This window comes from Ambystoma mexicanum, chromosome 3q (genome assembly GCF_040938575.1).
Source record: "Ambystoma mexicanum isolate Mex_15411 chromosome 3q, UKY_AmexF1_1, whole genome shotgun sequence".
NCBI classification, from domain to species: domain Eukaryota; kingdom Metazoa; phylum Chordata; class Amphibia; order Caudata; family Ambystomatidae; genus Ambystoma; species Ambystoma mexicanum.
Window position 1 is genome coordinate 69,795,447 of NC_090926.1, and position 288,358 is coordinate 70,083,804.

Here is a 288,358-nt window from a genome sequence, read left to right on the forward strand (position 1 = left end):
AGGATGACAAATACTGTGTCTCACCCAACAGAGTCCTCCTGTTCCCCTGTGGCCCTTTTTCTCCCAGGTGATCCTGACCCTGGGGATGGTACTAGCCGGGAGGAAGCATCTGCCTTTCCCTGGCCACCTGAGAGGAGACTTTAGGTAGGGTCTCTGTGAGGACTCTGTAGGATTCATAACATACCCTTGCTCTAATGACCTGACCTCCCTTTTCCCCTTCTACCTCATCCGCCTTCCCCACATTCATAGAAGGTTCACATGCCTTCCCAGTCCCATACTAGATCTTCTGAGACTGTCTCTTCTTGTGTGCAAACATTTTGAGGAGAATACAAACAAGATACTTTCTCTGTTTGCTTGTCAAAACATTTAACAAGTTTTAATTGTATATGTGCCACTCGAAAAACCCATTTATCATAATGGGGAACTTCATCATTGGGGTAGGAAGATTAGATATGACTGCCAACAATACGGTGTCATGGCCACTAACCAAGGGCCATCCGTTTCATCCTCCAAAGGGTCCAAATGGACCCTGTCCTGGCGCCAGGCTCATGTGTCCAAAGCATGTGTACCCAGGCCGGGCGTGGCCATTTGAAAGCATTGGAAGGCACGTGCAGAAGTCTATGGGAGTGGTGAGGTGGGGCCACAAGGCGGATCTGTAGGGGAGTGGCTGGGCCAGGCTATTTAAGCCAGCCCCACCCGCATGTAGAGGCTTCACGTTACTCTGCTGTGTGCAGCGTAACGCTTACTGCCGTATGAAGCTCTTACCAGTTTCCAGCTCAGCACACATCTCATCAGGTCCTGGACATCATCTTCAGTGCGCACCTACCTGATTCCAGCATTGCATCTTCAGCGCGCATCTTACCTGAATCCAGCCATACCATCGCTCACAGCGGAGCTACTTCAACTTTACCTCTGTGACGCACGTCTTACCTGAATCCAGCCATACCATCGCTCACAGCGGAGCTACTTCAACTTTACCTCTGTGACGCACGTCTTACCTGAATCCAGCCATACCACCGCTCACAGTGCAGCTACTTCAACTCTACCTCTGCAACGCGCATCTTACCTGAATCAGCCACACCATCGCTCGAAGCGCAGCAATCTTCAACTCAGCATCTACAGCGCGCATCTTACCTGTCCGAGCGCACCTACGCGGGAGTCTTCTTCTCATCCAGCATCCTCAAGGACCTTCCATCTATCAGCCACTGACAGGTTCTCGGATCGCTGCTCTCCATCATCCAACACCAGGCTATCCCTGCAAGAGAAAAGAAACGCACAAGGTTAGAAACTGCATAAACATTTAACGCTTGGCCGCGCAATACCTAAGCCTTGCGTACCACCTTTAAACCATACTTACCTTCTAGTGTGGCTGCTCCATTCCCCTTCTGGCACCGTGTGGACTCGCTTCCAACACCACAACGCAGCATGGCCATTTTCACACCTATTGGGAAAATGAAAGACATTATAAGAATAACGGACAATAATCATTGGGAAAGACATTGCAAAAGTATACGGACGATAATCATTGTTACAAACACTTACCTCCAAAGTGGATTTGTCGCAGCCGGTCTGGGCCATCACGTATACGGACCAGTGAAGCAACTAGGACTATCTACAGCGCCCCTGCTGAAGAGAAGCAGGACACAGAGTTCATCTTTACAAAACAACAGGTGATAGTTTATTGGAAAACGCATGCTCCTCTCATTCTGGCAAGAGGGATTCGAGGGGGGAATCGCAATTCAGCCACAGCATTTTTAATGCCTCTTACTTACCTTCTCCCAAGGGCATTGCCAACGACCAGAGCAGTCCACACTACAACAGCTGGGGGTAAAACCGGATCCAGGGGAGCCAAGTCCAAAGAGGGCTCCAACAGTGCCCCAACGTCCCTGCACGGATCAGGTGAGCGTAACATATGGATATGGTTTTTCCCAGAGTGGAAATATCAAGCTTAGTTAATGAATGTCCTTCTGTCTGTCCATGAACACAGCCTATACTCTTTTGACCTAGAGGTTCCCAATTTGATGGAAGAATGCCAGCTAATACCGCAGAATCCCTGTGTCATGCAGGGAAGGGACACCGACATGATCCAGGCCATTAGAAGTAGGGAGACTGACTTGCCCACTCTCGGTAAATCCCGGACACATGAGATAGCTAGACTTCCCAAGTTAGTTACACCCACACCCAATTCATGGTCGCAGGTTACCTGTGGTGCGAGGGAGGCATAAACAGTCCTTATTACGGGGCAGGGGCATTGGCCGTCTTCATTGGGCTCTCTGTTTTCATTGGCAACTTCCTTGGAGGTTGCGTACGGGTTGGAGCAGCTGATCGCATTACTTCCTGGTTACGGGACGCTTTGCCGATTACGTGGTTTGTTATCCGATCACGTGACCAGGGCTGCGTATAAGCCGGCCATTTCAAACCACTCGTTGCTTCACAGCTGTTCTCCTGCAACACTGTCCAGCGTCTTGTTTCAAGATCAAGTCTCACGGATTACTGACCTCGGCTCTCGGACCACGGATTGCAACTTCTTACTCCTTGGCTTTGTCTACACGAACTGCTATATCTCTGACCTTTTGAAAACGGATCACAGACTGCCTCTGCCTCATCCCTGGTTTTGTCGAACTGATCACGATCACCTGTTACTGACCTTTGGATTGCTTTGGGACCGCTTTGACCCTTCAGTACTACGTTTTACCAAGAACGACGCACCTTCCACAAATCCTGCGGGTGTTGACGGTCGGCACTCCCATCGTGTACCAGACTGCAGGAACTGATTGCGCGCCCCTTGCACCACAACCCTCGATCCCGAGTCATTCCCTGTTGGGTTTACGTAAGCCTCTCTGGTATCTTACGTTAATTACGAATTGAAGTACTGTGATTGTTTGTGCTAACACTTACCTTCCCTCCAAAAGCCTTGGGGTCTTCGGCGGCGCCTGGTTCCTGTGATACAACACCAACACCTGTGGCTTCAAGGCTCGCACAGTGAATTTACTTGTATTTCGCTGTGGGAAACTTGGAGACAGAGGCCCTAATACTCTTCACGACGCAGCAAGTCTGACACCCTGCTCCATGTATCTAACTGTGCCTAAATTGTTTACCCTTGCAGTACCGCCGGGATACAATAACTATTCATCTCTCCAATACAAAGCATTACATCAGATTTTCCTTCAAATCTAGTTTTGGGGGAATTTGAAGATACCATAATTTCATCAGAAAATTCATGTTTTTCTTCTTTCCACTCATCACTCAAGATGGAGGGAACTTGTGAGGCACATCGATCTACAGGATGTTCAAAACTCCCACACCTCAAACCACCCAAGTCATTGGAAGTATTACTCTCTGAAAACTCTGTATCTCTAAAATGTGCAGTCTTGTGCCTCTGCAGCCCTCTTCTTCATCCCAGTATTTTGGGAATTGTGGGACTTGGAGTCCACACTGATAAAATTAGTCTTATGGAAATATCAATAACATGTTTTTTTCTCTTCTTATATATATTCCCTGACTGCGTATTATAAGGATTTAAGGAAGAGTTCGGTTTTACAGGGGTGTTATGATTTTCTGCATCTAAATGGTAATATTTAAGGACACATCTTTAATATTCTCCTGGAGCTTATAAGAGCTTTCATCTGTATGAAGGTGTGTGACTTTAAAGAGGTTGTTCTCCCTTCCAGTGCATAACTGGTTATTATGGTTTTCACCCCCCCCCCATTGAGATAGCTTGGGGAATTAAAAGCACTGACAACAGGCCACTACAAATACCAGCCCTTGTTCAGGATCAGGAAGCCCCTGCCTTTCCCTGGCCACCGCAGGGTAGACTTTGGGTAAGGTCTTTGTGAGGACTGCACAGGAATCATCACACTGTGTTTCAGTTAGCTATGACTATAGAAAATCTTTGTCTTGTGTCATGTACTCCACTTTGTCCCATACGTATCCTTGTTATTCCACATGGTGTAATGGTGTTTTTCTGGTTGATAGTCAGTGTTCGGTTGACTAGTCAATTTCCTGGCTCTTGGTGGGCCACCACCAATGTTCTCCTAATCTTTTTTTCACATAGTGTTTTCCCCAAGATTCTACCATGAGCTATCGTTATTAGCGTTCCTCCAACAGATGCCGGAGGTACTAGTTTGTTTGTTCTTAAGAGCGTGTTAGAGGTTTCATGCAGCTCGCTATACCCTGAAGTGTGTTTCTCTTGGCTAGGCATCTCCATTTTTTTTAAACTATCACTGCTCTCAGAGTATTGGCCTTTTCCTTTTACCTGATAAACACCTCTTGAGCAATGGCCCTTTGGGTTTGCTCAGGCATATCATGAATAGACACAACAATGTTTTAACATTCGAGATAGTGAGCACTTTCTTCTTTCTCCAGGTGCAGTTTTGATAGACAGTTGGCTTAACTGTTTTACCATCCTGGGATGTATTCAATGTTGTAATTGTAATCTTGCATGTCTTAGGCTAAACTGGCAAGTGAAGGTGTAAAGTTCCCTCAGTTGGTGGGTCCCAGAATGCTGTACAGGGCCTGATGGCCTGTCTGCAACTGAAAATGTCTACCCCATAAGTATGTCTAAGTGGGTGGTTGTCTATGTGCAGGCCAACATTTTCCGCTCAATAACCAAGTAGTGTCTTTGAGGGTCTGTGAACAACTTCAACATACACGTTATAGTTCTGGTTGCTTAGACTGTCCTTTGTATTCAGGCGTCCCACAATTCATAGACACCGCTGTTTGTAGCTTTGAGTTGAAGAGGCTTATGACTTTGTTGACGGCTTATTTGTTGCTGTCAGACCACTAGTAGTGTGCTCCTTTTGGAAGTAGTGCCCTCATGCATTATGTGGTAGAGAAGACATTTTATAAAAATGTAGCCTAATATTATGCCACTCCCATGAATTACTGTAATTAGTATGGTTCTTTCAGTCAGGGTTTTTTTAGATACTTCTCACAAGGTTGTCTTCGCAGTGTTCTCCTTCCTTGGGAATTTTTAACTCCTAATATTCCTTATATGGCAATCAAACGTACGCTGTGGAACACAGCCGACACCACATCTGCGTGTACTGAAAGGCTCCAAATGGCGTGATGAACACTGTGAGATGCTTAGATTTTTGATGTAGTCTTATTTGGTGAGAAGGACTCCTCAAATCGAGTTTTGAGAAGATGGTGGTGTCATTCTGGGACAGAACTGGTTGTGCAATGCTTGGCAGAGGGAATTTGTTCCTGCAGACCAGGTGGAGGTAACGGTATTACCATTTGGTGGTATCCCGCCGGATTTACTGGCTAGATGCCACCAAACCTGTAAGGAGGCCTTGTCTTGAATTTTATGTCACACTTTACATAACCTGGAACAGATTTTTGCTTGTTTTGTCTATTTCATAGTCGTCCTCCAGCCAGAGTTAATTTCAGCTGCCAATCAGTATGATTGTGTAATCGGCACCAGAGTCCACTTGCACTTTAACACTTTTCCTAAGTGGACTTGGATTTGACCTCTTCAACTTGATCTTCACGTCTCTGAAGCATAGAATAATGCCTTGTTATGGCAGTCTTCATTTAGGGTAATATTTTAAAGTTTCTGGTTTTGCAATCTTGGCGAGGTGTCTGTACCTTGAGCACTTGATGCAGATTTGTATATAGCACTGGTCAGTCTGCAACATTGGCTATGTGGTGTTTGCTCCTACAATTGAAACACGCCCGTTCTTGCCTAGTGCCTGCCTTCCCAGTCTTCACCACTTGTACTTTCAATCTTCAGGCTTCGATTCACTGCGTTGATTGCACGTGGCTCTGGTTCTTGCTTTATTGGTCTTTGCTCTCTACTCCATGCTGTTTGGGATAGCCATAGCTTTTCCAGAGTGTGTGTTTTGCTCTGCCCTTATTTTCTTGTATGTGTGTTTTCCTGCAACCCACCAGTGCTATGTCTCTGAGTGATTCATCTGTGGTGGCACCAAAACCACAGCAAAATGACATTGCTCACAGATTTGTCAGGAATTTTTATATGGCCTCGGTGCTTTGACCCATTTTATAGAATTTCGTTATGTTTCATGACAGTTTACCCGACTTGACATCGCTTTGTTGCCCTATGCAAGGCTTCCTTGTGTCTATCGTCGATTTGTGATCCATCTGGGCTCTTTTACTAGAGGAGTCTAGCCCTCCATTACTATGTCATTTAGGAAAAGAGCTTCAGATGGTACCTGGCCCGCTCAAGTGTTCCATGTATATCTTGATGTTTTGTTTCCAGAGGCCCATAATATTGGAGGTGTGTCCAGCAACCTATATGAATGCTGGTGGAGTGATATCTTATGCCATGCTTGTTATGTCTCTCACTCTCCAACGTCTCCTTTCAACTTCTTGGTCTTCTCTTACTGCATATATTGTTTTAGCACACAAGGAGAAGGCTGAGAGACTATATGACTAATGCAGGCAGGCAGACATACAAATCAGGGATTCTCACACTGAGCTGGTATTAATGATGGGCTCTTATTTATTTTCATTAAAAAGATTGGTATCAGGCCAAGAGCTGCTTTACGCTGCTTTGTCTTTCCCACTGCTTCTATCGCAGCTGTTTCCTTACCACGCGGGAGAAATGAGGGCCCCTGCTTACGCCTTGGCTCCACCGTCTTCAACCACGTGTGTGGGGGGACACACTGCAACTTTCACCTCTGTGCATCAGCACTACAGGCGGCACATTCGTTTAACATGATGATCCCTTTGACAGTTATAAACGGCACATGGCACAGTCAATCAGTAGGGAAGTGGTGTGGTCATGTTTCCCCATCATTGGGTCTTAAACAAACCCTGGCTTTCTCCAGAACTGCAAAAACTTAAATCTTTAACCCTTAAACGTTTTCATTTGTGGAAATCCAATATATCAGCAGGAGCACTAGCAGCCTACAAAAGTGCTGCCAAGGAATATAAATTGGCAATCATTGAGGCTAAGAAGAATACCTTAAACGCTAGAATTGTGAATGCTAAATCAGAGATTAAGGAACATTTGAAGATTCTAAAGGAACAAGAATCCACCAGCTCCCCTAATTCTACCTAATTGGTTAAGGAAGCAAATTGGTGCCTGGAAATCCAGGAAGCTATGCAAATCAAGTTTAACGGTATTATAGCAGACATAGTGTGCAAAAAAGAAGATCTTCGTATGGCATCCAGTGAGATAAGGAAGGAGACGTTTAATAGATGCCCAACTATTCCCCAGTTCAACTTTTCTTCCATCACGGTTGATATACTATCCGCTGTTGTGGACCAGCTCCAAGTCACCAGATGCACAGGCGACCCATGCTCGGCCATGATTACAAAAACAAGTCCACAGACTTTATTGGATGCCATTTGTATATTTGTGACCTCCTCCCTCATAGAGGGCCATGTACCGGCGAACATGAAACAGGCGTGGGTCACCCCTATTCAGAAAAAAACTGGCCTTCCAACTGAGGTGCTGCTTAATTACAGACCCATCACCAACACACCTTTCTTGTTGAAAATTCTGGATCGTGTCACGTACGGTCAGATTGCCCTACATTTGAATAATTACCCTATTCTTAATTGTCGGCAATCAGGGTTCAGACAGGGATACGGAACGGAGACCGCACTGCTGGAATGGGTAGACCGGGGGTCATCCCTCCATGCTGATGTTATTGGATCAGTCGGCCACATTCAACAAGGTTGACCACTCCATTCTGGTCACCAGGTTGGAGGAGGTGGCCAATTTCTCCCCAGCAGGTGTGCGCTGGATTGCCTCTTTCTTGAACAGCGAGAGCAGAATCTTTTATGAAGAGGAAGAAGCCCCCCCGTCTCCGTCAAATTTGGCGTCACGCAGGGTCCTTGTATTTCACCCTGCTTATACAATATATTCATGGTTCCCTTTTTCTCCTTCTTGGATCAGGAGGGGGTTGTGTTTGCCAATTACGCTGACGACATGCAGTGTGTTGTCCCGTTGGTTGGTACTCACGATCAGGATGAAGTTGAATTGAATAGAAGGTTAAAACCTTGGGTGTTATCTTCGACCAGCAGCTTAATATGAAATCCCATGTCGGGAGACTTGTATCTGCAGGGGTCTACTATATTAAGCTCCTGGCACATCTTAGACCTTTTATTACACCGGCCAACACGTAGACAATCGGCAGAGCGATAGTTGGGGCTAAAATATATTATTGCTGTAGTCACCTGGTCGAGCTTAGCAAAACTGATGGTAACAGATTGCAGGTGGTCCAAAACGGGGCAGTGAGGGTGGTCATGGGACTTTCCCGTCGAGACCATGTATTGGCCGCCAGATAAGCACTGCACTGGCTCGTGTTCTTTATCATCTATTAGTCATTACTTTTAAATGTAGACAGGGCAGAAGGCCCCCTTATCTGCAAGACTTCATCATTGAAAAAGTCCACAGTAGATCACTTAGATCTAGCAACCAGATACACCTGATGCTTCGTAGGTGTAGAGCCATGAAGACTGAACAAATAGCTTTTTACATTGCAGCCCCAAAAGCATGGTACAAGCTACCATTAGATCTTAGATGCCAGAATTTCTTGGACTTCAAGAGAAAGTTGAAAACCTGGCTGTTCGCCTGACTTCCATCCTTGGCTAGCGCTAGTTGAGTATCCTTCGGGGCCTGTTTTCAATTTGTTTTCCGTCTGTCTGTCTGCGCCCTGATGCCTATGGGTCCAAGGTCTGCGACATATAAATGTATTAAAGTAAAGTAAAAAGGTGTCTTGAAGAACTATGTGCCCCAGAAATCCTAGCAGGGTTATACAAAGCATGTGATCTATCCGAGTGGTAAGCCCGCCACCAGGTAGTGTATGGAAATGGATATATCAAACATTTTGAAGGGATAGTGCATGCTTTGAACATAGAGTTCCCATGAGAGAGACGTTTGTGGAACTGGACCCTGCAGCTAGTTTAGGTGACTTAGTCCTTGCTGGTGTTGTGCGATATACAAAGTAGTCATTAAATAAACAATAGAATCCAGGGCGCTTTGCAGTGATACAGATAGAATGTGTGCCATCTCACAGAGGGACCGATCAAACACATTCAGAATAGATTCTAAAATAAATGCAGTGAGGATGCCACTGCGCGGGCAGCCTGCAGGGAAAGCTGTTTCCCAATCAGTCCATTCCACAGATCTCAATGCAGCGGCAAGTGTTTTCTCCAATTCAGTTTATGGGTACATTAATTTCCCCTGAAGTAGGGTTTCAATTGAAGAGTTTGGGGTTTGTGGGCGAAAGCAGGATAGACATTTGGGTGAAATGAGGAGGGATGCAGGCCCCTACCCACGCCAATTCCCTGACGAACGCCAGACAAATGCCTTACCCTGCCTCGATGGCCAAAAGTCAGAGCAGGCCACTGAGCATATCACCATAGCATGTTAGAGTACAGATTGAGGCATCTCTCAGCCTGCCAACCAACATACTAAGGAAGGTGGTCCTCAAATTGTAAGCTATACTTCCAATGAACCTTAAGTTCTTGCCTTTCACAAGTCTTAGGATGTTATGGTAATGTTATGGTAATGTCTTCTGAGTTTCTCCACTGCCCCTTTCTATCATCTGCCATATTTCAGATGCTTGTTTTGATCCTCGTTGGGGGGAGGGACAGAGTATTGGGAGTTGGAGAAATGGGACCTGTATGCAAATGGCCAAGGGTAGGAGTGCAAGGTTGCAGATTGTTTTGCCTTGTATGGTATATTCCCGCCTTTCTCCGACTAACCAATTCCCCTCTAAGATCTCCTACCTACACTACACACACACACACACAACTCCCCCAAAGAAGGCCAACATCGGCCTAGCCGTTAGCACATCAACACTAATCATGCCATGAAAAAAACTCTCCCCTTTAGCCCAGTTGCAATCTCCCACAGATGTAAGTGATTATTTAAATATGCCGACAAACTACAGGCCAATCATCACTGTCCCCTTCCTACTGAAAATTATGGATAAAGCAGCCTACCTGCAAATACAGAAATTTCTAGAGGACAACCATCTCCTTGGCCTTAGGCAATCAGGGTTCAGGCCACGGCATGGAATTGAAACAGCTCTCCTTGACCTGAAGAATCAAATTGAGTACCTCAGAGACTCAGGCAAGCCTGCACTCCTCTTGCTCCTCGACCTGTCGGCAGCATTTGACTTAGTCAACCACAAAACTCTCTGCCAGCATCTATCCTCAATAGCTAACTTCTCAGACAATGCCTGCAAATGGATAGAATCATTCTTAAAAGACAGATCTATGAAGGTCTTCTCAGACTCCTCTTCTGCCGACCCCAGCACCATCAAGTGTGGCGTCCCGCAAGGCTCCTGCACGGCCCCCACCCTTTACAACCTCTTTACGAGGCCCCTGTTCAAATGACTCCATGGGCATCTCGTATACAAATTATGCGGATGACACCCAGGTACTTATCCCCCTCTCAGGTGATTACGCATCTGACCAAAATACCTTAAACTCAATCTACTCAACAATTCAAACTTGGATGGCAGAAAACTGGCTCTGCCTTAATAGTGACAAAACTGAGCTCCTGCTGGTTGGCTCGCCGTCCACCCTAAATAAATTGAACAAACAGTACTCCTCCTTCGTCATTGACAGTATCCCCATCACTGTTTCCCAGTCCATCAAAACCCTTGGAGTGTACCTTGAACCTGACATGTCCATGAACAAACAGGTCAATGCCATAACCTCCACATCCGCCTACTACTCCAAACTCATCAATGCGACCCGACCATTCCTGTCCCAACAAACCTGTCTCACCATCGCTAGAGCCATCATTGGTTCGAGACTATACTACTGTAATGCCCTATTCATTGGTACCACTGCCAAGAATATAGCCAAACTCCAAACTGTTCAGAATAACGCGCTTAGAGCCGCCACAGGCCAATCGCGCAAAGACCATATCTCTGAACTCAGAAGACAAGTCCACTGGCTTCCTGTCAAGCAAAGAATTATCTTCAAAGCCTTGGCCTTGACTCACAAATGTCTCCATGACCTTGCTCCGCCTTAGCTAAGCCGCAGGATCACCAAACCCGTCTCTCAAAAACCATCTAGATTACAATACTCTAACCTCCTGTTTGTCCCTAGGACTCACAAAGCGCGTGGGGGCGGCTCCAGCTTCCCTTCAGTTGCCCCTACCCTTTGGAATGCGCTCCCTCCGCACCTCAGAGCCATTGAATCCCACACTCTATTCCGCAAAGCCATCAAGACTAACCTCTTTGTTTGAGTTCTCAAAACCTACCTGCAACGCACTGTAACATGTAACTACCGAAATATTTTCAAGTATTTTTCTAGGGTGGCTTCACTGTAACCCTCAAGTAAGCATTCTTAACCTCTGCTCCAGCACCTCGATGTCTGCGGGCTGTTTGTGTGCTTTACAAATTCGAATAAATAAATAAATAAAAATAAATGCAGAAAATGTTAAAATCAAAAATTAAGAACGTGACATTTTTAACAAGGCAATAATCACGAACATCACCCCGCCCGCTATCCCCCCTCCATCCACCTCCCTAATCCTAATACTTACCTTTTGCCCCCAACTTACCTTACGTACTTCTCTGCAGCACTCACCCGGGGACGTAAGTTTTGCATCCCCATTGAGAAGCGGAACAGCTGCGCAAGGTCCTTTTAAAATAAAAAAGTTCGTCTTCCCCTGCTTTATAGAAGTGGGGGACACCCCTGCATCCCCCAATTGACATTATGGAATTTAGGTTGTTTTTCCTTTGCCGAATTCAGCATTTTTGTTAGTTTCTTTTTTCTATTTTTTCTATGGAACCCTTCTCCCACTTCAGCGGTTAACCAAACAAAGTGCTGTAGTCTATATGATCCTGCGGTCTGCAAGGCCACCAACAGTGGCAGACAGGCACTATATAAGACCACTTAAATTACATTTAATGTGGTTTCAACAGAAACCTACGGCCGGAGACAGAGGAACATCTCTGCAGATAATGCATTAAAAGAGCTTTCCAAATTTGAAATGATCATCTTTGGGCTAAATTAATATCAAATGATTACTGGTGTCCGAGGTGAACATAAATGAAAACCACTGTCAATTTCCATGTGATTATTGATGTGTTTATTAACTCTTGCCATATACTTTAAAGAAGATGCTTTAGGGATTCAAAAATAGACATTCCTTCCTAATTAGAATTACAAATGTGACTTTTCCTCTAGTGATTGTATCCAACCTCTGCAAATGCACTTTACACATCATTGATTCTACACTAGAAACAATATGCTGAAACAGAACAGTGTCATGACAAATGCTTATATATATATATATATAATATATATATATACATATATATATATATATTATGTATATATATATATATATTTGGAGCAATATTCTAGGAATTAACTTGCGACTTTAAAAATAATTTTACATTGTCACTAGTTAAACCAATCACTATTATTGTGTCAAATATTCACAATCAAGGGTCCAGATGTCTTTCTATGAAAGTACTATATTTAAAATATCTATTGATAAGGACAATCGATTCTTCAAAGATGCCAGATAATAATGTCAATGGAACTTACAAACATTACTTTTAATCCATGCAATGATCATGAATTTACAGCTGTAGTTTAACTCCATCGCAGTGGTGATCTTTTCTTTAAACATTTTTTCTTGACTCTGGTCCCTTTATTTTTGCCTCAAGGTAGACGCAGATCACACTTTTCCGCTTTCTTCACACTACATTTGTTGTCCAGCGACTGCAAACATCTTCAGTGTATAACAGCTTTCAAGTGACACATGTTGCTTCCATGCATTTGTAAAGGTCTCACACACAGTACTGCCATCATTGCGTGAATATGTTACTGTTTGGAACAGTTTGCTCAGATTTTGAATAAATGTGCGGTAAGGTCATTATTGGTTCTTTTTGGAGGATCGTTTAAAATATATTGGGTTCTGATGGCACAGCTTACGCGTATGCAGAATAGAAGCGGTTCAATCATCCAGAACTATTTCTATTTTACAAATCCAGATAGGAAGGTTCAAGTGTGTGTTTTCTGGTGTATACTAAGATGTCCCTTCCGACTGAAGTTCTTTCCGCATTCAGTACACTGATATGGTCTATCTTGTGTGTGGGTTCTCTGATGTCTAATAAGAACTCCCATCTGAGTAAAGCTTTTCTCGCACATACTACAGTGATATGGTCTTACCCCTGTGTGCGTTCTCTTGTGTACCATAAGATGCTCTTTTCGACTGAAGCTTTTCTCACATTCATTACACTGGTATGGCCTCACTCCTGTATGTATTCTCCTGTGCTGAATAAGGTGCCCCTTCCTACTGAAGCTTTTCTCACACTCTGTGCATGAGTATAGCCTTCGGTTTTGAAGGGTTTCTGGTAGACCTGGCACAACATTGCTATGTCTCCGTTTGCTCTCCCACTCATGATATTTTTCCGATCTCTGTAATTTAGGGTTCTCATAATGGATTTTGAAGTGTACTGTGTTATCAAGACCACTCTCATATTGTGAGGTTTGATCCCGTAATTCCGGAGGATTCTCTGGGAAACTTTGGATATTATAGTCTGCTTCATTCTCAGGCATTTTAAAGCAAATCATGTTATCTTTTCCTGATGCTGCCTTGTATCGAGTTGTTGCTCTAGGAACATTTTCAGGGACTTCCACATTGCTTTTTCTGTCCATTCTTTCACCACCTGCTGGATTAACACACACGTGAAATCATTAGTGTTCTTAATGTATACTTCTAGTTGCATGCACTTTTACGCCAATGCACTGGTCTGAATAAACAAGGAATACTAATAAACCACATTAATAAAAAGCAACATACAATACAATGCAGAGAGTTTTTAACTGATTTTTGACAAACAACTATTTTGTTAAAAGAACCAGCTTCTCTTTTCAAGCACATTCACTGGCTCTCATTGGGTGAAGCACACTGGATTATTTTCAGAGCGTTTTCTGGACTACAAGCAGAATTCCCAGGAACCAAACTCTGCTGGAATCTGCGCAGTTGCTCGCTACATTTCCCCACCTGACTCCCACTTACGCAACCCATGTACGAGTTAAATATCTTTCTTTGTTGCTTCTGTCCTCCTCTGAAAGAGGCAGTGTTGGAAGGCACACTCTGCATCAGTATCTTAGATAAAAAGGCCCAATCTAATCTCACAAAACTTTTTCTTTTGCTTGTAAAAACCCACCATAACATTTTTTGGTGTTTGCTAAACATACTCAGTGCTGCAACCACAAGGATGTTAGACTATACTTCTCTGATGATCGAAGCCTCATGAAGTTATGTTATGTTATTTGGCATTTATATAGCGCTCTATATATATCATTTGTATGACCTCAAAGCGCTGGTTGGTTGAACAACCTCAGGGATTGTAGCCCAAGTCAGTTGAAAGAGTACGATGTCGAAAGGTGCTTGGGTGCACCAGTTAAGTGTGCAGTTGATGTAATTGCTTGATGGTAGCTGCATTCTAGCATTAGGTGTGGTGGTAATGGTATTGGTTCTATGTGTGCAGTCTGGCGGGTGACACCAAGACTGGGTTCTGGTTGTGTTAGGCCTGTGGGGCGCATGTGTGCAGCTAAACCAGTTTTTCGTGGTGTATAGCTGCATTTTATTAGAATGATGAGGTGTTCATTGGATAGTGTTTGTATGTGAGCAGCTAGGCCAAATTGATTGAGGGGTGTATCTGCACTTTAATTGTGTGATGGAGTAGAGAGTAAGCATAGTGATATCTATGATAAAATGGCTCATCCACACAACGACTAAACACAATGGGGGAGGGAGGTACAAGGGAAAACGCAACGACACTCCCACAGGCCATGCACAGCAAAAATGTGAAGACTAGCCACTGCACTTGGACTAATGACACCCAGACAGTGCAAGTGCTAAGACACAGACAGAAGGGAACGGTACACAAGGACTGGAGGGGGTTGGGGCATACAGCAACAGCATGGAGGAAACAGAGGGGGCGGTGGTGCACAGAGAATCAAGGGGGAGAAGAGGGGGCAGGGTGCACACAGCGACAACAAGGGACACGAGAGGGGCATGGGGCACAGAGTGATATTTTATGGGACCATGGCACAAAGCGACATCGCAGGGAGCAAAGGGGGTTGGGCACACCCTTCAGGTGGACCAGGGGATTGAGGGTACAGTGACGATATGGGAACTAGATGGTCTGGACACACAGTGAAACATGGACACCTGAGGGGTTGTGGGTACACAGCGACCTCCAGGGGAGACGAGGGGCTGGGGGAAAACAGCTACATCACGGGGGACCAGAGGGTGTAGGTACGCACAGGGACATCGCAGGGACTATAGGGGGCTGGGCATACAGCGACTGGATGGGGGACCAGAGCAGTACACAGACACATCACGTGGAGCCAGAGGGCAGGGGTTCACAGCGACAAACGGGGGACCAAAGGGGTTGGGGGGTATACAGGGCACACAGTGACATCATGGGGACTAGGGGGTTGGGCATACAGCAACATCACGGGGGACCAGAGGGATACACAGCAACATCACAGGGAACCAGAGGGTAGGGGGTACACAGCGACAACACGGGGGACCAAAAGGGCTGCAGGACAAACAACGACATTATGGGGTACAAGAGGGGGATTGGGTGGACACAGGGATAACCCACGGGACTGGAGGGGCGGGGCATATATCGACATCACGGGGAACCTGGGGGGGATGGAGCCCCCAGCGACAACACATGGAAGCGGAGGGGTTGGGCGGTACATAGCGACATTGCGAGGTCAGGAAGCGTACCTGAGGTGGGCAGGGAGTTGACTGAGGCTTTGTTGTGGGTCTAGTATGGTGAAGAGGCAGCAAGGTACTGGCAGGGATATGTGAATATTAGTAAGGTGGGGGAATTGCGTGGAGTTATGATCTAAGGAAATCATTCTGCATTTCAGGCATGTGGTTGATTAATAGCCAAATTAATGAGCGTATTCATAGATGACAGTGTTGGGAGTTTCATTGAGCATTAATAATCGGGTTGCTATGGTTTCAATCACTTCAGAAGGTTGTGGTTGGTATTACGGAAAGAGACACATTTTTAGAGTTTAGCAGAATGTCATATAGTCTTGGGTGTGTCGAATATGTGGTGGAAGCGAGTTCCACAGAATCGGGGCCAAGGGTGAGAAGGCAGATCCTCCGATCCTGACAGAGTTAAACGTTGTAATCACTAAAAGGAGGGCAGTGCTTGATATTAGGGTACGGGATGGGAGGTATGGTTTTATCTTTTCTTAGAGGTCTTGTGCACTGCACGGTGAGTGATGCAAAATGTCTTGAAAGTGGCCCTTCGTCAGACTGGGAGCCAGTGGAGGGTTCGGAGAGCTGGAGAGATGTGGTCTCTCAGACCCAGGGCAAGGAGTAGTTTAGCAGCAGCGTTTTGCACTCTTTGGAGTTAAGATGGTATGCCGGGGATCCTAGGTATAGGGAGTTGGCATAGTTCAGTCTCGACATCACAATAGACATAACTGCGGCGGGTCTCCTCGGGAAGGAGAGATAGGGAAATATGCGTCTGAGAAGTTTGAGATGATGGTGACAACATTTTGACACATTGTTGATCTGACGGGAGAGGGTTATGCCAGAGTCCATAGTGCAGCATAGGTTATTAATGTGTCGGGGGGAGGGGGGGGGGGTGATGCAGGCGATCTAAGAAGTAGGGCTTTGGCGAGGTCAGGAAGGATCTTCACGTTCTTGCAGCATATGAGGACTTGGGGGGAGGGAAGGGGGGCAGTAAGGGGAGGGGTAGGGGTGACTATGGAAACGGGGATGAGAAAGTGGCCAGTTCAGATGAGTGGTTTGGGGCGGGATATATAAATCAGGTCATAGGAGCTGAAAATTGCGTCAAGGGTGTGCCCCCTTGAGTGGGTTGGACCAGTGGTATGAAGGGAGAGGTTGAGCGCATCAAGACTGAGCGAGTAGCCAGGAGGGGTGTGGAGGAGGCTTCATGTGCAGCAGGTGCAAAGTTGGAGAACCACGTTTCGGTGATAAAGGTGAGGTCAGGCTTGTCTGAGGACAGGAGGTCGAAGATGCTGTGTCTGTTTCTTGCTACGGAGCGGGCATTGAAAGGGATGTAGTTGACTTTGTAAGGGGATGTGGTCCTAGTGGAGGTCATTGGAGTGGGAGCATGAGGAGCTTGGGAGATTGGAGGGGAGGAGGAGGGTGAGGGTGAGGGTGGAACATTCTGGATCGCTGAGACAGGGTGAGGTGGGTTAGGGAGGGGGCAGGGTGTTAGTGGGTTTTGAGTGACGGGAGATGGCGGAGGAGGATATGTGAGGGGTGTGTGTAGAGTCGAGGGGGGACGGACGAGTGGAGAGATGGTCAGAATGTGTGAGGGGGTTTAGGGAGCTAGGAATTGGAGTGAGTCCGGAAGGAGTTGGGGGTGTTTTGGTGTGCAGGGTGAGAAGTCAAGGGAGAGGGGGTGGAAGCAGGGCGAAGGCAAGGGGAAGTGCGAGGTGGTAGGGGAGGGAGAGATTGCGAGGACGGGTTGAGGTAGAGTGGTGAGGAATAGAGCGTTGAGGGAGAGGGCCAGTCACGTTTTCTGCATTTCGTGTGTTTTGGTGCTATAGGGGTGTGAGAGAGGGTAGGGGGGTCAGAGAGTGAGGGAGATAAAGCTACGTTCATGCGCGGGCGAGACATGCTGCTTTCAGCGAGGGGAAGTGATATGATAAGTGATGCTTGTTGGTGGGGGTCAAGAAGAGCTTAACGGGGTCGAGGGGGATTGTAGTGGGGGTGGGCCAGAGGGAGGCTCCGATGGGTTAAGGGGGGAAGGACGCATGTTCCTTGGAAGGTGCAAGGAAGGAGTGGAGGAAGAGGTGGATTTGCACTGTTTGGAGCGCCAGAGGGTTCCCCTTGCCTGGTAGCTCGATAGGGGGCGTGGTGTATGCATGCATATGGCCGTGGCGTGTAAGTGCAATGCATATGCGGTTGTCTGCATCCTTCAGACCTGTCGGTCTTGGGTTGATAAAGCTATATACAAAATAGCACTTCCTTATAAGGGAAAGACAATTTTCTGCTACAAAAAGATTACATTTGAGCTAGTTTTCATACACACAATGCATTGCTTAGTGGCTATGAACTGGAGGTGAGCTTCCATAGATGGCTACGAGGTGGTGCTATGGCATGAGAGGCTGATCTATTCTCCTCTCACATGTAAGGTAGAAAATGTTTTCATGCTTTTGTAAACCCACCATAGCATTGACGGTGTTTGAAAAGTTAGGGTTAAAGGCTGCAAAGAGTGGGAATAACAGCATTAATGGTACAAACACTCACAGTATAACTTTCACATTGTTAGTCCCACTCTTTGTAGGCTTTAATGTTTGTTAGGTTAACCTTAATTCTTTTGTCAAAGCTTTTTAAATGTTTAATTACAGTGGTTTTTTTTGTGCCGGTATGGTCTATATGTATGAATGCATGTGATATAAATGAATGTTCTTGAGTTCTATGGGTGTTTTTAGTGGGCAGTTCCATGGCACATTTGATTTGATTTTATTTTATTTATAAAGCGCAAAAAACCAGGGGCAACCGGGCGCATACTCTTAAACATGTTACAAAAAGCAGGAGTTACAGTGAGTTACAAAAATATACAGCATATATACATGTACCGAAGGGTACCATTAACAGCGCAGAGAGAAAATGTATATTCAGTCCTGTACCCCACATGGAGTCTGGACTGTGTCAAGGTCTCATGAGTCTTGGGAGAGCAGCCATGTTTTAGCATTGTTCTTGAAGGAGTGGAATGATGGTTCAATTCTGATAGGTGTGGGCAAGGTGTTCCAGAGTTTAGAGGCCAGGAAGGGGAAGCTCACCCCACCAGCTTTTTGGAGTTTGCATCTAGGCACGATGAGGCTGTGAGTTTGGGCTGCTCTGGTAGGTCGAGTGGAGGTGTGGCGTGAGAAGCGAGCGGACAGGTAAGGTGGGGCGTTGTTGCTCAGAAATTTGTGAGTCAAAGCTAGGGTTTTCAGGGCAATTCTCTGTTTTACCGGGAGCCAGCGTAAGTCCGATCTGACGGAGGAGATATGAGAGCATCTCGGGATGTTGAAGGCTGTCCTTAAGCCATTATTTTGTACAGTTTGCAATTTATTAAGGTTAGACTGACTGGTCACTACAGTAGTCGATTTTGGCCATAACTGGCGAGTGTGATACAGTTGGTGGAGTTTAGGAAGGGTCTACAGGCAGTGATAAGTTTGCAGGTATAGGCCGAAGTAGACCTAACTGCATTTATTTGTCTGTTCAGAGAAAGCAAGGAGTCAAGATAGACCCCTAGCGTCTTAGTATCTTTGGAGACTTTAATGTCATTGCCGTCAATAATGAAGGACTTATAGGTTTGGTCTAGTTTGTTGAGCCGATGATTTGATCCTAAAAGTAAGAGCTCAGTCTTATCGTCGTTAAGGCAAAGTTCGTGCTGTGCCATCCAGGCCTGGATGACCGAGTAAACATCGTTAAGGGCTTTGGTGTCAGCTGTGTAGTCTCCTGTGATAGGGATGAGTATCTGGATGTCCTCCGCGTAGTTAGTGTAGGAGACACCCAGATAGTCAAGCACATCGAAGAGGGGCTTGGTGAATACGTTATACAACTTAGGGGATACACACGAGCCTTGAGGAACGCCACAGTGAATAGGGGAGGGATCAGCGGATGCCAGCGGTGAGAAAACCCTCATGGATCAATTGCTCAGGAATGAGTGGATCCAGGAATTGGCAGAGTCGGAGAAGTGGGCTGCGTATTTGAGATGCTGGCAGAGTATTTGGTGGTTGACCAGATCAAAAGTCGCGGAGAGATCGAGGAAAAGTAGAAGAGCTAGCTTCCCACTGTCCTTCAGTGACTCCATCTGAGTCAAGTCGATCAGAGCTGACTCCGTGCCATGTTTAGGGCGGAACCCTGATTGTCTTAAGCCCAGGAGATTGTTTAGTTCGAGGTAATCCTGAATCTGCAGGTAGGCTGCGCGGTCCAGGATCTTGAGCAGGAATGGGACTGTAGTGATAGGTCTGAAATTAGTTGGGATATTAGGGTCAAGGGAGGGTTTTTTGAGGAGTGGGATAACCCATGCATCCTTTAGGTTGTCGGGGACAATACCCGCCTTGAAAGAAGCATTTATGAATGCTGTAATGAACTGGGCTAGCTCATGAGATGCTTCCTTGATAATAGGTGCTGGGCAGGGGTCGCCTTGGCAATTGGAAGGTTTTAAATTGTTTATGATGTTTTCTACTTTGAGAGTAGTGAGTGGGGAGAAGGAGAAAGGTTTATGCAGATAGGTTAAATGTGTATTAGGTGTAGGTGTGGTCGGTGGTTGGTCAAGCTGTAGGGATTTCTGTTTGTCCCTGATTTTAGATTGGAGGGTAGCAATTTTACCCAGAAGTGCTGACTGAATATTGGTGCACCAAGTGTTGTCTTTGGAGCAAGAGTCAGGGGGGGGGCTGCAGGTGTCTCGAGTTCCTTAAGGATATTAAAGAGTTCCTTAGTATTGGACTGGGCTGACATAATGCGGTTATTATAAGAATTTTTTTTGCCTGGAGTACAGCTTCTTTATAGTTAAGGGTGGCTATCAGAAGACTGTCCTTGTGGGCGTCGGAGTGGTGACTTCTCCAGCGTGACTCTGCTGTGCGTTTCTCTTTGCGTAACACTAAGCTGGGGAGTAAACCACGAGGTGTGCTCGTTGTTTGGGTTTCCTCAGTTTGAGCGGGGCGATAGAGTTAATGGCTGCAAGCAGTGACTGGTTATACATGTCGGCGAGGTTGGTGGGGTCTGAGCAAGTGTCAGGAGCGTTATTTAGTGTGGGAAGGATAAGCAGGAGTAGTTTTTCTGTCGTAATGTTCTTTTTATTTCTAGTGAGGGTGGCTAGGGCGACCAAAGGCCTGGGTGGTGGGGCTGCTTCGATGCTGAAAGTGATGACATGGTGGTCAGGCCACAAGCAAGGGGCGTTGGAGATTACGCTAATATTGCAATTGGTGTCACTAAGCCAGTCAAGGGACCGCCCTTTAATGTGGGTGGGTTCCTGTATGTGGTGAGTCAAACCTAAATCTGTTAAGGTATTAGCTAGGTTGAGGGCCGCAGGACCATTAGGGTCTTGGTGTCCTAGATTGAGGTCGCCAAGAATGATGGTTTGGGAGTTGGATTTAGCATTGTTGAGTACTAACGTAGAGATATCATCCACAAAGGATGTGGGTGGACCATGGGGTCTGTATATTAGGTGGATGGTAGCCGTTTGGTTAGCTGAGAGTCCGAACTTGACAGAGAGTAACTCTGCAGTTTCCACCTAAGTGCTTGGGATGGTTCTAAGTCCTAATGAGTTTCTAGCGATGAAAGCAGTTCCTCCACCTCTTGAGGTGCAATCACATCTGATGATGGAGTAATCAGTGGGGATGGCCAATGAGAGTGCCGGGCCGGAAGCCGCGTGCAGCCCGGTCTCGGAGATGGCGATGAAGTCGAGTTCCTGAGTTTTGATAAAATCAGCAATGTCCAGAGTGTGCGAAGCTAGGGATCTTGCGTTAATCAGGGCAGCTTTAATTAAACCAACGTTGCTTGATGAAGCTGTGATGGTTTGAGGGTGATGGGGCGTGGGTGAGGTGGCCGTTTGTGGAGGCGGGCATGTGTACGGTGTGTAAGTAGCATAGCATTGTTTGGTGTAAAGTAATATGAAATGCATTTGTCGCATACACCTCCTACACCATACACCAAAGTGTGGTTTCACTTTGAAGTGAGTTTTTACATGTTTAGAGGGGCACACAAAAGTTCATAAATGTACGCAATTTACATGTCTTATACATTTCATATACATATGTAAAATTACTTCGAAGTCTGTCTTGACTTTGATGTGAATTTTCATAAGTATAGTGTACATGTATGAAATGCACATCTTCTACTAGTATGTGTAGTTTGCATAGAAGATGTACATTCATTCTGTGTGTGTGTGTGTCGTAAGTATACGTGTCATAAAAGAGTGTGTCATACGAGCGTGTGTCGTGCAAGCATTTGTCCTAAGAGTGTGTGCCATAACAGCATGTCATAAGTGTGTGTGAAGTAAGAGTGTGTGATGTAAGTGTGTGTGATGTAAGAGTGTGTGGCATAAGGCGTATGAGTGTTTGTTGTCTAAGAGTCTGGCATGTGAGTGTATATTGTATAAGTAGTGTACGAGTGTTTGCTTCAAAGTCATAGGAAATGCACATGTCCTATAAGCTGATGTGAAGTTTTTTGAAGTGCACATGTCCTATACACCTCTTTTATATATGAAAAGTCACATTAAAGTGAGGTTTGACTGTGTGAACATTTGTACATGTATAATAGTAGACAGTTCATACATGCACGCAATTTATCTCTCCTGAAAATTGACATCAAATTCTAGTCTGCTCTGCTGCATTAGGAGCTCTCTCCTTATGCAGAGCCAAATCTAAGGAATTAAATTACCATTTTCAGTGATTTACACAGATCTCTGCCTTTCAAATTGCAAAAAAACGTCCTTTCTTAGTCCAAATGCAACTATCCAATAAATGCATTGGACTGAAATCATATATGAAAGGGCCGCTGAATCAAAAAGGCCCGTTTTTGGACTGGGAGAGGAGGCTTTAGCTTAGTGAGCCAAGGAAGAGGGATGAATATAGGTTTCGTGCAGAAAGCTAACGTTTGGAGAAGTGGTCAGGACTTGTAATTAGGAGCAATGCATTTCATCTGTACTAGTGATCATGCTGCAATGTTGTGAAGGATTAGTGGTAATAACGTAAAGCTCCTTTCATCCTTGAGGAGGCGCTATTGTTCTGCTCTTTTAAACTGCAAGACTGGAGTACACGTACTCAGTTTCAGCACTCAGTATCAAATCCACCATATTCATCTCTCCAACCACAACAGACAGTAAAAAGAATCCCCATAATATCCCCCATCTGCAGATGATGGCATATTGTTGCTCATGGATGTGCTTAAAAAGTATTACCTAGAAACCTAACATTGTTAATTAAGGGGTTAAGTTAGTTTTGAAAACAAAATGAATGCAGTCGTTTTATTTTCCTCAAAGCACTTTATTGTTCTGCCCGAGCCAACTATTGATGTATTTTCCCTATGGTAGACCCTAGTTTCTTTAGGATGAGGTCACACATTTCAGTAAGTTAAGTTTCATTTACAGTTGAACATGCTGTGTTGCATGAATTTAAAAGCATGTTCCTGCCTTATATATTAGACAGTTATCAAATAAGAAAGAGTATGTTGCATCCGTGTGTCGTATTTAATATATCTAGGTTTGCAGGGTCACAAGTAGATTTTACCAGACACGTATATGTATTATTATAATTTTGTGTTTAGCACTGGCCCTAACAAGAGAGTTCTCAGAACGCCTTACATTGTTTTAAGTATGAAAAAGTAGGAGTTGAAAAAAGAAGTTACAAAATGTTTCAGAAAGGATAGGAAGATTAGTATAGATATGTGATGGCAGTGAAGGAGGGCACGGTTATGTGTGGGGAAACAGGTATATTGTCAGGCTCTATCTGAAAGTGGTGATGGAGGATGCAATGCATATGCTAAGAGGTAGGGTGTTCCATGCCCTGGTTGCCCAGTGGGTAAATGCTTGTTTTTGTGTGCATGTGAGTTTGCAGAGTGGAATATGTAAAAGGTGTTGGCTGGCTTATCTGGTGCTTGGTTTGAGTTTGTCATGCGAGAAAAGCTGGAGTTCTGAGGTGGATGACTTTGAATACAAGCTTGTGTTCAATTGAATGATGAGGGGGGTTTGTCAGCCCCAGATACGATCTGCAAAGGGGTGAAGCAGGGCTGCACTATTGTGCTCCTGCTAACATTTACATGGCTGATCTCCCTGCTCGATTCGTACCAGGCATTGGCTGTTGCCCTAACATAGTCGGGCAGCCCATCCCTTGTATGCTCTACGCCGACGATTTGGTTATACTAAACTACACCGATGGCGGAGCCAAAGCCATGTTTGACGCCCTGGTCAAATATTCGGAAGAAAATGATTTGAGTAGACATAGGGAAGACCAACGTCATGGTGGTTTCACATAGAAGGGTGAAGTGCCCCAGTTTCGCTACTATGCTTGGGAAGGCTGACTACATTTCTTTTTTTTCTCTTTTATTGAATTAGCTGAACAAAGTCAACTTTACAATACATTATACACAAAATTCATTATTTTTCAAAAAGAAAATCAATTAATTACATAAAAAATAAAACATGAATTTCAAATTATAACTTTACACAAGATATATCTACAGTCGTGACTGAACCCGACCCTGTCCTCTTCAATTTTGGATCAATGATCACACTAGATATAACAGTAATCGTACAAAACATAAGGTCCAACCAGGTACAATAAGTTCAAATCTAATTTTCACTCAGCTTCAATTCCTGATGGAACCCAACTCTCAATTTAGTTAGGAAACCTGAATGAATCATTTGCCACATAATATCACAATTCAAATCCCGATATTCTTGCAAGGCAAGTTTCAAATATTTCAGTCTGATATTCATTAAAGCTTCACACTCCACTAATATGTGTTTCAGCGTTTCTCGCTGAGATGGTTGTTTACAATATCTGCAGATGATCTCTGTCGGATTAGTTTGCACTTGGCTAACACATCACTGGTTAGCCAAAGATTAACTCGAACGCACAGAAAATCACCCATATGAGAGATCGAAGGATATTTAATTGTGTAGCTCTCAGGATTAGAATATCTTTTCACCTGAAACAGGTTTTCATTGAAGTCGCTATACAATACACACTAGTAGCAATCCAATCGATCTGAAATAGTTTTGTTTTGAACCTCATAGGGTTTTGTATCAAATCCATCAACAGTACCTCAGTGTGCATTAGGGCTTGAATGGCTATAGCATGCCACTTGGAGATACCTACGTCTTTGGAAAACAAGATGTAATTGGACAAAATACCAATCACCATAGATGACTGTATTGCAAGAATGCATTTTCTAAATAGAGCAAGAATCTGCCATACGTAACGAGTGTGTAAAGAGATCAGCCCCAATTCATTATGAATCCAAACCATCGGGACACAATTTAGCAAATGTAAAATGCTGCGCCAGAATTTGCTTTCCATTTTTGTCCAAACATTCTCTAATAGCATTGGTTGGGTTTCGGCAGCATATAAAAGGATTGGCGAAACCTTTTGCAAATTGTAAGTGATTACTGGAGCCAAAGAGAATTAAGCATACTTCACTTGAATTAGCCTGGCTTGGGTGATTGCAGTTGTCAATTTCGTATCTAATGTTTCTCTATAGATTTTTGTCTTAGCTTGATTCGTAACTACTGTGCCCAAATAAATGTAGCGAGAGACACATTCTAAACATACGCCACGGAGAGTCCACGACAAACCCTTCTTTTTGTATTTTTTTAACGTGCTGAAATACATGACTTTAGTTTTTGTCAGATTTATGGTGAGTTGATTGTCATCAACATACTTGGCAAGAGTGTCTAGCAAATTTTGAAGGCCCTTGGGCGTTTTGGAGAGAAGCACCAAATCATTTGCATAAGATAATGATGTAACTATCTTACTGGCCAATTTTGGTGAATCAGAGGCGATATGCTGAAAAGCAGTACTAATACCTGAAATAAAAAAGTTAAAGAAGGCAGGGGCCAAAGTGCACCCTTGTCTTAATCCTCTAAAGATATGAATACGTTTAGAAAGTTTGCCATCAAGATTCAACTCACCTGAATGGTGTTTTCCCTGTGTAGGTCTCCAACTAGTGAAACTATATAAGCTGGACATTCCTGTGTAACTAACTTTTTCACTAGGAGTTGCCTTAAGACAGAATCAAAACCAGCTCAGAGATCAATGAACACCAAGTATAGCGGTTGCTTCTTTAGTTCGTGATGAGAAATAATAGACGATAACGTCAAAAGATTAATTGAAGTACCCAATCCAGCAATTAAACCTGTTTGGAATGGATCATGTTTTCAGTGTTCAAATGTCCAGCAATTAAAATCCTGTAGTTTAAATTTGAGGAAAATTGTCCCCGGAGCATCCAGAAGGGTGACTGGCCTGTAGTTACTAGGACACGCCTGATCGCCCTTCTTGAATATTGGTATTATTGTAGATCGCTGCCATGAAGATGGAGTTATGTTTGTCAGGAGAACTTGCTTATTTATACATGTTATATAAGATCCTGGCCCAGAGGTCCGGATTTTGTTTGAACATGTAATTGTTCAACCCATCTGGGCCAGGAGCTCGAGAGGTACTCAATTTTGATATATAAAATAATACATCATCTTGTGAAATATCCAAACCGCTATACTCAGAAGGTTCAGCCATGTTGTTCTCTTGGCTTGAAGATGGTAATGCATATAATTCTGTATAGTACCGCACCCATTGTTTTTCATTTCCACCATTTATTTGTACTGGCAACTGAGCTAAACCATTTGCTAAATTTATATAAAACCAACTTTGAACCGTGTTTTTATTAGTAATTGCCTGCAGCATTGCTTCTCCATCTGCCTGATGTAATTGAGCCTGTTGTATCCTTATCCAGTTTTTGTACCGACACTTCAAGGTGCGAATGGCATTCTGCATTCCCACTCCTTGCAATTTCTTAATTGCCTGTATTTGTTTTCGCAAGGCGGACTTTTTAAGTTGAACTTCTCTATCAAATTCATGTCTAGGCTTAAAACTAGGTTGTGTTTGTGCCTTAACATGGACTTGATAGAGATGCAAAAATGAGGTATAGCAACAATCCGTTGTTGCCTCTGAATTATTGGCCTCAATGATTTGATTAAAAGGTACCAATGTCTGTGGGTTCCAGCACAATCGAGACCTTGCATTATTAACACTAACCTTATATGCATAGATTTGTTTATCTGTGTGCTCTGTTATTTTCTTGACTGACCATTGTAGATTCAGCAATTCATGGTCACTATATAACTGCTTTGTTATTTTAAATGCTATAGATTTATCAAAGATATTTTGGCCTACAAATATATAGTCAATAATAGAGACACTCGTTTGTCAATGCCATCTGTTATTTGGTGGAATATCTAGCGGCAACGAACCATTGCACATTACTAAATTCCTTTCAGACATCATTTTATGCCATTTCCGTTCAGTTGAGTTGCTTTCCTAATTTGCAGACAATATTAACTGCATATTCAAATAACCTCCTATGATCGTATTAGTAACATCATCAGACAGGGATATCAAGTTAATCAATTCATCCATGTGACAAAAGAAGCTCACATCAGTCATTGCCACTGGATTACGGTAAACACTGATAATAGCAATAACCCCACCTGGATGTTTCACCTTTACCAATGGGCAAGTAAGAATTTGTCATGGACCATGGTATCAGCTCCCCATCTTGATGAATTTTCATAGCGATCATCAAGCCTGAAGATGGTCTACCCTGTTGTGAGGTTTTGGCAGGATTCAAAGCTATAGCATGAACCTCCCATATCGGCATTTCGGAAATCCATGTGTCTTGAAACATTGTAATGTCATAGTTTATTAGAAAATCTGCATTAGCACCCAACAGATGTGAAAAACTACATGTATTCCAGCTTGCCAAGGAAATGCAATCTCTCTGCTCTTCCCAGGCAAGTTATGATTGTGGTTCACCCCCATTTTGATATTCCCCCTGTTTTTGAAACTGAATTCTTTTACCAGGCTTGATGAGGGCTCGATTCCCACCCTGGCCATTAGAATAGAAATCTAAATCCTCTCGCTGTTTAACCTTTTCAAATACCGCTGGATCTTCAACCAAAACGAAACCCATACTGAATAATTCTAGTCGCGCTTGCCACAATGCATTTCATACAACATTAGAGTGAATCCAAAGACGAACAATGGACACATCGACGTCATTATGAAATTCCACTTGATCAATGTCCACCAATGATATTTCCTGCAGACCTGCAACATCTTCACAGATTGCCAATATGCTTGCCCTACTAAGAACATATGATTCAAATGGTGCAGGCCGGCATTTAAAAATAAAACAATGGTATTTATTACAGTCTTTCATATGTTTAGATATCTCTTGTAATATTGTTTTAGTGCTATTGATTTGATTGGGAATTGCTTTGTTAGTTAATTGTGTACTGTCTTTGAACTGCTGGGTTGAGTGTAGATCCGGTAAATTTTGACTTGCTATCCCATCAGATCGATGCGCCTGTTGATTATGTCTACCATCCATCTGCTTGAGAGTAACGTACTCTTCTATGGCGTTTGCAATCTGTGTTTTTATATCTTCTGATGTGCTCTCTGACCGCGACTGACTAGGTGTCTGTCTCAGTATGGGCTTCCAACTATGCGTGCCAATATTGATCTTCTGTGATGTTTGTAGACATTCTTGTGATTTCTGTTCTTCATCCTTCTGTGAGGTACTTGAGCCATGTGGTACGTTACAATCTGCAATGTTAGCACAATGCCCACTATGGTGCAGTGTATTTGAAGCACCTCTTATATTTGCTACTTCTTGATCATATAGCTCAAGGCTTTTCCTTAAATCAGATTGGGTATCTATATTTTGAGTTGCCTTTCGATTTGGTTTGTTCACAAAAGGCTATTCTCTGATACAAACACATTCTGAGTTGGAAGCATTCTCGGTCAGGGAAGCACCCAAGTTCGGATTATTGATAACTTTTTGCATTTTGACAAAGCTACCAAAAGTTTCATCAATGTGAGCTCTGATGGATGTGAGATTTTTGTGTATGTTGATTGAACTTCATCTATAGCTTCTGCCGTTTTTGTAGGAAGAGGGAAGCTCACAGGAACATCCAGCCCTTCTGACTGTTTCGGCATTGGTATTGCACTTAGTTAAGGTTCACTTAGTGCCTTCACTAAATCATTTAATGGTGCATAATTACTAATTTGTATTCTTTCTGCAGCATCCTACTTTTCTCTGTTTACTGTCAGTTGTTTGTATTTCGGATTGCAGCTCGAGCAACTCTAGGCCTTCTATTACTCGTGTTTATTCTTTTTGCAAACTGTTTAATTCAAACTCTTGGTTTCAAATTGACACTCGACTTTTAGTCTTCTGTAAGGGTTTGGAATTGAAAGATATCAATTATTTGATGGCAGGTGTAAAAAACTTGCACATGGAAACAGATGAAGAAGTTGCCTGTTCTCCCTCTCCTAAGTGATATTCAACAACATCTGATGAGGGTATTACAACAGAGTGTTTTGCGGCTTCAGCTTCCTGAATGATTGTTGAGAAGACAGGCAACACCCTTGCAGAATTGGGCCATGTCTTTTGACTGCTTGGTTGATACCGCAAGTGAATCCGCATTGATCCAAGTATTTGATGTATCTTTACACTTTGCACAGACTAATTTGCTGTACGCCTTTCCAATCAAGCTGAAGTCATTCATCCATGTAACAATTGAATCCACTTGTTTGCTTTGGTCTGTCATTTTTGTATCCAACATATGAAACAATTTCATCAATGATTCAATTGTCGTTTGCATTGCTTTCAATGTTATCTCTATTAAAGCCATATGGGATTGAGTTGGATTGCCAGATGGAGAATGTGTTGTATTTGGATATTTTGCTTAGGAGAAGTATTTATCCTAGAGCACCTTCATGGAGAGCTCATGGCAACTGATGAATTATCAAAAATACTTGGTGACTGGTAGAGGCTATTTACTCCAACACCACATAGGGAAAAGGATGCTATGATAGAAATGTTCTCTACATCTGGACACTCTTCAATTTGATGCTCTTGGTGCTTTGGTGTTATTTCACTGGACCCCGTGATAATTATAGGTTCTGGATGAGATAGCTGAGAATGATGGCTTGTTTGTGATGTGCACTCCTTCTCGGCTGGCAAAATGATAGCATTCTTATGCTGGTTACCTTCAGCCGAGAGCAGCTGCGTATCCGTTATGGAGATGGATGAAAGTGCATTTGTCTCAATATCAGTTACATTAGAGTGTGATGCTTGTAATTGTTTGTTCGCTGTTATTGAGGCAGGTTCGCAAAAGTCTCGAATATCTCCCGCACACGTAATTTTTTCCTCAAGATATTTGTTGATTATGGGACATTTTCTGTTTCGTTGCCGTCACTGGTGATGGCCTCCTTGCAGTGGATTTGAGCACCATTGATGCCCGGGTTACTACCATTGTGTCTGGCATTCCTGTTGTCAAGATAAAAGGAGCAAATATCATATGCTTTAGATTATTAGATGACTCCATTTGGACACTTTGCCTTATATGGACTTTGGAAAGGTTATCCTGCTGAAAGAGTTCAAAGAACCCCACAGTCACAGGACCCGTTCCACTGAAGGATCAAAGTGTTTGGGTAAGTGGTAATAGATTATATTAAATTCAATCTGAGCCGTAGCGTGGTGATATAGTTATTGTAATAACTATTCCAAACAGTCGTTTCCATGTTTCAGTTCCCCGCTCAAAGATTTTTACCTCCGCATTCACAGGGAAATCGAGCTAGTTACTGTTAGTACGCGGCGAGTTACAGCCCTTATTGATTGTTCAGAGCAATCCGCTGCTCCAAGTGTACAGGTTCTGAAATTGCAGTTAAATGTGAATTGCTGGAAATGTCTGTACTACAATTTTCGCCCAGTTTTTGCTACCACCACTATCCACTTGCCGACGGGACACCAGTTTTTCAAATACTAATGGAAGTGGAGATTTGGGTAACAAAACTTAGGTCAATCGTCCTTGCCCAAGCAGCATTCGCCCAATGATAATGTTAATCCTCCAGATGACTGTAGCATATGAGAAGTGTAAGGTTTACCAAATACCTGTCACCGACAAGATACGCCATCCACCATCCTCCAGCCAAACAGCTGAACAGAAGCGCCTCAACCTTTCACCTCAGGGCTTATGCCGCAAGGGCCGCATGGGCGTGTTTATATACGCACATATGATGCTACTGTGCTACCGACACGCTTCCGGCAGCACGTTTGTGCACAATTAAAGTGACAGCTCTCCTCAATGACAGTTCTTCCCAATCCGCCACGCTGCTTTGGAAAATGAAGAATTCCAACAATAGTTGAATGATAGCTCTGCTCAGCCAGCACCGAATCACAGCTGAACAGAAGCACGTCACCCTTTCGCCTCAGGACTATATTTCTTCTTACCCATATCTAGGATTACAAATGAGTACCAGCAGGACATATCCCTGTATAGTGGCTGTTGAAAAGGCCCAGGGGAAACGCACGATTCAACTAATTGGTAAATTTGCATGAAGCACAGCCTGGTTTTCTTTGGAGGGGATCATCACCCTCTATACCCAGAGCTTTTGCCCCATGGTCTTTTATGGCTTGGAGGCATTGGCCATGAGGGACTTGTATTGGCTTGATCTCATTGAGTGTTCCATTTGGAAGCATATCCTGAGGCTCAGTACCTCCGCCTCTATCGAATATCTGCGGCTGTTGGGGGAAGGGGTGGTTTCAGTTAAGGGCCAGAAGCTGATCAGACAGGGATCCCTCCATCTAATATTCCACACCAAGCCGAAATCTCGGCTACTCTCGCTGTTGGGGTTGGGCAAGGATCTGTCGCACAGACAAAGGGATTACAGGTTTGACCCACTCATGGCTAACCTATACAAGAGTATTGGGTGGAGCCCCGATTTTAATAGAGGTACTAGGTATGTCTATGAAGATGCATTTTGGAACTACTGCCTAAACACTGAGACTGAAAGTGTAAACATTGCTCTGTAGCGGCTGTGAAGTATTATCAAAAAACGCTTGCCTAATTGAATTTGATACAAGCCCACGGGGTGGTACTTTTGGGCTAACTTTGGGCCACTTCTTGCTTACCATTATGGCCTAGGGGTTGCAATGGGTTTTTATGTTTTATGTTTTAAGGTCTTAAATGTTTAAAATGTTTTATATATGTAATTCATGTGCAGTGAGCGTTATGGTATCTAATGCTTATTACATCTTGACGATCGATCGATTTTAGCTGATTTTACTAGTTAAGCAATGATTGACTAGGCATGGCTAACTCAAAACAGAACAAAACAAGATGCAAGAAATGATGTTACCATTGTACAGTGCGAGAATGTATTGATTGAATGTTTTAGATTCCAGGATTTTAGGTTTAGTGATATAGTTATTGTGATTTGATCCGCAATATTGTGAATTGTAATTTTGTAAAAGTTCTTTTGGAACTGAATACAAATAAATAAATAAAAATAAATACAATGCAGTGTCCTTTGAAGGCAATTCTCTGTGGTATGGGGAGCCAGTGGAGCTGGGCAAGAGCGGGGGTGATGTGTGAATGTTTGGGTAGGTGAAGGATGAGTCTGGCTGCTGCGTTCTGTACTTTGTATGGCTTGCAGGGGTGCATGGGTGTTTTTGGGGAGTCCAGTGAGGAGAGCATTTCCAAAGACGAGCTTAGAGAGAATCAGTGCTTGGACTGCAGTGCATAAGTCGTCAGGAGGAAGGATACATCTGAATTTGCATAAAAGGTGTAGTTGTGGATTGCATGTTTTGGTGACAGCAGCTATGTGGTGTGTAAAAGAAAGGTGGGGGGGTCGATGGTGAAGCCAGGGAATTTGACAGGTGTGGCGAGGGATGTGTGTGGGTTGTCTGTGGCAAGTTAAGGGATCCAGAGGGTGAGGTCGGGTTTGTGCGTTAGGGGGCAGATGAAGAGGTATTCTGTTTTAGAAGGGGTAATTTGAGGTAGTGGATGGCCATCCAGTTGGTAATAGTGGAGAGACAGGTTTTGAGGGTGTGGAATTGTGAAATTTGAAGTATCATTTGTGCGTTATCTGCATATTGATAGAAATGTGCATTGTGTTTTCTAAGGGTCTGTCCAAGGGATTCAACATATAGGTTGAAGAGGAGTGGAGATAGGGAGGAGCCTTGCAGGACTCCATCATTGACAGGGGTGCTGTCCGATCGACGAGGGGTCATGGAGACAGAGTGTGTCCTGTCAGTGAGAAAGGAGGTGAACCAGTCGAGTAGGGTGGCAGAGAGATTCATCTTGTGGGCTAGGATGTCCAGCAGAATGGTGTGGGTGATGGTGTTGAAGGCTGCTGAGAGGGCGAGGTGTACGATTAGTGCTGTGTGCCCTTTGTCTGTGATGTTGGGGAGGTCATTGAGGATGTGAAGAGTATCAGTCTCAGTGCTGAGTCCAGGTCGAAAGCCAGATTGGAAGGGGTCAGTAGGTTTTTTGTGGTGATGTGTTGTTGCAGTTGGGTAGTTACAAAGTGGTCCAGGATTTTGGCGAGGTATGGTAGGATAGTAATGGGGCAGTAGTCTTCATGGAGCGTGGGGGCAAAGAGATGTTTTTTTGAGGCAGGGTGAGGTTTGTTCCGTTTTGAGTGCAGTGGGGATAGTACCATGTAGAAGACAGGAATTGATGATGTTGAGCCAGTGGGAAACTAGGGTGGGGATGCGATTGGATGCAGCTTGAGGTGGGCATGCAGCATCCAGGAAGTGTGCAGGTTTTGTTTTGGCAGGGAGGGTGATGAGAGTGTCAGTTGGTGGGGTGTAGCCCGTCCCATGTTTTGGAATGTTTGGGAGTGGGGTGTGTGAGTGGGAGAGCTGAGGGGAGGGCTGTCCTGATATTGTGCATCTTGGAGTTGAAGTAGTTCATGAGGGAGTTGCATACTGCAGTGGATGGGGGTGCAGAAAACGGTGGATGGTGGTATAGACAGGACTTGACAATGGTGAATAGTATCCAGGTACGATTGGTGGTGGATTGGAGTTCTTGGACAGTAATGTGTGGCTTTGGCATTGCATATTGCTGTCTTGTATCTGTTGCGGCAGTTGACGAGGGGTATCCTGGATGCGGGGCATGGGTTCTTTTGCCGGACTCCTTCTAGGTGACTGGCTTGATTGGCCAGAGATCTTGGATGCTTAAAGTCTACAGTAGAGAGGCTATATTTAGAAGTGGGCGATTATGGGGCACTTCACAGGGTGGGCACCAGCACTTGAGAAGATGGAGTTGTTGATGACTGGTGTTGAAGGAGGACAGTCCTGGGCAGAAATCCACATAGTCATTTATTGGCGTAGGGGAATTTTATCGAGGGGTGGATAACAATTCTTCTGACTGGGTGTATTGAATGGGGCAGGTTGAGTGGGGGAGGTGGATATGTGAGGGCAGTATAGGGATTTGCCACTATGCGACTGCAATGAGTTTGGGGATGGGATGGGAATGTCTTGGATGGAGAAATGCAGGAGGACACCATTTTGAATAGCTCTCAAATGCTGTTGTTTGCTTTTTTATCTCTAAAGATGGTTTTTTGCAAGAGGTTCTGGTTTGTAGGGCAACTTTGCAGGCAGGGTATCCATTTTTGTACTATGCAGGATGATGTTCACCCACCCTCCTGCCCTTTAGGATAGAACTGCTTTGCAAGGATCACTCAATGACCAGTACACAATGATAAAACCCTCCCCTATAATCCACTGCCTACCATCCACTACTTCTACAGTGTTTCACTGCTTCTAGCAAGAGTTGTGCTATAACAATCACCTACATAGAGACCCACTTTTACTGTTTTGTCTATTCAGAGGCATATTAACACTACTTAACATGACATTGTATTAGTATTAAACTGTTGAAAGGAGGGGAAGTTTAGTAAAGTATGTACATAATGTTGAAAAACAGCGAAAATTTAATACTTCAGTGCTGTGGTTCATGCATAAAGCATCATCGGTCTGCATTACGTGCTATTTACTCACCTGTGTGACTGGTGATGCTTTCAAGTCTCTTACTTTCCTGATGGTCCATGCAGTAGGGCTCTTGCTCATCTTTTATTTGAAATGAAATGGCTTCATGTTCTGCATTTTAAAAACACAGAGTATTATATTACAGAATTGTTAAGACTTCCTGATCACTACACAGGTGCTTACCTGGAACTTTGACTCTGTTCAGGCACTCGGGATACTTACCTGGTAGGGGAGGACTGCTGAAGCAAACATTCTATTGCATTGTTACATCACTTTCTATAGTACCGAAAATTTGAACTACTTTTATAGTGTAAAGTGTAGGTGATCTCACTTTGTTCACTCGCATCTAGTCATTGGCTAGTGATAGTTGACCTTTGGCAAGTCAGTCAGTCAACAAATCTTTATTCAGATATGCATATCCATAAAAGCAACACCAATCACCAATTATAAAAAAAAAAAAAAACATACATATATTTATATTTATATATAGACTCAGAGAACAGAAAGATGGTTAAAATCTCAATCATCCACACCTAAATATAAAAATACGAAAATACAAAAATCTCCCATTCGCATTACCTCACTGAGGGACCAAATGTACACATGATGTGGCTGTCCCAGACCACACATCTATAATAGTCTCTTTGGGACAACTGTGAGCCCTTACTAGGGAGGATTGAGTACAATAATTAAAGGGCAAAGTGCAAAAACACACAACAGGAACAAAAACACAAATCTGCACCACACCTCCTATGAGACAACTTTGCAGATCACTATATTCACCCAAAAAGTATAACATCTGAAATATACACTTGTCATTATCAAATTTAAATATCTAGACCATATTAGATGTCATCCAGTTTGTTCAATTTCCTCTGACTCCCTTGCAACACTCTACAGGTATGAGTGATAAAGCCCAGGCTATAAATGACACATTCAGATTAAAATAAATATATAATGCCGGGCGATACAGCTTAAAACTGTTCCCTCTAAAAATTGCCACCAAAAGCCGCTTTCTCAGTACTGCATATGCTGGGCAGAAGAAGATGAAGTGAGCAGGATCCTCCACCTCTGCTTTACACACTAGGCACCTTGCTTGGAAACTCAGTCCTGATGTTCTTGCGAATAATTCACCCAGCGGTAAGCAGTCAAAGTGGGCTCTTGTGATGGGACACCTTTGAAATATATTTTGTTTGCTGCAAGGATCATAAAACGCCCGTTAGCTGGTTTAGCAATTTCCAGCGATTCCCTTCTCGCGTTTATCCAAACTTTAACTCTTTCTCTTAGGTTTGCATCAACCTATTTAACAGACTACGGTGATCAAAGTACGTCCTAGCATTAATATTCGGTAACATATTTTTTATATATGAAAGCCATTTGATATCCTCAGTACCTTTTTTCGTTAATACGTTTTTCAGACTATGGTGAGGCAGCGTGGCATTCACATTAGACCATACCCTAACCCATAAAAGGATGGGTTACAATGCTATCTCATCTGGAATGGAGGTTAATCCTGCCTCATTGTGAGTAGCATCATTCGGGGCAGAGTTTGGTAGAGCTGATGCCTTTTTCAAAAAGGCATTCTCTTCTCTTTCGATGGCCATTTGGGAAATGAAACCCCACGCTGCCGCTCCGTATTAGACTGGCCTGCGAGTTCTTGCAAGATAGATTGCCTTCATCATGTTCAGAGGTTGCCGATTATGCTGCCTCATAAAATGAGCAATGGCACTATAGACTGCCTCATTAATAGCAGTTGTTTTTTAAAGTGGGCACCTGGTGTAAACATTTCCAACAAACGAACTCCCATAACACGCGGGATGGGACCAGCGTTGCTCCACATTTACTCAACATTGTTGCAAAATTCACCTTTTTCCTTGTTGTGCGGCAGATCATGACTGCAGATTTTTGGGAGTTGACCTGTAAATCTAGATCTGGCATATTAATAAAAAATTGCAAAGCTCTAGGGGTACGAGCAATGGTTATGGAATCATCTGCATGCACCAAAGCTGGAATTGACTTGTCGCCTATATCAGGTACAGCAAAATTGCGCTCTGCCAATGCCTTATAAAGCATGTTAATGTACGAGGGAAACAGCAACGGGTCTAAGACGCACCCTTCTCTGACCCCAGCTGTATGGGTAACCAGGGAGTGCAATGTCCTCCTGCTGCAGGCCTCATTATTAGTGTGTAGCGAAACAAGAATGTTCATAATCCCAAGTGGAAAATCAAATCATAGGACCTAAGCACCTGCCACAACTTGGTTCTATTTACTTTATCAAAGGTGGTGCTTGGGTCCATAAATGCCACATAGAGGGGTTCCTTTTTTATTTAGGAATGTGCGATTATCATGTCAAATTCAGCCCTTGCTCAATAGTTCCCAAAGAAGGGTGGAACCCTAATTGGATCGGGGGGGGGGGGTGAGTATTTTCTGTGAGGTAGACCATTTTCCCACAATGTTCAGAAGGCATCTCCCAAATATTTTGCAACTCTTATTTGGGAGACAGATGTGCTGTTAAGCCTTGGCAGAGTTTCTACAGCCCTTCTTAAATATAGGTACATCAATAGCACTCGTCAGTCTTTAGAATTAGATTGAAGAGCATTGTTAGGAGGGGGCACCAGACCTCTATATAATCCTGATAAATATCAGCTGGAAAACAGTCAGTTCCAGCTGATCTATTTTGTTTAGACAAATTTGTGTCCTTTACAACCTCATTGAACGGACAGAGTTGATGTCTATATACTGCCGACCTTGGCATAAATATCTCACATTACCATAGTCTGTTAGTTGACACCCTCCCTCCCGTGCGCCACCCACCTAATATCTGGGATCATAGGGGGTCATTACGAGTTTAGAGGCAGCCATGGCGCTATTAGCGCCATGGCTGCCTCCAAACCCGGGTCCGGTCTCACTGAATGGGGATTTACCGAGTCATTCCGACCTTGGAGGACCCGGTAAGTCCCCATTCAGTAAACCATTCCCATTTAAGCCCTGATAGGGCTCAATGGGAATGGCGAAGGCGCTAATAATGGGCCCGCAAATTGTGGGCCCGTTATTAGCTCCAAGGTCCCTTAACGGGTCCCGCTAAGAACGGCTGGTCAGAACAGCCATTCCTGCTGGTACCTGCTAAGGGACCTCGGAATAGGGCGGTAGGGGCTTAACGGCACCACCATCCTTAACGGTGCCGTTAAGCCCCTACCGCCCAACTCGTAATGATCCCCATAGTTTCCAGTCCAAATGGGTGGACCATATACACTGGCGTCTTATTCACAGCAACCCACAATTTTTAGGAGTTCTTATTCTTACTTTCTACTTAGAGTTTCCCAGGCAATTCTATCTAAATCTCTTTTTTCGATTCTCAAGAGTTTTTTTGTAATGGGCTCTCGTGAATATAATTTTGCCTGTGGGTGCTTCCTCTTTTTTCAATGAGGTCAAAAGTGCCCTTTTTACTAATCTATAATAATTATCAAACCAACCTTTATCGTTACTTCACAAAACATTCCTTGACATCCCAAGTGAGTTTTGCATAAGTTGATCGAATTGTAACTGGGTTCTGTTTCTCATTCAATAGTCAAGAATTTTTGTAAGTTTTGCCTCAATATTTGTTTGCCAATTCATGATTTGTTAGCTATTTCCCACGTAAATCTTTTGGTGGAGTGGCCCTTGCAAGTGATCCCTGACACAGATGTTGGAAAGAGTTACTAGATGAATCCACATTCACTTTAACAGTGAGTACCCACCCGCAATGATCACTAAACATGCCTGTATGAATGCAAAATTGCCATATGTTAACTGTCATCAATGGTATAACTACCTCTGGTGCTCCTATAGGTTGCCAGGCCCAGGATCTCATGACCCAAACTGTCATGACCCAAACTGCTCGTCGTCATTTCTGTGAGTCAATGCCAGAATTTCATCCCTGGCTTACCCATTTTAAATGTTAATTCAAACAATCGCATTTGGACATTCAAATGCCTATCCAACTCTTATCTTACAGTTGAGGGACCCCTTTAAAAAAGTCACCCGCCCTCCATAAGGTCTCACTTTACTGCATTTTTTTGTCTTTGTTGGGTAGGCTGTAAAACCCTCAAAAACAATATCCTCCTCCTCCCACATTTCTTGCAACAGAATAATAGCATAGCTACTTAGAATAGACTTATATGGATCTTCCAACTTGCCTTTTGCCCCTGCTATATTCCATGAAACAATTCAACCATTCCCTGGATTGGCCTGAGCAGAAGGTTGTTGCTGCCTATTTATATAATTTACAGCAGTTGATGACCTCGACTACAAAGTAGAAGTTGTTTCAATACAATACAATCTTGCTATGTCATTCCTGCACAAACTTTGCGATTGATACCCTAATGAGTTCCCAATTTGTGTGGCTCCCCCTCTGTCCCATTTGGATCTCCTGTACCAATCCAACTAAACCCTTGCCACATATAATCCAGTGGGACAACCACATTTTTATTCTCCCGCCTGGACATGCATGCCTTTAAAGCGGTTTTGTCGGCAGAACCTGCATAACACAAGCATACACCTTTTCCGATGTCTGCTTGGGTGCACAACAGTCTGCGGGAATAGGCTGGCTGAGTTGCTGCTTTAATTCCACTCATCAGCCCAATAATTAGGCAATTTGAATCTATTGTCACAGCAGTATGTGGAGTCAGCCCCTGGCATAGCATCTGGCCTGCTTTCCTCTACCTGATCAGGAGAGTTATACTTGAGAAACACTTGTGTACAGGGCCAGGCACATTATAAATGACTTAATATGATATCATACCACGTGTGGCGAATCTATGGATGTCGTTGTAAAGCTTGGAGGGGGTGTCTGTACTCCTGCTCTCTATATGGCAGAGGAGAGGCACAGAGGACCCCAGCCAAGATTCTCTATAAGGTAGCAATGGACGAGCAATCAAGGCCTAGCTTCTCAGAAGGTAATGCAGGCTGGTTCCAAGTACAGTGTAGTCCCCAAGCCCCCACAAAGGAATGTCCACACACTGTATTAGTTAAAACACAGTCTTTACATAATTAATATTCAAGGTTATGTACACTATCACAATAACTCACTTTGTGCTCAGAAAATCTACAATGGCAAATATATACAGTTCTAAAGTAGTACCACAATTATTATCAGATCTCATTAAAGTGCATCAATTATACTCTGGTCAAATGTCACACAGATCAAGAAATAAAAGTAACCGACAATAGATATAGGAGGAAAGCAGTTGGTTAGAACAATTGGCAGAATATTGACCCCTACCATCTGGGCACAATTCTGTGTGGGGATCCCCCCCACCTGGGCAACCTGTAAATAAAGATATATCGTACAAGCCCAGTCCATATATTGTTCAAAAGAGTCTTATTGCCTTCTAAAATAGTTATACAACCCCAATGTACCTGGAATAGCAGAATTTGTTGTCGGGTCGTCGACGGATCCTTCTTGAGAGGCTACCTTTAAGGCAGGAGCCACGGATTGTTGAAATCCCACGAGGAAAAAGGGGTGAACAACGATGGTGAGGCGGCAGCTTCGTTCCTAGGGGTGCTCAGCAACGACGGAGCGTTGCCGTCCAGCAAGGAAGAGGCGTGCGGGGCACCTCGATGACGATAGTTCAGGACCGCAAAGAGAGTGTGAAGAACTGTGTCCCAGCAAGGGCGTTGAGTCGTCCATCGTCTCTCGGTCGTCAAGTGGCAGGAAACCCACCGGCGGATGCTACTCGGTGCGTCGGCGGCCTCGACTTTCTCTGGTGGGACAAAGCAGTCGACGGTGCAGGCGAGAGCGTCCTTGGATCAAATGTTACTTAGGCAAAGGGAGCACGACTGCTCTGGTCGGCGACAGCGATTGTCAACGATGATGGACAACAGTGTCCGGGTGCTTCTCCTTGTGATTCCATGGTGGTCCTTGTCTCTGGTCGGCAACCTGTCGTAGGTCTGTCTACCAGGGAGCTTTGGCAAAGATCAGCTGGTGCACGATGGTTCCTCGTAGCTTGGGAAGAGGGCGCCTTACCAGGTCCTCTCTGTGTCAGTCCTTGGAGACACAGCAGCTTTCAGATTGATGAAGTAGAGAAGCAGCAAGACTTCTCTTCCAGCAGGGCTTCAAGGTTAAGCTTCAGATTCAACTCCAGTTTCTCTTCAGCTTCTGAACACGAATTCTAGCAGTGAGAGGCCCCCAGATATACTAGTTGATCTCCCATTCATTCAGCTGGGTCACACTCAGGCAACCAATCGGTCAGAAGGGCATTCATGCAGGCAGGCATACAATCAGGTGCATAGTGCATTCAGGCCATTCACTTCTCTCCAGACGCTCACAACAATTTATGTGTATTGTGACAAGTACCCAGACATTCAATACTCCACACTGCATTCATACCAGTTTCGGGCAGGGCTGTCTCAGTCATTGTGTCAAACACCAGATACTAGATATCCACAACACAGAATGCGTATTCGTCACACACTCCATTCACCCAGGTCCCACCCACAGGGTGTACCCACGACATACAATCACTGGGAGGGCTCCAGCCAGTCTGGCCAGGACGTCACAACACCATCATATATGGAAATTCCACCCAACAGCCAGTCAGGGGGAAGGGACAGAGTCAGGGCTTCCGAGGACTTTGGGAAACAAGGTAACAGGCAATAGAAAGCAAGAGGCCACAAAAGCCATCTTGTTTCCTATCAGGAATCAACTGATTTCAATGGCAGGGCCTGGATATCCCAATATGGAGGATACACCGAGCACTTGTCAAATTCAGCATTGAGCTGCCACCAGCCCATACCCTGCTCTGTGAGCCACACACAGGTGCCCACAAAAACACTAGGGGCACAGGGTTGTATCCCCACCCATGGGTGCCATAAGGGTATCCCATGGGTCTGTACACCAAACCAAAAGAGAAAGCTGCACCACCAGGAGTCCCACATGAACTCCTGCACGGAAAACACGACAGAACACACAATAAAAGGCAGTAAAGGACAAGGATACGGAGGCCCTATCCCTCCAATGCATTTCCAGCATCACAGACGTCCCTTCTACCCTACGGGGGAGACCTTTTTCTCATGAGGCCAGGGCGGTGCGTCCACAGTCCAATTGTCCCCCTGGGGGTGATGTACCGGGGTAGGATCACATAGGAGAGGAACTAGTTCCAGTATCTTAAGACGGCCAACCTAGTATGTTTAGACCAAACTAAAGCACCAGAGAAAATCATTTGCATTCCATGAAGTTCAAATTCAAGTACGGTGACAAAGATGACCAGGAGTATGAAGATCCCTCCAGTGAACCACAGTGAACTAGCTGGTCTCTCAAGACATTTGATTAGTCAAAGGCAATACAAAATAGCAGAGGGAAAGCAACATGAAGAGAGCCATACTCTGAGTAGGAAATCAGGGAGACCCAACCTGTTGAGCAAGGAAGGGCACCACAAGACACTGTGCATGGAGACAAATGGGAACACAATGTAGTCCAGGAAGAGAAAGCCATTTCGATCATTGCCCGAGAAACCCTTCGGGCATCCCAGAGTTTCGGGAGCTGCTGGAGAGAAGAACTGCAGCCCGAGAAGGAAAGTGTGACTGGCGGAGCAACCGCTAACATGGAGAAGAGATACCTGAACGTGGGTCGAGACGGAAATCACAGCCCGAGAAAGAAGCAGAGACTGGTGGAGCTGGCACCGACCTGAGAGAACCCCCGAAATTGTATGTCTGGCAGGAGAGTATACCTAGCAGCTGTTATACACCTCTACAAGTCTGGGATTCGCACCCATATGAAGCTCTAAGGATAAGGTGAATATCATTAAAAAAACGACAGGGTCTGGGACCTGAAGAGATAACAAGAGTGACTTTCGGTTATAATTTCCTGCGGTGTGTTTGGCAGAAGAGTAAACCAGACCTAAACCCTCTGTGAAGAAAGAAGAGGCATACACGGGAAAGCAGGAAACTTTGGTTGTGCACCTTTAGGGAAAGCTTGCAAAATACAGAAAACAAATAAGGATGAAACGGGATCCTAAACTTGTCAAGTGGAGCAAAAAGGAATCTAGGGGAAAGGAGCTCATCCCTAATCATTGGACCTTTACCTTAATGGAAAGAGGACATTTGTTTTATTTCACAACCTGAGGCATTGGGAACTTTTTTGGCAAAAACTGTCTATCACTTTAGTTCTGAATATAGCATCCTTTCACATTCTGGGGAGGAACACTAATTTCATTTTTAAGAAGTTACCAGGGCCCTGCGGAAAGCCTGTTTTACTGCTAACCCCAAAAAATGTCATCCCGTTCATTCTGCCGCTAAGTAATTGGTTTTCATTTGTCGGAAACGGGCTAGTACACCTACAAGCCAAAAAAGTCAGGGCAGTACAGGAGACCCTGGTACCAAAAACCAAATGGAAATGAAGAGCCTTTGTTGGCTTGGTGAGGGATTAAGTTTACAAATGGCGAACCTCAAAATCTTAAATGGGATAAAAAATGATCAGACTTCCTTTAACACCATAAAACATATTCTTTATAGTGAGCCTGTTTTGCAGGTACCCAATTTTACTAAATAATGTATCCTTCAGACAAATGCTTCGAAGGTTGGTCTAGGGGCCGTTTTGTCCCAAGAGTATAGTGAAAAAGAGCCCCTCTGTATTACACATGAATAGAACTCTCTTCCCTCGAGAAATAAATTATGCTACAATTGAACTGGAGGCACAAGCCATAAAATGGGCTGTGGGGTACTTGAAGTACTATTTTACCGGTCGCAAGTTCCGGTTAGTTATTGACCACTCACCTCTCACATGGATTAAGTCTCCGCAAAGATACTGACCCCAGAATTATGCGCTGGTTTCTTGATTCCAACCTTATTGCTTTCTAGTAGAACATCGGAAAGGTAAAGAGCAAGGTAATGTGGACTTTGTCACGTTTTCCATTGGGAGATGAAGAAACCAGCAGTATAAGGTGAAAGGTATGTGATGAATCTCTGGACGTCGTCCCGTCTTCCCCTAGTAGGAGACCTTTCCCGATGGGGCCAGCGTGGTGTGTGCAGAGTACAATAGTCCCCCTCTGGGTGGTACACAGGGGGAGGATCACATGGCAGAGGAAGCCCCTCATGGGATTAGGGACGACCATACCCTGAGAACACAGGATACCGCCACTTTGTCACACCCGCCCTCTTTTCCCCAGCCTATCTTTCCCTCTGCCCAACTAGAGCTAATATCTTTTATTGTTAAGGCAGCTACCCTAGTATGTTAGACCTGACTAAAGCACCAAAGAACATTATTTGCTCTCCATATAGTTCCAACGCAAGTACTGTGAAGAAGAACATGAACTGGAGTGAACGGTCTAGTCTCTCACAGCATTTGATTGGTCAAATGCCATACAAAATAGCGGAGGGAAAGCAACATGGGAAGACCCATCCTCCCAGGAGGAAATCCGGAGGATGTCGACCCGGCGATCAGGAAAGCGCACCACGAGACGCTGTGCACAGAGGCGAATGGGAGCACGAAGGCAGTGCAGGAAGAATAAGCAATTTTGACTGCTGCCTGAGAAAACCTCCCAGAGTCTGGGGAGAACTGCAGCCGAGAAGGAAACATCGACTTCAGGAGCAAGCGCTGATAACGAGAAGAGACACCCAAACGCATCTGAAGATGGAAAGCCCAGCTCGAGAAAGAAAGAGTGACCGGCGGAGCCGCCACCGATCTGGGAGAGCACCAAGCGCTACCAGAGCCTTGCAGCTCGCACCACCATTCAGGAGACACAAACCATACACACAGGTATGCGGGCAGACCAAGAAGTGCTAGAGGTCCGGGTGGAATTGGGGAAAAACTACAGAGTGCAAGATAAGAGAGACTGGGTCCCTGGGAATAACACAGAGAGAAAGAAACAAGTATAAGCTTGGCAGGAGAGTAAACCAAGGCGGCCAGAAACATTATTGCAGGCCTAGGACCCGCACCCATATGCAATCCGGAGAATAAGAGGGTCTGGGAACATGTGAGAAACAGAGTCCAGAAGGATATATATATGCTTGGCAGGAGAGTAAACCAAGCTATTGTGTTAACGCACTGCGAGTCTGGGATCCACACCCATATGAGATTCAAAGAATAAGAGGGTCTAGGACCCTGGAAACCAAAGAGACAGACCAGAAGAAACTGTATGCTTGGCAGGAGAGTATACCAAGCGGGTGCGATACACCACTGAGAGTCTGGGACTTGCGCCTATATGAAGCTCCAAGGATAAGGTGAACCTCATTCAATTCTGGGACCCAAAGAGAAAAAAAGTGTGACTTTCTGTTATAATTTCCTGGGGTGTGTTGGGCAGAAGAGTAAACCAGACATAAACCCTCCGTGAACAAAGAAGAGGCATTCACAGGAGAAGCAGGAAACTTTGGTTGTGTACCTTTACGGACATTTTGCAAAATACAGAAAACAAATAAGGATGAAATGAGCTCCTAAACTTGTCAAGTGAAACAAGAAGGAATCCAGGGGAAAGGAGCTAATCCCTAATCATTGGACATTTACCATAAGTGAAAAGGAACATTTGTTTTATTTGACAACCTGAGGTATTGGGAACTTTGTTGACAAAAACTGTCTTTATCACTTTAGTTCTGAATATAGCATCCTTTCAAATTAGATTTAAGTTACTAGTTTTATGGTCAGAAACAGGTTTTTTGGACACGACAGTGGTTGACTATTTATTTGACATCCTTACGTTTTCATTAGATTTCTTTCAGGCAGGGAAACCCCTCTTAGCTTTAGGGACAGATCGGCAATTTTTCCAACACGTTTACTGGTTAATAAAAGTTTATAACCAAAACTATGTCACCTTTGTGTACGAGCCTTACCTCGGCACCATTACACAAGTGTACCAAGTATCATACAAATGACAGATATCTGACTTGTATCCTTTAACCTCAATCCCCTTGATTAGTAAGGCGTCCCAACAGTTTAAAATACACTATAGAAAACTCTGTTTAGAAAAACAAAAACGAACATTGCAACCTGTACAAAACATACAATCCAATAAAATGCAAATACTAGGAAAAAGATTAAAAGAAATGTCATTCAGACAGGGCTTTTGCCAATTATCTTATATAGGCATTTTTGTAGCCATGTGTGAAGTCCTTAAAGAAGCACATCAGGTTTGTTTCTCTTCAGCCCATGAGTGGGTCTTCATTAGACACAACCTTCTCTACAGCACTCTTGGGTGGATGCATATGAATACTTGCAGAACATGCTGTAAGGCTGTCGGACTGTACACAGTCTAAACCCTGCATTCGCCTCTGGCTTCCAAGCCCCCTTGAATGGTTATGTTGCACAGCAATACCAATGAAGTTTAGTCTAATCTGTGTTGCAGGGACACATGGTGAGTGCCAGGAAGGAGAGGGATGTAGGTTCAATTTTAGAACATTTTCCTGTTAGTGCGGCAATCAGCAAACTCTGTATTACCGTGGGAATGATTACAGGGAATGACGTCTGTGGGATTGGAGGACAGATGCAATACTTAGTGTTAGCACCAGAAATGATCGTGGGGATGAAAGAGGTAAAATAAGGTGAGTAATCAATAGCCATGGACCACTGGGACTTGGCAATAGGCTTTTAAATCTGCACAGATGTGGGATCGAAACTGCTACGTAGAGGAATATGGGTCTTTTAAAATAATTGGTGCAACAGGTACAGTGGACCCTGAGGCTGCTGGCTAAGTCCCTCTGTGTTATTTAATATCTGGAGCAAAATGGACAGTGGGCAAAGCCGAAGACCATGGCTAGTGGGCCAATGGCAAATGCCGAAGGGCAGTTGACCCAGACGCTGCTAGACATGGAATTAGGCCAATGGTTTTCAAAGTTTTTCATACCTTGCCCCACTTCAGTAAAAATATTGTTTCTGTGCACCCCATTTAGGGGTTGGTGCCCACTAGGTGGCCCGAAGGATTCCCAGAGGAGCCCAGGGTCTTTAAAATATAAGCTCACTAGCAGATATGCCCGACGCTGCCCAGGCTAAAAGTAACCAAACTTTTTATATGGTTTACTTTATCAATGCATAGTTTTACATGTACATACTTAAGAATGATTAAAATTGTCTCTGAACACCTGAGTATAAGTATACACAAATGTTGTGTGTCTTTCCAGCAGGTGCATAAACAAAAAAATAGATCACCTCAACTACCCTGGGCCTTTTACTCTGGAGTCTTGTTTGGCGTTGATCTGTTGTCATTGCTGTGATTTTGAAGCATGCCTAGCTGCATTGAGCTGTTGTATGGTTAGCCTTTGTTGTGAGGTCTCAGTGTGTATTTGTGCTATCTGTCTGCCAGGACTTTCTTTATGTAGTTCACTTCACCCACTTGGCTTTGCCTGGTATACTCCACTGCCAGGACTTTCTTTCAACATTTATTTCACTTAAGTCTTTTATGCCACTGTTTTAATGAATAATGTGGCTACCGGTCATAGACCCTTTTCCATGGACTTCCACACTGTTTTCCTCACGTGTATTATATAATGTGGCTACGGGTTCCAGACACTTTTCCATTGTTTTATTAGGTTATAATTAAATATTCTAGGGGCCCGTTATCTTGCTCAGGCTTTCCCCAGCTCTCACACGGTTTCCTTCTGTACGCAGTACACCCTCCAAAGCACCCGGCAGCCCCGTCCCTCTCAGCGGGCTCACTGGTTCTCTGCAGTTGCTTTGGGTCCTTTGCATCTCTTGTGTCAGTCTATGGCTTGTCGTCTGGTCTGCAGAGTGCTTTGTTTGCTCGTCGGCTTCCCCTACGCCTTTGGCTCCTCTTGGAAGCTTCTCCTCTTCTCTGCATCTCAGTGGCAGTGCTCCGACGAGTGAGATTCTCCACACGGTGTTCCCCGACCCCCCGCGGCTTGGTAAGATCACCTGCTTCTTCAGGTTGCTCCCACCCACATCGGAAGCAGAGAATTTCCTGCGCCGCCAGCCGCCGTACTCCCGGTCTCTCTCTTCTGCAGTTCTTACTACAGCTAGCTAAGAAGACGAACTCCATGCTTCTATTCCTGGCATGGTTTTAAATCATGTTGGGCCAATCGCTGTCTCCCAGCTACTAGAATTGTGGTGTTGGTACACATTACGAGTAATCATCATTGCTCTTTGCCTCTTCCTCGTCTCAGTTCTTGTTTCTTTACCTGTTCTTTGATTTGAGGAAGGATATACGTGATTATTTCGATTACAAAATTTCGAATTTTGAAATTTGCGCAATGGAAATAATGCAGCACATTACCACCGCCCACAATCCCTGCTCCCTCACACCTACCTAACCCTTAAAACATCCTTACATGCCTCCGGCGCCCAACTTAACTGTACTCCTTCACTGCTATGTGGACTCTGCGATGTGAGTTTCGCCTATCCATTGAGAGATGGAACCTCTGCCACAGGATCCTTTTCTTTCTTTTTTCTTTTTTTAAACTCTTTGTCCCCCGCTTTCTTTTGTATGGAAGCGGGGGACACCCCCTAATGCCCATCAAGTTGATCAAGAGGTGCGGGGGACATCCTGTTTTCCGGCTCTGCAGGTGAGTGCTACTGTGCCTCCTTAGACCCTAGTCCCCCCTGGCCTTGTCTGCTCGATTTGGGGCCTTATTTGATTCAGCACCTATCACGCTCTCAGTGCCCCGGCTTCATAACCCTCCACCGAGCTACCCTGCTTCCCCAGCATCTGCCCGCCTCCCATCCCTCCCACTTCCCCTGATTGGACAACAGAAACCTATTTAGAGCACCCATCCAGGGCAGCCCCTTGCCCCTGCAGCCACTGCGGCGAAGGACCCCAAGGCAAAGGACTGCTCCAGCAGAAACAGCACCAGACCGTGTTGACCCGTGTTAGCCTGTGGTGCCGGCAGCCACCAACCAGCAGCGGCTGACACGGAAGGTGCGGTCTGGACAGGGGGGACCAACAATCACTGCTCCCCATTAGACTGCCCAACCCATCTAATTAGTATATTATCACATTGTTAGGCATGCCTTTGTCTAGACAGTCTGTCCCTAGCCATATCTTGCATCTAGAAAGACTGTTAACCTAGACATACCTCGTATTCGGCCTAGAAACGTCTCACATTTAAGATCACATCGAAAGCTACTCCCCCGCTCTGGTATCCCAAACCTTGTAACTACTGCCAGTACGCATACACCCCCATTTAGATGTTTCACTGCCTTTCCAGGTGCCCCAAATCAAGGTGCTACTGTATTTAATTGTCTACTGTTGAAATCCCCATGTAGGCAGTTCTCCCACTGTCCAGGTGTAACTGTATTTCACTGCCTTTTCGCTGCTGTATGCCCAGTTAGGTGTTTTCCCACTATTGTTGTGTCCCAAATTCAGGTGTTACTGTACTCAACTATCCACTGTCTCCCCATTTAGGCATCTCCCCCGACATCCCAAAATCTAGGTGCTAATATGTCTTACTTTCTCCTGTAGTATCCCTCGTTATGCACCACCCTCCCCCTCTATCCAGGTCTCCCAAACCCACTGACTGCCGTGACTAGGTATCCAAGGCTAGGTAAGTTCACATCTAGTGCTATACCTCAGCTGGACGTGGCCCTCTGCTCAGACACATAATCCGATGTACCCCTCCCACAAGTTAGACACCATGCCACACTCATCAGCACCAGGTCAGTCTCCAAAAATAAATTCCACATCTTTGACCTCATCACAGAAGAAAATCCAGATGTCCTTTTCATCACAGAGACCTGGTTTGCTGAAGATCACGAGCCCATCGTGCACAAGGCCTTCACACCTTGTTACAACATTACTTTCCAGAACAGATCGCAAAGGGGTGGAGGACTTGCCATACTACAAAAACACCATTTCCCAATAATAATTAAGGACACCTCGACCAAAACCACAGACTACGAATCCCTCATCATAAAACTGCAATCTCACCCTCTACCTTTCACAACTTCCTACTCATCTACAGACCCCCTGACTACAACAAAAACTTTACAGACATACTCTGCGAAGCTCTGGCCAATAACCTCAACCTCCATCCAACACTTACCATCCTAGGGGATTTCAACATCTGGTTTGACTCACCCTCAAACCTTATGACCCAATCACTCAACACAATCGAGAATCACTCAACCTGACAACACATCTCCACACCCACCCCCATGGGAGGTCACACCCACTATGCGATCTTCAGCACTACAAGCATATCCACACTGCTCCCTCAATCCCCCCCCCCATCAGGGACTGATCATTTAGCAATCTTCTCTGTAGCACTCACCACAGCGGCCCGTGCCCAAGGCCACGCACGACCACCACCAACCCCCACTCCTCTCTCTAAGCAATGTAATAAAGTCGTTATCACCCCAGATCTAGCAAACTCCCTCCTCACCTCTTTCTCTACACTTTCCCTCCAGGAAGGTCCACCACCCATAAAAATCTTCAACCTCTGGCTTTCAAACGCCCTTACACTGCTCACTTCAACAAAACGGGCCTCTCAGAGATCAGGACCCACACCCAGGTGGTTCACTGCCAACCTCAAATCACTAAAAACCCTCAAGCACAGTCTGGAATGAGAACCATCTCTACGGCCCACACCAAAACCACCCTAGCAAGAATAACCAGAGCATACAGGCTTGAAATCAGAAACACCAAGAAAGCATGCTATGTGCACAGAATCTTAAACGCTTGCAACCCGAGCAAGGAACTGCATAGAATAATTTCAACATCCCTGCCTGCTCCAGCCCCTAAAACCCCCCCACCCATCTCCCAAATCCTATTTGACACCTTATCCTTACACTTCCACAATGTCGCTATGGACAGGCATTCCGCCTTTATCTCTAAATTGAAACACATGCCCCTGAGCCCCACCCAAAACCGACCTCAATACAAACCTTCAGCTCTTTCTCTTGCATCTCACACCAGGTGTTCCTCTCACTCCTAGCACAAAGTCACCCATCAGACTCCCCTGAGGGACCCTGCCCGCCTACCCTCCTCAAAAACATCCTAGCTTCAAACTGTGCAGGCAGTATCGCAAGCTCAATCCTCAACCACTCGCTTACATCAAGATTCTTTCTGGAAGCCCGAAAAACCTCCTACATAAAACCCCTCCTCAAAACACCTACACTCTACCCTCTCCTCCCCAGAACTACTAGCCAATCTCCAACACCCGATTCATGGCCAAACTCATGGACCGCACAGCATACAAGCAGCTTGGCCTTTTCACTGAAGCAAACAACCTCCTAGACCCTGCACAATCGGGCTTCACACCACTCGAGGAACAGAATCCTCCCTAGTGTCCATCTGGGATGACCTAAAAAGAACAGCTGATGCAGCCTCCCTAGTGTTCGTCAGGGACGACCTAAAAAGAAAAGCTGATGCAGAAGCCTTTGCGGTACTCATCTTCTTGGATCTCCTGTTTCATCACTAATTGCTCACAAATTATGCTTCTCCGCCCGTTCTCCTCACGACCAGTAACAAAAGGGGTCCCACAAGGAGCATCCCAATCCCCCCCTATTCTTCAACATCTATCTAACCCCTCTGCCCGCATCATCCGCTCCCACAATCTTACTTGCTACATCTATGCAGACGACACCCAGACCATCCTTAAAATCCCTAAATCGCCAGGCTCCAACAGTACAGATCTGTCATCAAGCCTCTCAGATATTGACTACTGGATGACGAGCAACCACCTCATCCTCAATCCTGGGAAAACTGAAATCCTAGACTGCGGAAAAACAGCGATCTTTCCCCAATTGATTCTGTGGCCGCAATCTCTAGGGCCTCCACCGGCAACTTCCAACTTGGTGAAAAACCTTGGATGCACACTGGACACAGACTTATCCCTCTCCCAACAGATCACCTCTGTATCGAAAACCTGTTTCTTCCATCCACGGATTCTCAGGCGTATTTTTCCTTACCCGACCTTTCCTCACCGTTTCTCAGCAATCAACTCCATCATCCTCTTCTGCTTCGACTATGCAAACTGCCTTTACCTAGGCGCACTGCCGTTTTAAGAGTCCAAAACGCTGCAGCATGCATGCTCATTAACCTACCTCCCAGAGAACACATCAGCCCTACACTAAGAGTCCTCCATTGGCTCCCAGTTAGTCGATGCACTACCTTTAAAGCCATGTGCATCACCCCCCCCCCCCCCGGGCCATCCACAACACCAGGCCGGAATTCCTTCAAGACAAAATCCAGCGATACCACCCCTGAAGGCGTTTCAGATCTCACACAGCATATCCCCTACTGGTCCCACTTTACAACTCCTCCAGACTGGGCGGATCCTCGTTCTCCATCAAAGTGCTGATCATCTGGAACTCCCTAACCCTATATATTTGCAATATTGAAAATCGCCTTGCATTCAGAAAGGCCCTCAAAACCTGGCTTTTCCCTCCCTCCACGTGAAACCATCCCGCCTCTCTAAACTATATTGCTGAACCCAAATAAAATAAGATTCCTATCCACTAGTACCGCACGGATACCGGCAGCGTTCGCAGAGGTTCACTGCGACAAACTCGCCCTCCCCATGCACAACAACACTCCTACCCATCAATACTCCCGGGATTCCAGCAGCATTCACTAAGGCACACCGTAATAAATGTTGTTCTTCCCGAGAAAAACCACAACACTCCTACTCACCAATATCTCACGAATGTCGGGAGCTTTTGCAGAGGCACTATGTAACAAACTACTGTCCTCCCTATTGTTCTCCCAACCCCCCCCCTTTTGCCCACGTTCATCCCCTGCACCCTCCCTCTTCTGGGCCCCTCCATCGCTGCTCAGACTTTCGTTCCAGGGAGACCATGAATGGCGAGACTACCCACCAGCATTGTACAAAGAAAAAGAACACTGCAGTAGAACTCCATCCAAACATATGGTACATATATATTACACCATGTCTGTGGACACAGGCCACAGGCACAACCACCCATCCATGCACCATAGAATGCAGCTATGGCTATGCCATTCCAGTCTAGCAGCACACATAGCTGTCCAGACTGAAACCCCTGACATACCTCTACATCTCTGCCACTAGTATACAGTGACAACCAACAAAAAGAAAATTCGGTCTAGCTGGGCACACATCGAATCTTCAGCAATATCACTCTATCCTAAACCACCAACAGCACCCACCCACGTGGCTGCCCTTCGGCTGCTTACTGGAGCTTTGCCAGCCACCTAAGTCCTAATCCGGCAATAATTCACACAAGCAACTTCTAAATGAAAATCTTAGAACCTCCTACACATCAACTGTGGTTACAGAGGGAGTTCCAACCACAAAGTACATTCAGGCCATACAAATGGGGAAAGAGCGCTATATAATGAACAAATACAATACAATAGTCATTATGCCTTTTCGTTATTTTTGGCACTGCCAAATTTGGCATTTTTGTGCATGTGTTTTTTTCTCTCGATTATTTCTGCTGATTCCATTGAGGAATAAGGGCAGTAAGATTGCCAAGTATTTGACGGGATGATGGCAATATGGGATATTGTGCCTCACATCATGATGTCATGTCATCCTGCTGAGGTTCGCATCCCCCCATGTGGTCTTAACTCAAATAGCCACCTGCAGGGTCAGGATCAGGTAGCGGCTGACGTTCCCTGGCCACTTGGGGAGAGGCTATCCACGGGAAAGGAGCGATGACATCATCAGATTCATCACAGTTCACATATGTAGGACTCCAAGGCTAGGGTTGCAATCCTTTCCCCTAGATTCCTTCTTGTAGTGTTTCTCTCCACTTTCAGGCCTGTATTTTCTTAAACAAACATCAATGGTTAATCCACAAGAATATGCTTCTTGTATTCAGAATGACTAGGTTTACTCTCCTGCCAAACATTCGTCCGCTCACGGACGGTCCCTCTCTAGATGCGAGTCCCAGATTTGTAATATTCAGGACTGCTTGGTTTACTCTCCTGCCAAGGATTTGTTCTCGCATTGACTATCTCTCATTGGGTGCAGGTCCCAGACTTGCAGTATTCCAATTGGCTTTGTTTCCGTTTCTCATTTAGGTGTGGGTGCCAGACTTGCAATATTCTAAATTGCTTTGTTTCTCTTTCTAACATGGGTGCATATCCCAGACACGCACTCTGTTCCCAGGGTACCAGACCCTCTTATTGCAGCTCACCTTCACCCTCTTGCTTCCCTGGACCCCCAGTACCTCTCAGGTAAACAATGTACCGGGTTGCTTCTTCCTTGCATGTACCAGAGTTTCTCGAGCAGCTGCTTTGTCTCTTGAGGCTCCGGTAGCATTTGGGGCTCTGACGCGGTCTACAGCAGCTCTGTGGCCATCTGCTTCTCCCTGGCGGTGCGTCCTCTCTCATGGATGCTTTGCTGGTGGTGGGGATGCCTGGAGGTTTTACTCGGCAGCAGCCTGAGCAGTCCTTTTTGGCCCACTTCCGGGTTCTCCTTCTCAGTTTACAGCTTCCCTTCTGCTAGTTCTCGAATGCTCAGCCTGTGCACGGTTCACCGCAGGCTTCCTTGGAGGACAGCTCACTCTCTGCATCTCAGCTGATGTGCATATAAACTCCTGTACTGCATAGCGGAATTGCTTTGGAGTAATCATATACGTTGAGAAGCTAGAGCACTGATTCTGCTGCTCCAGGGTGATTCATGGACTCCTGGTCATCTTCTTCTCAGTACTCAGAGCTATATGCCTCATACTTTGTATTCTCTGATGTTTTAATCTAGTCTGGTATATAAGGTTGGCTAACTTGACAATGGCAGATATTGGTCTTATCAAAAGATGGGGGAGATTCAGTATTAGAGAAGGGTTTAGGTGTATTGACGTGGGAATATCGCGTTCTCCGAGTATGGTCATCTCCAATCCCATAAAGGGGTTCCTCGCCCATGGGATCCTCCCTCTGTGCATCACCCTCAGCAGGACTATTGTACTGGGACGCACTGCCCTAGCCCCATGGGAAAGGTCTCGCCTGAGGGGAGAAGGGGCGACATCCTCAGATTTGTCACAGGCCCCATCAGTCTGTGCCTTATGCTCCCGGTCTCAGTGGCCATCTGCCCTGTGCCCTGTGCATTTTTATCAAATAAGAGCTCACCTGACACACTTTTTTGCAGTGGGCAAAATAAATTTGCACTGGTCAGGGCCCTCCATAGCTGTGGCCTTGCAAGGAGTGTGCTAATACAAAAATGTACATCCCTCTAGTCACTTTCAGACATGAGAAAAGTCTACTAAAGGGCCATACAGCAGGGGAGAATTTCAATACAGTATAAATTACTAAAGGCATAACAGACCAATTTGTTCTTTCCAGCATCCTGCTGTAAAAGTGCAGGAGAATGACGGTTCCCTGTTTTCAAGGCACAGTCCTGGAATGTCTGAGCCCTGACCTGCCTCAAAAGAGCTATTAGTTGTGGGGCATCTGTTACAATAACCTAGTTCGAGAGATTTTGAATGAAGGGAAGTAATGTCTAGTAGGGATGAACTGATAAGGAAGCATACAATCATGTACTAATAAAATCATTGCGTCTACCATATGAATGCACTGAAGAGCAACTCTGAGTGTTGGTTTTTCTTGAGATTCATTAGCCTCAAATGGTTCCATTTTGGCCATTACATTCAAATTTGTCAGAACTGTCAAAATGTAATTATGGACTGATTTTGTTTCTTGGGAATCATCAACTTGAAAACGTTTAAGTAACCTCTTAAAGATAGGTTCCATCCTTTCCTTGACTTCAACATGCTCTTTGTGGAATTCAACGATAGTGCATTCGAAAAGTACAAGCCTTAATGTCGTGTGTGCTTCAACTGCCCTCTTTGCGCACTTCCCTGATAGAATCTTCAACAAAACATTTGCAACATGAAGTACAGTTAACGTGACCTCAATTTCTGTACCATCCAATAAAGAATCAACAGCTCGAAAAATCACCATTATTATATGGCAGTTTCCGACAGGATTCTGGGACCACACATTCGATCTGGACTCTCCGGACTCTCCGGACCATGATCTCGGAACCTCACAATACCCGGGGACGATGCTGGTTTTGTGCTTTGTGAACTATTCAGCTGACTTCTATCAGATCAAAACTGTGGGGAAAGCTGACTCTTTGGGGCATTGACATGTCACTCCTTTACTTCGTCAAGGCACTATACAGCCACACCGGGGTCAGGGCCAGATTATCCAAGGAGGGGGAGCTGTCCGAAGAATGTGCAACCAATCGTGGGCTGAAGCAGGCCACTCTGGCCTTGTAGGGTGCAAAGAACACTCTCTCCACTCGGTATGGCGTTCTAGGCACCTCTTGTCTGACACATGCGGACGATACAGTGATCCTGGACCACACTCCAATGGGATTACAACAATCCCTGGATGCTCTCCATCTGTTTGCCAGGGAGCATGGGCCAATCCCCAATGCAGACAACAACAATTATGGTGTGTGGGAAAGGGGCCTACAGTTCTCCCTCCTTTGTATGGAATTTAGGAGGGGTGAAATTGGAACAGGTACAGGAATATAGTTATCTAGGAGTGTGCATTAGGGCAAGCCCTGTATACTCTTACCTAGAGGAGGGGATAATGTATAAAGCCTGGTACAAATGGGTGGCAATTAATAGACATCCACGGGGGCGTTCACTGAAGGCAAAGATACTGGCATACAGGACGGCGATAGTCCCCTGTGTTCTGTATGCTTTAGAGGTGTTTCCAGCTAGAGCTACCTCTTGGCTCCCTAGGTTAGAAGGGAAAATCCTACGGTCATTACTTAGTCTTTCAAGCAAGTTGCCGGTAGAGGCAATCAGGTTTGAATTGGGAGTCCTGTCTCCAACTTCCCTCTGGAAGATTGTGGCCTGTAAACTCTGGCCCAAAATACATTACCGCTGCACGGGAGAAGAGTCTTTATTGAGCCGAACAACCCCACACGTAACCAGGGCTAGCAAAAGTAGATGGTTCAGGACCTGGAGGAATTGATAAACGGTCACTTCTTTGAAATAGGTATATATAGCATGCCAGCTTATGGCTGGATTTTAACCTAGCAAAGTTAGAGACAAAAACTAGACACAATGACATGATCCAAGCACTGAACCATTTGAGTGGAACTCGTACGTATCTGACCTATTCACAATAGGGGTTCTCCACTGACCGCCCTAAAACATTCTTGATAAAGTTGCGGGATCTGGCACTGATTAGATTTATTCTGGCCCAACGACTTCAAACTCTCCCCTTATTGGAGAACACAGGGGCGTGGGCTGTGGGACGAACGCTGCTGCAGATTATGTTCTAAGCAGGTAGAAACATCACGCCATATTTTAACAAAATGTGACAAGCTCATCCTGTATACATAAGGATGTACAGTCAATTTGCTTGTGGCTCCTCAGATCAATTTTGGAGCACAATTTTTGGTCTAGAATCTCTGGTTAATTACAGGGGCAGCTTACTTCGTATTGAGGCAGGGGTCTTATGGATTATCCTTGGAACCGTGAGCAAGGGACAGACAAGTATTAGTGGGGCCTAGTGGTAGTTTAAAGGGCTACAGCACCCAGAAATGTAATGTATTTTATTTTATTGATTATCACAAGAAATTGTGAATGTGTTCACTCTCTTTCTTTCTGACTTTTATGGTTAAAGGGACGTTCTGGTTAAGTTGCGCTACTAAAAACCCATGACATTCAGTGAAAAAACTTTGTTAAAGGGACTTTTTGGTTCCAAGTAAAACCGAAACCCCCTGAAATACGCCAGTTATGGTAAGCTAAGCAACCATAACTCGCGCCACCACCGTGCACTGCTAAGACTAACACCCACAACTTCAAATGACCAAATGAAGAAGAACGAAGCCGCATTTGTCTCTGCGCAATCCGTGAAAATATTACTTGAGAATTAGGAAACATGTCCATGACCTTCCCAAGTCCTTCTTTCATAGCAAATTGCATAGAAATTCCAGACACATGTCCTAAACTGTTCACTCCACAATGAATTACAATTATGTCAGGATGTTGCTTTGTCTCCAAAGAAGCACAGAGAGGTAGCAAGTCCAACCACTTCATTCCACATACTCCATGTCAGTGTACTTCCACATGTGGAAATCCAAGATCTACAGCTACTCCACAGCTTTCTGCATGCACCTTCAACCAATGTATCCATGAATCTCCCAAAATCAAAAACAATCTGTTTTCTGAAACACACAGCCATAGCTATCTGTTGTTCTCTCAGCAAAAAGAATATGTGAGAAACTCTCTCCTGGCACAACACACCCACTAAACATTTCCTGACCAATCCCTTTCAGTGCTCATTCTCATTTGCATGACTTCTGAACCCAAAAATCCCTGGATGTAACACCCGATGTCCGCGAACTACCGCAGACATATCGTAACATGAACTGCCCTTCTACCATTTCCACTTCACTCTCTGTGCCATTCCCTCATTGGATGTAGCTAAGAAGTCACATGACCATCCACCAATCACATTCAAGACCTCTACATCTAACTGCATCATCATAGATGAGCACTGCAATTGTACTGTGAATCCCTCTGAGTACAAGTGTCATATCATTGGCAAGCACCATCTACAAGAAATACTGTACAAGTCTCCAAGATTTCTACTTGCAGCTCCATGCATATCCATCTGCTTGAACACAAACTACAGTTATGCATATTTTCTGTACAGTACATGAACACATTTTCAAACTGACTTTTAGCTTGTGTAATCTGTAAAATGAATCTACTGTCTTTTTTTCAATCTCCTAAAATCAACTGTCACTTATAAACCTTTATACCATTTACTTTTATACACACACACACTCAAATCATGTTAAACTAACATTTTTGAAATGAAATATATAGACTACATATATTCAAACAAAAATGCATGCAAATCTCTAAAAAAATACTTATACAATTACATATTTTTTTTATTTCTTTATTTAATTACTTTAATTTAAGCATGACATTGAGGCACTATTACCTGGAAGAGCTTGGTTACAGAAATAGTGGTATTCAGTGGTACATTATGAATTTCACAAGACATAGTAAAGATATTTTGTTTGCTACAGTTAGTCATTGCAATACAAGTTGTTAATTAAGAACATATCATATGTATTGAACTGGTGCGACATATCTTATGTAAATAAGATAGTTTTAATGGTTTTGAGGAAGGCGCTGAGGATTTCAATTGAAAAAATCAATGTCTAAATTAAAAACAGTGCTATATACAAACAAACTTACTAATTTGTTTCTTTTACAATTGCAGTGAAGACCATTCTGCAGAAAAGAACCAGCTGAATTTGAAGAACAAAGAAGAACTAAGAAGTAACCTGTTAATTTTAGAAAAAAAGTAGAATATAACCATAATATTTGTATTATTACTCAAACACACTGTAAAGTTAATTCATGCTATTTCTGTGCCTAAAAATAGAGATTGTGCACCATTCTGTCCAAAAATCCCCATGTCTTAAACAGCGATTTACAGCCAGAATGGCCCACAAATTCCTATTTTTGGACACACAAATTACCCAACTCAACCGCTAGAATTTTGATATTATAGAACAAACAACTGTTTTACTTGTACACATTAGATTTACTATTTGTACTTCTCCACACCACTAGCTTACTTTTTTCTGTCATCTGAACCCCAGTTTAGTAGCACATAAATTCAAGAATACCCATCCCTACTAGTTGTAGTTCCCAACGCACAATCACACACCTTTACATACATCTTTATCATCTTACTCAAACACTCATGCACACAGCACACATACATTGCAGAACACCCCAACCCATACCTTCTTTATTTTATTCAACAGACCCTAAAGAATACCTACCAAAAGTCTGTAGAAAGAAACGCAGAAGTAGAGCAAATGAAAATAAAAGTGTCCAACATAAGCATCCATCTCTAGCAGAATTTGTAAAAAAAAAGTTGAAACAAAACAGTTAATACAGTCATTTAGTGAAACACAAGAAGTTTCAAGTACAAAAACTTTGCCTCCTCTATCAAAATGTAAAACAAACCAAAAAACAATTAACAGAAAATCAGCATCACTACAGATAAAACGGCTTCTTTAAATTTTGATATAGTGCAAAGTAAGCATACCAAGAAAAGTATTTTAGCCAAAATGTACTGTCAAAAAGTGCTTCAAAATCTTATAAAAACAGGAGAGAAACCAGGTTCAATGCTTAAAACCTATTGTAGGAAATTAATCTTAGAAGCGTTGATAGACAGTGCAATTCTTCTCAAAAGAAAGTTATTTATTTTAGTGTCAAACAAAATGAAACCACTAACAAAACTAATAACTGAATTACAAAAAAGACTTCTCAATAAACGAAATGTCAACAGAAAGAACTTCTTAAGTATCTGCGGAGGTGAATGGAATCACACTACGAGCACAGAACCATACTTTAATGAAGAAGCGTACAAACAAAAGCAAACAAATACAATTGTCATACATAGCAGTGGTCGAGGTTATGAAAAAGTGAATAATACCATAATGGAACAAGAAGTACTCCTTACAAAAATATGCCCTGAAAACGTACAATTACCCCTCCACTCAACTGAATCAGAACATCTAGTGTACAAATGGCATTGCACGTCAATGTGTAACATTCCCAAACAATTTTAAGTCTACTTTTAAAACCACCTTCCATGATATCAAAAGGATATCAACACATCATTCAACTATAAGAAATCTAGTCTATAAACTGTACTCTGCTAAAAGTCCTGCTTTAGCACTAGCAAATTTAAATAACATTCTTCTACATGGTACAGCAAAAGACCTACTTGAAGAAATTGGCTATATCCAGAAAAGAAATTTTGGAAGTGAAAGCCACTTACAGAATGAAATAGCTTTAAACCAAATTAGCAACAATTCTACACATGGCAACCTTTTACTAAACACATACGAAAAAGAAATACTAAAATTTAAAAGTACATCAGCTGAAGTACCAAACCATGTGTGTGTATATTGCCGCAGAACTTTTTATAAAAGTAACACAAAAACTGTAGACCTACCATACAAAATAGAAGACAATGAAGATTCGAAATGGTTTGAATTAGCTCTCTACCTTGTAGCAGAAAACAAATACGAAATAACTGACCCCTTAATACTTTCAGTTACTGCACTACAAAACTTAACAACCAAACTCCTTCACGTGCTATCACAAATAATTTGGAATTATACCCACTACCAAAACCCCTACAACAACTTAATTTATATGAGAGCATCATAATTCAAACATTGCACCCATTTCAAGCAATAATACGCCTTCAACCAAAAACAGCAAAATTACCTCCCTCTGAATTGGTAAAAGGCATTAGTGGAAAAGTAGTGTATTTACCATTAGATCTATAAGAAAATGTGCATACTCTAGGAGAGCAACGTCCAATGCAGCAATCTTTAATTATCTTAGTAAATGGAGTACCTACAAAAGACAAAAAAATATGGCAACAGCTGGTAGATTTACAAAAAGTTAGACAAGCCTTGCAATATCTTAAAGAGAATAATGAATATTACAAAGAAATTAATATTGAAGAAAACTTGAAGGATACAACTGAAATAATTCAAGAAACACAAGAAGCTGGTCAATTTGAGCTCCTAGATCCTGCTACAATATCAAATATTTAGACCATTATACAATTCATCCTTTGCACTCTAATGACACCATAGAAGATGCACTGGAAACGTACCAAATGCGTCAAACAAAAGGATCACCAATCAGTATATGGGAAAAAAGTATAGAAGCACGTTCTTTTCCTCTACTCTTTCCTACTGGCAAAGGAGGAAGGTACGATGATAGACCTATTCAAATATCAGCTTCAGAACACCGCTCATTACGGATGTATACTGAAGATCCACATTTTGTCTAAATCTGGGAATACATATTCCACCTACTCTTTGAAAGTGAACTAGCAACTTTATGTTACAGAGTTGCACACATTTTAAAATCCGGATCACACTTTCAAAATATGACAGCTACACAATTATTATAAAAAGTGCAACAAAAGGATGAGGTTTTATAATCAAATATTACAAATCTATTAGCAAATATGCGGGTACTAAAGAGTACTGCTTTTGACGTCGTGGAGATATGCAGGGGAAAATTCACATGATTTCCTACGCATATCAAACAAAAACAAAACAAACATAGATCTAACACCTGGAGAACTTTGTTCTATGGATCCTGTTAATGTTTCAAGATATTTTCACCATCGCTTCATTGCTATGCTACATTTTATTTGTAATAAAACTGTTCCTCCCCTTGGAGAAGTGCAACACTTCTTTTGGAGAAAAGAATACCGATTTGGTTTCCCTAGACCAGTTACAAATACAGGTCAAGTGAACAACCTCATGTCTTCAGTTAGACATAGTGTTAAAGGTAAGTCACCTAAAAGTACATATTACATAAAAAGAAAAGAAGAAGAAAAATATATCAATGATTATAATGCAATCATTGCCCACTTATGGAATGCAAACATAGATGTGCAGTACATTGCAGACAATTCTACTGCAGTTGCATGATATGTCACAGCATACTTAACTAAAGGAGAAAAGACAGAGCTCCAAGACCTCTGGAATGACCTGTCATCAGATAAAACAGTGTCTCAGAAATTATACAGCTTGGGCATAAAAATGCTCTCCCATAGAGAATGTGGATCATATGAAGCAGCTGATCGTTTAACTGGTACTGCATTGTATGGTAAATCTGAAAATATACTATGGCTAAATCTTGGTCCAGCTAAATCTAGAAAAAGAGCTCTAAAATCATACCAAGATATAGAAACAATAGCCAAACGTGATCCCAACAGCCAAGACATTTTAAAAAACAATTTATTGGACACATACTACTCAAACAGAAGTAATACTTTGGAAACCATGTGTCTATACCACATAGCCCAAAACTACACATACAAAAATAATATAAAACCTGATGAAAAAAAAAAGGTAAATACAGAGTGACAAACTGTGAAGGCAGCTTAGTTAAACTCACCAAACCAAATTTAATCAATCATATCAAATTGTCATTAAAGACTCCTCAACATAAAGAAGTATATTACATGTCCCTGCTACAACTCTTTAAACCATGGAGAAAAGAAGAAATACTAGATAACTATGACTCATATGAAGATGCTTTCAAAGCAAATGAAAGCACTATAACTGATGTAAACTTTACACAGTACAAAACAATGTTGCACAATGAACAGCAACATGAGGAAGAACTCAAGGCCCAATTAGATAAAGAAACTCCTGACAGTAGTCAACCTTCTGTAACAGGAAGCCAAGAACCACTGGGAGAACCACTAACAATAAATGAGGCAGAATTAGCTATGATAGAAGTAGAAAACACCATGTGTCAGTATGAAGATAAAGAAGACTTAACTATACTACAATCAAAACTAAACAATGAGCAACGTAGCATTTTTCAAGAAGTAACAAAACAAATTGAACATGATGTACAACATGAAAATAAAGAATGTTCCTGCCATAATTATAAACCTATACTACTGTACGTCAGTGGTGAAGCTGGTTCTGGCAAAACATTCCTAATCAAAATCATCAGTAAGTTCCTTCAACAATTGACAAACAACAAACTGTCAGCTGTTGTCACTGCCCCCACAGGTTTAGCTGCCTACAACATAGGTGGTGTCACGTCACACCGATTACTACTATTGCCAGTAGAACAACAAAATAAATTAAACTATTACAAACTTTCTGCAGAAGCTGCAATGGAACTACGCAGAGTATTGAAACAAATGAAAATGCTACTAATAGATGAAGTGAGCATGGTCTCCAACCTAATGTTGGCTTTGATTCACCTCAGATTACAAGAAGTACTCAAAACAGACTATGAAGAGCTCTTTGCAGGAAAACACATTATTGTTTTCGGAGATCTTCTTCAATTGACACCAGTAAAAGGTGAGCCTATTTTTAAAACATTAGGACACAAACTCTGCCGTAAAACTGTTGGCAGCATTGGAAATGTCAACCTTTGGCAACATTTCCAATACAGAGAATTAACAGAAAACATGCGGCAATTTGCAGATCTCACTTATGCCAACATCTTAAAAAGTATCAGAGTTGGTATACTTTCTAAAAAAGCAGAAGCAATATTGAAAACCCGGCACATTAATGCACTTTATGGCGATAATGCATGTGCTGCAGATGTTATGGAACAATTAGCCCACAAAAATGTCAACTGTATGGCCTTAATGCCAACTCTTGGAAGCTGTTTCAAATTCAATGAAATAATGTTAAGTAGAGAAATGCAAACAATAATGGAAATTAGCGCCACAGACAAACTAGATGTACATGGTATGACACTACCCGAGCCACAACAAGACTAAATAGTTTAGGAAAATCAGACAAAGCCACAACAAGACTAAATAGTTTAGAAAAATCAATCTCAAACACAGCAGACTTAGAAAGGATATTCAAATTATCCTTAAATTGCAGGGTAATGCTTAAACGTAACCTTGACGTGGACCAAGGACTAGTTAATGGAGCACTGGGTACAGTTGTTGGCTTTCAAACATACCCACGTGACAACAAAATTCAGTTTGTCAATATTCTCTTTGACAAACTTTCAGAAGTAAAAAGGATAGGACGCTCAACAGCTTGATTCCTTCTCTTCAAAGACATGTATGTACGCAGAGAACAATTTTCTCTAACTCTTGCATACGCAGTCACGATTCATAAATCACAAGGTCTTACCCTAGACAAAGCAATGATAGATATTGGTAACACAATCTTTAAAGAAGGCATGAGCTACGTAGCACTATCACGCTTACTTACACTTGACGGTCTATTTCTAATCAACTTTGATGCAAGTAAAGTAAACGCTGATATTCCTTGAATTTTAGAATACAATAGACTTCGCTCGCTATACACCCCCCATCTAAACACATATTCTGTTCCACAAAAAGTAAAACGTTATAAAAGAAAAATAAATCAAACAGAAATGCAACAGGATGTCACTGCAAATCCTCCAAAGAGAGTAAAAGAAACTAATACTTCATCAAGTACCACAAGCAAAAAAGAATCAGTTAGTGAAAGTAAACCAGGTACTTCTTCAAAGAAGGAAGACAAACTCCAAAAAAAGCAGACAGATACAGAACTACCTGGTCCATTTAAACTCTCAAATATAGTTGGTGTAAGTTGCTACGCAAATGTAGCAATGAATATTCTATTTCAAATACTACCAATTGTTGACAACATTTACTTACACAGTACAGACCCATTTTGTTTGCAAATGTTAGTACTTCACAGAAATGCAATAAACAATCCTGACAACACTTATAGTGTTTATGGAATAAGACAACAATTGGACTACTGTGCTGCAATGGTGAAATTCACTATAAACTCACAGGAAGATCCACAAGAATGTCTAATGTACTTACTACAAGTACTGGAAAACAAAAACATACCTATAAATGAAATCTTCAAGATTTCATACACGTGGAAACATACATGCACTCTGCAACAATGTGACACAAGAACAAATCCCCAATAAACGCTTCGTATATATATCAATACCTAATTGTGAATCCATTCCATTTCAGCAACTTGTACAAAATGCAAACCATGGTAGATTATGTTCTACCTGCAATTCAGATAATCACTCCACGTTAGTAATACAAACACATAGTAAATACATAATACTAATGCTTCTACTTTACAGTGCAGATGGTACCAAAAACAACTGTAAGCTGACTGGATTCACACATGGTCAAATATCACTTGGTAAGAAAACCTTCACAACAATAGGTATAATCTACCACGAAGGAGCCACAACCAATTCAGGGCACTACATTGCATATATAAAAAAGAAATGTGGATGGTTTGAATGTAATGATAGTACCATTACTCTAAAGCAGAGATTACCAGCAAATCTTACAAACGCTTATTTAATGTTCTTAAAAAAAAAAATTGATAACTAAACTGTACTTAAACCTTAAGTAAACTTGTAGTAAAAAAATATAAATTGTTAGAATATTCCAAAAGCTATCTAACTACCCAAAGATTCGACAACTAATCAGATAAATGAATACCACTAAATTAGAGCAAAAAATAGATAGTTAGAATATACCAATTGGTATCTAACTGTCCCAAAATGTAACAATATCCAAACAGATAAATCAATACCACTAAAATATATAAAAAAAATAGACAGTTAGAATATGCCTACTGGTATCTAACTGCTCCAAAATTTCACAATATCCAAACAAATAAATAATATGTTACTGCTCCAAAAAAAATGCAACAAGCCAATGTATAAAGCATTAGCCAGAAACAACAAGTGAACACTGAAAACAAACAAACAAATAAACTGTAGCATAACAGAAAAAGGTTTTTTTTTTTTTATCCAACATGCAGCATATCACACCCATAGAGTCAAACATTTCAACTATGGCCGATGGAAACTTCTAATGTCCGCAGACAATATGAGTGTTCTAAGAACACATTCAACTTGCCATCGAACAATACGGACGTCGTCCTCAGAACACCCCCATTTTGTTTATTTGCGAACATTTCCGGACACCGCGAGTGTTCTTAGAACAGTTTCAGCTTGCTTGCGAACAAAACGGACACATATTGAGTCCTCAGAACACCCCCCATTCAGTTTATTTAGAACATTTCAGAACACCCGTGATGTCCGCAGACAAATCGAACACAACAAGAACGCCTACCACATAAAAAAACACAACTTTCAACCTATCTCATACTCTCCCACCCTCCCCAAACACTCATACACACCAACACACTCTACTAAATACAACCAAGTTTCACCGCGAATCCAAGATGGCGGGTGCTACCGAAAATCTGACGCGCTTCACGCTCCACACCGTCCAATCAGCGAACACGTCGCCAGTCCACGGACATCACGCAAACTGATTGGCCAATCAGGACACTGTCCGCGGAGCAAACAGGGAAGTGTATCCGACGACCGAACACAGATATCATTAATTTTTTACGACCTACTTTTTGGTCATTTTTTAAAAAAAACTACTGGACGGATTTTTCGGGACAAAGCCGCTACTCCTGGTCCAAATTTGGTGAAAATCTGTCCAGCGGTTTGGGCTGTAGGCGCGAGCAAGGTTTTTTCCCCATTCAGTCTATGGGTAAAAAAAAGTTTTGGGACCCCCCCCTATAACTTTGCCCCCCTTGGACGAATCCTCAATTCAGAGTGGGCCATATACTTTTTTTGCAAAGTTTGGTGAGGATTCGTCCAGGGGGAGCGAAGTTATAAGCCGCCCAAAAAGTGCTCTTCCTATGGAAACAGCAACTTAACCATAACTACATGGCCATATATATATATTTATATATATATATATATATATATATATGATACATTACTCACCGTAATCGTATTTCTGATGCTTGTATCTGCTTAGAGTCACATGCTGTGCATAGGCTGACACATCTAGTGGAAGCTGCAGAGTATTACAGTTTGTTTTTCGAAACTCGAAGTCGACACAGGGCGTGCCAGTAATGCTATCCCTAGTGTGACGTCCACTGTACCCAATATCCCTCACGCATCTAGGACCCTCTGATTGTATTTTTTCTGACATGATGTAGCATGGGGAGTAGCGCGAGTACAGATAATCCAAGCAGATAGATAGATAAGACTACAAGCATGCACCTTCTCTCAGAGGGGAGGAAGGGTGGGTCGCATGTGAATCTAAGCAGATACAAGCATCAGAAATACGATTATGGTGAGTAATGTATCCCTTCTGAGGCTTGTGGAATCTGCTTAGATCACATGCTGTGCATAGATTAGCGAGCAGTGTTAGAAGAAGGAGGTGGGATGTGAGAAGGGTCATGAGCAAATAAATGTCTTATAACCGCTTGTCCCACTTAAGTATCTGTCTTGGAATGGGTCTCAATGCAGAAGTGCTGAGTAAAGGTGTGAATAGAGCTCAAAGTAGTTGCTTTGCAAATGGTGTCAAGTGGTACATTTGCAATGAAAGCCAGAGTGGCCCTAATGCCTCTTGTAGAGTGGGCTATTGGCGTGAAAGGCAACATTTTTTCAGAAAGGGAGTAACACAGCTGGATACAGTTAACAATCCACTTAGGGATGGTACCTTTAGAGACGCAATCACCCTCTTTGCCTATAGCTACGGAGACAAACAGTTGGTCTGTTTTCCTTAGCGGTCTGGTTTTGTTTACATAGTATAGGACCGCCCTACGCACATCTAGAGTGTGTAGTTTCACCTCAGCAGAGCTTTGTGGGTCTTGGAAGAAAGCCGGAAGCTGGATGGACTGGTTCACGTGGAATTTAGAAATAAACTTAGGTGAGAACCTAGGATGTGTACGTAAAACCAGTTTATCTTTATGAACTGTAAAGAAAGGATCCTGCACTGACAGAGCCTAAATTTCACTGACCCTTCTTTTCAATGTAATTGCTACTAAGAAGGCCGTCTTATAAGTCAGGTGTTTGAGACTGCTTTTATGCATGGGCTTGAATGGGGGGCCCATGAGTTTAGCTAGCACCACGTTAAGGTCCCATCCTGGTGGTGGGTTTGAAATTGGAGGGTGAAGTCTCTTTACTCCTTCCATGAAGGCTTTAAGCTCGCCTGCTCTAAACATCCAGTTCTTTGACAAGCCTTTTTTAGCCAAAACTAATTTCAGAACAGGCTTGTAAAGGCCAAGATCCAATGTTACAACTGTTTTTTCTCCAACTTCTGCATGAATGTGAGCTGTGTCTGTGTGCTTGTTGGGCTGTCATCTATGATTGGGAGTACACAGACTCTTGTTTCTTAAGTTGAAGGATCACTTATAATGGAATTGTAAACTGACCAAGTCAGAACTGTAGTGAGTGGTTCTGACTCGGTCTCACATTCATCAGTCTTTGTTTCTTCAGAGAAATCACAGTACTATCCAGCAACTCTTCATCGAAACATTTGTGAAAATCACTCAATGGCAAGACCTCTGCCATCATCCAAAGTAGGTTCTCAAGCCTGTTGGAATCTAAAATAGCGTTATTCCTCTATGTATAGTGAGTGATTTGAATGCTTACAGGATTCTGTGGACTACAACCTTTTGGAATGTAGCAAGACATGACCTCAAAAGGTGAAAGAGGAATCTTCTGCAGTGATCGAAGTGATGATGGTCCTGATATTTAAATTGGGCTTAGGACATTTGACTGCCCCTTCTCCTGACAGACCACCATAACTGTACCATGCAAAGTTCCTTTCCAATACAGAGTATCCTCGAGGAAGTCAATGTGGTTAGCAGCACAATAGAGAAATCTGCCTATGACCAACTCTGAGGGAACATAAGATCCTCCCCACTTATACATGCGCTGTATTACCTATGTGGCTACATGTGTCTCACACCAAAGGGCTCTGGTATAATCTAAAGAAGCTCCCATGCTATGGAGAAATTGAAGTTATGAAATTGCTGCAGGTAGCTGTGTGTATTGTGAGCTGTGAGGGGTCAGAAATGGGAGGTGTAGACAAAGTTGTACTTTTCTCATTATCAGATATCTTTAAACAGAAATGGGTTGGATAAAAGCCTCTCTCTCCGTATCCTAAGGAGAGTTTCCCTACCTAGGAAACTAGAACTAAAGATCAGTATGTGTCAAGTCTTTAAACTTTTAAACTGTCCTTGTGTCCAAAACATTCCAATTACCCTCACAGTTGAAATGAACTAAGCGTGCAAGGACATGTCTCCGATTTAAAGTTGGCAAAAAGTGTTCAGAATCAAAGTAAATGGGTAAATCCAACAGAGAAGTATTTACCAAGGAGACACCCTTGGATCCAGATGGTGGTTCCCTTCCCCTGGATGTTTAGGTAGGATGGCAAAAGTGTCTCTTTCAAACAATAGTTTCTTTAAGTTAGGTTTAGAAATCTGTTATGCAGACAATACATTCCATATCATTCAACTTTTCCTTGGTTTCTTGGTACTGGGTTCACAAAAAGGTTTTTTTTATAACATTTAGCTCTTCCTTAGCTTCTTCATACTGGACTCACAAAAGTTCTTAGTGAGATGAGAAATTCCACACAAGGTTTTTCTCTATCTTCTCCTATACTTAGGAGGATTACCAGATGTGTTTATGTATCAGGAATCCTCTTGTGAGCTCTTCAGATTTCCTGGTGTTCTCCCCTGCCAGGTATCTCGTCACAACATTAAAAGTCTCTGTTCAACTTCACAACTTGAAATGCCTGCTGCATCTACCCAACAAGACCTGCTCTGTGGGTTTCCTAGTTTCCCTGATATACTTCTCTGCCAGGTGTTTTGCAACATGGGTACATTTCCTTCTACAACTTTAGTGTACATCCTGGTATACTACCCTGCCAGTAATCCTTTGATCGGTTCTTCAGATCTCCTGGTGTACTCTCCTGCCAGGTATCTTCCCCAATTTTAAAGTTTGTATTCACTTTCAAAGTGTCTGGTCTATTTGGTTACCAGGACTTCCTCTTTGGACTTACTCGATTCCCCTGGTATACTCCCATGCCAGGTATCTTCCCCCCAAATGTCAACTGCCTAGTGTACTCCTTTCACCAGGACTTCTTACCAATTTCACTGTCCTTTAATATGTCACAGTTGTATCACTTTGCCATATTTCTATTTGCTTGCTTAAGGTAATACTTGTTCCAACTATCACCACATTTAAATCTCATACATAGGGACTTGTTCACATTTTGTTATCGTCTATATCTTATTGGTATTTGTTTGCTTAGGATAACACGTGTTCAACTTTCCCGATATTGACTTCTCATAGATAGGCACTCGTTCAAGTTTTGTCGTTGCACTTAATTTGGCTGGTATTCAAAGATTCTTAATTCATTCACTTGTTTACATGCCCGTCGGTACTCCCGGGGTCCCCAATCACTCTGGGTAGACTCAACGGTGGTTTGCAGTGTCCCCGATCAGTGGTATGTCTCTGCGATGAAGCTTCCTCTCTGGTATGGGCTCCTTTGTGCTGCAGACCTTCCCTCCAGGGTTTCTTTTAGGTCTTTGTTCACCCTCCGGCTTCTCTCTCTGACCTGGACCGGAGAATCCTGTTTCCCGGCACAACGTTATCTCCAGGGGCTCTACAGCTACTCTTGGTGCTCCGACTGTCTTCCAAAGATACCCGCTGCGTCTCTCCTTCCTTTGCACCAAGCCAGTATGTTACTCTCCCGTTTGCAAGCTGCCGCATGGATGTGCCTGTTCTATCGACTTCCTCCGGTACGGTCCTCTCCTGTTCTGTCTGCGGATGAGTGCGGATGCCATTTTCAAATGTCCCGTGCACTTGTGATTCAACCAAACAACAAGTCTGCTTATTCAGCTTTGGGTTTCTTTCAATCTGCATAAACTCCTTCCTCCTCTTCCTCATCTCAGCACTTGAGGCTTTATGGGAGTTGAAGTCCATAGAGATCAAGGTATTTCTAAATTGACATGGTTTAAAAGGCTTACTTAGAAAAACATCACCAACAGGAGATGAATGTGTTATGTATGTTTGGGGTATGAATGGAACTCTGTCTAGAGTGACTTAAAGGAAGGGGTTTCTGGGTTCTCCAATAAGGAGGATTTGTGGGGTGACAAGCCATAAAGAACTTGGGTATTATAAGATTTTCTTCAGTGGGAGGGGGAGAATACATCGTCTTTTCCAATGCAGTCACTGCCCCGGCAGCCATCTCCTCCCATATGGTCCTCTCTCATATTACCATCCCCATGGTCAGGGTCTGGTAGCGGCTGCCGTCCCTGGCCACATGGGAGGAGGTCATCGGGGTGTGGGGGGGAACGAGTAGAGGGGGGGGATCAGTGATGACTCCACAGGATTCATCACAGAGCCGAACTGCCATTTGCATGGGCATTTTGCGGGTATGCTGTTTGGTAGAAGTGCGTGCTTAGGAAGCTTGGCATCGTGATAGCATTTCACATATAAACATCTATGACAATTTATTAGCCCTGCTCATTGGAGTTTGTTTGTTTTTTTAGCCTTATGGGACACCACAGGTGATAGGGATGGGGTTTGCTGCCGCTACTGGTGAGAAAACCCTCATGTTTCTGTTAGCCAAGAAGGATTGTATCCACATGACAGCATGACAGCAGAGGAGGAAAAGTGAGCTGCGGAAGATAGGTGGTTGCAGAGGATTTTGTGAGCGACCAAATCGAAGGCCGATGAGAGGTCTAAAAGGAGTAGGATCGCGACGTTGCCTTTATCTTTATCTGGTATCCCGCTTTACTGAATTACTTTTCATATCCATCTGTCCTTGGCAGCACCACTTGTAAAAAAAGAACAACTTCCTTTGGAACAACATATGGCAAGTTCACTTCTTCAAAACCTCCAGTGAATTTCCATTTTTCACAAGTTAGTACGGCGCTCCGTAAACTCGTAGCTTCTTCATGAAGGGTTCACATTATTCTTAATATCCTCAGATAATTCTTCTGCGCAAGATAGTGAAACACCTGCTGCTACTTTCAGTGACACTCATTGTGGTTCATTCACCCTTTTGGGATTACAGAAAACAATGCCAATACATTCAAGCTCTTCTATGAAACTTGATTTGTTTTCTTGTTTTCATCTGTCATCCTTCTAATCCATTGTTAATTGCAATTTTCCTGTAAAGCTTTTCAATTTCGTTCATTGTTGTTACTTTGCCTTCAAGCAGAAAATCACTGATTGAAGATATAAATTCAACATTTGTTGCTTCATAAGACAGTGAATTTGGCTGCATCTTTTCGCTTAGTGTAGGCTTGTGCCATAAGACATTCACTACATGTGTTTTCCAGCATTGCTTGTGATATACGATCTCCCTTGTGGGAGGGTCTCCGGGATCTGTACAACCTCTAAAACAAATCTTCAATGTGTCATTGTACGACAGTTCTACTGCTCTCTTCAAACGGAGGCATGCTAAATCAGTTGCTATCAAATATAATGTATGTTTTCTTTTAATGCAAAAGAACCATTTATTTCTGTCGTACATAGGTATTTTTGATTTTGTAGTGTAGCTTTGTTCTATCTCTTCCTCTTCTTCATGGCTGGAGATCGACACCTTTGGCTCATATAACTGCTCTCCATACAATATTTTGCTTCGATCCACGTTTGCCTTACGAGTACATTGCTTCTAACATTCCGAATTCCTCAATGCTTTTTCATTTTTCAGTTCTTCAGGTGTTAAGTTGCCCAAGCGTAGATTTATGTTCAAGTATTCGGTATTGTTCCACAAGGCTCTCTTCTTAATGCACTCTAAAACTTTTTCATAACATTTTGGATTAACCAGGGGAGATTGCTTTCTTTGTTGACATAAACTACAAGGAAAGACTGGTATCAGTTTTCTTTTTTTGGCTGATGGTGGAAGTTTTTTAACTGATTATCGACATCTGGAGGAATCGACATTTAAAAGAAAATTATTTTACTGAAAAATAAAATAAAATTTCACGCTTCAACTGCTCTTAAATATTTTTCACATTTTCTTGCCAATTACCAAAACCTGTAACAAAATGGAAGGAAAAAAATGGTTAGAAATCATGAAAAACGTACTGCGAACAGAAACTTCCTAAAATCTTATTGTTTTGACCTTCTTTATTCAGTTTTTATGTTGAACCAAAAAAGTCCATAGAAAATATTTGATAGGAATACTCTTAAAGGATCTATAGATCACCTACTGATTCATAAATTGTAGCGAAGGGCATCTTGAATTAATGACGCCGCACAGGCCCACTGCCACAAATTCAGACAAAATGTCTGGTAAATGATTATATGCTTCATTTGCAATGCACTCCCGGTATTCATAACTTCCCTTCATTCAAAATCCCACAGAATTACATATGCCAATCAACTATAAAGAGACCCAGATACTCCTTTGGGCTAAAATCAAAACTTCCCTGAGTGGATAGTTCATGATGTGAGCTCTTGCCTCTGGAGTGGGTCCAGACTGCACTCACAAGATCAAATGCTGTGGCAGGTCAATACATTGAATACCATTCAGTTGGGTAATAAAAACATTAGTTATGTCAGCACTTAGAAGTAGGAGAAATCTGGCATTAAGCGCTATATAAGAGAACACATTATTATTCTGACCTCTCCCTAGTTGCATGATTCTTCTCCCTTCCGCAATCAGAGCACTCCTGTGCAGCAACAACTCTTTGCCCTCTGACATGAGCTGATATGTCAGCAAAGTGAACATGATAGAAAACGTAACCCCTCGCACTGAATGCCCAGGTTGCTGTACTAGAAAAGTAGGAAAACCTCTTGAGCAGCTGCCACTTCTATGCATACAATTACTTGATAATCCATAGAGAGTTAGGAATACTGTGAAAACAGTGCACTTTGTTTGTTTTTTTAAAAACTGAGGATCTTGTAGAGATGATACCTTTAGTAGGCCAACTCCATAGCTTTTTTTCAATAAGTTTTCAAGAACCCGTGGCAGGCAAGAGGTGACCTTGTGTCCTTGAATGCTAGCAGACAAGCAATAGGTGTTGGCATAATAAAGGTATCATCCCTGCACAGTTTTGTTTTTGTTGTTTTTTTGTTTTTAAAGAGAATGTGCTAATCTTTGTAAGCAATAATGTAATTCTGAAATGCTGTCCGTTTACCTGAGTTGGGGTCATTGATGCTTTCTCCAACTTCTGCACCAAGATGATCAATGAAAATTGGAACTGGTTCTTCCTCTTTCCTCAAATGATTGCCAGTATTGAAATAACGAAATTCTGTAAAACAAGAAACAAACTCTGAGTGATCAAAGTCAGCAGACCATTTTAGGCAGAACTGGAGATGCTGGACACATTTAGTAGCCACCCGTGGAGAGACCACACAAATACATGTCCCTTCTCCAACTGACCCAGATTCCTCGAGCATGCTGGCCTTTCCATAAATCCTAGAACTGCTGACAAACAGCGGAAATCAAATACCTGGCACATTTCCCTCAACACTACTTGATATGTGTAGTAATACAGAACATTTAATAACAAGATAACATGAAAGAATATGGACCAAAGGAAATTGCATAGAGGAGGATATTGTGAAACAACAGAAACTATGTATGTGCAACAGACAATACAACAGCAGAACACTTGCTTTATTGAGCTTTTAAGGAAAAGTGAACCAAGGAAATATACCTGCTTATTTCCCATAACACGTAACTGCAGTTCTAGAGCATTGGCATCTTTCATAGGTTTCAATGCTTCAATAATGACCCATCATCAGACTGGGAATTCTCTGTACAAATGATCGGCATAGTGATGATACAGAATGGAATAAACATAACAATAGGCTTTAACTTGCAGATTGTGTACTTAATGTGGTCCCTTATCTCTTCACCAATGATGGGGAAGGCTTAGGGCTAATTCCGGGCATCCATCTTCATATTCTAATGGCAGTCATGTAGCGTGAAGAAAGTATAGTCACCCCGTGAAGGCTGACGGATTGATGTTAAATTATCCAAATATTACCAATACTGGAAAACCACATTTACAGGTAAGTAACTAATTCTTCATCAGCATTGGATCTTTAAAAATTCCACATGTTTGAATAGATTAACAAGCAGTGTAGAAACACGCATTTCAAACATGGAAAGTGAGTTTGCATATGAGCTCAAAACTATGTTTATTGTTACAGAAATATTTCTTGTAGGGGAGCACCTTTTAATATACAGCTTTATCAGCCCCACACTTCTCAGGTATGCAGACAACAGTAGACATATTACAACCTCGTAAGCGATCATCATTGCAGCACAGTACGACAACCTTGTGATTGGAGTGTTCTTAGCAAACACCATCAGGATTATGGTGGGGCTCAACAAGGATGAAAAAAAACATTCTATCTGAAAAGCAGGAGTAGAACAGGTCACTTCAGCTAACAAGCCACAGCGCCACCCAGTGGGAAACTCTGTACACTCACTTCCAAGTCAGAGCCAGTGAGCAATGCATTGTGGGCATACAAATTAGTCAAAAGCATGCCTTTTTATGACAACATTGTTTGAGCCGATAGGGCAATGTCAGTTGGCATGTAGCTTCACCAACCTAAGACGGACAGCTCTCAAGGACGCAAATAAGAAAATATGCATTTATCGTCATTAGGGATCATCAGTAGGGTATTGTCTGCCATCCTGACAAACAAGGGATAGTCTTGGGTTGCTAAAGTTATGTATGAAGTAGCTGTGCCCTAGAACACTAAGACACATTTCTGGAGCCAAATGCCTAAATGGTCCCTGCCCTTACCAACCATTACCTATGCAGCCCATAACGCTTCCTTGTCTTGCACTGCAACGTAAATGCCCTCATGCTTTATGTATGGGATGTGCATTCAGTTTTATCAAAATAAAAAAAAGTATAGAGCTGTGAAAATGACAAACCCATGGTTAAAGGCCTTGTCACAAGTCATCTTCCCTACATAGGCTAATACTCTAAATCATGACCCTAAATGTGCATGATTTCAGGGTCAAGTGTAGTCCTTTAAAGAGCCTCTAGTATGAGACATGCCATGGAAAAATGACAAATGACGAGTGGAGTCAGCCTTCCCCGAGTTTCTGGGCGCTCCAGCCAGCTCTTCTCTCTGATGAAATCAGACGCACTGAGGTTTTCCCAATAGACCTACAATACAAGGCCCAAAGTTCCAGGAAGCCTGCGTGCTGGTGCGGTTTTCCCAATAGACCTACAATACAAGGCCCAAAGTTCCAGGAAGCCTGCGTGCTGGTGCGAAGGTGGCTTACAGGGTGACAATGCTAATAATACTGCTTGTGTTACTTGGTATGAAAGTACAGCACTCACTCTTCATGATTGCGCAGACCCCTCCGTGTGAGGCTAGGACGATGTCTAGAGCCATAAGATTATGAAGCACCATGGTTCGGATGGCCATTTGTTCTCAGGATAATAGAGTCAAGTAGGACACAGTGGTGTTTGCAATATCCTCCACTGTTCATCACATTTGGATCAGACAGTCTCTTTTTATCTTAATCCCAAGTGCTGGAATAAGATATCCCACCCCTGCAACAATGTTTTCCCAGGCGGTCTTCTCCTGAGATGGGACTGAGTGGGAAAAGTAGGAGTACGATGCACTGGAGCCAGAATATACCCCATATAACAACTCCCTCCCCAATTGCGCTTTGGGGATAAGCTTTGTCCCCAAAGATGAAACAAGATCCAGAATACGTAGTGTACCCAGACTGGGAAAATGAAACATTACGATCAAAGGAGAATGTAACATTATTGATCACTCACTGGAATTGGTGGACAGATAATAATGATATTTGCTAGTTCCCATGACCAGAGGACCTGGGTTGGCTTTACACATGAGACCAATTGCTGGGGAGAAAAGCTGGAGTGCTGCTGGCTTTGTGCGTACGTGGTCAGGGGTGGGAAAATTCAGAAGATAGATAAAGCCCAAACGGAAATGTGCGTCACTAAAGGGCCCTGGGCCTTGGGAATGGGTAACCAACTTGATATCAAAACAGAGATCCCTCCACTGAAAGTGTACGGGTGTGATAGAGAAACTGGAAGATAAATAATGTCGCAAATGGGCACATACCCAGCAATCGGTAAGATACAAAATGCAGGTATACTGCCAGGAGAGGTGCAAGTAAGTGTTTTCACTGTGGACCGAGGGATGTGCATAGGTATTGTCATTTTCATGAGAGGTGGTGCAGAAAGCGTCAATTACAGTAAAACATTAGCATATCAATATTCTGCCGATCACGATGATAAAAGAAATGTACCCATACACTGTCTACAGCAGGTCCAATCCTTGAATGTTCGAGTTCAGGAATCAGGTCATGATAGCAGCACAAACGTTTGTGGCTTTAAGACAAAGTTCGATTTAATTCATTAAGGCAGGTTAAGGTGCAACACACAAGTAAAATAAGGTCAAAGTTTAAAGGCTCCATGGAGTTGCAACAAAGTACATATCAATGTTCAAATGTTCCACCAGCAATCTGACACTGGGCAAAGGAGTCCGTGGTCCACACTTTATGCTCAGAAGTTCCACCTAAAAGACCAAACTACAAGCATCCCAGGTACCAGAGCCACACGCATATAAGGGTCATTATAACAAACAGAATGACCAACAGATGATACCTGCAGGGGCCATAACCTGCAGGTAGCAGTGAAGCAACAGTAGTGAACTCTACTCTCTGACAGCGCACCGCCACTTCAGTGGTATTCATCTTCTTTGAGGTGACAAATCCAGGGCCGTGTGATTTGGCCAATTGCCAATTTGTTCAGAGCTATTGACTCTCAGGTGCTCTTCCATGGGAGAGCAAAGCGTACCTTTTGCAGGTTGCGTTGTGAGATCTAGAGGGGTCAGACACTGAAGATGGTACATCAACAGTGAGGTCTGAATTGGGGTTGTTTCTTCTGGAACTTCAACTGCCTGATGAAGGAGCCTTAGCAACAGCTCCCGCAGGGACCTTGCGGTGTGGAACAGATTCAGAAGTTGCAGATCCTGATTCAGCACGTGAGTATATTGTCTGATCGGGGGCTGTGCCCTCTCCTTCTGGTACTGGCCGTTCCGCTCAAGCAACACTGGAACAGTCTGACATCGGCAAACGACTGGCAGCATCACAGGTGGTGGTGTCGGTAGTCTTGGTGGAACTGGAGCCCAGAGGAAGATTGTTCGACCCAGAGTCAATGTCGTCAGCGGGGCGGTGCGGGGTGTCTTAGCAGCAATGCACCGCATGGATCCAATCTGGGATACCAGAATACTTCACTGCCACATTTATAGTGACGAGAACCTGGAATGGGCCACACCACCTGGGATGGAGCGCAGAATTCCGCTGGTGGACGTTCACCAGGACCCAGTGTCCTGGCTGCATAGGGTGGAAAGTTTCAGTAGCCTGTTCAGGCAGGGCTTCACAGACCGGAGCATGGAGAGATCAGATTGTTTTAATCAACATGTGCCAATATTGGAGCAGTGTATTGTCGTTGGGAACTGCTAGAGGTGCAATTCCCATTCTTATACAGCAACCAAATGCAAGGATTTGACTTAACAACAATTAGTACCCCAGACACAGGACTTCATAGCTCCCAAAGAGAAGGGTGCTCAAGCACCGGATTCGACTAAAGTAGATGCCTCACAGTCAGCCCAAGAGGAAGCAAGACAGAGAAAAGCTTCAAAATCAATAAGGTGGTTATGGATGTTGAAAGTGCTGCTTGGAAAAACACTGCAACAAAACAGGAACGTTCTCCACAACAATAAAATGCAAAAACATCCATAGCGGCCAGAGAACAGTGATAATAAATCAAACCGCTGCAAGTGAATTTGAGCCCAACTCCTGGGATTGGGTGGCAAGAGCCTTGGGAGGTTCGAAGTCACAATAGCGACCCAAGAGAAATGTTTTAAAACACTTGAAGATGGGGTTCTGGAACACAATGGGTCATAACCATCTAACGGTGAAAAGGGATCTCAATGTGGGAGATTTTTACCTCATTTGCTTACAAGAGACCTGGCTACAAGAGTGTCAGTTTAGATGGCTATTCGGTTGTATTAAACCCAGCAAAAAAGCTCCCAAACGGAGTCCCTTTCAGGTCTCCTAACTGCCATTAAAAATGGCTCAGGTTTGGAAGTGCTGAAAATGTACTCCCCCAATTTATATGCTCAACGGTTAGTGCTGGGATGGACTCCACTGGGTGGAAATATCCACCTAAAACAGAAGTATTGTTTATCCATCATTAATGTTTATTGGAACCAGACAGCTATACAAACTGAGGAATTAATTGGGAGGGTCGTCAACCTTATAGACGAATCCTATCGGGATGATCAATCATGATTTGTTATTGTATATGGTGACTTAAATGCAACCTGCCTAAATAAGGAAGGAGCTGTAATAAACTCTTAGGAGGTGGGTGTATGTCCCTCAAAGAGGAGAGATCTGGCATGGATGAAACTTGTCAACACGAGATTCGCACATCCTAAACGGACACTTTAAAGGAGACATTTCACCCCGTACAACCTGGGTGCGAGAAGAACAAACAGCATTAATAAACTATGTTTTCATGTCCAGATCGATACTGGCCTTAGCTCAAGACTTTGGGATAGTACGAACTTTTGCCAGTGACCATGATTTCCTAAAATGTTCCTGAGGGTCGGAAGATGTTCAGAGAGATAAAGTTATGAATGTATCAGTGGAGGTTAGTGGTGGATGCAACCTGGCTTAGAATGCTTAATATAAATGTGTAACTCCTGACCAGGAAATATCAAGAAAAGATTAGTAGGGGTCTCTGGGACGACAAAAAATCTAGTTGAGTATCAGTTAATTCTGCAGAGCTTTATGTGCACTAATAAAGATTGTGTACAGAAAAGAGCAGACATGAGGAAAGCGCTTAGGACAGCTAAAACATTAAATTGAAATTTAATGAAAATTATAGCAACTAATAAAATAATTAGACAATAAAAATCTTGGGTACAATGGCACAAGGGGGTAATGCTACAGAATGAGGCTGACAACATGCTAAGGGCTTTAAGCAACAAAAATAAAAGAGATCTGGGGGTTACTGAAGGAAGTAGCTTTGCCTCAATCGGTGGTGCAGATAAACACAGTGTCGGGAGAGCAGGGCCAGATGGGATAACCAACGTAATGTTGGAGATCTCTGGAATTATGGGCAACATTCATGCACAGTCTATTAGAGAAAATTATAGATTTAAGAATGGAAAAGAGCAGCGATTGTATAAATATTCAAGCAGGGTAATAGGGATAACCCTAAGAACTATCGCCCTATTGTCCTCTTGGATGCGATTAGCGATATCTTTTCAGCACTTCTCCTAACAAGGTTAAACGACTGGACTAAGAAGGAGCAAAGGAATGATATTTACCACACAGGGTCTGTGCAGGGAATAGGAACCAGCGCTAATTTAATTATATTAAATATTCTCAAGTGCATGGCCAGAAAGTAAAGAGAAAATACAACTAGCGTTTGTAGACTTAGTCCAGACCTTTGATCGGGTAGATAAAGTAAAGCTGTGGGATAAACTCTCTGCCTGGAACTGCCGGGGATCATTACTAGAACCATTGAAAGAACTACATAGACATACAAGCTTTAGAGTAAGGCTACACCAAGAAGGACTTTTATCAAAGGAAATTCCCACCATGAAAGTGTTGAAACAGGGCGGTCTGTTGGCTCAAGCCCTTTTTAATAGTTTCCTATCGGAATTTGGGCCACATGTTAAGTCAGGCAAGGTGCATTGCACCTAAAGTGGGTGGCGTCAGCAAGGTATTTAAATGATGTCGATTTAGTATTGTTGCACCAGAGGTGGGGCTGCAACACCAGTTGAATAAACTGGAGTAATATTGCAGAGCAAACAACCTCTTGATAAACACTTGGAAGACCAAAATACGAATTTCTAAAATCCCAACGCAACAACAACATCTAGCTTTATATGTAAATTAGGAAATGAAAAAGTAGAAGTCAAGGCCAATGAACACGAGCCAGATAGAAACACCAGTGGAAGAAGTATTGCGTAGCACAATTTTGATGTTGGCTAATCAGGCAAGACGGATCGAAAGGAAGTGCAAGAGGTACTCGTTACTCCCAGCTCGACAGTTTGTATAGGTCCAAGGTGATTGCAAATGTGACTTATGAAGCTGAAGCATTACTCTCCATAACGGAAACCCTGTGGCCAATTTTAGAAGCGATCTTTTGGAAAAGGGTTCAGAGAGCTCGGAAGTCAATCCCGATCATGGTCTTACATCCGGAACTGGGTCTAAATTCTCTAAGGGCCACTGTGCTATGGAAAGGTTTTCCCTGTATAGGAAGTGTATTTTAGCAGACCCAGTAAAGATATTTGAGATTTTAAAGAAGCAAATGGGAAAAATCTTGAATAAAAGGTTAAAATCATGGGTGTCAGCATGTAAAAGTGAGATGGAAAGACTCAACCTAGTAGATGAAGATCGAATTAGTAACCGGAACAAGGTAAAATATAAATTATGGGAATAAGATTGGCTACTGACCATGTAGGAAATGAACAAGTATAAACTGTTTTACCATCGAGACAAGAGGCGAGAACTGTGAATACAGTTCCTAAATACTTGATTAAGTTTCCAAATAGTCACTACAGAGGCCAGTTCATGAGAATCCAATTAAATCTGTTCCCCTACTAAGGAGAGTACCTGTGTGCGTACTCTAGAGGTAATCAGAGATAGGAATTGTGTAGAGACATGGAGGTGGTAGAATCGTTACAGCACATTTTGCTTTTCTTTACAGGATTTAGAGAGCTCACAACAACGTTTTTTAAGGAATAAAGTCCCCTGAGGAACTCCTTGATAAGCATGTGGGACCATAGCGAGGATCTACCCAGGGATCTGCTTTAGTGTGAAATGGTCACCAGGTGAACCCTGATGGAGGCATGAGCAAGTCCAGCTTTTGCCAAGGACAGCAAGTATGGAAGAATCTATGCACCAAATAGCAAAACGCTTCCACGTATGGCTGTAGTTCTTTAGAGTCGACGAGGACCTGGCTTTGGCAAGGACTTCCCTGCAGTCTGCTGGCAACTCATAACCTACAAACTCTAAGGCTGCAGGAGCCATGCCCTCAGGCTCAGCGATCCTGGATCGTGATGAAGGATTGCACCTCCCTCTCTGGTGAGCGAATCCGGAAGCACCAGCGACTTCACTGGAGGCGACGCTGGGGCGATGAGAATCATCTTGCATCAACACTGAGTGTGTTGATGACACGCAGCAGGAAAGGAAAAGGGGGAAGCATACAAAAACAGACCTTTTCATGGGAAGGAGAACGTGTACCCCAATCTCCTCGGTTGTTGGAATCTGCTGGCAAACCTCTGGCATTTGTAGCTCGCTGCGTGGCAAAAAGATGGATCGGGGGCCTGCCCCATTTGATGAACAGGCGGTCCACCTGATCCTGACGAAATTCCTACTCATGGCAAGATCATAGCTCCCTGCTGAGGGAGTCTGCAATGGCGTTCTTGATGCCTGCCAGATGGAGAGGGACGTGGAACATCCCCTGTCCGATGGCCCAGCGCCACAAGTCCTGAGCTGCCTTGGAGAGCCCTGGGGATCGAGTGCCCCGTTGCTTCCTGATGCAGAACATGGTGGTGGTGTTGTCCACGAAGATCCTCACCACCCTGCCCTTCAGAGATGTTAGGAAAGACTTGAGGGCCCAAAACACTGCCCGTAGCTCAGGGTGTTGATGTGCAGAGCCTTCTCCTCTGGAAACCACAGACCTCTTGCGTGCAGACATCCGGTGTGAGCCCCCAACCTTCCAGCGAGGCATCTGTGGTGACCGTCTCCTGGTATGGCGAAGATTGAAATCCTGTCCCCTGGGTGATGTGGGAGCACAACCCCCCCACCACTCTATTGCACGCTGGTCCGCAAAACTCCTGGACACCTGTATCCAATGTGCATCCAAGAATTCCTCCAGGGTTTGCATCTGCAACCTGCAGAGATGGACAAGGTAGATGTAGGACCTCATGCCCAGCAACGATTTGATCACCCACACCATGGCCGTCGTCACCCACGAGAGTCATTGCACCTTCCCTTGAATGACTGCTAGCATCTCCTCTGAGGGTGACTCCAGGGAGGTCACCGGGTTGAGTCTGGCGTCGAGGAACAGCACGTTCTGCGATGGCGTCAAGCAGGACTTCGGGTCCTCTAGTTTCAACAACATCAAGACATCTCCTTCCTCCAGTTGGCCAAGCACGTGCTGCAACATGACCATTCTGGGACTTCAGGTCCTTGTTCAGATGGTGCAGGTCCAGGAAGGGTCTCCAACCCCCTGTCTTCTTTCTTACCAGAAAGTATCTGGAATAGACTCCGGAGCCCCTAAGTTGTTGGGGAACGAGTTCTAGCGCCCATTTCCGTAACATGGCCTGCACTTCTTCCAGGGGTGAGGGATGTGGAGCTCCTGATGGGGAACAGGCGGACTACGTGGGCACCTGTGCTGGAACTCCAAGGTGTGTCCCTTGGCGAGAGCAGCTAGCACTCATCTGTCAGTGGTGATCTTCCTCTACTCGCTGATGAACCTCCTCAGCCGGCCTCCCACCGGGGTGCATGAGTGGGGGCCCCAACGTATTGGCCAGTTCAGGCCTGGTTGGGCGCCGGAGCCCTGCCCCGAGGACGACGATGACCTCTGCTACCGTAGGCCTGGGAACAACATCTGTAGGCTTCCTTCATGGAGGATCAGGAAGGTTGTTTGCATGATGGGGAGAATCCCTTGGATTATCTGCGCGATTTACCCCTAGAGGAGCGAAAAGACGAGCAATGCTGTTGAAGGGTGTCAAGGGAACATGCCGTCTCTGTATCTGTCTTTATGGCTTGAAGGGATGTCAACTGCCTTCCTCAACAGATTTTCTCAGTTGAAGGGGATGTCCAGCACCTTCGCATAAACGTCCTCATGAAAGATTGTGGCCTTCAACCATCCCTGCCGATGAAGGAAACCTGTGTAGGCGATGTCCACTGCCACCGTAATGGCACGGTCCGACGCCTCTTCCCCTTCCTGAAAGAGGGCGAGAGCTTCCATCTTTTTGTCGTCAGAGAGGAATTCCAAGAACGGGCCCAGCTTGTACCAAGCCTCCTGGTCTTATCAGGCCAAGATAGCCAGAGCATTGGACACCTTGATTGTGGATGCTGCCGTGTAAATTACTCTCTTCCCCATGGCATCCAACCTCTTCCCCTTGCTGTCCGGGGGAACTGATGATGAAGTCGGGTTAGCTGAACATTTACTTGCAGCAGGAGACACTAACGAGTCCGGCGACGGTTGTGACCTCAAGCACATTGCCGCAGAGTTTGGCACCTAATATTTCTTCTCCAACCTGTCTCGCTTGGTTGGAGCCGTGAATGGGTTCTTCGTGAGGGCAACGCCTTCTTCCCAAATGTCGTCCATAAAGGGCACTGCCATGATCATAGTCCTCTTGGACTCTTGTTGCCGATACAAGAAGCCCTCTTTCCTGGTTTCCTCAGACACCAGCTGGAACAGCTCGGAGACCCTGGAGATCATTGAGTGAAATGATCCCACCTCGTCTGGTGGAGAGACTATGAGGGGCGTCCAGGTGTGGTGATTCATCGCCTGCTGGGACAAACTCCTCATCTTCATCGGTTTCAGTGGCCGTGTGCGTATCCTGGTCCGCTGGTAGAGTCGAGGCTCGACGTGGTGGAGGAGGTTAATGTGGAGGCATAGGATGCCGCTTTCTCTTCTTACGCGGAGGCTGATCACGGGCCCGCAACACCACAGGTGTCAGTGCTGAAGGGGAACCTCTGTTGGATCTCCATCACCAAGGTGTCAAGGTGTGGAGAGACGATAGGATGTCTATAGATATGTCCCTTGGCTGCGAAAGGAATAATGGATTGCTAGACCCTGTGCTGCCATCGTCCCCGTCCTCCTGGACTGTATGGACTGACTCTTGGTCGTCCTTGTACATAGATGAGATGTCCATTGGTTTAACTTCATTGTTTGAGGGCTGTTTTGAGGCCTCCTTGCCCCACCTTTCCTACCTGAGGTTTTTTAATCAGGCACTGGGCCAGTGTCCTCCCTCAAAACCCCCCAGGGGTGCCTGCAGCCTTTGCTGCCGCCTCGGAGGCCGTGACGGGCCTTGGAGGCAGGGATACCCTTTGGGCCATAGAAGCCACCCTCGCTGGATTGGCACCTACCGCTCCTGCGATCATCATTGCAGGTGTCGACGAAGTGATCAGCGAGGACTTGGCTGCAACGGTTGAGTCTGCTGGGCTGCACAGCCTTCTCTCCTTTCGGCCTCAGGTTTTCTGATTTCTCACGTAACTTGACCAGGGTGGATGACTTCCTCTTTGAAGAGGAGCTCAATGGCAGGCTGGCTACGGACGTGGCCTATCCAACATGGGACCCCTCATCAGCGGTGAACCTGGTGGAATGGTACTTGCGGTTCTTAGCCTTATCTTGGACTCCCACAGATGGGGCGACCTCAAAGGACTTTGACCTCTTCCCAAAGGGAGAACGATCTTTGACCCGGCGAGGCATGACCCTGCTCGGAGCACGGGGCAGAAGTCTTGGTTTAATTGAACCATGCTGCTAGCCTGTTATGCTGGTCTTTCGTCATCTTCTTCAAGAAGCCCAGGCATATCTCATACTCCACATCCTTGTGATCAGGGTGCAGGCAGTAAAGACATAAGAGATGTTTGTCCTCCACGTAGACGTTCCATTGTCCCAATTTGGTGCAGGGCCTGAAGAGTGTCCTTCCCTCCTTTTTCTCCTCTGCCATGTCGGAGGGCACGAAGTAGGCCCAAGATGGCCTCCAGAAGCTTTGGTGAATCTTCGCCCTTGAGGGGTGCAAAACTTGACCGACAATGGGTCCCCGTTGCCGGTCAATGAGGAAAGAGCAAATAGCCATCGATGGCAACAAAAATCTAACGGGTAAATTGTGGAAAACATGTACAAATAGCTCAGAGAGCAACGCGAGGACTCCCAACACTGAAGCGTGCAGTAAAAATCTGATGATGACTGCCAGAGGCGGGGCTTAGGGAGAGGACTGTCATTGGATGGGGGCAGTATGATTGGTTTATAGGAGAAATACGATTTGAAAGTGAAAGTGAAACTGTTTTTCTTCTTTTACTGAGGATTCCCAGCTGGACGACAGGGAATATTTATGAGTATGTGAATCCATGGCAGACCCCATGCTGGAGTAATTAAAAAAATAGGGCAACCAGTGAGGATTTCATGGGGAGACAGTTTGTGTTTACACTGGGGGTTGGGGGGGTTAGGGTTTGCGCACGGCAAACAGAACCAGGGCTAAGGCCATTTCAAACCTCTCTCTCTACACAATTTAGACAGCCTTAACTTAAGGTCCCCATTCCGTCATTCTGCATGTGCCAGGGTGCTAGTGATGTTGAGTTATTCCTAAAGATTTGCACACTTAACTTGGCCAGTAAAATGGGTACCCTAGTCGCTGTCCAAACTGAGGGGTAATCCAAAACCAGGTATAAACTCTGCTAACAATATTTTAGCCACTGTGACAGTATCTGCTTTTCTACATGGGTATGCCTCCACCCACCCAGAAAATACATTGAGGACCAAACAGTAAACATAATTCATACACGTGGGCAGCTGTATCAAGTCTTTCTGCATGTGCTAGAGTGGACCTTCTAGTATAGTATAGTATAGTATGTGCAGATATTTTCGTGGGACCCTGCTCTCAAAACATTGTATGTTAGACATATGACGCAATTTTCACAATAACTATGAGTCATAGAGGCTAAACCAGGAGACATCCAGACTTTACGCAATAAAGTAATCATAGCATTATTACCCGAGTAAGCTAAGACATGAGCTTCATTGACCAGGTAGGGGAGGAGTACCTTGTGTGCCACCAAGCTGCTGTCTGGGGAACACTGAAGGGAGTCTACTCCCAATTTATACTCTCATTGATTCCCAGTCAAATTATGGTCAACCCATGCACTCAACACTGGTTATTATGGTTAATGCTGAGCCAGTCACAATTACTGTAAACCCTAGCAAGCCCCTGCCATGTGTACCCCAGCATTCAATTTCTCGGTAGGTGGAAGAAGGTATTCGCCCTGTAATAGAATTCCTTCCCCAACAAGGTATTGTACCAACCTGCAAGCCCTGCAATAATCCAATTTTGCCTACTAAGAAGCCAGGTAAAGAGGTTTATCATTTTATTCAGGATTTGCACACAGTTAATGCTGCAATGTTACCAGCTTTTCTGATTGTACCCAATCTAGCTACCCATACATCCTGACAGTCAGTACCTGTTCATATTTACCCATAACACTACTCAGTACACGTTCACTAAGCTTCCAATGGGATAAGAAGAAAGCCCTACCTAGCCCAGGTTTTAAAGAAAGATCTTAAATTGGGTCAGATTCCGTGAGGGCAGGCGCTGGTGCAGTATGTAGATTATTAGCTCGTAGCCTCCCCCTCCTTGGAAGCTTATGGGAAGACTCACTTATTCTAATGAAAGCGCTTGCTGAAAAGGGTCACAAGGAATTTAAAGATAAATCACAGTTGTGTCTGACCCGTGTGTGATACCTAGACCATGAGATTTCTGCTGGGGAAAGACATTTGTCCCATGGTTGATTACAGCGATCCAGAAAGTCTGTAAGCCCCAAACCAAGAGGCAGATGCCGGGCTTCCTCGAGATGATACGTTTCTGTAGGCAGTGGTTCCTGGGATATGCATACATAGTTAAGTCCCTTCCAAATCTCATGCATGATTCAACACCCGAGGCCCTGCCATGGTCTCAGGAAGTAGAAGATGCCTTTGTCAAAATTAAGCAAGCACTCGCAATGGGCTTTAGGTTTGCCAGATTACAGTACACCCTTTGTGCTGTTATGCATTGAGCACAATTAGTTTGCTCAAGGTGTGCTCACTCAGTTACACAGTGATGAGCACCTGCCCGTGTCATACTACAGCTTAGCTTTAGATCCAGTAGCCGCGGGACTCTTCCCTATGCTGTGTTGTCATTATTGCTTATTGGGAAGACACAGCATGTGTCAAATTCCCATCCCAGCCGACATAATAAATTGTTTCTTTCTGCCACCAATGCAACTTTGAATCGATGCCCAGTTCTGAATCCTGCTTCTTTGCTACCAACCCTGGAGGATGGGGAGCCGCATGACTGTCAGTTTGTCATGGAGACACTCTTTTCACCCCGTGTTGATTGGTCTGATGTATCTTTGTTGAATCCAGATTCTTTTTGTTGACTGATTTATTTACCCATGTCCTGGAAACTGGGGAATTGGATTTGTAAACTCCCCCCATGCTGTTCTAGAAGCATATCGATAACCTATGGCAAAATCAGCACAGGTCATCAAACTCGTGGCTCTCACCCGTGCTTACACTTTGGCCTGTGAAAGATCAGCTATGATCGATACGACTCCAGGCTCCCACGTGGTGGTTCACGACTTCAGAGATTTATGGAAGCAACTTGGATATTTTACATCCACGGGCACCCCAATATTAAATGGAAAATATATGTCCAATTTATTGAATACATTGTTACTTCCTGCAGCTGTAAATATAGTAAAATTCAAGGGGCATGACCCTCACAGTCATTCACAGTGCAAGGAAATGCATTAGCAGTTATTGGGTTGTATATGAATTGTTCGTATTACAACTGTTCGAATTACAATTGACCGAATTGTGAAGGTCAATTGTAACATATATGCGGGGGCGCGGACCCCCCACAACCCTCCACCCAACCCAAACCCCCCCCCCAAAAACCATATATATATTATCAAAGCGATATATATATATATATATATATATATATATATATGGTAAATTGTGAAAAGGTCAATTGTGACCCTTTAAAATCGGTCAATTGTTCATTCGAACAATTGTAAACGAACAATTTGGTGTATACCAGTTGTTGCAGGTTGCTCAGCGGCCTTAAATGGGCCCCTGGCACCTAATGAATTTCTTGTTTGTGTTGCACTTCCACAGTCACCTATTGCTTCCCTTTCCGGTCTGGCTATCCCAAGAAGCTAAAAAAGTGACCTGACTAACATGCAAGAACGTGTTAAGCGAAGATCCTTCATCGCAAAGACATGTGCAGTGTAGTATAAAGCCTCGCCTTGCACAAGAAAGAAACAGCTGTTTAAACAAGGCAGTTTGCAGTATCTGCTCAATATTATAATGCAGTAATGTGCAAGGGGAGTAAATCACATTTTCAATTGCCAAACCTTCCCACACAGACCTTTGAAGCCAGCAGTTGGATACCTCTGAACACCTAGATATTAAGGAGCATTGATATGGCTGGATACAACTTTTTTTCCCAGTCATTTTATTTTATGTACTCAAGTACTGGGTTTTCAGTTCAATACATAATGAAAAAGACCCATGTTGCATACGCTGAAATGTTCCACTCTAAAGGCAGGTTCCTGCTTTCAACCATTTTGTAACTACACCAGAAACCATAGAAACTAATCATCAAAAGGTACAGCAAAAAAAGCCTGGCAATGGGATGAGGATCGTAAAAGATGCATAGCAGTCGACCAAGAACACACAGCCAATCAAATAAACGGGAGGGAGAATTGTAGGTGTAGTTATAACAACATCTGTTGAGCAAGTGACACTAGATGCAGCATTGCAAAGCTCACAAAAAAAGCAAGCAGTGTGCGTACTTACTTAAAGATATGCTACCCATGTTTGTTCTCGTGTTCTTGCGATACATGCCTGAAAGTGTTAGTCTCACGGTGTGTGTAAGGGCACAAGTGTGTATGTGCCTGCGTGCACCTTTGGGTCGTCTTCACTTGTATGCATATCCCTGTGTACATTCATATGTATTTGTACATTCACCTTTGTTTACCTGTGTGCTTGTGCCCTTTTCTATGTGTGCCTGCGTATAGGCAGACGTGCGTTTCTATGAATGGGATTTTGAATACGCAGGCGTGAAAGTTCACTTGACTGCTAGTGTGAGAGCAATTGCTAATAGATGTGAACGCCACTGGCGAATATGAAACTCCAGTTATGGGCCAAAACCAAAAATGATCGCGAAGTGTGGACGCGTTCGCGGACACATAATGCTGCCCGCGAGCGCATCGTCCTGTGGCACTGTCTGGAAGGTCCGTAATGACAGACGTTCGCGGATGTTGACGGACGCAAAAACAGTAGAAAAAGTTGCAAAAAGTGTACAGAAGTGTTAAAAATTATGCTAGAACTGGGAAATGGCAGAGTTTTAAGGTGGAACTTTGTAAATTGGACATAAATGTTGCTATATTGGGGTAAGTATGATATTAGCAAGTTGTAGGAAAATAGCATGCACCTGTAAAAGCCCATGAAATTAACTGAAAAAAACGTTGCTAAATGGACGTTATGGTTAAGTTGCACTAATAAAAACCAATGAAATTGAATGAAAAAACTTTGTTAAAAGGATGTTATGGTTACAAGTAAAACCGAAAAACCCAGTTATGGTAGGTAAGCAACCATAACTCGCGTCACCACGGTGCACTGCTAAGACCCAGGACATCAAAGACGACATCACAAATGTCACTGATTACATCACTGATGACATCACATATCTGGACCACTTGTTTTTGTTCACTGACATATCTAGGCCAGGCGGTTTTGTTCACTGACAGTCAGAATATTAAAATTCTAAAGGTGCTATACATCTAGACATTAACCTTGTCATATGTTCTTAAAGTACTTTCCTTAGGGTTTGGTCTCAGCAAAATGTCAGACCCCCTTTGAAGGATAAACAAGGCAAATCACTTGTTATATTGGACGGTGCCCATTCAGGAGGGTCTACAATCAGAGGTTTTAATACAACTAACAGACCCAATAGATCTATGACCCCGACTAGTGATCTTTTCAATAGTTTCTTTTGCATCTGTATGGAACCATTCTTTGACTCAGACCAGTACGTTGCTATAAATGGAAAAACTATCTTGCATCTGTTTTACGATATTACAATACTGAGAATGATTGCTTCTGATAACATTAAACAGGTGGAATTCATGGTTACTAAATTATTTGGTAAATATTCATTTGTACTCAAGACTGATGACAGCTTTACTCCTAGAGGAAGTTAATTTGTTCCTCTCTGACACCCAGGACATCAAAGACGACATCACAAATGTCACTGATTACATCACTGATGACATCACATATCTGGACCACTTGTTTTTGTTCACCGACATATCTAGGCCAGGCGGTTTTGTTCACTGACAGTCAGAATATTAAGGTGCTATAAGTCTAGACATTAACCTTGTCATATGTTCTTAAAGTACTTTCCTCAGGGTTTTGTCTCAGCATGGTGCACATATATGGGGAATAAGCAGGCCTCAAACACACAATTTGTATACATGAAGATAAACTTTAATGTTATTAACATTTTCTGATGATACGGTTTCCTTCTTCCTTACTTTAGTTTCCCTGTTTGCGGCTCCGATTTGTATGCATTGTGGGTCTTCATATGTATTGTTTGTACTAGCACAAGTGCGTAGTAAGTCTTGAGTTGTTAGCTAGTTATAACATTACTCAAAACTCTGATAAGGTAGCATTCATTATTGTAATATCCAAAATTACAAGATTATAAATATTGTACTTCTATGGTGCATGCTGCAGACATTACCTATGTTTTTGTATGATTAGGTTCCTTTATCAACAACACTCCAGTACAATGTTGTTTAGATGAGTACATTATTTAATAGATTAAATAGTTCACAATAGATCTCCCGATCACCCCCGACGTCTTGTTACCAACATTATAAACACAACCCCTTGTAGGGACTTTTCATAAAAATTAATGAAATGTGATGTCATCAGTTATGTCTTCAATGGCATTTGTGATGTCATCTTTGATGTCCCGGGTGTTAATATTAGCAGTGCACAGTGGTAGCACGAGTAATGGTTGCTTAGTTTCCCATAACTGGCGAATATCTGAGGTTTTTCGGTTATACTTGTAACCATAACGTCCCTTTAACAACGTTTTTCAGAAAGGAAGGAAAAGCAAGTAATGTTTCCGACGACGAGTTGCAAAGTGGACTGGCAATGAACAGTTCACACTGATGAGAATGGTAAGACAGTGCCAACCGATAAGGCCAGTGGAAAGGTTGTAAATTTTATAATACCAATGGCACACTGTCACACCTCACATATGGATTGGTTGAAAGTCACTCAGTCATTCACTCCACGCATACTCCTCTTGGAGCAACCAATTACATGGCAAGTTTAAATGATAAAAGTATGAAAGAGTATTACCAAGTCAGCACCCTGGGAAAGTAGATGATCTCAATGCTAATGAACTAACAGTTTGACATTTTAATTTAGTTACAAGGTTCGAATAAACCAAGAGTTAGGAAATGGATAGAAGCATCTATAGTGCAAATGACAAAGTCAAATCAGAAGCCTGGAAAAAGTGATTAAGTCGTAACATTTGTTTTATTTTTCTTCTGTAATTTGCTATAAAACCGGCCATCTTATGCATCACAGTCGAATGTCCTTTTAGATAAATCCCTGCCTAGGCTGTTATCTCATCTCGTGCATTCATTTTTGGCTCTTTTGGATTTATTTTTACTACTTGGAGTGGGACTTGCCTTACATATTTTGTGTGGTCTAGAAGGGGAATAATGTTTTTTGATCGCTGTGAGCTCCTCCGCTGCACATTGGGGTAAGCGAGGTTAGCCTGGCCGAAGCAGAAGACTGAGCAGACCACGAGGATGGAGTAGGCACCGGGGTTACCCAGAAGGCTTGTCTGAACGCTCAAGGCCCCAGACCTCACCTCCAGTGCAGGCCATTGCGGGGAGAGGCAGCCCCGGAGGACTTCAGATGACCATAGCGATCCAGTGCACCTGATCCGAGAACTTCAAGGGGGAAGGGAGTATACATGCAAAAGTGTAGTGAATGACTGTGTGAGCCACATGATCTGTTAACTGTGGTTTTCTTTTTTCTTTAGTACAAATTGAAGAGGCCTCCTATAGCAAGGAGCATTGACGTCTCATTCTTAAAACTTGTCAAGTAAAGTGTACACATCCCTGTTGTAGAACGAAGAGTGGGAAGTCCTGCGCTAGCGAGTACTGTACCCTCCGCCTGCGGTAAGGGGACAGAGTGAGAGAACATAAAATCGTGATTTTTCTTGCAGTGTGTATAAATGTATTATACAACCATTTATTTGTGTTATTTAATTGCACTATTCATATTGTATATTTTAGAGTAATCTGGGCTGCATTTTAGAATTTTAGTTAACGTTTTACAAAGATATTAGAAAGGTCTTCTAGATTCGAACCTTTAGCATTTGACGTTCTTCAAGTGTTTTGCAACACCCATTTTCACTCGCTTCCTTAAACTTTGTTTGCCAGCACTCCAGAACTACAATCCCATTCGGTTTTGTAGTCCAGGTGAATATTTAATTTCCGGTCAGGCACATCAGGGCCGGCACGTGTGGGCCAAGCAAGTCTGCGCTTACGTGCTTGCCAGACTCTCCCTGTTTCCTGTGACTCTGCAGTTTGTCCCTGATCCTACATTACACTTGCCTCTTCGTTATTGCCACTTTAAGATATGCCATCCACTCTGGAGCCATTCAAGGCAAACAATTATTTAAAAAAAACACATGGATATGTATATTGATAATCTGTTTGAGAACACCATACACAATTTACCCAATACTTTTACTAGGGGAGAAAGCCTGGGTAGCTGTTCTGGGGCAGACATTGTTTGGCAACAATCATCACCAGACGTTAAAGGTGAAACTAACACCCAGATTCCATCTCCAGCTATAATATTAGCGCAAGAAGACATATTGCAGCCTCTTCCCTGTTTTAAAGCATCCACGTATATAGGAATTGCCCCTCCCCTGAATATATATATGTGGAAGACGCTATACACGCATTTCGTCGACCACTTTTTCATCGTGGGACTTTTCATCGCCGACCCTTTCATCGCCAACATTTTTTTAAAAAAATTTTTTTTAGGGGGGGTGTGTTTGTGCGGGTTGGGGTATGATTATTTAAGTAAGGGGGGGTTACTTACTTAGCGCAGCCCCCCCCATAAATACATTTTAAAAAAATCAAATAAAAATGTTGACGATGAAAGGATCGGCGATGAAAAGTTCCACGATGAAAAAGTGGTCGACGAAATAACGTAGAACCGTGGAAGACACAAGTGTTGATCCCTTAATGACATGCACTTTGAATAGTCCTACATTAAAAATATGACTTTTAAATACTCGGTCCTTGAGAAAGTCCGCTATTGATGTCCATGACTATATATTAGATAAAAAGCTTGATATCATGGCAATCACTGAGACATGTCTTAAAGACTCAAACTAACCAATTATTGATCTAGCCACTCAAAAAGGATAGTCTTTTTGTGGGGGAAATAGAGATGTTGGGGTTCGAGGGGGAGCTGCACTCATTGTCAGAGAGGATCTCAATCTTTTTAGATCTCCTGCAAATTGTGAGAGTTATGAGATGTTGCATCTTAAAACCATCTCTTCACCAATACATTGTACTAACATTCTGATTTATCGCCCTTCCAACGAGATGCCCAATTTTAATGAGGATCTCATTAACACCTTAGCATGCCTTAATAAACCTAACTCAACAACCCTATTGATGGGGGTTTTCTAACAGATGGGGAGGCAATGAGATTGATAAAGAAGCTTAAAAACCTTAAAGCATAATGATATTATAGTCCAAGATTAGGAACTGACACATGTTAAAGGCATCATCATTGATTGGGTAGCCTTACAGACGCTACAGATCAGTCCCATCATTACTGAGCCCTGTATTTGGTCTGACCACCTCTGTTAACTTTCATGCCACTTTGCAAGAAAAACAGGCCCTGCAATGCAAAACACTTAAGAACATTACTAGTAGTAATGTAAAGATAAAAGTACAAGATATGGATACATGTTTGCAGGACATTATGTCCAAAACATCTGATCTGGATCCTCCTCAATCATTGGCAGCAATTTACATTGAAGATCTAGAGACCATGTTCAACGCTACTGCCCCAATGAAGACCAAGTTAGTCAGGGAGAGGTCCAACCACCATAAGTGGTTCTCACATGAACCTACAAAGCTTAAATAGGAAAAGCGGAAGGCTGAACGCTGTTGAATTAAAAACAAAACAAGAAAGGAATGTATGGAGCTAAAAAAAACTATTTAAATGGTGAAAATGAAAATCCTGAGAAGCCTGGAAAAACCTAATTTGAAATCTAGTACATTGTCCCCTACTACAGAGGACTGTATACATATTTGTATGAAATATAGTACATTGTCCCCTACTACAGATGACTGTATACATATTTGCCAGCAAAATAGCTAAATCTCATGAGAAGATGATTCAAGAACTTGCCTCTAATATACCAGTGGGTGAAACTCTAAAAACTGTGATGGTTGACGGCTCTTTGTTTAGTTTTTCACCTATCCTTATCTTGGATATGGAAATGATTTTAAAGAAAATGCGTCCTACATCATGCCCAGGGGACGTCCTTGCGTTCAAAGTCATTTTATAGAATTTTACACTTTTTGCACCCTTTTTAACACATTTTACAAATGCTACTTTTCATCACAAGTCAATTCCAGATTGTGTGAAAACCTTAGCGGTTACACCTCTTTTGAAAAAAGTAGGATTAAATACAGATTAAAATCCAGAAGTCACAAATAATTTTAGGCCGATCACTAACGTACCATTTCTTTTAAAAATGATTGCTAAAATAGCTAAGGTAACTACAGACAGTTACAGGATTATTTGGATCAAGCAAACATACTGCATCCCAGACAGTCTGGTTTTAGATCTAATCATGGTACCGAAAGCACCCTGTTAGATCTCCAGACCCAGATGGTTAGATATTGTAGAAGAGATTAGGGCAGGGCTGCTGATGCTGCTGGATCTCTCAGCAGCCTTCTACCTTCAGGATCACACTAAACCTTTTGTTGCGCTATCCTCAGTGGGACGATGTTCACTGGAAACCATTAAATGGATTGTGGTTTTTCTTTCCACAGAAAATCTAGAATTTGCTGGGACCTTGCCTCTTTGAACTATGAAATCTCCCCTTGTTGGGGGGTGGGGGGGTACCTTAAGGTACCTGCCTGTCACCGGCTCTTTGTAACGTTTATGTACGCCCTTTGTGCGATCTTCTTGACATAAGGGGGGGGGGTAAAACGTACAAATTATGCTGATGACACGCAGCATATGCTGACGACACGCAGCTCATATTTGTACTGAGTGGCGATTATGTGAAAGACTATAAAACATATCCAAGAGACTTACAAACTAGTGAAGGACTGGATGTCAATTAACAAACTCTGCCTTAACCGCGCAAAAACAGAGATAAAACTTTTCAGATCACCCCAGACTCTAAGGAAACTGAACCCCCATTTTAATGACTTTTTAGTGGATGGGCGCTGCGTTGATGTCCAAAATAATGTCAGGACTTTGGCCGTGACATTCGAAAGCTCACTTGGGGCGGACGCTCAGGTAGACAGTGTGCTTAAGAAATCATAAATATCATCTTAAACTGTTAAGACTTGTGAAGTCATTTGTGACCAGTAAAAATTGCCAAACATTAGTCCGGGCCATTATTATGCCTAGATTGGATTATTGCAGCGCACTCCTGGGCGCTGCTAATAAAAACAACATTCAAAAGCTTCAGGTGCTCCAGAATGATGCCATACATATCATTAAGATTATTTCGAGAAGGGAGCACACTACTCCAGACAGGAGGGCGCTACACTGGCTGCCAGTACTGTCACAAATCATCTTCAAGATTAGTACCATAACTCACAAATGCCTGCATGGTTCCGCCCCCATCTATGTTAAGGCTAGTCTCAATCTCCAAAGCCTGAGAAGAACGCCCAGATCTACCGACAACTTTCAACTCTTGTGCCCCAAGGTGAAGAGAGCAAGAGGGAAAGGATGGTCCTTTCCTATGCAGGACGCTCAGGCCTGGAATGGACTCCCAGCGGACTTGCGTAAGGAGAAATGCCTCTTCACTTTCCGGAAGTGACTGAAGACTTTTTTTTATATAACTAACCCCCGCCCCCTTGGTGACAGTTCCATCTGCTATTTTGTTGTTGTTTCTATCCTTGTCGTAATGTGTGAACTGATGCCTTTGTGCCGCGGCGAGTGATAAATATACAAATAAATATAGACGTGAATGATCAGAGGCAAATGATATTAGGAGTTTGGGTGGGAAAGAAAAAGATTGGGGTTCAGATTGCATTTGGGAGGGGGCGTGGTTTCGGAAATAATTGTATGTGCATGAGCGCACTGATTTTGTGTTCAGGTGTTTTCATTTGTATTGATATTCACGTTTTGTTTTTTGGAGGCAGTTTAGGGGTGTGCCACAGAGCAGCAGCTCTTTGAGGGGATATTAAAACATTGATTTCGTTCTTTGTACAAAGAGTACTACTGATCAGTTGTAGTTGTGTTTTATTGTGTAGAAGAAAATGAGTACTCCATTAGAGCATATGTTTAAAGAGTTACCAAGTTATAGGGAGAACACAGTCAAATATAATCAAGAATGGGCAGCAGGAAAAGAAGATTTTTTTTTACAGCTTGGCCAGCTGAGAGCAGGTATGATAAGAGCATTATTGAACATATGCACCCCCATTAACTGTCCACCTACAAGGGTACCAAATTGAGGCAGCGACAGAGTAGATTAGAACTCTGGATGTTATAGGAGGAAGATGAGACTAGCACTAAAGGAAAGGGGAATACTGAGGGTGACTTGACCCCGGCCCTGTCAGGCAGCACAAATATGATATAGGTTTTGATGCCTGCGCAGTCGGTACCCAAGACGAGTGTAGAGAAAGTTACCAAGTTGGCACAGGCTCCAGCGCCTGCGCTACTGACAGCCCTGTCTATAATGGGCCGTTATCCCTTAAAACCAGCTGCAGGATATACAAGCCCTCGATATAAACCCCCTGTATATTCAGAAACAAACCCAGTAAAGGGAGCAAGGGCACTTAGTGACAGACGAGACCCGGCAATAATAAACGCTAGAAAAAAAGCGTGCAAGGATTTAGAAACAGCGATATGCAAGACAGAAGAGGAATTGCGAAGAGCGACAAGCAAGAAAGAGGGAGGGACCTTGCGCTATGGTAGATGCCCATGTAGAAGGGAAAATATTATTGAAATTACATAAGGCAGTGATTAAAGATGTAAAAGGAGAAACTGAAGAACCAGAGCACAAGGATGTAGACTACGAATCATAGGTGATAGAAGGTGAAGATGAGCAGGAAGAGAGTTGAGGAGAACTGGGTAACCGAAGAGGCTCAGGAAGAGGAAACTCCTTGGGAGAGACGATTGAGACCTCGCCCTAGAACTATGGCAGTAATTAGAGGGAGAAAGAAGGCTAGAGAACATTGTAGCACAAAATGGGGAAGGCAGTTCCCATTAATACAAAAGGGAGTGGGCAGATCACAATATATACCATGGCCGCCTATGGACAAGAATGATTTGAGACCCTACAACCTCTTACAGCAGGGTCAGGTAAGTGAATCAGTGCACTAGAGAAATATACAGCAGGGGCTACTCTTGCAATTGGGGACATTAAAAGTCTACTAGCCAATTAAATTGGAAATCAGACCAACACAATTTGGGAGCAAGCAGGACCCAGGAGTTTGGTTAGAAAGTGATGCTCCATTTAATAACTGTGAAGTAAGTGTATAGGATGCATTGAGAAGGGTGTATCCCGACATACTTGATGTAGGTGCCATAATGGCACGCACAATAAAACACAATGAGGACCCCACACTATATATTCAGTCCATTCTGGAAATGTGGCGAGAAGAGACAGGGGAAACATGGGAAAAGAACATACAATTGTTCTATAAGGTATTATGAAAAGGTCTTCCCACTGAAGTGCAAGTAGAATTAGATAGAATTGTAGGTATGGAAGCAAAAGTACAGGGCGAGATACAAGCACACATATTGCATTTTTGTAAACGCAAGCGCACGAATGAGAGGGCAGTTGAAGAAAAGGTGCGGGTCGCAGAAGAAAAACTAGTACAGAAGAAACTAGTGAAAGTTAGCAGGGAGGGAGCGGTAGTGACAAACCCCACAGATCCAAAACAGTCAGGATCAGCACAAGAGTGAACAAACATGCAAGATAATAAACGGCGAGACAAGGCAGGGGTCCAAGCGGCAATGGGTAACTCACAAAAAGGACTAGTGGAGGATTTGAGGGATTACGTCCTTAATTTGGAGGTGCATGTTGGACATGCAGGAAGATGGGACACATGTCAATCCCCCCCCCATGCAATACCACTGAGGAGTACCTTCGGCTCTGTATTATGCACAAGGGCCAGTGCAGGGATTTAATGTTCCAAATCAAGCCACCACCCCAGCACCAATGTATGCCCCAGGATATGCACAACCCCAGAACGTAGGAGTGGAAATGATCGTACCTACATAAGGACTGCCCATACAATACCCAACCCACATGTAATGCAGCAGGCCACCCAACAGGTGCAGCACAAGCAACTACAGTACCATGTAAACAAAATGCACTTCCAAGAGGAACAGTGACTCATTACACTGGAGCTTGTGTTTTAGGAAGCAACGCTTTCCCACTTCCAGGATCCAATACATACATACATATATACACACAACAGGACAGCCCACATCAAGCCCTGGCATGCCCACTTCTCTCGATCACCCCCAGATGCAGATAAGGAACCTAAAGTGAGGGTGGAGAGAGGGAACAGAATGTTTACCTTCATGGTGGATACTGGAGCCATATGATCTTCTGTAAGGGAAGGATGGTTTCCCTTGACAAACGATAGTATGGACACTCAGGGATTTTCTGGGGCAACTGTAAGGGTTCCTTTCACAGAAGAATTGCCCCTCACTATAGGGACTCACAAGATAGTTGCACCGACTCTGTGTTTTAGAGTAATGACTCTACAGGACAGAGACACCAGTGAACTTACTATGGAGGGATCTCCTTCAGAAACTGAACATAAATCATTGCATTCACTGACAAAGGAATTGTGTGTTCAACACGAGGCATGCATTACAACGGGTAGCCAGAGTGATACAGGCACTCTGCAGCACTATCACAATTTGAGCATTACCATTGCATGAGACCATATTCACATCCACAGTGACCATTTTGATTGTTTGGTTACCTGGTGTACAAAATATAATTTTTTGCCTGCCAGGAGAATTCCTATTCAGATAAACAGTGCCACATGACGAAGCCCCAGGAACAATTTTCACATTGCACATTGAGGCAGTGATCATGAGGAAAGATACAGTCATCATAAAAGGCACAGATGAGGAAGGAACGGAGTGGAGACATGGACAATACATAGACCCCACACTGCCACTAAGAGAGACCACAGATGACCAACTATTTGCAAACATGGAAACCGATGGAGAAATATTTTGTGAAATCAGCATACCCTGCCATTTGGTAAAATAGCACAGGTAGGTGCGACAGATGATACTGATAGCTGCAGCAACATCAACACTATTACATGAAGACTTAGCACAAGTACCTAGTCGACTATGGACCAGTAACCCACATGACGTAGGGAGACTGACCAGCACAGGAGCAGTTAAAATCAAACTCAAACCAGGTGCCGTACTCCCTAGAGTGACACAATATCCATTGTCCAAAGAGATGGACAAGGAAATGTATGACCCGATTAAAGCTCTATTTGACCAAGAAGTCATAGATAGACTCACCATGCAGCACAGCTATATATCCACTAAAGAAAGCAAAGGGATCATCATGAAGATTCATTCAGGATCTCCGCCCTCTGAACGACATAGTAGAAGCAGAATATCCATTAGTGCCAAACCCTACATCAATATTGTGTAATATACACGCTGATGCAGTTTACTTTTCTGTGACAGATCTCAAGAACACATTCTTCTCAATACCACTAGACCCATACGATCAATACTTGACCATGTTTTCATATTGTGGAAAAAGATTCCAGCACACACTGTTTGCCCAAAGGGTACTTTGAATCCCCCAGTGTTTTTAACAGGGTCCTGCAGTTGGACTTAGGGAACATTAACATAACTAGTGCAGTTCTACAATATGTGGATGACTTATTAATATTCTGCACCACAGAAGAACAGTGCAGAAAAGACACAGTACAACCCCTGACAATATCAGTACAACCCCTGACAATATTTGCAGACAAAGGGTACAAAGTGGACAAAGACAAATTACAATACTGCCAAAAAGAAATGGTGTACTTCGGATAGATCATATCATCAGCAGCAAGAAAGATACAGCTAGACAGAGCCACAGCAGTAAGAAACGTACCACAGCCTAAGACAATCAGAGAAATGCAGCAATTCCTAGGCCTGTGCAATTATTGCGGAACATGGGTATTTGATTATTCCATATATGTCTGTCAGACCACTACTGCAGGCCCTTAAGGAAGCACAGAAAATTAAAAGCACACTCAAATAGACCGAAGAGGTGGCTGAGTGGGATATTCTCACATTCAAATGGACAGGTAATAACAGCAGTTCTCCCATAGCCATCAGCACAGAAACACAAGCCTTTAGCGTACAACAGTGCTCTTTTAGATCCAGAAATGCAAGGCCACTTCCCATGCGAGCAAGCACTAGCCACTGTAGCATTTGAAGTACAGAAATCTGCCACCATAGTTATGAGATGCCCACTCACTTTGTACATTGAGCACGCAGTATTTTCTATTTTAGAGAGAAACAAGTCAACACTTACAACACACAGAGCAAGTGGGTGATCAATCCATCACCATAGTGAGAAGCCATAAAGTTAACCCAGCAATATACATTGCCACACCAGTTGAGCCTCAAGACAAAGTCCATGACTGCACAGTATATGAAGGGGAGCCAGACAAATACAGCACGGTGAGTAAAGAGAAGTGCTCTATGTAGATGGGCCATCAAGCATAGATCAAGAGAGTGGCCAGAGACACAAAGGTGTAGCAGTAATTGTAACGCTGACCTCTGGTGCCCTGCAGGAGCGCCTGGTCTGGAGTGTTCCCCCTCTGCAATGCGATGAGAGGCTGATGCAATCCAGTCCACTCTCTTCCCACTGTCCACTGAATGGCTATAGCCCGGTGATTAGTGCAGTTGGGAGTGACCTGGTAAGGTTTCCTGGACCCACTAGTATTTCTTATGGAGCGGTCTGTATGAGGACCTAAGGGCAAACAAGCCACAATTTCAATATGCGTCCCTATACTCTTCCCCCAACCTCCCTTCTATGGTTCCAAGGTTAGCTGACTGACACTAGTGCCCTGGCTGACTGTTGATTAGAAGCTGTGCTCCAATGTCACCAGGAATGCAGTCAATCCAGTTACTTCACTGGAAAAGGTTGCGCAGGCCAGCTGCGGCGTACAGGATGCTCTGGTGAGGAATGCTCATAGGTGAGAATGTGTTCTTTGTAAAGCAGTAAGTATTCCCTCTGTATGGCTTGCAGCTCGGATTGACCGTAAGGTTAAATAAGTTCAGCCTTTGTTGCAGCTGTATTGTCTCTTTACAGTGCGGAGCACAAGAACATACGTTTTATGCTAATTATGTCTGTGCTTGCCTTCTCTTGCATGTCCTGTGCGTGGCTCACCATGTCCGCTTGGACCCGTGATGCGAAAAGCCTCTGGAACGTTGATCGAGTGCAGCAGGATGACAGCAGTTGCAGGTAAGTGGGTTTGCAGGGGTTCTGGAAAGCATATTACTAAGGTAACGCTTACTGTGTCTCTTCTTTATTGCAAGAATGGATGGAGAGCCGCAACGGTGAAAACGTTCTGTGTCACCGGTTCCATCGGGAAAGTATGCTTGCAAAAAGTGTCCGGATGATGAGCGGCCTGCAGAGTTCCACGGAGCAGGTAATTCGGTGCGCTGAAGTCCTCTGAGCATGTGCACTTCGAAAGCGCAGAAGCGGTAAGCATTACAATGCTTACATGATGAGCAGAAGAAACGCTAAGCACAGGGTGTGGCCCGAGGCATGGTTTTATAGCCTCGGGCTGCACCCTGCAACACTAGACCACCATCGATATCAGGAACATGAGCCATCTGGATACCATTTTAGGTGGTACCTCATATCCCAACTTGGCGGCCATGTTGGTGTGGGCTGCTAATGGTTCCCAATGGGTTGACAACTGGCAACCCTTAAAGTCCAGGCTTTGCCCACAGTGTCCAGCCCGTTCCTAAGGCTATGTGTGGATGTGCCCTGGCTGTTGGGAGGGTTCATGACAATAATACAATATGAGAAAGGCCAAGAGGAAGAATTCCAAATAGTGATGCAACAGAAATTACGCTCACGCTATTCAGCACAGGCAGCAGAACATGTGGCACTCACAGATGCTCCAGAGATGTCAATATACGAAAATCCCACCATCTATTCTGGTTCTGATTCTGCCTATGTGACATCTACAGTACACTCAGGACTACCGAGGTGGAAGAGAAGAGGGTACAGAAGGGCCACCAGTCCAGCATGCACTCTTGTTAGCCAGACTAATTGAAGCATTAAAGGGTCCCCTAGATGTAGCCATACTGAAGTGTGCAGCGCACATTTTAAGGGGAAAGATTTAGTTAAACCAGGAAAACAAGAAGTTTATATGCCCTTTCCAGAGGAAAGCCAAATGCCTGTCAAAGCAGTTCACCAAGGGCGACTACGAGAAGCTTATAGTGCATTATCTAAGGAGCACATAACTGAGTTTCAGGAGAGAGACCCAGCAGAAGAAAAAGCATAATAGGTAAAAAGAGGTTGTACCCCATCACCCAAGATATCATATGGAGACAAAACAGCGCAGGTAAAGTAGTGATGCCAGTAGAGATTATAAACATTGCCATAGAGCAGCTCCATTTTCCTACACATGCAACAAAGCAACTAAGCTGCATATTGCTGCCGACATTAGTGAGGATTGGTTTGTTCCAAATATGGCCGAACAAGTCGAGTGCATGGTGAATTGCACCACATGCCACAAATTTCCCCCTGGACATTTACTCAAGACACTTAAGGCAACATTGCCACACCCTACAGGGCCATGCAAGGGCTCCATATAGATTATATTGATATGGTGAACATATGCAGCACCTACAGGTATGTAATAGTGGTAGTGTGCTCATACTCCCACTGGGTAAAGGCAGGATCTTGTGTCAATGCAGATGCCAACTCTGCAGCCAGATGTCTTGTTAGGGTGGCGTTTCCCCAATGGGGCATATGTGACATTCGGAGGTCCGATAATGGGCCCCACTTATGGATGAATTATTTGGGGAGGTCGCTCTATTGTTAGGAAAAAGACAAACTATGCTCTCCCTACCAACCACAAGCAAACAGAATGGTGGAGAGGCTAAAAATGAAATAAGCCAAGCTCTGTGAGACACTCAAAAGGAGCTAGCTCAACCGCTTGCCCTTGGCCCTATTTAGTCTGTGCAATCAGCCAAGCAAGGACCAACACCTGACACCCCACAAAGTGGTGACAGGAAGGAGAATGCATGCCCCAGCTGTGCCCACATGAAAACAGAGTCTCATGGACACAGAAGTGCAGATTGATTGGTGGAGGAATTTAATACATATCATAAGCATTTTTCAAACTGTGCAAAGTTCATCTCTACACAGATAGATATCAAAGCGCACAACATGATATGATATGATATGGCATTTGTAACGCGCCTATACACAAGTGTTTCAAGGCGTGAGATGGCCCAGATGATCAGCACGACAAAGCACCTCTTCAGCTATGAACCGGCAACAGAGTTCAAGCCAGACAAAACATGCAACGGTGTAACCAACCAGAACTCACAGGTCCCTATGAAAAGACCAAAGCAACAGCGGGCGCAGCCAAGCTAAAAAATCGGCGCACCTTGGTGCAATTCACAGATCTGCATAAGACACAAGCATAGCACCGCAACATTGATGAGCAACGGACATTGGGACTCAAAAAAGGAAGCAAGGAAAGGTGAGTATTAGTGCAAGGCATTAAAAAAATTACAAGATGAGAATTACGCCTTTGGGACACAGCAGAGCAAGTGCAACAATCAAAAGGCTAGTGATCAAAGAAGGTAATCATTGAAATGTTAAGAATGTGTTTATAGGGATATGTTGTCTATTTTTCTGTCTCCTTTCTTTCTCATTAATGGAAATATTAAAATTAGGCATTAGAAGTAATAAGCATAATACCGGAAGAATAGACAATGTACTTACACTTAGAAATAACCAAGTGACCAGACACAAACGATAAGTGACTTATCCTACAGAGGGCAGTGATGTCAAATTGAGATATTGTACTGAGATTTCTAAAGACCATGCAGAAGCTCCAAGTTTGACTGGGTTTAGCCAGAAGGACTACTGGCAATGACCAGGGGCTTGGACACGGTTCGATGACATTTGAAGACAACATCTCCTGAAATACTATTTCTTTTCGGATTTTAGGAATCCTGTAAGGCTTTAGATTAATAAACTTACCGGGAGGAGTGCGGATGTAATAAAATACTTTTTGCACTCTTCCTGGTTCCTCGCTATTAGATTCTGTATGTTCTTTTGTTGAAAAAAGGGGAGATCTGATGGGGTAAGACCACAATTCTCTGGATCTTCGGATAGAAGACTGGCCATTACAAACAAGGTTTGTTTTACGGGGTCCTCTTTCCACGCTTTCAACACATGTATATGATATATCTGGGTCTTATTTCTACGGTCAAGTTGGCAATGCAGTAATTACATGGTCCTGTTTGTTCTACCACTTCATATGGCCCATGCCAACGAGAAGTGGGCAGCAATAGAATGACCTACTGTCCAATAGAAAAGGAACAAGCTACCGCTTTCTTATCAGAGAGATTTCTGTTCTTGTTTTTTTAAACAAATGGGAATGGACAATCTCCCTCACTAAGGTCATATGTTCTTTGATTCTTTGTGCTGTTTGGGATAACGGTACAATAGCTTCCTCTCTTTCCTCCCATGTTTCTCTTAACAAATAGAGTACGTCCCGTGGATCTCTTCCATACAGGAGTTCAAATGGGGAGAACTCTAGGGAGGCCGCACTCTTCCTCATCACAGTACTAGCTGCCTAACATACATAATCACTATGTTTAAGGAAATTAGTAGACGGAAGAGGAGGCAAAGAGGATGGAGGTGTCTGAGCCCTATTTGTACGCAAAATATGTCTGGGATCATGATGGTGTGGATACGGAGTTCTCCCTCGACAGTTCTCACTTCTCCCATAGAGAGGGGTCCCCACTCATGGGAGCCTCCCACTAAGAACCAGCCCGGGGAGAATATCGGGTAGCGGCCACACCTCCCTGGCCCCATGGGAAGGGTCCCACTCCCAGGGAGAAGGGACGAAATTGAGGGATTCATCACAGCTGACAGAGGCTACATCCTCCTTCTGACCGCCCACAGAATGGTTTCAACCATTTCTAATAACCAAAAATAGTGTGCCCTTTCCTCAGCTGTGCGAGACCTCCCCTGCGGGGTCCATCAGGAATTGTCCCTTAACCCTCTGCTTTTCAGCCTTTACTTGGATCCTTTGGCAGAACTAGTGCATGGCTTTAATATGATTTTTTGCATCTATGCTGATGATACCCATCTAATTTTACGCAAACCCGATTGACTAATTCATAAGGTGCCTCGAACAAGTGAAGAGATGGAGGACGACGAACTTCCTTCAACTAAATGAACAGAATTACTTATATGTAATCCAAATAAGATTAATGTATCCACTCAAGAATCTTTGGGAAAATTGTATTTTTGGCCGTCTGCACTGGGATCTTGTCTCAATCCACCTTATTCAGTACGTAATCTTGAAGTCTGATTAGACCCTGAATTGTCCTTAGAGGGACAAATTAGCAAAGTGCTCAGCAGCTGCTTCTTCCAACTAAAAACTTGGAAGCGCTTCTTGAGCTATTTCTCGTGTGCTGAGAAAGTGCTGCTTATTAATTCCTTTATTTACAGTCATCTTTATTACTGTAATGCTATTTAGCTGGGCCTCCCAAAGAAATCACTATCTAAATTACAACGTATCCAAAATGCAGTTGTAAGGTTGATTTTCCACCTTAGGAAATATGATATTTACTCCTCTCATCGCTGCTTGCATTGGCTTCCTTTCGGCTAAAAGAGTGGAATTAAAAGCCTTGTGCCTAACACATAAACCTTATTACAAAACATGTTCACCTTTAAAGGGATAGTGCTATCAAAAGTTTTATTGGCTAAAAAGATGGCCCATAATCAAAAATATAAATAACAAATATTTTTAAACAAAGTTCCTATGTAGAGATTTGAGCAAATGAGGCTCAAACTCAAACATTTCAAGCACTAGGAGGCATCCATTTTGTGAAATGGATGAGCCTCCTGTGCTTGCATTAATTTCTGCCCTTGCAGCACCAATGAAGCAAAAGCCAGCCAGCTTTAATACACATAAGCTACCAGCAGGTGGCTTTTGCTTACTGATTGCTACAGAGCAGAGATTAACACAACCTGCTGCTGGTAAGTACTTTACATTTAATTCTTTTCTGAAAGCATTGCGAAATAAATGCTGCGGTTTTCTTTCTAAATTAGAAAGAAAACCGCAGCATTTATAACATTGTATTTATGTTTGCTGTGGGTTCAGCTTTGAGTCTCCTGGGCTCCCCCGACACGTGTCGGGGGAGCCCAGGAGACTCAAAGCTGAAGCCACAGCAAACAAATACAACGTTGTTGTATTTGAATATGCTCCGGTTTTCTTTCTACGTTTCCCAGAGCACGAGAAACATAGAAAGAAAACCACAGCATTTACAAATACAACATTGTATTTCTGACTGCGGCGGCTTTCGCTTTGAGTCTCCTGGACTCTTCCGGGTCGGGGGAGCCCAGGAGACTCAAAGCGAAAGCCGCCACATTCAGAAATCGAACAATGTTGTATTTCTAAATGCCGTGGCATTTAGAAATACACTGACTGACATCTGACTGCAGCGGATTTCGCTTTAAGTCTCCTTGACTCCCCCGATCCTGTAGATCCCTCACTGAAACCCCACTAAATTCTACTCCCAGGTGGCAGGAGATAGGGCCCAGGGTGTTGGGGAGATTCCGTGGGATGAGACTCTGTATTTTTCCTCTGACAGAAGGACTCTTCCCAATGTACCCAAAGAAGTAATGTCTTATTGTAATTTCAATACCCCTAAAACTCACATTAGATCTAGGGAAACTTACTAAGGGAAATATCTTTTTGGGTATCCCCAACTAAACATCTTCTCCAACCCCAAGGCTGAAAAGTCTTGACCGTACTGCCCACTTACAACTCCAAACCCATCTTGAAACCTACTTGCCACACGCCAGTCCGGCCTAGTTACAACTTCGGCGGTAGCCGTGCTGGTTTTACTGGCACGGCTGCCGCCTCAGTCGTTTTTTTACCAGCGCCAGCAAATGGGTAATACCCAGTAATTGCCCATTCCCGGGCGCCGGTAAAAAAATGCTCCCCATTTCCATTTGAGCTCCATAGGGCTCAATGGGAATGGGGAGGCCAGATGCACCGGCACCATTCTGAATGGTGCTGGTGCATCCGACATACTCTGCTTGCGGGTTCGAAAAGGCACCCGCAAGCAGAACTCGTAGTTTGCCTGAACGGTAACAACGGTACCGGCAAGCTTACCAGTACCGTTGTTACTGTACCGGCAAACTTGTAATGAGGCCCCTAGACACAGCAGTGAAACTGCCCTCCTCAACCCAATGATCCAGTTCGACCACATCTGTGATAACGGCGAGCTCGCCACCCTCTCGTTACTTGCTCTCTCAGCAGCATTTGACCTCGTAGACCACGACATTCTCTGCCATCGCCTGGTCAGCACCTCCAACCTCTCCCCCGCAGGGGGCAACTGGATAAAACCCTTCCTCAACGAGAAAACCTCCAAGGTATTTGCTGAAGCCAAAGCATCCAACCACATCCCTGTCTCCTATGGGGTCCCACAAGGTTCCTGCCTCTCCCCCACATTATACAATATGTACACCAAGCCCTTTTTGATCACCTGGACAGCCTGGCCATACCCTACATGAACTTTGTGGACGACACACAGATCCTCCTCAAACTCACGGACACCCACGAGCTTGGCTCTGCCCATATCAATCACATTTGCAGCATTATCCAGGCATGGGTGGCTAACCACCATTTATGCCTGAATGATAAGAGTTGCTTGTTGTCGGCTTCACCCACCACCTCAAACATCTTGACCCCGCCTTTGCCTCCATCATTGACGGTGACAGCATCCCAGTTTCTCCTCATGTCAAAACTCTTCGGGTCTACCTCGACTCCAGACTGAACATGCACAAACATGGGAATACACAAACTCATCAACCACTCCAGAAAGTTCCTCTCCTCTGGCAACTGCCTTACCCTAGCCAGAAACATCATCAGCAGCAAACTTGACTACTGCAATGCCATATTCGCAGGAACCTCCACATAAAACCTAAATGAACTTCAACTGACCCAGAACAATGCCATAAAAGCAGTGTGGCAACTCAAAAAATATGATCACATCTCCCTAATCAGACGCAAAAGCCCATTGGCTTCCAATCAAGGCTTGCATCGAGTTCAAAATACTAACCTAGCCATCACTCATTGCTGTCTCCATAAGAACGCCTGCCCACCCATTACCTCACCCACTGCATCTCCAAAAAATCCAACCCACTCAGCCTGCGCTCCTCCTCCTCCACCTCACCTATCACCCGAGTGATTCTCCAGAAAAAGAGCAGGGGGACCAAGCTTCACTTTTAACGCCCCCACATTGTGGAAAGCCCTCACACCTTCCATCAAAGATGAAGCCTCCTACCTGAATCTTCACAAAACAAATGAAAAAACTGCACTTTTGAACAAATATGCCTGAATCTGTTTACCATCCGTAACCGATTACCTTTCCAAGTAAGCACGCCATGTGTAGTGCATCTGTATATGTAATTTCTAGCGCTACGATTCCTCAGGCTCTTGGGTGCTAACAACAAATACAATACATTTAAAAGAGTATGGAAATGTGGTCTTCAATAAACCATCTTCCTCCTTAACAGCTAATTCTCATAGCCCCTGTTCAGAACTTTAAGGATATTAAAACTACCCTTGTAAGTAATTCAGAAGTTGAAAAACCTAACTTTCTTAAAAGAAACTACAAGTCCCAGAATCCTAGAGGGACTGAGACGAGGAAGGGAGCTGAGGAGACATGCAGTTGTCAAAGTCAGGCAATTAAGCGCTGTAGCCATTGCAGTTGAGGCTAATAGCCCACACCTGGAAATTATTACAAAACCTGGGAGCATAAAAGGCCCACTCAGGTGCAGACATGACGAGTGGAGGGATTCGAAGGAGCTGGCGTGTTGGCTGGAGTGTAGCAGTAGAAGCAGAGAGAAAGCACGAGGCTGGCATTCCATGCATAAGTGTGGGAGAACAAGAGGGATGCCGGAATGTGGAAACAGCAGATTTCACCAGCAAGTTTTCAGAGTCCTGTTCCCCAAAGTCTTAAGTGCAGAGACTGTGCAGCGGAAGATGAGCAGGAGAAACGATTTTCCCCTTTTCCCCATTTGAGCCCGATGACCATGATTGTCGAATTGTGGACATGCAGGAGACTAAGGCAAGAAGCAAGTGGCAAGCCCAGGGTCTCGGAATGAAAAGGAACTCCCACAACGTGTGGCGGACCGGAGACATTTGTTCAGGAGAAGGGTTTGGGTTCTCAGCGAGCCAGAAGCAGTAGAAGTGGAAGGCGGGAAAGCAGTGCAACCCGCAAAGCAAGTGTCTGAGAAGTCTGCCACTTGTGGTTTTGGACATACCATGGTTCATGTAGGTTTAAATTATTCAAAGAATGTACTAGCTAGAATCAATCTGCTCTGTGAACCCTTCCAAATCACTGTTTTTAAGTTTCCAAGGTTAATATATAAATGAATGCAACTCAAGACAGGCCTCTTTAATTGGCTGTTACATTATTTTGTCTTCATGTTTTAATGTGCAAGGATGCTATATTCAGAACTTAAGTGATGAAGACAGTTCCTGCCAACAGAAAGTTCCCAAACAAAACACATGTTCCTTAGTCCAATGACTCAGGATTAGCTCCTTTCGTCTGGATTCCTTGTTCTACTCGACAAGTTTAGGAGCTTGTTTCCTCCTTATGTGGTTGCCTTTACTTTGCAAGCTTTATGATAGGATATATGGCATTTATAATGCGCCTGTACACAAGTGTTTCAAAGGCGCAACAAGACAAGGAGGGGAAAACAGAGGGAGGACAAAACAATGATCTTACTAGGCCATGTGACAGTCAGACTGCGCAAGCGCAGTTAAGGTGAGAAGTGCAAAAGGGGAGGGTGGAGAAGTGCAGGTAATCAAAAAGTGAAGCCAACAGATAGATACCACAATTCCTGGGGGAGCCAAGAGGTAGTACAAGATGCAACTGGACAAGCAGGGACCTGGGCCCAAATTCAGAGGGTAGCCAGGTGACCAGTGCGTGGAACGGCCGAGCAATCAGCAGGGGAGACAAAGACAAAAAGCAGAAGCGAAGAGGAAGGTCGTGAGTTGCTTCTGGAATTGAAGTGGTTCTGCTCAAGTTTCAGAGAGTGAGGGAGGCTGTTCCAGAGGGAGGCCCCAGCTGAAGAAAGATCTGCCCCCAACTCTGCTTGGAAAAGCAGCTGACCATCTGAGAGTTGGAGGTGGATGAGTGCAGAGCTCGAGATGGGAGATACCTAGGAAGAGAGAGTTGGAGGTAGTATGGTCCTAGTGCCCAGAAGTCCTTGTGGACAATGAAGAGGGTCTTGACATTGATCCTTGCCGCCACTGGGAGCCAATGAAGAAATTTCGGAGCTGGAGAGATATGATCCCTGGGCTTGAGGTCAAAGACAATACTCGCAGTGCTGTTCTGGATAAATTGTAGAGGACGGAGAGTAGAGGGAGGAACATTTAGAAAGAGGCTGTTGCAGTAGCCCAACCTTGAGAGGACCAGAGCTCTGGAGACAGTGAGCTTCTGGGAGAAAGTGAGGAAACAAAGCATATCTCTGAGGAGGTGCAGCGAATAGTTTGACTTCTTAGAGACGTCAGAAATGTGAGGAGAGGGTGGAGTCGAAGATGAACCCAAGTTTCTTAGCCTCAGAGGTAGGAGCAGGAGGAGGACCCAGAGTGGGCGGCCAGAGAGAAAGGAAAGGACAGAGCTGGTGTTCCGATGAGGAGGATCGCTGTATTACTGGCATTAAGGCAGAGATTATTGGTGGCACACCACTCCTGAGTTGCAGACCAGACATTCAGGAATGAGAGAAGGAGTAGAGGTGGCAGAGGGGAGCCTGAAAGAGAGCTGGGTATCATCTGCAAAGCACTGAAAGTTGGAGCAGAGAGCAGCGATGTGGTGGGCGAGAGGTGCCAGTTATTGGTTGAACAACCAGGAGGGAGGTTAGACCCTTGGGGAACACCATAGGTAGAGAGAGGGATAGAAGCGAGGGAGGATCCCAGTTGGACCCGAGAGGGTCAGTCAGTGAGGAAGGAAGTCAGCCAGGCAAGGGCCTGATCAGTGATACCCAGGTTATCACAGTGGTGCTTGAGCAGGATGGCATGGTTGACCATGTTGAAAGCAGAAGAAATATTCAGAAGAATGACAGAAGGAAAGTCAGAGTCAAGGTTGGAGAGCAGGTCTTCATGTATGTTCAGGAGAGCAGTTTCCGTGCTTCTGGCTGTTCTGAAGCCAGACTGATGGTCACGGAGACAACCAACAGATTCAGAATGAAGGTCCAGCTTTTCCAAGAGTTGCCCAGGAAAGGAGGGATAGTGATCGGGCGATAGTTAGCCGTAAAGGAAGGATCTGTAGCAGGCTTCTTATGGATGGGCTGCACAAAGGAGTGCTTCAGGAGAGGAGGGGAAAGTTCCAGTGGCAAAATAGGGGTTGCAGAAATCGTCCAGGGGCTGGAGCAAGGGTGTCGATGTGGTCCCTGATGGTTCTGGAAGAACAGGGAAGAACCTGTTTTGACAAGACTTTCATAGATCAGATTTGTCTAGAAACATTGTCTGGTGTGAACAAGGGGAAGGAAGAGAAGGGAGGAGGCCACAGGCAGGCCAAGAGAGGAGGAGTAGGAAGAGAACATGGACAGGATGTCCTGAGTTTTAGTGATCAAATGAGAAGCCAAGGCCATGCAGAGAGTATGGGAGGGAACAGGAGAGGTAGAGACAGCAGCAGGGTTGGACAGCTCCTTGCAGATTTTGAAGAGTTTGCCCGAGTTGTTAGATGTAGCAGAGGCGCAGGCTTGAATGTGTGCTCTCTTCTTGGAGTGGTCAGAGGGTCTGTACTGCCTTTGGAGCAGGCGGCAGGCCAGTTTGTCTGAGGGTGCACCTGTTGCCCCCGCCACTCCCTCTCAGCCACCCTGCACTTGCGTCTGACTGTGACGAGGTCGGAGTCGTACCAAGAGTTGCACTTGGATTTGGACTTCAAGCAGATCCTCATGACAGGGGCAAGTACATCAAGAGTGTCAGAGATAGAAATATGGAGGTTAGAAAGGGCTGTGTCAGGATGTGAGTCAGCCAAAGGTGCAGAAGGAGGAGATAAAGAGCCGGCAAAAGCCTCCACTGTGAAACCCTTCATGGGTCGGAGGACTGAGAAGGTAGGTGGCAGTGCTGGAGTCGGCTTGGTCTGAGGGGTAGAGAGAGAGAGATGGGAGGAAAGGAGAAAGTGGTCACTCCAGGAGAGAGGAGTGGTGAAAGGGTTGGAGAGGAAGAGGTTTGAGGAGATCAGAACATCCAGGGTATGCTCTGCAGAATGAGTCATGCAAGAGTTAAGAATAGAGAGACAGAAGGAGTCACAGAGGAGGTTGCGAAAGAGTCCTGTAGAAGGACAAGAAGCATGCAAGTGGATGTTAAGGTCTCAGAGGAGGAGAAGCTGAGAGGTAGAGACGTGGAGGGAGGAGAGGAAGGAGGCTTCCTGGCCGGGTGGCCGGTAGATAGTGGGCACAGTGAGAGACACAAACATTCTTGTACCCTTTCAGTTGTCTTGGTACCACACCTCATGCTCCTCTTGTTGTCCACCGCTTTGATTTGTCGTCACTCTTCTTCATGGTTTATGTTCTGTCTTGTCCTGTCTTCACGCCCTCACGCCTCAGGGTTCAAGGAAGCGTGTTACAAATTGAATAAAGTAAAAGAAAGGCCAGAAGAGAGAGAGAGAGAGCGAGCCTGAATACCAGGCATTCAAGGGAGGAGTAGTCCTGCATAGGAATGACAGAAGCAGGGATCCTCTCCGGGAAGATCAAGGCTACACCCTAAGCTTTCCCCAAAGGTGAACAACAAAGTTTCCAGCTTTCCTGCGAACGCCTCTTCTTTGTTCATGGGGGGTTTTTGTCTAGTTCAATCTCCTTCCAAACACCCCTGCGCCCACCGGAAATTATAGTGCCCAGTACATTTCTTGAATGAGCTTCAGCTTATTCTTAGACCTACATATGGGTGCGAGTTCAAGACTCGCAATGTATTATTGTACCCACGAACCACGAACCAAGCATATGGTTTCTTCTTGTCCGTCTCTTTTGCTTTCAGTGTCTCAGACCCTCTTATTCTCCGATTCTCCTATGGGTGAAGGTCTCAGACTCGCAATGCAGTATTTGTTAACTCTCCTGCCAAGAATATATGTCCTTCTGGATTGTCTCTGTTTCTTTCAGGGTCCCAGACCCTCTTAATCTCTGGCTCTCATATGTGTGCAGGTGCCAGACTTGCAGTAATGTTTCTAGTCTGCTTGGTTTACTCTCCTGCTAAGCATACAATTGTTTCTTTCTCCCTCTGTTATTCTTAGGGAACCATTTCCTCTTATCTCGTACTCTGTAGTTGTTCCTCAATTCCTCCCGGACCTCCAGCACCTCTTGGTCTGACCGCGTACCTGTTTGTGTGGTTTGCATCTTCCGAGTGGTAGTGCTCAGCTGCGAGGCTCCGGGTGTTCTCTGAGGTCAGCGGTGGCTCTGCCGGCCACTCCATCCTTTTCGGGCTATGCTTCCGTCTCCAGCCGCGTTCGGGTATCCTATCTTATCAGCGGTTGCTACGTCAGTCACTGTTTCCTTCTCGGGCTGCGGTTCTTGTCTCAAGCAGATCTCCGGACTTTGGGATGCCAAGAGGGTTTCTTGGGCAGTGGTTAAGTAACTCCTTCATCCGAGACTACTTTTGTGTTCCCGTTTGCCTCGGTGCAGTGTGTCTCGTGAGGCGCTTCCCTGCTCGCCGGGTCTGCATTTCCCGGTTTTCCTTCTCGGAGGATGGCTCTCTCCATGTTGCTTTCCCTCTGCTATTTTGTATTGCCTTTGACCAATCAAATGCCGTGAGAGACTAACCCGCTCACGCCGGTTCACAGGAGTGATCTTCATACTCCTTCTCACTTTCTTCTTCACAGTACTTGTATTGGAACTATACAGAATGAAAATTATGTTCTCTGGTGTTTTAGTCAGGTCTTACATACTAGGTTGGCTAACTTTACAATAAAGGATATTGGCACTAGTTGGGCAGAGCGGCAGGAGAGTTAGGCTTTGGAAAAGAGGGAGGGTGTAACAAAGCGAAGGTATGCCACGTTTCCAGGGGATGGTCGCCCCTAAACTCATAAGTGGCTTCCCCCCATGTGATCCTCCCCCTGTACAACACCCCTAGGGGAACTATTGTAGGGTGGACGCACCACCCTTCCCCCATGGGAAAGGACTCCCCCTAGGGAAGAATCGATCACATCTAGAAATTCGCCACAACCACTTAAATTGGCACAGCTTGGCTGAATCTAAGGGTTGCTTCCTTGTTCACTATGATAAGATGGTCTCACAGAACTCTCCCTCAGGACTGGTTCTGAAAATCCATCTTTAGAGAAACACTGATTTAAGAGGCTGTAGAGCACATTAATACGGCAATACTTCCCTGTACATGAGATTGAACCGGAGATTGTACCACTGTACGAAAAAGCCCCTCTGGTATAAACGATTCGATTGTATGAATAAGGACTCATTTTAGCTTTTTTGTCAATGTGATTTTTCAGGGATAATTTATTATCCAACCAACATCCAAGAGATATTTGGCAACTATTACAAACATTGGAGAGATACCCACACTAGCAAGGAGAGCAAGCCAGGAATGAATACATTATTTACCCGGTGCAGTGGAGCCAAGAGAACAAATTCTGTTTTAATATGCTGAATTTAAGATTTGCTAACACCATCCACTGGTGTTAGCAAATCCTATGCCTAATCCAAATATCCTGCACCACTTCCATATACCCATCTATTAGCTGATGGCTTTGTTTGTATGCCACGTTTCACTAGTAGGGCTATTACAATATTCAGAGATTCAAAGCAGTATCTCAGCTCACACAATTAAAAGTAGCATATGGTGTGAATTGTGATAGTACTATTGATCTCACTGATTCCATTTGCACCACTTTAGCAGTTGAATCTGTACGCATCTTACCTTGTTTCTGATCTATGAGTAGTTCCAATCCATAGGCCCGGTCCAATAAATGTATGGCCTATGTTCCAATTCCCACTGTGGACTCTGAAGGTTTTAATAGCCCTTTTAGCATTTTCCAGGCAATGGTGTTCTATAAGCTGTCATAACCCCTGCTATTATGCTGTATGTGATGTAAATGTCCCCATGCAGGTCCCTATGCAAACAAGCAATCTGTGTTACATCATCAACACTAAAGGGTTTGAAAACCCCTGCCAGAGAAATACATTCTGGAAACATGGAATTCAGTGCCACATTCATGTATCATAAGACATTGCACTTGTATCTAATAACTATTACCGGTAGTGCAATACAGCACAGGCTAGAATGCATATACCACTCAGTATTAAACTCCATTTTGCAGGGTTAATATGAGAAATACATGTATCATTGATATCTTTCCATTCCTTTTAACGCCATCATTTTCAACCCATCTGTGCCATTACAGAAGAGGAGCAAATGTATGCAAATTGTGGACCAACGTCTGAGCATACCCAGCCCCACTTAGAGCGATTTTCTTCCACCAATCAGGGGTCTGCAACCTTTGGCTCTCCAGGTGTTTTGGACTACAACTTTTTTCAACCCTAGTCAGCACACTCAATTGTGAGTGATCATGCACATTTTAGTCCTGAACTTCTGGAGAGCTGCAAGTTGCAGAACCCTCCACGGAATAGTGATGGCTGTAGGAGGAGTAAAAACTAGAACCATCTCCTGCAACATGCAGTGCATGTTAAGCATTGCCACTAACCACTATAGCAGCAATAATAGATGGGCCCTTGTCACACATCTTTTATGCATTGTGGTATTTTTTGTGGTATTTTTTTTGTTTTGGTTCAATGCTAATTCTATGGTCAAATGAAAACATGACAATCACGGATACACATCTGCAGTGCTTAGAGCATGCCCCCCCCCCCTAACCCCCGTCCATGCTCTTGCTGGTGCTTGTTACATTATGTAAACATCTTTGATTAAATATATTAAGGAACGGAACTCGGGGCAGTGCCTCCATGAGGGGACAAGCTGCCTCACCGGTGCTAGGCCACATCATGCAAGCAACATTTCTAGGGTCCTTTCCTTTAATAAAATGACTGGAGTGAAAATGTCCTGTAGGACTGCTTGGGTGGAGTGGGTGTGGGGGGTGGTGGGGCGGGGATAGCACAGCATTGCTATTGGTCCTTTTTCCTCCATCACAAGGTTACTCTCCAAGCAAACGGCAAAAGTCAAGTTGAAGAGGCTTGTTTTACTGCTGATGGTAAATGTTTAGTCCAGTGGGCATTTGCTCAGCTGCTAGCAATTTTGCCAGTAACATGAAGTGATGTGCCACGCTGGCAGAATTAAATTTTAATACTGCTGGTAATTAACAAAAGGTGCTATTTTTCAAAATTGTTGACGCCACATCACATAATTACGATACTGCTGACATTAACGGCCAACTGAGCGGTATTCTTGGCAGAGATGTAATTTACTGCTCGTGGAATTTCTTTCACAATACGAATCAGTGCCTTCTAGCTGGTCAGATAGCACAGCAAGGAGAGCGCTCGCTTTGACATCCATGCAGTGCCTGCCGACGCAGATTCGAATCCCGGCAGGGCCAAACTCAGCCTTTCATCCTTCTGAGGTCGATATATAAGCACCACACACCGTGGGTAATAATAAGCAGTGCTCCGATGCCCGAGGGTTCATAGCGCTATATAAATGCTAAATTATTATTATTATGCAGCTTTCCCGGCACTTTTCTCCTCACCTGTGCTACCAGAATTGTGTATTTCATTTCCTTTGAAGTACCGGTCATCAAGTTCATCCTTATTCATCTTGAGCAGCACAGTAGGGTCATGCATTGCGTCACCTGTTACATGGAGACAGACATTGATGATAACATCTTTTAATCTTAGTTCATCTGGGAGTGTCCTTCTTGAACAAGAAAAACTTTATGTTGCAGAAAAACTACAGATGATGTGGAACGCTATACAATAGCAAGAACATAACTCATTTTTGAGCTCCCCACAATTTGGCGGCAGGAACCCGTTATGTTTACACTGTAACGTAAGCAGATACCTGCCATCAAATCTTTGTCATTTGTACTGTGGGGTGCAAATGTAAAGGGCAAAATGTAGAGAACAAGCGTGCAAAGTGAGTAAACGCTGCCTGGCATGCTGGCGATTGTGATTTTTGATTGTGAGCGCCACTTGCCATGCTCGTAAAGGAATGTTCTCACCCTGTGGAAGTGGTCGGATATCATCTGTTTAATGCAAACAACTCACAAGTAACTCCTCCCTTACTGAAACAACACAATTTTTAAACATCTTAAGCAACCTCCCTCCTTTATATGGGGCATATACCTAATTAGCACATGTGTAAAAATCATAAAACGTTGGGATAGGGCATGTTTGTTTTTAGAAAGAAATGGTACAGCCCAGGCCTCCTTGTGCTGTACCTAGGTGGCGGGTCGCTGCAGCGCATTTGCCTGCCGAGGGACTAACATGGAGTATCTAACAAATGTACCACAGTGGAGTGCCGTTAAAGCCCGTTGAGCCGGATTCTCACCCAGGCGGGTCGCATCAGCAGCTTTCCCTGCCTGATTAGGCTCCACGCATTCAGCGTTCAAATATTATGAGTTGTGCTTGCTTTGTATGCGGTGGGTACACTCGGGAACAATTCACAAAAAATACCCTTTTTACTCACTTTGGGAATTACTTCCTCTATCACAGCTTTGGGTAATCATTGAGCGAATCTCGTCTTTTTCTTTATTTCTTAGTGAACAGACGGTGGTAGCAATAAGTGGCCCTGCAAATAAAAATAAACAGAAAATAACGCATCATCAGGCACATCTGTAGAAATACAACTTTTGAAGCACTGCACCATGTAGCAAGAGGTGTGATAGATGAATAGAACCAACCCAGTGGAGTTCTAGACAAAGCAAAATGGCATCGGGTAATAAAATCGCAGCAAAAATGTCGCCAGTAAAAGAAATGGCGGCAAAAATGTCATTGTTTGACCCAGTAAAGGTGTACCCCATTATACCTATTTAGGTGAGCGGGGGCTACAGGGGTGTCCCCCGCATCCTTTACATGATTGTGGCGGCAAAACCACAGCATTTTTGCAGCGATATTTTGTTTACACTGCCATTTTTGCAGCGATTTTAAGACATGGAACCGCGCACAAGTAAAGGTCCAGCGAGAAGGGCCACCATCATCACATATACACATTCCCAAAACCATTCCAACCTAGGAGTTTGTTCAGGCATGTCCCAGCAGAACACTGTCTTTGCTAACACAGTATTTAACACTGCAAGCCTATTCCATATGCCTGTGAAGGCACTGAGCAAGCGTCACATGCGTTTAGGATCAATGGGGATCTGTGTCCTGATGTGAACTTGTATGTTACACATGACCGCATTGTACACATCCCTGTCCATAAGGTCAGGCTTCCACTCAATCCTGCAGATCCGAGAACAATCCTGTTGTATAGCAGGTGTGCTTGATTAGGCTTTACTTCCCTGAACTCACCCTCAGTCCTAGAGCCCATCAACCTTCAAATATAGATGTGCGATTACAGCCCTGCAGACTAGCTAATAACCATGCTAATGTTCATTTTCTGTCGTTAAAAACAACTTGAATTTAGATGCACTGCAACCAGTCCAGTTATCTAATAACTGGAGTCAGGGTCCCTACAATCTGCACCGGGCCACAATTTTGCCACCACATTCTGGAAAATGTTCCATCTTTGGTGAAGATAAGCCAGGAGGCCTACCTTTACGGCATTGTTATAGACCAAACACAAGTAAATATTAGTACTAGTAGCAGCATTACTATGCATATTCTGGGCAGCAATAGACAAGAGATCTGTCCAATTTACAACCCAGATTGTTTTTACCAGTGAGACTGGATATGGGTAAAGGCCAATGTAGGTGGTCAATAGGCTTCATTGCATAAAGGTCCAGAACCGCGAACAATTCAGACCTCTATGTTGTCAATATTACGTTTCAAGTGTTGTGTACTCATCCATTGTTCAATTGCTGTTAAGCAAAGGCAGATAATCTTATCTGAGAACTTCTTGCTTCCTTCAATTGGAGAAAGCAAGAGGAAGCAAGAGGTTGCATATACATATTTTTAAAGAGAGTGTTACAGAGCTGCGTCCTGAGGGACTACACAATGCACTGAACAGGATGCAGAAGTATGGTGGCCAATAACAATAGTTTGCAGTAAGTCAGACAGAAAAGAGTGAGCCAATCCAGCACTGTACCATGAACCCAGGCCTCCACAATTTGTAGTTTCCAAATCCTTTTGTGAACTATATCAAATACTGCAGACAGGCCTAGCACAACAACACTGCCACCACACCAGAGCATGCTGAGATTTTGAGATCATCAAGGATCGACAAAGTTAAAGGCTCAGTGCTCTTCACAGGTTGAAACCAGAGTGGTTAGTAATCAAGAAATTCAGATCATTAAATAAACTACTTAAGTTGCTGCACCACAGATTTTTCCATTAATTCAGCCACTAGGGCTGCAAGGACATCGGGTTTAGGCAGTCCGACAGATATCTAGGGAGGGCTTTCCTAGCCGAGGTTTAACCATATCTTGTTTAATGCTCAAATGTACACATCTAGTGCTTAAAGAGTTGGTAACAACATGGGTTGGGGATTGGGAGCGGGGTGCAACCAGGCGAGACATGGAATCCCCCTTTTTCCATTGACGATCAACCTAACCTTTCCCCAACCTTTATGAGTTCTTTTAAGTCAGCTCCCCTTATTTCCTCTAATGTGACACTTGAAAGTATTGAAACGACGCAGAGGCAGATGAGAGCAGTGAACACTATACCATTCGACTATTTTGGTACTGGGACGAAGAAGATGCCTGGTAAGTGCTGTGAAGGTCAGGCATGTCCCCTTAATCATGGTCAGGCAAGTCAAATTGGAAAAGCACACCAGCAACCTGTTAGAGGGTCGCAGGAGTATAAAATGAGAAGGAGAAAGCAACACAGAGGAGCAGCAGGGAGACTGGTGCAAGCAGCAAGGAATCTTGTTGGAGGAGAGACTAACAGCTGGGGAAAACTGCTACTGGTCAATCCGCCGTGTGTATCGCACCGAGATGCTGAGGACTGCAGAGAGAGGCGGTCTGTGGAAGCATGGCGTGGGAGCTGGGACGCCATGGAGTGGGCTGAACATGGAAAAGGGAGCCGGGTGTGAAGACTGTACCTTTCCCATATGTTTGAGGTGCTCGTTCTCCTGTGGTGAGAAGATCCACAGAGGAGTATTTGAGGGGCAGGAACTGGGACCCTGACATCAAAAGCAGAAGGCTGTGTGATGCACGCTGCTGGAGGAAGTGTTAAAGCGACCGGTGAGATTCTGACAAATGAGAAACCCAGTGCGCAAGTGTTTGAACAGTCCTATTGCCAAGGAATACTTTGTATCGGAGTGGTCGCGTGTCTCAGAAGAGCACGTTTTCGAATGTCTCCGTTGTAAACGATTGTTGATTGTCACACTGCCAGGAACACTTTGTATCGGAGTGGTCACTTGTGTAAGGAAATATGTTTTTGAAAGTCTCTGAGTGCAAGGGAAGTCATTTAAAGTCAATCAAACGAATATTGAACAGCGGATTGAATTAAAAGTGAATCTCAAGCAGAACACATACCTATTGAATACCGAACTGAACAAAAGCTTTGCAAATAAACAGGACTATTACCTGTTGAATCCAGAAGAGAACAGAACTTTAAATTTAAGTAAAGCCACTGCATGCTGAGATCTCAAGTGAATGCAACTTTAAAGAATAAGCAAATCACAAGTATATTAAAAAGCTTGATTTAAAATGGAACTTAACTTTATGTTGAACACTGTTTCTTTTGGTTGCTGACATCCCTACACATTGTACAGATTTGGTTGTGAGGGCAAGTATGGGGTTTTGACACAGACAGATTCTTAAGTTGAACTCTTTGACTCAGACTTTCCTTAGTTTTATTCAGGTAGGTATATCCCATCTTAGCATAGGGCAAGTTAGGCCTTTTTGCATCCTGACATTTAAGTTAATGAAGTATTTTATTTTGAACTCTGAATCTGTTGTCTGTGCCTTGCTTCATGATGCCTTCACAGCACATAGTCCTCCCAATCCAACAAACTGAAGAAAGTCCGCATGGAGAAGTGAATTCTAATTGTCTGTCTCCTAAAATGCAGGCACTCTGTCCCTCAGCTAAAGTACAAGTGCAAACCTTAAACGCAACAAAATATATTTTTTTTAAGTCAGTATAATAGCACAATAAATGCCTGCATCAAACTGACATGCAAAGACTAAGAGGGGAACAAGACTTCCCTGTCACTCAAAGTACACTTTGGGGAAAGTAGCCCACTGTGCATCTGCTTCCAAAATAAAAATGAGCCTCAGCCATTCAGCAGAAATTACCCATCAATCCCACCTGTTAATTGGTACATTCAAAGCAGAGAATATACATTACTGTCAAGCTTACTGCCTGGTGGAGGAAGAAAGTGGCCAAGGAGCTCAGCCTGAATTCATAAATATTATCTCTAGCACCAAACACATATATAAACACTATCACTACCACTATCCTCACAGAATAGGTTGCAAAGCCTAAATGAGAAACCTAGTCATTTGCCAACCTGCTGTCTTACAGTATTATTGCTCAATAACACTGTTCTGTTTTATATTAATGTCCACGTTTCTAACAGTAAGACCAATTTTGGACAACAGATTTTTTGAAAGAAGACTTTTACCCTACTGGCTACTGTACTCCTCAAAATCTTGTGCACTAGATGTAATGTGTTTAATATGGAGTTTAGAACAAGAGATTGTTTTTTTCATACTATATGCATGGGAATGAAATCAAATCTCAAAACACATTATTGTAATCTGTAGGCTATGGGTGATTTGTGTGTCCAGCATCCTGTTGTGTTTAAAAACATCTAACAACAACTTCTAAGGCAACAGGATGCTTTTCAGGAACTGAGGACCTGCTCCGAAGACTACGAAAAGTATGCAGCATCAAGTTTGAAACAGACACTGAAGCCATCAAATTGATAATATTAAAACACTTGGATATCCTGGCAGAAGATATAGAAATATCCAAAATATAAAAGAATACTCCAATTTTTGCATACAAAAGGAATACAAATTGAAGAGATATTTATTCGAGAGGATTTGATAGATTCTGTTAAGTCACAAAGGAAGAGCACCCACAAAATGTGACCCCATTTCCTGTTTTGCCTGCAAGTGTTATATAAAAGGATCACTAGTAAATCATCCAAGAACGGGTGGTGCAATAGTATTATGCAATTATGCAACCTACATCCCTAACGCTGCTATTCATATTACCAAACGGCCTTGTGTCTTAATCTATGTGTGCAAGATCAGCAGGTCGGTGACAGAAAGGATGGTGGAACATAAGACTAGCATTCAGATGCAGAATATTAAATCACCTGCAGTAAGACATTTCAATGCAGATAATCATTCAACTTATGAAATCATACCACAACATCCTGGAGGTGGAGACCAGAACAAAAGAGAAAGATTTTGATATATAATCTTTCCAGGATTACACCAGCAGGTCTTAATGAAATTACGTACGTTGCGTTCATTTTATTCATTGTGCTATAATTTTCGTTGAAATCTTTCAAAGTAGGTCTCCTGTTTGTTGGCATTCCTGGTATGGCTTAATTCCCATAGTAATATAATAATTAATGGAGGTTAGCAGGCATGTGACTGTACATTTCTATCTAGAAACACAATCTTAGTTCGTGCTGATTTTGGCATTTATATAGATGGATTTTATTTGTGTTTCCAGGTGTTACTTTCATACTATTGGTGCTACGGTTCCTGGGATGTCCTGCCCACCACGTCCAGCTTGTGGTCACGCCACCACCGGGTTGCTTGCACGTCTCTCGGTAGACTTGAGACTCTTCTCGTTTCTGCATGTGCCGGTTCTATGGCATCTTGCTCTTCTGTTCTCTCTGTCCAGAAGTCGCGGGCTCTGTGACTAACTTGTGCTCCGCCTGCAGCCGACGTGATTATGTCAGGGGGCTTTCTCTGCACATCGGGCTTCTCCTCCTTTTGCTTTCTCCACAGCAAAATTACATATGCGTCTCGCATTAAAGAGATATCTTTCCTTTCTAGTGCCATTAGGTTTCATCTTGCATTGCCTTCAGCCAAAGGTAAGGATACCATATTCCTAGTCATATCAGTTAGTCCCATGTATGCAATTACATTAGTTAGTGTAGGGAATTCCTCACAGGAACGGGAGTCCTTGTCCCCAAAGGGGGAGTCTCTACCAGTGAGGTCTCACTTGCCTCGACCCCTAGGGAGAATTTTATGGAGCGGGCTCACCTCCCTATCCTCACAGGGTGAGCTCCCTCTTTGGGAGAAAGGGTGACTACTTGCGATTTGTCACACTGCCCACAAACATGCCATCTTTTTCAGTACTCTCCCCCACACACCCAGCGATACATTTGTTCCTGAGTGAAATAAATCTATTTGTGATTGATACCCTGAGGAATAATTGTTTTGGTGCACCATGCCACACTGCAAAAAGAAAAAAGGTTAAGATGCTTCAGAGAATCCGAAGGACGTTAATGAGGGCTGGGTCAATGTGAAACAAGAAACAAAAACGTGTAGGCGTTTGTTTTTGTTAACCTCTAAATAAGTTGGGGCACAAAGAAATTCCTGGGATGCTATGTTTTGTAAACACACACAATCTGTATGCCTTGAACTGGCAAAGGAAAGACTGGCGGAAGACACATCAGAATGTATGAAGTGGGTGGGTTGAATAACATGTGGAGCTATATGCCTGGTAAAGAATGATAAGCAATTGATTGAGAATGCATGTGTCAACCAAGGCTTTCATCCAGCCATTCAAGCCAATTTCATCATCTGAAAGCAAGAGGGCTTTGAATCTTGGTGGCAGTCCCTTCAGGATTCATACAATTTATGTTGCATGATAGCTTTACTATTGTACCTTCAACCCATAGTTGAGTATAGCAAGAGCTCTGTGTGAGGGAGCTGTCCGAAATGCCAGTTCAAATGTTATGTTTAATCTGGTGACCTTATAGATGTACAATTTCTGCTTTAAAAGAATATGTTTATGCAATAAGAATATGCACATAATACGAAAGATGAATGTTATAACTACAAATGTATTATTCCAGCCATTTTTAAAGAAGAATATATGTTTCTGTTTGCTATCAACTAAGGGCAATTACTGAAAACATATGAAAATCAATGATGCTTATACTGTGAAGGCATCATGAAGTAAGAAACAGACAACAGATTCACTTTTCTAAAACAAAATGGTTTATTTTTTTATGTCAGGATGGAGGGAGGTCTAACTTGCCCTATGCTAAGGTGGGATTTACCTACCTGACGAAATTAAGGATAGTCTGTGCCATTAGGTTCAACTCAGAGGTCATCTGTGTCAAAAACCTATACTTGCCCTCACAACTAAACATGTACAATGTGTAGGGATGAGTTTTATGAGAAAAGACCTCATTTTAAAGGTGTCAAGTGAAAAAGACTAATTTTTACAATGCCCAATTTTATATTTCTCTTGAGACCTTTAAAATGTTTCTTTTTTTTTTATATCCGGGGTGTCACCCCCGATCCCTCTATTGATCTTTCCCACCAACCCCACCACCCGTTCACACAGGATTTCACTTAAATCAGGCGTTTTGCCACCCAAACTGCCATCTCTCAGACCCAGCCTCCTCCCCGATCTGGCTACCCCCCACTCCCACTCCCCTGAACCAAAACACATGCATACACACAACACACACACACACCCGCACACTTACCCGTTCTCCTCGTCCTGGGCTTCCGGGTTCCGACATGCCTGTCGGCCACCACGCACACACTCGTGTGCGGCAGGGGCATGACAATTCCATTTAGAAAGACCGCTCTGTTTGGTAACGGAGCAGTCTTTCTAAATTGGTATTTTGGTGAAAAGATCTTTACAAAAAGATCGTTTCACCTAGTATGGTAGGGATGTCAGCAACAAAAGGAAACAGTGTTCTAACATACAGTTCCAAACTTCTTCCAGCTCCTGGCTTGCTTTTCAGCTTCCCCTTCCCCAAGTTCAACACAGTTCCAAAGGTTCTTGGGGTTCCCTTCTCCAAGTTCAACACAGTTCCAAAAGGTCTTGAGGTTCCCTTCCCCAAAAGGCAGGTTTTCCAGCTTCAAAATCACAGTCAGTTCAAATCTCTCAGCTTTCAATAATGGTTCCAAATCACCTTAATAACCTTTCAGGTTTTTCAATAGTTCACGTAGAGTTATCCGTTCTTTAATAACTTCAACACTTATTAGGCAAAACGGCTTCAGTATCTGAACTTTTGTTGTTTTTTTCCAAGTTGGTGTTACTCAGTCTAGGCGCAGTTGTTGAACCACGCGGTCCACCCATTACAGGTTACGCAACCGATAACCCTTGGAACTTTGTTATATTCCCATGTTCTTATTGGACTTCTTGCCAACACAAGCTTTCTCTCTGAACCTTTGTCATTAGTCCACTTTCAATTCCTTTCTCCTTGGCAGGCAGTCTTTTGACTCTGCCACCACGTGACTTTCACAAAATGTGCTTTGTTGTGTTTATTCCTTTTCACCACCTTGCATTCATATTGTCCATAAGTGCTCATCACTTGCTTGTGACTTATTCCATTAGTGCTCCTTACAGGCTTTCACTTTATTCATACTTTCACATTGTCCATCAATGTATCTTTTGCTTTCACTTACTCCATAACATCCTTTCTCCCCAAGGGCTGCGATATTAATCTGCCAGCGGTGAGGTGGGAATTTCATGAGCGGCCGTGAACCAGCCCAGTAGAGAACATGGAAGGCAAAGAGAAAGCGATCACAAAAGCATTAGGAGCTGGAGAGGTCAAGCCATCAAAGGCTAATGAGTACCAGAATGCCAGTGGAACCCAAGCCGGGAAGCGAGTTTAACCCTTGCACTACTGGTACCGTTAACTGGAGGATGCCTGTCATTGGAGCGAGGAAGTCATGAGGCACAAGAAAGGGAATGACCAGACCAGTTGTGAGCAAATGCAAATTCTGTTTCGAGGTGCAATGAATGTTTGTATTCTGCTACATGGCAACCATGCAGAGAAGTAAATGCCTTATGGACTCTGTATAACCGAGATGAGCTCTGAAATATGGAAGACTTAATATCATATAGAGTGATTTAAGCCGATTACCAATATCAATGCAGTGGGTACATCTAGTGATCACCATATTCCCAATTCAAAATACTTTCCAGTATCCCTCCCAGTCAATGTTTTGGACTAGCCCTGTCCTTGTACACCACCACCACCATTCATACGACACATTGCCACATGCCTGTGTATTCAAGGGGTGAAGGATTGGCACTGCAAGCGAAGGACTGTGTCTGTTCCCTCTAGGTCCGTAGAGCCACAACCATTCAAATTTGTTGAGAGACATGAGGAGGAGGCTGAGGAAGCATGTTAAAACTGTTGGGTGTGGGACGGCGTATGGGGCTAGTGAAGACAGACACCTGTAATAAATGCCCAAGAAAGCAGATACAAGAAAGGAAAAGGCCGAGACGAAAAATTGATACAGGCAAGCTGTGCAACTGTAGAGTGTGGTGCACCAAAGGAAGCGCACGTTAATAATATTGTGACAGAGTACTGTGGAACACAGATAAAGGGTGTAATGTGGACAGACAGAAGAGAGCATGACTCACAAACAGAAAACACATTGATGCATGCTGAGCTAGGTAGTCCATTCACCCACAGGAAGACACTTTAATCATTACCAGGCTGTCGAAATCCAGGCCACATCAAGAAATAATGGGAACAACTGATGTATGTTGGGGCACATAGTCCATGGCTCTTGGAGCAAAGACTGTTCTCGCTGTAAACCAGGTCAAGACTCGTTCAGAAGGAAAGGCTGATGAATGGTGGGACATGTAGTTCTTGGTTCCCAAAGCAGAGACTGAAAGCATTGCAGGGCAAACGCTTCAGTAACTGAATCAAGATGAAGCAAAGTATAAAACACAAGAAAATAGAGAGAGGGTGATGCAGTTTGGTGAGAATGCTGGTAAACAACCTTGCCAACCCAAGGAGATTAAGAGTGACAAAGATGCATTCTGGGACACAAAGCCCATAACAATGTCCACATTTGTCTAAGTGCAAGAATCACTGAAAGTATCCACAGTAAAGTCTATAAAATATTTTGTCTAAGTTAATGAGTCATAGAAATTAAAGTTCACAGTAAAGTGAATATTTGGCCCAAGGTAAGAGTTATTGAAATTGCAACAAGTGAAATTCATGAAGAAGTGAAGCCTCATCAGTATCTAAGAATCGTTGAAAGAAGCCTAAGAAAATCCCATAGTGAAACAAACCTTTCTCCAAGTCTGATGGTTATAAAAAGGACACAAGATAAAGCAGATGACAATGCCAACCTCCAATCTGAACTTATATCAACCCCCAAAGGGAAAGTCTGGTACGGAACACTTATGTGTATTAGCCTTAACACCAATTCTATTAATTAAGCCTTTAAGATTGCTATTTTCAGAGTTATTTTTTTTATTTTTAAATGTTTTTATTGACATTTAGTTAAAGACAGTTATGCATTGCAGTCTAACACATTCCATTCGATCATGTAACTATGCCAAGTTTTAACAATAACCTTCAAACAAACAGAACAAAACAAACGGTTTCCTACAAAATTCTAAGTGTTGTTGAATTGTGAGCCTGGGTGGGCGTCCCGTCGTCCGTGATACAGTTCTTGCCCCCGTTCACACGGTGGCATCATCAGCTATGGTTTATTAGGCGCAGGCGGATAGCCGCATGAGCATGGGGAGGTGTGTTTCGTGATATGTGGTTCGTTCATGGGGGTCTGTCATCAGAAGGGTGAAACATGTACCACACCAATGCTTTCCATGCTTCCCATTTGTCGATGCCATCCAGTTCTGATCTGCTGAATGCTTCCATCCACACCTTAGTTTCAGCCTCTGGCCACCTCTCAAATTCCCTATGCCAGTTTTGGTATTGTGGCTCCCCAACCCTTTTCCACGACATGGTGATGGTTCTTTTGGCCAAGAGGCATGCAAGGTCCATAAATCTGAGCACATGTTTATATGAGGTAGCCTCCGAGCAGGCACTCCTTCGGTGACCGCTCATACCAAACTACGCCAGCCGCTCTGCAAGCTTGTTCTATCCGTGTCCAAAAAACCCTCACACGCCCACAGCCCACGAACATGTGTATCATGTCAGATCCCTCGCTTCCACACCATGGGCATCGCGAGCTGGCGCTCTTGTTGAAGGTGGCTATCCTGTGTGGTGTCATGTAGGTGTGGTACAGCACATTCAGTTGTATCAGTTTGAAGCAGTGATTCCGTGACACTGCTTTGGGGTAACTCAGTGGCCTCTCCCAGTCCTGTTCTGTTAATGTTGTGCCAAGTCTTCCTCCCACTGTTCTTTTAGAGCTGTGCTCTTGGGGTTGGGTGCGTCTATCAGCATGCTATACAGTCTTGATACTGGACGCCAGCCGTCGCTGAGGTTGTACATCAGTGTGAGAATTGGTTCCGCCTGCGGCTCCTCCGGCCAGCCCACCCAGCTATCCTTGGCTAACCTTTCAAAACCCGTTGGTACCAGAGGAACTGACCGCACAGGACCCCTTCCCGTTCCTGTATTGAACTGAACTCCCTGAAGGCCCCCTTATCATACATGTCCACCCATGTGAATATCCAGTTCCCCTCCCATCTTCTTAGCACCGCCATGTCTGTGCTGTCTTGGCAAGTGCCCGCCGCTATTGGTACTTCTGGGGAGTACGGGTGCGAGTTTTAATAGAGCTTGTGTCCTCTTCCATATTTTCCTTCCTACTGTTATCACCATTGGAGCGTGATCCGCCGCCCCAAGTGTTACCCAGAGTTCTTCTTTCAGAGTGGTGGGCGCCACCAGCTGTTGTAGCAAGCCAGTTTCTGAGGTGGACTCGTCTGCCAGCCATTTAACCACGTGGCTGAGTTGGGCTGCTAGATAGTACTTTTCCAGATTTGTCAGTTTCACACCCCCCTGATCGTATGGTATGTTTAATATTGTTAGTGAGAGTCTGTGGCAAGAGAAACTCCCAAATCAGTTTTTCCAGTACTCTAAAAAAGGAGACTTTTGATGTAGTAGTGCACATTAGCAGGATGATCATCTTGGTGATGGCCACCCTGCCCAGTAGGGACAGCAGTAGTTTGGACCAAAACTTCATGGAATTCTTCATGCCATGCAACACTCTAGCCGTGTTATGTTCATGTATTTGTTCAGGAGTATGTTTGATGTTAAATGAGTCCGTCTCCCATCTGAGTCCAACCGCTGGTAGTGTGCTGGGGTCCCTCCCTTTTAGTCCGGCTATTGAAAATATGCAGGATTTAGACCTGCTGAAGCTCATTCCGGACACCTTGGCACAGTTGTCTAGTATGTCTAGGATAACTGGGACGTTTAGGTGTGGGTCCCTCACGTATAATAGCACGTCATCCGCGTAGAGAGACAGCAGGTGCCCCACTCCCACAACCCAGATACCAGTGTCTAGATACTGTTTCCTGAGGTATATCGCTATTGGCTCAAGGCCCAGGACGTACAGCATTGGGGATAGCGGGCAGCCCTGTCTGGTCCCCCGCTCTATATCCCAGATTGCAGACACCAACCTCCCGGTTTTTACCCTGGCCTTGGGGTTAGTGTATCGGATCTGGATCCAGCGGATGAAGACCCCCCCGAATCCAAACTCCCTCAGTGCCGCTAGCAGCCACTCCCAGTAGATTGAGTCGAACGCTTTAATAGCGTCTAGGGAGAGTATAGCGTATTCCTGTTGGGATCCCTCAGTCTGCGCCAGAATGTGTTGCAGTCTGCGCAGATTTAACGCGATACTATGCCCAGGTATGAAACCTGGCTGATCGCTGTGTATTAGGCCCCCTATTATTCTATTTAGGCATTTAGCAAGTATCGCGGTAAGGATTTCGACATTGTAGTTTAACATCGCCAGCGGGCGGTAGGAGTCGCAATTTTCCTTTGTTTTCCCAGGCTTGGGTATCGGGACAATTAATGTTTCTCTCATGGACCCTGGTAGCTCCCCATAGGTGAATGCTTCTCGATAGACCTCAAGTAATACCGGTGTGATGACAGTTTCATACATTTTGTAGAACTCCGGGGGGAGTCCATCGCTACCGGGTGTTTTACTAGAGGCGAGGGACCGTATTGCCTCAGCAATGTCTTCCCCCGTTATTTCCGCATCTAGGGCCTCTCGGTGTGTCACCTTCATTTTGGGATGCCCATTTCTTCCAGTGTGTCCAAAATGTCTGATTGCGCCACTTGATGGTCGTGGCTATATAGGCGGGAGTAGAAGTCCCAGAATGTGTTGTTTATTTCTTGCTGTGTTTTGTGTGATGTGCCCGTTTCGTCTTTAATTTCCGTGACCGGATATCGTGGGTGTTCCCTTCTGCATAACCATGATAGCAGTCTGCTTGGTCTATCTCCCTTAGCATCTGCTTTGGCAGTTTTTACTGTGTAGTCAAATTTGGAGAGCCTGCCCCATGCCTCCTGGCAATTTCCTCGCATCAATGTTAGTTCTTCCTCCTCCTCCCGTGTCCCCTGTGGATTAGCTCCCTTATGCTTTATTTCCTCCTCCATTTTTTCCAGTTCCGCCCTTAATGTTTTCCTTATGCCTCCCGCTATGGCCTCCCCCCCCTCTCCACTACCTTCATTGCTTCCCATACTGTGCCCCATCGGTCAACGCTGCCCACATTCATCTCCATGTACTCCTCCAGTTTGTCCCGTAGCCCTTCTGCAAAGGCCTGGTCTGTCAGGGCGTCTGATGACATGCGCCAGCAGCGGGAGTGGTCCGAGATGGACCTGCCCAAGTATTGAGCCGAGTCTATTTGTGGCTGGTAGTGTTTGGGTACAAATAGATAGTCGATTCTGGTGTGCAGGGCATGCAGCACGGAGAAGTACGAGAAGCCACTGTCCGCTGGGTGGAGTTCCCACCACACGTCGCTATAGACAACAGATAACTACACACTTGTGGATTTCTCCCATCCCCTGCACACCCAAATGATATTGTAAACACAACCAATTAGTGAATGATTTCTATATGTTCAATTCTGTAATTCAAAAATAACACTTTGCTTATAACTCTTGTCTTTTTAAAAAATTCTTTACTCAAAGAAATGTATATATACACACTTATTTGTTTATGTTAGACCATACACAACACCAAACTGTTGAATTTCAAATTTTACTTTGTTGATCATTTCACAATTCGAAATAGACAATATACAGTATGACGTTGGATTATTCAATAATAACCCCTCGGGGCAATCTTTTTTAGAATAACAATACGTTAACTTGTGTCTCTACGCGTTTCGAGGTTTGATGCTCCCCGTCTATTCCCTTCAAAGGTTCTGTAGTTCCATCTATAATAAACAATTTAGATTGATAAGTTTTAAATTCCTTTACTCTTTTGTTTTTCACTGTCACTGTCACTTTAATTATGATCTCATAATTAACTAAGTGATTTTAACTAATTCAATACGGTTTTTCAATCATTATCAGAATTACCTGTTCAACTTAATGACAACAATACCAGATAAATAAGAATAGTTCAACCCATTTACAGTAATCCAGTTAAAAATATATACCCTAATGGGTGTCCAGATTTTAGTATGTTAATTTCTTTAGTTAGATCCAATAAAATATTCACCTGTGTAACACTTCCAATGGCGTCTCCCACTTCTGTTTGGAATCTCACCACTGCTCGTGCAGTAAGCTGCCTTGGGTGATGAAATGAGGTCCCTCCTAGTGCCAATGATGCCCTTTTGATTATCTCAATGTGTGGACCATTCTGTAAATAAAGTTCACAATTTGTGATAAACTGTCTCCCCAGTTGTTGTAATACAAAGATTGTAGAGACTTCTTTGCTTACCTATCTACTTGGTTGTTGATAGGTTTATTTAGCCTAAATATTGCCCTTCATGATCACTATTCGGAATTTGGTTCATCTGAAAACTCTCCTTTAGTTCTAGGGGAAAAAAAAGGTCTTTTATCACTATAATATCCTCTTAAAAAAGGGGGGGTTGATCTTAAAGTCAATGACCTCATACATGTAAAACTCTATTTTCTATCTCCAGCATTTACCTTATCAGACAGAAGTCTGTCCGCCAACTTCCAAGCGCCAATTCTGCAGCTTTGCGTGCGTACGGCCGCAAAATGAACGCCGTTTTATTTATTTACGTTCTATGTGTGGCGTCATCACGTGATAACATGATGACGTCATACGCACCACCGTTCTGTATTGGTTCGGTGTGCTCGTTGTTTAGGTTAATATCTCCTTGTTTGTCGACCTGCATGGATGAAATCATCACGTGCAGCTGCTATTAACTGTGGCTTTGTCCTTTTAAAGATGGTTTAGTAAAAAAGGCCTTGTAATATCATTAGGCAAATTTCTATACAATGGGTAATTCCGTGTTTTTCTCGCCAAGTGTGTCCCAAGTTAATTCTGAGATCATAAACGTGCTCACAATTTGTTTTACCATTTCCTGGTAATGAAGATTAAAGTACATCCAACCATTGATATTAATCACAATGTATTGCTCGTTCTCTTCTATACATTCTGATTTGTATAAAATGTATTCCCGTTCCTCTACATGGTGTTTCGACATTTCAATATAATTTGTGTTAATTTTTTCATTTGAACTATATTTTACCACCATAGACGACATATGCAGTGAGAATAGATATACATTTTAGTACGTGTTACTTTCTTGGACTCACCAGTTACTTTACAGTCCATATTTTTATCAATTCGTACTGTGATCTTAGTTGTTTATAATGCTTTCTATCTATGATCCACCCATATTCCAGATCTGTTGGGTTTTATGGTAATCTATATTGCATGTATTCTACTTGTAGATTCACCTTCCTTATGTTCACAGAAATACCAAGGGTGTACTCTTCATTCATGCCCCTAGATGACATGGAGTCCAGTTTCTCAATCCAATATAACTCTCTCTGATTTAATTTTTTAGTATGATTTCCCCCACGTGGAGATCTTTTTACTACTTCCAAAATGATAACCTTTAGTTGTGAAATGTTGTGTTTGTTCTCATTAAAGTGGCGTGCAACTGATGATCTTATATTCTTAGTTCTTATGTTGCTCTTATGTTCATGCCAACGTTCCTTGGTTTTCTGTTCGTTTGACCAATGTAAAATATTCCACATGGACAACTAAGTCCATAAATTACAGATTTCGTGTCGCATGTGGCATAATCCCTAAGTTTGATCTTCATACCATTGTATGGATGTCGTACATGGGTCCCTTTTTATTATGTTGTTGCAATGTCTACAGTTTAAAAATGCGAAGGTTCCTGTTTTTCTTGTTTGTAGAGACATCGGTTTGTCTTTTGGTGGTCTTTCAGCATGTACTAGCTGATCTTTAAAATTCCGGCCTCTTTTGTATGCTATGATTGGTGGTTTAGGGAACAATTTATTCAACTGTTGGTCCATTTCAATAATTCTCCAATTCTTCTTGATAATCCTGTTGGGTGTGGGACGGCGTATGGGCCTTTGTCCCGAATATCTTAGGGCATATATGAATGGTGTTTCACTTGATTTTACTCTTGGAGTGAGTCATTCTTCTCTTGTTAATCTCTCTGTTTTCTCTCTGGCTCTCTCTATGATATTGTTTGGGTATCCCCGTTTTCTGTATTTCTCAGTCATGGTAAGATTTGCTTCTTCCAATGTTGTAGGTGTCGAGATTATACGCTTCAAGCGTAGACATTGGCTGTATGGTAAATTGTCTCGTAGATGTTCTGGGTGGTGACTCAGATAATGTAATGAATTGTTTTCATCTGTTTTCTTATGGTATATGTTTGTTGTTATGCCTTGTGGTCCTATCTCCAATTCAACGTCCAGAAAATGTAGTTTGGGTGTACCCACTTCCATGGTAAATTTTATTCTATCGTGAATTGAGTTAAGGAAGTCTAAAAATAAGTCGACATCTGTCCTTGTTCCTCTCCAGACAACAAAAATGTCGTCTATAAATCTCTTCCAAACTACCAGGTTGGACTCCATCTTTGTTCAGTTAATATTCGCGTGCTTTCTAAGAAGTACATAAATAAGTTTGCATATGCGGGTGCCATTGATGACCCCATGAAGGTGCCTGCTGATTGTATGTAAAATTGATTGCCATATCTGAAGTAATTGTTGACAAGTATTATCAAGTATTATCTTGCTTAATTCCAATAGAAAGACTTTATTCGCTGTGCATTCATTGGTGTTAACTAGCATCCATTCTAAAGCCTCCAGTCCATCTTGGTGGGGAATCGAAGTGTATAAACTTTGTACATCAAATGATAATAGTGTGTCATCTTCCCTGATTTCTGGTAAATTCTTCAGTATGTTTAGAAAATCCGTGGTATTTTTCACATATGTCGTAGTGGTCTGGACTAATGGTTGTAAGGCCTTATCTACATAGATTAGGGGTTAAAGATACTATCAGTTCCTGCTACTATTGGACGTAGTGGTGGCGTTTGTTGGTTCTTGCGTATTTTAGGCAATCCGTAGGATACCGGTTTTATTGGAAATTCTTTGGTGAGATATTTCTTGGTCTTCTCAGAGATCCATCCCTCTTCTGTTGCTTTCTCCATTGTTGTTTCGATAATGTCCTTTATTTGTTTAGTGGGGTCTTGTGTAACCTCAAAATAGGTTCCTTCGTCATTTAATAATTCTTTAATTCCATTGTCATAATATGTTGTATCCATTACGACTATTGGCCCTCCCTTGTCAGCTGGTTTCAGGGTTAGGCTTGCGTCATCTGCTAATTCTTTAATTAGTTGGCTTTGCTGCCTTCTGATGTTGTAATTCCTAATTTTATTGAAGCTGACCCTCTTGAGGTCCTTTTGCATCTGTTCCTCGAACATTCTTATTCCAATGTTATTCATCTGTGGGTCGAAGGTACTCTTCGGTTTCATTTCCAGATATTCATGTGGTACAGTTGGTTCCCCCGTGGTCGTGTTAGTATCGAAAAATACTTTCAATCTCATCTTTCTAGTTAATCTGTGTAAATTGACCTTCTCTTCTAATAGATTGGAATTCTGTGTGGGTATAAAGGACAATCCTAGATTGAGAATGTCTAGTTGTTCTTTGGTTAATGGTTTGCTCGAAATATTAATCACTAGTTGTTCGGTTTCTTTTTGGGTCTTAGATTTCTTTTTGCCTTTTCTCGCTGTCTTCTTTCTATAAAAGAAGAAGGAGAAGGTTCGGTGTTTGAAGTTGTCGCTTCTTGCGATGTGTGTAGATTCGAAGCGTGTCTCGGGATGTTCTCTGCGTTGGTACGGTCTTCTCCACTATTGGGTGCTTCACTACTCAGATCACTAGTGTTGTCTTCAGTATTCCTCGGATTCATTGGTTGTCTCTTCTCTGGTGAGCGTAGTGTTCCTGCCAGGTATATACAATGTCCTGTAAATAGTCCAAAGTATCTCTCCTGAATTTACAGACTTTACGTTGTTCTATTTATTTCTTATAATTCTCTAGGGATTCATTGACCGCTGTTAGAATTTTATTCAAATCTTCCTTGTTTTTAAACTTGCTTAATTGTTCTGATAGATCTTCGATTTCTTTATCCAAATTATTAACTGATTTCGATAGTTCTTCAATCGTCAAGAGAATTAGATCCAGTGAACATTTGTTTAAAATTTGTTCCCATTTTTTCACAAACTCAGCATTCTCTCTGCAAAGGGTTGGTTTCAGATATACACAAAGTCCTCTTGGTATGCGTTGGGCTCGGAAATACTGGGCTAGCGTGGTGGCATGAAGTTTTTGAGATATTTCTCTTCTAATGGTGCGTTCCAACTGATTTATTAGTTTCTCTGGATTGCTTTTTGTTGGTATACTGGTCTCTATGTCCTTCAGCAGACCTAATATCCGGTTGGCTTCTTCCTCATTAAATGCTTAAGAGGATATTATAGTGATAAAAGACCTTTTTTTCCCCTAGAACTAAAGGAGAGTTTTCAGATGAACCAAATTCCGAATAGTGATCACGAAGGGCAATATTCAGGCAACATAAACCTATCAACAACCAAGTAGATAGGTAAGCAAAGAAGTCTCTACAATCTTTGTATTACAACAACTGGGGAGACAGTTTATCACAAATTGTGAACTTTATTTACAGAATGGTCCACACATTGAGATAATCAAAAGGGCATCATTGGCACTAGGAGGGACCTAATTTCATCACCCAAGGCAGCTTACTGCACGAGCAGTGGTGAGATTCCAAACAGAAGTGGGAGACTTGTTATTGGCTGGTTACTGAACAAAGAGTAGCATCCACCATCATCCCGAATATCTAACAGCCGCAACCATACCTGCACTATATGTAAATTGTTGTACTATTTACATTTTTTGTAAATTGATGTACTTGTAAATGTAAATGAATATCTTTTGCCTGTAAACGTGTTCTTAAGCGCCCTTCTACCCACGGGTCCGGAGCGCTCTACAAATAAACTAAACAAACAATTGGAAGTGTTACACAGGTAAATATTTTATTGGATCTAACTAAAGAAATTAACATACTAAAATCTGCACACCCATTAGGGTATATATTTTTTAACTGGATTAGTGTAAATGGGTTGAACTATTCTTATTTATCTGGTATTGTTGTTATTAAGTTGAACAGGTAATTCTGATAATGATTGAAAAACCGTACTGAATTAGTTAAAATCACTTACTTTAATTATGATCTCATAATTAACTGACAGTGAAAAACAAAAGAATAATGGAATTTAAAACTTATCAATCTAAATTATTTATTATAGATGGAACTACAGAACCTTTGAAGGGAATAGACAACTCCTGAAGAACGGGAGCATCAAACCCCGAAACACATAGAGACACAAGTTAACGTATTGTTATTCTAAAAAAGATTGTCCCGAGGGGTTATTATTGAATAATCAAACGTCATACTGTATATTGTCCATTTCGAATTGTGAAATGATCAACAAAGTAAAATTTGAAATTCAACAGTTTGGTATTGTGTATGGTCTAAAACAAATAAGTGTGTATATACACATTTCTTTGAGTAAAGAATTTTTTAAAAAGACAGGAGTTATAAGCAAAGTGTTATTTTTGAATTACAGAATTGAACATATAGAAATCATTCACTAATTGGTTGTGTTTACAATATCATTTGGGTGTGCAGAGGACGGGAGACATCCACAAGTGTGTGGTTATCTGTTGTCTATAGTATAGTTTATACAACCTAGTGTCAGGGTTGGTTTTCTCCCCGGCACCCCACTACTAAATTTGTACTTTATCAAATTTTTAGGAATAAAAGGAGTGCACTGTGATAAATTGGCCAGAGATTTCCCGCCACACGTCGACCAGGTCTAGGGCTTCTATCAGCGCATTTAGCGCACCTGTCGCCGCATCATTTCTGGTTGCTGAAGATTTAGATCTGTACAGCTCCCAGTCCCTGACACAGTTAAGATCGCCCCCCCAGATATAGAAACTGTCTTGGTGGCGAGCTAGTTGGCCCCCAGTGTGTCCAGGTGCTTTGGGATCCCGTAATTAGGGAAATACGAGTTTCTTATGCAGACTTCTGCCTGCTCGATCCAACCCTTCACCACCAGATATCAGCCCTCCAGCTCCACCTCCCAGCTCAGTACTTTGAATGGGACCGTTGGGCTTATCCAAATGAGCACCCCCCGGGCATACTTGGAATAGGGAGTCCCATAGCATTGCTCATTCCAGTGGTCTCTCACCACCCCCATGGTTTGCTGCGTCAGGTGGGTCTCCTGGAGCGATGCGATGAACACCCTCTTTCTGTTGATGAAGGACTTAATTCAATTCCTGCGCATGTAAGTGCCTAGTCCCGGTCATTCCATGTTAGGATTTTAATGTTGTTGGCCATTCCAGTCTGTGTGTCCCCACCCCCGGACTTCAGGGTCCTCTAGCCACTGACCCTGTCCCAGTAGTCGTACTAGTCCCCTGTTCCAGACAGCCCTCTCCCCAATAGCATTCCTCAGCACACCCGCACTTCATGTTGCATACCTCATATTGTGTAGGAATCTCACTGTTTACGAATCCAAAACGAACCAGAACCAAACAAACTTTTAACCAAACCAGAATTAGGTAACTACGCTCAGCAGCCACCTTTAGTCTGTGGCGCTCAAGCACCCCCGCAACTGCCGAGCCCTCCAGGGTCAAGGCGCAGGCTGTGATGTGTCAGCAACCGGCCGACACCGAACAATTTGTAGGGTGTGTTGTTTTGCTCCGTTGGAAGCACTTGCCTCGTTCCTGCCTTATAACAAACTGTAGAGCTCTTCTTAGTTCTTTACTTGCTCCGGTGGGGGCTTTCGTGGCTGCATTCTGCCCCCACCCACATCAGTCAGGACCGCTGTTCTTCATGTGACCACCTCCTGGCAATCGTCCAAGTTGTTGTGCTCCAGCCACATGTTGGCCGTAGCCGGCGTTTCTAGAAAAACAGCATGCCCTTTATAGAGGACCTTGACCCGGGACGGGTACATCAACATGTACTTGAGATTCAGTTTCCTGAGTTTCAGCTTAACCGGTACGAAAGAGTTCCGGGCCCTCTGCACCGCTGGGGTGTAGTCCAGCTATATGGCTATGTTAGCATTATCCCGGCGGATCACGCCTCCTTCTCTGGACAATTTCAGGACCGTTTCTCTGTCGCGAAAGTTCAGTATTTTTGCTATCATGGGGTGGGATTTTGAGCCCGGAGGCGGCCTTTCTGCAAGGACCTATGGGCTCTTTCCACTGTGAAACCCTGTGACAGAGCTCCAGCTCCGATCTCCTGCAGTATCATGTTCTCGCCAAAGTCTGTTGGGTTGGACCCTTCCATCCCCTCTGGGGATCCCAGGATGCGTATACTGTTGCGCCGGGCGCGCCCTTCTGCATCCTCTGCTTGAGCTTCCAGCATTGTGTTGTTCCTTTCTAGCTCCGTTAGCCGTCTCCCCAGGTCACCAGTGGTTTCTGCTGTATCCTTTAGGGCTGTTTCAGCCATTGTGACTCTCTCTGTGAGGTTTCTCATGTCTTGTCTCATCAGTTGTACATCAGATTTGACCTCCTCAATCTTTGCATCTATGAAAGTTTGTAGGGCTGCGATTGCATCAAGCACCTGGTTTTCCTTGGTGGCAGTGTCCTCTTCAGGTTGCGTGACCTGTGTGACTGGGACGGTTGTGGTTGCCCCTTCTGTCTGGCGACGTTGATGGAGTCCATGATTGTTGGGTCCTTCTTGTATTTTGTGGAGGGCATGTCCTCGGTGGTAGTTGGGCGAGCGAGGGGTTCGGCTTTTCCTTCAAGGCGTGCACTTTTCTGCTTGTGCGCTATCGTATTGCCCGTAAGGGGTCCCCAGATTAGTTCCATCAGGCGACTTCCCTTGTTGCAGTTTGTGTCCTGAGTTTTAGGTTTCTTCGGGCCGTGAGTGGCCGGCGAGGGTGTGGCAATATTGTTTGGTGTCCTGGTGTTATATTGGCGTGCCCCCGGCACGGGGTTCAAGTTCCGCTGCGTTTTCTACTGCACTGCAGGCCACGGTTCCCTTAGTTTGACCAGTGCAGCGTTCTGGTCTGCCCAGCGTTGTTTGTGCAATGTTGTCACCCCCACGTGGGGCCCTGCAGGTCAGCCCCGCCATGTGCCTCTCAGGATCACAGTTCTTGCGCCGGCTGTTTCCTTGTGCCAGGCGCGGCCCAGGGGGTTTCGGCGCTGTTGTGTGGTGACCTAGTACCTCATTAATGGTGACCTGGCTCTGGGCCGTGGTGTGCTCCCCAGAGCACGGCGGTCCGTTTGCCTTGTTCCAGGCAGTGTGACAGGTTCAGAGTGCTCCGCGCTGTTTGTGTGCCGCCAACCGTCAGGTGTGGGGTCCCTCAGATTGGCTTAGACAGACGCCACTCCTTGTTGTGATGTGCACTTCTACTGTTTGTGACTCCCTCAGCCTCCCATGGCCTGTGGGAGTTTTTGCCTTGTGGCCTGTTGCCCCAGAGTTGTAGCTTTGGCGCCCCTGGCCAGGCTTGAGGTGTGTTGCTCCCTTCGCAGTGTGATGGGCAGTGTTCTCCACTATCCCGTCCAGCGCTGTATTCGCGGCCCGCCTAGCGCTTCCCCAATGTGTGCGGGGGCCCAGGGGTGGTGACCCAGTTCTGGGTCGCTTACTGTTGTGTGCTTCTGCCCGCGCTGTGGCCTAGTCCTGGGCCTCCTATGGTCTGTATGGGGTTGTGGAGGGGTGATTATGTCCAGGTTTTTCCCGGTCCGGGCCCCTGCACTCTGGCTAGCCCGCTATGGATTCATTAGAGTGGTCCCCCTGCATCCAGCGTACCTTGCTGTCACCCGCGTGACTCCCATCTCCTGGGTTGCTTTTCCAAAACAGCTCTCACAGGTACCCTTACTAGGAAAGCCACTTCTTGTAGTAAGTATTCTAGTTCTTGAAAAGGGCTCCTCCAGGCCCTTGCACGTGGTTTCCTTTTCTTCCTCCGAGTTTTCTCTGAATAATTTGCTCTCCTTTCTATATTCTTCTTTTCGCTAAACCATACAGGTTGAGTCCTTGTTAAAACTGTATTCTTCTTATCAGACTTTGTAGGATTCTCACAAGTTGGTCCTTCACTGGGACATGTATGATTAGTCTCGCTGTGATTCATAATCTTCTTAGTTTGCCACTCACTGGGACAAGTCAGATTTGTCACGCTGTGATTATAGGTTTGCTGCTCACTGGGACAAGTATGATTAGTCCCACTATGGATCCCACACTTCGTATAGGTTTTCCACTCACTGGTACGAGTATAATTCCCCTTTAATTGCACAGTAATGCGAATGCGTCACCAGTTTGGCATTCTTCTTTGCTTCAGTTTCAGTGTTCTTCGGGATGTCTTGCTCCGGTCACTAAACGTGGTATCAGCTTCATAAAAGTTTCTTCATTCTCTCTCCCTGTTGGCCACCACCTCGTTTACTTGTTTCCCTCCTGGGATTTGCTTCAGTTGGGCAGACCGGTCGTGGTTCGCAGAAGGCGTGTTTTATCCATGGCACATGGAAGTTGGGGCTCTTTGTTAGCCCTGGTCAAAAGTCCTTCCTGGACTCGGTCACTCGGTCATGCACACGCACACACACATACAAACGTTAAGTAAGGAGGAGGCAAGCAAGAGCAATGCAGTGCTGCCAGATTAGCAATGAACGGTCCAGTCCTTTTCAGACAAATCAACCTGACGGGAAGTTAAAAAGCTGCAAGACTGATGGAAATGGAGTCAGCTGTGGAAGTAGGTCGGCAGTCAGCTATGATGGGTCTACGGACTGCGGGACCAAAGCACACCTCTCTCCTGGAAGGTGGAGTGCTCGAGAAGCCAGAAAGATGCTGAGTGTATGCAGCGGGAATCGAGGATAACGGAAGCTGGCAGACCATGGAAAGGGAACCACCGTGACAAGGCGAAGCTGCAAAGTGTGGCCCGAGCTGCGAGAGAAGCATTGGTGGTGGGAGCAAAGCCACGCAGACCCTCTGTGGAGATGAAGCGAGTCACCGCACGAGAGAGAGAGAGAGAGAGAGAGAGAGAGAGGGAGAGAGAGAGAGAGAGAGAGAGAGAGAGAGAGAGAGAGAGAGAGAGAGAGAGAGAGAGAGAAAAGAGAGAGAGAGAGATCGAGAGAGATCGAGAGAGATCGAGAGCGCGCTTGTGGTGGCTGGAAGCCTCGGTGGAATGCCATAAGCACAGACCAGTGACTCAACCTAGGAAGGTGGACACCGGGATGGCAGGCGAACACGTAAAGCTTGTGTACACGTTATTAATGTTGATTTAAATGAAAGCAAGCACTTTTTGAATATCCATCTAAATGAAAGTAAACCTTTTTGAATACCGATCTGAAAGGAAGCAAGTATGGTTGAATTCTGATCTGATTGAAAGCAGTTTTTTGAAATTTCATGAATATAAGGAAATGTGTAATTTGAGAGAACAAGCATTGGCAAGAGCCAAAAGAAAGCAACTGTATCATTTGAGAGAATAAGCATTGGCAAGAGCCATATAAAAGGAAGAACGAGTATTGGCAAGAGCCATAAGAATATAAGGAACTGTGCAAAACAGTGGCAATGTGCATATGAAGGAAAAGCAAGTAATGTGTGTCGGTTGTTTGAAAAACCTGAGGCTGTGTCACTGCCTAGACCCTGGGGATTCCGTACTCAGGTGGCCAGGGTACACCCATCGCCTTTGGCTCCAGACCCTGGGGGTGGACAAGTGCTGGAGGATCACCTAGGTGAGGAGTCCTCAGGGAGTGGGGGAGGAATGCCTGATGGCGAGACATGGTATCCCTCATTTCCAAATACCCATGGCCCATCCTATTTTATAGGATATTCCAACTTCCCAGATCCCCCCAAAACCCTTTCCTACACAAACACTAAGCTGAGGAAGAGGAGGTCTGAGGCTAAAAGGAGTACCACCCATGCAATACATTGGACATGTCCCACTGATAAGATCAGGCAGGGTCAGGCACTTGATCTTAAGTACATACACCTGGTACCTATTAGCTCTCCCCACATGGTTAAAATGTGGAACACTGAGACACACTCAGCAAGACGATGCACGAGAAGGAGCAGTTCTTCCAGGTGGACGGCAAACCAGGTGGAGCAGAGCGACAGGCCGAGGGACGGAACTGAGGTATGGAGCAACCTTGCACACCTCGGCGAGAGATTGTTACCTGCGAAGGGCCTTGAAATGTGCACAAGGAAGCCTAGCCAGAGAGAAGAGACAAACCTCTTTTGTGTTTCAAGGATACCAGCCACCCTCCTGGGTGAATATCAGAGTTGGGGAGGTGTCGCAGCAGTTGTGGTATCAGCTTTGACTTCAGGAACAAAGCCAGGAAAGACAAAAATGAATTAACACAGCCGGTGAGTTGATAAGAGCAAAGAAAGAATGGTCTGTGTTAAATGAAACATGATGGCAACAGTATCCGATGATTAAAGGTTGCGTGTGTGCCGATAAGACGCGAGAGAAAGCAAAGCATTGTAAAGAACTATAAACTAAAGATACAAAGTAACAGAGTGGTCCGGCGAAAGAGGATTGCCCAATCGAAAGTCTCTGTGAAATGTCTGACGCCGTAGAAGCAGCAGTAAGAGAAAGAAACTGAGATGCAATATTTGAACTGTTGTTAGGTTTGATCCCGGCAGAGAGAAACCTGCATGTGAGAGAGGTCTTTGAATGGTTAGGTTTGATCCTGGCAGAGGGAAACCTGAATGTGAGAGATATCTTTGAACTTTGAAATAAGTACTATGCTGAAACTACATTTACCATGAGGCCTTTGTGTATAAGAGAAAAGGTGATGTTTGAGGAAAAATGATGAAGTGGTCATGCTGAGGTAAGAGCAAAAGCCTTGCAGCTTCGAAAGTCTTCGACAGGGGAAGGAAAGTGAAAGAAAGCTTGAGCCCAGCGGAGGAACGCCTAGGAAGATGTGATTGAAGCTTGGGGAAGGGAACCCCCACAAATTGTGATTGAAAGGTTTGAGGCTGGCGGAGGGAAAAATGTACTGAATTGTGGTAACCAGAAGGAAACACACTTTTGTTGAACTGTATTACAAGTTAAACCGTGACCTGGGCTGGAGTAAGAAAAAGCTGATGGGTCCAGCGGATAAACAAGTGACTTTTCGTGGAAGGTCAAGTGAGCCCTGGTCCACGAAACAAACTGCATCCTTGTGTCCGAAGCCAGAGTGTGTTGCAAGGTCCAAATGTGCCACCTTACCCTGTGCTACAAAACATGGGGAAGGGAGCTTACTCGGACATACTGACATTTCTTTTGAACACTGATTTTCCTTTTTGCATTACACATTCCCTTTACAGATGTATTGTATTAGAAAGAGGGCAGGCATTAGGTTTATTAGTATAGGCCATTTTATTTTGACTAAGGAATGACTAGGACTGAATTTTCTTTTTGTTTGATACTCCCATTTTAGTGACAGGGCAAGACAGGAATTTGTCCAACCCCTTTTAAACCATCAGTAAAAGATTTGAAACTTGCAGCTCGTTTGAGTGTCAACTTGTGATACCATGCCTGTATGATCTGTAATGGGTGGGCTGTGTGGTCCGACAACTGTGCCGAGACCGAGTACACCCACCCATGGAAAAGCCACTCCATTCACCCACAAAGAAGCTTGTGATTTAATACAAAGGAAATATTGTGTGATTCGAAATAAGGAACTGAACTCTATGAAATTGGTGAAAGGTAACCATATCAGAAGAGCGGGGACGTATCCCAAGAAGTGTGCTGTTTTGGAAAGTTGAAAAGACTTGAAAGCGTGGGGAAGGGAACACCTTTTTGTACTATGAACTAATTGCACCTTGGGGAAGGGGTTTCCCTTTCCAAACCAAGAGCTGGAAGAAGCTATGAACTTTTATTTGAACACTACTCATTTTGATGCCGACATACCTACACATTGTATACAAATAGATGTGAGGCGAAGAATAGGTTTTGGATACAGACAGACATTTTATTCGGACTTCCTGACACAGACTATCCTTAGTTTCATTTAGGTAGGGAATTCCTACCTTAGCATAGGGCAAGTTAGGCCTTTTTCCAACCCCTTTGGTTAATAAAAGTTTATAACCAAAACTTTATTTCAGTTGCCTGTGTCTACTTCATGATGGCTCCTTCACACCATTAACTGCAAATTAAGCTTGTTGTAAGAATACAACAAACACTGGTGAGCTGGTGAATGCTGGTGAGCTAACACAGCAGCCTGAAAATGGACTTAGTACAGGGGAGAAGAAACACCAGTCAACGTACATGAGGACATGGGAAGTCGCCATGTCCGGGAGAAGTTTGCAGCACCTCATTCCCAGCAGGCATTCCATGTCTGGAGCACTAAATAGGTGTGCAGGACCACTCTTCAGTTACCAGTGACAGTCTGAGTAAGTGCCCAGGCTAATACAACCCTGAACTGACAACATCAGTATAGCAGAGGAATCGGAAAGAGCTGGCTAACTTCAGGATGAAGTAAGCATGGTGTGGAATGGAGCTCTGAGCCACGCATGCAGGTCCATGTGGCCAGCAGATGCCTGCAGAGAAGCAATGAGGCTGTGATGGTAGCAGGTGACAGCAGCCATCTACTATCTCAGGCGCTTAAAGCAACACCAGACAGCGCCAGGCAACTGGGTGTTGAGGGTGCTGCATACGCTGGCGATCACTCTTCCCAAGTGACGCTACTGTGGCTGGTGCATTGGTGCAGAATAATGATGAAAGCCTGGAGTTCACTGTGGACTTGCATAGACTCAAGAGGAACTGATACTGTGTAGCAGGTAGGGCAGTGCAGGAACAGCAGGTATCAATCATGTGGGACATGGCCTGAGACACTGCAAAGACGAACTGTCCCGCTCCCCGTCCCCCCCCCCCAACACTTCATCTTCGCCACCACTAAGACCAGGTGCTGGTGTTGGTTCTTTTTTGCCATTAAACTTGAACTTTGTCTTGCTTTGGATATCCTTCGGTGGTGTTTCTGCTATGTCCTTTACTTCAGTCTGGGATTTGTCTGCTTGCCACCTGTTAGAATAGATTTCTAAACTCTGCTCTGGTAAACGGCCATCCTGGTTAGTGAAACAGGGAACACGTCTGGGAAGATACCCAGAACAATTCACAGTAGCTTGGAGAGCAGTCAAGGCTAAGTCACAGGAGAAGTGGGGGCAATCTGAGGTCCGTGATGAGCACACACAGTGAAACACCAAGAATTACCCTTAGACAGTAGTATATGAAAATATTCAATTTATTAGCCCCAAGAATAAACACAAGGAAATGATGAAAAGCATTGTAAAAATACCACACACACACAACACACTATGCAAAATATATACAGTCAGTGGAGTCAATATGATGAAGTTCTAAACGCCACCTAAACCTGTAAGGAAAAGAGTAGGCAATTGTTATGGCATCGGCAGACTTCAGAAGTGAAGAACCCTAACTTTATAAGTCCAGCCGTACGATGACTGGAGCCTTGTGCTCAATGTTCGATGTTGGTTGGTTGTTTATTTATAGGGCGCCAGAAAACCCTTGGGTAGCTGGGCGCACAGAGTAACAAGAATACTTGGAACTTGGTTACAGGTTACAGTGTTATCACATGTTGGTATTATATGTTATATACAGTAATTACATTATATACAATCTTTACTTTACAAATAGGTACATATTATAAACAGGAGATGCATTATGTACGTTTTACATGATAGAGTGGAGAGGTGCGTATGGTATCAGTACACAATACACAGGTCTCAAGTTGCAAAGGTCATTGCGACGGAGCCATGTGCGGGTATGGTGCCTGAAGCTGTTGTAGGACTGATCCCGTCTTAGTTCAACTGGTACGGCATTCCAGTACTGAGCTGCTTGCACGGGGAAGCTATTGCCTCCTGTTTTTTTTAGTCGGAATCTTGGGGTTTGGAGGCAGAAAGAGTTGGCTGTTCTGGTTGGTCATGAAGAGGTTTTTCTTATTACTCTGTCCCTGAGGTATGGGGGGGCAGCATTGTTCAGGCATTTGAATGTTAGTGGGACAATTTTGAAGGTGATCCTATCGCTGATTTTTATACAACTGTAGTTTCTGCGCGCATTTGAAATGTGCTCTCTGACTGGGAGGTTCAAGGCCGTTCTGAGCGCGTTGTTGTGCAGGGTTTGGAGTTTATTGATGATGTATTTGTTAGCGCCTGCATAAAGTGCGTTGCAGTAATCCAGTTTTGAAAGGATCAGTGCATTGGCTAGGATAATGCAGCTAGCTGGTGAGAGGAAGGGTCTGCATGCTTTAATGAGTTTGCCAGTGTAGGCAGTGGATGAGGCCAGGGAGTTCACTTGTTTCTTTAAGGACAAGGTGGAGTCCAAGTAGAAACCAAGGGTCTTCACCTCTTTGGCGACGGGGATTATGTTGCCGTCGATATTGAAGGAACTGTAGTTGGAATCGAGTTGTTAGGTGAACCTAGAATGAGGATCTCTGTTTTTTCGTCATTCATGCAGAGGCCATGGGTTGCCATCCATGCCTGAATGAGGGTGTACATTTTATTTACTAAAGCTGTATCCGTAGCGAAATTGCCCAAAAGGGGGATGAGGATCTGGGTGTCGTCTGCATAATTTGTGTAGGTGACACCCAGTCTGTCCAATTTGTCGAATAGAGGTTTAGTAAAGATATTGTACATCGTTGGCAAGACACAAGAGCCCTGTGGGACTCCACATGTTGTCTGGATAGGGTCTGCAGATTCTAAGGTGGAGAAGACTCGCATACTTCTATTGTCGAGAAAGGATTGAACCCAGGCTATAGCTTCACTTGAGAAGAGGGCGGCTGACGCTAGGTGTTTGCAAAGTACTGCGTGGTCCACTAGGTCAAAGGCCGCCGACAGGTCAAGGAGGAGTTGCATAGCTGTGTTTCCTTTGTCGTTAAGTTTGTCAATTTGGGCTTTTAGATCTATAAGTGTGGTCTCAGTGCCGTGCTGAGGTCTTAAGCCAGATTGATGAGTGCCAAGGAGTTGGTTAGTCTCCAGGTATTTTTGAATTTGGAGGCCACTCTGTCGATTATCTTCAGGAGGAAGGGGACCGTGGTGATGGGCCTATAGTTAGTGGGAACGGAGGGGTCCAGGGTTTGTTTTTTTAGCAGGGGGAGAACCCAGGACTCTTTTAAACTGCTTGGGACTGTGCTAGATGAGAATTATCTGGGCCGGGCAGTAATCACCTTTGCAGTTTGAGGGTTTTAGTGAGGCAATGGTTTTTTCAGTTTCATAAGTAGAGACTTTAGCGAATTTTAAAGGTGTTAAGCTAAGATTGGGGGTAGTCGTGGGTGTGGGCGTACTGGGAATTTCGCTGATAGGGAGCGAGGCTTTTTTTAGGGTAATTTTGGATTGTAGTGTTTTCACTTTATTTGCGAGGGCGTTTTGGATATTGGTACACCATTGCTTGTCTTTGGGTACTTTGTCAAGTGGTGGTATAGAAGATTCAAGTTCTCGCAGGATTGCAAATAATTCCTTTGTATTGGGGCACACGTTAGAGATTCTGTCATTATAGACTTTATTTTAGCTTGAATGATTGTTTTCTTGTAGTTGCTAGCGCATTGTTTGAGTTTAAGTTTGTTTTCAGCTGTGGGGGTGTGTCGCCATACAATTTCAAGCTTCCTTTTTTCCAATCTCAGTTCTTTTAGATGGGGTGTGAACCAAGTATTGAGGTGGGATTGTTGTTTACTTTTACAATTCTTCAGTGGGGTGACGGTGTCCATGGCTGTGGCCATGGTGTTGTTGTATATTCTGACCATGGTATCTGGGTCAGAATCTGTTGGCAGGGCATTGATGGTTGGTAGGAGTAGGGGTAAGATATTGTCAGGTGTGATATTTTTTCTGGATCTAGTGGGCACCGATGGTGCCATTATTTTTTCAATCCTGAGCATCTTGTTGAATGTTAGGTAGAAGTTAATGAGGAAGTGGTCAGTCCAGGGCTGGGGTGTAATTTTGGTGATGGTAGTAGGGCAGTTGGAGGTGGCTACCCAGTCTAATATTCTCCCTTTGTCACGGATGTGCGCGTTAAAGTGCTAGGTCATGCGTAAAGACACAAAAGGGCTTCTCTAAGGAGCTGGCAAAGTAAGGGACAGGATTCTGAAGGGTGAAACAGGTTCCAAGAGTCAGGGGGGATCTGCTGCGTTGAACAAAGTTATTCCCAACTTTCGAAGGACTTTAGGAAGCAGAGGCTACCTAAGCCAAGGAGGAGACCACAAGGGATCCTCTGTGCGTAAAATGTAATGGATGAACCAGGGGTCACTGTAAGTGGTTTAAGTACGCATCGGCCTTAGCTCGGTTTGGGTCCAAACTTGGCAGGTCTAGAGGGGATCACTAGAGGTTAGATTTCCTGTCCTTAATTCGTCTTTAATGTGCACAGGCACTGCGGGTGCAGATGCGGGTCCGGTTTGAAACAGGAGCTGTAGCTCTCATCTCGATTGAAGAACAAATAAAACACTGATGCAGCTGGTCTCAGGGCACAAGAAGGAACGAGAGAAAACCGCCTTCAGGACCGTCACTGTCACAGAATGATACAGGGGCACCAAACTCTTACGATCTAAACCACCCTTCTCTCTCGCGGCCCAAAGCAGCTGGGACGATGTGATTCTGTGAGAAGATGCTTTGCAGTGCAAGCCAAGATTAGCCAAAGTTTCGAGGCAAATCTTGAAGTTACGATTCTCCTGCACAGGTGCCAAGATTCGATCTGGACAGTCCACTGGATGGCCCAGGAACACTTCCGAACAAGCTCTTTTGCAGGTCAACCAGGAGGCGTCAAGAGTGATTGGACCCACCACTCCTAAGGTTTGAAACACCTTTACATGTCTTCAGAGATCGACCACAAAACAGGGCTCTACCGCAACAACAGCGGGCTCAGGGTGTGCAGTTCTGGATAGTCCTTGGATCTGCTGGGCTGTACTGGATACTTGGTTCCATCTACAGGTCGATTCGGACCTGTTGCTGATCTGCAAGACTGCATTCAGGACCCCTTCGCATATCCACAAGTCCAGCAGTGCTCGCAGTGAGCCGCCCGATTAAGAGCTCTGCCCCACTGAGGCACTTCAGCAGTGGTCCAATAGGGGACCACTGCGGCTTTCATGCTCTTGTACAAACAAGACATAAGAGAAACTCGGTTTCTCAGTAATGACAGCCTGAAGATGTGTCAGCTTACCCATAACGATGAGCAAAAGCCCAGTGGAGTGCAGCTGGAGACTGTGCCCCACTGACAAAAGTTAGGTCAGGATGCTGAAACAAAAACAAAACGTTTGGGGGGGGCGGTCCACAAATATAGAGGGAAAATTGCTTCCAGAGAAATGTTCCATAACACCAGCCCAACCGCCCTCTAGCGTTATACTGGCTACAAGTCTCAGGGTAAGTGCCCATTCACTCTCTGTCACTGTGACCATGTTGGATGATCTTTTATTTGTTTACAGCCTATTGAGCCAACTACTTTGGTCCTTTTACTTTTCTTCTGGGGTATTCCTTTACGCTTTTTTGCCTGCTCCTGCTGAGCCCATCTTTATTTTTTGTTCCCCAGTAGAAGACCCCAGACATACAATTGGTTAGGTGTGCCAACATGGCTGCCAAAACTGTTGGTGGTTCTGGACACCAGTGGACCACTCAGGACTCTGGTTCTGGTTCCTCGTTAAGATCTTTTTATGCTTTACCAGTTACTGTCTTACATTTTTTTCACTTGCCTTGCTATGGTCTATCCTCTTTTACTGGGTTGTGATAATATCATGGTCTTCGCCTTCATCCTAGCGCCAAGAAGCTTCCCTGGAGGCATACGAGTGCTCTATACAACAGTAAATTGAATCGAAACACCAATCCCATTGATATGGGCAACCTGGACTTGGGACATTAGGTCCTATTTAGAGTAGGATATGCTCATACCCCCACTTGTTTTGTGTTCACCCTATACGCACTGCATTACTGAGCCGTCTCCCATTTGTGCTCTAGCTCGCCCAACAGTTCCTTAGTTCTTTTTCCAACCCCTGTGTTTGATAAAAACTAAACCAGGCTAACACAGATTTTCTGTGTTTCAAGTCTTCCATTGATATCCTCATACTTTGACAGTATACACGCTTGATAGTGATATTGATAAATATTGATATATATTGATAGGTACACTGAATAAGCATGGCTTAACCAATTATCTTTTATAGATATATTATTCCATTTCTCTACAGAATGAAACCCATACCATTACATTACAAAAAAAGGGAGGGCTATGGACCCAGAGACCTATCGGCTTACTTCAAAAGTGCTTTCACTGAGTTGCTGGTGCCTCAACTTCTAGGACTACGTAGGAATTGTGAAGAGGTAGGTAGGGTGGTAGGAACAGGTGCACAAGGCATCATCATTGCAGTCAGTCACAAGTCAGACCAGAGAAAGGCATTCTGGGATCCAAAAATGACAGGCAAATATTGCTGATCAATTGCGATTGTACAATACCAGATTCTACTTTAGAACACACACTAAGCTCATTAAACTAATCAACCTATGTTTGCAAAAGAGGTTTTTAAAATAATCGTTTTCCCTACTTTCTTATGCAAAGAGGAACCAGACCCAGGGGGTCCCCTCTGTCTTCTCTCCTTGACATTTGAGCTCTGGAGTCGTTCTTAAAATATATAAGAATGGATGAAGTCGTCAAGAGTAATGAATAGGTTACTGTACTGTTAACATACCAGATAATGTGCTAGTCTAGTTTTCGAACGCCAAGACCTTAAAGGAGTTGATTAGGTGTTCCTCGGTTCTATTGGGTTACAAGCTCATCCTAGATAAAACTGAGGCTATTCTCCTCACGAAAGAGTGTTTTACTGATCATTTGATGATGTTTTCTTCTCTGGCTATCTAGTGAATTAATTAAGTTTCAGTAAATTGATTTCTAACTGGTCTCTGTTACTGTCTGGGAAGCTTGATGTGAATAAAAAGTTGGTTGCGCCCCTCATTTTCTACTCTATTAGTTTGCATGTGGCCCAGACACGATATATGGTCTTCAGAAAAGTAGGCAAAAGCTATGCTTAGAGAAGGGCTGTGCAACTCTGTAATGCGACCCTTGTAGGCGGTACAAGGAGGATTTCCCCAGTGCACACCCAAATCTTCCTTAATTAAGTGATACATTTAGTTCCAAAAGTAGAGAAAAGACCCCAGGTCCGTCAGTTGAGAATATAATTTATGGTTGGGACAAAAAGGCTGCATCCTTAGTTGCAGAGCCCAATGCTATGCTATCAGAGAGAAACCCCTAAGATAATCGACATCAGAAACAGTGTTTTACATACACTGCATGAATATTTTTAATTTAAAAAAAAATATTATGAATTAGCAAACATAAATCTTAACAATAACAAGTTTCACTGGACAATAATCTTTCATACACCCATATTAAAAGATAAAATAGCTTTTCTGATAAATTAGATTAAACAGCAATTACCCATGTAATATCAATTCGTAGAATATAAATAAAACAAATGACATCATTGATCAGATATTAAAAGCCTACAATGTTGTTTATATGATAATATATGCCATCCAAACAGAATTACCACCTTACGAGATAGCAAATAGTTAAATATAATTAAAAACAAGTCTTCATAAAATCCACTCTTTAGAAGATTGGGTTATCATAAAATGCTCTCCTCTGACTCATCTTTCTTTCAATAAAATCACACCAGCAGCACCCAAAAATGTTACAGCAGCAATGGTCAGGTTCCCTTCTTGTCCCTTACCAGAAGTCAGAGGCCGGAAGCCACTTAAAGTCGTGAACAGATCTTGCGAAATAATATCTTTTAGCTTGTAATGTTACACATTCTAAAATTAAATGTTCTGGATTTTGCAGTGTGCCCTTCGCCTGATGTAGTGTACACGCTTGCAAATTCAACTTACCTCCACCCCCTTCTGTTTGAAAACATTTCTTAAGTTTGTAATAAATTTAACCTAAAATGCAAAAATTGTTCCTTCCAGTAATGGTAAAGAAATTGGTTGCATTATTTCGCCAGGTACCGACCCTAAAGCTTTATCACATCGGGACAGGCTGTTATACAAACAATATGTTCTAGTTTTTGCCAATCCTATTGCGCCAGTCCGTCTGGAATAGCAATGTTTTAACAAGGCTAGGAGCAGCAATTAGCATAGAGGGCACAACCGTAAACCCTTACAGGATATGCATGGCAAATGTGCAAAAACATCCCAATGGATTCTTATTACCACTATGAGAAGGATCCATTTTTAATATTTCAAATAGAGAGTCCCTAGACGGGGAGATAAGATTTCGATATAGAGAAAGAATTTTCCACTCCCACCATGCTCTCAGTGAGGTTAATCCTAATTCAAACCGTAAAACAGGGATTGGTACACATGCAGGCAGAGTGGGGGCCTTTTTCCAAATTAACGATTCTATTGAATCCCAGTCAATCTCACACGAACTAGATGATACCTCTTGGCCATACAAGAATGACGGTACAACTTTCAATTTATAAATATCTATCATGGGAATCACTGCATACCAGCAATATCTAGGTTTTAGACATTGTAACGACGCAGTGAGCTGCAGCCCTTTTTCTTTGACTGGTCATCAAGGTACCCTTTGTTGTATGATACCTAAATAACATTCTCAAATATTTCATATCAGTTGATGGGGAGATCTCAGTATCTTTAACTCTCCAAGTAAAGTTATAGGGTTTTTTGTCTAGCTGGAAAATCTAATAATAGTGGTTCTTGTGCTGTTGATGATGAGATCGTTCTCACCAGCAAACTGAATAGTGGCATTAATCAACCTTTGAAGCCCTAACTGAGTGTGACCAATCAAGTTCACACTGTCCACATAGGACAGCCAACAAACTCAAAGATTCCCAACCTTAGGTGGTGTAAAGGCCAAGGCCTCTAATCTTGCCAAATATAGATTAAAAAGGCCTTTGTGCCAGGACGCATCCCTGGCGCAAGCCGCGCTGAGTTCGAATATTATCAGTCAGGACACTGCGGCTATTCAATCTCACTTCAACAGACGTATTTGAGTGTATAGCCATTAAGAGGGCAAGCAAATAATCCAGTATACCCCAGTCCCACAGCTTGTGCCACAGATGCTTGCGGTTCACTGTGTCAAAATCTTGACTAAAATCTATAGCTGCCACATACAACACAGATCCATCGCCACTCACTGCTGCTTCTTGCAGGCAATTAACCAAAAAGGCATTGATCGTCGTGCCCATCCCTTTCTGGAGCCTGGTTTGAGCACTACTTGAAAGCCCAGTTGAGAATGTTTATTCCTCTAGTTGGGCTAGAACTAGTGATGCAAACAATTTGCTTTCGGGATCTAGGGGTGCAATCGGTCTATAATTGACTGGGTCCGCATTATCCCCTCTTTTATTAATTGGAATGTTTATCGCCTTATTCCACGACAGAGGCAGTTTCTTAAGGCAGACAATATTTTGAAAGACAATAAAATCCTTGCCCAAAAGGTTGAAATGTATAAAAAAGAAATTGCATGGCACAGACCATTCAGGCTTATTGCGGTGGAGTTAGAAGATTTCTTAATCAAGGTCTCAATATCATCCACTGTCGTTCCCAACTCCCAATCACACTCTGGCCAAGGCACTTTTGGGGAGTCGCTCGATGGGTGATACAAAGTTGAAATATGGAGAACCCAAGCAGTCTAATTAACAGCATTAGTTTGTAAGCTGCACTGTGTTTATTACTGACCAAACAAATGTCGAATTCATGGATACTACTGACTGCAGCATTACTTCACCCTCAATGCGGTCCTCTCCACCATGCTGAATGATTTTAGCCATGAATTATTCGACCTCTGTGCTTTCTTAATGGCACACTGGTATTCATTTGGTGGCAGGTTTAAGAGAATTAGAATGCGCACCTTTGCCTGCACATTTCTTTTTTTCAATTGTATCTCATAATGAAATGCGTGCTTTGTCGCTCCAGAACTAAATGTAAAATTCGACTGGGGGGCTGGCGCTACAATTAAATAAGAAGAGGGAAAAAGTCGAGGGGGAGTATAGTAGCATTTTCTCCTCCAACGTAATTACATTGAATGCAACTAGCACCCATTGCAAAAAGCCACCTTTATTATCCACCTGCCCAATGATCCGAGAGTCATTAGCGCTAACAATCAGATTGGCAAGAGAGAACTGTCAAACATCCCCGGTCTATGTACAAGGTAATCTAAATAAGAGATCCCATTGCACCCTTCCCAGGTTGGTCTCGGGGGAATATCCCCTTCGAAATTTCTATTGCCAATCCCGCCCAACTTCCTCACTCGCCCCTTAGCTGCTACCAGGTACCATAATGTTATAGAATTGTCAAAATATTAGCAATCACAACACTGAGTTGTGGTCATTAACAGGTACACTGGCCATATGAGTGGGAAAGGAAGACAGGTAAGGTTATGAAGGAAGTTGATGGAAGTGGAGGCCTGATGTGAAAGGGACCCTGAATACCAGACAAGCCCAGATCAGGACAGAGACGCAGAAAGGCTCCCACACCCCATCTGGGGAGATTACGCAAACCCAGCGCCTCAATTCAAGATAGAAATGCCAACTAATCAACTCCACTGGCAATTTCCCCGCTCTGTATACACCTCTCAAACTCCAAACCAAACAACCACAAACCGACAGGACAACAAACCGCAAACACTTCGCTACATTGCAACAACAAAACAAAAAACATACATAGACTCGCACAACAGTACATGACGACTACCGGCCACAAACACCCCAGGCCCAGCCAACGGACCCACCATGCTGAGGCCGCCAACAGCACATCACTGCTTTCTTGCACTTTTCCAGCTTCCCCTCGCTAACTCACCCTCCCTTCCTCTTTCAGTGCTGCCAGAGCACCAGGGGACCACTCCGGTGGGGATAGTGCACGGTACAAATGTCCTTTAACATTAACATTAGTGAGTCTCAGGTCCCACACATTAAAAGACTCAATCCATTTCGTCCCATTGGTCTTCCCAATACCCACATTGTGATACCCAATAGCTGTGATACAGTGGTTATTCCTACAGTTAGCATTGAAATCCCCTGCCAATACTATTTTTGCCCCTTATAGTCAATCATAATCCTTTTAAAAATAATCCTTTCATGATCTAAAAAAACAACAACAAAAGAGTCCAAGCTATGAACTGACATTTCCAGTAAACATTCACCAAAAACAGAGGGGCAGACACGTTTTTCAGGGTCATTTTCACGACTAGCAAACCATACCAGTCAATGTCAATAACTTTGATTTCAGAATCGTATTATTGCCCAAAATCAAGGGCCCTACAGAAGGCCGTCCTCGACTACCTAGTGCAGCTAGTTGTTGCACTGATGTAAACCCATCGAGCTGGACAGCATTTGTAAACCACGTTTCTTGCAAGACAGTAATACACTGCATTAATGAATAATGATTCTCATTGTTTGGCGCTTGGCCACAGGTCATGAATGCACACAGGTTGTGCTAGCTCTGCCACGGACCCAGAGTCACAAAGAAAATGTATGTCAAATGACAGAATCATACAATACGAGAACCTGCACTCAGTGAAGCGACACTGACAAACAGACACAAGAGTAACTAGACGCAGGAGCTCCAGGTTAATGGGACATCACATTAACACCACCCGATTCCAATATCGGGGACTGTTTTTTTTTTTTTTTAACAACAAGCTGCGGTGTCAAGTACACAATCGATTCTCGTTAACAAAAGAAAAAACCTCTGTAGGGAACCACAGGCGTTGGCCACACTATGGGGCAGAAGTGGAACCATCAAGTCAGGGTCAAGCACACTACACTAAGGTAACAGGGAAGTGTACCCACAAATCAGACCAAATCGTTGATAAACATTCCATTAACGCTTGTATAAAAAAAGGTACAAACCTCCTGACTTGGATGATGTTCTTGAGAGAGATGGGCTACGGTGAGGAGAGTTAGATAAGGAGACCAAAGAGATCAGAATGTGTGTTGGCCAAGCCAAGTAGTCAAAGAAAGAGAAGACAGCGCAGAAACAGACAGAACCTCTGCGGGTCAATCCTACATCACAAACTAGAATATGTGAGTCAGAAAGGGGGACAGCTGAGCCAGTAGTGCCAGAAATTAGGGGAAGCAAGGTTGAAGGAACAGGTTAGAGTGAAATGCCTGCTGAGAACCTGGACCCATGTGCTGGCATGGGCCAAACTATAAAGATCCCTGAAGCAGTGAGAGTGAACCAAACTTTGAGCTCTAGCTTGCACCCCAGTGGGAGATATGATGCGACAAGCTAAAAGAAGGATGACTCGCTAAATCTTTGAAAAAGCCAGGTGTGGGGTTTGGGGAGTACATTCTAGCCAAAAGTAAAAGCAGGAAGCAATATACTTACTTAATTTACCCACAAATAAAAACACATACAGGAAGAGTGGTCCAATGCAGGGCTTGCCCAGGAAGCTGCTTTGAGACCATTGCCTTGCCCTATAATTAAGGACCAGGACGCAGCATCAAGAGTAAACCAAGGCCACAACAATCAAAGCCATGAATGACTTGCAGAGCAATGTCCTGGACGAACTCCCAGGAGCGTTTTGAAAATAGACTAGGGATTGGACTCTGCAACTCTGGTCCTAGATTAGGTCCTTTCATGGATCTTATACTATATTGTTATCAGTCTGAGGGAGGGGTAATTATGGTGGGATAATGACTCGCCACCAAGTTATGGCCCGGTCATAGGTTGGGGAAGGGTGATTATCCCCAAGTCTATAAGGCTATTTGCAAACAGTGGTAGTAGCAACACATATTTTGGAGCTTTGATGATGAAGTGTTACTTTAGTACTGGGTAACATAATTAGCAACTCAGTTAATTAAATGTGGTTTTATTTTGTAGTATTGAAATAACAGGCGTCCTCATAAATTAAGCAGTTTAGTTGCAAACTTGGTTGAACTGAAACAGATTTAAAATGAGCATGCATTTGGTGGCACGTAGAAGTAAATGGTTTCTCTATAAAATATAGCATTTTCCCTTATTTTAGCTTTCTCTTTTGGGTGATGAATAGGATGTTGCAGCAACAACAAAAAGGTCCTCTCAGAGAGAGAAATAAATCTTGCCTGGAATTTGATTGTTTTAATTTTGAAGAGAGCTTAGTCAATACTGGTAGTTATTGACTGCACTCTAAACATTCTGATTCGCTGAGAGGAGGACAATAACGATCTCCATGTGCTAATAATCCTAATTCCATCTGCTGATTTTGCTTAGGTGTATCTCCTTTAAGTTGCATACCATTCCAGGAAGGCTGTATTAAACCCAACAATTTTACATTTTGAATAGAAGCACGGACAACTGTCACTTGCGCGTGTGTCCTGTGATCACCACCCATAACCAGTATTTCGATGGAATGGTAAGAAGACTAAAACAGACCAAAACAAGTTACATGTTAATAAGGAGCAAATGGGCTGAGAGCAGGAGGTTGGATTTTACATATTTTTGCTGGTGGCTTTTGTGGCATCCCCGTTACTACTGCTGTTGGCCACACTCACTGTCAGGAACAGCGTGTATGAAAGTTGCTAAATAAATGCCCTCTCCAGAATATTTAAAGACTGCCTCTATGGTTACTCTCAGGCATACCCAGTCACCTCCTGTTCCTTCCCTTCCCTTCCCTTTTTTCTTACTTCCACTTCTTCTTTCCTGTTTATCTTATATTCTGTCTTGTTCCGTCCTCCCCATGTTCCTTTTCACACGCTGTCCTTTTTGTTCTTTTATACATCAGGGGAAAGGGGAAAGGATTTAAACAATACAATGCAAAATGAGCTTGCTCTTAATGTTACAACTTTTACATTTATGCTCCGTTATGCATGATGATAGTGCACACAATTACTCAGATGTTTTGGGATTTCCTAACTTTGCAATGAGTATCTTAGGGTTTTACATCCTCAATGCACTCTTTCAAGTGCCTTCACTTAAATGTACCTGCTAATATTGAGTTTGCCAATGTGACAGTGTTGATATATTGACCTCACACTAATGATATGAAATTAAATCTTTACAAACGACATAGTTGAATTCACATGAAGATACTTTTGGTTACGTTACAGTAGAGTTGATAATTTTGGTGCACCTCACGATAGTCAATCCATCAAATAACGTCTTTCATTTATACATGCTTGTTTTTCGGCTTATTGCTTGACTTGGTTTGCTGTGGCATTTGTATTTAACCAATACTATCTGATAACGGTTTTAAAAAATAATAATCGAAGGGAGAAATGAAAATCCCTTTCTAATAATCCTGAATCAGCATTTCATGCATTGGATTAAGCCATATGACAGACAACAGATCCTTACCCAGTGAGATCAAGGCTTGGTGAATCTCCTTCATCACGTTCCTGTACAGTTCCTTCTGCCATTCATGTAAAAGCATCCACTCCTCGTCAGAGAAATAAGCAGAAGCACCCTGGAATGTAACCTGTGCCTGTAATACAAAATGTTAAGCCACTTACTGAACCTCGTCCTTGCTTAACTTTCAGTAAAAGATAAGACCTATCAGCATTTAAAACGGAACCAGCAGATTTTCCATCGGTACTTGCCCAACTCAAGTCTATGGGCACCATTACAAGTTGAGCAATGCAAATTACCCTCACACCGCTGAAACCCAAGTTTGACCTGGAAGTGAAGGATTTAACTCCAGCCTGGTGCTGGAGGTAAATCCTTTACTTTAATGTCAAATATTGGAGATTTTCCGTGGGTGAAATTACCAGCCTTGGAAAATCTGCTCAAACTCCAATGAAGTACAAAAAGGAGAATAACGTTGCCACGTCACCACTCGTAATCTGGCTAGCAGTAAAGCTGCTGTATCGAGCAGCGTTAATGGCAACTGGGTTTGGGTGTCTTTCTGCAAAGATACTGTGGTAATACTGCCAAACTCAGAATGACGGCCCATTTCTCTTTTTCTAAAACAACCGCCAAGGATCTTGGCCAGGTTCTGATTAATCAATTCCCCAAAGGAAAGAGGGAAAATGGAATAGAGGGAGATAGAGAAAGACAACCTGCAAGATAAAAGGTTAGACAGATTCTATGAGTCCCTCATGATCAAGTAATGCAAAAACAGATTATATTGACAGGAAAGTGAAACACTGCTTTGTTAAATGTGCTGCTGGTCTCTGCTGTCTGATAACATATCCCCTTTTAAGACAAAGGATACTGCTATTCACATGAAGGAAAAAAGAGGTAAAAACCACAGCTTGCATTGGTGAAAGATTTTTTCTTACACCGAAAGCAGAGTAAAAACATAGTTTGGATTCATAATAATGCAATAATGATCACAGCTGCACCAATTCAATGAAAATACCTTTATGTTCACTGAATGAACACCTGGAGAATGATTTCATGTGTAAAGCGGAGTGTACAAATCTGCCATCCACTACCCAGTCAAGTGTGCAAGTCTTCACAGTAGGTCCGGTGTAACAACTAATTAGTGTGTTTGGGGGTGAAGCATGTATATACAGACACACTCCATTACCAACAATATGAACCTGAAAAACATCTATGCACCCACAATCTCTGTGGAATATGTGTGAGCACAATTGTCACACAACACATGTGGAATAAACACATGCGTGCACAATCTGCACAAAATCAAACGGAGCAGAATAGGCACAGGCAACATAAGTGCAATAATCATATGTACGTACAATTTACATGGAACATAAGGGAGCACAGCATCGAAAAAACAAGCATGGGCAATATGCACAGAATAACTATGCATAAGTTACATTACACACACGCCACTAATGTACCACTAATGTATCTCACACACCTGTGATGGATGCAGGGAATGTACCACCTTCCCCAAAGGGGGAAAGCCACCCTCTTTGGGACTAGGGAGGTGTGCCTGCTAAGCTTGATACCCCATAGGGGACAGCGCATGCGGAATCCCATTGGATGCACCTTCCCTTAGAGGACAGGCCATCCCTTAAAGGGATATGTGTTACCTTTCCTTGTCTCAGGAAGCTAATGTCTTTAATGGCTATATAAGGATTGCAAGAGAGAACTGTGTAAATATCCCTACAGAGGTTTCTAGTGTGTTTTCTGACCAATTATTGTTGCCATCCTTGGATGAAGTGCCGGACCAATGCTTTGTCTTATCTCCTTGGAAGTAGGAACATAAAGGCCTTGTGTGACTGCCACAAACGGGTGCGGGGGAGCAGGAGAAAGACGCCAGTCTGTGGTGTAACTCAGAGGGGGGCACGTTCCCCTTCGAGGCAGAGCCAGGAAGCAGCTCTATGTAATCAGCGTGGAGAGCGGTGGAGCAAGAAAGCCAGCAGAGCTCTGCTGACTGTAACAAGGGCGGGAGCTGGAGAAGAAGGAACCAAAGGGATTCTGAACAGGGTCGGAGGAGCCCCAGGTACCCAGACTCATTTACAATAACTGTTTAGTACTGGACCTGAACTGTGCTGTGGGTCAGGAGGCCTAAAGACATTCACCACTCACTTGTAAACAAAGCAGGAAGCCCGAAGGACATTTATTGAACACTTTTGCTTGAACTGTGGATCGGGTGAAAAGCCCAGAGACATTTGCTTCTGATCACAATGGAGCCGTGCTTAGTGCAAGAAGCGCTTGTCTAATCAAGAGACAGAGCAAGGATCGTAGCCCGGCTGAGGGAGATCCAAGGGGCGAAGAACAATCGCCCAACGTGAAAGATTACCAAAGGACATTTTTTGTTTGTTTATTGTTTATGGTCCAGCAGGCCTTCTAAGGCAAGAGACTTGGCCCCAGAAGGTCCTGGCATTGTTTAAAGGAACTGTAACCTCGTGTTGGTGAGGCCCAGGAGTGTGCTGTGCTTAAAGGTCCTGCCTTGTCCCATCCTAAAAATGTGGGGAAGGGAGACCGCCGGCTAAAACATCCTGACTTATCAGTTGTGAACACTTCTTTCTTTTCTTGTGTACATTATCCCACACTCTTTTTTAAATTAGCTGGAAGGATTGGCAATAGGTTTTTTAGTATAGGCCCTTTTATTTGACAAGACATCAGTAAGACTGCCTTATTATTATTTGATGGTCGTAGCTGGCTCCCATCTTAGATTTAGGTTTAGGTGTTTTTCCAACCCATTTATACAATTTAATAAAAACCATTGAACTGTGATCACTTGTGTCTATCTTTACTGTTGCTACCATGAGTTCCTTACAACTGTGACTGACCTGATAAAGTCTTTTGAAATGATTTACCTCACAATATTTGGAAAAAAGTCTTCATCATAATGGGAAAGATGTATTTATCTTAGAGTCAAAATGGTGTTCCTGCATGTTCATCTGTTAGTGGCCCCTGGGGTTATCACCTACAATTCCATTACTGTAGCACTGACCCTCCCTCAGTCCCGACATAGATATATAGTTTCACCAGTCATTCAGTGCACCAGAAATCAGATTAAAGGGGAATGACTGAGGCAGAACCAACATTAATTGACTTCACTGTTGCTGCCAGCCATTGAATTTGCTTAAACCATCCCTACTACCACCCCACAGGAGAATGAGTGAAACTCTTTGCTATGCCCTGTTTTCTATGTCATTGAGTCTTGTATAGCACTCGTTCTGCCTTTTTCACAGATTCTTGTAGTTTCAGGAGAGGGTGGTAAGGTGATTTTGTGTGTGGTTGTCTGTCAGAGTGGTGCTTAAGGAGAGTGCAGAGTTGTGTTGGTGTACCTGTGATGAGTTACTGTGGTAATAAGGGAAATGTAGGGCAGACACGTGCCTTCGGTTGTAACCTGTATTGTTTTGACAGAAGAGTTGTGTGGGAGGTAGGATGGTTTTGAAGTCATATTGTTACGATAACTTTCTTCAGTTAGTGCTGCATTTGATTGCATGGCTACAACATGCAAGCATGCACATTTGGGTCCATCAAAGTGCATTTTGGACAGCAACAGCACAGAGAAAAAGGAAGCATTTTGCTTCCATTTGTTTTTGCCAACGACCCACCAGGGAACCAAGAACCAGAGGAGCGAAAGAACAAAGGAGAAACTCACAACGCCTCCTCAACATCTAGGACACCACCTCGTCCCTGAGCCCCCCTGACTTGCTAGACACTGTCTGCCCCTCTCCTCCCATCCACCCTGTACAGTTATACCCCTCATCGGTGTCCCTCTATATCCTACCCAGCCGCTGTATATATGTTCTGTTACCTATGAAAAGCACTTTGTTATGCATCTGTACTGTTGTATATCTCAGTAAAGCGCTCTGTTGCTTCTCAAAACTCAGTCAGCGCCCAATAAATACCATAAAAATAACAACAAGGGATCCAAGGACCAGATGAGAGTGGCTCACAGGAGCAGCCAATGACCAGCGGTGCGATTGACCAGAGCAGCCAAGAACTAGAGGGGTGACTGACAAGAGCAGTCAAGGATCAGCGGTGCAACAAACCCGAGGAGAGGGACTCACCCAGGAGACTCGACCAAACTCGTGAAGGACCAGAGGAGCATCTCAAAAGGGAGTTGGGTTGCCAGTACACTCCATGCCTTGAAGGACACCATACTATACTCCTGGCCTTTGCTTTTACCTTGGTTTTGTTTCAGTCCATTGTATTCAATTTAAGCGACTGCAGTCAGAAATGTACTGGCAACTTCACAGTGTATTGAGTCTAAGATACAGGAACGGACTTGACCAAAGTATTGAATTTCTGTTTTACTGGATTACTGTTATTTATAAATAAAATTATGAATAGAGAAAGTGCACAGTAATAACATAACATGGACATTAAAGCTTCACATGTCATAGCTGAATTGACTTTCTATATTAGGCTTGTAGGAAAATGTCTTCCTTACCTACTGACGCAGTTTTAATACCAATCACAATATGTGTAATGTGAGGAACCTGACAGCGTCCTCACTTCTTTTTCCCCCTGGAGCCTCCTCTCAGGTGGTCAGTGAAAGGCGATTACTTTTGGATCCTGACCCTGGGGGTGGATATGCGAGAGAAGATCACCTGGGTGGAGGGAACTTTGGGAGTAGGGAGAGGGCGTCCTTGGTAGCCCCCAATCCCTTTTCACAATGAACCCTCTATCCCTCAAGCCTTTTCTCCGCCGCCCCCCAACCCCTGCAAACTGTCACCAAGAAACACCACCTTAACAAACACTGGGATGAGGAAGAGACCAACTTGGAAGACACATCCTCATTTGATTGAGACAAACACATATCAGAGACAACACAGAGTTATACATACTTCCTTTATTAAATCACACAATCCCAAACACCACTCTGGTACTGATACGAAGAAGAGGGCTATGGAGGTATACAGGTGGAACAACCAGGCATGTCCACCTAATGGGTTTCACCATAGTAAGGCAATTGGACTTAATGACCCACACCTGGGGTCACTTAACACTCCTAACAGATATAATGCTTGCCTCATGGAAGAAGAAAGAATGGGCTGAAGGGAAAGGAGCTGGAGACCCAGCTGCCGGGAGCCGTGTCAAGCAGGAGAGAGCGATGGAAAGGCCGATTTCAGCTGCTAGAGGGTCTGGAGGTCCTGCTTTCGTTCTTATCGGGTCCACGCAGCAGGAGCTGTGGCACTCCTACGAACCCCAGCCGCTGCAGGAAACCAGGAGAGCGAGCAGTGCTCTCTGTGGCTGCCGTGAGGGAAAGGCAAAGCTTGGAGAAGCCAGAAAGCAGAACGAGGAGCATTAAGAGGCCTGTCGTGAAGGACAGCAAGCAGACGGGAGCTGCTGTGTGCGAACCGGTGTGTGGAAACCAAGGAAACACTCATACCGGGGCGCTGCGGGAACTTATAACCAAGTCCTTTTGAATACTGAATGAACTGAAAGTTATTGCAAGTACTTTTGAATGCCAAAACAAGTACTTTTGAATACCGAACATACTGAAATTTATTGTAAGCACTTTTGAATGCCGCAGAGAGTAAAAAGCAAGTTGAGCACTCAGAATTGAGTGAAAGAAAAGGGATGCATGTAGCAGATATCATGTATAGTATGAAACCTAAATATTGGCAAAGTCAAGAGAATACCAAGAAGGGTATGAGTTGAGGAACCAAGTACTGTACAAAGCTAAAAGGGTTCCAGGAATTGCAGCTCAAGAGGAAACCTGTGTTGTCAAGAGCCAGAGGAATACATAAAAGTGTAGCGAAGTGCATAGTTGTCAACAAAACCAGGGTACAGTATCAGAAGGGTGTGACACTGGCAAATCAACTAAACATCACTGTCAAATGCAAGCAGTAGCTAATTTTTGATGGAAGCAGTCAAGAAGGGGTATGGTTGAGTGACCAGTAATGGGTGGACTGTGTGGTCCGACAATTTGCTCCTAGATCGAGTGCCCACATTATGGAAAAGCCAATGAAAGTATACATAAAGAAGCTTGTGTTTTGCAACAACCTTGTATGTGATTTTGAAATCAAGAAACAGAACTGCCTACGTGAAATGGTGAAAAGTACTGATATCATAGGAGCTGGGAAGTGTCCCAAGGAACTGTGTTGGTTTTGAAAGCTGGAAGATTTTAACTCTTGGGGAAGGGAACCCCGATATCATGTGAACTGTTTTGAACTTGGGCAAGGGAAAGTAGATTATAAGAGGTTGAAGAAGCTCTGAAACTTCTTTTTAACACAATTTATTACGATGCTGGCATCCCTACACATTGTATAAAGTTAGTTGTGAGGACAAGTATAGGTTTTAGACACAGACATTTGATTTGGACTTCCTGGCACATACTACCCTTAGTTTTCTTTAGTTAGGGAAATCCCACCTTAGCATAGGGCAAGTTAGGCCTTACTCCATCCTGCCAATTTTGTCTGTGTCTACTTCATGATGCCTTCACATTAAGCTATGCTTGTAATTGTGTTTTAGTGTAAATGCTGTCTCAAAGATAACAACAATAAACATGTTCTAAAGAGATGTATGTGTGTCAAATAGTATCACGTTTAATTTGCAAGCAATATTGGATCAACGATTTCCATTTGTTAACCTATTGTTTGGATATTTCGGTTGTGGATTAATCTATTGACATTTGTGTATATAGTCTTGGTATTGTCTAGGCGAATCTCAATGCAATAGGAGCCACCAAAGATTGCAAGCCAAAGGTCAAGCACCACCCTGCCCTGCCCTGCCTCCCTCCCTAAACCTCCCACCACCATGCCCCTTCCTTTTTGGGGTGCAGCCAGAGTTCCTTTGCCCCCATTCTATGACTGTGGTTAAATGATGATCAGTTCTTCAGTCAAGACTAATTTCAGTCCAGAAAAAGCACCAAAAGTAAATTGAGAAAACAGACATCAGGAACTCAATGTCTGCAGCAGACTTCACAGTGCCTAAAATATGATTTTCATTTGTGGAGCATGTGCTCTTATACATGCTGGTGGTAGTTAGTTCCTCCACACCTTCTGGACAGATTGAGATTTTTACAAATGCAATTGTTATTTCTCCTTCATTTTGTTCATAGGCTTCAAAAACAGAATGCAAGAGAATTCTACCCGACCTATTTAGCTAACAAATTACAACCAGAAAAAGATGTCACTGTTTGAGCAATATGGTATAGATTCTTAGATCTGTACTGACACTATATTTTTGTTGTTGAGCGAGGGGGAATTTAATTTGTACTGTTGTAAAATGTATAAACTGTTAATAACAAGAAAACATTACAAATTACAACCATGTTTTATGAAGTCGTTACCACCAAACGTTTAAGCATATATGTATACAGATTTCCAAACAGCTGGGATGACTTTCAATTGGACAGGCCTACCATTTTATAACTTCATTGGGTAAAACATCAACTGGATTACTTTTGGAACTCGTGCCCGATTCTGAGGCTTTATGGAGTCTGGCGTGGGAAGTCGACACACTCCCAGCCAATATCCACCTCTACCGTTCTAAGGTGGGTAGCAGTCACACTTCCCACGCTGCAAAGTAGGTATGCATCGTAGGGAGCAGCGGGTGTTGCAGCGTTCCTGCCAACACTTTCTGGAAAGGAGTACCGCTTTTCAGATGCTCGGCAACACTTTCTGTAAATAAGAAAGAGGGTACTCCTCCCTACAAGGTGTCGCTCTGAGCCAGCAAATACTAACCTGAAAATACATGCCACTCTGTGTAAAGCTGTAGGCGTCACTTCATCACCCCCCTCCCCCTTGTTGATAACAAAACTCTCATCACGGCTCCAACTGTACATGAAGTAAAAAAGGTAGTGCCCAAGATTACCTTCCATAAGTCACTGCTGTGCCAGAACTTAACTACAGATAGACGGTGTATCCAAGTACACATCCCCATCAATAGCTACCAACACCTCAAACGGTTAGGAGGCAAATGAGGAGCAGTGCGGGGAGAATATGCTCACAGTGAGGGCAGTACACTTATGGTGGGGTCTAAGGCTGTTGCCGTTATGTGAGGTGTTGCACTCACCTCAGAATCAGGCCCTCAGGGTGCTGTTCTGACCTTGTGAAGAAAGAAGCGTGGAAATCCGACATTCTCCCCCCCAGGAGTTTTCCAGCACCACCCTTGGCGTGGATGAAATGATTGGAATGGAGCCGTCATGCTTTTCAGCAGCAAAAACTGCAGACATCTATCGATGTGTGGACAGTTTGTGCACCAGTGTCACTGCAAGGATTTCTAACAAGATCGCCACTTTTCCAATTGACGAGAGTGCCCTTGAGCTTTCAGTAAATCTGGAAGGTGGCGCTGCAGTCTAGTAAATGCATGGATTATGAAAGAAAACGTGTGCAGTGTATGCAAAAGTAGTGCTCTGCAAGGTGAAATGCCCTTCAGTGCATTAATGACGGTCAGTAGGGCCGTGTCAGGCCGTACATAAGAGCCATGCATGAGCTGAGGCTTTGCTGTCAGTACACCACATTCTTTCTTTCTCATAATATGGTGCTTTTAGGAAAAAAAATGTACACGGACATCTGACTTGGGTACGTTACATGGTCCAAGATTCTAGGATTTCATGGACTAATTTGGGATTTTGTTTACGAATGATTAAAAATTGTTGTTGCACGTTTTGACAAACGATGCTTAAGGTCACAGTCAGAGCTTGGTGTAAAATAAGAAAAAAAAGTGTAAATCGGTGATGGAACGACACTTTTCTTATTTGCTCCTTATTATGTGCCTAGGTTTGTAAAAAGCGAGACTATCGAGCAAATAAGAAAAGAAAATGTCCTTCCATCACGGAATTACACTTTTCTTATTGTACACCGAATCAGGACCTTGACTGCTATTACACGAATTCGCTTGTGTTTTCATAGTTCAGCGAAGATGGCAAATAGCCCTGGAGCCTCCATTCATCGGAAGCGTGTGCTGTTTATGCAGGGATCCGATGGATGGCGCTCCATAGTGGAGTTCCATGCTGGCACTTTGCGTGATTTCCAGTTCTCAAAGTGGACCACCCTATACTGCACTTAATTTACCTCATCTAAATACCAGGACATAACGCTCTGCTCCAAAGATATTACCAAATTATCCCTATGGATCAAAAGCACATGAGAAACCGATGCTTCTTAAGTGCTAAGAGCTGTTGAGAGACATAGCTCTATCCCAATGGAAACTGAGAAGGACTGCAAATATTTCTTACTATTGCACACGCTCATTATATTGACTGCGGCTGTCAAGGACATGCTCGGACACGGCAGCAATAATGAGAGCGTGCGCCTTAGAGGAGACACTAATCCCCATAACCTGGGCATCTGTCCATTATTATGCCAACATACAACACCCTTGCTCATTCTCTCAGCTCCTTCCTTTCCCCACCAGTAAGGTGCAGAATGAGACATGTCTTCTTTTTGGCATAAAAAGGCTACAGATTTATTTTCACACATAATAAAACACAGCAAACAATAGTGAGCCGACAACTCCTTTAAGGAAAACATCATATCCCTCATCAGGCTCCCTCTCCACAAACTCGTTAAGTCGTTGCCCCTGTGGTGTATGATCAAAACTTCAGGTTTTTGCTCCTTACCCAGCAATTTGCACATGTGACCCTGCAGCTGTGCCCATCTCATCCCCGGCACCCCATGTCACGATATCCGGTATTCGCCAGCGGTAAACTCCTCCTGCTCTGCCGTCCAGCTCGCCCCGGCCCTCGACACAAAGAAATGCCCAACCCCCAGACGGACCGCCTCCGTCTTTGTGCTGCAGCTACTAGGAAGGAGATGAGAGGGAAGTTTTGTTAGCGCTACATTTTTTCAGGCCTGATGTACCTCCTGAAACACCCCGATTTCCATCCCCCTATTTGCTTGATAGCTGCCGCACTCAGGCCCATCCCTGCCGCCGAGGTGGCTGCCCCTATCCGAAAGCAATGAGTCCTGAACACTCCCTCTGTAACATCCATTTTCACCAGTGCATGTCCAAGACCCTCTTGAATTGAAAACGTCTCAAGGCTGACCCATCACTATGTAAGAGAAAAGGAGACCCTTCACCTGAAGGCAGTCTCTGCTGGACATAAGATGCAACGCACCCCACGGGGCACACCGTGCTGCCTTGCGTGCTGCTGAGTGTAATAATCCTACCTTTTCCCTTCTGATCTGTCTTGGATTTTCTAAGGAAGATGCTCAACCACCCACCCTCTAAGAGTACATCACCCATCCTCAGGAACCCAGAACCGCTGCGTTCCTTATTCTCCGGTACTAACTCACTCACTCTAAAAGCCCAAAAGAAAGCTAATGTGAAGGCCGCCGTAAACAAGACCTTTAGAGCATCCAGAGGTATGGAGACTGCTCATTCCGGCAAACTCCTCCTAGGCACTCGATCATACTGTGTAGTTTCACCAGGTCAATGGGCCGCCTTTCATCTGGCTTCCTCTCAGCCTGCTTGGCCCAACCTTTCATTGCCATCACAATGTAGTGCTCTTTCGTGGGATCAGACCTGCCCCCAACTTCTAGTAGTGCACTATTGCCGCCAAGTGATGTGCCATCCAAGATCTGGTCCTTCCAGACCGCCATCCCACAAAACCCTGTACCGGCAAATCCGTCTGTGCCTCCGTCAACACCTCGCTGTGAAAGGCCAAAAACCGTTCCCAGCACCCTTTGTATCTCCTCGCTGTGCCAGGTGCCAGAGCGGTATTGATCAGGGAACTCAGATCCCCCCCAATCATGCTGCACCACTGTACCTTGAAAGGGGTCATCGTAATGCTTACTTCCCAACAGCTCCCCCGAAACATTGCCCACTGCAAACGAGAGAGAGAGTCAGCGGCCACTTTTTTACACCTGGAATATGCCGTGCCCTCACCTCTGTGTTCAGCATCAGCAGACTCTGTGTGAGCTCTCTAAGCAGCTTAAGCACCCTGTGATTACTGGACGTCCCTTGATTGATGATCTGCACCACTGCCCAGTTGTCTGACCAGATCATCACCATCTTGTCCTTCAAATGTGGGGCCCACATTTAAAAAGCCACCACGATAGGGAACAACTCTAGCAGCGTGATGTCCCTAGTAATCCCTTTGCGCTGCCATGCCGCTGGCCAAGCCTGCCTGCACCACTCGCTCCACAAGATGGCCCCAAACCCATGCGAACCTGAGGAATCAGTGAACAGTTTAAGCCCCTTGCCACTGTCCAACTCCTCTCTCCATAGCAACACCATATTAAAGTCATCCAAAAATGCATCCCACATTTTGAGATCCTCCTTAACCTCCGCCCCCAGGCGGACATGTTGTCCCGCGTGCTGTAGCCCCACTGTTCTAAGCTCAATGCTCCTTGCGAACACCTTCCCAGCCGGGATGACCTTTCCTGCAAAATTGAGGTTGCCCGCCAGTGATTGAAGCTCCCTCAGGGGCCTTACCCATCAACACCTTGATCATTTCTTTCAATTTCAGCAGTCTGCCCTCCCCTGCGACTGAATCGATCTCAATCCCCAGAAAAGTCAGCGTCGTGACCGGGCCCACTGTCTTCCCCTTGGCAAGTGGTACCCCCATTTCCTCCATCAAACCTTGGAATTATTCCCTCTTCACCGATAAACAAGAAATCATTGAGGTAGTGCAGTACCCCCCCACCCCCACAGGTGTCCTTTGCCTTAATGCAAACTCCAGAAAGCTGCTGAATTTTTCAAAGTATGCATACGAAATAGCACAACCTATTGGCAAACATTTGTCAAAGAAGTAATCATCTTGCACCTTGAAGCCCAGTAAATGATACCTCTCCTTGTGGATTGGCAACAACCGGAATGCAGACTCTATGTCAGCCTTACCCATCAAAGCACCTCTCCCTGTGGCCTTCACCAACTCCACCGCCTCATCAAAAGATGCATAATGAACCCTGCAATGCTCTTCCGCTATCCCATCATTCACGGATGCACCTTGCGGGAAGGAAAGGTGCTGAATCAACCTGTACTGCCCTTCCTCCTATTTGGGCACCAGCCCCAACGGTGATACCATGAAATTCTCCAAAGGAGGGCTGGCGAAAGGGCCCGCCACCCTCCCCAGTTTGATTTCCTTTCCCACTTTTTGCACCAACACCTCTGGCATTACCAATCCTGACATCAAATTGCTGGCCTCTTTGGCAACGTTCGCACCAGTGAAAGGAATCCTAAACTCCCACCTGAAACCTTCCCAGAGAATGTCGCTAATGTTATGATGCACATTTAGAAAAGGAATCATGGCCCGCAAATCGCACTGGTGTGGGTAAATGGCTTTTAATCATGCTTTGTTTTCTCTTTGGGTTTGCCACTGCTTCGTTGCTTCCCTTCCCCCGCTGAGGAGCTGCGTCGCCCTGAGCTTTTGCCCTTTGCGTGCTTGAATCTACAAGCCTTGCCGTAGCTACAGTTCCCCTCAGCGAACAACCAGCATTCGGGCTGCTCCCCCTGGAAGCTGGAATGGTTGTTCCGGAAGGAGATCCCTCAAAAGGACCCCCTGCCTCTGTGTGGATAGGACCCTCTGTTCCCTTGTGCCTTCTCTCCAGATTCCCTGGCAGGTACCATCTTGACTATGTACCCGCCCACATCCACTTCATCCCAACTCATAGCTGGCCAAACCTGCATCTTAAGTCTAAAGCCCCTATCATATTTGAGCAATGCATCAGCTCCATGCTTTAGATACAGATTGTGAATGTATTGCTCACACGCAATCATTGCCACCTCATCCTGTGGGAATTTCTCTAGCATGATTGAAGTATACATCTTAAAGGCCCTCAGCCAGTTGTGAATAGTAGCCTCCACTTTTGGCCTCTCTCTGTCGTTCTTCTCCCTCTCTTTCTCAGTTAACTCCCTTAACCCTTCACCCTCAGGTTCCATTCCCACCAGATCCAGGTTTCCCAAAAACTCTTTTTGCCATACCCTCTCCTTATATGCCCTTGGTATATGCCATACCAGGGAATTCACTGCAACACTTGTTGGAGCAATGCCTGGCATAGGTCTACCGTACTGCGTGACATTGCTCGCTATTCCACCCTGAACCTGGTTGGCTGGTGGTGCCAACACTGGTTGCAATCCATGGCCGTCCACCCTCCAGAGAGGTGATCCCAGGTACTGCTACCCCTAGTCCCCACCAAGTTGGCCCTACCGCCTGCGGGCCTGTTGGTGGTGCCCCCACCTGCGCCAAATGCCCCACTACTACTACCTGTCCTGCCCTGGGAGCAACCAATGCTTGCCCAACCCCAGAGCCCACGTCCCTTGACACCAGGTTCTCCCCTTGGTGGTAAACTGCCTCAGCATTCCTACCCAACTGGTTATATGCATTAATATTACCACATAACATTTGCCCATTACTCCCATTTCCCCATGCTTGCATACACTGCATGAACAGACCTTTTACCATCTCCAAGGTTGTGGGGCCCTCTGCTGCTACCGCCGATTTGGCTACAGGAGCGCTGAGTGCACCGCCACGATCCCTCGGAGCCTCAGCAGGTACAGGTGCCGTCAAGGCTACAGACTCCTTCGCCCTCCCCTTTCCTTTAGCGCCAGCCGTTCTGTGCTTCCTGGCAGCCTCAGCCTGTTTTCTGGTCTTGGCTTTCTCCGTCAGGACCCTTTTCCTCTTCACCACTGGCTCTTCTTCCTCGCTTTGTTCTTCATCTTCATCCTCTTCCAGGGCCTGGAATTCCAGCAAAAAACTTTCTCATTGGATGTGGATGGGAAAAGCAGAGCTGATTCCGGCCTTTGGCTGCGCCCAGCCACCTCAGCCCCCAGATGAGAGACCATCAACTCCATCCAGTTTGTGCCATGCTTGTCGGCCGCTAACCTTGCCATGGCGAGGAAGGCCTCCAGGTCCTTCTTAGGGCAAACAAAACTCTTACCACCTTGACCATGTGCCCCCATGCTCTATGCTCACACCTGTGACCACAAGCCCTGTTCAATCCCTTGGGCTTTAAAGTATCAAACTGGGCCCAACCAGCAGTCAAAAGTCCCAAATTAGTCAAAGTATTATAGCCTGTCCATTGGCGCTTTTCACCCTGGAGAGCCCGCTTTGCGCAGCTCACCCTAGCCCCAAGCACCTCGCTTAATGTTCCTCCCTTAGCACGTTTTCAGCCAGGTGACCTGGCATTCGGTGCAGTCAACCGTAATACGGCCTGTCCTTTTGGCGCTTTTCACCCAGGAGCCTTGTTAGCGCAGCTCACAGTATCCCCAGACACCCGGTATCGTAACAGTATGTAGGAAATGATGTCACAGAAAGCTCACCGCAAGACTTGTGCAACAACAATGCAAACGTATTCCCAAGCCGGCTTCCCCACTTTAACTTCTCGGCTGCCCTTCTGCAACTGTTCCCCCACGGCGTGCCCGGCCTTTCAAATGCAAAAATCGTTAGATCCCCTTTGAATGTACCTTCTTCTGGGGACTGTGCCCAGCCGCCTGCCTGCTTCACGCTACGGCCGACTGCTGCCTCCCAGCTGCTTCCCGCTCTCTGCAGCTGTTCCTCCTCAGGCTCTCCATGCAACGACCGGCTCCCTGCCTCGTTTTCGCCGATGCAAGAAACGGGTTCTTCATAGCTCCGGCAGCTTCCCAGGTCATGGCGCTGCTTCCTCGCTGCTCCGGCGGCTTCCCAGGTCACGGCACGGCCTCCAGTCATGGCTCTGCTCCGCAGCTCCTGTTCTCCTTCGCTCCACTATGATCTCTGTCCCTTCGACTCCTATGACAAAGATTTCTCCAGACCGCGTACAGCTCAAAATCCAAAACGAAATCTTCTTCTATAGCGGTGGGTGTCCTTCTGCTGAAAGCTGAAAGTTCTTTCCAGCAGGACGCCCCCCGCTTATATGGGGCTTGGACCGCCCCTTTCTTTTGTTGCCCTTTGCAGGCTTTCCGAGTGCTTTGGCGCGCTTGGGCTTATCCCTCCCCCTTACCCGGGGGGGAGGGAGGAGGAGGGAGGACCCTGTCCCGGTTATCGGGGTGCCTCCTGCATATTGCTCGTGTTTCCGTCATCTCCTTCAGAACGTGCGTATAGAAAAAACAAGGGACAGAGGACACATTTGTCATCAATGCTTGGTACAGTGGTATTCAAACTTTTATATATCGAACCACCCTTGAGTACAAATAATGTTTCTGCCCCCCACCTAGGTGTTATCCCCTAACCCCCATACAGTGCCAAAAGAATATCTAGGCTAGGCTCTCTAAAAAAGAATAAGGTTGATTGTTTTTAATAGAAAATATTTAAAATGTACTTACGTTTTTAGATTAAAGACAGTCATTTTATTCCCTTTTTAATGAGTCTGAACCAAACCCCCATCCGCTCCCCCAGACACTTGTCTACACTTTGAAGACCACTGCCTTAGTATAGGACAGTTTGATTTTGAGCAGTAATGGAGCAAATATTCTTTTCAGATTTCTTCTGGATGCGTGAAAGAGACTCCAGCAAAATAAGGAAAAAGATAATTCATCAACAACACATTTGTTAATAATCGGCACATTTAACATCTGAAACCCAATTTTAAGGAAATTGTCGGTCGGCTAATAAGAAACACTTAAGGCTAATGAGAAAATCCAGAGCAATCAAGGTTTTAAAATTGTTAGGAGGGAGTCGTAGTTTGCGAATACTATGACATCATAGGAAATGATGGCACCCATGATGACTCCCATGAACCATATGAAATCATATCACCGATATCTCCTGAACTGATCATTAATTCCATTAATAATTCTATTAAGAAAGTAAAATGAACGACGAAAAGAAAAATAGGTACATTAGCTAAATATCACATAACACATGTAATGTAATGTAAACAAAATGTATAGAGCGCAACTAAGGCCCAGGGGCATCCAGGCGCTACAGCTCTATACGGATACTAGGGAACCCAGGGGAGTCCGGTCAAAGCACCACAAACCAATTTGGAAAAGATACTTTCTAAGTGCCTTCAGGAAGGGAAGGTACTCCTATTAATCGCAACGAGAGCAGAAGCCGGTTCCAAGTCGGGGCTAGTACCGAGAAGCAACGGCCCCCTGCCCGTGCACACTGATAAATAGGCACTCTGCATGTTATTTCCGTGTATCTCAACTCACATGCTTGTGGCGAGTTATGGGGGTCACCCGCCCTGTAATCCTTTGACTTACTCTCCAAATTTCCTGCACTCCCATACACTTCTAGGGATTCTCACCCACCAAAAACAAAATCAGGTGTTTTGAGCCACCCTGGAAATACATTTTAAGCTCCTTCAATAAAAAGCTGATTGTTAGAATTACCTTAAATAAAACAATTCATTTGGGTGAGCGGGTGGTGGAACGTTTGACAGATACAGGTGGGTGCACTGACTCAGCCCTGTTGCCCGGTTGTTTTATAGCTCTTTACTACTGATCCTGGATTGGTCCGCAGACTCGTGCCTTTTCTGGCGACATGAAGATCTTTGAATTTGGCGCTTGGGTTCTGTCAGCAAATGTTTCCTTTTTTAACCTTAGCAACACAATTCTTTGTATCCTTGTCCACACAAATAAAGAGGCAACATGCGTGATCCGTGTGGAAAAAGTGTTTAGCCACAGACTTATTTAATGGTTAGAGTGAACTTAAATAAGTCAACACAAAGCAATCAGCAGACCTCCTGAAAGGGGCTTTCACCCGCTGGGGCACTCCAAATGCTTTTATTTCACACAGCAAATTTGTTGCTCGCGGGAATCCTGGATGTTCACAAAAACCCATTCTGCCACCCTGGAGAGTTTTCCCATTGCTAAATTCCCCTTTTCTCTTTTTTAACTGCCTTCAGGGACAATGCTTTTGCACCATCGTATTCTGGGTGCCATTTCTAGCCACTATAGTTCAGCCTTCCCAAGAAGATCTGACAATCTTTTAACTAAGTGCATCATTTTGACAAGAGCTGACCCCCCTCCTCCCCTGCCTTACCCTATGGGATTAAGAGTCTCACCCCTCACTGGTGCACTAGAAGAGTATCTGTGGTGGGTTGCTCCTTCAGCATCTTCCAATTGTCACCCTTTACTGACTGACCTCCTGAACCATTTAATTGCTGTGTTGCCCAACCTAGATCAGACGTCCTTCTCACAGCACTCCATAGAACTATCCACCCTCTTAACATACGAGTGGCCAATACATAACCCAATCGATTGTCCTCTTTTGCTGGGTAGTCTGTGGGGACGTTGAAGTTACTAAGGGAGCACTGTCGTTATGCATCAAGAGAGACCACTCTAGATTTTTTTTTTTTGCTTTCTCATCTTTTTACAGAAGAAGCCTGGCCGATGCCCCCACTGGATTTAACATTTTCCGCAGGCAATTCTGGCATGACTGCCCATTATTGCTCATCCCCCTGGGGTAATAACTACCTTCTTCACTGATGTGACCAGAGGGACTATGACCCTGCTTACTTAGATCCATTAATATTTTGGTCTTTTAATCCGGGATGCATCATTTTTTTATTATTATTTGTATCCAATATATATTTAGAAGCTAAAATCCTGGATTTCCCCATGGGCGTACGGCATGGTTTGCAGATTTTTGCACATTTGCCGCAGGCTCACACTGCCATATTGGCACCACCACTTCACAGTTACCACATACTACATTATTGCATTATGGGCCGATTCAAGTATTTAGCCTAACCCACTATCACTTAATTTGGTGGCATTTATGCCCCTGCCAACATACATCCACACATCTAATATTTATATTTGTCTAATCCTTGCCCTGAGTCTTAGTACTTCACCTTCCCATTATTTTCAGGGCTTTTTTGTAAGCATGCCGGTTCAATCCCGAAATCTTAAATTGCGGTGCCATGCTCCCACATTAAATACTTGCAGGGAGAGCCGGCTGAAGAAATCAGTTACATGTGGCTCTTGCCTGCAGATTATCTTGCAATTGATGCCTTCGACATGCAGGATAACCCAGTGAACCGATCCATTGACCCTACTTATCCGCTCACTGACATTTCAGTATTTAAAATGAACAAACCTTTGTTTCGCGCTTGTCCAGCCAATTACATTATCCTTAAATAAACCATTTGTGTTTTAAATCTTTTTTTGATTTAATGGTGGCGTGGCATGCTATCAGTACAAATATGCAATATAACATTGTATAAACATACACATTCGCCACTATAACTGTCCCCCCGCCCACCACCCATTCCCCTGCAGCCAATGGCCATGAAAAGGCACAAAACATATCAATTGGCAAAATCTCACACTAGACAATCAATAAGTAGCCCTCACTCCATGTTATCCCTCATCCTGCCTACCTGATGGGCTACTTCCCATCCATAAAAGTTCTTTCTCATTTCAACCAATTTAGGTAAACAGTAACTAAAAAGGAGCAGTGCAATTAACCATAACATCGAGTGCCTGTTACCGGGTCGGTCAGCTAAAATCCTGGTCATGCAACACAGTCTAGACATGGGCTCCCGCTGGAAATACATATCGAATTTCCCTTGGATAGAAAGGGTTATTTTTGCATTTATAAATAACATTTGGCATATCAATCAGAATTTTTTTTAATCTTTGCTGGCCTCTAAAGACCAGCGATCAACTGTCGAGCCACAAACAAACCCTTTGAGGTAAAATCCCTACGAGCTCTAGGTAAAGGAAAAATGCCCTTTACAGGTAAAGGCAGTAAAAAAAATAGGCTTAAAAAAATAGTTCCTTATGCTGTACACATATGGACGAGGATTGCCCTGTAGACCAGATTTATCCCCCTTTCTCTGAATCTAACCAAGCCAAAAACCACAAAGCTTCAAAATTAGACCTTTGGTCATCGGCAAAGTACAAGTAAGATTCTCAAAAGGAGTAAAAGATCTGAATACTACCTTTTCATATCTTAATGTAGCAGCCAGTGACACAACTGAAAAAGGTGATGTCTCACTCTTACGTTAAGACCAAAGGACTCCTTACACTGTATAGAGGACTTCCGTTACCATTCACAAACATGCGTTGTCGCCGATGGCCTCAATAATACACCAACTTCCCAAAACAGTTGAAGGGTTTTTATAGATATCCTGAAATGGGCTCTCGTCTAGAGACCGCAAATCCCACCCTTACTCAGGTGCCTCAACCCTCCAGGTTAGTGTCTACTTATTATTAACTCATACAGTCTAGATTCTATGTCTCGAGGTTATGGCCTATAAGCAAATGCCTTATCTATTTAACGCCCTCAGGATCTTTCTAGGTGTGACCTACTCTGCTTTTGAAGTTAGTTCTAGATTCTGGGGTTGTGTCTTCAAACACTCAAGACACACTTACTCTTTTCCCTCTCACTCCCTGGTATTCTTCCCTGTGTCATCCGACTTTTTCTCTGCTCTACTCCTACTCCCCTTCGCAGAACCCACCCACCTTCTCTTCTCTCTCAACCTGCTACATCCCCTGATGTATCTCTAATTCACATATCTCCAACCTCTTACTTCTTAAAACTCTTTCTCCACGTCACTAGCACTATTCCCCCTCTCCCTTCCATCAATACTACACGCCACCTTCTCCCCAATAGCCCTATTCTTCAGCCCAGTCCCTCCTCACTCACTTCCTACTCTCTCACACACAATCACAAGTACTATTTTCTCTCACCGACCAATGCCTCACCTTCTCTGCAAATCGCTTCCAGGCTACTTTACTTTTTTTTTAATTGTCATATGGTTAATACAAAACTTTTGTTGACACAATCACAAATACACAATAATCATAAATAAAGACATTTCCCCTGTGTTATAAAAGGTACAAGTTCTTCAACCCATAAAATAGTTAAAAAAAGAAAAGAAAAATGAATGTCTATTTATCAAGTTTCAAACATTTCATCAAATCAATCATAGCCAAGACAAATCGAGGTAAAGGCACCATCTAGACAGCTGTCACAGAAAACGTCACAATCAATTGAGGCTGCAGAAGAGACACATTTCTTAAAATATGTTATCCTTTTTACGTGAAGAGCAGGGTAGAATACCAGCAAATGTTTAAGGTTTCCAATTCCTTTAAATCATCGCAAAATCTTTTCAGATACAAAGAAAGATAGGGTGCTAACGGTCCACTTCTTTTAGCATCAAACTGAAGATGTGACAAGAGATTGAAAGCCATGAAAGCTTTCAAGAGTACTGATCCAATCATCTCTAAACCGTGAGCATTTAATGCTACCTAGATTGTTCACCAGGATCCGACTCCGAAAAATCCATCCCTGTCAGTAAATCACAACAATGAGGAAAAGATTAATCAACAGTCGGTCACCATTCTGCATATTAAATGGCATTTAAATCTAGGAACACATTTTTCGAAGGACAACATTTTCCAGTGAGCCATGGTTACCAATGATTTAATCCCAAGCCCTATTGAATGGCAGTTAGAGGCACAGTCTCAAGACTCAACGCAAACGCATCCGTTCTTATTTAGGCAGTAGATCCAACACCCCCAAGTCCATCACCTCTAGCCCATACAGAATCTTAGGGACAATTTTACCCATGTAGAATTTCAATAACAGAAGCATAGAAAACCTTCCACACTTAGCATCAACCATACACAATTGGTTACTTAGTGCTAAAACCTTGCTTACCATCCATTCTTTGACCTGAGATGTGTGGGGCTTAGATAAAATCGGAAACTCTAGATATATGAGGATGTCAACCATTTCTAAGGCATCTGATGATATATGCCAACATTGCACTACCTTTGTTTTTTTCTGAGTTTATATTCAGAGTGTTAATAGTAGCGTAACTGGTAAATGCATTAATTAGCCTCTGTAGGCCCTTGTGTGTACAAACAAAAAGAAGGAAATCATCCACGTAAGCTAACCATACACATTTAAGATGACAATTTCAGAGGCAATGGCAGCCGGCTGCAGATGGTTACCAACATCTGAATCATATAGATCAAATAGACAGGGGGCTAAAATGCACCTCAATCTCACTCCCACCCTCGTCAGTATCTTCCAGAATAATGCCCCTTCTTACTCTAATTTAACTTGAATGTTTGAATGAGCTTAACGACCCATTATCAATTAAAGGAGGCCGGCTGAGATATCACACTCCTTCAGTTTGTTCCACAGATGCCCTCTATCAACAGCATCAAATGCTGCCAAGAAGTCCAAGTTAATAAAGACAGACTCCTATTGTTTAGACAAGGCCAAATTCTGTACGCTTTTTAGGATGAAGACACTAAGTGATGTTCCATCATTTCTGCTAAACCCGGTTTGTCTTTTGTTTTTTAAAACACCCCACTTCTCTTTCCCAACTTTCTAGATGCAACAATAATAAAGCTGCTATCCACATCCAGTATCGAGATAGGTTGGTAGTTTTTTGTATCTGAACGGAATCCCTTCTTGCAAATCAGAACCACATAGGCGGTTCTCCAAGATTCGGGAAAATGAAATGTTTCGGCTACATCCCCCAGCATTATATAGTCATAATAATGGCCCATTCAGCGGGATTATTTTTAAACAAGAAGTTTGACAATTTATTTGAAACCGGGGCCCGCAAATTACTAATTTTCCCAAGAATATTTTCAATGGTGTCACAATGAACTATTCCATTTCCAATGATCACTTCTTTTCAGTGATCCTTCACAAAAGACTGGGTCCAAATCAACCTGGGAGGTGTACAGCGCCTCAATGCTGACCCTACTCATACTATGAAACCGCATTAGTTGAATCTCGGCCTGAGCATTGCCCAAGTCATTAATGAGTTTCCAGAATGCTGACAAATTTGTATTACATGTGATAAGCTGGGATTCACCGCAGCTCCTGCAGATCCAAAAGAATCCTGGAATGTGCCTACATAATATTCACTCGTATGGCACCAAAACTGACATACAGCCATATGAAGATACACGGCGTATGATGTCCGACAAAGGAATTGAAAACGTGCAAAGAAACGGCAGCTACAAGACAAAGTTCGAGTGTGGGCGCTCGCGGATGTCGTGAGAAAATGGCCTCTGCAATGGAACAAAGGAAATGGGACCAGTGCCGTGGGACCTGCTGTGGGACTGGGAGAGTGCCCCCTTCACTACCAGAGAAACGGCGGACTCCGAGCGACGAATAAATGACCTGGCGGCGGGCGGGGAGTACCTAAATGCGGTAGGTGCATAACCCCCAGCGCGAATCCACAACACGCAAGCTGCGAGCAGCAGCTGGTGCGTATGCGGTGTCAAGCGGCCCCGTACAAGCCCGATCGGGCCTGGCAGGAGCGGAGGAACAACCACCGCATGACGCGCGATCACCCTGCATTGCGTGCTCCGTCATAACAGGCATGACTCTTTGAGAGAAGCGCAGAGGAACCAACGCTAGCCCCAGGGGAAGCGAGGAGCAGCATCAAGCCTGCGGGCTCGCAAGGGAAGCGAAGCACGGAATATGGGCAGTTTAGCCTGGGGAAGAACAGGAGAGTTTGACACTCTCATGCAGGGACAGAGCCAGGGCAGGCGAGCCCTGAAAAACTGAACCCCATTAGTGAAATGGCAGCACAAGAACACCGACACCCCTCAGGCAGGCTGACACAATAGGGGTTGCAAGAGGAGGCACACTCAAACCAAACCGGAGCGTGCCGGAGCTGTGGAACCTAATACAGGCTCAGGAGACACAGACAAAAAAAGCAGGCCAGCCCATTATTGGTGCGATTGGGCAAATGAGGTTTAGGCTGCTAAGGACTGCACAAGGCCAATCAAAGAGGTAAACAAAAACAGGAGGAAAAAAAAGGGGGAAGCTGCTAGGGAACCTGATGGTGCAGAAAGTACTGGAAAACGGAAGGTAAAGCGCTGGATCACAATCACCACACACACCTGTGCTCCACACATCCAGGGGAAGCACCGGGCTACGCAGAAAACACAAAGGAGGAGAAACTGGCAATAACCAATCAAAAGAGATCCCTGCCAGCGCACAAGTGGGCCGAACTAGACCAGAACAGTAAACTAACCCTCGGCGATGGACTAAGGCATTGAAGGGTGCTAGGATGGCCTCTAAACTGCCAAAATCAAAAGGGAAACAAGCAACGATGGAAGACTTTACTAAGACACCCCAAGCAATGGAAGGGGCCAGCAAGAAAGACAGAAACACACTACAGGACACTGCGCCAGAGAGAAGCGATCAGCAAATCCTAGATGTAATTGCAGACCTGAAGGTGGCCTGGGAAACTAAGCTGGAGGCAGCCATGGCAGACCTCAAAACATCACTAGACCTCAAAATTGGAGCAGTGCAATAGGACGTGAACATTCTGCGACAGGATGTTAAAAAGGTGGCAGAACGCACTGGCGATTTGGAAAAAGCGGTAAGCTCCAACACAGGGGCCTGCAAATTGCACACCTCGGAGATCCATATACTGCGACAGTAAGTGTGCAATCTGGAGAGCAGAGCTGAGGAAGCAGAAGGGCGGGCCCGCAGAAATAATATACGCATTGTTGGGCTCCCGGCAGGCGAGGAAGGCCCAAACCCTACGGAATACATAGAGACAATGCTGCTACAGGAGATACAGGGAGGAGCACTCACTCAAGGGTTTGCAGTGGAGAGAGCGCACAGGGCTCTCACCAGAAGACCACCACCTGGAGCCCCAATGAGACCGATAATTGCCAAGATTCTGAAATATCAAGATAGGGAGAAGATCCTTGAATTCTTCCGCAAAGGAGGCACAATACGCAGGGCGACAGCATCCATCACGGCATACCCAGACTATACGCTCCAGGTACAAAGGACACAGCTGAACTTTGGGACGGTGAAGAAGAGGCTACGAGATGCGGGCTACAGGTACATGCTGATGTACCCAGCAAGGCTGAAGGTGCTCCACAAGAATAGGGCCCTTTTCTTCGCAACACCAGAGGAAGTGACAGAGTGGCTGGATGGACAGAGCTGTCTGGATGAGACAGACCAGCAGAAGGAGGATGGACTAGAGAAGTGAAGCAGCGGCCCCGGGAACCGAGGTGTTGTATGACCTGAGACAATGGGACTAGATTATAAGATAGAGCAAACACAGAAGTAACGGAGCATTCTAGGCCCAACACAAAGAGATTAGTACATCCAACACAATGAGCACAACGCAGGGACAAGTGCACCCACTTGAACACCCCAATAATTTAGATTAGATAGACTACCGTTATGGTAACCGCCCTGCTGAGTTCCTAGTACCGGCAAGCCGAGAAAGGACTAAATGCGGGATCGCCTGAGATCCAGGGATGGAGCTGGGCAACAGTTGGGAACGGGTAGGGGGGATGAAGGAGGGAGTTGAGGGAATTGTTGGGGGAGTTGAAGTGTTATAGGTTGGAACAAGAAGACGTTACAGGGGAGGGACAGTTTGAAATGGGGGAGCGAGCCTACAAGCACGAGCGATGGCCTCCAAATGAGACCTGGAGACCTGCAAAGGGAGGAGCGGGAAATGACTAGATCATGGGGGACCTTAAGGTAATCACTTGGAATGTTAGGGGGCTCAATAGCTATCTAAAAAGGAATAAGGTTATGATGGATCTGCGTAGACAGAAAATAGACATAGCCCTGATACAAGAGACTCACCTCACAAAAGAAATATTAGAGTTGATCCGGAAGAAATGGGAAGGGACTGTTGTTGGTGCAACATATTCAGTTTACGCTAGAGGGGTGATCACCTGGGTAGCACCGCAAGTCCCATTCCAGTTACTACAGTACTCAGTGGAAGCAGCAGATGGGAGGATGGTTGCAATAAGGGGGTTGGTGGAAAATAAAGAAATATGCATTATAAATACATATGCCCCGAACCAGGACACAGTGGCATATTTCAAGACCCTGTACAAAAAAATGAGCATGTATTTGGGGGGGGGGTCGGGGATCTGGGGAGGTGACTTTAACTGTACACTAAACCCGAAAGTAGATAGATCAGATAACAAAATAGACAGACCCACCCCGGCTGCCAGGGCGTTGCAGATATTGCTGACGGACCTTAGGTTCGAGGACGCATGGAGGGTGCGCCACCCGCAGGAAAGACAGTATTCACATTACTCCGCCCCACAAAAATTGCACACTAGGCTAGATTATATGTTTGCCACACAGGAGTTAATGGCAGAAATAGAACAGACAGAATACAAAGCGAGGGTCTTATCAGACCAATCGCCATTGGTTTAGTATGGCAATACCGACCCCCGAGATCAAGGATACCAACATGGCGCCTCAGAGCTGAGGCACTAAAAGATACAATGTTCAGGGAGGACCTGAGAGAAGAAACAACAAGATACTTCGAGACCAATGCTGGCAGTGTTGAGTCAGCTGGTACGCTGTGGGAAGCCTTTAAAGTGGTAGTGAGGGGGATAGCTATAGCTAAGGCCAAGGAATTACAAGGAGGGATATTAAGAGAACTACAGGAAGCGGAAAAAGAGCTAGAAACAGCGCTGCGCAGAGAGGGTAACACCAAGGATGATACTGAAGCCATACCGAGGCTGCAACAGATATGTGCGGGACACTGGGAGAGACTGTGCAATCTAAACTATAAAAAAGTATGTAGAAAGACAACATGCGGGAGGAGACAAACCAGGGAGGGTGTTGGCATGGTTATATAAAAGCGAGACGCCCAGATCTACAATTAGAATAGTAATGGAGGATGGGCGTATAGTGGACAACCAAGAGGGCATGAATCATGAAATACTAGAGTACTATCAACAATTGTATGGGGATGCGGGGGGAAGCGACTGCAGAAAAATAAGGGAAACACTGGAGGACATAGACAGGCCACGAATCAGCGTGGAGGAGAGTGAGGATTTAGATGCCGCGATTACCCTGGAGTAACTAGAAGAGGTGGTAAGGCAAATACCCACCTGCAAGACTCCGGGGGCCGACGGACTCCCTAGTGAATTCTATAAAATATATAAAAATGAGGTGCTTCCCCCGCTTTTAGCAATGCTAAATGAGGCATATGAAACAGGAAGGTTGCCAGAGTCCCTGAGAGAGGCGATTATCATACCGCTCCCTAAACCCAATAAGCCTAGCAAGGACTGCGGATCTTTCAGACCGCTGTCAATGCTTAATCAAGATAGCAAGATACTCACAGCGGTTCTGGCAAACAGAATGAGAAGGATCATTAATAAACTAATACACCCTGATCAGACTGGATATGTCCCAAGCAAGAACATATCCAATAATCTTAGACGATTTCATCGAGTTATAGAACATACAAAAGGGGATGCGGGCGAAATTGCAATTGTATCGTTGGGTGCAATAAAGGCCTTCGATTCAGTCAAATGGCCTTCGCTGATGGCAGCCCTGTCCAATTATGGAATAGGGCCTGGGTATCTTAAATGGGTCAAGCTGCTATATAGTGCACCGCTGGCCAGGGTAAAAACGGGAGCAATAATATCGGAGTGGTGGCAACTCATTAGGGGTACTAGACAGGGATGCCTGTGGTCCCCTATGCTGTATATCTTAGCACTAGAGCCCCTGGTGATATATCTAACGCAACAATATGACATAATAGGGATTAACATAAAAGGGGAGCCGCACTTAGTCTCCTTGTATGCTGACGATATGCTGTTGTATTTACGATATCCCGAAGAAAACCTCCAATATGTTCTGGAAGTGATGGAGCGATTTGTATCGCTATCTGGCATAGCAGTGAACCCCAAGAAATCATGTATATTTCCGCTGGGCAGGTATGTAGGGTTCCCGAGAGATCAATTACCAGTTCTACAAATACCATGGGCGGTCAGTACATTTAGATATCTTGGGATAGACATTTATCACACAGTGGAGGCGGAATACCAGCATAATACTGAGAAAGCGGTCAAGAGCATCGAAAACAGCATGAAGTTCTGGGAAAAGCTCCCGTTGGCGATGATGGGAAGAGGGGCGATGCTGAAAATGGTAGTTTTGCCGAGATTACTGCATTACTTCGGGAACATACCATATCTGATACCGAAGCGTTTTTTCGCTAGGATGCATAGCATATGTAGGGAATTCCTCTGGCATGGGACGAGGAACAGAATTGCCCTTTGGAAGTAACAAAATTCGCATGATAAAGGGGGTATAAAACTGCCAAATTACGAGATCTGCTATTTAGCGAGCCAACTACAATATGTAGCAAAATGGTTATCAGAAGACCCAACCAGGTTGTTCAGACTGGATTGCGCCCCATACATCCTGAAAGAAATTATATGGTTGCCCAAATCAGATATATGAACATGAAAGGGCGCCCAGAGATGACTACACTGGGATGGAAAATATGGCATAGGGCTTAGGGCTTGCCAGATAATGGAGAACCCATCCCCGTGTTCCCCTCAAGTGCCACTTATCGCAATTGACGTGAAAAGGATAAAGGAATTTGGGACGGTGGTGGAAGATACGGGGTTGCATACGGGAAAATATATCACATATCATAGGATAGAGCGGCAAATTAAAGAGACATGGTCTGAAATAGTATTAGAGGAGCAACCAGATACTGCCATAGAAATAATATACGATATAGCAGAGGGAGGGCACGAGATATCCAGGATATATGAGCTGGTGATGTCCAAAGTGGGGAAGGAAGTGGTACAACTGAGACAGGACTGGGAGGAGGAAGTGGGTGCCCCAATGAGTGATGGGATGTGGGAGCGGGCCCAAGGGTACCATAATAAAGTGTCAAGGAACGCGAGACTACAGCAGATACAACTGTATATAACCCATAGAGCTTATATGACACCCCAAATGATAGCTACATTTAAAAACGCAGAACGACAAACATGCCCCAAATGCGGCTATGAAAACGCCGGGATGACGCATATGTTCTGGGCATGCCCAGAAATTGGGAAATTTTGGGGGGGGAAGTAGCCCACAGATTAAAAGAAAAAGGGATTAAGATAACCGTTGAAATAGCATGGGTATGTATAGTAGGAGGGTTCCCCAGACCACGGAAACTTAAGCATGTGAGTAAATTAAAGGATCTGGAATATATACTCACGAAGCGTAGAATAGCCATGGGATGGAAGGCATGCCAGAGACCAAGGATAGAAATATGGTGGAAAGACCTTCAGAAATGGGCAGAAGCTGAAACTGCAGTTTAACCTTCTTTATTTCAACATTTATTGATATTGGATCTGGCCCTACCCTCAACCTTATCCTTCTTATCTGTCCTATCCGGTGTCTAGTCAAATGGTCGACAGACAAATGGTCGACACAATTTGGTCGACAGGACAAATGATCAAATTTTTTTTTTTAGTTATATATATTTTTTTAGGTTTTCGTTTAGGGGAAAAAGGGGGGTTTTAGCAACAAAAAAAAAGGGGGTTGGGTGGGGGTGGGACCCCCCAAAAAAAAAAATGTGAAAAAACAAAAAAAAATATTCGATCATTTGACCTGTCGACCTTTTGGTGTCGACCATTTGTCCTGTCAACCATTTAGATTCGACCAGTTGACCTACAACCTCCTATCATCACCTTTCTTTTTTCAACCAGTTCTAGGTCATAGGCATGGAAATGCCTACGCAATTGACACCCAGACAATTTCGTCCCATTACACAGTACAGAATCTAGAGTATCCTCCAAAATTGTCTACAGTAAATGTTAAGTATTTCCGATCAAGGGTAGTACTTTTTAGGCATGGTTCTAAGATGTCATTTATACTCAATGCATTTCTGGGATTCTGTGAAATTCTATTCCTAGCGGGATTCCCCAGGAGCCCAGTTATTCTGCATGACTCATCTTTTAGAATAGTCATATTAAACACAGTAATACATGGATTGTGATAGCTCATGGTTGATTATACACTCGCCAAACGTATACATCTATTAAAAAGCCCTTCTCCCACAAGAATATAGTCAATTGTTGATGACCAGCTTCCTTGATGCCAGGTAGCACAACTTGGAATGTCCCCCGACACTGCTCTATTCAGTATCGAAAGACCCAAACCTTAAAAAAAAAAAAAAAAAAAAAAAAAAAAAAAAATCACCCACGGCCACCCATCTCGGGCTTTACTTTTTACTTTTACTTTATTGCATTTATATTGCGCTGCCATAAACCCATAGGTGTGAGGGCACAGACAAGACAAAAAACAGAAAGAGAAGACCGAGAGAACCGGGAACCGAGAAGATAGTCTGAGAATCGTATACTACTACTTGAAGAGGAAGGTTTTAAGGTCCTTCTTGAAGTTGCTTAGGGCTGCAGAGTTTCTCAGTTGACCTGGTAAGGTGTTCCAGATAGCCGGTGCCGCGAAGGCCAAAGCACCCCATTGTGCTTTTTTGGTCTTAAATTTGGGTTGGTGAAGCATGTTCTGATTATTGGAACGCAGATTTCTGAGATTGTGTTTTATTCCTATGTACCTTTGTAGGTAGGTAGGCATGGTCCCCCTAAGGCATTTAAAGGTGATAACCATGAGTCTGAAGGTAATACGCGCCTCCACGGGCAGCCAGTGCAATAAGGAGAGAGACCTTCCGATTGTCCATCCTTTGGAGCAATTGAGACTTGAAATCCAATAACGAGGTCTCGGTGCCGAAGCTTTGTCAAAACCCTGACTGGAAGGGGTTAAGGATGGGGTGGGAGTCAAGATGTTGAGCCAGTTGAATATAAGCTACCCGGTCCAATATCTTTAACAGGAAAGGGGTGTTAGTTATTGGCCTATAATTGGTGGGTACACTTTGATCTAAATTGGGTTTTTTTAATAATGGGGTAACACAAGCTTGCTTCCGGTCATCTGGAACCATGCAATTCCGAAGAGAGGCATTGACGAATTTACATATGGCCTGTACCATAGTAGGGGGGCATGTTTTAATGATAGTAGAAGCACATGGATCATCTGTGCAATTAGTAGCTTTGAGTTTGTTCATAATAGAGGCTAGCTCCTCTTCTGATATGGGTACAAAGTCAAAGATAGGGATGTCTTGATCCCTGGTAAAAGTGTTATCGACTATATGGGTGCCCTGTGTGTCAAAATCACTTTTTTTGGTAGCTATGGATTCTCGGATACCATTCACTTTATTAGCCATGGCATTCTGAATATCCAAACGCCAGTCGTCATTTTTTATGATCATCGATACTGCAGGTTCTGGAACAGTCTCTTGTTCTTTCAGAATCTTAAATAATTCCTTAGAGTTCGAGGTGGCCTGTAGGATTCTGGAGTCCAGGTAAGTTTTCTTGGCTTCAGTGATAGCTCTTTTGTAGTTATGAGCGGCTACTTTGGAGTTAGATAGTGTTATAGGAGATGATTAGTTTTCTAGATGTAAAATAACTTAAGAGAGGCAGCTTTCAGGGATTGAAGTTCAGAGGAGAACCAAGGATTGGGGAGTTTCCTTTCACTTGATATTTTTTTGGCTTTCATAGGTGCCAGAGAGCGGTACCAATTTAAGCTTAGAATTAATTTTCTTAGAGAGCATGTCAGTGTTGTCTGTCTCTAAAATATGTAGAGTCTGAGTGGTAAGTGCTTCTATTTTATCCAAGGTAAGAGATTTAGTATTGCGTTATGAGATCGCTTCTGAGTGAATAGGCTGGATTTTAGTAGAGAAGGGTACCCTGATCGAGAAGTCCACAAAGTTATGGTCCGATTCTTACTTTGAGTCAGTGAGGTAAAGTTTCGGGACAGCTCAATATCAGTACTGGAAGCATTCAGATCACCTGCAACTAACAGCTGCCCATTACCAACCTTCAGATATCAATTCCCATAAAAAATAGTCAGAGCATTGAGTAAACTTTCCAAATTACAAATACCCATCTGCCAATAGGTCACCCGTACACTGTGCTTCATCTGTTAATTGTGAGGGAAACATGCTATTCTATCATGATAATGATTTTCATGCAGTTTTAACTTTTGGCATGTGTCAATTGGATGTCAAATATGTTTTACCGTCTTGTAAAGAAAATAACTAAATTGTTTCTCCCTTGAAATCACATTTACTTTCAAAATTTAAAAATAGGGAGTATATAAAATACTCCAACCTCAAAATCTTATCTGGAGCACTGGATACCACAATTACAACTGATGAAAAGGTGGGGGAACATGCCTGTATGAAACCAGGTTACGTTTCACACACCTTTTGGTGGAGAAGGAAATGTGTGAAGAAGTCTGCTAGTGGTGCATGCAATGCATCACCATATGAGAGGCACTCGCCAGGAGGTGGTCAGAAGTCCAACCAATGTTCTCATGTGGCCTGCCTGACGCCAAAGGAAAGGTTACACACAAAAATGCAAACATAACGACGTCTCTACATTTATGCCTACCCACCTGCTGAGCGTATTCAAATATTTAGAGATCCTGTTGCACAAGTCTGAAGTTCAACTCACAACATCATGTAAGAAGCAAAGGCCCTCTCCTGTCGCTCTCAACTCCATGGCAGTGGGAAACCCACATTTGCAACAGATAAGTGAACCAACGCCCACCCAGATCAGTGCCAGCTCTTGATAGAGACACATATTAAGATGATGAACAAGGTATCCTCCCCCTCACAGTTAGCAGACCCACAATGACTCAATACCATTGAGCCAATGGTACTTTCCAGGGATCCTGGTGCCAGAGTTTGGCATAGGTGGTGCACCTGTATCCAAAGGCCAGAGGTTAGAGTTATGAACAGGGAGGCTAGTAATGTTCTCCGTACTGACCCTTGGGGCGGATGATAAGGCGAAAGAAGTCTAAGATGCCCTTTTTCGCTGGAGGGGCTGTCCAAAAACTATTAAAAACTCTGCCAACAGGTGTTGGTTACTATGCCACAACAAAGAGAAAGTGCTAAAGAATTATTTTAGCCCACTGATAAATGCTGATTATGAAGCAAGCCTGAGACAGCTAGCCATGTCCTGCACCCTAAAAAATGAAGAGGACGAGATAAGAGCACAGAGAATTCAACAATGCTCCTCAACCCAGTTATGCAACCAAATGGTGTGGGAATCCAGTGCATTCTTGCACATGAACCTCGAGCCTTGTAGGTCCCATGAATTGGCAGCCACAAGAGCTACCCATACTTAAGAAGCCATGAAGTCACTCTGCAAGCAAGAATTGATGGCAGTCAAGAATTGCCCAATGCAAAAAGGAAGAATCAGTGGAAGAGGCAACTCATTCAAAACAATGGAGAGAATGACACAATGCCGAATGCCCATTGCGACTTCTGTGGAGGCTCTTTAATGCATGGACAACTATTCCTGGAAATTAGACAAACCTGTGGGAGATGCACCAAGCCAAATCACTTCATAAAAGTGTGTAGAACCCCATGGAGAAAATATCGGACTGCATGCCGACTACTCAGAGAATGCAACAAGCCCTGGTAGCTGCCATAACTAAGGAAGACTCTGTAGAGATGACCGCACCTGAAGAAGACAATGACGATGTGGAAGAACTTTTGTTTTCATCTAGCCAATCTGCCAAGGAAGGAGGAGAAGCATGAGGAGGCAACCGCAGTGTGAGGAGACCTTGCAGTCCAAACTAGTTTGGGTTCTAATTGGCACAGGGGCACTGTGAAATGTCAATTCAGCATCTCAGTTCAACCATATGATATCTCATCCACCATTAACAAAGCCGAAGGTGAGAAACTTGGACTATGGTGGTTCTCCTCCACTGCCGCGGGATGGGGCATTCTGCGCAAGAGTACATTAAGATGAGACCACTTTCTTTGCCACACCAGACACCCAACACCCGCTCCTCAGTTTTTAATGACACAGTGGAAGGTTTGGTGCATTTTTAATTTCAAGTGTACCAAGAGATAATCAATGCTTTCTTGAAGGAATACAGGGATTTCTTTGTGGGAATAGAATACCTCTGAGGTCGGAGGAACACCTCCACATAAACTCTATGGTGCATTTGGCGGTGCTGGGACATAGATGAATCCCATTTCATCTCAGAAAGAAAGTTAATTAAACGGGCGAGAGAGGGATTAATAGAACAAGTCACTGGACTCACACCATGGGTTTCACGGATTGCCATAGCAGCAAAGCCAAAATAGCTATCCGTACATGCATAGACATACATCTACCCAACACCTACCCTGGATGACATTCTCACTGATCTGCAAGGTTCTACAATCTTTTCAAAGAAATAACTCAATGATGGGTGTCTACGGGTTAACCAACGTGAAGATTCAAGATTTATTACAACATTCTCTTCACAGGTGGGTCTTTTCAGATAGAAATGCGTGAGCTCAGGAAGTATCGTCAGCCGCCAAAGAATTGCAAAATGCCATACAGGGTGTGCCAGCAAGGGACCCAGGTGTATTGAATATGAGCAATCATGTATTGTATATGCATTATGAGAGAGAATGAACACCTCACTCGGGTAGCTGCAGTATTTCACCATCTGAAACAGCATGGCCTAACATTAAGTAAGGAAAAATGCCCATTCCAACAAAAGAACCTAGAATCCTTTGGGTAGTCCTTTAAGAAACAGGTTTGGCATTAGGTACCACGACAAAAGCCCTTTTTGCTGACATGACTAGAAACTCAGAAGATCTGGTGGTGGATGTGAGCCCAGTGGGTTATGTACATTCAAGCAGAAGAACTTCCTGGCTCTTCATGCGCATCACACTGCTTACACACAAGTATTTCTGCAAAGGCTTCAGAGAGTGCAAATAGAGCTGTCAGTAGTAGAGACTGGGGTGCTAATGAGAGCATTGAGAATAGTCCTGCTACCACAGCTTATCTCCAAACGGAAAGGTCTGGTTCAGGCAGGGCACGAAGGCGTGAATAAAACAAACGCCAGCTGGAGAAAAAGGGACTGGTTCCCAGAGTTAGAAAAAAAGCAGTACAGTACTTGTCATCTGTACCAATTATCAAGTGCCAGCAAAAGCGCTGACACTACACCCTCTTGAATCCCTCACAAGGAATTCAGCACCCTGGCAAACGATGAGCATTGACCTAGGGTCAATACTCCAAATCAAGCACTTCATGGTTTTATTAAATGAGTTCTTACGGTACCCAGAGGCGGGACTCATTTCCTCCACTGCTGCAGAGGTAGTCATTCCAATAATTGAAGAGCCAGGTTGCAAAATGCTCACTAGCCATTGGCAAGTGAGAATTGACTCTTGGCCAACTTGTAACTTGAAATTTAGCATCCTGAAAAAGCTATTTGTATCATAGCGCTAACACACATTAATCGGATCTGACAATGGGCACCCCTTATAGATAAATATGTGTCAAGCGTTTGTCGATTATTATGGGGTTGAACACAAATGGATCACCCCATGTTGGCCTCACACCAACAGCGATGTCAAGAGATTTATGGGAACACTGAAAAAAGAATTTGTATATTGTATGACAAAGGTGACTTACTGGAAGAGGCATCTCATATCTTCGTGATAGAAGCCAGAACAAGACTCCACACTGTCACAGGTGTGACCACAGTATACGCCTTAATAGAGTGAGGAACACAATGCCAGAACATATCTATAAAAAAAACGGGGGAAAATTGCCATCCTCAAATCAAGGACAATGTAAAAAAAGACAGCAAAGGAGACACCTCGAGGCTGCAGCTCACTAATCGGGATCAGGCGCTGATTCGCAATTGGCACCCAGCGCTCATTTGAGGCAGAGAAAGGACCTAGCAGTGGCAAGAAACTGCAGTCGAATCCGAAAAATCATATTTGACCAGCCATAAATGCACAGGACCAGACAGTGACGGCTGCAGACAATGCAGGAAGGGAAGATGATGACACCGAAGGCAGTCACCAGTGGCAGGAAAACAATGGTGATGCCTATAAGCCAACTGCGACACGGTGATAATACACCAAGAACCCCACCTTCAGATGCAAGGAGGGGGAATGGGATACACCCAAGGTATCCTGTCACAGTGAATAGAAGCCCCTCTCAGAAACTCAGATATACTTAATGTATGAATGTTGTTCAGTTTATACAAATGTCATTATTATGCAGGACCGGTGTGATAAAGAATCATGGAGAGGGGCTTACAACTCCCACGATACAAACAAATGGGAGTCAATAGACTGCACAGTGCTAAAAATATGACTTCCAGTTGTGGAGCCATAAGTACTATCAGAAATGCTGAATGTCTTAGTTATATCCATACTGCGCGACCAGGATGGATTTCGGAGTAACATGTCTGTTATTTGACTTCTATTTTGTTGTTAGGTTTGAACAACAGAAGGTATGCGCATTCTACCTGGCTTTTTTCATATACCTGCAAAAAAATCATTATGCCTTTCAAAAACATTGAATGACTTCAAAATGTGTGGGCTTTCGATAATTACACCACACGATTAAGTGGAGTACTGGCGGGACTCCGTGCTGTATGTTGCAGGAGGCTAGAATAGGTTCCAGCATTTTATGAAATAATGTATGATTTTGTTTACGAGGGATACGTCATTGCGCATTTTGACAGAGGGCGTTCAGTGTTCTTTCGCGAATTGACGTGCGTGTTATAGTCGAGCAGAGATTGTACTCCATTTGTGGAGGTCTAATGGAGTTCCAAGCTGTCACTTTTGTGTGATGTGGTGGTCTCCTGGTGGCTCGACGTACTGCACTCCACTTACCTCATCTGAATGCGCCCAAGACATATCGCTTCGAAGATATGACCTTGTTATCAGGTCTATGATTCAAAAGCAAATGAGAAATATATGCTTCTTAAGATCCAACGAGACAAACGGCTGAATGCCAAATCAAACTGTGAAAGGTTCCAAGCATATCTTTGTATTGCACACGTTCAGTATATTGAACACTCCTGTCCAGGACATGCTCGGAAACCCCGTGCCATCAACGAGGGCTCTCGCAGCAAAGACACTAGTCACCAGAACGTGCGCAGAAGCAGCACCGCCTCCCAATGCACTGACAACAGAGAGACCGGTGTTGCATGATATCCTGCACCCCCATGGCAGCATGAAGGAGTCGGTGTTCGGAAATCTTCGGAGCCACGCTCACCTTGTAGCCCGCCCTCAGAGCTACCATGTGGGTGTGGCTTCAGAGCCTTCACTCAGTCCACCCACTAGCCCGCCTTTAGAGCTACCAGGCGGGCGTGGCCTCAGGGAAGCTGAAGATCATACTGTATGGTAGAATATACGGCTTCCCATAGAGTGAGGGAACTAGTGACTGCTTTTTCTATGCATGCAGTTATAAGTTTCGGGGCCACACAGTGTGTGTGGGTATTGGGGGGCAGGGGGAGTTGCCTGTAGACAGCTGCACTACCCCTGAACTGCAAGCCAGTTGCTCTGCGGATTTGAACATTAAACTGCATATTGCACACAGATCTAAGTCTGCTTACTATGAAACCGTTTAAATCAAAAATTCCCACTAATAGTTGGACCAGACATTGGGAGCAAATGTGCCAGGAATAGCCCTTCAGAAGAAACAGTGAAGAGGGACTAGAACATTACTGTGGTGGCCCGCCACAGGTCACCAAGGTGGGCCATACCACAGACATGCAAACCCTCCCGATTTAGGCGGGAGAATCCCGATATTTAAATGAAAAATATTGCTATTTTTCACATTCTCCCAATATAATTCTAACCCCAATATATTCCTATGGGGAAATTAATTTCTCCCAAATTCTCTCGTGAAATCTCCCTCCCAGATGCCTCAGAATGTTGACATGTATGATACCACGTGTTGGGAGCACCTGATGGATCACCTATGCTGCGGGCACGCAGCGCAGGAACGGCAGGGGACACCCTGCAAGGTTCGGATCACCGGACAGTTTTCCACAGCTGGGGCACCCAGGATATGGCAGCCTAGGCTGTGGGGGCACCCAGGCCCGGCTGCAGGGGTAGGACGTAGTCACACGGCAGCCAGAAGGACAGTAAAGGACGCAGACACGAGTTGCCACTTCCTGGGGCTCTGCTGCACTGCCCTTCACGTGCCAGTAGAGCCCCTTTTATTTGAGGAGCGTCATGACTATCTCATGACGCTTTTCCTTAAAGGGGCAACATGCCCGCACTGAAATGGCCACACACCATACCCCTTCCTTTATTCTAACAAAAAAATCCCACAACACAAAGAACAGCGACCCTCTACTGAGGTCCAAAATGATGGTGCATTCCAGTCTGCACACCAGTAGTATACTACCAAATCACTGCAAACGGTGGTGAATTCCAGTCGGAGCACCCACTGACAAAACTATTCAAACACTGCAAACAACCAGGTGCATTCCAGTCCGCACACCATGGGGGGGGCCCAATGGCGGGCACTGGGAGCTAGAAAATGCCTGGATCAAACTGGCCGCTTGCGCTGCTGCAGGACAAGAAGAACACATTTTCCTCCTCTTCTTCCTTGGCAAAGTCACACGGTCCACTCCTATGGTCTTTCACCACCTGGACTGCCGCAAATCTTGGGGGCTTCCTCCCTGCACCGTCCTTCGACCCACTCCCGGCCATTGGCCCCACCATGCTGGCCAGCGTTGGGCTGGGCACACCCGTGCAAAATTATCCACTTTTCCGCAACTCCCACAGATGTGTCCTTTGGCTGGGCATTCCTGCGCGTGCGGAAGGTCCCACCCACACTGATGGCATATGGTGGCACCGGGCTCTCTCTGTGGCCAATCCATTCTTCTTATTGGCCTACCTCCATGCCACTTGCTGACGGCCAATACCTCCTCCAACTTGACCTGTTGCATGGGGGCTTCCAGCTTGAGTTGTTGCCAGGAGAGGTCCATGGCCGAGGCACACACCTCTGCAAGTTCTTGGGAGCGACCAAGTTCTAGTATTCGCTCGAGGGTTAACGCGCGGTCCCTGAGGACTTTTGTTTCTGCAGCTTCGCTGAGCTACAGCCATAGATGATCTGTGCCCTGATCTCGTCCTCAAAGTTCCCAAGAGCGCAGGACAATGCAATGCCACGCAGTTTAATATGAAACGCATTGAGGCTCTCCCCTTCCTCTTGCCTCGCGCACCTCATCCTGAACCGTTCATAGTCCCTGTTGACCATGGGCCTGAAGTACTCCTTCAGTACTGCAATGGCTTTGCCATTTGACTGGTCTATGGGACGCAGGGTCTTAAACAGCCTCTGGAGAGCCGGGCCGGCTGAGTACAGGAGGGTTGGCCATTTCGCCCGGTCCTTGACTTCCAACGTCTCAAAATACAGCTCCAGGTTATCTACCCATGCCGTCCACCGGGGTCGTAAACTGACAGGTGCACCCACCACGTCGAAAGGATACAAGGCCGCCAGCTGACAACCCTGTCGACACACCACCTCATTCTCCTCGTACACCATGATGGTCCCCGGGCGCGACTCTGACTCAGCTGGGAAATAACGGTAACACAAGCCGCTACTCCCCTGGAGCCGCTACTCCCTTGGAAGCCTCGTTGGTGGTGGGGATGTAACAAGGGTTTGATTAATCTGCCGGGGCACCGAGGGCGCACCAGCACTCCCTGAGGAGCTGCTACTCTAAAGGGAGGTTGGTGAAGGTAGAAATGGTCAGAGGGGTCAAATAGTCTTTTAGTACCCACTGCACTGGGCACTCGGGCACTGCAGCACCTTCCCGAGGAGGACCAGTAGTTTCCTGGCCTCAGCCGTCCTCGCAACACATGCCACAGTGACTCCTTGCTCCTCAGAGCGTTCGTGGCCTTTGTCATCAAAACTTCTTCTTTAGTGCAGTTCGCTTGACAGACGACTCCATTCACCGTGCAGGCCCAGGTGACAGTAGGCTACGCCCCCTTCCGAGGCTGACCTCGATGCAGGCCATTTCAGGCTCAGCGTTCCTTTGTTTTTTTTTGCTGCGGCCCAGTGTTGCATAGGCAACAACCCCTCCTTTCAGCCCTCTACCGGCTGCCACCCTGTCCTAAGCACACGTGGACCCACCGACAGCTCCTCCCACGTGCAGGGGGTTGCCAACTGGCCGCAGTGCCCCCGCAGCCCCTCTCCTTCGCTTGGCGGCCACACCTCCACGCAGCCGACGCCACAGCTACTTTTTCTTCCGTTCTGCGGCCACCCGCCGCCTCAGGCACCAGGCGCAGCACAGGCCCTGGGCCACCCGCAGCGGCCGACGCCGTTTTCGCACACGTGGCTTCTCCTCCAAAGAGGCTCCTGGCAGCCCGCACACCAAGAAGTGTGCAGGACCCAGACCGCCTTGTCGCCAATGTGGTGCTCGCCACAGGTCACAAGGGCGGGCCACACCACGTGTCGGGAGCACCCGACGGATCACCAGACAGTTTTCCACAGCTGGAGGCACTCAGGACAGGCTGCAGGGGTAGGCTGTGGTCACAAGGCAGGCAGAAGAACAGTAAAGGACGCAGACACTTGTTGCCACTTCCTGGGGCTCTGCTGCACTGCCTTTCACGGGCCAGCAGTGCACCTTTTATTTGAAGATCGTCTTGACAATGTCATGACGCTTTTCTTTAAAGGGGCAACATGCCTGCACTCAAATGGGCCAACACCACAATTACGTCTGCACTTAATACCTTTTACTTAAACTCTACAAGCTAGTCTTGGAGGAAAGGTGGGGGCACCAAGCAAGCTCTGCAACAACACAATCTACTGCCAAACGTCCACATCCAGGTCAATGGAAGGGTTGTATTTAGCTCAGTTTGTACATCTGTATTTATAAACCAGTTATTAACCTTTATGTTAACGGGACTCTATGGCTGTAAAGCCCTGGTGCGTAGCTGCTAGGTTCTTCTCAGCCATGTTTGCTGTATTGTTTGCTTGTAATCAATAATGACAGCACATTAGCAGAGAATCAGGGACGGCAGAAGGGCCTTTCAACTCTTTCAAATAAAAAGGGCCTTGAGCCTCAGGGGTCCCCCAGCAACAGCCCCCATATTGCCACTCAGCAGTGCAATAACACAGCAATATATTCCTTTATATATTGCTCACTTTCTGGGTCTTACAGTGTGCGCTTTGCAGTGCTCGCCTTACAAGCTGCTGCTGGAGCCCGTCCTACTGTCACGTCCACTGAGGAAAACAGAAGTATGATCACCTACTTTCAACACTGTTTCCTCCACATCAGCCACTTTCTTATGAAGAAGGATCATTCACAACTATTCAGCGGGCATTCAGTGTTTCAGTTCGCTGCTGGTTCGTGATAATTGGCAGCTATTACCCTTATGTTTATCTCCATTATAATGTATGCCCTCCTCCCCACAGGAGCCTCAGACTGCTTTCTGCTCTAAGCAACGGGAGCCCCAACCATCATGTTGAAATGGTCCCCCAAACATCTTCACGCGGGCCTGCAGAGAATATTCCATTATGTTTAGAGAGGACATTTTATCTGACCTATATGCACCACCACATCAAAACAATGGTGCCCTGGCAAATCATGGCCAATACCGCACGTCACAGCATTGAATACTATGCACATGTACCAGAGGTGCAGAATTCATACACTTACAAGAACAGTACAAACAATTTTGATAGTGGGGGTGCAAGATATCATGGCCTGAACGAACCTACAGTAATTCGCATCCCCTGCCTCCCTGGGGTTAAATCACACTAACACAGGTGGTCATCCTGGTTTATATTTACTCAGGTCCCAACCAATGCAGATGCACCTTCTATCCCCTCCCTCGACACCCCCATACCCTTTCATTGTGGGGGTGCAAGGTATCATGGCCTGAACACACCAATGGTAATTCGTATCCCTTGCCTCCCTGGGGTTTATTTAAACTGACACAAGTGCTCATCCTGTTTTATGTTTAATCTGGTCGCAACCAATCCAGATGCACTATTTAGCCCCTCCCAGGACACCCCCATACCTTTTGATTGTGGGGGTGCATGATATCATGGCCTGAACGCACCTATGGTAATTCGCATACCCTGTTTTCCTGGGGTTAACTCACACTGACACAAGTGGGTATCCTGATTTATGTTTACTCTGGTCCCAGCTAATGTAGAGGCACCGTCTAGCCCCTCCCAGGGCACCCCCATACCTTTTGATTGTGGGGGGTGCAAGATATCATGACCTGAACACACCTATGGTAATTCGCACACCTTGCCTTCCTGTGGTTAATTTACACTGACATAAGTGGTCATCCTGTTTTGTGTTTGCTCTGGTCCCAGCCAATTTAGCGGCACCATCTAGCCCCTCCCAGGACACCCCCATACCTTTTGATTGTGGGGGGTGCAAGATATCATGGCCTGAACGCACCTATGGGCTGTCCAGTCAAATGGTCGAATATATTTGATCGAATGACAAATTGGTCGAATCAATTTGGTCGAAAAAAAAAAGGTCGAATTTTTTTTAAAAAGTATATATATTTTTTTGCTCTAGTATAGGTAAAAATAGGTAAAAAAAAGTTGTTTTAACACCAAAAACGGGGGATGGGGGGGGACCCCCCCAAAAAAAAAAAAAAAAAAAAAAATTCCACCATTTTTTCGACCAAATTGATTCGACCATATTGTAATTCCATCAAATGCATTCGACCAAATGTCTGGTAACCACCTATGGTCATTCGCATCCCTGCCTCCCTTGGGTTAACTCAAACTAACACAAGTGGTCATCCTGTTTTATATTTACTCAGGTCCCAATCAATGTGGCAGCACCAGCTAGATCCTCCCTGGATACCTCCATACCTTTCGATTGTGGGGGTGCAAGATATCACGGTCTGAGCACACCTATGAAAATTCACATTCCCTAAGTCCCCCGCGGGTAATTTAAACTGACACAAGTGGTCATCCTGTTTCAGATTTACTCTTGTCCCAACCAATGTACTGGCACCATCTAGCCCCTCCCTGTACTCCCCCATAACTTTTGATTGTGGGGGTGCAAGATATCATGGCCTGAACACACCTATGGTAATTTGCATTCTCTGTCTCCCGGGGGTTAACTCACACTGACACAAGTGGTCATCCTGTTTTGTGTTTACTCTGGTCCCAACCAATGTAGAGGCACGCTCTAGCCCCTCGTGGGACACCCCCATACCATTTGATTGTGGGTGGTACAAGATATCATGGCCTGAACATACCTATGGTAATTTGCATACCCTGTCTCCCGGGGGTTAACTCACAATGACACAAGTGGTCATCCTGTTTTATGTTTAATCTGGTCCAAACTAATGTAGAGGCACCATCTAACCCCTCCCTGGACACCCCACGCCTTTTGATTGTGGGGGTGCAAGATATCATGGCCTGAACACAATCATGGTCATTTGCATTCTCTGTCTCCCGGGGGCTAACTCACAATGACACAAGTGGTTATCCTGTTTTATATTTACTCTGGTCCCAACCGTTGTAAGGGCACCATCTAGCCCCTCCCTGGATACCTCCATACATTTTGCTTGTGGGGGTGCAAGATATCGTGGCCTGAACGCACATATGGTAATTCACATCCCAGCCTTCCTGTAGTTAATTTACACTGACACAAGTGGTCATCCTGTTTTGTGTTTACTCTGGTGCCACCCAATGTAGAGGCACCATCTAGCCCCTCGCGGGACACCCCCATACCTTTTGATTGTGGGTGGTGCAAGTTATCATGGCCTGAATGCACATATGGTAATTCGCATCCCCTGTGCCCAACCGGAGTAGAGGTACCATCTAGCCCCTCCCAGAACACCCCCTTTCCTTTTGCTTGTGGGGGTGCAAAATATCATGGCCTGAACACACCTATGTTATTTCGCATCCCCTGTCTCCTGTGGGTTAACTCACAATGACACAAGTGGTCATCCTGTTTTATGGTTAATCTGGGCCCAACCAATGTAGAGGTACCATCTAACCCCTCCCTGGACAACTCCATACCTTTTGATTGTGGGGGGTGCAAGATATCAAGGCCTGAATACACCTATGGTAATTCACATACCCTGTTTTTCTGGGGTTAGCTCACACTGACACTAGTGGTCATCCTGTTTATGTTTACTCTGGTCCCAACCGATGTAAGGGCACCATCTAGCCTCTCCCTGGACACCCCCATACCTTTTGACTGTGGGGGTGCAAAATATCAAGGCCTGAACGCACCTATGGTAATTCACATACCCTGTTTTGCTGGGGTTAGCTCACAGTGACAAAAGTGGTCATCCTGTTTTATGTTTAATCTGGTCCCGACCGAAAGTAGAGGTACCATGTAGCCCGTCCCTGGACAATCCCATACGGTTGGTTGTGGGGGTACAAGATATCATGGCCTGAACACACCTATGGTAATTCGCATCCCCTGCCTCCCTGGGGTTAATTCACACTGAAACAAGTGGTGATCCTGTTTAAAATGTACTCTGGTCTGAACAAATGCATATGCACCATCTATCCCCTCCCGGAAAAAAACCCATACCTTTTTAAAGCAGTGATGGAAGATGTCATGGGCTGAACACATCCATGATAATTTCAATCCCCAGCCTCCCTGGGTGTATTTCGCAGCAACAGAAGTGGGCATCCTGTTTAATATTTACTCATGTAACAACCAATGTATAGGCACCATCTAGCCCCTTCCTGGACACTCCCATATCTTTTGATTGTGGGGGTGTAAGGTATCATGGCCTGACGCACCTTTGGTAATTCGCATCCCCTGCCTCCCTGGGGTTAATTTACATTGACACAAGTGGTCATCCTGTTTCATGTGTACTCTGGTGGTCCCAACCAATGTAGAGGCACTATCTAGCCCTCCCTGGACACCCCCATACCCTTTGATTGTGGGGGGTATTTACCCCTGTTTTTCTGGGGTAATTCACACTAACACAAGTGGTCATCATGTTTTAGATTTACTCTGGTTCCCCTTAAGTGATGCATATGCATCCTCTAGCCCCTTTCTATATGCCCCAAAACCTTTTGATCATTGAGGTGCACAGAAGATGGAACCAAGTGCTGAATAATCTATGGATGACTTGCGTGCACTCTGTGTGGGAATGGTAAGCAGTGACTCCAGGGCGCGCTTTGATTGTGAGTGTATGTGAGATGGAGTGGTAATGTTGTGGTGTCCAGGAGGTAGAAGACTGGTAGGTGTACAGTGTAGATGTCGAAGGAGTAGAGAAGGTTAAAGTGGAAATGAGAGGTGAGTGGTAGAGAGGGCAAAGGATTGGCAGGAGTTGTAGAGGGTCATCTAAAGAGGTGGAGAATGTCACAGGTGAAGGAGGGGGGTATGAGAGATAATAGAGCGAGGAGTGTGAAAAAATCGAATGGAAAGAGGATGAAAGAGGTGGAAGGAGATAGGGAAAGGGAGAGAGGAGGAGGAGAGAATGGAACGTGTGGGTAGTAAGAAAAGGTGTGATAGTAGGGGGGTAAGACTTCAGAGAGGTAGAAGACAGAATTATAGAGTAAGGAGGCATGAGATCATGGAACTAAGTGCAAGAGTGAGAGGGAGAGGGTACGGCTACCCAGTTCTATTTTTATGCAAAATACATTCCAATGGATTGCTTTTCTCATCAGATAGACATCCATTCCAGTGTCAGCTGCTCGCAAACTTTTTGACATTGGGCGTTAGTGCACCTTGACGACTCGGCCATCGATCCCTCTTGACTCGATGCAGCGGTCCTCGACTCCAGATGTGACGTTGGTCGCCGTACATATACTGCGTCACTATGCCCCTGTGCCACAGTTTCTTTTTTCCACACGTTCAGCACGCTGCTCATTGGTACAACTCACTTTCTCTCAGAGAAATATTCTTTTTAACCTAGGAATTTTCATCTTATTCAATGCAGTTTTAACATTATGTCGGCTCCCAAGGCGTCAGGCTTCAAGAGGTGCAAGGACTGTAGTTCCAAGATGTCCATTACCGACCCACACAGTGTCTGCGTGTGGTGCTTCACAACGGTCACTTCAATGAGGATTGCGGTTCTTGCATGAAGATGAACCCGAAATCACTGCGGAAGAGGGCTGCGAAACTCACGTTAGGTTGACCCCCATCAAAATCTCCGGCCTGCTTGGCCGCCTTGTCATCGGAGTTCAAAACGAAGGGGCCCACTCTGGCAAAGGATGTTAGGCACCATAAAGAGACCAAAAAGCAATCACATTTGCACCGTCATTCCTCATCCTCCTCTTCCCATGAAAAGAAATGTGTCATCGATGAAGGTACAATTCTGGTTCCTCAGACGTACGCGTTAAGTCCCCTTCAGGACCTACATCTAGGACCGAGTGGCAGGTTTTTAAAGAGCAAATGCTCGACATGTTTAAGAAAGCGGCTGCAGGTACGGGTGACTGCTCAAAGCAGCTCGCTCCATTGGCTCTAGTGGTGCCCGGGAACCCTGGCCCCAAGGAAACCGTGTCGGCACCTGAGCCCTCGGGCTCGGCGCTGACTGCTGGCAATGGGTTGACGCAGATATCTATGCCATCTGGTGCGGGTCCGTCAGCTTTGATGTCCGACTGACCGTACATGCCTCAGTGCGATCTGAATTTTTTGGCACTCTGGCATCAATTTTCGGTGACCATGATGTCCACAAGCCATTTGACGTTGATCTTGCATATTCAGGCAATGGAGGCACAGATCTTTTCTCAGATGTGGCTGATTTGATGGCCTTGGCAGAAGGGCTTTGAGATGCAAATGGCCTGGACACTTCCTCTGATCTGGAGACTCAGCAAGCCCACCCTTATGGTCATGCAAGTGCAAAGTATCGTTCCACAGTGGACAGGTGACTGGGTGCCCTAGGTTGCAATGTCCAGCCAGACCTCTGTCAGGATATGATCTGACTGACATTTTGGATGAGGGAGCCCCTACAGAAAGAGCCATGCCTTTCATTATGGCCATCGCTTACCCCATCACCACCTTGTGGCAGAAGTATTGTTCCACAGCACCTGAAAATTCTTTCTTCACAAAGAAGTATAAGCCGGTAAGAGGGGACCCAACATACCTCCCCTCTCATCCTAAGCCAGGGGGGCTGGTGGTACAAGCAGCCACGGTTAATACTAGACCATCCATCAACTTCCATTCCCCCTACGGACAGGGAAGGTACGAAAATAGATGCCCTGGCAAAAAAAGTATTTTCGTCGGGCAGTATGGCGATCATTGCATCCTGCACATTTGCGAAATACAGCTGTGGGCTTTGGCAAACCATCAGGGAAGCTTTCCAGTACATTCCTGAAGAGGAGATGCGGGAAGGCTTTTTGAGGATGGTGGACAATGGTGAAGAGGTGGCCCGCAGTCCTTGCTGATGGGTCTGGATGTTGCTTTCAGTTCTCTCCCCATGCTTCACCGGTTTGGGGACAGATAGGCAAGTATTGGCCCCAATGGTGGCAGATTACCTCTGATGCCTGGGTCTTTCAGCTCATCCAATGGGGGTACTGTCTGCCTTTTCTAAAGAGCCCTCCAGACAGACCACCTCCACCTCCTCAACAACCAAACAGATGCTCCAGGAAGAACTGTGAGCCCTGCTCCTTTTACAAGATGCCTTGGAAGAGGTACCTCCCGAGCAGAGAGGATCGAGCTGGTATTCCCGATATTTGCTTGTAACCAAGAAAGGTGAGAGACTTCCTCCCACCTTGGACCTCAGGGCTATGAAAAAGTTCCTTAGGAAGGGCAACTTCAAGACTTCTCCATGCTCTCAGACTTCAGGATTGGCTGGTGTCGTTAGATTCCCAGGATGCATATTTCCGCGTGCCAATCAACCAAAAGGACAGGACATTCCTGAGATTCCTCATAGGGGACACGCACTACAAGTTCAAGGTGCTCCCCTTTGGGTTGATCCGGCGTTCATGTGTTCCCATACCTGGGCGATTGGTTGATCCTAGGAAGGTCGGCAGAGCAGATTTTGTCCCATCTCGAGGACACTTGCTCACTGCTCCACAGGCTGCGGTTCTCCCTGAATTTACAAAAGTCCCACACAACACCAACACAAAAACTCCAGTTCATCGGAGCAGTCCTGGACACTGGGGTGGGAAGGGCTATTCCACAGAGGAGAGGGTCACCAGTGTCAGACAGAAGGTTCGACTGCTCCAGAGGTGAACAGAAGGGAAGGACCAACAGGGGTTTATTTGAGGTAGAACATTTATTTGCACATATAAAAAGTAAACAAATTCAATGTCATCAAATCAACAGGCTAATCTTTAAGCCAGAAGCCGGAAGCCACTAATACATACAAAAAGCTGTGTAAACTCACACAAACAACAGATGACCTATTCCATACATACCACATACTTCATTCAAACCAACCCAAACATTTATTTTTCAAACAAACCAAAGGAGCAGAAAGATAATGCAGCAATAGATATTGTCTGAAACAAATTACAAAGGGAATAAGCAACATGGCATATAAATAAAATGATTCAACAATATTGACTTGTTCTAACAAGACCTAAACAATGTTCACAGGTCCATAAATCTGCAAGGGTGCAATTTATAAAAAATGATAGTACTTCATAGATCCATGGAACCGTTCCAGAGCCACGCCACCTTGTCAGCGGTTTCCTTCCTCAGCCTCTTAGGCCTCATGGCCTCCTGCATTCTTCTAGTGCCAGAGGCCAGACTGCGTATGCAGTCTCTGCAGTGGCTATTACAGGGTCAATGGTCCAAGTACTTCAGCCCCTTAAATGACATTCTAAAGATGTCTAGGTCAGCGACCAACAATCTCTCTTGGTGGTCCAGCAGCGAGAACATGTCAGTGGAGGAACCCTTCTGGCCTCAATGGCCCCAGACCAGGGTGGTCATGGATGCATCTCTGAATGGTTGGGGCGCTCACTGCGAGGAGTTGCAGGTGAGTGGCCTTTGGTCCACAATGGAAGCCCACTGCCACATCAACAGGCTTCAGCTGCAAGATCAGATTAGCCCTGAAAGCTTTTGTGCCTTCTCTCAAAGGGAAGCACATCCTCATCATGACTGACAATACCGTGGCCACACACTAACAGGGACAAGCAGGGAGCTGTGCGCTGTGAGAAACGTGAAGGCACTCTCACAATTACTCCCTAGGGATCTTCTGTTCAGGTAGCCAGGGAAGGGCATTGACCTACCCTACCCTTCCGCAGTAGGATTGCTGCCCATATCCAAATTGTCCCCTGAAATGACACAAAGTACTGAGAATAAGAATATGCCTCAGAGCGTAATACAGACTACCTATAGGAAATACCACTATAGTACTGGGATGAAGAAGAGGGATTCTGATGACTACATGGCTGAAGGTCAGGCATGTCCCAGTAATTGGTCTAGTTGCAATCAGGCAAACCAGGTGAGTGATTTGATAGAAACCCTTTGATAGAGCTCAGGTGTATAAAAGGTGGAGCACCAGAGAACTTAGAGAGCAGCAGGAAGGCAGTCCAATCCGCAAGAAACTAAAATAGAATGGAACGTTGAAACGCTGAATGACTCCATGGTGAACCAAAGTGGAAATGCGTGACGAGGGAGCCGTGTCTCCAAGGAACCGATGAAGGTAGGAGAAGGGATCCGTGGAGAGTGTCGGTCCCTTCACTGTGGCCAAACAGTGCTCGTTCCCCTGAATGGAAGTACCAGTCCAGGGGTGCCTGAGCAGAAGGCAGTGATCCCCTGACCTCAAATACAAGAAATTATCTCAGGAAGCTAAAGGAAAGAGCGCATTGACAGGTGAGTTTCAGAGAATGCGGGAAACCTGGAGCATGTATGAAAATTGCTGAGGTACATTGTATCGGAGTGGTCGCATGCAATCCGCGCATTCTCGAAAGCCTCTGATCAAAGCAGAAGAATAAACCGAAATTAATGAAATGTTAGAAGTGGATTTTATAGAAACAATATATCAGAGCGGTCACGTCTGAAGCTATTATACGTTTTCAAAAGTCTCTGATCAATCAAGGATACTAAGAAAGTAATATGAACTGTTAATGCTATGAAAACAAGAATGAAAGCTGTGAACCAACAGCCGACGGGAGTCAGTGAAGTGTGAGCAAAATGCTGAATGAGCAAAAGTAAGCTGTATAAGTGGAAGTGAAGGCTGCAAATGAAAGCCAAAAAAGTGGAATTTGGAAAAGAAAGTGACAAGAAAGAGAAATCATTAAGCTATGAACTTGAGAGCTTCTGAGTTGATCATGAACCACCAAACCAATCTAAGCCAAGGTGGCAGAAAGCTGGGGCAAGGGTAACTGGTTGTGTGACCTGTAATGGGTGTGCCGTGCGGCCTGTCAACTGCACATAGACCAGGAAGCCCAACAAATCTAGGACAATTGTGAACACAACCCTGAAACAAGATAAAGCTGAACATTGTGAGGTTGTTTTGTGGACCAGTGCTTGAAGCTTGGGGAAGGGATCCCTGAGCTGCTTTGTAACATTGTTTTGTGAACCAGTGCTTGAAGCATGGGGAGGGGAAGCCTGAGCCCCTTTGGAACATTGTTTTGTAAACCAGTACTATAAGCTCAGAGAAGAGAACCCTGAGCTCCTTTTGAACTTTGTATACTGAAACCAAGTGTGCTTGAAACTTGGGCAAGAGAAACCCAAGTCCTGACAGAACATTTGAAACCCAGAATTGTTGGAACTGTATCCTGAACTTGGGGGTGGGAGCTAGAGACTGCTCCAGACCTGTGTTGAATACTATTGATTTAGAATAACCCTACACTACATTTTAGTATTAGACGTGAAGGCAAGCATAGGTTTTGACACAGACAGACTTTTGATTTGCACTTACGGACATACATTTTTTGTTAGTTTCTTTAGGTAGGGAAATCCCCACCATAACTATAGGGCAAGTTAGGATTTACACCCATCCTGATACTTAATTAAGATTCTACTGTTGAATTCACAATCTGTTGTCTGTGTAATCTCTTGATACCATGCCTGTCTCACAGGGCTCACTCCCCCTTTGGAGGGAGGCGATGCAGCTGTGCTTCTGGCTGTTGGAGAATCAGATCTCGGTCAAAGCAGTTCATCTGGCGGGGATGGAGAACGGATTAGCGGATGCTCTCAGAAGGGAGAGCACAGTCTCACACGAGTGGGAAGTGTGCCAGGAGGTCTTAAAGGAGATCTTCGCTCAGTGGGGTACCACAAAGGTGGACTTGTTTACCACAGAGTCCAACAAGAAGTGAAAACTGTTTTGCTTGAGGGAATTCCTGGCAAGAGGTGCACAGGGGGATGCTTTCCTAGTGGAGTGGGACTTCAGCCGCCACTGTGCCTTCCCTACGATTCCCATCATTCCGTGGGTTCTCATGAGATTAAGAAGGTTTCAAGCAACTATGATCTTGATCTCCTCAGATTGGGCAAGGAGAACATGGTACGTGACCTTCTGGATTTGACCATCTGCACACCTCTCCGGGTGTCTCGTCGTCCGGACTTCCTATCCAAGTCAGAAGAGTGGGTACTGCACCCGAATCCGGAATACCTCAATCTACATGTGTGGCTCTTGAGAGGATGAGATATGATGACTAGGACCTCTCGGGGGAGGTACTTAAGGTGCTGCTGGCTGCAAGCAGACCCTCCACAAGATCGCTATACGCATGCAGATGGAGAAGATTCAAGGCGTGGTGCAGAGAACACAGAATGGATCCTATCTCTTGTCCCACCACTGCAGTGATGGAGTTCCATCTGTTATGTTATTTGGACTTTTAGAGCACACGGTCACCAAAGGCATCTTGGCGCTGAAAGAAGAGAGGAGGCGGGACATCCACAAGGCACAAAGGAAATTCGAAAAGCAGAGTCTTCAAGGATTTTCTAAAGGCTAGATGGTTCGGTATAGCCTTGATCATAGGCGGAAGACTGTTCCACATTTGGTCCGCCGCAATTGAAAAGTCCCGCCTCCAACACATTTGCGAAGATAGGAAGGAACTACCAGCAGATCAGCTGAAGTAGAGCGAAGCGTACGAGAGGGGTGATAACGGATGAATTTAGATTGTAGCTACTCAGCACCCAGTCCATGAAGTGCTCGATGAACGATGCGCATTGACTTAAACTCGATTCTTCGATCAACCGGAAGCCAGTACAAAGCATGCAGCACCGGGGTAATGTGGGCACCATAAGGAGAGCCTTTAGCAACGCGAGCAGCAAAATCTTGAAGGCGCTGAAGCCGCTGGATTTCGGTTGCGCAAGATACAACGAGTTGCAATAATCCAGAAGACTAAGCACCATGGCTGCAACAACAGGAGGATGAAGGGCAACAGGAAGTAGCGGAAGAACCTTTTTGAGTAGCTTAAGATGAAAGTGGCCTGTTTTGCACACAGCAGAAACTTGGTCATGCATTGACAAAGAGGCAGAGAGGATTGCACCAAGATTCCTGACTTTTGTCACAGGGACCGGCAGAGGACCAAGAGAAGAGGGCCAGAAGGAAGACACCCAAAGAGAAGCATCAGGAGGGGCGCCCACCACTATCACCTCTGTCTTGTCGCCATTCAGCTTCAGCCAGTTCCGGCCCATCCACTCGCCTACAGTAGCCAGGCGCATATGAAAGCACGACAACACCTCATTCAAGTCCGAATCAAGACGAATTAGGAACTGGGTGTCATCGGCATAGGAATAACACATGATGCCGAGGGAGCGGATGAGGCAGATAAGGGGCCAGATATATATATTGAAGAGGATGGGCGACAGGGCAGAGCCTTGAGGGACTCCACATTTAAGATTGAAAGAACTGGAAAGAAACGGAGGAAGAGAAAGCACCTGCGCCTGATCACCCAGGAAGGAAGAAAACCAGGATAAAACCTGGCTGGTAATCCCAATCTGGGACAGGCGGGTCAGCAGGATGGGGTGATCAACCGTATCAAAGGCTGCTGAAAGATCTAACAAAATCAGAGCCCCCACCCCTCCTGCATCTACCAGCCTGCCCATGTCATTGAGTGCCAACACCAATACGCTTTCCGTGCCCCGACCAGTCCTAAAGCCAGATTGGGCAGGGTCAAGTAATGTAGAGGATTCTAAGTAGGAAGAAAGAAGAGGAGTAACCAGAGATTCTAGTAGTTTCATGGAGAACGGAAGTAAAGAGATAGGTCATAAATTGGCAAGAAGAGAGGGGTCTAGCGAGGGCTTCTTAAGAAGAGGGAAAGCAGTGGCAGTTTTTAGTTCAGAAGGAATGACTCCTGTCTGGCAGGAGACATTGACAGATACTGTGAGTTCTGTAAGAATGTCGCCAGAAATTTCTTTCATGACGACAAATAGAACCACATCGGAAGGGGAGCCAGATTTAATACGTTGTCACTGTTTAATCTATCACTGGCATCGTCAGGCCTTCAGGTTGCAACAGTCAAAGGATACTTGGTGGCTCTGTCTGTTTTCAAAAGGTCTCCGGATCCAGGCTTTTTCTTTACGATCCCGTTCATGGCCCAGACAGTACTAACACACCTTTTGATTTATACGCTATGATGTGGATTAGTATTGTGCCAAGACATATTGATATTGTGTCCATTTGTTGAAACATGAATACAACTGGTGTAAATCCAGCCAGAGGACTGGACCTGCTAAATAAAAGCAGTTTTTTCTGAGCACAAATAAGTGGTGTTTCAAGATGTGTGTATGGAATTTAGTTCCAGAGTAAATTAACCCTATTATTGGATACCTAGCTTACTCGTGAAGCACTATATTTCTTAAATGATAACTGATACAGTACAGTAATGACTCCAACTAGGAAGGGAGCATACAATATTTGGCATGTGGTTGAAGCCCCCCCATTTTGTTTTCTACCCAGTTCCTGAAAGGCCTTGTAAATAAGTTTCTGCCTGTTCCTTTTGCTGTCACAGACTGGGACCTTAACTTAGTTCTCACTTTCTTCATGGTGGCTCCCTTTGAGCCTTTGCATTCTTGCTCCATTCGCTTGCTTACTCTGAAGACTGCTTTTTTTGCTGGCCTTTACGTGAGCCAGACAGGTCACTGAGCTGCAGGCTCTATCATGCAATCCATCATATCTACGCTTTTTAAGGGAGATGGTTTCTCTTAAGGTACGACTGGGATTTTTACCCAAGGTTGTGTCTGAGTTTCATCTGTCTCATGCTATTGATCTCCCAGTTTTCTACCCGCCCACTCATCCCCCCCAAGGAGGATGAGCAGTTCCATAAGCTAGACCCGAAAAGGGCTCTTGGCTTTTATGTTGCGAGAACGGCTGAGTTTACAAAAATGGACCAACTATGTGTAGCCTTCTCGTTGGCAAGAAAGGGTATGACTGACTCCAGACAATGAAGATTCTCCCTGCTAATAGCGCAGGGAGCTCTTGATTCTATTAAAGACAAGGAGGCGAGAATGATGCTTCATCTTCTTATTTATTACTCTCCAGCAGTTTCAACAAATTATTAAGATTTTTCAATCCTGTCATTGAAACAACATTCTTTTTTTTTCAAAAACTTCATTTCCCATCAGTTTTAGGTCTGTGCTCCAGTGTCCAGGTCAAGTGACCTTGTCCTTCCTCTTCCTGTAAACCTCCTCTTCTTTGACTGCTTCCAACTGCAATCTTAAACAACAACTGAACTGTCAACTTGTTCTACAAAGTCTCTAAACTCTAGAGCTCTGCTGAGTCGATCCTTCGCATTCTAACTTGCGATCTTGGTCAACGTATCTCGTCCCCTTCTCGTACGTCTTCAGCTGTTCTTCTGGTCATCCGCTAAAGACGGAAACAACAGTACATGTTAGGGCGGCGGATACACACCCTATTCTGGGAGGAAATCATGTGAATTGTTCTGGTACATATCACAGTACATTTTCTTGTTATTATTTTGTCTCTCCCGTGTGTCTACATTGGGAAATGAATGCTCGCCTCCTTGCATTTAATAGAATCAAGAGCTCCCTGCGCTATCTTCATTTTATGTCAGGACGGAGGCGAGCATTATGCTTGTTCAAAGCTTCTTACCACAGCTTCTGTTAACGTGTTAATTGGTTTAAAATAAAATGTTCTAAACGTAGTATAAATAGCCCAATCAGCTGCTTTCAGAATATCTTGCAAAGTCGCGCCCTGCCTGAGTGCTTTCGATGCCATTGCGCCTCACACTGAATGCGCTCCAAATCTCAACATATCTATTCCTGCTAGGCTCATAATCTCTCTCACCCACCTTGCTATGGTGGCTGTCGCTACGCCTTTATGCGGTTTACTGCGCGCTATCAGCATTTGCGTAGTCCACATTGGTCTCAGCTCAGCTGTCTTATTTACATATGATTTTATGCAGGCGGCCACGCACCACTTCGGATGCTCTTGCCTATACGGGTACGTTATTGTGGAAGAATATGTCTTCGTTCTCCTGGCCAGATGGAAAGTCACTCCGTCTGGTCCATATAGCATCCTGTCTACCTCTAGCGCTCTGACGTCTGCTACTCTTCTACATGACACCATACACAGTAGCATCGCCAATTTCCCAGACAGTCTGTCCAAGGACAGGTATTACTTGCTGGGCCAGTCTGTTAACAACTGTAGTGCGACTGCCACGTCCCATAAGGACTCGTATCTCGGTTATGGTGGTTTCCTAAATCTTATCCCTTTTAGAAGTCTAATTACTGATACATTCTCCCCTACTGGCACTCCTTTGATGGGCATGTGGGCCGCTGATACCGCGGATCTATATACTCCTATTGTTCTATAGGCTTTCCCGTCTTGTAGGAGTTCTGCTAGGAAATTCAGTATCTCTACTAAAGGGGCAGAATCAGGATGAAAACCTCTCCTTTTGCACCACCTTGACCATCTGTTCCACGCTACGTTGTAGATCCTTCTAGTCGAAGGGGCCCATGACTCAGCGATGAGGCTCGCAGCCTGTGCCGAAATTCCTGGGAGATTCCAGCATCTCCTGCTATCTTGCACGCCATCAGTGGCAGTGTCCCCTTCACTCTCAGTGGGTGACACGACCCAACTGGGTCCGTGAGAAGATTTTCCCTTTGAGGCAACATTCTCGGATAATCGGATATTAACTCCATGAGCGCTGATAACCATACTTGCGACTTCCATACCGGAACTACTATTATCAGATTAACTGCTTCTCTGCATACATATGTTAAAACTCTGCTTATCATTACGAATGTAGGAAACGCATGTAGCGTCTCTCCTCTCCAGTCCTGCAGGAAGGCATCTACTCCCGCTGCTGATGGGTCCAGCATCCAGCAGAAAAATCTGTTCTTCTGTGCGTTCAGTCTGGACGCACACAGATCTGTGTGAATTGGTCCCCAGCACTCCTCTATCTGGTGAAATATCACTCTGTCCAGCATCCAGTCACTGGAGTCTACTAAATGTCTGGAGTTCCAGACCGCTACTACATTCAGCAAGCCCGGTAAATATTCTGCTACCACTGACATTCCTGATTCCAGGCAGGAATGCCAAAAATCCTTGGCTGTTTCCGCTAATAATGTGGACTTCATCCCTCCTAAATGACTGATGTACCTTACTGCTGAAATGTTGTCCATCTTCAGCAGAATACAGGAATTCACTTTGTCTTTCGTGAATGCCTTGATCGCGAATGAACCGGCTAATAGTTCTAGACAGTTTATGTGCAGTTTGAGTTCCTCTGAACTCCACCTGCCTCCTGTTTGGAGCTCCCCACACCGGGCTCCCGAGCCAGCTCTGCTGGCGTCTGATTATATTACAATGTTGGGTCGGTCGCCAAAAATGGCTCTGCCATTCCATGCCTCCATGTTCTGTGGCCACCACTCCAGCTCTGTTCTGGACGCTTGATCTAGACGCACTAGCTGGTGGTAGCTGAGGCCCTGCTGAAGATGTCTTATCTTCAGCCGCTGCAGTGCCCGATAATGTAGGGGTCCTGGAAATATCGCTTGTATTGACGCTGCTAACAAGCCTACTACTCGAGCTGTTGTTCGCAGCGATATAACTGTTCTGCTGAGGCAGTTCCTTATCTCCCTTTTTATGTCCCGAATCTTTCTGTTCGGTAGCTCTAAAGTTGCTGTCCTGGTGTCTATGACAAAACCTAGGAACTCTATCCTCTTCACTGGTATCATCTCCGACTTCTCTTGGTTCACTAGAAAACCTAGTGAGGTCAGGAGACTTGCTACCCAGTTGTTCTGATAGTGTAGCGTGTCTTCGCTGTTTGCCATCAGTAGGATGTCGTCTAAGTAGATAATGATCCATATCCCTTTGTCCCTGATCGCTGCTGCTACAGGCTTCATCAGTTTCGTAAACGCCTAGGGCGCTGATGCCAGTCCAAATGGCATTGTCGCAAATTGCCATAATTGCCCCTCCCAGTCAAAAGCCAGAAAGGGACGGTATTCTCTTTGTACTGGTATCGTCAGGTAAGCATCTTTCAGATCAATCCTCGCGAGCCAGTCGTCTTGTCTGAGCGTGTCTCTTAATTGGTGGTTACCTTCCATCTTGAAATGGTTGTAGACTACCCAACTGTATTTTAAATGTATAACTGGTCTCACTTTGTCTTTTCTGTGAACCAGAAACATATTGCTTATGAACCTTTGTGCTTCGCACGGCTCGATTGCTTGTTTTTCCGCTAGACTCTGCAGCTCTCCGTATAGCAAGTCTTTCTCTGCTAGTGCTGACAATATTGGCCGGGGGGCTTGATACTGGGTTGGGGTCTGAGTAAAGTCTATGCGCAAGCCTTTGGCTGTCTGCAATACCCAAGCGTTGTTGGAAAGCGTGCACCAGTTCTCCAAGCATTTCGCTGTCCTCCACCCTACCGGCAGGTATGCAGATGCTCTTACCTGCGGGGACATTTTTTGTCCTCTTCCCTGGCCTCACCTTCCTCTGGGGAAGCGACCTCTCGGTGGAAAGGAGGAGTCTGGCTGCTTGTTCTCCCAGTATTGTGCTCTGTTCGATTGAGGCCTCCTGAATGTCTAATAGCGACCGGTTGCTCGGCCTCTATATCGACCGGTCCCATCAAAAACTCTTCCGTGGAAGATCTTTTTTATGGAGGCCTGTGCCTTTTCTAGGGAAGTGTAGGTCCCAACGAATCTGCCCATTTCCTTTCCAAAGGTTTCACCAGACAACAGCCCTTGCGCTGTCTCGCCTGCTTTGTATGAGGACAGATCCCCTAGCTTGGGGTCTATTTTGAGCAGCAGTCCTTGTCTGCGCTCAGATTATATTGCACAGTTGGCGTTCCCTAATAAGCACAGTTCCCAGCTTGCTTGCGCTTCCGGGTCCACTTCCTCCCCAGTGCTTTCGCGCGCTCCACTAGGTCCATGATCTTAGCTAGTGGACCAGCGAGATCCAGGACTTTCTACTGGCAACTTCGCCATGAGCGGTCTATTCCTTTCCTGGGGTCCCTGTTGGCGCTTCTGCTACCTTGCCTGGTAGTTCCAGCTTTGGGCACTCTGCCCTCATCCTTTGCCTCACCTCCTTCTCTAGCAACTTGCGCAGTCTTTGAGTCATGTATCTTGCGACTCTTGGTGAGGGCACCCATTCTGAAGATTTCGGGTTCCGGATGTCTTCCAGATGAAACATCCGATTCTCTTCATCCTCCAGATAATTTAGCTTTCTCAGCCTTTTCTTTGGTGGAGGCAGACTTCCCTCATCCCCTTCTTTATCTGCTTCCTCCTGCGAGGAGGTCGGGGATTCTGTGGGTTCCTCTTCAGGGAAAACCTCTTCTTCTGTGTTGCCCATATTCTCCTCCCCTTGGTAGGGGTCACGAAGCTCGGCACCTCCGACTTGCTCATGAAGGCTTCTTTCAGCCTATTAAATACGTCGGTAGCCTCCGGAGCCCTTGGATCTGCCCCTTTTGGTTGGCCCGGGGGGTCAGAAGAATTCTTGCTCTTCCGGGCCTTATTACACCCCTGTGGGCTCTCTGGCACGACCCTCGTGGACGTGCTTGCTTGTGGTGTGGTGCTTTTAACTTTTTGGCTCAGGAATAACTCAATTGTCTCCAATCTGTCCTGTAGGGGTCTGACCCCTTGAGCCACTGACTCTATAAGTGAGTCTCCTAGCACTTCTTTGAAGCTGTGAGCCAAGTCCTCTGGGTACATGGCTTCTTGCTCCTCCTCATTCCATTCAAACTCAGCCATACTGTGTAATGGTAGGTGCCTAGTAGTACCTTCTCAGGTGTAGTGGCACTTCCACTGGCTCACTCAGTGCAAAATGAGGCTGCACCTGTGCTGTTAAGCAGTTTCTGTGTCAACCAGTGCTGGGCGCCCTTTATACAGTATGTCAGAATTGAGCTGTAATTAGCTTCGGTGCTTATGTTAGTTCTTTAAAAACTCTCCGGAGTCTTTGGGGCTTTGATCAGCGTTATTACGATCTGTCACTTGTGGAAGACTGGAGCGCCATGCCTGCGAAGCGCGTAGCCCCTCCTCTCCAAAGGAGGGGGTACCGCGCTCTCCCAATTGTATTGCCGGCTTTCTCTGCGTTAAGCCCCGCCCCTGCGAGGACGGGGGGTGTATGTGCGGTTATGAGCGAGCTGCCCACTCGCGCTCTGCAATTTCGCTCCACCCCCCCAAGGGTAGGGGCTCCTCGCTCGCGGCTCACGCAATCCCCTGAAGTGCTGATAATGCAGCATGGGGCCACCTGATGATTCGCTCGCAAAGAACACAATCCTTTCTACGCTGCACGGTCCCTGCGCTCTTGTATAGAGTAAAGCCCCATTGAGGCTTGCTGTCTAATGTCTGAATTACACATTATTACACATATAACTCGGCTTCAAATGCTGTCTGATTACACAGCAAGGTGAAAAGAGTACTTATCTCTGGAGAGCAGGAAAAGAAGAGGAGGTTTACAGGAAGAGGAAGGACTAGGTCACATGACCAGGACACTGGAGTATAGGGACCTAAGACGGATGGGAAATTAAGTTTTTGAAAGAAAAAAAAATGTTTCAATGAAAGGATTGAACAATTTTAATAATTTGTTGAAACTGCTGGAGAGTAATAAATAAGAAGATGAAGCATAATGCTCGCCTCCGTCTTGACATAGAATCCATCCCTAGGTGGATTACGCTTTGCATTTCAGAATGCTATTTCAATGCAGGAAAGGAATTACCTTCGGGAATGAGCGCCCACTCCGCTAGGGGTGTGGCTGCCTCTTCAGCTCTACAAAGGTGTGCGCCAGTGATAGACATCTGCAGAGCGGTGACTTGCTCTTCACTACATACCTTCAGCAAACATTGCTGCCTAGATGTAGCTCATGGAGCTGACGCTCGCTTTGGGAGAGCGGTTTTGCAGAGTTTCCTGAAAGTCCTCACAGGTTTGTGAGGACTTTCATCCAGCCTCCTTAGTACATACTGCTTGGGGAGTCTATCTGATGAGGAATCTGTGAAAGGAAAGCAATCCATTAAAGAAGAAATTACTTACCGGTAATGTTCTTTCTATGGATTCTTCTTCCGCAGATTCCTCATCACCCTCCCATCCAACCCCACTGTGAAAGCTCCTGCAGTTTGATGAATACCTTCTTTACAGAAAGAATGAGGCAAACTCCTTTTTCAAGGGCTGTCTTATAACTTCTTTGTGTTTTATGAAATATTTTATGGTTCAGTTTCTTTGAGTTGTGGCTGTTTTTAGCTGAATCATTAGATTCTTCCTCCTCAGCAACTGTGCTAGGGGGGAAAAAGGTGAGGAACTGAGGTACGGGGACATGGTATAAGTACGGCGACCGAAATCACGTCCGGAGTCGACGACCGCCGCATCGAAGAGGGATCGAACGCTGAGTTAAGGTACACTACGCCCCCTGTCGAAAAGTTTTGGAGCAACTGACACTCGAATTTGATGAGGAATCTGCGGGAGAAGAATCCATTGAAAGAAGATTACCAGAAAGTAATTTCTTCTTCTGCACCACTTAGGCTGCAAGCGATCATTACCCCATACACTTCTATGATAATCTGCATCTCCTGATGCAAAAGGGTTCCCACTTATACAGCAGGTTTGCCTCTTTTCAATTGATCTAATTGCCAAAAGATGGTCTGAACTATGCTGCAACAACCATACATTCCATCGAATTTGCACACATACATCTATCAAATTCATATGCCAAATTTAGCCCCTATCGTACTACACCACCCCGATCTGGGGTTACTTATATTCTTATCCAGAAAACTCCACCCCTTCTCAATTCATCCTTGTCCAGCACCTCCTTTGATACCTTCTTTTCATTCAAAATATTTCTCCCCGAAGGCTCTCTATTCATACTCAATATAATTTTCGTTATCATATAACATAGCAGTGAGTCTTTCCATTTCAATGATGTCTATCCCATTCAGTGCCTGTTCTCTTTTGTTAGGTAGCCTATCTCTTGTCCAGTAAGTTGCTAAGCACAACGTCGATGCCAGCAGCAAGAAATGTGTCCCATCATACGTGGAAGATGGCTCTATTCCTCATCATTTCTCTTAAGACCAGTGGCGTCGCCAGGAATCAAATTTAGGAGGGGCACAGAGGGGGTCAAAGACAAAAGTAGGGGGGGCACAGACAATTGTAAGGGGGGAACATGGTCTTAGGCAGGGGGGGCACAAGGGGGGGCACAAGGTTTCACAGGGGGGCCTGGCCCCCCCCCACCTCCCCCCTAGCGAGGCCACTGCTTAAGACCAAACAGCACTTACAGTGAACTATTCTCTCTGGAGATACTTTTTAGTTCTTGAATCTAGCATAGAACGTCTTTTCAATAGGCCTGGGCTCTCTTGCGGGACCAGCACATGTGCCAGAAACAAGATAAATCCCTACAGTTCCTCCAACACATTGTTTTATTGCTGGGATACAAGGTATCATGGCTCCATACGCAATTGTAATAATCCACATCCCCTACTCTCTAGGGGTTTACCCACAGTTAAATCTCGACTAGCCTGTTTCATTGAGACCCGATAGATGATAAGTACTAAGCTGACTGCTGACTGCTGCCTGCCCCCACCCCTCACGTTCCCACATCTTTTTGTAGTGTGGGGTTCCAAGATCTCAGACCCATGCACGGAAAATATAATCGACATCTTTTCACACAAAATGCGTTAACCCACAGCAAGACACCATGTGAGCCAGTTACATATGTATTTAAGCCCTAGGGGAGGGTCCAAACTCTCCTGCCCCCTTCCTGAACACCCTTGACCATTTATTTTGGGGATGCAAGATACCATAGCCCCATACACAACCATGATATTCCGCATTTCCTGTCTTTTAGGGGTTGACCCACAGACAGACAACAGGGTAGCCTGTTTTATATTGAGAATCTCAAGATATGTTTCTGAATCATGTAGCACTTCCATGAATTACCCACACCCTGTTTTGTTGTTGTGGTGCAAAATAGTATAGCGTCTTATGAAAGCCTTACTCTCATTACAGTGATTGGACCATGCCATAAAAAACAAAAGAAAGCAATGGAATAATCTATGCAGACCTCACCCCCTTACACATACAATACCTTTCATACCTCAGTCCTACTGTGTTCACGGGTGCCACGATTAGAGTTAATAGTAGATAATGGGGTAATGGGTTAGTCATCTGTAGTAAGTGGGATACAATATACAAAAATAGAGACTATTGACTACCCCCTCATTATCGAACCAGGATTGGGCTGGTGATATGTACTGTCATCTTAATTAATAACTTCCCATTTACCTAGTCTGATCACACGTATCTAACCAGCATTATTGTTTTGGAATTACTCAGTGCCATAAATTACCACATGCTGTTTGTGCACCACAGAAACCATTGCTTATACATACTTAAACACATACTACAAAACACTCTTCATCAATGAGTCCGATATGAATTTATTGTTTAGACACATTTAGAAAAAGATTTTGTGAAAAACTTAGAAAAGTTGATAAAAACATGGAACATACAAATATCAATTACAATTCATCACTGCATGGTCAACTTAATCCATTTCTAAAAACAGAATCTTCTGTGTGGGGTTAATTGGATAAATGAACTGACTTCATTTACTTAAGCAGTATAACGATATCCGACTTCAATTTCTAAAGAGTCGTGCGAGAGTATCTCATGGGTATGGACTCCCTTCCTGGGTATAAGGACGCAAGTCTGAGATATGGCCCCTTTAACTCCCAACCCCTTGGACTGATACCAATATCCCAATTCACTGGATGTAGGGTAAAGTCTGAAACAATGTGTTATTGTAACATTCCTGACAAATATGATAAAATAAATAAATAGATGAAGAAAAGCCAGTAAATGCGACAGTCAAGCAGGAAGAACTGTGAAGTATCTTGAGAAAGTAGTTGATCATTTTTGTCCGCAAATCCCTGGGCAGTCCCACAAACGTGTGGTCCTGGAAAGTTAAGAAAACCTCAGGGATCATCTTCCTTGTCCCAGTGGGGACACCTTTGGTACTCTTGTTCAGAGAGGAATTGCCATAGCATTTCGGTGCTGGACTGCCCATGTGGGCGGGACAAAGACTGATATGCAAATGGATATTTCCCATCTGTGAAAGGTACAGTGAGCAAAAAGCGTGTGCTGCAAACTCTCATCTCAGAACCGCTTATCATGCCATGTTCTTTCTGGAGAGGAGCGCCTGCTACCTTCTTTGAAATGTTTGCAAGGAACTTGGGGTTGGTCACCCTGAGTTACCTGAGGGCAACCAGACGTGGACTCCCTGCTCACTGAGCTCAGAGAGACAAAGCTTCACCTCACTGATGAGGCCCAACAAGGCTGAAACACGTGTATGGGGTTGCTTTTTGGTACTCTTGTTCAGAGAGGAATTGCCATAACATTTTGGTGTTGGACTGCCCATGTGGGCGGGACAAAGACTGATATGCAAATGGATATTTCCCATCTGTGAAAGGTACAGTGAGCAAAAAGCGTGTGCTGCAAACTCTCATCTCAGAACCGGTTATCATGCCATGTTCTTTCTGGAGAGGAGCGCCTACTACCTTCTTTGAAATGTTTGCAAGGAACATGGGGTTGGTCACCCTGAGTTACCTGGGGGAAACCAGACGTGGACTCCCTGCTCGCTGTGCTCAGAGAGACAAAGCTTCACCTCACTGATGAGGCCCAACAAGGCTGAAACACGTGTATGGGGTTGCTTTTGGTACTCTTGTTCAGAGAGGAATTGCCATAGCATTTTGGTGCTGGACTGCCCATGTGGGCAGGACAAAGACTGATATGCAAATGGATATTTCCCATCTGTGAAAGGTACAGTGAGCAAAAAGCGTGTGTTGCAAACTCTCATCTGAGAACCGGTTATCATGCCATGTTCTTTCTGGAGAGGAGCGCCTGCTGCCTTCTTTGAAATGTTTGCAAGGAACTTGGGGTTGGTCACCCTGAGTTGCCTGGGGGCAACCAGATGTGGACTCCCTGCTCACTGTGCTCAGAGAGACAAAGCTTCACCTCACTGATGAGGCCCAACAAGGCTGAAACACGTGTATGGGGTTGCTTTTGGTACTCTTGTTCAGAGAGGAATTGCCATAGCATTTTGGTGCTGAAATGCCCATGTGGGCAGGACAAAGACTGATATGCAAATGGATATTTCCCATCTGTGAAAGGTACAGTGAGCAAAAAGCGTGTGTTGCAAACTCTTATCTGAGAACCGGTTATCATGCCATGTTCTTTCTGGAGAGGAGCGCCTGCTACCTTCTTTGAAATGTTTGCAAGGAACTTGGGGTTGGTCACCCTGAGTTGCCTGGGAGCAACCAGACGTGGACTCCCTGCTCACTGTGCTCAGAGAGACAAAGCTTCACCTCACTGATGAGGCCCAACAAGGCTGAAACACGTGTATGGGGTTGCTTTTGGTACTCTTGTTCAGAGAGGAATTGCCATAGCATTTCGGTGCTGGACTGCCCATGTGGGCGGGACAAAGACTGATATGCAAATGAATATTTCCCATCTGTGAAAGGTACAGTGAGCGAAAAGCGTGTGCTGCAAACTCTCATCTCAGAACCGGTTATCATGCCATCTTCTTTCTGGAGAGGAGCGCCTACTACCTTCTTTGAAATGTTTGCAAGGAACTTGGTGTTGGTCACCCTGAGTTACCTGGGGGAAACCAGACGTGGACTCCCTGCTCACTGTGCTCAGAGAGACAAAGCTTCACCTCACTGATGAGGCCCAACAAGGCTGAAACACGTGTATGGGGTTGCTTTTGGTACTCTTGTTCAGAGAGGAATTGCCATAGCATTTTGGTGCTGGACTGCCCATGAGGGCAGGACAAAGACGGATATGCAAATGGATATTTCCCATCTGTGAAAGGTACAGTGAGCAAAAAGCGTGTGTTGCAAACTCTCATCTGAGAACCGGTTATCATGCCATGTTCTTTCTGGAGAGGAGCGCCTGCTACTTTCTTTGAAATGTTTGCAAGGAACTTGGGGTTGGTCACCCTGAGTTGCCTGGGGGCAACCAGACGTGGACTCCCTGCTCACTGTGCTCAGAAAGACAAAGCTTCACCTCACTGATGAGGCCCAACAAGGCTGAAACACGTGTATGGGGTTGCTTTTGGTACTCTTGTTCAGAGAGGAATTGCCATAGCATTTTGGTGCTGGACTGCCCATGTGGGCAGGACAAAGACTGATATGCAAATGGATATTTCCCATCTGTGAAAGGTAAAGTGAGCAAAAAGCGTGTGTTGCAAACTCTTATCTGAGAACCGGTTATCATGCCATGTTCATTCTGGAGAGGAGCGCCTGCTACCTTCTTTGAAATGTTTGCAAGGAACTTGGGGTTGGTCACCCTGAGTTGCCTGGGGGCAACCAGACGTGGACTCCCTGCTCACTGTGCTCAGAGAGACAAAGCTTCACCTCACTGATGAGGCCCAACAAGGCTGAAACACGTGTATGGGGTTGTTTTTGGTACTCTTGTTCAGAGAGGAATTGCCATAGCATTTCGGTGCTGGACTACCCATGTGGGCGGGGCAAAGACTGATATGCAAATGGATACTTCCCATCTGTGAAAGGTACAGTGAGCAAAAAGCGTGTGCTGCAAACTCTCATCTCAGAACCGGTTATCATGCCATGTTCTTTCTGGAGAGAAGCGCCTGCTACCTTCTTTGAAATGTTTGCAAGGAACTTGGGGTTGGTCACCCTGAGTTGCCTGGGGGCAACCAGACGTGGACTCCCTGCTCACTGTGCTCAGAGAGACAAAGCTTCACCTCACTGATGAGGCCCAACAAGGCTGAAACACGTGTATGGGGTTGCTTTTGGTACTCTTGTTCAGAGAGGAATTGCCATAGCATTTCGGTGCTGGACTGCCAATGTGGGCGGGACAAAGACTGATATGCAAATGCATAGTTCCCATCGGTGAAAGGTACAGTGAGCAAAAAGCGTGTGCTGCAAACTCTCATCTCAGAACCGGTTATCATGCCACGCTCTTTCTGGAGAGGAGCGCCTGCTACCTTCTTTGAAATGTTTGCAAGGAACTTGGGGTTGGTCACCCTGAGTTACCGGGGGCAACCAGACGTGGACTCCCTGCTCACTGTGCTCAGAGAGACAAAGCTTCACCTCACTGATGAGGCCCAACAAAGCTGAAACACGTGTATGGGGTTGATTTTGGTACTCTTGTTCAGAGAGGAATTGCCATAGCATTTCAGTGCTGGACTGCCCATGTGGGCGGGACAAAGACTGATATGCAAATGTATATTTCCCATCTGTGAAAGGTACAGTGAGCAAAAAGCATGTGCTGCAAACTCTCATCTCAGAACCGCTTATCATGCCATGTTCTTTCTGGAGAGGAGCGCCTGCTACCTTCTTTGAAATGTTTGCAAGGAACTTGGGGTTGGTCACCTGAGTTACCGGGGGGCAACCAGACGTGGATTCCCTGCTCACTGTGCTCAGAGAGACAAAGCTTCACCTCACTGATGAGGCCCAACAAGGCTGAAACACGTGTATGGGGTTGCTTTTGGTACTCTTGTTCAGAGAGGAATTGCCGTAGCATTTCGGTGCTGGACTGCCCATGTGGGCGGGACAAAGACTGATATGCAAATGGATATTTCCCATCTGTGAAAGATACAGTGAGCAAAAAGCGTGTGCTGCAAACTCTCATCTCAGAACCGGTTATCATGCCATGTTCTTTCTGGAGAGGAGCGCATGCTACCTTCTTTGAAATGTTTGCAAGGAACTTGGGGTTGGTCACCCTGAGTTACCTGGGGGCAACCAGGCGTGGACTCCCTGCTCACTGTGCTCAGAGAGACAAAGCTTCACCTCACTGATGAGTCCCAACAAGGCTGAAACACTTGTATGGGGTTGCTTTTGGTACTCTTGTTCAGAGAGAAATTGCCATAGCATTTCAGTGCTGGACTGCCCATGTGGGCGGGACTCAGACTGATATGCAAATGTATATTTCCCATCTGTGAAAGGTACAGTGAGCAAAAAGCGTGTGCTGCAAACTCTCATGTCAGAACCAGTTATCATGCCATGTTCTTTCTGGAGAGGAGCGCCTGCTACCTTCTTTGAAATGTTTGCAAGGAACTTGGGGTTGGTCACCCTGAGTTGCCTGGGGGCAACCAGACGTGGACTCCCTGCTCACTGTGCTCAGAGAGACAAAGCTTCACCTCACTGATGAGGCCCAACAAGGCTGAAACACGTGTATGGGGTTGCTTTTGGTGCTCTTGTTCAGAGAGAAATTGCCATAGCTTTTTGGTGATGGACTGCCCATGTGGGCGGGACAAAGACTGATATGCAAAAGTATATTTCCCATCTGTGAAAGGTACAGTGAGCAAAAAGCGTGTGTTGCAAACTCTTATCTGAGAACCGGTTATCATGCCATGTTCTTTCTGGAGAGGAGCGCCTGCTACCTTCTTTGAAATGTTTGCAAGGAACTTGGGGTTGGTCACCCTGAGTTGCCTGGGGGCAACCAGACGTGGACTCCCTGCTCACTGTGCTCAGAGAGACAAAGCTTCACCTCACTGATGAGGCCCAACAAGGCTGAAACACGTGTATGGGGTTGCTTTTGGTACTCTTGTTCAGAGAGGGATTGCCATAGCATTTCGGTGCTGGACTGCCCATGTGGGCGGGACAAAGACTGATTTGCAAATGAATATTTCCCATCTGTGAAAGGTACAGTGAGCAAAAAGCGTGTGCTGCAAACTCTCATCTCAGAACCGGTTATCATGCCATGTTCTTTCTGGAGAGGAGCGCCTGCTACCTTCTTTGAAATGTTTGCAAGGAACTTGGTGTTGGTCACCCTGAGCTACCTGGGGGCAACCAGACGTGGACTCCCTGCTCACTGTGCTCAAAGAGACAAAGCTTCACCTCACTGATAAGGCCCAACAAGGCTGAAACACGTGTATGGGGTTGCTTTTGGTACTCTTGTTCAGAGAGGAATTGCCATAGCATTTCAGTGCTGGACTGCCCATGTGGGCGGGACAAAGACTAATATGCAAATGTATATTTCCCATCTGTGAAAGGTACAGTGAGCAAAAAGCGTGTGCTGCAAACTCTCATCTCAGAACCGCTTATCATGCCATGTTCTTTCTGGAAAGGAGCGCCTGCTACCTTCTTTGAAATGTTTGCAAGGAACTTGGGGTTGGTCACCCTGAGTTACCTGGGGGCAACCACACGTGGACTCCCTGCTCACTGTGCTCAGAGAGACAAAGCTTCACCTCACTGATGAGGCCCAACAAGGCTGAAACACGTGTATGGGGTTGCTTTTTGGTACTCTTGTTCAGAGAGGAATTGCCATAACATTTCGGTGTTGGACTGCCCACGTGGGCGGGACAAAGACTGATATGCAAATGGATATTTCCCATCTGTGAAAGGTACAGTGAGCAAAAAGCGTGTGCTGCAAACTCTCATCTCAGAACCGGTTATCATGCCATGTTCTTTCTGGAGAGGAGCGCCTGCTACCTTCTTTGAAATGTTTGCAAGGAACTTGGGGTTGGTCACCTGAGTTACCGGGGGGCAACCACACGTGGACTCCCTGCTCACTGTGCTCAGAGAGACAAAGCTTCACCTCACTGATGAGGCCCAACAAGGCTGAAACACGTGTATGGGGTTGTTTTTGGTACTCTTGTTCAGAGAGGAATTGCCATAGCATTTCGGTGCTGGACTGCCCATGTGGGCGGGACAAAGACTGATATGCAAATGGATATTTCCCATCTGTGAAAGGTACAGTGAGCAAAAAGCGTGTGTTGCAAACTCTTATCTGAGAACCGGTTATCATGCCATGTTCTTTCTGGAGAGGAGCGCCTGCTACCTTCTTTGAAATGTTTGCAAGGAACTTGGGGTTGGTCACCCTGAGTTGCCTGGGGGCAACCAGACGTGGACTCCCTGCTCACTGTGCTCAGAGAGACAAAGCTTCACCTCACTGATGAGGCCCAACAAGGCTGAAACACGTGTATGGGGTTGCTTTTGGTACTCTTGTTCAGAGAGGAATTGCCATAGCATTTCGGTGCTGGACTGCCCATGTGGGCGGGACAAAGACTGATATGCAAATGGATATTTCCCATCTGTGAAAGGTACAGTGAGCAAAAAGCGTGTGCTGCAAACTCTCATCTCAGAACCGGTTATCATGCCATGTTCTTTCTGGAGAGGAGCGCCTGCTACCTTCTTTGAAATGTTTGCAAGGAACTTGGGGTTGGTCACCCTGAGTTGCCTGGGGGCAACCAGACGTGGACTCCCGGCTCACTGTGCTCAGAGAGACAAAGCTTCACCTCACTGATGAGGCCCAACAAGACTGAAACACGTGTATGGGGTTGCTTTTGGTACTCTTGTTTAGAGAGGAATTGCCATAGCATTTCGGTGCTGGACTGCCCATGTGGGCGGGACAAAGACTGATATGCAAATGGATATTTCCCATCTGTGAAAGGTACAGTGAGCAAAAAGCGTGTGCTGCAAACTCTCATCTCAGAACCGGTTATCATGCCATGTTCTTTCTGGAGAGGAGCGCCTGCTACCTTCTTTGAAATGTTTGCAAGGAACTTGGTGTTGGTCACCCTGAGTTACCTGGGGGCAACCAGACGTGGACTCCCTGCTCACTGTGCTCAAAGAGACAAAGCTTCACCTCACTGATAAGGCCCAACAAGGCTGAAACACGTGTATGGGGTTGCTTTTGGTACTCTTGTTCAGAGAGGAATTGCCATAGCATTTCAGTGCTGGACTGCCCATGTGGGCGGGACAAAAACTGATATGCAAATGTATATTTCCCATCTGTGAAAGGTACAGTGAGCAAAAAGCGTGTGCTGCAAACTCTCATCTCAGAACCGGTTATCATGCCATGTTCTTTCTGGAGAGGAGCGCCTGCTACCTTCTTTGAAATGGGTCCAATTTAAAGTATCAAAGAACGTAGAAGATATTTACATTTCCAAAAGCGAATTACAAGAGTTGCTAAAACAGAACATTGAGGAACTAGCTAGGAGAAGGGAGTCATTCTCGTAGCCCTTCTGAGACCTTTTGGTGGAGCTGGTTTGGTGGCTGGAACTCTTTTTGATGAACTTTCAAGAACTTTTGTTTGGAAAGACTTTCACATCCAGGAGAAAGGAGTCATTCTCCTGGGCTAAAAAATTGCTTGAAAATTGCTTGAACTTTAGTTATCATTTGTTGTCGCAACAGCGAAAGATAGGGTTTTTGACCAAGACAGAACTTTATGATTTGGACACTACAGACACCCTGACAGACCTCAGTTTAGTTTCTTTAAGTAGGGAAACCGCCTATAGAATAGGGATAGATAGGCTTTGTATTTGGTTGATAAAAGTATATAGCAATCAATATGGCACCACTTGTTCATTCCTTGCCGCCACAAATGGCAGGGGGGATGATCTTTGTATGCTATGCGGTTGGTGTAAGTGGCATGAGGGCGACGGGAGTGAAGGTGGTCCTGCATTGTGTTATAAGCTGTGGGGTTGAGAACAGTGGGAAGTACGAGTTTGGGGTAGTGATCAATTGTCATATGTTATCTTGTTGATGAAAAGGTTGTTCATAGCGTTACACTTTTCTGTAGAGTCAGGGATTACTGGGCCGGGAAGTGGGTTGAGGAGTTATTGACTGCTGTGAAGAAAGCCTTACTATTGTTGGTGGTGGACACAATAGTTGATGAGTAATACGCAATTTTGGCTTTGATGATGAGAGACAGGCAAGTACTGCGTACAGCCTTGAAGTTGAGGAGGCTTTATTTCTCTATGTTTTACAGCAGTGTTTTTTGAGTGACTGGATAGTATGGCTATTGTTGGTTAATTTTTCTGTGTACGAGGGGATGGTGAGTTTATCCCTGATGTGAAGCAGTATAAAGGGGTCATGCGCATCAACCAATTCCATTATAGTTTGAAAGTTAATAATGGACTGTCAGCATTGGAGGGTGGTGGAGTTAGAGTTGCTAGTTTGTATCTAGTGCTTCCAAGGGGAAGTCCTCAATGGAGAAACTCAAGGACATTGTAGTTTGACAATGACCCTTGTTGGACGGGACATTAGAAGTAAGGAGGATGAGGGTGGCAGCATGGTCTGTCCAGTCATGTTGGATAGGGTCAAGACAGTGTATAGGAAGGATGCTGAGAAGACAAGTCTGAGTATATTTCCTCTGATGTCTGTGGGGTTTAGCATTAATTGTTTTATATCGAGGGGATCCATGAGCTGAGAGTCCCTATTGATGTTAGTGAATCCGGTACCTGAAAAATTGAAGTCACCAAGGAATATGTTTGCAATTGATGTTGAGGTGATGGGGTTTAGAGGAATAGCCCACACCTGGGTGATAAATCAGAATAAATGTAATGATATCTATAAGTCTTACTAGAAGGTGGCAAGAGAGAAGGAATGGGGATTTCCTGGCATTTTAACTGAGCATGGTATAGGTTGAATCTGATTTGTGGATAACTGCCACACCTCTTCTTACCTTCTCTGTGCGGTCAACATTTTGAATGCTGTACCCAGGTGAGTTGAGAACATCAAAGACATTGGTAGAGGAGAGGGAGTGCCAAGTTTCATCGATAAAAATGTTCTTGTCTTCGTCCTTAGCAAAGGATGCCAGTGATGAGGACGCCATGGCAAGGCTGGATATATGGAAGGGCATGTGGCTTGTGATTAGCTGGTGGGCTGGAGGTGACTGGGCTGGCAATCTGACACTGAGCCCGCTGGAAGAGTACGGCAAGGGAGAAAAAGGCCAGGCCCTAAGTAGTATCTAACATGTGATGCATAACGATATAACGTGTTAGCAGAGTCTGTGTGCTCTGTACCTATCACAGGTACAGATCCTTCCCACATTAGTGAATCCGTCTGAACTTTATCTATCAAAGGTTGTCCATGGAGCCATCGCAAGTCAGTGAGTCTCTCTTTTTTTATAACTATTGCATTTTTATGCAGAGAGATATCTCATGTCAGCGACTCTGTCTGCTATATGTCTGTCAAAGAGTTGTCATGTCAGCAAGCCTGCCTACTCTCTACCAATTATAGGTGATACACTCCCATACTAGTACATCCATCTGCACTTTATCTATCACTGGTTAAACACGGGGCACTCACAGGTCAGCGGGTCTGTCTCTTTTCTGTCTATCGCAGTATATGCACACAAATATCAAAAGTTAGCAATTCTTTCTGCTATGTACCTATCACAAGTGATGCACAGAGTCACCACACATCAGTGAGTGTGTCTACAATGTGTTTATCACAGGTGGTACACAAAGCCATTATATGATAGAGAGTCTGTCGGCTATGTGCCTATCACATTTAATACAAAGAACAACCATATGCCAGCGAGTGTGCTATGTGCCTTTCACAGATGTGCACAGGGCCATCACACTCCAGCAAACCTTTCTTCTATTTATTGTGATGAATCTCAGGGTGTCGTCACTGCTTCAATAGGGGGAGCCCCTTCTCATGAGGCCAGTTGGGTGAGTCCACTACCCGATAGTCACCATGGCGGTGGTACTCAGCGGGAGGATTGCATGGGGAGGGAGATCAACTATAAGACCAGTTATGACCCTGGGAGAACGCGGTATACCCACCAATCACCTGACCCTAGAACTCTTGCCTACCATGACCCCACCTCTTCTTCACCTTCTCTCTCTACACCTTTACCTTCTGACACTATGTGTTTTGGTAGAACAACCAAAGTAGAGAGTATAGAGGCGAGGGAGATCCCTAGTGAGCCACAACATCATGGCCCACTCAGTACTGGGACAACAAGGAGGCATGGAGCAAAATAGAGTGCCTATCAGAACCAGAGCATGCACTCTAGAGGTTGTTGACAACTGATCAAGTCAAGACAGTTTAAAAGGGATGAGGGACTTGACAAAGTGTCAAGCCCGCTCTGGAGGAAGCGCAAGTCAGAGAACGCACAGGGAAGAAGGAAGGCAGAGCCGTGGTAGGAGATCGACGTGGTCCTGCTGCTGTGCAGATACCACGTGGTGAGCAGCAGGCAGAGGAGGTGCTCCTGGCAACACTGAAGGTCAGCAACTGGGAACGGGCGGTCCCGTGCCGACGAGAGTGAAGCTGGTGTGGCGCAGCCACCGAATGCCAGAGAGGAGAGAGGAAGCACGGGAAACCACACCAAAGGAAGACTCAAGAGCACAACACACTAGCAACCAAGGTACATGGAAGAGCGGGGAGGCGCCAGGAGCCCTCTGAACATAACGAAGGCCAATTACACACAGAACAGAGTCTGGGACCCCTACAGTTCAGAGGTAGATCAAAAAGGAAGAGTTTCTGTGCAGAGGGGATCTGGCCTTGCAGTTTGGGCTGGGCTGCTACCATTGGTGGCAGTACCTGACTGATTTGCATTTGGCTGGACCCATTTTGCAATGGCACAGACGGGCTAAAAAACGGTGGTGTGAAAGGTTGCCCAGAGCAATGCCAGTGGTACAGATTCATTCAAAGCCTTCCACCCATTATTTTTGTGGTTGTAGTTGGTCTCACTATGTGACAGATAATATGCACAGACATGGGTTCCTTGCTTGTTGCTATAGGGAAGAGGTCCTTCTAAATCATCGAAGGACAGACTTAGGGCACACTTTACACAATATCATTGTAAAGAAATGTTACTCAAAAGATTAAGTTTGTCAGATTCCAGATTGGAAAACACTTTTTTACTGGTTTGTGTACAAAGTAATTCAATAGTTGAGAAGGAATTTGCTTCTCACATTTGTGGAAGGTAAGTAACAAATCAAAAGCATTTATATTGCATTATTCTTTACATGTATATACAGCTTGGATAATAATTGAAATTGGTCATTACATTGTCTTTACACAAAAACATAGATAAAGAGAACATTCAATAACATTTTTTATCTTGATATGAAAACAATTCAGTACTAGGAGTCTTAATAAACCAGATATCTCAATAGGGATGGGTGTTACAATTCTTGAAGATATGAGGTCTCTCAGGCTGACGTCTCCTATTAGTTACTACGTGTTTCGGGCTGAGTTGCCCTTCTTCAGGTAAGGAAATCTGGGAATGTGATTAGATTCTAAAGGTAAAAGTAAACATAGTTGGGTATCAGTGTTATGGAAACACTTTAATAGCACGTTACTAGTTTTTTTCAAGTTCATTGGATCGATTAACCTCTGTAACTGACCTTAGAATACGTGATACCACAGGTTGTGATGTACTTCACATATATTGGAAAATTCATTTGCCAGTTCTGTGGGTACATTTAAAAAAAAAACATGAGTGTGATGGTAGGGCCAATGGTTTGATCTCTAGTGGGAGCAGTCGCTATACAACTACGCTGGGTCCCACAAAGAAGGCGACATATGTTAAACATTGTTGCGTATCTCATTCATTTCAATGTGGATGACATTGACTCACCTATTTTCCATTTCATAAATGCAATGAAAGAACTGAGTTTTGTAATCTTCCTGTCAAAAAATCTGCCTTCATTTGGAGAGGTTCGGCACACAGTGTCTGTGGACAAGCGATTGCGTTAGATGTAATGTTGGATTATTGCAGTGGCAATTTAATTTCCACGTTATCATAGCGCCATGCGGCAGTAGCTCATACTCTTCGTTCCTTCTATTATCTAGATTGTGCAGTTGTTTGTCCCTTTCCTTCAAATGATGATGTTGTAATCACCCACTTCTGGTATGGTTGTCAAGAATGCTGGAGCGTCGGCTCTAGATGTGTTGTAAAGTCCTGACGCACCCAAGGTGTTCAGAATTTGCGTAATTCGGCCTGCGATGAAATGACCCAGTATTAGCTATTTGATCGTATGAGCAGACATAATGCGTGTCTGCAAGTTCTTCCGATGAATCTATTGATAAAGGGTTTGGTTTCTGGGAGGCTTACCTTTGCTTAAAGTGTTCTTTGTGTCTGTATTCGCGTTCGCGTTCCCTCGCTCTCTTTCATCGTGTCTCGTCACAGTCATTGAATATGACTGAAAACATACATTTGCACAGATCCAATTCATAATTTTGGAACATGTTAATCTGCCTAGGAAAGGCAGGAACTTGAATAGACGTATGCAACTAAGAGAAATGTATTGCATTGAACAACTTGACACAATGCACCCATGAGGGATGAATTTGGATTGGGACCTGAACTGCTATCTATAACCATACACTCACTTAACCAATGTGAAAAATTGTGACTGCGTACCAGTGGAACAACAGACATTTGGATGTTGTCAGTCGATCATATGACCGACAGAATGCTACATCTTCCTGAATTATGTATCACCTAATCAGGCAGAAACCTTGTACACTTTGAGATGTATTAATGGACATCACCCAGCAAGCCAACGGTTCAGAATATCTTTCTTACTCTGGACACAGGGATAATATTATAATTTGGATTCCAAAATAAGGTCATTAACAGATTTCCGCTCGATTGATTTAACCTAAAAATATAGGCTAAAATGGCACCCAGCTTTACCCGACTCAACACCACACTTCAATATGAACGAACGCACAAGCACCATCGCAGCCTAGCAAAGAGCTGAAAATAACAGCCAGAAGTGGAAAAACACAGCTTCTCTCTCTTCACATTCTCCCAGGACCCCTTACACTGCACCTGCATAGTGCTCTGACTCCCTCTCTGTCTCGTCCTTCAGCGGACAATACAATAACTATTCTCCACAGTACGTCCACTCAGCAACAATATTTATGTGCCCTTGCTTTGCCTTTACTGCCGGGATGTGCGTTTACTCTGCTGAGCCCATGGAAACGTAGGCTTTCATTATGGTGATGGGAGATGAATGTCCAAGATGACTGCGCACCGGCGCCATATTGTTTTAGCTCGTATTTTGCATAAGCATTACACGCACACAGGTACACTCTGAGCGGGGCTGAGTACGAGAAGGAGCAGTTCTTCCAGGGTAAATGCAAACCAGGCTACGGAGATCTGAAGGCCAATGGGCTGATTGGATGCTGAAAGGAGCAGGAGAAGGCTGGGCGAGAAAAACTTATTTCGCAATGGTTTTCAACAAAAGCCAGAAGATTGAAGGAAACATTCTTATGAAGTACCAGAAGGTTGCCTGTTCCCCTCCCAGGCGAACGACAGAGTAAGGGAGGCACAGAGGTGTCGTTAATGAAGACCTTGACATCAGAGTACAAGGCAAATAAAGCCAAGAGCAATATTAACACAACCAGTGAGTGAAAGATGAAAGCAAAAGTCTGGTTTGTGTTAAACAATCAAAGTAAGACTGTATCCAGAACTAAGGTTATACGCAAGGAGATACTCGCAATGAAAGAGTGATTGTTGAATAGTGAGACAAAATAACAGAGTGGTGTTGTGAGAAGTGATCGCAAAATCAAAAGTCTCTGTGAAGCGTCTATTTGAACTTATGTGAAAGTGGCAAACAAAGGCAGGAAAGTAACCGCAATTGAGAAAGAAAGATGTGTTTAATGATAAGTTAAAAGCTTATGAACTGCTGAACCTGTGGATTCTGAGAAGAAAGGAAAGGGGAAAGAAAACTACCAGGACCAGAAGGCCTTGGGAAATTGTTACTAAAGAGAGAGGTTGAAGTGGTCATGCAGATGGCCTTGTAAAACTTGTGCAATTGCTAAAGTCTTCGAAGGTTTGAAAGTAAAGGAGGGGTTCGAGCCTGACCGAGGGAGACCTATGTGTGATGATAATAAAGGAAGGGTCTGAGACTGACCGAGGGAGACCAGGTGTGAAAGTAAAGGAAAGTAAAGGAGGGGTCCGAGCCCGACCGAGGTAGACTTATGTGTGAGAAGTAAAAGTTAAGTGAACAAACTGTGATCTTTAAGAAGGAAGTTGAACTGTGAGAAAAGCAAAGCCCAATTGAACTTTGTTGAACTGTACCAGCGAGCCAGAATGCATCGAGACCCTGTGCTTTGAAACGTGAGGCAGGGAGTTGCCACACCAGCTATTCTGACATTTATTTTGAGACACTGATTTTGGTTAATACATTCCCATTACAAATTTGTATTCTAAGAAGGAGGGCGAGGTTAGGTTTATTTAGTGTAGACCACTTTATTTTGACTAAAACTGACTAGGACTGATTGATCTTTGTTTAATGGTCGAGACTACTCCCATTCTAGAGATAGGGCAAGATGGGCAGTTTTCAACCGCCTTTGCGTTAAATAAAGGTTTTTGAAACTTGCATCCATTGTGCCAATGTCTGCTTTTGACACAATGCCTTCCTTACAGTGGGAATGGTCCCGGAGATTAGCATGGCCATGGGTAGTCAATGGTTGGGTAGATAACCAAGCAACACCCACAAGCTGTGTGTCCTTCCACTCATGTCATCTTCCTCCTAGCTGTATCCCAAATGCCCAGGTTTTGACTTAAAAAAGAAAAGTTATTAAGACACGTATAGTTTATAACAAACCTTTGTCTTTACATCATGATCGAAACCCTAAGAGTCCATCAATCTGTATGGGCATTTCCAACAATTACAAAAGGTTCAAATAGTAAAAACAGAGGGAAGAGCATGTTTACAATCCTAAATGGTTTTTTAAAAACACTGCTTCACACTTGAGAATTAAATGCTTCCCCCGAAAAACTTCATCAAAGCAATTGTCATAGATAAGTTCCCACCTGCTAAAATTAGTGCCCGCCACTCCTCTGCTGTAGGAGTCTGCCTAGCTTCTATGAACTTACCACTATGTCTAATTCTTAGCAATGTAAGGCCAGGACAAAACAGCGTTATCTGCTTCAAAGTTTCTAATTCCTCTTCCTTAGAGAAACATCTACAACTAGGCTCTATGCCTATCATTTTGTATACCATAAGCATTTGCTTTGTAGGATAGGCATTCATTCGAAACCTCATGAATCTATCTACCATTAGCGGACATGGGGACCTCATTAAATAGTTTGGCAAGGAATTGTATGCTTTCAATTCCATTCCTAGATTGGCGTACAGACAATATTCGTTTTTAGTTTTGATCATCTGGATCCAATCCTGATGCCACAACTTCTTCTTTACATAGCATGGATTCCCCATGAACGTCTGCTGGTTAGTGCCTAGTTGCTCTAGGAACGTTAAACATTGTGAATTCCAAATGTCAATTAAATTTGCTTTCCCGTGCATCATTTCTAAAATTACAATTTAATAAGGAAGGGCAGAGGTAGACATGGTGCACTTTGAAACAGATCAAGTGATTTCTATATAGTTCTTCCATACAATGATGTTAGACCAAATTCATATCGCATTATAGATATTGGAACAGCCCTGGATAATCTCAAAATTCTTCACCAGAAGGTGCCCTCCAATAGTGCCCATATTTTACATGGAGTAAACAAGAACGCCTCTGCACCATATGTCAATGATGAAATTACTTTCATTTTGTAAAAAGACAACACCGCCAAAATTGAAAATGTCCTGTATTTCCTGTTAATAAAGCAGCCTTGAGCCATCAAATTCTTAGTCTTGTCTTTCAACTCCCTACATACATGAGCCTAGATAGGATATAGGGGTAACCGCAGTGAGCTTGTGTTTCCCCAAGTGTCATGTAAAACCCTTTTTCTGTCTACCCCAATTCGGCCCCAGCACTAGAATGTTGATTTTAGGCGTGTTTATCTCAAGACCAGTTTTGGTCATATATTCCTGCAAGCCAGACAGCCTACATTGGAGCCATATAGGGTTCTGAGCTATGAAACCCAAGTCATCTGCATAGAGAATCCAGGCCTACTCCTAATTACCTATCCTAGTGGGAAAGGCTCTAATAGGGTTTAGAGTGTCCACGAGGTCAGACAAGAACAAATGAAAAAGCGTTGGTGCCAGCGGGCATCCCTATTCAGCCCTTTATACGTATTTATCTCTTTGGGTGAAAGTCCTTGGGCGTTCAGTCTAATCTGAACTTTTATGCTAGTATATAACGACTTTATTGCTGATAAAAAGTCTGCCAGACATTCCCAGGCCACTAATTTAGACCAAATGAGTTCTCGATCAATGCTATCAAATGTCTTTTTCAGGTCAACTAAGGCCAGGTATATTTTTTGACCATTTTTCAAAGCTTTCCATTTTTTTCCATTTTAAGATATTCAAAAGAAACGGGTCATATCTTTTTGTATCTTTAACCCATTTCTGCAGGCAGTATAGAATTAGTGCCAAAAAAAATGTACCCAAAACATCCAGAAGGACAATAGGGCGATAGTTGGCAGGATCAGCCGTATTGCCCCTGTAAAATATAAGCACTATTATCGCTAGTCTCCAGGATTCCAGTACGGTTCCTAGTTGTACTATCTGGCCGAAAGGGTTTACCAATAAAAGGGACCCAGGCTTCCGGAGCCTTTTTGATCATATCATTAGTAAGACTGTCTGGGACCGGTGCGCTCGACGGATTTGCTTTCTTGATCAGAGATTCTAAATCAGAAGAATCAAATTGAAAGTCCCATGGAGTCGGGGTCCCAATGGAATAGACAGATTAGATGGCAAATAGTTTTCCATTTTCTCCTTGGGTCTGGTGGATCTCGCCGGGCTCTTTGGTCATTGTTTTTGTGGTCCCCGGGTCGCTTGGGTGGGGGGATGGCGGTGGGCTCTGGTTGCGCGGTGGGCTCTGTGGTCGCTGGGGGTCGTTACAGCCATCTTTTCTTTTCTTCGCCTTCCTCTTCGGATTTGGTTCCGGTGGTTGGCTGCCTCTTCGCCTTCCCAGGATCAGACTTTTGTGCAGGGACTCAGCCGGTCGGGCAAACTTGCGGCGTTAGGTGTGCGCCGGGGGTTGTAAGGGAGGATGGAATTGGGGGTTACTGTGGAGAGTTTTGAAGGTGGTGCCCATAGGGGGAGTGGAGTCATCTGTGGGTTTGGAGGGGGGTTCCCACTCGCTGAGATTGGGTCGACGCAAGTCGGGTTTTCACCTAACATACTTGCATGTTGGTGTACTATGTGATTTCTTTGTTGAGCGCCACTGCATAACTGACATGGTCTACTATTCTTGTATTGCTAAGGGTGGTCGGAGGGTGACTTGTCATTTTGCTCCCCATGGTGGGGTACTGTCTGATACTGGATGTATTTGGTGGCGTCTGACTTGCCTGGAAGTACTGTTGGGTTTCTGGACAGGGACTGTGCTTTGGTCTGTGTTCTTCATGGCATGGTGTTTTGTAGTGTGTTTATATGCTCTGTGATAATACATATTTGCACAGGATTTACCTTGGTCTATTTGTGTTTAAATTGTCCCTTTATTTTTAAAATACATAGTGTATCAGTGTTTCTTTGTGAAAAAAGCACAGGTCCCCCACTCAGCTACCCTACTTCCCAACACAAAGGTTGTGGATAAAGCACTCCTCTACTGACAGTAGAAAGCTATCGCCAAAACAAATGCGTAGCAGAGGACCAAATATATTAATATCACATATTTTAATACAAATACAAATTCAAAATGACATAATATAAACAACATAGATGTGTTTTTTTTTTTTTAAAAAAAGAGAGAAATCACCATTTGCAGTTAATGTACTTAATTGCGTTTTGAAGAAAAAACACATATAAGCGTGTTTTAAACAAATGATTCATATACACGCAAATGTACAACTGTTGACCCAGTATTGTGTGGTGTTAGTAACACAAGTGATCGTTTCACAACCATGTCTAAATATCTATGCGGCATGGGGCATCACAAGCATGTCTAAATGGCATGGGGCCTCAACACTGGTTCGTGTTTCTAGGTATTGAAGTTTACACCGGAGTGTGCTAGTTCTTTACATCGATGTATCTTCAAACCCGACTTCAGGACGCTATTACACTTGGTAATTGCCATTTAGACATGGTTGTGACGCCCCATGCCGCATAGATATTTATTTGAGAAGGGACCTAAAACAAATAAAGAAACAAGGTGGGCTTTAGTGGAGCCCTCTCAGACACAGTCAAATCAGCATCATACAATGGATTTTTTACTTCCATCATTGATTTAGTTTTTGTATCATTTCTATTTGTCGTGTGCCTTTGATCAATCGTTCGTAGTCCATAACCTCTCACTTCAAAACCAAACGGCAATAAAGCCGCTCCTGCGTCCTTTATGGTATCTTTAATTATTGCTGATTTCAGGTGTACAATTACACTGTCTGTTCTATTTTCATTGAGGTATTCAACAATTTCAATATCTTCAGAATCAATTGTTCGCAATGCCGGAATGCAATGAAGTAAGTGAATTACGTTCCTCCTGTTTAGACCTATTTTGTTTAACGGACTCATAATATTTTCCAAAAAGATTTTGTCTAGTACCATCCAAGGTACATCAAATGATTTTAATTCTTTGCCCCAGGCCTTCATATTCCCTTTTGTATTTCGCCCCCAAAGGGGCCTTCGGGTCCAGATGGTTTGCATCTTCTAAGTTTGGTCCACTGCTTTGCACAGAAACTGTATCTGTATTAACACGCACACCATTGCGACCATCTTGACAGTGTTGCGAAGGCTGTGGGTATAAGTACTCAATTGTTTTGGTTCCCAGAGGATGATATATCATCACCCTGTCTTGGTGCCTTGGTTTTTGCTCTTTAAATCGTTCTCCTGGTCCGATTGCTCAATGCACGGCACTTCTTGTGATTCTTCTGCTTCATTGGTGATCTCCAAGTATTGGGAGGGCTCATCAATTAAGACAATTTCACTTTCGATGGTAGATTCCAACACATATCTATTTGACTCGGAATCCACTCTCTTTTCCCTTATCGAAGTTTGCTGTATCAGCCTTTCACCACCATGGTTATTGCTCCTCTCATAGTGCTTGTTTCTTTGATTTTGGTGTACTTGTTGATATCTTGTGTATTGTTAAATCTTGCAGGCAGAGTGGATAGGTTATTTAGAAAAGCGTGTGACCATTTGAGTTCTGCTTAGAAGCAATCTTGATGTTCTTTGTTTTCTTTTTTACAGCCTCTTGGCCGGCTGTTTTCTCTTTATTTCTCTTTATTGGGGGCATTTTGCGCTATTTGCTTCACTTGTCTTTTAAACATTTGGAAAAACGTTGTCCAGATTCTTAATTCTCTGCTTTGCCTGTCCAACAGATTCTATCATATCACTTTCTTGATTGTTTACTTCACGAGACAATCTGTCATGCTTCTGCATGTCTGCCTAGGGGTGGCGCTGTCTTGAGACCCGCAGGGTGTTTTCTAACATCTTCAGAGAAGCCCCTAAATCATTATTTGCCATTTACTTTCTGCAATCTGTATTTTCAAAAACATGGACTTCAATTCCCAGAATACACCTTGTGGCAGTTCTCACTTCCGGGCTATTCCTATGCATCGGTGTTGTAACCACAATCCCCAGAAGCCCTAGAGATCAATGCTACTTTCATCTTCCCAGGACCATTGAGGGAGGAGGCATATTACCTTCTGGTGTGCTGCTCCGGGTGCTGCTAATTAGCCTGCTTCAGTACAGGGCAGGGCAGTATTTAAGCAGCTGCCTGCAGGAGCACAGGTCTCTTGCATTGAGTTCGCTCCCAGTCCTTCTTGCCTTGAGCCACCATATTCTGCTGTTTCCTGGTTCTGTCAGATCCTGCTCCTGTTCCAGTTCTCTGTGCTCCTGGCCTTGTAGCCTGCTACTCTCCTCTGTCTTCTGCCCTGCTCCTCTGTGCTCCCTGCCTTTCAGCCTGCTACTGTCCTCTGCCTTCTGCCCTGCTCTTCTGAGCTTCCTGCATTGCAGCCCTGTGCCTGTTGCAGTCATTGTTCCCTGTCTGCAGCCCCTTGCTCTCTACCTCCTATTATCTTGCTCCCTGCCTGCGGTTCCTTTTTCCTTTCCTTCAGTCTGTGTTTCCTGATTTTAGCTTTCAAGTTCCAGCCCTCAGGTTTCCTTGTTATCCATCTTCTGTCCTGCCCTTGTCACCAAACCTGTGACCAAACCTCAGAGCTACAGTTTCCTTGTTATCCGTCTTCTGTCCTGCCCTTGTTACCCCACTTCAGAGCTACAGTTTGGCTGTTAGGTCTTCAGTCCTGCCCTTGTTATTCCAGTCCAGATTTACAGTTCCTGGTTACCGGTCTGCAGTTCCAGTCTCCTGTTTTATTGCAAATAGATTATTTTCTACTTGCTTTTCCCCTTCTGAACCTTACTTACTTGACTGCATAGTTTTCCCTAGTTAATTATGTTACGGTTCTTGTCCTCACTTGTGCTTCTGTTTGGCTGCAGTGGTTCCCAGCAGGCAATCTCTGCCCCTTCCCTTGTCTTGTTTTATTTGTAGTCTATAGTGAATTTAATGTAACAGTGTGTTGCGTTCTGTTCCTTAAGAGGGCATCCGCTGAAGGTTCCGGCTGGACCCATACCAGCTTGTCTCTTGTAAGTACACTCCTTGTTTGTGCACTATGGTCCAGACACAAAAGCCACTCCTGCTTCCCCCTTCCATGGGCTTGCAAGGAGTGGTGCCTGTAAAAGTAACTTACACAGAGGCATTGAGCTTCCCTTATATATGTGGGCAGTCTCTAGTCCAACGTGTGTATACACCCCTTGTGGGATTCCTCAATGTTTGTCCAGTGCATGGTTCCCATCCCTTCTTGTTCACTTTTGAGATCCGGCTTTTCTTTCTGTTCTGTTGTTCTGAATTACCTTGCCTATTCTTCATTCTTGTTTAGCTTTCTGTTGTATGCGCTTACCTGCCCCCTTACATCAGCACAGCCACCCAAAACCTACCTGGGTGCCCTGCACAACTCTTGACAGAATGCAAGAGCCAATAAATGAATGTCCCGTAGGCAGGAAAGGCATACACAGACCTAAAATGATTTCGTTTCGGTTTAAGAAACCTCTGCCTAAATCTAAAGTTTTCCTAAAGACAGCAAACAAAACCCCTAGTTTAAAAGACAGACTAGTCCTAGAAAACAAATGTTTGCAAGCACAGTACTACACTCACTGGCTCTCTCACCCTTCTATGCTAAACTACTATGACATTTCTAATTATGATCTGCACTCCTTATCTGTAGAAGAACTGCAGCAAGATAATGAATTCTTGCAGATTTTGATAGCCCAAACAGTGGAGAACACTCATGTGCCTTCTAGCATTTCTTCTGACACTGCATTCGACTTTCAGCCTGTGCATAAACCATGTACTCGTTCATCCCGGCTGCCATGCCTCAGGCCCAATGTCCAAATACGGCTGCAGCCAAAGATTATTCACTCAGTGTGCCGGACTCGCAACCAGAGTATGTAATGGGGATTGCAGTGGCACAATTTGTTTGTTCAGGACCTGCTGTGCTTGCTGCCCAGTGCCCTAAGCCTGTTTCTGGAACTCTGTTTCCCAAACAGGTGCCTCAGCTTCCCGCAGACAAATTGGTACAACCCATGTATAAGAGACCAGTACACACCCTGAGATTTATCAGCTCAACTCCAGTGGCTAGTGTCCATTCCCAACCAGCAGCTACCGCTCACATTGCAACAACTAGTATCCCTGAAATCAGCACATAAGATATGGGAATGTGAAAACAATATGAGCATAAACCAGGTACAAGAGCATCTCTGGCAGGTGAAAAGACAAACAGAAGATCTTTATGATGAATATGTTTATTTGTATCTGCAGAATTTATCCCTTGGGTACTTGTCACCTGATCAATATTCACAGTGTCCATAACCTGACATACTGTCTATAACCCTTAGTGAAATGAGACCTGGTCTAGAGCTAAATAGATTGATGCAAACCCATGCAGAGCAGTTGGAGGACCTGAACAGAGCATATGCTTACCAGCTACAACTTAAGAAAAGCCATGCCTCTCCCAAAAAGTAATTCCAGGCTGCCTATGCTACCTCTAACGAGGATCTATTTTCATGTTTTCTGAGCACTGATCAGGTAACGACTATTCCAGATCCACTGCCTATCACCTTTTCTGAAGATTGCTCTACTACTGATATCCTAGCCATTGCTAGAGAACCTGCACAGGATTCCAGTCCCTCCCTAGAGTCAGAAACTACCACTGCCCGACTGCCTGGACTCAGCATACCTATGGATTCACCTTTGACTCCAGTCTTAAGCCCAGGTGTGAATGATGGTCTTTTCCTTGTTGTGCCAATTCATGAACCAAAAATGAAACTCATCAGTCAGGCTGTACATTCTGTTTCTTCTCTATGCCAGCCACAAAAGACTGCAAACCATTCCTTAACTAAATGTATCCCTCCAAACATGGAGGAAGACTTGAATTCTAGTCCAGTCTTTGAAGATAAGATAAGCACTGTGATTAGCGTGATGCTCCAAGAATTTCTAATCCAACTGAAGACAGTTTTTCACTTCACAAATTCTCGTGTTGGTGCCATGAATCAACTTCAAAACTCCAGTGATGCAGCTAATTCAGTCCAAACTACAGCAAGCTCTACATCTGAGAAGTGTTTTCTGATGATGAACAGTTCAATGCACTGCCAGAGCCAATTGACAGAGAAACGCCTTCTATTCCTGCTTCTGCTCGCTTGGAATCATCTGAGTCTGCTATTGAAGTTACAGCTCCCCCTTCTAGTGTGACTAGTAGTGCAACCAGTGACTATATTGCTATGACAAAAGAACACTTGTCCCTATCTCCAACACATTCTGGGTTGCTTGCTGCTGACGAAATGCTGTTTTTTTTTTACAAGGATGGAAAATCACATAATTTGCCAATTGTTTTCAACTTTCAAGTCTGTAAAGACACTAAGGGGCCAATTCATAGAATTCGGCGCACAAGTGGCGCACGCGGTTGGCGCACAGTGTGCGCGTGCGGTAGTCTGCGCCAGCCGCGTGCGCCGAAACACATTCAGGCGCACAGCGTATTCATGGATTCCAACATCCACAACCAGCCGTGGCACAGAGTGGCGCAGCGACCCTGCAGCAGCGTCAGTTACGCCCCCAAGAACGCCCCTTGCGCAGGGAAAAGCCATCAAAATCCCCAATCCAGCGCAAAGGGCAGCAGCAAACGCAGAGCGGGGAGCGTGTATTTCAGGGGTGTGCGAGAAATTCTACACGCGATTGGCCTGGGTACGTGTATTACAGGGGTGCGCGAGAAAACCTACACGCGACTGGGCTGGGTACGTGGATTTCAGGGGTGCGCGAGAAATTCTACACGCGATTGGCCTGGGTACGTGTATTACAGGGGTGCGCGAGAAATTCTACACGCGATTGGCCTGGGTACGTGGATTTCAGGGGTGCGCGAGAAATACTACACGCGATTGGCCTGGGTACGTGGATTTCAGGGGTGCGCGAGAAATTCTACACGCGATTGGCCTGGGTACGTGGATTTCAGGGGTGCGCGAGAAATTCTACACGCGATTGGCCTGGGTACGTGCATTACAGGGGTGCGCGAGAAATTCTACACGCGATTGGCCTGGGTACGTGGATTTCAGGGGTGCGCGAGAAATACTACACGCGATTGGCCTGGGTACGTGGATTTCAGGGGTGCGCGAGAAATTCTACACGCGATTGGGCTGGGTACGTGGATTTCAGGGGTGCGCGAGAAATTCTACACGCGATTGGCCTGGGTACGTGGATTTCAGGGGTGCGCGAGAAATGCTACACGCGATTGGGCCTGGGTACGTGGATTTCAGGGGTGCGCGAGAAATTCTACACGCGATTGGGCTGGGTACGTGGATTTCAGGGGTGCGCGAGAAATTCTACACGCGATTGGCCTGGGTACGTGGATTACAGGGGTGCGCGAGAAAATCTACACGCGATTGGGCTGGGTACGTGGATTTCAGGGGTGCGCGAGAAATTCTACACGCGATTGGCCTGGGTACGTGGATTTCAGGGGTGCGCGAGAAAATCTACACGCGATTGGGCTGGGTACGTGGATTTCAGGGGTGCGCGAGAAATACTACACGCGATTGGGCCTGTGCGAGTGGGGCAGTGTATTACGTGGGTGTGCGGGAAGTTGAAGAGGTGAATTGCCAGTGTGGGTCCTCCCAGGTCTCCCCTCTACCCCCTCCACGACCTCTGCAGGCAGCCCACACCACAGGGGACTACCCTGCACCCCTGGTCATGTCCCGCAGGCAGCCCATCCACCATGGGCATGCCCCCCAGCCAAGCCACATGTCCCCTTGCACCCCCACCCCCCAGCAGGCCCCCACCCATGTCTCCCAGCACCCCCACCCCTCCAGTCACCAGGGGCAGCCTCCACAAGCCCCCCACCCATGTCTCCCACCACCCCCACCCCTCCAGTCACCAGGGGCAGCCTCCACCAGGCCCCCACCCATGTCTCCCAGCACCCCCACCCCTCCAGTCACCAGGGGCAGCCTCCACCAGGCCCCCACCCATGTCTCCCACCACCCCCACCCCCCCAGTCACCAGGGGCAGCCTCCACCAGGCCCCCACCCATGTCTCCCACCACCCCCACCCCTCCAGTCACCAGGGGCAGCCTCCACCAGGCCCCCACCCATGTCTCACACCACCCCCACCCCTCCAGTCACCAGGGGCAGCCTCCACCAGGCCCCCACCCATGTCTCCCACCACCCCCACCCCTCCAGTCACCAGGGGCAGCCTCCACCAGGCCCCCACCCATGTCTCACACCACCCCCACCCCTCCAGTCACCAGGGGCAGCCTCCACCAGGCCCCCACCCATGTCTCACACCACCCCCACCCCCCCAGTCACCAGGGGCAGCCTCCACCAGGCCCCCACCCATGTCTCCCACCACCCCCACCCCTCCAGTCACCAGGGGCAGCCTCCACCAGGCCCCCACCCATGTCTCACACCACCCCCACCCCTCCAGTCACCAGGGGCAGCCTCCACCAGGCCCCCACCCATGTCTCCCACCACCCCCACCCCTCCAGTCACCAGGGGCAGCCTCCACCAGGCCCCCAACCATGTCCCACTCATGTCCCTTGCACCCCCACCCCCCAGCAGGCCCCCACTCATGTCCCCTTGCACCCCCACCCCCCAGCACTGTGGGGCACCTGCCACCAGGCCCCCAACCATGTCCCACTCATGTCCCCTTGCACCCCCACCCCCCAGCAGGCCCCCACTCATGTCCCCCTGCAGCCCCACCCCCCAGCACTGTGGGGCACCTGCCAGCAGGCCCCCAACCATGTCCCCTTGCACCCCCACCCCCCAGCAGGCCCCCACTCATGTCCCCCTGCACCCCCACCCCCCAGCACTGTGGGGCACCTGCCAGCAGGCCCCCAACCATGTCCCCTTGCACCCCCACCCCCCAGCAGGCCCCCACTCATGTCCCCCTGCACCCCCACCCCCCAGCACTGTGGGGCACCTGCCAGCAGGCCCCCAACCATGTCCCACTCATGTCCCCTTGCACCCCCACCCCCCAGCACTGTGGGGCACCTGCCAGCAGGCCCCCAACCATGTCCCACTCATGTCCCCTTGCACCCCCACCCCCCAGCACTGTGGGGCACCTGCCAGCAGGCCCCCAACCATGTCCCACTCATGTCCCCTTGCACCCCCACCCCCCAGCAGGCCCCCACTCATGTCCCCCTGAACCCCCACCCCCCAGCACTGTGGGGCACCTGCCAGCAGGCCCCCAACCATGTCCCACTCATGTCCCCTTGCACCCCCACCCCCCAGCAGTGCAGGGGCAGCCTCCACCAGGCCCCCACCCATGTCCAACTCATGTTCCCCACCCAACATGTCATCACAATCCAGAACCCTGGTCTCTATGGTCAGCCCCCAAATGCAAAACACCCACCCGAGTATTGCATCCACCCACTCATAATTTGCAATCACATCACAGAACACCAATTGGAAGTTCCGAAACAAACACATGTCCCTCACATACACCCAATGGGTGTCAGTGAATCTCAAAACACATAACATGAAATGCATGAAAACAATGAGATACCACACATTGAAGTTCAACAAAAAAATAATGTATTAAAGGAAACATGAATAGAATCAAAAATGAAGAAACAGAAATGTGAATGTAAAAAAATGAAAAGAAGCATGTCCGTTCAAAATAAAAAAAATAAAAATATATTGAAATCCAAAGTAATGTTGTACAAAGTCAATGTCCACAAAACAAAATCCAATGGGAAATAAAAATAAAAGCCATTGATCCATGGAGAATGTTAAAAAAGAAAGTATGTACAAGTCTACAACTATGTACAATGCAAGAAGCCAGGGTCCATTATCCCAACAAAATAAAGGAAACCTATCTAACTACACTAACTAATAAAAAAAATATATACAAAAATGTGGCCAATGTCCAAAAGGTCCAAATGAAACAAAAACAAAAATGAAACCTAACACTACCTACATAACTATGTACAAGGGCAGCGGGCTAGTTCCACGGCTCACTTCTGGATGTGCCGGGCCAGGGCATCATCGAACTCCTCCTCAATGTCCCGGAGGCGGTCCTCCTCCATGGCCCCGAGGGTCCGCAGGGCCGTCGACGTGTCCACCTCCAAACCCCTGCGGATTGCCTCGAGGCACTCGGCCCGCCTCAGGGCCCTCTGCATGGAGTTCTCCGCCCTGACCATTGAGAGCCGTGCCTCGTCCGCCCGCTGCCGCTCCGCATCTATGGCGTGGCCCAACCGCTGCCACACGGAAGACACTTTTTGTCCTGGGTCCTCCTGCCCTCCGGCCGATGCCTGCCCCTCCGATGTCGAAGGCCCCGAGCCTTCATGGCTCCCACCATGGTGCTGCTGCTGCTGTGCCTCTGCCCCTGCACTGCCTCCTGCCGCCTGCACATCCTCCGCCGGCTGGGGTGCAGTCGTTGACGTGGCCACCCCTGCTGGACGTCCGACTCCCGACTGTGGCAGGGATGCCTCCTCCACCAGCCTGGCCGCACCGTCAGAGGCAGCTCCACAGGGCACCCAGGTGACTGATGGGTGGGAAGATGGCACAGAGGACGACTGGCGCGTAGGGGGTCCAGCTGAGGAGGGGGTCGTGGCAAGCCCCATCAGACGGAGGAATCCGGCCTGGGTGACCTGTCCCAGCAGGCTGACGTGGTCAACGAGCCATTCGAGATGACGTGCAGTCTCTTCATGAAAAGACTGCAGGTCACCTCGCATGGCCCGTTGACGCAACGCCACACCAGCCAGGACAGGCTCAACCCGGGCCTGGATAGCCACGTCCGCAGGCAGAGGAAGGCCAGTTGACGTCAGCTCATCCCCTGCCTGAAAACTGGTCTGGACATAGGCATCCCTGCTGGTGCAAGATGATGCAGGGACAGGATCAGGGACAGGATTGCACACAGGCACCTCTGCGGCGGCCTGTGCTGCCTCCTGTCCCTGGTCCTGCACTGCACCACTAGCACCAGTGGGATCCCCACCCCCAGACCCCGTCTCTGGTGCTTGCACGGCCTCCTCCTCCACCAAACCCCCCACCAACCTGGATGACTCTGTGCCATCTTCCCCCGTTGGGCCCTGTGGGGTCCCAACTGCCCCTTCTGCTGCAGAGGAGTCCAACTGCAACCTCCGCCTCTTGGACCTCCCCCCGGCAGCTGCGGCCTGGGACGCGGCACCGGACTCCTCACTCCCCGACGAGATGACAACATGGGAGGGGAGCCGGGCCTTGCGTCTCCGGCTGGCGGTGGGATCCCCGCTGCTGTGCTCCACAGCACCTTCTCCGCCCTCTTCATCAGTTGACGCTGCAGACAGGGAGAAACAAAACACACGCATCAGGGCAATGTACAATGGACACATACACACATGACAGTTGTACATGAGTGGCATTGGCAAACCTCAGACATGTCATCACGATCCCCAACACACATGTCATTACAACTCGCACACACGAGCCATACCACAGCCATATCGCAACTGCCAACACCATCCATACACATACAACAGCATGAGCAGCCAAAGGTGAGCCAGACATCACATGCAACACAGGAAGTGCACCACACATGTACACACACCACCACACTTGCATGCATGTCTACACCTCTGCCAAGTGTCGCAGTGTTCAGACGGGCATCCATGTCACATCTGCCCATCAGGCTTCCACATACCGCTGTCACATGCATCCATGTTGCATCACAGTTGCACCCTTGTCAAATACACACACATGCACATGTACACAGCGCTGATACATGCAGCTGAAAACAACATACATGCGTGACATCACGGACATGTCTACTCACATACACATTCATACAAACTTGTGTGCCCACACAACTGCATTTGGCATGCAAGCCCACACACACAGGCACCATCCATGTCTCACACATTACAGCCCTCGCATGTGTCAGCCCCACGGACCTGTACACCTGCACCCATACTCGACCCCATACAAACAGATGTGCAACCTGCACACTACTGAACAATCACCACACGCACTGCTCACAATCAGGATGCATGTACACTCACCGCTCGACTCCAGACGGGTCTGCCTCTCAAGGACCTGGACGTGGAGCGCTGGGGATATGTGTTCCAGGACCCCCATCTGTTCTTCCGACAAGTGGCCCCGGCGCCCCTTGGCATCCGCTGCCTTCAAGAGGCGCCGGGCCTTGTTCAGGGTCCTGGACCTGAAGTCCTCCCAGCGCTTCTTGACATGTTGGAAGTCGCGGACTGCCACCCCCTCCGCGTTGATGGCAGTCACGATGTCAGTCCAGATCCGAGTCCGTCCTTCCTTGTCGGCGCGGGAACTTCCGAAGAGGGCATCATACTGCCCCAGGACTTGCTCCACCAGGACACCAACTTCGGTGGCACTGAAGCTGGTGCCCCTCTGCCTCTCTGGCCGGGGGTTGTCAGTGGTCACAGATGGAGTTTGCCCCGACATGACAACCCCAGAGGCAGGAGTGGGTGGGCAACTGGGTCCTGGGGCTGGGCTGTGGAGCGATGGAATCCCAGTCGGGAGTCTTTGGTTCCAGCAGGGGTGGTCACACCAACAGCACCCCTGGCTGATGTGCAGGCAGCAAATGGCAGGGCACGTGGGCAGCAGGCAGTCAGGCAGCAGCAGATGGCAGGTGGGAGCGTGCTCGGGGCTCTGGGGGGCAGTAGTTCGGCCTTCTGGGCAGGAGCGTGGTCTTCCGTGTGCTTACGCGTGGCCAGCTTGATACGGAGTGATTTGGCACGTGAAAAATCTGCACGTCAGCGTGTAATTCGAGGAAAGGCCCTTAGCGCGTAAGCGCGTCTGCACGCATACGCATGTTCATTGGACCAAAGGCCCTCAGCGCGTGAGCGCGTCTGTGACGTGACGTGCGAGGGAGTATCCCTCATTGCACGTGATGACAGAACACACGTGGATTTCAGCCAATCGCGTGTGAAAGTTCACGGCACCCCGGAACACACGTACCCAGGCCAATGGCGTGTGGAACTACCCGCGCACCCCGAAACACACGTACCCAGGCCAATCGCGTGTACGCTCGCTCCCCTCCGATCACACGCGATGACACCCGAATACGGGAAACCAATGAGTCCGCCCACACGGAGGCGTCCCGCGCCCGCGCACAGCATAAAAGTGCGCGCAAACAACAAACGCGTATATACAGCGACGATGAATGCCCCATTTGTTGCTGCACTGATTGTGGGACACCGCAGGAGGAGGAGAATAGCCAGGGCACGCATTTTTGCACCACGGACAAGCCTTTTTGGGATGCCTGACGACCAGGTCTACGGCAGGTATAGGTTTCCACCCCATATCATCCTAGACCTGGTCAGGGAGTGGGAAGATGACCTCACATCCCCCACCCTTTGCTCCCAAGCATTGAGCCCCTTGGAGAAGCTGCTCAATGTCTTGCATTTTTTGGCCACTGGGTCGTTTCAGCGGACCACTGCCATAGTGGGGGGGGTCTCACAGGCCACGCAGTCACGCTGCCTACACCAGGTACTGGCAATCATGACAGCGCGCCCCTCAGTCCGCAGGCACATATACATGCCCAGAACACCCGCAGAAAGGCAGGCCGTTGTCCTGGATTTTTTCAGGGTGGCACACTTCCCCAAAGTGCTCGGTGCCATAGATTGCACCCATGTGGCCCTACGTCCACCTAGGGCCACTGAGCACATCTACCGAAACCGCAAGCACTGGCATTCCATCAATGTACAGGTGGTATGCGATGCAAAGGGAATCATCACCTCTGTCTATGCAAACTACCCTGGCTCCACCCATGACAGTTTCATATACAGAATGTCCGCCCTGAGCCGGGCCCTGGAAGCTGGGCAGCATGGCGACACATGGCTCCTAGGTCAGTACAAATGCCCTTGCACATGCATGCAAGTCACACACAGACAAATATCCCAACCCTAATAATCTCAATTATTATCACCTCCCCAGGGGACAGTGCCTACCCTCTGAGCAACCACATGATGACGCCAATCCGGAACCCCACCACACCACCCCAGGTAAGATACAACGCCGCCCATATTGCAACCAGGGGCATAGTGGAGCGCACATTCGGAGTGCTCAAGTCACGTTTCCGCTCCCTTGACCGCTCTGGTGGGCAACTACTCTATGCACCACCAGTAGTGTGCAGGATCATTGTGGCAGCATGTGTCCTGCACAATGTTGCAACACGGCAGGGCGTCCCGGTGGACATGGTGGTGCCCCCACATCCCCAACCACTTGCACAGGCGCTGCCCATGGGAGGGGACAGGGCACGTGGCGAGGAAGCCCGGACCCAGCTTGTGGCCACATTTTTCACCTAAACTCCCACCCCTGCGGAGTGCACACAGGCCTGGCACATACCAGGTGACAATCGATGATGACAAAGTGACAGTCAACTGTCACAACCCTACCACCCTGAGATAGTTGCCATGGAAGTGCCACATCGTCTGCATCCCTAGCTACTTAAACACAAGCTATCCTGTGCAACCAAAATGCACACATATGACATGTGACATGACATGGGCCATACACAAGTATTCCAAGGCCCAATGAGGCAGGGGGGGGGAACAAGGGAACACAGAGAACGGTACTACTAGGCCAGGTGTCATTGAGATTGTGCAAGTGCAGGGGTAGGGGGAAGGGAAAAGTGCAAGGGGAAGGGTGGGGGGGAGTCCAGTACAGGGGAAGTAGGCCAAAAGAATAATACATAGGTCGCCTGGTGGCAACTGCAAAGATAAGTGCAGACAAGTGCTGGGAAGGGAGGGCTGTAGGGATAGAGAGACAGTACTGCAGTGCAGGGGTTGCCAGGGTGGCAGTGCAAGTGGACAGTGGCTGGGCCAGGGACCGAGGTTGGTGAGAGTGTCCCAGTAGCAGCTCCTGTGCAGTTCCAGTGAAGAATTCTGCAAGGGAGAGGCAGAGAGTAAGCAGAAGCAAAGAGGAAGGTCTTGAGGTGCTTCCAGAACTGGAGATGGTTCCCCTCAAGTTCAAGTCAGCCAGGAAGTCTGTTCCAGGGGGAGGGCCCTGCTGCGGAGAGAAACATACCCCCAGCTAGTTTCTCTGAGAAGCGGATGACCTGGACATGCAAGGTGTGCATCACACACACCTGCAAAACAGGCCATGGCCATCACTGTCATGTCACTCAAACCCTCCCAAACATCAACATGCCATGGCAAGCAATACCCATACACTGACGCAGTAACAATAAGGTACACATTGCCATGTCCTAAATGTACAGTGGCATCGGACAATGATGCCTGACCCGGAATCAGATGAAATGACAGACCAACAAAATGTCCCACCCAAAATAAGTCTTTTCCAAATGCATTGCAACAGTCGTAGACGTAACATCACAATGAATGCCTGTCTATATACACAATATGCATTGCAAAATCAACACTGCAGCTCATGTGTGCAGTGTCCCACTCCTGCATCACACTGCTCAGCGCACAGCACAGTGAACAGCCATTGCGTGTGATGCACACCCTGAGCATCACATCTAAGTGACAGACTACATCAAACATCAAATTTTTGGCATGTACTGGAACCATAATCGGTCACAGAACATGTGCTGCCGGGACACAGTGGGCACCAGAAGGCAAACAGTGTACACGTGGATATGCAAGGGTGGGAGTACATGGAGTGCATCCGAGTGCAAGTGTGTGGTTCTGCAGGGACATGCACTCCACATATGCATGTGCACTCAAGTGACCATCAGTGTTCCCTACACATCACATGTGAACATCCACCATGTGTACACCCCAGCATGTCAAACCACAACTATCCCCTCGCACCTGAAAGGAAAACACAACACATGAACAGGCATTGATCAGCAGAACACAACATGTACATAGGACAACAACATTACAATGTCAGAGTTCCCATCACACTGCAGGGCAATGCAACTATCAACAACAACCCCCCCCCTCCCGCGCAAATGACCATGACCCGCTGAACAACTGCACCTGGGTCATGGAGCCTCCAACCCTCATTTCCACCTGGCCACAGGATCACCTTTACCCTTCGTGTCCATCTCCCACCTTGTGTGTAAAAAGATGCCTGAACCCTCAGAATCCACACTCATTTACAAAATCACAAAATCCAAGGCATGAAAACGAACCCAAACACCCTCCAGTAGATGACTTGACGTAGCAGTACCTCACAAACGCCAAGTACTACCACAATGATGCAACAACCAAGGTAGCACAGCAGAACAATGTCACGACAGGATGTGAGACATGTGTGGTACATGACATAGGATGATGCACAATGAATGGATGTGTACTGTCACAGGTCCCCTGTACAGGCGCGGGAGTCTCATGAAACAACCATCCACACCATGTCCCGGGTGCCTGCAAGGTCAAACTCACACAGGCCCCTGAGATCATGGTGGGGAATGAGGTTCAGGGATATGCAGTCGGGACAGGTGTAGACACACTGGATGACTGGAATGAGTGGCAGGTGAGGGGAGGAGGAATGACACATGAAACTAGGGAATGCACAAAAATGTACAACCTGCATGAACACATACACAATCCAAACAAACTTGGACATCATTGTCATGACATTCTGTAGCCCAGGCTCAGGAGTGGTACGAACCAACCACCCCCTCTAGGGTTTTGGCGCCTGCAAGTTCGGGGCTTACACAGGCATCCGCAACCCCAGTGGGGAAAGAGGGTCAGGGAACGTAGCTTGGATAGGCACGGGAAGCAGGAACACCGGGTAGAGGGTACAGGTTTCATAATTGCATAGGATCACGGGTGATTAGGGAAAAAAACATACCAAATAGGACCACACATACATCCGTGCATCAGTACACTCCCCAGCAAGCCTATGCAGGGCAGTTTGTAAGGAAAACAACAAGACACTTAGCTCTGGTTTTGAGTGCTGGCCTCCTGCCTGCGCACTCTCAGGGCTGGTTACAGGAGCACTCCAATGCTGCAAAGAGAGACACAGTCAACAACCTGTATGTGCCAATTACACGAAAACACAACACAAAACATGCCCCATAGCAACAAACTACTCTACAAACAGACAATCAGTGCTCGATGCTTCGTACCCATATATAACATCACCCCTGTGACGGGTCATACACAGTCAATGCAGTGAGTCAGGTGCTGGTGGGTGCGTGGCAAATGGAACACCAATGTGTCACAATTCACACAACATGCAATGTTCCCTGGGTAAGCAGACAGACCCATATGGCAAGCCATGACTACAGAGCAAGTTGCGTACCACCATGACCAAAACAAAGTTGGTAGTGCATTTATCATGAAGTACGTGGAATAGACATGCACTGCACCCAAGTATGTCCCTTGCTGTATGTCCCTGTGAGCTGCCCCTTTCCATGTCTCTGAAGGCTACATGGTTGATACAAGTGCCTCAATGAACCTTGGTGTACCGCAGGGTATGTGCCACTGCCCCTGCATGTGTCCCAGACAACCCTACTATCAACAGCCATCAGTCCACAAACACATCTGAGCTGCATTGTGTGCTTCAACACCAATATTCGTCTAAGCTCACCCTCAGTGCTGTGACTAAGCCTGCATGTGCAACTCGCCTGGTGCAAGCTTTGCTGTGTCGTGGCCCCCCTGTGATGCTCACCTTGCCTGGAGTTCCTTGGAACATGTCAGCAGTTCTAGGATGTGGGTCTGCAATCACTGTGGCTCTGCTCGTGCACACATGTGCATGTGGGCACCAACAAACGGGTCAGGAATTCTGTCGTCCAATGGGCCATGTCTGCTGCCAAAGGTGCTCTGGTGCCTCATCCCCCTGCAGAAAGTGCATGGAACAAATGATTAATGCATGAAAGTGATCTGTGTGTGTCTCATCAGGCATCTCATTACTTGACCATGTCAGAGAGTCACATCACAAATCACACCATCAGTCCGTCTTTGACTTCCACAGTGTGGAACACTATCTACAGCATGAATTGCAACAGGCACGTGTACAGGAAAGAAATGAGACATAATACACAATGCATAGCAATCAATGTCCACATTAATCATGACACACCCCATCTAGCAAAAGCTGAACAGTGGACAATGACACCTAAATCATCCCCACTAGGGGTGTCAACACAAGTCACAAAGCACCAGACATGCCACAGATATGACAGTCCAAAGCCCTTGTGTAAAATTCTGTAACACCGAACCATCCTTGCGAGCCCATGGATAAGGGAGGCAGGAGTGGCATATGTGAGTCAAGGAACCCAAGCAGCAAACACATACACAAGACAACCATGAAGGGCCCAGCTGGAACAGACAGTGGATGCCTTCAAAAACCACAAGGCACCGCACTGTCACATGAAAGCACAATAGACTACAAATTTTAAACTAACTCAACTATTAACTAATTACACTAACTATGGAAAACCTACATTACCTATTTAAACTAACTATCAAACAGAAACTTAACTAACTAAACTAAACGAAAAATCAAAAATGGCCACATACGACCCGGGGGGGAGGGGAGGCACCCAGGAGGGGGGAGGTACAGGGTGCTGCTCAACATCCACATGCGATGATGCTGAGCCAAAAAAAAATACCTCCATGGGCTCAACGCCTGCACAGCACGACCTATGTGGGAGATAGATGGTCGTCCGAGTCTGGCTCATCCTGGAAAGGAGGACGTGGCACAGTAGCCTGGCCACGCCTAGCCGCAGCTTGCCCCTCGTCGGCAGCAAGTCTGCCGGACAGGTGAGCCTGGTTCTGTGTGGCGATGTTACATAGGTCTGCATGCAGAACCTCACGTGATACACGTGCTTCCTCTTGCAAGGTAGCACGTGTAACACGGAGTTCCTCCTGCAAGGCCTGGCTGGACAACTGCTGCACCTCCCGGCAAGCCTGTAGCTCAGCCGAGATGGTGCGCTCAAGCTGTGCAAACCTCTCCTCTGCCTGCTGCCTCTGGGACATCATAAGGACACCCAGAGTGGATCTGAGGGAGGCATACTCCTCCCTCAGGGCATCCATGTGCGCCACTGCGTGAGCAGCAATTGCTTGACGCAGAGACGACATTTCAGCCTGGCGTGCCCTGTCTGAGGCCGCCATGCCCAGCCTGAGCGAGCGGGCCGTGGACCGTGCCGCCTGCTGCTGGATAAGCACCTGCCTAGCAGGGGGGAGCACAGATCGGGCCACACGCTCCATGCTCTCAGCGATGTTCTCCATTGCTGCCCCCTGCCGTTCGGAATTGGCAGTCATGTCTTGCTCCCACTCAGTATACAGCGGTTGCGCGCGGCGACCGCGTTGCCGGGCTTGACCCCTGCAGGACCCAAGGACCGGAGGTCCTCGCTGTGTTGGCACCGCCTGCGGCTGCACGACTACATGCCCCCGTCGACGTGATGTCCCAGGCACATCAGTGACTGGTGTGGAGGGTGACCCTGCGTCCCGATCCACCACGGGCGGAGGAACCAAGACTGTCTGATCCCTCAGTGCAGGTGTCGCAGACAGAGGAGTGTCCACATCAGAATCACTCACCCCTGACACATGGACTTGATGGTCATCCAACTCAACATGGACGTCAGAGTCGTCATCAAGGCTGGACTCATAGGCAGCCAGAGACAGGATGGACTGCAGCACTTGGGGGTTTTCGTGGCCTACCACCCCACGACCCCCACTAGTGCCGGGTTGATGTGGTTTTACCAACCCTGTGTCTGGCGTGACAACACCATCCTCTGCATCCATTGCGTCATCACCTGAAAAATAGAGAGGAAAAGGTCACTACACATGTCAGAAGCACACAACACACACACACACCGACAGCAAAGGCATCCGGCAGACATGTGACACACAACATATGACCTGGCATGCATGCTGGGTCTACTTAGAATAGCCACTGTGATCAGACCTGTTGAAAGGTGGCAGTTTGCATGGAAGTGGGTCAATGCAGTGCTGAAAATGTGTACGCCACTCACTACCTACATGTACAAGCACTCCATGGTGTGTGCCAGGAAATGTGAAGGCAGTGCAATGTCAAATTCAGACATCACGTGCATTGTGTATTCAATGTGTACCATGTCTAGCAGCCAAGCACCCCTCCAACCCAGTACCAAAGCAGGGATGCCTAGCATGGTATCAAAAGGCTGCCCATACACCTGTGTATTGACAAGCAGTGTTGACTGGCATCAACAGCTTAATGTGAATCAAATTACAACACTGCTAATGATGCTGGGACAGTGGGCAGGACACATGATGGAAGATCCGGAGGCCAGCCACGTGTGAAGAAGACACGACAAGAGTTGGACAGAGTCATTGGCCATTGAACAGGCTGAGGCCTGTGAGCCACACAGATTGTCATTGCCTAAACATGTGTGCAACGCAGGACTGAGCCACAGTTTACATGGGGAGGCCGATAATATGGCAGGCAATGTATGTAATCAAGGACTCATATTACAGTGATCATCCAGTCAAGGACACATAGGGGCATGCGTGCAATGCACATGGAGCATGAATGGGCACTCATGTCCCTGCGGGACATCTGACCCATGCACAGTACAAGTGGGATACCCTGCATCGAGTACTAAGGCTGTACCACACGGCATATGTCTGGCAGTTTCTAAGCTGGAAGTTAGCATCTACACAGAACACATGAACAAGAAACTACACATTGGCAAGAATGTAGCAGACCAGTGCAAAGGTGGAACTGGGGTGCAGAGTGGCGGAGGAGGGGCAAGGGAGCATGCCCACATGGAGTCCCGCATGCAGGCAGAGGAGACATGCATGACGGTAGCATTGCATTACTTACACCTCAGAACCATGTACACGTCACATGTAGCAGCAATCATGCACAACACATCCCACAAGTGAAACACACACGTCCTCAACAACTAGGCTTCAACACTCACTGGACTGGGCATCAAAGTCCAGCATCTCTCCCACCCCTTAGACCAATTCTGGTGGTATGAACTCCGCAACGAGAGCCTCATGCGGAGTGAGTTCTTCCTCCTCTGGTGCAGGCCCACCGCCAGTCACCAGAGTCAAGTTGTAATTTGAGGCACGCTTAGCCTTAGTGCTGCGCTTGATGTCATTCCAGCGCTTTTTGCACTCCTGCGCTGTGCGCACCTCATGGCCGAATGAACTGACATGTTCCGCAACATGCTTCCAGTGGGTGTCACGTTGGGCAGCCGTAGTCTGACTATTGGCACCCACTAGCATGTCACGGCTGTGTCCCCGCACGTAGTCCACGAGGAAGTCCAGTTCCTGCTTACAGAAAGGCTTCTTCCTCGACGTGCAGGAGGTCGTGGCTGTGTGTGGGGTCCCAGCCTGTGCTGCAGGTGCAACCTTCCTCCTCTTGGACTGTGGCGCAGACCCTGGCTGGCTAATGCCGCCCTGACCAGTATGGCCAGTGGGTTCGGTGGATTGAGCCGAGGGAGTGGCAGGTGGAGGGATGACCAAAGGCCTGACTTGTGTCAGTGGCAGCTGGGTGCCCACTAATGGACCCTGCGCAGCAACATCAGCTGTGGCAGGGTCATTGACCGCAAAGGTCCTGGTTGGCAGACTCACAACCGGGGTGCTGTTGGGTGCATCTGCCCCTGCACTTGCCAACACCCGGCTGTTCGGGGCAGCAGATGACATGACTGCCCCAGGGACACGTGTCTTGGTCTGAGCAGCCCGGCGTGCCCCTATGGTTCCCCCCCTGGCCTGTTGGAGATCTACCAAGGGCTCTTCAAGTGCCAACGCAGCCTGCGCTGGCAGACCCTGAGCCTGGGTGGCGGTGTCCACAGCTGCACCTGCAGCTACCGCTACCCTTGGGCCCGTGGCAGTCGATGGAACGGACTGCTGGGTCATACGGGTGCCAGTGCCAGATGCAGGAGCTGCATCCCCCGGAACCACAGGGGGTGGTGGCATGGCTGCACCGACACATGGCACAACATTGTGCTCAAGTGGCGCACCCCTGCCTCTTCCCCCTCTGTGGCTGCCCTGGACACCCTGGAGTCCCCCTACTCCCTGGTCACCACGGCCACGTCCCCGACCACGCCCGCCACGAGGAGTACGCCCAGCTGAGGCGCCCCTCACCTTTGGTGGCCTCCCAACCATGGCACAGATGTAATAGTGCTGGCACAGATGGAGTGGTGCCAATGGGAGGTGTACACCACAATTGTCCTGGGCAATTGGGATGAAGGGGGTGGGAAGCAAGATGTTAACAGCCCCCCTGCACCTGCAAGGCTGTATGTGACCCCGGTGATGTGGTGACGGGTCACGCAACGCTCAGGCACCCCAAAACTGCAGTAAAACCGTGCACGCAACCCTGCAGCCTACGTGCGTGGATTTGACCTCCCGCAGTACGCGGTGGCACCCAGTAACACGAATAACGCGTACGCGTGGGACACGCAGGCTACGATGACATCGAAAATGGGTGCAATACACAGGGGCACCCGCAGTGGGAAAAGGAGCGTTTGCGACTCACCGTCTGACTAGCGCGATGCAGAAAAACACGCGTAGCCAATACCCCCGCCAAAAGAAGAGATACGTCCTTGAGAGCTGTGAAGTAGATGGTGCGCGAAACAACTGGAAGCAGCAACACACGTCGGTCTCCACGGAAGGCACGTACAGCGAACTGCTGGGCCCGCTCACCTTTAACCCGTGCTGAGGGAAACGCACGCGCGCGTCACGTCACATGCGGACGTGCAGTTTTTCATGCGCGATTACGCGCATTACACGCGGACATGCAGTTTTTCACGCGCGATTACGCGCATTACATGCGGACGTGCAGTTTTCCACACGCGATTAACCTGGGTACGTGTTTTTCCGGGTGTGCGGGTAGTTCCACACGCGATTAGCCTGGGTACGTGTGTTCCGGGGTGGCGTGAACTTTCACACGCGATTGATTGTAATCCACGTGTGTTCTGTCATCACGTGCAATGAGGGATACACCCTCGCACGACACGTCACGGACGCGCTCACGCGCTGAGGGCCTTTGGTCCAATGAAAATGCGTATGCGTGCAGACGCGCTTACGCGCTACGGGCCTTTCCTCGAATTACACGCTGACGTGCAGATTTTTCACGTGCTAAATCACTCCGTATCAAGCTGGCCACGCGAATACACACGGAAGACCACGTTCCTGCCCAGAAGGCCGAATCACTGCCCCCCAGTGCCCCGAGCAGCCTCCCACGTGCCATCTGCTGCTGCCTGCCTGCCTGCCTGCCTGCTGCCACCGTGCCCTGCCATTTGGTGCCTGCACATCAGCCATCTGCAGGGGTCCAGTTGCTGTGTCGACCCCTGCTGGAACAGTAGACTCCCGACTGGGATACCATCGCTCCACAGCCCAGCCCCAGGACCCAGTTGCCCACCCACGCCTGCCTCGGGGGTCGCCATGTCGGGGCAAGCACCATCTGAGACCAGTGGCGACCCCCAGCCAGAGAGGCAGAGGGCCACCAGCTTCAGTGAGAAGGAAGTTGGTGTCCTGGTGGAGCATGTCCTGGGGCATTATGATGCCCTCTTCGGAAGACCACGCGCCAACAAGGAAGGACGGGAGAGGATCTGGGACGATGTACTGGTTGCCATCAACGCGGAGGGGGTGGCAACCCGCGACATCAAGCACATCAAGAAGCGCTGGGAGGACTTGAGGTCCAGGACCCTCAATAAGGCCCGGCACCTCGCGGAGGGGGGCCGGGCACGCCTGAGTGACATCCAGATGAGGGTCCTGGAACGCGTAGACCCAGCGCTCCACGCCCAGATCCTTCGGAGGCAGACCCATCTGGAGTTGGCCGGTAAGTGGCCAAGCATTACTGTGTGAGACAGGGCATGTTGCAGTGTGCTGGTTGTCTGATACCTGCCTGTATGTGTGACATAGGCCATGTACGTATGTGTGTGTGCAGGGACATCATGGTCAGGCATGTGAGTACAGTGATGTGTGAACCACATGGTTGGTGCATGTGTTCTATTGCAACATGGGGGGCTCTGTGCGGAATGGACACATGGAAGCATGGCAGTCTCTGTTCCTGGACATGGGTGGGGGTGAGGGATGGGTGCTGGTCCCATGTACACGTATGGTGCCCATGTGTGTGTGTCTGACCTGCGTGTCTGTGACTTGTAACTGCCATGGATGCATGACACATGTCTGTGACAATGTTCAGATTCACTGATGCAGCCTAGTCATCCTTGTATCCACTGCGTCTGTGGTGTACGAGGCCAGATGGATGGAACTACGGTGAGGTGTGTGCATGTGATGGCAAGACCCATGATGCATGTGAGTTTAAAACCAACATTGTATGAATCATGAGTCCCTTGGTCATGTATGCCAATGTCCATGGCATGCGCCATGCCTGTTACTGTATGTGTTTTGCCTGCACTGACCCATGTGTTGTGGCGGGACATGATGGAAGTGATGTATGACAGTGCCACTCATCTGCTGTTGCTTCCTGTCTAGGGGACCATTGTACAGTACCCTGATGCTTGTGTTCTATGTCTCCCTCTACACAGTGGCAAGTGAAGAAGAGGGCGGAGAAGGCGCTGTGGAGCAGAGCGGCGGGGATGCCACCACGGCTGCAGCGGAAGGGGTGGGTGAGCCCCCACAGGGGCTTGCACCGGCAGAAGACGGCGTGGAGACATCCAGGTTGGTGGTTTCCACAGAGGGGGAGGAGGCCGCTACTGAGCCACACATGGGGCCTGGTGGGGGCATCCCCGCTGGTGCAAGTGGTGCAGTCCAGGGCCAGGGGCAGGAGGCAGCACAGGTCACCGTGGAGGTGCCTGTGCATGTCACTGTCCCTGACACTGTGACTGCACCACCATGCACCAGCAGGGATGCCCCATCCCAGGCCCGTCCGCAGGTAGGGGAGATGTCCATGTCATCTGACACTCCTCTACCTGCGGACGAGGGGACCCCTGGCCGTGTGGAGAGGGTCCTGATTGGTGTCGCGTTGCGCACGGCTGGCATTCGTGATGAGGTGCATGCTTCCCGGGAGGAGCATGCACATCATCACGAAGAGCACCGTGCGTACGTGAACCATTTGGGAGCCGCCATGGTCGGGGGTTTCCTACATGTGTGTGGCCTTCTGGCGACCCTCTCCTCCTCTGTGGAGGCTATGCGCCAGTCATGCTCCATGCCGTCTTCCGGCCCAGATGCCACCAGGGCCCCCTGTGGACCTGCCCCGACCAACGCAGCCAGCTCGGTGGGGACCCCATCCCTGCCACAGTCGGGAGTCGAAGGTCCAGCAGGGGTGGACACACCAGCAACTGTCCCCCTGCAGATGGAGGATGTGCCGGCATCATCTGGCAGGGCACGTGCACGACGGCATCGGTGGATTCCATCAGCCTGGATGCCGTCGTGCTGGCAGAGGCAGAGGCAGTGGCGTCGGAGGCAGCAGCAGGCTCGACGTGGGAGGCATCATGGCTCGGGGCCATCAAGATCAGAGGGGCAGGCATCGGCCGGAGGGCAGGAGAACCCTGGGATGGCAGTGTCTTCCGTGTGGGAACAGTTGGTCCAGCGGATAGGTGCGGAGCGGCAGCGGGCGGAAGAGAAGCGGCTCACCATGGTCAGGGCGGAGTTCTCCATGCGTCGGGCGTTGAGGCGGGCTGAGTGCCTCGAGGAAGCTCGCAGGGAGTTTGAGGTGGACACGGGGTTGTCCCTGCGAGACCTCGGGGCCAGGACAGAGTCCCGCCTCCGGGACATCGACATGGAGTTCGAGGATGCCCTGGCCGGCAACATCACAGAGTGAGCCGCAGGACTTGCCCGCTGCCATTGTATATAGTTCTTTAGTTAGTTAGTGTTAGGTTTCCTTTATTTTTTAAGTTTTTTTTGGACCGCTCGGACAATGGCCACTTTTCTGTGTATATTTTTAATATTAGTTAGTAGTAGTAGGTTTAATTTATGGTGTTGGCCTCATGGACCCTGGGATATTCTTGTACATAGTTTGATGTTTGGAAAACATTTGTTGGATTTATATTTGTGTTCACCATGAGGCAATGGTTTTTCCTTATTTTTCCCCCCATTATTTTGCTTTGGACTACATTATTTTTTGGATTCCTTTGTTTTTTGATTTTTTCTATTTGTTCTCGGACATGGACCATTTGTTTTGTCATCCCCATTGTTGTGTGTTTTATTTCTTTACTTCATTTTCATCTTTAATACATATATTTTTTACTTACATTTGTGGTATTTTCTCATTGGTTTCATGCATGTCATGATATGGGTTTTGACATTCACTTGCACCCATTGTGTATGTGTGTGTGAGGGACATGTGTTCATTTACATACTTGCCATTGGGGTTGTATCATGTAATTGGATCTACTATGTGGGTGGATGCAATCCTTGCCTGGGTGTTTGTGCTGGGTATGCTGCCCATTACTGCCATGATTGTGTTTCGTCAGGACCTGGGGGCAGGGGGACATGAGTGGGGGCCTGCTGGGGGGTGGGGGTGCAAGGGGACATGAGTGGGACATGGTTGGGGGCCTGCTGGCAGGTGCCCCACAGTGCTGGGGGGTGGGGGTGCAAGGGGACATGAGTGGGACATGGTTGCGGGCCTGCTGGCAGGTGCCCCACAGTGCTGGGGGGTGGGGGTGCAAGGGGACATGAGTGGGACATGGTTGGGGGCCTGCTGGCAGGTGCCCCACAGTGCTGGGGGGTGGGGGTGCAGGGGACATGAGTGGGACATGGTTGGGGGCCTGCTGGCAGGTGCCCCACAGTGCTGGGGGGTGGGGGTGCAAGGGGACATGAGTGGGACATGGTTGGGGGCCTGCTGGCAGGTGCCCCACAGTGCTGGGGGGTGGGGGTGCAAGGGGACATGAGTGGGGGCCTGCTGGGGGGTGGGGGTGCAAGGGGACATGGTTGGGGGCCTGCTGGCAGGTGCCCCACAGTGCTGGGGGGTGGGGGTGCAAGGGGACATGGTTGGGGGCCTGCTGGCAGGTACCCCACAGTGCTGGGGGGTGGGGGTGCAAGGGGACATGAGTGGGACATGGTTGGGGGCCTGCTGGCAGGTGCCCCACAGTGCTGGGGGGTGGGGGTGCAAGGGGACATGAGTGGGACATGGTTGGGGGCCTGCTGGCAGGTGCCCCACAGTGCTGGGGGGTGGGGGTGCAAGGGGACATGGGTGGGGGCCTGGTGGAGGCTGCCCCTGGTGACTGGAGGGGTGGGGGTGGTGGGAGACATGGTTGGGGGCCTGCTGGGGGGTGGGGGTGCAAGGGGACATGGTTGGGGGCCTGCTGGCAGGTGCCCCACAGTGCTGGGGGGTGGGGGTGCAGGGGGACATGAGTGGGGGCCTGCTGGGGGTGGGGGTGCAAGGGGACATGGTTGGGGGCCTGCTGGCAGGTGCCCCACAGTGCTGGGGGGTGGGGGTGCAAGGGGACATGGTTGGGGGCCTGCTGGCAGGTGCCCCACAGTGCTGGGGGGTGGGGGTGCAAGGGGACATGAGTGGGACATGGTTGGGGGCCTGTTGGCAGGTGCCCCACAGTGCTGGGGGTGGGGGTGCAAGGGGACATGAGTGGGACATGGTTGGGGGCCTGCTGGCAGGTGCCCCACAGTGCTGGGGGGTGGGGGTGCAAGGGGACATGTGGCTTGGCTGGGGGGCATGCCCATGGTGGATGGGCTGCCTGCGGGACATGACCAGGGGTGCAGGGTAGTCCCCTGTGGTGTGGCTTGCCTGCAGAGGTCGTGGAGGGGGTAGAGGGGAGACCTGGGAGGACCCACACTGGCAATTCACCTCTTCAACTTCCCGCACACCCACGTAATACACTGCCCCACTCGCACAGGCCCAATCGCGTGTAGGACTTCTCGCGCACCCCTGTAATACACGTACCCAGGCCAATCGCATGTAGGATTTCTCGCGCACCCCTGAAATACACGTACCCAGGCCAATCGCGTGTAGATTTTCTCGCGCACCCCTGTAATACACGTACCCAGGCCAATCGCGTGTAGATTTTCTCGCGCACCCCTGAAATACACGTACCCAGGCCAATCGCGTGTAGATTTTCTCGCGCACCCCTGTAATACACGTACCCAGGCCAATCGCGTGTAGCATTTCTCGTGCACCCCTGAAATCCACGTACCCAGGCCAATCGCGTGTCGATTTTCTCGCGCACCCCTGAAATCCACGTACCCAGGCCAATCGCGTGTAGATTTTCTCACGCACCCCTGTAATACACGTACCCAGGCCAATCGCGTGTAGAATTTCTCGCGCACCCCTGAAATCCACGTACCCGCTCAATCGCGTATTTTACTTCCCGCGCGCCACTTTTTTGATGCGCTGGGACTCTACCGCCTGCCTTCGTGTGGCGGCCGTGTTTCAGCTTGTGCGTGTCTTTGGCTGTGCGTGGCTTTGCCCTATTCGATTCCATGAATACGTGTGGTTCGAGTGCGTGTGGGCGTTCCGTCTGCTTCCCTGCAGTACATCCCCAGTTACGCCCTTATTTTCGCGTGTTGTTCCCCATTCCGCGCGTTACGCCCCATGTCCCGCCCACTTTCTGGTGTGTGCGCTGCGGTTGTGCGCTTTCACTGTGCGCGTCGCGCACGCCTTTCACGATGTTGCAGTGACGTGTGCGCCATGCACGGGTTTGGCGCACATCCCGAGGATGACACGCGCAGGGACTTCCATGAATAGCACGCGTGCGCGTGCGCCTCTTTTTTTCCGCTTGCGCCTGCTTGCGCCTGCTTGCGCCTGCTTGCGCGTAGATTTTCGGCGCACGTTTGTTCCATGAATCGGCCCCTAAGACCTTACTTAAAACCAAGTCTATGGATGCAGGCCTGAAGACTCCAACTCTGTCATCAGGTACCAAATGGCTTATCAAGAAAAGAGTCAAGGCTTCTGAACATATAAAGAATGTCTTTTTGTATCTCTGTTAGAACCGGCATTCAGCAACACACAAATGGTGCTGGTTTTTGCAGCTGTCTGGTAGTTACTGTCATTTTGCACATTGTGTCAAATAATGACTCTTCCCTTTTGTCCCTTCAAGCACTGGATCTTCGAGGGGGGATACGGTCATGCTTCTGCATGTCTGCCTCTCGGTGGCACTGTCTTCAGACCCACAGTGTATTTTCTACCATCTTCTGTGAAGCCCCTAAATCATTATTTGACATTTCCTTCCCGAAATCTGTATTTCCAAAAACATTGATTTCAATTCCCATAATGCACCTTGTGGCAGTTCTCATTTCTGGGTTATTCCTATGTATCAGTGTTGGAGCCACAATCCCCAGAAGCCCTAGAGATCAGTGGTACTTTCACCTTCCCAAGACCAGAGAGGGAGGAGGAAGATTACCTTCCGGTGTGCTGCTCCAGGTGCTGCTAATTAGTCTGCTTCAGCACAGGGCAGGGCAGTATTTAAGCAGCTGGCTGCAGGAGCACAGGTCTCTTGCATTGAGTTCGCTCCCAGTCCTTTTTCCCTTGAGCCATGATATTCTGCTGTTTCCTGTTGCTGTCAGATCCTGCTCCTGTTCCAGTGCTCTGTGCTCCTTGCCTTGCTGCCTTCTGCCCTGCTCCTCTGTGATCCCTGCCTTTCAGCCTGCTGCTCTCCTCTGCCTTCTGTCCTGTTCTTCTCAGCTTCCTGCATTACAGCCCTGCTTCTGTTGCAGTCATTGTTCCCAGTCTGCATTCCCTTGCTCTCTACCTCCTAGTATCTTGCTCCCTGCCTGCTGTTCCTTTTTCCTTTCCTTTAGTCTGTGTTTCCTGGTTTTAGCTTTCAAGTTCCAGCCCTAGATTTCCTTGTTATCAGTCTTGTGTCCTGCCCTTGTTACCCCACTTCAGAGCTACAGTTTCCTTGTTATTCGTCTTCTGTCCTGCCCTTGTTAACCCACTTCAGAGCTACAGTTTACCTGTTATCTGTCTTCAGTGCTGCCCTTGTCATTCCAGTCCAAATTTATAGTTCCTGGTTACCGGTCTGCAGTTTGTCTCCTAATGCAAATAGATTATTTTCTACTTGCTTTTCCCCTTCTGAACCTTGCTTACTTGACTGCATAGTATTCCATAGTTATTTATGTTCAGGGGTGTTGCTAGGTCTGAAAAAGATCTGGGGCTAAGCTAATGTTAGGGCTGTCAGGACTCGGGGCTAGCTACCCTTTTGGTTGTAGTCCCTGAGCTTTTATCCGGGGCTACAACCAAAAGACCCGGGGCTATAACCCACTCAGCCTCCCCTTAGCAACGCCTCTGTTTATGTTACCGTTCTTGTCCTCACTTTGTTATTCCTTGAGTTTGGCTGCGGGGGTTCCCAGCAGGCAATCTCTGCCCTTCCTTTGTCTCGTTTTATTTGTAGTCTATAGTGAATTTAATGTAACAGTGTGTTGCGTTCTGTTTGCTCAGAGGGCATCCGATGTAGGTTCCGGCTGGACCCATAGCGGCTTGTCTCGTGTAAGTACACTCCTTGTTTGTGCCCTAGGGTCCAGACACAGAAGCCACTCCTGCTTCCCCCTTCCATGGGCTTGCAAGGAGTGGGGCCAGTAAAAGTAACTTACACAGAGGCATTGAGCTTCCCTTATATCCGTGGGCAGTCTCTAGTCCAACCTGTGTATACACCCCTAGTGGGATTCCTCATTGTTTGTCCAGTGCATGGTTCCCATCCCTTCTTGTTCACTATTGAGATCCGGCTTTTCTTCCTGTTCCGTCGTTCTGAATTACCTTGCCTATTCTTCATTCTTGTTTAGCTTCCTGCTGTATGCGCTTATCTGCCCCCTTACATCCGCACAGCCACCAAAACCTACCTGGGTGCTTTGTGCAACTCTTGACCCAATCTTTCCCAGGGATTAGTTATTTGGCCTCAGAGAATTATGTCTTGGTTAATAAAATTCTGGGGCAGCACGCTCACGTCAGCCTCGCTGATATGATAGGTTATTTATAACTCGCTTAATACCCAGAGATTTCTAATGCAGACCCGGGGTTCGAACCTGCGTTTCTTCGTGTCGTCTTGCTTCCAAGGTGAGCATGTTGCCTCTGAGCTATCCTCCTGAGATTATGTCTTTCTGTCGGTCTGCCTGATTTTACCCTCTCAAAATGGCTGTTTCCCGTTGGTGATTCACATTGACTTGCAGTGTTCAATGTTCACTTCCATACTTGCAGCCTTTGATTCTTGCCGCCAGTTTGAATTTCGTTTTGCACCACTTGAATTCTCTTCTCTCACAATGCCAATGGAGTTACAATTGGAGCTTCTCTTAGATGTTTCCTCATCCATTTATTTGTAGGGCAGTTATCATTATATCTTTATCTGTATGTTCGTCACTTGCCATCTCGCACAGCCGTGCCTGCATTTTTCCGAGGTTTCGGCTTCTAGGTCCAATCTATCTTGCACTTTGGTGGTGAGGGTTTCTAGGTACAGAAGTTTAGTATGCATCATTGCGGTGTAGCATTGTCTTTTATATTATCGTTTATTGATTCATACAGTTTTAGAAAGGGTGTTATTGAAATACACAAAGCTGCCATCACATTATTGTGAATCTGGATTCCTGCAGCTACCGATAGGTGAGACTTATCGTTGTTTTGTTCCAATGTGGCATTCACTTGAGGCTCAGCTACCTTAGTCTGTGCGGTCATCTTATTTGCTTGTGAATTATTTCCCATTGGTTCATGCAGATGCTGTTTCCTGAGTTCACTGAACTGACATACGTGCTGGCTTTTCGCACTGCCATTTGTTTGGGTTGAGTATTTAGAATCTTCTCATTTAATCTCCTAAAGTTTATAGGCGTTGAGTGGTCACTTTCTTCCATTGAGGAAAAAACAAATTTCCCCGTCATTTTTTCTTGATGAGTTGGCCTTGATCCTTCTCTTTGTCAGTCTTACGCCACTAGCAGGGGCGTTGCTAGGGGGGGGCTAAGGGGGCTATAGCCCCTGATCTTTTGGTTGTAGCCCCGGATAGAATCTCAGGAGCTGCAGCCAAAAGACTAGCTAGCCCCCAGTCCCAACAGTTCCGACATCAGGTTAGCCCCGGGTCTTTTCCAGACCTAGCAACTCCCCTGGCCACTAGGCTGTTCTAACGGTTGGGTACCATGGTGCCGTTGGCTCCTCGAAATCTTCGGCCATAAACTCCTCCCAAACATTACATTCCTCGATTTCTAGTGCTATCAATTTTTCATTAATGAGAGCACTTGGTGTCCTCTGTTCATGTTCACTTGCCCGAACGTTGTTTTCGTTTTACTGATTTCTTTGCCAAAAGTACAGGCGTTTCTTCAGTTTCTATTAAGTCAGGTGATAGTAAGAGTACTGTTTACCTTAACATGCTTATCTGGTTCCGTGTTCCTTTTGGCATCTTCATGTTGCCTGTACATTTCCTCACATGAATCTGTTTATCGCGGTGACCGAGAACCTAGATCATTTGCCACCTTGTAACACTCAGGCTTGGTTTTTCCTACTAGTTCAACACGATTGAATAATTGCAGTGTTGTGTCCAAATTTCTGTTCTCTATCAATGGCTGCGCTTTTACAAGGACTGTCCGTTTCATTGCTTTGTTCATCTAACTTCACATTGTCAATCGTATCATGTACGGCTAACTCAGCCTCCATAGATTCAGTTTCAGTCTCACTCGAGTTTCCTTCCATGCCTGTGTGCGTCTGTATTAGACGCTACCACTTCATGTACTTTCTTTCTTTATACCGCCTGAATAACCTTGAGCAGAATTCCCGGCACGAGGCACTCACTGTTGTTTTCTTCCATTTGTCCCTCATGAAGCCGTTGTCTCAAACGAGTACACGGCCTTGTGTGCGGCGCTGCTGGAGACGTGCTCAAAGTTGTCATTCTTCTACGTACATCTGCTGGGCTACCACTCAAATTCACACAGCAGAAGGAAATCTTCAATCCCCAAGCAGCAATTAAAGTTGACGGTACGCGCTGTCCGGTGCGTGACTGGAGCGTGACTGGTCTCGCTTGCAGGACTCACGCACTGGCGCTACTCCCCACTGATATAGGCAGTGCTTGTAAGCAGTGCTTATGACTAAAGCAACAGTATCACAAATCCTCCACTGGAAAAGTTCAGGAAGCAGCAACAAACAGTGTGGAATGGAGTGAGACTGGGCTCGCTTGCAGGACTATACATTTATACCCTAAAAGAAATAGTAAAGTGAAGCCTACAGCATTACTTTTGGAAAGCGGCACAATTACTTCACAGGTGAGTATAATAACCTTATACCTTTCAGAATGACAAGACACATTCAAGGTAAATAAGAATTTTTGTAACTGCTCACTCTCAGAGTGATAGTTACCAACCAACTCTTTCACAAGTAATTACACTTTTAAACATTGGTTATCTATTCTAGGCAAAAGGCCCAAACTTTAGAAGTCTTTCCCTATTCTAGGAGCATTAGTGTTCTCTAGGGGGGGGGGGGTCTCTAGTGCCCAGCAGGCAGTTCAGGAAGGCACTGAAGTAGCAGAAGTCAGAGTTCCTCAAGAAGACTGTTCAAACAAGTACGTATTTCACTTCAGAGTAGTTGAAACGAAACGGTCCAGGGACATCTGAGAAGACACCCTAGGAGGATTACAGCAGTGGGCCTGGGTGACCTGGATGAGTATCCTCCCATTCACAAAAAACACCCCAAAGCTATACAGGAATCACAAAAGCATAAGGTAAGTAAATACCCCAGCCAACACCGTACCTCAGAACAGAAGAAGAGTTTGCAGCGTGGGAGACTTCAGATAGTGGCCTTTCACCCACTATCCAGGAAACTCAAATCTAGGTGTATTTGCACTGACTGCTGTACTGTGAAGTTTAGGCGTGTTTCCCACTATCCAGGGAGCTCGAATCTAGGTGTCCAGGTCACTCGAATCTAGGTGTATTTGCACTGACTGCTGTACGGTGAAGTGTAGCCCTTTTTCCCACTATCCAGGAAACTTGAATCTGGGTGTGTTCCACTGACTGCTGTACTGTGAAGTGTAGATCTTTTTCTCGCTATCCAGGAAACTCAAATATGGGTGTGTTCCACTGACTGCTGAACTGTGAAGTGTAGATCTTTTTCTCGCTGTCCAGGAAACTCGAATCTGGGTCTGTTCCACTGACTGCTGAACTGTGAATTGTGGGTCTTTTTCTTCACTATTCAGGGAGCTTGAATCTGGGTGTGTTTGCACTGACTTCTGTACTGTGAAGTGTAGGCCTTTTTAACACTACCCAGGAAACTCAAATCTAGGTGTATTTGCTTTGCACTATCACATCTCAATGCATAGGCCACTTCCCATTATCCACTGTACCACGTGGGTAGATCCGCCAATGCCCCAGCAAAATATCCACACCCCTAGAATCGTATCAAGCTTGAGACCCCCTACTACCACCCAAGTCAATCCTACTGCAGAACACTCCTGCCAATCTCCCACCAGCAGCATCCGGCCAACACCAGCACCATCTGCAGATTAACACCCACATATCAAGTCACAAGACCACAGAGATTACACTCTTATACCTATAACCACAATGCAAGAAAGTCAAGAACTGCCACAATCCAAACCCTGAAAGGTCCTACAGGCGGATAACTGCCCCTCTGGCCCACACTCAAACCAACCTGCCACTTAGGACCACAACATGCCATGCCACAGAACAGGACGTCGCCAAAGAAAAATGGAACAAGGAACAAACCAAATGGGCCCACGCCATCTTCCAGTAGACAGTGCCACGGACGCAGAACACACCCCAGCAAACACTGTGGGCAACAGAACGGACATCATGAGAAGAGAAAGGTCCATATATTTAGCACCTTACCTCGTAACTAACTAGGCACCAGTACATCCCAACAACCGTGACCTGGCTTGGCACGCTGGAAACACATGGCAGCCATGCAGAAAAAGAGACACACCAAGAAGAGAAATGAACGAAACTGACGCCCTCACCCCACATATCACAAAAACACGAGCACACCTCCACCAATTACAACAAAATATAGAAGTGGAAGCAGAAGAAATCAGCAACCCAATAATTAATCTTACAGACCAATTCAACGAAGAAACAGTTCACACTGAACACCCACCACATCCGCAGAGTGACATAGAAGTATGCTGACATAACAACCACGACACAAAGCCAATATTAAAAATGAAAATGAACTGCATCGAAATTATCCACTGCAACCTAATCAATGCAAAATTGATGTCCAAGCACGCCACAGAGATATACGACCTACTGTGCGACGGAGGTATCGACATCCTATTCATCACAGAAACATGGCTAGATGACAACTTCAAAATCACACTACGGAGCTGCCTTCCTGCTCAGAAATAAACAGGAAAGACAAAAGAGGTGGAGGACTTGCAATGGCATACAAAGAGAATCTGAAAATATAAACAGACAAACCGCTAAACATTGTAAACTGTGAATCCCTAATCCTTCACCTGACAATGGACACCCCACAGCAAATCTCAAATTCGTTGGGGTTTACAGACCACCAACATATGACGCAGCATTTGTGGACAGCATCACAGAAGCCATTACCAACCTATTCATTGAACGCCAACACCTGATAATCCTCAGGGATTAAGATCTGGTTTTAAGAAGAAAATGCAAACTCGCAAAATTCGCTAGTCAAGCAACTCAAGACAATGAGATTACATAAACTGGTTAACGGAGAAACACACGCAGCGGGACACACACTCAACATAATCTTCTCTGACGGAAACCTTATCACCACTGCACCGCCAATACAAATACTCTGGAGCAACCACCTCATCATTCTATTTGTTATCAGGCTACCTGCCAAAGCAGCCAAACAACCCAATAAACTTCTGACTGTCATGAAAAGAAACCATAAAAGATAACTTAGTAGAACAACTCTAACTCACAAAACCATCAACCACGAACATAGACTAAATCGACCACGACAGACAGGAAAAAACTTCATAAATGGATCACCGAAACAATCAACAATATCTCCAAGGAAAAACCCTTCACCCCATCACACAGGAGAACAATGCCAACATGGTTTACTCCCCTCCTCGTTGCCAAGAAAAGGTGAAATAAGATGCTGGAACTAGAATGGAGGAAAACATATGACCAGGCAGAATAATCACAATTTGAACGACAAATCCACTCATACAAAAATGAAATCCAAAAGGCAAAAAATAAATACTATGACAACCAAATCACCAAAGCCACAAAACCCCAAAAAGAACTGTTCAACATCATAAACCAAATGAGGAAGCCAATTGGATGCAACGGAGAAACACACGCAGCGGGACACACACTCAACATAATCTTCTCTAACAGAAACCTTATCACCACTAGTACCCTCAGTGAACTATGCAGCAACAGTACCCTCAGTGAACTATGCAACAACCTCATGCCCACAAACCGCTAGACAATTACAGAGGAAAGCCACCACCACGCGCAATACATGGCAAACAAACCCCTACAAATCACCCAACACACTGCACAGACAGAGACGATAAGCACAGAAGTCCAAAGCAACAAGGTAAGAATAACCCATACTAACCCAACCCTAAAAACCTTACGCTCTGCATAAACTCAAATGCAAAACAAACACAATCACCTCTCTGCATAGAAATCCGCATGCACTTCACCACACTGCAATGACAAACAAACATAGCACTGCACAACAGCACACAGGAATCTACTGAGCCGTTAATCGCACCCAAGCTTAGCAAACAGTGCAAACCAAACTGAAGCTGTCAACAGCACATCACAACCCTCGCCCCTCCTTTTCAAGATATAGCCTACTAACCCGTCCCCCCCACTCTTACCTTTCAGAGTGCCAGGGGACCACCTTGGTGGTGATAATCCACAGTACAAATGATCTTTAACATTAAAATTAACATAAAATGAAACCCCATCTTCTTCCGTGACTACATTTCTTAAAACGCCTATCTGAGTAGAGATCTGGTTATTAATCAGCTGGCACGTTTGTCAGCAGTCTTTGTCCCTGATGGCTTGTAACATCGTCTTGGAGCCAGACTGTAACATTTGAGCCTTGTGAAGTGAGTCAGTTCTTATACTTTTGCTTTCTCTTTCTAAGCCGTTCAGGTCTTTCATTACTCATGGAAAGTTTGATCATCCGAAGGTCCTTCTGCAACTGCTTTTTTTCTAGGACTATCAGCTTGTCATAACGGTGTTTGGGCAAAATATTCAATATAGTTCCTCTCGTGTCACTTACCCTAAAATCCCAGAGGAGTGGAGAGTGGAGTATAATTTATCTCCTTTGGGGTACTCTGTAACTGCCTATTACATTTTGTCAGGAGTTCGGCGACCTCCTGCTGTCATGATCCATCGATCACGCCCCTTTTGGTCCTCCTGGTCCCTGGCACGTCGGGGGCTACTCGCCGTAGTACACCCAACATGGCCGTATTCGCAGAACGCGGACTATCGACCTTTACGTCCATGCAGCACGTTCCATAAAGTAACCACGCCCCGCGGCTCCGCGCGTCTCACCGCTTTCGTTAGCTGAGGCTAGACGTGCGTCGCGTTGTGCTCCTGGAACTGAGTTGCTGCGCTAAATCCCGGACCCTCTCCTTCTCCTTCCCTTTCCTTTTACCTGTTCTTTCCGCGTCCACGCACACCTCTTCCGTGTGCACTCTTCCCTCCTGGTCTTCCTGGATTTCCCTTGATCCCGGACAAAGAAGCTGAACGAATCCTGGAATACGACGACGGCCGAGCGGGCTTATACAAGAGCCGAACAGCACGGAAGAAAACCCCGGCAAAGGATTCCACAAGACAACATAAACAGGTGAGAACACACGAAACCTGTGACGGATTGAGACGCCACCTGACTGAATTTCGACACAGACATGGAAGCGGCCATCCAGGACCTAATGCGTGGCATGCAAAAGCTGACGACCGAAGTGCAAAATTTAAAGGCAGAGAACGCTGCCTTAAAGCAATTGGTGTTGTCCCATGAATCCGCTATGAAAGAGAGTGTAATACTGGGCGGCGTTGTTGATAAATATGATGGTTTCGCAAAGAGCCTTGGTGGATTCCTTGACTCATGTTTGGTCCACTTTACTTTCAAGCCTTATTATTTTTCTACGCCCAGGGCTAAGGTGGGCTTTATTATTTCGCATCTTTCCGGCAATGCCTTGACCTGGGCCACCCCACTGGTTAACTCTGGGGATTCTCTCCTGGATGATTATGATGGCTTTATACAGGCCCTTAAGACCATGTTTGACCGCCCAGAGCAGGTCTACAGTGCCCAGGAACGTCTACTCAACTTTCAACAAGGTACCCAGGATATGCTTACGTATGTCACACGCTTCAAACAGCTGGCTGAAGAAGCGGATTGGTCCTCTGAAGCTTGTTTTACCCTATTTCGAAGAGGGCTAAACGAAGACATCAAGGATGAATTAGCCAGAGTGGCGCGCCCAAGTTCTTATCAGGCCCTGGTGGATCTTGCCCTGCAGATTGACTTTCGCATTCCGGAGAGAAAGGCAGAGAAAAAGAAAAGCAAGTTTCCACTCCAGAAGAACCCCATTGGGATACCCTCGAAACCCGAAGGTATTTCCACTTTGAGTAACGAGCCTGAACCTATGCAGCTAGGGGCATTCCGTGGACCCATATCCTCCCAAGAAAGAATGCGTAGGATCCATACCGGGTTGTGTATGTATTGTGCATCAGACAAACATTTAGTGAGAGAGTGCCCAAAGGCCCCCCATGGCGCTCGGAAACGCCAGCTCCCGATCGTAAATGGAGCACAGTTTCGGGAGAGAGATGCCTGCTCCACATCAATTCCATCCTTGAACTCTCCTGGACAAAATTCTTTGGTGATCTTACAGGCCTTCTTATCGCCATCCAAGAAGGAAACGTATCCCATCCTGGCACTGGGGGACTGTGGAGCTATGGGGATTTTCATAGACCAAGAATGGGTTCTTAAACACCATATTCCTTACGAATCCCAAACTATCATGCAACCTGTAGAAGCAATTGATGGAAGACCCCTTTCTTCAGGACCCATAACCCTTCAGACCAAGGAAGTCGAACTTGCCATAAACCACCATCGAGAAAGGATAGAATTTGACATCATCAAGTCGGCCCATTACCCAATGGTTTTGGGAATGCCCTGGCTTCAAAAACACAATCCGTACATCAATTGGGCAGCGGGTTCCTTGTTCCTGGGCTCAGAATTTTGTATGTCCCACTGCATAATGTCAGACCTTGCTCCGACACCATCAGAAGGACCTCCTACGAATCACCAAGGTACAATCTCAGTCTCAAACAGTATCCGGGTTCCGGAGATATACCAGGAATATTCTGATGTTTTCTCCTCTGCCATTGTCCAGGCGTTACCTCCCCATAGACCAGAAGACTGTGCTATAGAAACGGAACCTTCCGCTGTGATTCCCTTTGGAAGGATATTCATCTTATCCGAACCTGAAAAGAAAGCCCTTCGAGAATACCTGGATACTAATCTTGAAAATGGCACCATACGACCCTCTAAATCCCCAGCAGGGGCCTCACTGTTTTTTGTTCCCAAGAAAGACGCCAAGGAACTCAGACCTTGTCTGGACTATCGAGGTCTACATCAATGCACCCTTAAGGATCGCTATCCGTTACCCTTGATCTCAGACATTCTGGAGGCAGTAAGGGGCGCAGTTGTTTTCACCAAGTTGGATCTCAGGGGTGCCTACCATCTGATTCGTATTAGGGCAGGAGACGAGTGGGAAACAGCCTTTAGAACACCCTTCGGTCATTATGAATACTTGGTCATGCCCTTTGGACTTGCTAATGCCCCGGCGGTCTTCCAACGCTTCATGGATAGGGTGTTCTCAGACATGCTATTTCTTTTCGTGACTGTCTATCTGGACGATATCCTAATATTCTCGAAGGACATTTCCAAGCACGAAGAACATGTAAAGGCAGTGTTACAATGCCTACACGAAAACAAGCTCCTGGCAAAGCCCGAGAAATGCATCTTCCATGCTTCTACTATACACTACCTAGGATTTGTCCTTAGTCTAGAAGGCATCGGAATGTATCAATCCAAGGTTAAGGCTATATTATCCTGGCCAAGTTCCACCTCTGTGAAACAAATCCAGTCTTTCCTGTGCTTGGCTAATTTCTACAGGAAATTCATACCTTCCTTTTCCGAGATAGTGCAACCAATCATTGCCCTGTTAAAGAAAGACGTTCCCTTCCTTTGGACCACAGTTCAAGAGGAAGCCTTCCAACGGTAGAAGACTGAGTTTACACAAGCCCCCATCCTGGCTCAACCTGATGTCAACCGACCATTCATAGTGGAGACAGATGCCTCCAGCTAAGCTATTGGAGCCGTTCTCAAACAGCTATTCAGGGACAGGATGGAACACCCCATCGCTTACCTTTCACGGACATTAACTCCCAGTGAAACCCATTACTCAGTCTTGGAAAAGGAACTGCTAGCCATCCGTCAAGCCTTCACTGAGTGGCGTCATCTACTCCTCGGAGCGAAACATCCTGTCCAGGTCCGCACGGACCATCGAAACCTACAAGTACTGCAGGCCTTGGAATGTAGGAATAGCCGTCAAGCTCGATGGGCCTTCTTCTTTGCCCAATACCAGTTCCAGATTCACCACATTCCCGGAACACAAAATCTAATAGCTGACGCCCTCTCTCGATGTCCAGACTATGAACCTCCGGGAGATCGGGCATATCCCAAGATGTTTCTTCATACAATATTTGTAGCTCAAGAAAACAATCTCCTGGAAGACATTCGCATGCAAACTCAGACTTCGGAACTCTGGAAGGGTCTTTCGGAAAGGAATCAATGGGATCTGAGAACCAAGGACGGATACTTGTTTAAAAATAACAACCTGGTCATTCCCACACAGAAACTACAACAAAAGATAATAAACCTCTGCCATGATACCCTTCACTCTGGTCATCGTGGCATTTCCAACACCCTCCGTCTAATACAAAGACAATTCTGGTGGCCCAGAATGAAGGCTGACGTTCAACTGTACATTCAATCTTGTTCTGTCTGTAATCAAAACAAACATGACAACCAGAAACCAGCAGGATTCATATTACAGCCTACCCCACCAACAAGACCTTGGGAAGTTATCGCTACAGACTTTATTGTAGAATTACCGCCATCCAGAGGGTACACCACTATCATGGTCACCATTGACTTGTTCACTCATATGGCTCATTTTACACCTCTGTATAAGTTACCATCCTCGTCAGAACTTGCTGGAATCTTCCTGGAACACATCTTCCGACTGCATGGACTTCCTTCCAAGATCATATTGGACAGAGGACCACAGTATATCTCTCAATTTTGGAAACACCTCTGCAGGATACTAGGAATCCAACGAGCCCTCTCCTCAGGATATCATCCCCAAACCAATGGAGTCACAGAACGAGTGAATCAAACCCTTGAACAATACCTTTGTTGTTTCTCTACTAAGGTCCAGGACGATTGGTCGCTTCTAATACCAGTGGCAGAATTCGCCTACAACAATTCGGACCATTCGGCTGTTAAAACCAGCCCCTTTTTTTGCAGCCATGGATTCCACCCTGCGGTATTACCTTCAGTCCTTCCGCACCCTACACCAGTTCCAACAGTCGACTCCTGGATTAAAACACTCATCAATGTACAGAGAGAAGCCAAGGAACATCTAGAAAGGGCACAGATCCAAACTAAGCACTATGCAGATTCGAGGAGAAGACCAGGGCCTTCTTACACCATTGGGGATAAAGTATGGCTATCCTCGAAGCTACTGCCCCGACATCTCAGACCGAATAAGTTGGCTCCTCGATATTATGGGCCTTTTCCTATAAAAGAAGTCATTAACCCTGTGGCCTTTCAACTTAAACTACCAGACTCCTGGAAGAAAATCCATCCAGTTTTTCACAAATCTCTATTGAAGCCTTACATCCAAACCACCCGGACTAATCTTAGACCCAGTCCTGTGATTGTCAATGACCAGCTAGAATATGAAGTGTCTTGAATATGTGACTCCAGATATAGGCGAGGACAACTTCAATACCTGGTGGAATGGAAGGGCTATCCACCCAGTGAACGTACCTGGGAACCAGTCTCAAACCTAAACTCCCCCAGATTGCTCAGAAGGTTCCATCTAATACATCCAGGCAAACCGGTGGAACGAATTTTAGAAGGGCGCATGCTGTCATGATCCATCGATCACGCCCATTTTGGTCCTCCTGGTCCCTGGCACGTCGGGGGTAACTCGCTGTAGTACACCCAACATGGCGTATTCACAGAACGCAGACTTTACGTCCATGCAGCACGTTCCATAAATTAACCACGCCCATGCGGCTCCACGCATCTCAACGCTATAGTTAGCTGAGGCTAGACGTGCATCGCAGTTCGTGCTCCTGGAACTGAGTTGCTGCTCGAATTCCCGGACCCATTCCTTCTCCTTCTCCTTCCCTTCCCCTTGTACGTGTATCCATCCGCTTTCCCCACAGACCGCCCCCGTGTGCAGCCTTCCTTCCTGGTCTTCCTGGAGTTTCCTTGATCCCGGACGAAGAAGCTGAACGAATCCTGGAATCCGACGACGGCCGAGCAGGCTTATACAAGACCCGAACAGCCCGGAAGAAAACCCCGGCGAAGGATCCCGCAAGGCAGCGAAAACAGGTGAGAAAAAAGGAAACCTGTGACATGATTTTACAAAACTTAAGTGCCACCTAATACCTACCTAATACCTAAAAAGGATAGGAAGGGAATGGGGAAGGTGGTAAAATATTGAATGGACACAAAAGGAGAGGATAATGGTAACTTGAATCCCATCCTGCACATGCTCCTCTGAGTACCTGTGCATTCAGACTAAGTACACACAGCTCCTGCGGCACATGTTTTTCTCCAACATGTCCACAGTCCCCCACCACAGCAGCTGGTCCACTCCAGCAGTCGTTGGTAAAAGTGAATTGTCTTTGTTTAATGTCCTCAATCTTTGACCTCAGCAATTTCATTCCTCAGCATACCCTTGTTTTTATTTCCCAGTATGATCCCATGGGTCCGGGCTTTGGCATTTCTTTGTCCTGTAGACTGTAGTGGGTGCCTATGGGGAGGCATAACTAAACAGAACCCAAGGGCATACAAACAATACAAGGACAGGCGTTCTTAAACCCTCCATGGGAGTACGTACCTTACTCGAGGGGCAATTCACCCTATTGACACCATTAATAGTCTGTCGTTAGCACAGCAGGGTTTGATTAAACTATCTGAAGGGCAGTTCAAGATATTGATATTTTATTTGTATCACGCTCATACACAAGTGTTTCAGAGCGCAACGAGGCAAGGGAGGGGAACAAAGGAGAACAAAAACAACGATCTTACTAGGCCCAATGACATTGAGAACGCGCAAGTGCAGGGGAGAGGGAAAGGGGAAAGTGCAGGGGGAAGTAGGGAAAGGAAAGTGATGAACAGACAAATAAAAACAACAAGTGGTAGTGCAGAAAGCAAGTGGCAAGTGCTAGGTTTAAGGCACAGACAGGGGGTGTCTGATAAGTGCAAAAGAAAAGGTGGTAATATAGGGTTACAGATACAGACCCAAGTGCAAGGGTTGCCAGGAGGCAGTACAGGTGCGTGGCAGGGTGGGCAAGTACCTGGGCCCGAATTCAGAGGGTAACCAGGTGACCAGCAAGCCCCATGTCCTTCGTGATAGAGAGCCAGCCCAGGCATTTCCTGTTAAATGCTAGGATATTTGTTCTTTCCATTATAAGTATGGGCCTACAAGCACTACCATGCAAAGTCAAAATCCAGGACTGGCTCATGGCATCATGCATGACATGGGCCCCGTACTTGGCAGCAATGCCTTTGTGAATTGCTCTCCCTTTTCTGTCGCCCCTCTGGTGCTTGACTCCCTTGTGAGTCACTCTCCTCTGGTCAGTCGCCCTTCTGGTCTTGGGCAAACTGGTTGATCGCTCTCCTCTGGCCCTTGGTTCATATGGTCCATCACCCCTCTGGTCAATGGCTCCCTAATGAGTTGATCCTCTAGTCCATCACTCCTTTCATTTTGATGTAATCATAAAATACCCGGGTGGTTACCGAGGATCATTTTTGGCCAAATAGAGAAAGAATAGCCATGCAGAAGGTTTACAAAGCGTCCACTTGTACTCCCCAAGTGAACTAGCCAGGTGCTATGGCAGTACTGGCAAAAGGACACAGTCATCTGGTTCACCCTAGATTTGGCCCGTCAATGTACTGAGAAAGAAGAAAAATTAAAACTACAGGAAAAATAACAATGAACAAAAGCACACACAAGAAGACAGAATCATACCCAACCAGTAGGATAAGAATTGTCAAATGCAATAGTCCTGTTTTTATGCCGTATGTACATTTCTATGCCTGGACAACCTATTATGACAGACATTTCTTTTTTTTACCATGTACTGGCATCTTACACCAGCACACTGTCAAATATCCAGCCATAGCCATTACACAAATAGATACAGCTATTATATGGCTCTTGTCTGGTCAGATGTTTCCATCAAATGTCCAAGTGCAGCCCATGGTTACATAAGTAAGCACAGGTTCTACTGCCATATGCCCAGTTACAGCGTCACAAGCTCAGGCTTTGCCATCACGTGTCTGCTACTGGTTCACATGCTAGTGAAAATTTATATCCCTAGGTGATGTCATAATGTAGCTACATCCCTTATATGCCTATGTAAAGCTGTGCCCCCTTGCAGCCCCCTTAGCCTCCTCAGCTTAAAAGGGAACTGTCCTTTTTAGTTTAGGTTACTATAAGCCAAAACTATTGCATTAGAGTACATATAGGAACAAATGACATATGAGGGACACACAGCTTGTAGGTGTTGTTTGGTTAATAGCCCACCCATTGACCTCCCATTGCCATGGTAATCCTTATGGCCATTCCCAGCCAGTTCCTGCCCAAAACCCCTTCTCATGGGAACTCTTTGAGCTCTATTTAATGAAGCCTTAATATCAAATCTTGCACTAGAAGTGTGTGCCAGTGTTATTTTCAAAGCAATCTTCTGCGAGTTAATGACTTAATTTGAGCTGTAAACGCTACTGTGTAGTAAAAATGTCTCAACCAGGTCTGCCTTCAGCCAATCGATATATAAGCACTGCGCATGTCCTGTTAAACAAAAAAAAGCATTGGCAAAAACAGCCATTTTTGTCTTGTGTATATGTATTAAGCATTTGCCAGGCTAATAGATGCCCAGAATCAGAAAAGTATAAGTGTGTCCAGTAGTACTTTTTCTGAAATTTCCTCAGTTCCCTATCCTTTTCTTCCTTTAAAGCAAGACTATCCCGCCTAGTGATTTGTAGCCTGGCATTGTGAAGACATGATCAAATAGAAACTGTATACATCTTTTCAAAACAATCACCGCAAAAGGTGTTGTCGCCATCTCACCAAAAAACCTCCACTGTGTCCAGAAAATGCAGCAGTTGACCCAGTGTGCTGTGTGCAATAGAACATTCATGCAGTATTTGTTAAAATGTATATTATATTTATCTAGCACTTATCTAGCACTTATATATAATTAGCAGCAGAGGTTGGCGCTGCAGCGGTGAAGTGAAGAAGCACAACAGTAACCCACAAGGAAGTTAACTCCTAGAACATGATTGAAATAGGAGTTAACTTCCCCTGTGGCTGAATTGTTGTGCTTCTTCACTTCACCTGTGGTGCTGACACCTGCTGCTAAGTTTCATTAGAAATTATATACTTAGCAGCAGGGGCCGGTGCTACAGCGTGAGATAACCTCCCTGTGGCTTATTGTTGGCTTCTTTACTTTACTTCACCGGTGCTGTTGCGCCGACCCCTGCAGCTAAGTTAGATAACTCCTATTTCAATCATGTTCTAAATTAGAACATGATTGAAATAGGAGTTAACTTCCCTGTGGCTAATTGTTGCTTCTTCGCTTCACTACTGCGGCGCCGTCAGTGACACCTGCTGTGAATGAAACTTAGCAGCAGTGGTTGCGGGGCCGCAGAAGAGGGGAAAGTGAATAAAAGGGGTGATTTAACATAAGGGGAAAATTAATAAAAGGGGTGATTTAACATTGGAAAATGGGAAAAGTAAATTATGGTGTAAGGAAGGCATGGTATCAAACAGTAAGACAGACACAAGTGATCACAGTTCACGGGTGCTTATTGAACTTCAATTGGGTTTGAAAAACGCCTATCTAAAGATGGGAGCAAGCTCCGACCATCAAATAATAATAACGCAGTGCCAGTGGTGTCTTGTCAAAATAAATAGGGGCCTACACTAATAAACCTATTCCCAATCCTTACTTCTAAATGCAAATAGTGTGAGAAACAATGTTATGCAAAAGAAAAGTGTTCAAGAAATGATATGTCAGGATATTCAAGCCGTTGGCTTCCCTTCCCCACGTTTTCAGCATGGGAAAAAGCAACGCTGTTGAGCTTAGCATCGTCTCTGGCTTCTCTAGCACGAGGGTGCAGTTCAAAACTTCAACATCATGGCCTTCTGTGCCAAAGTCTCTTTGCTATTCAAAGTCTCTTTTCCAGAGGGCCTGATGCAATATGACAAACAACAAAGTTCCTTCCTCCTTAGGGTTTCACATGTACACATTCTCGGGTGATTTTCTGTTCACCCCAGATCCCCCCGCCGGGCTCAGACCCACTTCAACACAACACCTTCTCGGGTGATTATCTCTTCACCCCGGATCCTTCTCCGTCGGGCTCTGACCCACTTCAACACAAAACCTTCTCAAGTGATTTTCGGTCAAGGGAACTGTCCTCCTTGCAATACCCTTCTGTTTCGCCGTCTTTATCCACTTGTTAAACTGACATCTTGGAACTGCTGTTTCCCCGTGTGCTTTGCCTCGCTCAGAGTGTGCTCTTGTGCTTTGCCTTTTATCCGTTTGGGGAAGCTTAATGGAAGTCAGGTGTGTGATGGTCAGTAATTGCCTGACCTTGCCTGACCATTGTATTGGGACACGTCAGGTATTCGGCTCGGGTGTTAGTCCGTTTTCTCTCATAGCGGGCTGTCTTTGAGAAAGTGTTTGTGTTGTAAAGGGAGGAGTGGGTGGTTGGAGTTCCTAAATATCCTACTTGGTGGGATGGGGTAAAGGTGTTACAAAGAAGGGAATACCACGTCTCACCATCCGGTGCCCCAATCTCACTACCCGAAGAGCCCGCACCCAGGTGATCCTCCTGCACTGGTTCACCCCTAGGAACTGGATCCAAAAGCGATGCCGTGTCCTGGCCACCTGGATGACAGATCCCCGGGGACTAGTGGGTGAGACACCTTCTGGCTTCTCACAATGGGGAGTAGATATAGTAGACATTTACAAATAAAATAGTCAGCAAATGGGCTAATTTTCTCATTTTAGGGCATTTGTGAAGACCTAAAAATCACCAAAGTCTCAAATAATGCTGTGGGCAGCCATCATCTCTGGGTGATGTCCCAACAGCCATTCAAATTAGAAGATTGTAGTTTAGACTTTACTATAGGAATATTTTAGAATAAACATCAGCACTAGATATTCGCCAGTGACAACAGCAATAAAAAAATTTAGAACATTTGTACATCTGAACTTCAGTGACATACTGCGGTGGACTGTAACTGACCTACAAAAGTTGGTAAAACTAGAGGACTGTCACCGAGGTGGGGTCTGAGAGCCCTAATGCAGTCCAGCCCACTTCCATGTATTAGAGTGCTGATAGCCTTGGGTGTGGTGTGTGTCCCTCCAAAGTATGTTGCCCCTTTAAGGGGATGTGTCCCTCCCCTGTGTATTGCCCTTTTAACATGGCAAAGCTAATAAAAGGAGCCCCTGCAGGCATGTGCAGGAGAACGGCTGCCGACTCCCAAAGAGGAACGACTGAGTCCGTATCTCATTCATGTAGGCCTGTAGGCCCACACCGTGTGAGCACGGGCCTGCAGGCCACAATGCCGTGGGACCCTCATGCTGTCATAAATCTCCCCCCGTCTCACCTGGGATCGCTTCTTGCTCTGTTCCGCGGGAGGATTCCTCTTGTGGACGGACCGGGTCTTGTATAGGCTCGCTCGAGTCTCGTCCGGCTGCAGAGCGTGTTCAGAGTTCCGGGAAGGTCGCTGTTCCAGGATGTCCAGGAAAATAGGTAGCGGTCGCTAAGAATGGGGATTCCAGGAGCAGATTAGAGGGAAGGGGTGAAGGAAGGAAGAAGGAACCAGGATCTAGGAATAGTGGATTCGCCGAACAGCACACACACGTCAAGTCACTACCTAATGATAGCGTTGAGACGTGCAGGGCTGCTTGGGCGTGGCCAATTTATAGAACGTGCCGTGTACGACGTGGAAGCTGGTGCGAGGCAAGTCGCTTGTTGTGGCCAGGTTGGGAGTAACAAAGAATACAAGCCCTGGCGCGATAAGGACCAGGAAGTCCAGAAGGGGCAAGTTCTATGGGTCATGACACATGCCAGGATAGTGGCGGAGGTCTGCATGGTCGTGCGCATGGTTTGCCCTGCCCCCACTCCAGATGGTGCTGATGCCCCATAGCACCCTGGGACCTGCTGGATGTCCATAGCAGGCCCCAACCCCCAGAGGCACTGGGCCTCAATGATGCTGATGCCCATAGCACCATGGGACGGCGCTTCCCGACCGCATCTCCGCATTGGATTGCCATTTCATCACAATTTTCAAGAGAACGTAGCGAGTTATTCTCTCTACGTGATATGATAACAACTGTTGAACAGGCCGTGCTGCCACAGATACCCATTTTGTGAAGGGCTCAGCATTCCATTGAAAAACCTTCTTCTACTTTTATACAGAGAAGAAGGAAGAAGAATTTTATAGAGGGCGTTTCGTGCGATCAGTCTGCGGAAGAAAAATGAATGAGCTGCATTAAGAATAAGCCACTTTAAGGGTCTTGCTACTTATTGCCCTGACGAAGCGATGCCGTGTCCTGGCCACCTGGATGACAGATCCCCGGGGACTAGTGGGTGAGACACCTTCTGGCTTCTCACAATGGGGAGTAGATAAGGGGCGTGAACCCCACATTTACAAATAAAATAGTCAGCAAATGGGCTAATTTTCTCATTTTAGGGCATTTGTGAAGACCTAAAAATCACCAAAGTCTCAAATAATGCTGTGGACAGCCATCATCTCTGGGTGATGTCCCAACAGCCATTCAAATTAGAAGATTGTAGTTTAGACTTTACTATAGGAATATTTTAGAATAAACATCAGCACTAGATATTCGACAGTGACAACAGCAATAAAAAATTTTAGAACATTTGTACATCTGAACTTCAGTGACATACTGCGGTGGACTGTAACTGACCTACAAAAGTTGGTAAAACTAGAGGACTGTCTCCGAGGTGGGGTCTGAGAGCCCTAATGCAGTCCAGCCCACTTCCATGCATTAGAGTGCTGATAGCCTTGGGTGTGGTGTGTGTCCCTCCAAAGTATGTTGCCCCTTTAAGGGGATGTGTCCCTCCCCTGTGTATTGCCCTTTTAACATGGCCAAGCTAATAAAAGGAGCCCCTGCAGGCATGTGCAGGAGAACGGCTGCCGACTCCCAAAGAGGAACGACTGAGTCCGTATCTCATTCATGTAGGCCTGTAGGCCCACACCGTGTGAGCACGGGCCTGCAGGCCACAATGCCGTGGGACCCTCATGCTGTCGTAAATCTCCCCCCGTCTCACCTGGGATCGCTTCTTGCTCTGTTCTGCGGGAGGATTCCTCTTGTGGACGGACCGGGTCTTGTATAGGCTTGCTCGAGTCTTGTCCGGCTGCAGAGCGTGTTCAGAGTTCCGGGAAGGTCGCTGTTCCAGGATGTCCAGGAAAATAGGTAGCGGTCGCTAAGAATGGGGATTCCAGGAGCAGATTAGAGGGAAGGGGTGAAGGAAGGAAGAAGGAACCAGGATCTAGGAATAGTGGATTCGCCGAACAGCACACACACGTCAAGTCACTACCTAATGATAGCGTTGAGACGTGCAGGGCTGCGGGGGCGTGGCCAATTTATAGAACGTGCCGTGTACGACGTGGAAGCTGGTGCGAGGCAAGTCGCTTGTTGTGGCCATGTTGGGAGTAACAAAGAATACAAGCCCCGGCGCGATAAGGACCCGGAAGTCCAGAAGGGGCAAGTTCTATGGGTCATGACACATGCCAGGATAGTGGCGGATGTCTGCATGGTCGTGCGCATGGTTTGCCCTGCCCCCACTCCAGATGGTGCTGATGCCCCATAGCACCCTGGGACCTGCTGGATGTCCATAGCAGGCCCCAACCCCCAGAGGCACTGGGCCTCAATGATGCTGATGCCCATAGCACCATGGGGCGGCGCTTCCCGACCGCATCTCCGCATTGGATTGCCATTTCATCACAATTTTCAAGAGAACGTAGCGAGTTATTCTCTCTACGTGATATGATAACAACTGTTGAACAGGCCGTGCTGCCACAGATACCCATTTTGTGAAGGGCTCAGCATTCCGTTGAAAAACCTTCTTCTACTATTATACAGAGAAGAAGGAAGAAGAATTTTATAGAGGGCGTTTCGTGCGATCAGTCTGCGGAAGAAAAATGAATGAGCTGCATTAAGAATAAGCCACTTTAAGGGTCTTGCTACTTATTGCCCTGACGAAGGCGGAACAGTCTCTCAACTGTGAAGATTCCACTTTCTCTGCACTGTTACCACCGCCGAAATGCACTTTCTTGATCAGAGGACATTGGAGGCTCTTAACTAACACGCCTCACCAATTTTGGGTATCGAACCCTGCCCCTTGTGCTTTATTTGCTTAGGACACACAGCAGTGGCATTTATTACTTTGGGTTCTGAAAACTCCCCTCTGGTGCGTTGGCAGACCAAATCCCAGCTTCCTAATATTTTCAACCTGGGATTTCATTTTCAAAGGAATATGTGTTCTAGGAACTCTTATTGTTGTTAAGTAATAGTGTAAGCTTGAAAACAATTTAAGAACTCCTACTTATGTCCGGCTTTGGTCCGGCATCTTCCCTTTTCTTTTTTCTTTTCTCTCCTGTATTTTGCCCTTTGGCCTTGTTTGGTTAAAAGTGTTGATTTGACAGTGAATACAGGGCTTCAATGATTTCACCTATTGTTATATACAT

General features: G+C 45.6%; 1 protein-coding gene across 3 annotated transcripts; it reads right to left on the reverse strand.

Moving 5' to 3' along the window:
- Positions 1–12,011: 12,011 nt before the first annotated feature.
- LOC138582143 (zinc finger protein 570-like) lies at positions 12,012–195,354 on the reverse strand. 3 transcript variants are annotated; one of them, XM_069653166.1, is made up of 7 exons: positions 195,121–195,351; positions 159,800–159,926; positions 118,726–118,827; positions 117,788–117,889; positions 73,883–73,996; positions 34,526–34,624; positions 12,012–13,619 (listed from the first exon to the last, which is right to left on the reverse strand). In XM_069653166.1, exons 1-7 carry the CDS (start codon positions 195,142–195,144, stop codon positions 12,952–12,954), a joined length of 1,236 nt encoding a protein of 411 aa, XP_069509267.1. In that variant the 5' UTR covers positions 195,145–195,351; the 3' UTR covers positions 12,012–12,951. The 3 variants fall into 3 exon arrangements, with proteins under 3 accessions (XP_069509267.1, XP_069509266.1, XP_069509268.1); XM_069653165.1 differs by having other exon boundaries at positions 12,012–13,622; XM_069653167.1 differs by lacking the exons at positions 117,788–117,889; positions 118,726–118,827 and having other exon boundaries at positions 12,012–13,622; positions 195,121–195,354.
- Between the last annotated feature and the right edge of the window lie 93,004 nt (positions 195,355–288,358).

Excerpts from the sequence above, each read along its gene's own strand:
- LOC138582143 (XM_069653165.1), bottom strand. The coding sequence starts at position 195,144 with ATGTCTTGGGCGCATTCAGATGAG. Across the intron at positions 118,828-159,799 it reads CCAAGCCTTGATCTCACTGG|GGCCACTTATTGCTACCACC; the intron begins GTAAGGATCTGT and ends TTTTATTTGCAG. Across the intron at positions 117,890-118,725 it reads TAGAGGAAGTAATTCCCAAA|GTGACGCAATGCATGACCCT; the intron begins GTGAGTAAAAAG and ends TCCATGTAACAG.